The following is a 245,303-nucleotide window of genomic DNA, read 5'->3' on the forward strand; positions in this document are numbered from 1 at the left end:
AGTTTGCTAGAGATCTGAGCAATTATTTCAGGGAATGAACTTTGATTGAAACTTTATACATAAATATTAGTTTTTTACTACTCGTTAAGCAACATGTTGTTTTCGTTGTTTTAAAATAAATGCCTTTAAGGCTTCAAGTGGTTTTGGCATACTTAGTAGAAGTGAATCAGTCAAAATCACTATCCAGTGACAAGCTCATACATGGGAAAATGGTTCAGTTCTCATAGTTTAAAGAAAATCATGATTTATTAACAATACATAATTAACGGGTAGTTAATGAGTTATAGAGCTGTGATCAGTATCAGCAACATGATAAATGACAATTCTGGACATACAGAGAATATTAATGCACCCCCACAAACAACAAAGTGCCTGTAATCCTCCCGAGTTCTAATCATACCCCCTACCCAAGGCAATGAAAGTTGTAAACACACCCTCTTTTGCTTCTTTTATACTTCTGCTTGAGCTGATTCCTTCTTTGCCTTAAAATTCTTCCTAATATTCTGGCTACTGTTAAAGTCTTCATCTTTGACATGGTGGATATTGAGAAGGCATTGCCTCAGACAGTTTTGGGTGAATTCTTCACACAGTGTCAGTACTTGCATTCCCCTTTTAACAGCTGTTACCTAAGCCGTTTTGCTAAGGATATACAGCCTCTTCCTGTCCTGAAAAATGTAGAGCATTCTACCATGCAAGGTTACTTCCCCCTCCTCTAGTCCCTAAGACTTTGGCTAAAATTGGAATTTATTATTTGTAACATGTGCTTGTATCACAGTAAGTGTCTGTAGCTTTTCATCTGTTTGTCTAGATAAGTGATTTTCATCTTCTAGGTGTTGTGTGAGCACTGAAAAGTTTCTGTTTTTAAATGCCAATAACCAGAGATGTTGGACTTCATTGTAGTATTCTGTCACTTCTTAAGTGTTACAAGGAGGTGGTAATGTCAGACCTTGTCAGTGAATGTTGAAACTTAAGTTCAACCTTCCTGTGCTGACAGCCTGAATTTCATAATAATAATTTCATATGTTATTAAATTTGCAAGACTACTCTGTACAAAGTCTTTTTCAGAAGCCATATGAGCAGCTTAAACACAGGTCAGTCAGCCTTCAGGTTATTTACCTACAGCCGTTAAAACCCAGGAGACCTGTACGTGCTTGATGGCTTTTTGGTTGTGAAAGACCTGATCCCCAAAGGTTCAGTGTGCTTGTACTGTTTGTGCACTGAATCGCTTGGGATCAGGTATCTGTGAGCATTTTGCTCTTGCAGAAAGCTGTTCTTTAAAATAAAGAACAAGTTGCTAATGTTACTAGGAGAGAAAATAGCTTGTAAGAGGTCAAAAATAAGAGTTTAGTAAATTTAGGAGGACTGTTAATGCATTGAGGATTAGATTCACTCAGCATATTGCATTTTGTATAGCGACTTTGAGTGATGTTTTGTATAAGTGGGATGTCTGCCTGGGAAAAGTAGCTTGTTTGTTGGGAGGCAGCAGGGAAATGAATGGGAGAGCACCGGACTTGCATCTCCTATAACTCCTTCCATACAAAGTTGTTTAAACATCAGCAGAAACCTTTTGTGTTAGAGGCCATGTAAGTGAAACATGTAGAAAGTAATAAGAAACAGAAGTATAGCAGCTTCTCACCCTCTGGAGGTCATGCCTGAAGTGTCTTCTTCCTGTGTGTTTTTCTGAATAGATCTTTCATTGCTGAGATTCATCAGTGCTGAGCTGACAAGAGGTTATTTCCTTGAACACAATGAAGCAAAATACACAGAGCGGAGAGAGAGAGTGTACACTTGCATGCGGATACCAAAAGAACTGGAAAAGGTGACGTATGCTTTAACATTTGATTCAATTTAGAGATGAAATCTGTTGAAATAAATTATTTAAAGAACTATTTATTTTTAAAACATTTTTGCTACAAAAACAAGATGTAAACCTCTATAATGATTATTTTTCAACGTTACTAACTTAAACATTTTTGTTTCAGGGTTTTTTTGCCTGTTTACCTGTTGCTACTGGCAGCTCATGTTATTAGCAGAGACAAACAAGTGCAGATGATGACAAATTAATTCAAATATAAAGATGTCACTGATACTTAAAGGAATAGTCAAAAGAAACATTTTTACAGCAAAATGTGATTTTACATCAAAAAAAATTGTTCCAAAGATTTTTTTCCAGCGTAAAATTCTCTGAGGGTGGGAAAGTTCCAGTCCTATAAAAATATGGTGACAGATGAGTTTTTCTAAGGTTTTCATAGTCTTTTATTTTGCTTCTTGCCACTGTTTACCAAATCTTCCCTCTCTGTCCCAGTGTTATGGCCCTTCATGAGGGATTCTTGTTACCTCCTTTATGTCAGCTTCGATCTCATTTTGGCCCTGCAGTGAGCCAATTTTATTCTGGCTTAACCATGTTGATTTGGGAGGTGGCAGCAGCAGCAGTATGCTCAAGGATGATGAGTAAGGCAACATTGGTAATAAGGTTTGGCTAGCCTGCAGTGTAATGACAACATTAAAATTAATACTGCTAAAATTCCCAAAATCTCTAGGGATGAAGTTACGTAGGGCTAAATCAATTTAACTTACACTGAAGGAAGAAGCCTGCTTCACTCTTCCTCCCACTATAGTCTCCTGCTTTATGCATACTGCCTGTTTTGCATGAGCTGTGCTGCTTGTTGGACCATTCCAGGACTTAAATCAGCTCCTAATTCGGCAGTGAGTGTTTTCACTTTTACTCTGAGTGGTAGGATAGTGAGCTGGCTTGTTCAGCCAATATTCTTGAGAATGCAGAGTCTACACAAGGACAGAAGGGGAGCTTTATAACTATAGATGAAAGAGCAGTGGAGGAGGGAGGAAGGGTGGGTAGGATTCCCTTGGTCAGTAGCACTCATCTTCCCCCTTCAGTATCATTAAATTCATCCTTCAGCCATGATGAGGCCTGGCTTTACCAAATTAAATTGCCAGTCAGTTACTGCAGAAAATCACAGAATGAATGAGATTGGGATGGATCCATGGAGATGCCGTAGTCCATGCCCTTGCTTAAAGCTCTGTCAGCTACAACAGGTTGTTCAGGATGGGAGGCTTTGAACGTGTCCAGGGATGGTGTCTTCACATCCTCAGTATTTACCCATTCCAGTTTATGATAGATTATTCTACTTATGGTAGAGACTCAGTTGAATGATACAGCATTTTTACATCATCTCCATTTTAATTATGTAGATTATTGTGTGCTGTCTCCTAGGCACAGAAATTATTCTGAGGGATCATCACCACAGCTTTTCAATAAAACTTTCAGTGTGTAAGAACATGTAATATCCACCAGTCTTTTTATAAATAAGACTAATGCTGTAAATGGTGCAATTGATGGGTTATACATGGTAAATCGAACTTCAGTTTGTACTTTGAATATGAAATATTATGACACTGAATAATAAAGAGATTTAAAAAGCGATGGTTATCTTTTTACTGTGGGATTATGAAATAATTTTTTAGTTCTTTGCATTGGCTTAGTCCATGTTAGTATATATACTAACGATATCAAATTGAGCACCTAGAAATCTACTAAATACTGTACAGATCATCACCTGTTGCAGAAACCACTTGGCTACGTGATACAAAAATCTGCTTACTTGAAATAAAGCATGTGAGACACTAGTAAAGGAAGGGAAGAATTTTCTTAATGGCTTGTTTTGTTCACTGCCTAATAGGATCAATTGCAGAATAAGAATGAAAACTATAATCAGGTAGAGTGAGAATAAATTGGAGTAAATTTATCAAAGCCTAATCTCGGGAGGTATTACTAAATAGGCACTTATTTAACATCCATAATTTTAGAGAGGGATGTAATGTTCAAAGGGTAGTATTTTTGTTGTTGTTGTTCTGAGTACTCCTTTTTTATTTAGAGAAACTAGATAATTTACAATGTAAGCGCTACTTCCACTCAAGCATTTTATGCTTTTTCAGTGGAAACTTTTTGTTGTAGTAGGTTACTTACACTAAATGAGAAGGTGCTCTCTATTCCTGCCATCTTAAGGTAACACTTTCCAGTTGATCTCAAAATTAAACTTTGTGCTCCTTTGTTAAATTATAGTTATGATGATGGAAAAGCACTGTAGGCTTTTCTGTTAGTTCCTCAATATCTGGAATGGAGCAGCAAAAACAATGTTTACAGAAAGGAGTAGAAGGTTCAGCGCTGATTATATTTCATTGTGTGCATGTGGTAAAAACATTGGGAAAATGAGTACACTAAACAATAATTGCAAATACTAGTGCAAGCTTATAGAATGTGAAAAAACTTCATTACACTCAGACAGAGAGGTCCGTCTAAAAGAAAAAGTAGTGTTGTTTTCGAGATTGTAAAGATGTCCTCAAAGAACACATGCAAAATGACAGGCTTTCTGTTTTGTTTGGGTTAAGGAGTTTAAAAATAGTAAGTGTTCAGTTCCAGTCATCTTCAGTGCTTGAATATTTGACAGCTAGTTCAAAAGTTATTTTAAAAGAAATAGGTAGCTTAATGGCATATTAATGCGGTGCAGAAATTTATCCACAGTTCATGTAACCACTGCTCCTAATAATTTTGAATAGCAACTCAAAATGCTTAAATTATAGGAAATTGTACTAGAGATGAATGAGCGAATATCATGAGAGAGACCTTAACATCATGATGGTATTGAAGTATTCTACCACTGCAGAATTGGTTGAAATAATATTATAAGGGAAAGTAAAAACTCAGGGATGATGGCAGTGCTGTTGTGCCTGAATCAGTCATCTTATGTGGCTTGTGGATTGATGTTCTGGAGTGCAGTCTGTAGGATTGCTTTCAAACTTACAAGGATGCATGAGGTGTAAGAGTGTTCAAGGGACATGGAACTGGCCATTGCACAAGCTAACAAAGAAGGTACTTTGAAAGGCAAAGGGATCGTTAGAGATAAAAGTAATTTACTTGTACTTTGGTTTACACCCCCACCCCAGTATCTTCCTTTCCCATCAGCAGTACATACAACTTTCATATGTAAATGCATATCCGTCATGGATATCTAGGTCTGCTTAGATGTTGCTAGTCTTAGTTGTGTAGGCAGTTAAGATGGCTTCTATGGGATTATCCTTGGAGAAAAAAATACTAGCTCATGGTCTGACAGAAGCATAAGAGCATATGTCTAGACTTGCATTCAGGTAGAACCACAGAATCATTTAAAGAGCAGATAAAGAAGAAATGTCATGTGGCGAGAGTCTGCTATATAGGAGCTTTTGAACTGTAGAGTTTACGTCTAGTTAAATTATCATAAAGTTGCTTAGCTTGTAGCCATAATGAATGGCTTTAATGTTTCTGTAAATTAAGGATAAAACATTCAAACTGAGGGCAACTGGAAGTTTACCTCTTCATATTTTATATTCTTTGTATGAAAAAGGTGGTTATTCTCTGAAGGAGATTTACCACAGCTGTAATGAGTTGTGCAATAGAAAATTTACAAGGTAATAGAAAAATTTTTGGGGGGAGGAAATAAGATTGAAAAAGGAGGTAGGCAGAAAATGGCTTTGCACATTTACACACAGCTCTGTGGATTTTTCCCCCTAAGGTTAAAACATGAACTTTTGTAACTGTAGACAAAAATCACTACTGGAAAATGAGCTACAGTTGCGTTCAAGTGCAGTTTATATATTAAATAAAGACTAAGTTCAGCGAGCTGTGAAAGTCTACAGAAGCCTTCCCTGCTTGGACCTTGTGGTGCAGAATTTGTGCTGAATAGTCTTCAAATGCATAGCATGTTAATTTTTCTACAGTTCAGCTATTGAACAAGTGAGAATATTTTGCTTATTTGGTTAATTAGTCTTATGTAAATGTATTTTTCATAACAATTCTTTCTTAACTTTTTGTAAATTTTACAAACTACTAACATACTTCTGTTTTATTTTTGTAATTTAGTTGATGTTTTTTGGAATCTTTTTGTGCCTGGATGCTTTTCTGTATGTGTTCACCCTGCTTCCTTTGAGAGTTTTTCTGGCAATGTTCCGGTTCATCACTTGGCCTTGCTATGGCTTACGGTAAGTCGATTCAAGAGAAAGGTGTTGATACCCTTAAATAATGTTTTACCGTTTATGTGTGTGCTTCATTTTATGGCCTTTCAGTGCTGTTTGAACTACTAATGACTTCTTCCACTGTAAAATAGAAGTCTCTATCTAAACTAGCCAAAGTAAAGGTGTGTGTGGGACCTTTAAGCTTTACCAGCAGTCACTAACTGTCATCGTTGCTTCCTTCAGACACAACAGTTTGATAACAGCACCACTTAGGCATATTCAGGTTAGTAAAGGACAGAGATGTAACCTTACCTTATAGTTGTGTTCTTTTATCTAACATCTACTTGAACATTGTTTTAAAATTTTGGATTTGGCTTATGTCTTTTGATAGGCTCTTTGATATTGAAACAGAAGTTGTTTGTTTTTTAACAATAAAAGTTTTCCTTATTTTCATGGAAAACTTTGCTGAAAAGATCCCTGAATAAAGTGTGTTCTTTTCTTTCCTCTGAAGAATCTTAGGGAGTAAAACATGGAGAGGAAAACCAACCAGAATATTAAGAAATTTTACATCTTGCTTTTCAGCCTTGCTTTTCTGGTCACATCAATACTAAGAAGTTGCTAATACATAAAATTTTTAGTTTACCTTTCTGGCACAGACATCAAAAATTGGATAGAATTAATTTCTTTCATAAAATTTGCTACTTCACAGTAAAGATGATTGCATAAGCCTTAAGTGTAGCCTAAAATAAAAGGAGCATTTGTATTCATGTTTTGGGGGTTTTTTTCTGTATTTTCTAAAACTTGAAGTTGATTTATGGTTACTGATTTTTTTTTAAGTTGTTTTTTTTAATCAAGTTGCTTGTATTTGCATTATCAGTATTGTCTTGTGTATGTGAAGGTCTTTTAGATGCATAGTTTAGAAATGTACTGATTACAGCAAGTGCTAGGCTAGTTGCAAAAAAGTAATATTTTAAAATACAAGCTAAAGTTGAAATGTTTGTATTTGGTGATGTTTAACATAGGCGCTAGATGGCAGCCTAATGTTTTATTGTGCTGTTATTTTTGAACTGAACCTCAGACTTTTATTAGGTCGAGAGAGTTTTCTTAGCTGTATAAAAATGACAGCTATTTGGTTTTAGACTAATGTCAAGGCAAATTATGTGCCTATTTGTAGACATCTATATATATGCTGTTACTAAATTCAGGTAAATGTAATGGATTTCAAAGTATCATTTCAGTGTTACTGCTGTTCTGTTTAAGAGTGTTCTTCCTGGTTTATAAACTCAGCTTTGCTTTTGGCAAAGAAATTTTCTGCGCTTCTGAAGTTACAATTAAAGATTTCAAAGACCAGTTGCTGGTTTTGGTTATTGTTCAATATATTGTTATATGTTGTTATATGCTGAAGAAAGTGACATTTGAAACACCATATGCACTCACGTGTATGTGATATGTGTATATATACATACATGCACCTGCAATGCTAATATTTAGTCTGCTTGCTTGAGAGTGTTTTGTGTGTAGGGCACAATAGAAGCTGGTTTCATCTATTGAACATGATTGTGTTAACTTTAAACTGTTACCAAATAAGATGCAGTGAAGCTGAGATTATCTTGAGTGAAGAAGGCTTTGTTTTTGTAACAACTCCTAAAGCAATTTCTTTCGTCACAGTTTCCTCCAATGTGTTTGGAATTTAGTTTGCTAGAGTCTCTTCTTGTTCAGTATCTGAGGCTTTGTCTAATTCATTCATGTTTTATGTCTATAGTATGTAATGGAACTTCTTCAGATCTAAATGATTCTTATTTCCAAATATTTGGAGCCTGAATAGGGGTTTTCTTGTTGTTTTTTGTAGTTATGCTGATTTTATTTTTTACAGCAAAAGATATTTGTGATTTTCTTCCAGCTCAGGAAATACATTTTTATGTGTTTGTAACAAAATAGAGTTGAATAGGTAAAGCACATTTGTAATTACAAAAGGTACTTAAAAAGCAGGTGGCTGTTTATCTTTTAGCTTGCTCTTCCTTGCAGATATCAAATAAGTGTTGACTAGTTGTTATTTGAACCTGCCACATCATATTCCATTCTGTGTAGTAAATAAAAGTGCTCCTCCCTTCATCTTGACTTTTTTCTTGACATCTCAGTGAAGTAATTGAGCAGTGAGTGTTCTGTTTCCCTTCCAGGTTACTCTTTAGTTTATTTATTTCCTCATAATTCTGTCTTCTCTTTTCAGTGTAGAGAAAGATTATATTACCCATTATTTCTTTAAAACAGTAAAACCACATTCTATATAAATGGGCTAATTACTATCTATGGTATATTATGTGAAGTGCTTAAATATAGGGGAAGTGGTTTAAAGCCTCTTCCACATGTTGTAATATTTCATTTTACAGAGTTCTAGAAGGAAACAAAGAGTAATGTATCTTAAAGAAAATAGTTTCCTTTTTCTGCCTAGACAGTGTAAACACTTCAGTTTGACTTCTAAATCATCCTTCCTCATCACTTGATCTTTCATTTTGAGCAAATATAGTTCTGTGTTTTTGTCAGAGCTATATTGGTGCTCACAAAGCAATTTTTTTTAAAACTTCAAGAACTTCAGTCAGAAGAATCCAAGGTTCTATCACTGAGTGAACTAAACTGCTGGTTTAATTACTGTGATCAAACTGACAAAAGGTGAATCAACACGTGGTAGTTTTGGCAGGTGCAACTTCATTACTTCTGTGCTCTGTAAGTGGCAGGTTGCTTTTAAAAAATAATTAACAAACTTCACAAAATTAGATTGCATCCTCTGAAATTGCAAAAAGTCAGCTCTACTGTATTTTCTTTTGAGTCAAGAAAAGAACTTTCCTAAATTATTGTCTCTGGATCTTGTAGGCTACTCTCACTTTATTAAAATATTCTTTGACAGCATAAAAGGTTTGTTGTTCCAGCAAAGTATGTGCCAAGGTAGACAGAGAAGTAGACCTGGTAGAGTCAGTTCTGCTTGGAATTACAGTCCTTGGTGACAGGTTCCTAAAACTGCCTCTATTTGTGGTTGAAAAGTACAATTTCATTTTACAATTCAGGCAATTTTTTTATCAATACCTCAGACCCAGAGATTCTGAGTAGATTAATATTGCTGCATGTTTTGAAACTCTTTCATAGAGCTAACTTATTATTTTTCTTGAAAATATGTTGCATACCAATAAAAGGTGATGTGGGAATGTGGAAAAGCTCTTTTGTATTATTTGTAAAACACCATGACATGAAAGCTAAAATTCTATGTTAGTGAAACTCTGATGGGACTCCCAGTTTAATTATGTTTAAAGGCATTTTACATCATCTCCACAAGCAAGAAAGGATTTGTTATGGAAAGTGAATTTTTTTTTTTCTCCAAATTCTAGTTTTCTCAAGAAAATACAGTAGAAGATTATGAATTTTCTTATACATAAAGATTGATTGACAAAACCTTTACCAGAGGACCCCCCCCCCCACACACCCCCCACACCTCATCTCGGGGGGTTCCCCACCCCACACTGCTGGGAGTGGTCCAGGACCCTTTGGGCTCTTCCCAAGAGATGAGGGCAGCACAAGGATGGTGGAAGCCAAACAAGATCCTGCTTTGTGTGTGCACATGCCCCAGCACCTCCAGTGCCTCACACTGGTGCTGAATCCCACCGGGAACTAGAACATGGTGCTGATGACACCAAGTTCGTGGGTTCAATCCCTGTGCAGGCCATTTACTTAAGAGTTGGACTTCACAATCCTTGTGGGTCCCTTCCAACTCTGAATATTCTGTGAATCTGTGAATTCTTTCATGTGGAAGTAGATACAGGTTATAAATACATGTTCTGCATTTTTATTTTACTCTGTTCTCTGAAATAAGTAAATTTAGGTCCTGTCAGCAATAACATCAATAACTTCAGCTGTATTCTATGTACCTCTTAAAATTCCCATTGACTTCCTGTGAATTCAGGTTCATGTTTTTCAGTAGGAAATAAATAGAACATCATTAATTCAAGAAAGAAACTGTAGGAAGAAAGCGTATCAGGAAGAATAAAACAAACAAGTACACTGGCATTCTTATGGACATTATTTATTTGTTCATAATATCAGGCTAGCAAATAAATTTGAACCTCTGTTGCACACTTATTCCCAAGCCTAATTTTTTTTTTTTTTGCTAAGGAATTTAGCTATGAAATCCATAAACTTCCTATTGTCATCTGAAGTTCATTGAGGAAGTTGTGCATCTGCCCACCAAAATGTTAGCTTTCTACCAACCAAAAAAAGGAAGATGCATTCATTATTTTCTGTAGTATACTCTCAGATCAAGTACTCCTTTCTCCTTTCCATAACAGTGCATAGTGTAGCAACATTACAACCTTCTCTTTCTTTCTTTCTTGTAAATCAGACCGAAGGGAAGAGCACTTTCACTTCCTTTATAGGATGGAATGTGGTGTCACAGGGATTCCTCCTTGGTGAGTAAGTCCTGATTTTCTTTTTCCTTCTGTGCTGTCAGCCAAATTCACACATCTACATGTAATCAGTAAAAAGACTGGTTACAAATGAATAGTATAGCTAAATTAACAAACATACCTCAAAGGAGAAACGAAGAGTTTTAATAATGAACACAGGAAACTGATTCAGTGCTATTTGTGGTAGGTATATTTTCTTATGTAACTTAACATCATTGTGGAAATAGGATCTAATTTGTGATCTTAGATTTAAAGCATTTTTCACATAGACTGCCTGAGGACCAATTTGGCCCAGTTTAAAAAAGGGTATCTTGGAAAAACTACAGCCCCTGCTGTACTTCAGTTTATAGTGCCTTAAGCTTTTTGACATGTCTTCTAAGTACTGCTCCAGTCAGGTTCATAGCTATATTTCTGTGTGTACTTAAAGCAGGTTTTTTGTAATGCTTAAGCTAAATCTCAGGGAGTTCTGAAAGTTCATCTTAGTATTAGACTTACAGGTGTTTCCCTGCATAATAAAATATAGCACTTTAGCATATGTTTGTTTACTGACTTGAGTTATATTTGATTCTGTTATTTAAAAAATAAAAGCTTAATGAAAGCTTATTCTAGTTGTCACTTATTTGAAACCTCGTTTTGTTTTTATTTTTTTTTTTGAGACAGCTCTCATCGGGGCCTAACAGCAAGGTTGGTTTCATTTCATTCTTAGCATGGTCTCGTGCTATATTGTGTGCATGTAGAGGCTTTTTATTGTGTGAGAAATGCAATGCCACCTAATCTTGGCAAGCTCAGCTCTCAGTTTCTTAGAATTCTTCATTTGGGACATATTTTTCTTATAATCACAATTTTAAAACAGTGAAGTCCTGCATATTATAAGGTGCACCTCTTTTTAAAAATCTCAAACTGGAAATTGGATTTGATCAAAATAGCTTTTTTCCTGAAGCCAAACTTGAGCATAATTGTAGGAAAATATTTCCAATAGATCACATTGTCCATTTAAAAAAATTTAAGTGTGTAGTTATGTGGGCAAGTGTATCCTTCAGGCAGCCTTGCTTGGATTTTATTTTCCCTGACATCTTTACTTATGCTAACAGGAAAACATCCCCTTATGTGTTAATGTAATAATTTTTGTTAGTCCTTTATGTAAGATTAGAGATTTGCGACACCACAGTTCATTAAGGAAGGATACATTGAAGAATTGACAGTTTGATAAAGACTACATGCGTAACAAAACCCTGTTGTTCAGTTTCTGTGCAAGTGTCTGTGATGTAAAATGGAGAAAGAAAAGATACCTAAGCAAAACTTTAACTAGACCATCATATCAATAACTGAAATATATTGTAAACCTCAATGGCTGCCTAACTGTTTGAAAGTGTTACAATTGAATAATGTAGTTAGGAAGGGTTTGCTGTAAAATACATGCTTAAACTTGTAACATGCCGGAAGACTTTTTCAGTGCATTATTAGCTGAACAATAAACCTATATAAAAAGGGTTTTTAAGTGTCTACATTAACAGAAACATTACTCTTACAAAAGCTTTAAATTTTATATGTATGTATGTTATTAAGATGAAAATATCAGTCTAAAACATTTTTGCAGTGATAGTGTATTCATATCTTTAATGTATATATGACATCGGTATTGGAAATTTTATATGTGTTAACTTCAAAGGAGTAATTGTTTAGAGTAATCTGAATTATTTGGATGAGGCTAAATAGTCTAAACTAAAGGAACCAATTAAAATGCAGAAATTGTATAGATAAACAAGAAAAAAATCTTGAATGCCTGTTGATTTTTAAAAAACTAGCAAAACAATCAAAACCCAAACAACTCTAAAAGGTGACTGGAAAACCGTATGTAATCAGACTAGTGAAGAACTGAGGAGCACCAGGAGGCCTGGAAGACAAAAATAAAGAAATCGTATGACAGTCTGTGCAGTTAAGTTTAAAATAATATATTCAGAGCGCATATGGGTTGGATGCCAAAGTAACTAAGTACAAGTGTACTTGTCTGCAGATTACACAATGTAATGAAAGCACTGTTCATTTTGTAGTGACAGTTGCTGAAAAACATGCCAGAAACAGCTGTAGTGAGACTTTTTTTAGACTTTTTTATACAGCAAGAACAAATTTCTTTTTGTCCAGGTTGCATTTCATGTTCCAAATAGTTTAATGACTTTAAATTCAATAAGCAAGGCTTATTAAAATACCTAACACACAGTCTTGGTTTTTTTTTGGAAATTACTTGCTTAAGCATTAGCTACTTGTGATTTTGATCGTATTAAAGAGAAATGTAGGTAAACTGTGATTTATTTTTAATAGCGCTCTGCTTGATGCTGAGTAACTTCAGTTGTACAGCTGAAGAGTTTGGTGGTGTAGATACCAATACTCTGAAAGCCTTGAGCTGGTTTGCTTCTTCAATCAGCTAAAGGGAAAATACTATGAAATCCATCATGCTGTTGAGTAGCAAACATTAAGGATCAGTAGAATGACCATCTGTGTAGTCATGGCCTGTATGGGTGATTAAAACTAATGCTTTTCAACCAGTAGATGGAGACAGAATTCTTATTACAGTACAAAATGTGGATCATGGCATTTTGAGTATGATGTTAAATAGAAATACCTTGAAAATTACAGACGGGTAACTCGTTCCTTAAACTTTCACTTACTTAAGGAGTTTGCTTATGGTGAGCACTGGTTTTCCACACTAGATTTTTCTTCTTTTTTTGGATCGTAATGTAACACGATTTCGTAACATGGGATTTTTTTGCAAGTGTTACAAGTAATCTTGGGAAAAAAAAATTGTTGTTGTTGTTTTTCCTAAAATTCATCAAAGTTGTTTGCTTTTAGCTTTCCGAAGGGAGAAGGCATACACAGATCCAGTGGTTTTCTAAACAGAGGAAAGACTTGTATTTATACTTTCTAAGTTTGTCTCATGATGGACAAACCATAAATTGGAAAGTTTGAAGCATGAGTATTAAACCTAGATTCTTATTGTGTTGTAAAAAGTTGTTTTTTTCTGTAACAGACTGATATGCCCAGTTCCTAGTTCTTGGTTATTTCAGTCAGTGCATTGTAGAAATTATGCCATAGTTTGACTTTCAGCTGTTTTAAATACTGTGGGATAAGCATTGAGCTTGGCATGCTTCCTTTCTTAACAATTGACTGGGCTGAAGCAGAAGCATGGTGTGGAGTAGGAAGGTATAGTAGTATGGCTTGCACATCACTTTATGTTAAAATTAATAATAAGCTTGTATATCCCCTTAAGTATGCATTTCTGTGTTTATATTATTTTGAGAAGTAAGGCTTTGTTTCAGTGGAGATTTTCTGTCAATTTGTAGATGTAATGATAAGTACACCCAAAGGATGAGGAGGTTGAACATCTTGTTAAGTACATGCTGTAGAATGTTGAAGTCTCTGTGTGGTTTTTTTCTGTATTGTCAAAATTTGCTGGTTAACATTACAGTGCGAGAAAGTCTCTGTAGAGGAATGCTTGGATTTTCACTGAATTCATGCAGATTGAAGGATCATCTCATGTTTAAACATTTTGGTGTATTCAGTGTTAGTAAAGCAAGATAAGATTGTACATAGTGGATAGTAGAAAGAATGGATAAGCCTTACTCTTTAGTTTAAAAGTACTTTGCTGTTTGAAGAAGTTTCAAAATTTGATTCCTTGATAGTCTAGGCTGTACAGCTGATGTGGGAACTTGAGACTTAGCATAATGAAACCACTTTTAAAATTCTGTAAAGAGCATCTTAAAGAGTATGACTTAAAGCAATAAATCTTTGAAGTAGTAATGGAATAATCATAGAATCATTGAATGGTTTGAGTTTGAAGGGACCGTAAGGATTACCAGTTCCCTGACATGGGGAGGGATACCTTCCACTAAGCCAGGTTGCTCAAATAATGGCAGAAAATAATAAGGTGAAAAGATATAAATCATGTATTGTAATAAGGTTCATTTAAAGGACAGTCCGGATGCCCTGAATCCTTTTATTTAGTGGTTTCAGGTGTGAAAATTGTAATGTAAATTATATTCAGCCAAATTTTGAAACCATGTAACATTATTTCTGGAATCTAGTAGGATATTAGAGGAACTACATCTTGGACAAAGGCTCTCATGATACTATCTTCTAAGAGCAGAGTTCATTAAAGCCAGGCAAGTGTTAATATTTCACTCAGTTGTGCAGCATCACTGTATGCCTGGGATAGCTTTGAAGGAAAAGACTAACTGCTATCTGCAGAGCGATTCTACTGCTCACTGTTTTGTTACCTTGCTACCAGAATGATTAAAGTTGTGTAGTTGTAGTGCTCTTTAATTATTGTTCTCATTTTGTCACTCATGAGGAAAAAAGACCCATATGTAATTTTCATGTGAAATCTTTCTCTCTGTGTCATACTTCATACACAGCTGTAAAAATGGGAGTTGTTTGGAAGTGAGTTAAGCTGTTTCAGCTTCTCATACCTCTGTTCAATGGTTTCTAAAGTTGTACAATACCACACTCTGAGTTATCACATCGGCTCAGTAATGTTACTTCTTAAAACTTGGGTCCCTACTTTCAAGTGAGGTATTGAAATTACCAGCACTAAGCTATGTTTTCCTTGTTTGCTTCTTGACCTTTTTGTAGTTGTCATAGCTTGGACAATATGAGCTTTTTTATTTGTTTCTTTGAGATTCTGTAGTACTCATGATGTGCATGACTACAGCAGTATGAGTTTGTATGGGATATTAATCACGAGGTCTGATTAGTTAGTGCTTAAGATGTCCTGACAGTACTTTTTAGTGTTGGCATTGAGTAGTTACTGGAGACAATAAGTAAAAACATGCATTGAGAAAAATGAATGCAGAATGCTAGGATGCTATGACAGGCATGAAATCACATCAGCCTGTGTGTGTTTATATGTATTAAACATCTTAATGCAAGGGATAGGAATGATTTCTGACAAATACAGCTTGAACCAGTGTGAGCCTGATCATACACTAAAACTGCAATGGTCAGCTCTCACTGAACCCTGACTACATCCTTTCATTACTGCAGGCTTTGCAGTCAGTTCTGTGTATTTGCCAAGAGGTGACAAAGCATTAGACTTAATCCATTTATTTGATTTCCTTGTCTTTGTAGGAAATAATTGTCCCTTTTCCATTTTATATTCAGAACCACACCTCAAAATCCTTTTGTAAATGTTATTAACCAGAGCGGAAGATGATTCTGCTACAATAAAAATGCTTCTATGGATTTATGCAGTAGACATGGTTAATCTCTCTCAATTGGAAACATGTTAGTGGTACGCTGTAGATTACTTGTTTAGTCAATATGAAGGGGTCTTTCCTAAGTGTACAATGAAAGAAAACTGGAATAGATTTTAAATGCCGGGATCATCTTACTCTTCTTACGTTCTGGAAAGTAGTTTTCTGTAGTTAATCTTTGCAGTAATCCCTTTTACTGAGTAGGGGGTTGAGATGCTGGCAGCTCTGCTGTCATCAAACTGGGGAATTGAAACCGTGGGGATATTTTTGTGACTAAGATGATGTGGTTTAATCTCAGGCAGCAACTAAGTACCATGCAGCCACTCACTCCCTCCATCTCCCACCCATGGGGAACAGAATTGGAAAGTTAAGGTAAACCTCATGGGCTGAAATAAGAACAATTTAATAATTGAAACAAAATATGCTAATAATAATAGTAATGATAAGCAGAAGGAGAGAGTCTAACAGAACCCAAGAGAAACAAGTGACAGAGTTGCTCATCAGCCACTGCCTGGTACCCAGCCAGTCCCTAAATAGTGATAGACCCTGTTCTGGGTAACTCCCCCAGTTATATACTGTGTGTGATGCTCTGTGGTGTGGAATATCCCTCTGGCCAGTTTGGGACATCCTGTCCTGGGTACACTCTGTGCCAGCTTTTTGTGAAGCTCCTCACTAGCAGAGCATGAGACACTGAAAAACCCTTGACTCAGGGTAAACATTTCTTAGCAACAACCAAACCATTCAGTCTGTTATACACACTCTCATACTAAATCCAAAAAAACCCAGCTACTAAAAAGACAAGGCACTCTGTCCCAGCCCAAACCAGAACTCTTGTTCTGCAGTTGTCACAGCATTACTGCTGTTTTCTGCTTCTCATGTGGATAAGGAGTTATGTAGAACTTCGAATAGAACATTAATATATTGTATTTTTAATTAAAATGTCAGAAAAAATATTGTTTATTGCAGTTTTTTTTTCCTAGACGTACAGACAGACTACTGAGAAGCTAAATCCAAGTCACCTTGAGAAGTAGGGCAAGAGGACTTCAAGTTGTGCCAGGGGAGGTTTAGATGGGATATTAGGAAAAATTTCTTCGCTAAAATGATTGTAAAGCAGTGGAACAGGCTGCTGCTCAGGGAGTGGTGGAATCACCATCTCTGGAGTTATTTAAAAGATGCATAGACTGTGGTTTAGTAGTGGACTTGGCTGTGATAGGTTAACAGGTGGACTCGATTATCTGAAAGGTCTTTTCCAACCTAAATGATTCTAAAATTCTCTAAAAACATTATTTGAATGGGATCTGTTCTGTAAAAGTTTAATTCCTGTAAAGCACAGCAATCAAGAGCAGTTGATCTGACTCTTTAAGGCAGCTTTTGAATTGAATCACAGTGATAATCAAGTTTGTTCTGTACGCAGCACATTCTGAAAATCTTTTAATCTTTCCAGTGTATAGGATGCTGTGTGCAAGTTTGTATGCAACTTCACACAGTGTTAGTCTCCTGAGATAGTTTTCAGAGTTGACACCACCTTTAGAAGAACAGTTGTGCTCCTGATTGTATGTAGCCTCTTCTCAGAGTTTGTATTCCCCTGTGATGGTTGCTGTCTGCATTTATGTTGGCTTCTCCTGAGTTGGTTCTACTTGAGTGTAGTCATATGGATGAAAATCAGCACAAGCAGAAGAGTGATAGAGTTAACAGCTCAGAACATCTGCAACTTGTGACTGTACTGGTGGTTGAGCATCTTTGATGTTACTTGTAAGCCAGAAAACCTTTGACGTGATATTTTCAGTCTGTATTGATTTGTGGACATCAAAGCATTTTCCTGTGAGAATCTTTCTTGACTGCTTCAGAAGCTTCATAAACAGATTCTACTCACTAGTGCATATCAGTAAGAGACCATTCTGTCGTTAAAATTGGTACCTTACCAAACTTTTAAAAGACAAACTTTTGAAGCAGGTGTCTGTTTTGTTCATCAGGTTTTGTCTGCCAGGTACTCAGTACTTCTCTAATCGTAAAGTAGTTGTTGGCTGGAAGAATGAAGATGCTAATTTTCTGAGTAATGAATTCTGATTCTCTTTTTCACGTGCTAAGGCCTGGCATTACTATTGTGGAATAATAGCACGTCCTTTACCACCGTATCCCTGTCTGTATGTCAGAGTTTGAGTGTTGGCTGGGAGACTTGTACAGGAATGACTGAATATATTCCAAAATGGAAGCACACTGGAGAAAAAAGAATATGCTGTTACTCAGCATATGAGCAGTAATCATAATCATGGGCTTGTTTAAGTCCTGTGAACATTTCAATATATACTATTATAGTTTAATAAGTATAATCATTTAAGTCAGATGTAGTTAAATAAGGCAGTAAACTTTCAAAGTGTGATTTTGCAGGTTGGGGAGGGTGCATTTTTTTCTGTGTCATGCAAAGAGTCATAGGCTTCTTAAGCAGTGGGCAAAAGGTGCATGTTCAGTTTAATTTTTTTTATTGGTGTTTGCAGTTAAAACTCAGTTTGTGGGCTGAAGAAAGGAAGCAAATTCACTGAGGCATTTTTTCGAGGACTTAGGCTGAAATAAGATGTGGTGTGGATATTGTTTGTTACTGGATGACTTCTGAAAGCAAAAAAATATCTCTTAGGGGAGAGGAAACCACTGTAAGCAGTTCTGGTATGCTGGACTAGGTTGAATTCTTTTATTCAGAATGTAATTAATTTTAATGCAGTTAATGAAGTAAAAAGTATATAATAAAAGTAGCAGTTGCTCTCTGTAGAAAGCGGAATACTGTAAATCGGGGAGTTCTGGAAACTTTCTTGCTCATACTCCCAGCAAGAGCACGACCTATTTGCCTGGAATGTCACTGTGTGGTTCCAGGAGTGATATAATGCATGAATGCCGTTTTCAGGGCGTTTTTCTTTCAAATGGAAAACAACAAAGAAACCCAAAGTACAGCACTCCAGCTGTGGCTTAAATAGAATGAGTGAGGTAGCAGGGATTTTTGACTTCTCTGCAGGTCTGTAGAATGACTCCAGAGGTCATAAGTAACTGTTTGGATTTTTTTTTTTACAAGATAACTCTTAATTTTTTCTAAATGTGTTATCAGTTCATGGGAATATTGCCTAACCACTGGATGCCCTACTGATTTAAGAATACAGAAATTGAAAATTAGTATCTTAAGTTCTGCTAATTGCTTCCAACTTCTTTGAAACATTAATTTCTGTAAAAGCATTTCAATGTATTTAAAGAATAGTATATGTAATAGAAATTATTCCTCCTTCTTTTTGTGTTTGATTCTCAACCTTTTGATGTAATTCAAAGGCTTTTTAACTGCTTTGCATCCTATTAATACTAAACTAAATAAATAGACAAGTGAATACTGCCTTGCAATTTTATTGTGCTTATGGCTACTGTTGTGGGAATTGAGATAAAGCTGTTTTCTTCCTGTAGTTTTACTTTATAGGAAGAAATTGTGTAATGATTCCTTTAGTCTCCTGGGTTACTCATGGGTCTATAGATAGAAATATTCTGCATTTGGTTCACAATCGGCCTCAAGCTCTGATGTCAAATTGTTTGCGTTTACTGCTGCAGAGCTTAGAGCTAAATGAAGATACAGAATTTACTACCTGTTCCTCAGCATCTGGTTCATTATACTGAAATTGAAGATGACGGCTTCATTTCTTTTTGATCATAGTGAATACAATTTCTGTACCTGAGGAAGTCAAAATCATAGAATTGGCTGGAAGAGGGAAGGTCAATTAGAAACCAAAGGGCACGCATGCAGAAGGTTATTAATAAGTGGGAGCTCTCAACAAATACAGTGTTTTAATTACAGGGATGTGGTGAGTAAGAGACTGTGATCCTGTTCATGAGTGTGATCTATAAATGTGTATCATGGTCATGGTGTTGGAGTGAAGGGCAGGGGAAGGGGCATAATAAATGACATTAAAATATATCCATGATGAACAGCTTCTGTGAATTCATATCGACTTAGTAACATCTGTATTTTGTGGGTATATGACATTTAGTGGAGCTTTTTGCCCTTTGTATTTCAGTGACAGACGTTTGCTACAACCTGCTCAGGTATGTGACATTCTCAAAGGAGTTATACTGGTCATCTGCTACTTCATGATGCACTATGTTGACTACTCTATGATGTATCATCTGATAAGGGGACAGTCTGTCATAAAGCTCTACATCATCTATAACATGCTTGAGGTAAGAATGTTGGCATCAGAATATGAAGCATGCTTTTTTCAGACTATCTAAAATATTTTGTATTACAGTAGTTGTACTTAGCATGTGGCACAGGTGGTATTCTCACAAATCTGCACACACCTATGATAATAAGCCTAGATGCCATGAAACAGTCAGGTTTGTGAACAATAAGTTTTTAGATACTGCTTCATAATGCCTGATTTATGGAGCTTAGTAATTTCATAGCAAGAAACTTGAGAAATGGAAACAGAAGAAGTGTCTTATGAAATGTCAGGGAGTGAATGAGATTTTGAACTTGCCAAGAAAAGTAGAAACTGTTGATTTGAAATAATTATAAGATCCCAAGAGAGAGCAAAGGAGGAGGATAATAGAAAACATGGAATTTGGGTTTTAATTCATCATTATGGAAATACAGCTTTCATTGTATGCAAGGACACCTATTACTGCTTAACCTCAGTCCTGGCTAGCAGACGAAAACCTGAGTATGTAAGCAATAGGGTGAATGAATGTAGTGACACAAGAGAAGGAAATTCTGTTTTGGGAGATACGAGAAATTCTGGCAAAAAACCCCCAGTTTCTGTTTTGCTGTTAATGTAAAGTATAAGATTTTTATTGTACTTCTATGATCAATGGTTCACAAAGTAAATGTTTACATAGCTGCAATCTTACCTCCATCCTGTAAATATAGGACATAGTAGGAATACAACCTCTTAAAAGGACTCAATCAGAGCTTTGTACACAAAAGTTACTCTGCTAGGATTCCGGGATTTCTGAATGACATATTAATCTTTGTTTGAACATCTGTTGTACGTTTGTTTGAAGACTGCTGAAACAGGGTTACACTCTGCAAAATATGAATATTTTGTCAGAAGGCATTTGTTCTTTCCTCATAAAATGTGAAAATATTGCATAAGGAACACACTTTGTTATACTAAGTGAAATAAATATCTTACAAGCCACCTCAGTTGTTTATTCAGAGGTTTTTTGTTGTCTTTGATTTTACATTTGCTGGAAAACATGTACAAATATAAATTGGCACTGAGTTACTATCTGGATTTTAGTTGTGTGGGGAAATATCCATATATAGTTTCATAATTGATGAGAGATTATCACTTACTAAATAAATCCATGTGCTCAAGATAGTAATTTCTCTCTATTTCAAGACTACTTCAAATCATGCTTGTACTTTCTCAGCTTTATGTGCTTACTACATAATTTGAAGCAATACTGCAGTGTTTCCTATGAATTGGAAGCCATGTGCCATTCTGGAATGAGGAATTGAATTACTTTGCTGTGTTTGGCAGAACAAAAATCGTGTGTTTTGACTAAAGAAAGTGCTGCATGAGTTTGTTCCTTTTAGGAAAGGGGGAAGTCTGTTACTACTCATGGTTATTAGAAAAATGATATTAGTCTTTGAATTTGGAAACAGTATTTAACTTCCATGGTGTCTCATGAAACCCAACATGCCAAGCAGAGTGCATGTTTTTAAGGGGCTTTTTTTACCATGACGGGTTGCAGCAATATTATCAGAAAACGTTCGTGGGATCCCACTGAAAGACTTGGTTGATAGTCAGCTTTCAACAGTTTGACTATTGGCTTGCTTAGACTACTCTGGTGATTTTTATTAAAAGTCTTTGCTAGTGATGCAAGCAGTGCTTTTTAAGGAACTGTTAATATGCTTTTTTTTAAGCAATGCACTTTACATTTTTTCACAAGTTTTCAAAATAAGGAAGATCTTTTTAGTTTAATTAAATCACTGAGCAGCAGAGATGTTTACAATGTCCTAATGTTTTCGGCTGTCGGCAAGTCCAGGGAGTAGTGTCCTGGAGAGATATGAGGAATGCAAAATCTTCAAATTATGTGCTGAATGCTCCCAACTGACAGGCTAAGGGGAGCATTCAGCACATTTGGCTTAAATGACACTTTTCTTTTTTAGATTCAGACCCACCGGCTCCTGCTCCTTGTGAAGCCCCAGTGTGCGTTATGCTGGTGACAGCACTCACCATGGAATTCTGCTGGAGCCTGGAGCCGGCATGTAGGGTTTAGGTAAGTCATATTTGGAAAAGCAAGCAACAATATTGTGTGGTGGGTTTTAATATTTTCTATCCTTTCAGCAAAGAACCAAGGACTGCTTAAATAGAAAGGAAAGCAAAGCTACTATTTTATCTATTAAAACCCTCACAATATTGTGAACAAAAACTTACCAAACTCTTAAGCATTCTGTAGCTGATGTTACTACACCAGCTATAATTACTCAATGGGTCATCACAATGAGCAGGAAGCAAATAATGCAGACAATCTCAATTTACAAAATCTAAAAGCCGAAAACAGTGCCACTGTAAATATCTCTCAAACTGATGGGGTTGGGATTCAGATTTATGATAATTCATCAGCTCATGGTTTTGTTCATTTTATTTCATAGGTGATTCCTAGAGTGCAGCACATTGTATATTTACTTGAGGCATCCTGTAAAATTTCGTTTTAATTCAATTTTAATATTTTAGGAAACTTCATTCAGTAGTAGTGTCTTGAATAAATATGACTTCTCTCACTTCAGTATCTTTACCTTGAGAACACTTAATTTAAAAAGTCAGGAAATGATTCTAAGTCTAGGTTTATTTGTGTTGTCCCAGGAACTTACTTTCTATTTAGTAGGATCAATATTTGCAGGTACATTGTGCACCTGGTTCTGCATTGCTGCTACGTTGACTTAACATTTCCAAAATTGTTGTTTTACAGAAAGACACTAAGAGAAAATACTACTTGCCTTTCTTAAGTAGAGATAATCAGTTTTTCATCTATAACTGTTTCCATTTGGTTGAATTAGTGAGCAGTGAGAGATAGCTCTTTTTTTAAGCCAGACGTATACCAAGTTTAATTTTTGAAGTTCTGGTTTTGTTGGCCTGTGCAGCTTGGTTTTAAAATGACTGAAATGCAGTGTATAGGCAGAAAAAACGTTCTTCCATGTAATGATTTTTAGTTTTATATGTTTGCTGCTGATGAAATGTTGGGAACTGGTGGAGCTCCCTGTGACCTTTCTTGCTGTGGTATTAAATTACAAGTTCAAAATGCTGTCCATATGTTTTCTATATTTAGAATTACTGCCAGAGGGTCTTTTTTCTATTTGTGCCTATATTCTTTGGATTACGCTTCAGGTGTCTGTTTTTTCAGCGTATTTTCCCTTTTTGGCAGACTTTCAAGTCCCTCTTAATCGCTTGTTTTTGTGTTACAGTACTTTTAGTTTTGAGTTCTGCTTTATGCGGACATTTACATTAAGTATATAGTTCAGTATATAGAAAGCAGTCGAGCCAAGTCTAATTCAGTCTTTTTTGTACCTGTAAGCAAATGTTACCTGTCATCTGGAATTCACTTTTCATTGTTGGGGGTTTTTTCCTATTAAGCCCAGAGGGATGGGTAAAAACATTTAAGGTAGTTTAACACAAGATACATACTGCTTTATCAAAGGCTGAGGTTTGAACTGTACTTGAATGTCTTTCAAGAAAGCATCTAAGATAACAATATTATGATTATTTATTACAAATACTGTTGCAAAGGGAATAGTAAGATTGAAAGGGAAAGTAAACTGATGAATATACAAAAGGAACAGGGTTGCTGTGAAATCCAGAGTGAAAATGGAATAAGTAAGAAATCAAAAGTGATAGATATGTGAAACTTTTTTTAGATTGAGCTGTACTTCTAGATTGAATTGTTCTTGAACTGCGCATACTCAAGTGTTGGAGAGAAAGGTAGGCAGTAAAAGGCAGTAAAGTTGTTCTTGTTTAGGTGGCTGATCGTCTGATTTCTTCATTTGGACAAGATATTTTGGATGCTCTTTATTGGACAGCTACAGAACCTAAGGAAAGAAAAAGAGCTCACATAGGTGTGATTCCTCACTTCTTCATGGCAGTGCTATATGTCTGTATCCTTTTTCTTTGATAAATCACAAAATTTTCCTAAGCTAAATTACTGAGTAATTGCTCTGCATTATTTTACTTTAATACATTTGAAAAATTGATAGTATTCCTAAATCAGTGTTCCTTTACTTGAAAAGTAAGACTGCCAGTACCACCTGCTTTAAAAAAAAATCCCTTCAGAATGGTGAATGGTGTACCTATAGTAAAATGACAAACCATAATTGGGTAGTTCATGGAAAATTTTTTGTTTCTGATTTGTATTTGAGTATTTTGGGCCACAGGGCCCTGAAGATAGTGGGATTTTGTTATTTAGTGGAATGTTAAATGCATCTAGCTTGAACATATTTTCTTGAAGGGATAAACTCATACATATGCGGGATGCAAATGTTCTTAGTATGAAGTAACCTTACAATGAATTGATGAATCTAAAGAGATACCATAGTCCAATAGTTTTGGTGATGAATTTGGAATTCTTACAATTTTTCCCTATTTTCTCTGAAATCTTTAGGCTAATTCTGTATCTTTACCTCAGATTTTTTTCTTCAGGTTGTATTGATGTTTCTCATGACTTATGTCATTGGGTTCTTTTAGAACAAGAAAAATTAGCATCATTATTACATGCTACAAAACACTGTGGGTATATTACATACATGTAAGCATTGTCTTGCTGTAAGTCTGGTTTACAGGGATATGGAAACTTTCCTGTTAAACTTTGAAAGCAAAATAGGAAATTTGAGGTTCAGTGCTCTTCAGTACTGTTGTGCAGAAAAATTATTTCAAATATGCTTCCTTAACCCTGCTGTGCAGTCCTGCATGCTATTCTTATAATGGTTCAAGCAACAACCCTTAATGTGGCCTTCAACTCCCACAATAAATCACTGCTTACCATCATGATGTCCAATAATGTAAGTGTGTAGCTTTATTATATAGCTACCCTAATTTGTTTCAGAATCCCTTGTCTTTGTGTATCAAATGTCTTAAATATTAATATTTTAACATATTTTTGATAACATTATTTGTTTATATCAGTTTTTTATCAGTAAAAACTAATTAACTGTTTCTAAAAATTGCAGTTTGTCGAAATAAAAGGAAGTGTTTTCAAGAAGTTTGAGAAGAACAATCTTTTTCAAATGTCAAATAGTGGTATGTATAGCAGTGCTGATCAGGAGAAAATGTAAAGAAAAGCTGTTTATTTAATTCATTAATGTATTTAATGTATTCAATGTGTTTAATATTATTCTTACTATAATTACTTTACCTTGATGAATTTGAGTGTTCTGACTTGCATTCCTCATCACCCCTTTTACTCTTTGGTTCAGTGGGATGAAACGGAGATCCACTTCAAGGAACACTGTTGCTCCTTTTATGGCAAGTTTTTATTTGAGGTGCTAAAACAGCCTAGTGGCTTTGTGCTGAAGTACCCATGCTTCCAAGTGATCAAGTCTTCTGTTTTCAAAAAGTTAACTTCATAGTGTGCTATATTGACAGTGATCTCAGAATGCATGTTGTTGCGTGGCTGTGAGGGTGGATCTTGAAATACCTCTCACCTAACCCTAAACAAACAAGCAAAAAAAAAATCCCAATCAAATAAAACCCCAACCAAACAAAAACCAATGTAACAAAGTAGCTGGCATGTGATGGAAATACCAGAGATTAGTCTAATTTTTTAATATGCTCTCAAGGTAATAGTAGAGGGTACTTAGGAAACATGCTTCTGGCACTGGGAACTCGTACTCAGTGTGTCTCATGAGGAAAAGCTGTTCAGGTACCCTTTGATGGAGATTCTTTGTCATACTGGTATCAGCCATTTGAAATATTTATTGAATTTGTGATTTCAAAGCCAGTAGGAGCGATTGCACTTTAATGTTGTGCTAGAGCTTCTTTGCTTGTAGTAGTTTTGTAGAATCTTAGAATGGCCTGAGCTGGAAGCGACCTCAAAGATCATCTCGTTCCAACCCCCCCCTGCCATGGGCAGGGACGCCTTCTGCTAGACCAGGTTGCTCAGGCTCCCATCCACCCTGGCCTTGAGCATTCCAGGGATGGGGCATCCACAGCTTCTCTGGGCAGCCTGTTCCAGTGCCTCACCACCCTCACATTGAAGAATTTCTTCAATATATCTGATTTGAATTTCCCCACTTTCATTTATACATATGAGCAAAGAAAATAGAATATTTTTTTTTCATTCCAGCTTACAGATTTTAAACCAGATAACTCAAATGTGCAATAGGTTAAAAAAAAATAGCTACTTACTTAAAAACAGGTGATTCATATTTTTGTATCATGAGTTAAATTTTCAACAGGCTTACATCAGGTGTTGAGTTCTGAATATTGATGTGACTTTTGTCTTAATTCATCTGCAAACTGCAATATTACATTACAAATGTTTTGTAGTTCTTTGGATGAAAGGCTATTTACATAAAACCTTAAATATATCACAGAAATTATAGAACAGAAATTTTAAGCTACCTCATAGATGCTGTTAAACCCCACCAAAAAGATCTTCCTGGCTGTGTTGATAATCTGTTTATTCTGTGATAATAGTATTATTTTTGGTTCCAAGATTTAATTACTTACATTTTTTAAATCAGAGGTATTTAACTTTACAGTGAGAATGCTAAAAGTGAAATTTACTTAAGTATTGACAGAAAACCTAGATAAGGTTTCTTATTAATGCAGGAAATAGTTACAGCTATGGATCTAGCTCTCCTACCTAAAGGTGAGGCCTCTTTTGTGTTGAAATAAAGAAGGGACTGATATTAGAAATTGTTAGTAATTTTCCTCCATAAAAAGAAAAGGATATCAATATTTTATTGCTGGACATTAGTATTGAAGGCCCATAATAGCAGTATCAGGTCGCCCTTTATCAGTTGATAGAAGTATTGCCATTCATTAGACAGTGTGGGGATGGAAGCAGTGAGTACATACATAGAAGAGTGCACAAAACAAGCTAATTTATTCCTTTCAAGCAGATAACTTTTCCTGAAACACTTTTCAGTATGGTTATAAATAGCAGTGTTTTTCTTCACAGAGATAAATAACAGGCAGGTTTTTAGTAGAAATTTTCACCTCTTTTGAACTTGAACAGGTTTACTGCATCACAGCTTCAGTAAGGATAGAACAATATTGTTTCAATTCATGTATTCTGATCACTTTGGTATCCTTTAAATGTTTCATTTGATGCAGCTGAAATGATGGTGCATCTTGTGTTGGCATGCTATACCAATACTTTATCCTACCCTGGAACTGAGGCTATGGTCCTGTCAGCTGAGCTTCCAGTTACCCTTTGGAGTGTCTTGTGTGTCCTAGAACACAGTGTGGTTAAACTGCATGCCTGGACTGAACTAAACTTCTGAAAGGAAACACTAAATCTAAGCACTCCCATATATTTCCCACCTTTCTCTGCTTCTTCTAGTAGTTTTCTGAGGTCTGCAGTTGGCTGTAGGGCAGTGATGGCAGCAGTAGCTGATTAAGCTTGGACACAGTGAATGGATTCTGTGCCCCACGTTTTCTGGGACTCAGCTCAAAATATTACTGTTGTCAAATGTGTTTCCAATTCAATGTAAAGGTACTGATTAATACACAGTAGCTAAATATAGTTATTCTTGAGGGGAACAATATGAATCTCACAGGGGCATCTGAGGAATTTCCCATGAGCAGGTGAAACTCCCTTCTCATTTAACAAGTTAATCAAAAGAAAAATATGATGTAGGAGAAAAGATAAGCAATGACCACAAGAGTAGATACTGTGTTCAAGGGAAGTTACTACAACTAGAATTCAAAAGCAAGTTGTGTGTGAAAACAGAAATGAACTGTCCAGTACTTTCTAAGACACGTCCTGTATCACACGTTGGAATACCTTGCTGAGCCCTGCCTGGCTCAAGCTTTTATGTAGGAAGACATCAGGATAGGAAGAGCCACCGAACTACCAGTTTAGATCTGGAAATTGTGAAATCATTTTCACTTGGCATCGTGCTCAGCCCCAGTCGGTGGATAGCAAGCTGATGTGTGGCTGTACTATTTTTCCCAGTGTTTACATTTCTGGACTTAGTGTCGATGGAGTCAGTGATCTTTCTCACCTTGGTATGACTGTTTAAAATTCTGCTTCAACAGCCAATTCAGTAAACCTTCAAGACTAAAATAACTGTGAATCATCTACATAAAAATTAATTGAATAGGACATGACATATACATTGGTTAATTGCTACCTAATAAAACTAAACGTGTTATCTTTTAGGGGCAGGTCAGCAAAGACCTTGGGGCTTGTATAGCTGCTTGAGACTGCAGCTACAGAGTCTGTGATTTCAGCCTTGCTGCTCCCGCAGCTTTGATTTTTCAGCTGCAGCAAAACTACTTTTGCATTGTCACCCTGACTTTTACAAGGAAATTTATGTACACCCAGGCAATCTAAACACTGTGGCCATTTGAAAACACTTCTCTACAGAAGGCAAGAAAACCTTTTATTTGTTGTTTCAGGAAGAAATATTTCCCTAAATTTAAATAGTATATTCTCTTTTTGAAATAGTTATCTGTAAACTAATTTTTTAGGGTCAGGATTAGAGAACAAGGGGACCAAATTATGAAGAGAAGCTCTTCCATCACTGCTGAAAGCCCAGCATGCTGCCTTCCTTTATGCTTTTAAATGTCTTATTTTAATTTCAAGCTGTGGTCTAAATTAAGTTTTTTCACGAAATTCAATTTTACCTCATACAGAGAAGTACGTTAGATGTAGTGCATTAGGTTATTTCCTTCAGTTGGATGTTAGGCGTGACTCTTCCTTGTTTTTTAGATCTCTTGTCTCAAAAATTTAACATACTTATTCTGAACTTTGACAAACTTCAGTTTTCTTCATTATAGATACGTACTTTTTTGCTTCTCTGTTCTTTCTTCTTGGTTCCAAATTTATCAGTCTCTTTGATCACAATATTGAATAGACTTTATTTTTACCTTTGGTCTTTGAAATTCAAACTGCTTTCTCATGTGACTTTAGGTTTTTTTAATACCATTATTCTAATCATTTTAAGGATGAGGGATTTAGGGGCAGGACGGTGTTTAAAATTGGTGCATCCTTGGTAATTCCTTGTTCAGTCTTTGATCCTTTCTTGTGCTCTGGTCAGTTGTTAAGAGGTAGTTGGCACTACAGCTGTTTAGGAGTTGGTGAGATGTAAACTAAAAGATCTTGTTGCACTTCTTACATGCTATGATTTATAATTAGCTTTTGATCTAAATGTATAAACAGTGGGATTAACATGATAAATTTTTTTTTTTTCTTTCCTGATTCAGGATTTCTACATAATGTGTCAGGGAATCTGGAAGGAAATAGGTAGCACTAAAAGACTATTTACCCCACCTCTGGATCTCTTCCCTGTGATCTCACTGCCTCTTTAGTTACCACTGCAAAAGTACCCAAGATCTTCAGGGTTCAGTAGTTGGTAGTTTGAGATATTGGCTAATTAATTACATTAGTCCATACTAGATGCAGTGCTGTGCCAGGAATCTTTATTTCCAGTAACATTTGTTTCATGTCTTTTACATGCTTTCTAAAAGCAATGATACCCTCTGACACACTGGAAATTAATTGCTGGGTATGTGTTGCTATTTTTCAGGAGGATTTATGGAAGGGCAGAATGTGTTATTAATATGGGGATAGAATTCTATTAAAATTGGAATGGCAGAGTTCATGCAAGTGGAGCAAAAGTATTTAAAATCTGATTTGGCTATGTGCAATCCTTTTTTGGGCTTTATTTTATACAACTTAGAGGAAAAAAGGTATATCTTGGGTTTTTTCCCTTTATTGCATTTATGGCAATATGTGCATCACATGTCTTTGAAATAAATGTTTACCACTTCTATTCATATGGCAACCCTTATAGGCACACGTGACTTACCTTAATGGAAAAGGGTGTATTGTGGGTTTTTTTTGGCTTGTGACCACTAAGATCTGATGTACTAGGTCTTGGAATGTCTGATTCTTCCTTTCCCCTTCTCAAAATACTGAAATACATACTTAAAGGCAGTTGAAAAGATTTAATCACATCTAGTTACTTGCACCACTAGAGGATGCATAGAAGCACAAGCAAATACAGTGTCATCTTTCAGAATAATTGAACTGTGTATGGGCAGTATGTACTACGATGTGTGGCAGGCTTCAGGGCCAGCCCTGGTTCGAGTGCAGCTTCAGCATGGCATGAGAATGCAGTGTTTCAGTCATAGGATGGCCTGGGTTGGAAGGGACCTGAAAATTCATCTACAGTTCCAACACTTCTGCCGTGGCCAGAAGTGACCTTTCGCTAGACCAGGTTGCTCAGAGCTCTATCCAGCCCGGCCTTGAACACTTCCAGGGATGGGGCATCCACAGCTTTTCTGGGCAACCTCTGCCAGGGCCTCACCACCCTCACAGTAAAGAATTTTTTCCTAATATCTAATCTAAACCTACTCTCTTTCAGTTTGAAGCTTGTCCTGTCCTGTTCAAAGCTTGTCCCCCTTATCCTGTTACTACATGTCCTTGTAAAAAGCCCCTCTCCATCTTTTCTGTAGGCTCCCTTCGGGTACTGGAAGTCGACAATTAGGTCATCCCAATTCTCTCAGCCTTTTCTTACAGGAAAGGTGTTCCATCCTTCTGATCATCTTGGTGGCCTCCTCTGGGCTCACCCCAGCAGGACCATGTCCTTCCTGTGCTGGGAGCCCAGAGCTGGATGCAGCACTGCAGGTGGGGTCCCAGCGGAGTGGAGCAGAGCGGCAGAACGCGCTCCCTCGCCCTGGTGCCCGCAGTGCGCTGGATGCAGCCCAGGACACCTTTGGCCTTCTGGGCTGTGAGCGCACGTTGCCGGCTCTTGCCCAGCCTCTCATCGCCCTGAATCCCCAAGTCCTTCTCAACAGGGCTGCTTTTGATCTGTTCATCCCCAGCCGGTGTGGATACCTGGGGTTGCCCCAACACAGGTGAAGCACCTTGTACTTGGTCTTATTACACCTCTTGAGCTTCCCATGGGTCTGCTTCTTGAGCTTGTCCAGGTGCTTCTGGATGACATGTCACCCTTCTGGTGTGGCAGCCTCAGCACTCAGTCATCTGCTAATTTGCTGAGGGTGCACTCAATTCCTTCATCTATGTCATTAATGACAATATCAAATAACACTGGTCCCAGTATGGACCCCTGAGGGGTAGCACCTGTCACTGATGTCTATCCAGACTTCATGCACAATATGTCATCAGCACTATGCATGGTATGTGCTGACAAGAGACTGGTCAAGGGAATAAATATATCTGAATTTGTGCTATACGTCAGGTTTTTAACACTTAAGATCATAAACACTGAGAAAGTAAGCTTCTTAATCACATGCTTGTGGAGGTAGCTGAAGACCATTTAAAATGTCATTGGTCTGTCATTTTGGCTCTCATTTAAACCTGTCTTATAATGGCAAGGGTTATTGAAGCTTTATTGTATCCTAACAGAAAAACAGTGATGTGCTTATCATCTGTATTTGGTGGAATACACATAAAACTGAGTTGAAATGGCTTATATCAGTGTTATTAAGGATTGTCACAATGGAGAAAGAAAAGAGATCACTTTCTTTCCACTTTACTCTTCGTTATGCTGAAGCAGATTAGAATGATTTCCTCCTGCTAGTACCTGTGCTCTCTGCAACTGAACACTAACACTGGTGGTTTGTCAAAACTGTTCTGCCAAATTCCCAAATACAGTGATATACTTTGCCTTTGTTGTTCTTAAGAGCATGAGCAACTGTGAATCCAGGGATGTAGCTTTGCTTGTTCTGTATCTCACCACATCATCTAAGAAGTGGCATGGTACAGGAAACTCCCCTCACCGGTTTAAAAAAAACAAATGTACATATACAACATCAGATAAGTTCATAATAAATGATGAAACATTATAGGTACATATTTTGTATTCTGAAATTTTAATTCGTATTTAGGACTGATTACCAGTGGTTGTTTTGGATATCCTGAAGCCTTTTTTGTCCTTGTCCATGAGGGTGAGAAATGAAATGAATTTTTGCATTGTTTGAGTTTCCTGTTGAAGCTCCTGTAAAGTACCCTGTCTCCCTTGCTTGCATCTCTGACAGTTGATGGGAGGGATGAGGATGAAGAGCAGCAGCCACAGTTATTCCTCTCACTCCTAACAGCCTTGAACAGCTGTGGCAGCAGAGATAACAGATTAGAAGGGAGGCCACTGAGAACAGGGAAAATAAGCAGAGAGGAAAAACAGGTTTCAGCCTGTCACCCAGTCTCAGAAATTAGTGGAAGAAAAAATTGCTATTATTACAGCATTGTAAGAGGAAATTTAAAGCCCAAAATGTGCCTTCCCAATTTAATCCTGTCGACTGGTGAGCTAACATACACCAAGCAGGTAATAAATGTTTGGAGGATTAGCTTGAGACATGCTTTAATGTTAGGCCTGAATTAAGGTCCTTACTTCCCACTTGAAAATATCTATCTGTACAGGCCTCCCTGGGGCCTGAAGAACTGAAGATGAGATCTGTGTTTCTTCTGCATTGCTGACCAATGATGTATCATAGCAGTGTGGAAGTATGTGATGTGGGAAATAGAAGATAAAACCATTTTGAGATTCTAGGCAAAAGTCTGAAAACTCAGTGATTATTTCCAAGTCTCTAATGGGCATGATAAAGAATATAAATCATTGAGTGCTTTACTGCATTTTCATTCATTTCTGACAGCATCAAGTGATATCTTGTATTTTCAGACAATACTGTGTTCTGGTCATTTGAGCAGTATTTTGTGAATTCAGAAGCATAGAAGGATGTACTTCACTTGTTGGAGTGTTATTAGCAGGAAATCAAGAAATTATGGTTAGGTTTTACTTATGTCCTTTTTTCTGCTTTAAATTTATTGTACTAAAAGATTTCCTTTTTCTCCCCCCCCCAATATATATGCCATTCGTTCTGTTTTGAAAGCTTGTGCTTCCTCTGTGCCATCCCCAGCTCATACTGACAGATGAATTTATGTAGCCCAAGATGTGCCTTTTTATATTGTGCATGAAATCTCATTCTTCTTGAATCCTGTTTTTCTTTCCTTCTCCTGGAGGATTTCTTCTTTTCTTTTTGCTCCATTTTTTCAGACTTGCCAGCATTTCCAAACTGCTGTTCTAAAATGACAGATATTGTACTGTAGTAACTGCAGTCACAAGCCTTGTTGGCCTGTAGTCAGTCAGAGATGATGGAAACTATTGACACAAAGTCAAATATTATTTTAGCCAGCTTAATCCTTGTGTGTACTTCTGAACATTTCTATTTCTTGTTTCCCAAAACCAGTAGGTAGAATCCCACACAATATTGGAGCTGTTTAAGAAAATGAACCCTTTGGATTTGGAGGGCCCACAAAGAAATTATTTTTGTGGTTACTGACGGGTGTAACAAGCAAAAACGGTGTCTACACAGATTTTCTTAATAGCCCTATCTTCTAAAAAGACTTCTTTGGACTTCCTAAATTGTGATGACATTATCTTTTAGGCTTTACCCTGTTTTTCAATAATACAGTTTCAGGAAGGTTTTTTTTAATAAGCTAAAAAATGTGATGCTTCCTGAAGTAAGCTGTATGTATCATTCCTGGAGACAGGACACCAAAGTAGAAAAAAAGACTGCCTTGTCTGGGAGGCAAGTCATAGGACTTTGTCCCTGATCAGCCTGCTTTTGTGTTACAGTGCTTACAGTTTTGATAACTGTGCTGACACATCCTGCTGTTCCCTTTTAAAGAGGCAGTGTGAATGACTGGTAGGAACCTTCTAGCTAAGGTGTAACAGTTGTCTTCAAACATTTTTTCTTCCTTCTGCTGAACCCAGTATACAGCAATTTGGATATCCATGATCTGTAGAAAATGAAATTTACCTTGTTAATAGCTTGAAAGGACAGATAGGTATATACTCACCATTTTAGTAACAGGAGGGGCTGGTTCTTTGTGACTCACAGAAGGAATGCACAGACTTTATCAAGAAGGATGATTATTTTATTAATGTATTAGAAGAGGTGATAGTAAGTCACAACTTAAGTCCCTTCTGCTGCTGGGAAACCCAAGCTGAGGCAGCATCGGTCAGACCCAGGTCACAACCTACTGCAGAAATCCAGTCCATGGTGGGTTCTCAGCATTTCCCCCACCCCTTAAATCCAGTTAAATAGTTTGTGGAAAATGTTACCTAATCCAAGAATTGTGTATGCAAATAAATGTTTCTTTGGAGCTGACAGGTTTTGGTTTTTTTAATCCAGATATAAAGGAGAGGTTCACCAATTACGTGCTGCTACTAATTGTATGTCTGAGAAATATGGAACAGTTCTCATGGAATCCAGGTCAGTAAACTAAAAGAAAGTTCCTGTGCTATTAAGAGCTGTATCTCTTGCTTCTTCCCTCAATCTGAAAGATAAGGGTAATCAAGACATTTAATTAAAAAATCTTAATTTTGTCAAATACCTTAGATTCTCATTTTTCTATTTCTGGTATTCTTTTAAGAATGACTGTGTCCTTTCTGCTAGAAATACATATTGTTATGCTATAAACATGTATAGTTATATTTCAAGCAGTGTCTGGAATTTCAATCAGTGTTCTTCCCAGCCCTTTCCTTTCCTTGAAGTACACTGTGAATGAAGGATCCCCTAGAAAATATTATTTTGGGAGGCTAGCGAGATTGAAATGTGATAAAGATTATGTTAAAAATACAATTCTTAATCTAATATTGATTATACGTAAGATTTTAATGACATGTTTAATAAATACTGTGTAAAATACCAATTTTATTAAAACATTGTTTTAATAATTTTGACTCCTGATCTGTGTGATGTATTTTGCCTGAATCTTACCACTCTGCCTAAATTTTACCTTAAGCATCTAAAACTGCAGATGCTTTGTCTATGTCTTACACATCCTGAACACATAGTATGCAGTACTTGCAACAGTTGTCTTCCTACCAGAGGTAAAGGTTTACAAAGTGAAGAGTTAAGAACCTGATCCCAACTGTGGTCTGATTGTACAGAACTGATAAATTTTTAGGACAGCAATGGAAAAACTAACACACTCATATGCTCAATGATGATGTAAACTTACAGATTCTTCAGACTCATGAGGATTTTTCACTGTTGAGCAGAAGTGTTACAATTTTTTTTGTATACTGGCATTAAATTAAATGGCCTACCTTTTTTCTTCACAACCTTCAGATCATCTTTGGGTGTTATTTCCGGATGTTTGCATGGTGGTTGCTTCAGAAATTGCAGTGGATATTGTGAAACACGCCTTTATAACAAAATTCAATGACATCACGGCAGATGTAGGTATCCTGTTTGGAATGCTGGGTGCTATTTTAAATTGTATTTAATTTTGCTAATATTTTTTAAATACTAAAATTTATTCCAGTGCAGAAAACGTGAAAATTGTTATTTTCATATATACGATATCACTTGGGAAAGCTTGCTAATTTCCTGATACAGTGTACTTCTGAGGATCTTTTTAATGTGGAACTAACACCTGCTTCTAAATTAGTAGTTCCAGATCCATAAATTATTGCAAGTGTTGTATAACAGCTTATGGAATAGCTAAAATTCACATTGCTGGCAGATAATTTTGTGAAGTGATCATTTGTTAAATTGACAGAAGGTTACTTGTTTTGCAGTCAAGACAGAGCTTGTACCCTTTCCTAACAAAATGGATTGTAGGTTAAAGTTCAGGCTTTTGGAAAAACATCTTGTTAGGCTGCTTTAACTCTATTCTTGCATGTGTATTAAAAGTGGAATCTGAAATCAGAGATAAGTTTTTTCCCACTGTCCCTGGAGCACTAATATGAAGTAGGTTATGTTAGTTTCCACTCCTGAAATTTCTTGGGTCGCATATATTACCCAGTCCTTCTTTTTTAAAGCAGTAGATGAGGTTGCTTCTTGTGTGTTGCAGCATGATACATTGGCCATTTGTGTTCCACACTGTGAATTCAAACACACTTGATAGATTCATGAAGATACGAGTTAGTGTTTTTCACTATTAAAACCACTTTTCAGGAAATGAGATCAGAACTTGTGAAGTGCTGTCCTTTTCAGCATCTCTAAAGTAACTACATTGTGTGGTGTAGAAACAAGTGTAATAGATGCACTTAATAAGCTCCCTTATGCCAGAGGCATTTATGCATGCCCTACTTTTGCATAGAGAGTGTGGAAAAGAGCAGTAATGAAGTCATGGTAGCCAAAAATGTAGCATGCTTCAGAGTGCTGAAACAGCTGGAGGATGGAGGTAGTGACTGACAATTTTGCAAGGTTTATTTAATAAACTTTATGGGGTTTGTGTATGAAGAAGTTCTAAAGAATTATGGCTGCTATGTCAGAGTTTTCCCAGAATTTTTAACACCTGCAGAGCAGGTTGTCCTGTCACTTATCCTTAAAATAGATGCTTTTCTTTCTTAATATGCTGAACCGTTTTAAAGAGAAGGAAAAACTTGATATTCATGTTCAAATGCAATTTGCTTTTTTCATAGGATCACTTGCTTAGTATATAAGAAAGCTCCCTCATTTGTTTAGTTTGATCCCAGGGCTAGCTTTCATGTAGCTTAAAACCAGTTATGAACTGGGGGGGAAAAAACTAAATGTGATTAATGTGATTTCTGTTATTTTGTGTTTCTGATGATCCTGAAATTCAGTAACTTAATAATTCACATTCAATTCCTAAAACAGCATAGTGTTGTTCGTTTGTTGTACATATATGCAAATTACTTTATTGCAGAAATAGAGGCTCATCTCTTGAAAGGTGCAGTTAGACCTCAGAAAAACTGTCTTTGACTCTTTCAGAAAATGCATAAGTTTATAATATTTTATGGAAATATTTTATGAATAAAATAAAACGTTGCTTTTTTAAAGTGTAATAACAAATTAATCACACATCTGATGTGCTGGATTTTTTCCAGGTCTACAGTGAATACAGAGCCAGTCTTGCATTTGACCTTGTTAGCAGTCGACAGAAAAATGTAAGCCTGAAAATGAAATGCACTTTCCTGTATTAACTAACACAATTGTTATGGGGGGAATATTGGAACAAACGCTTAAAGAAATACATACAGTGGTTTTACACTCCTGCAGTGCTGAAACTCTACTCTGCTTTTTTTAGTAAGAGAGAACAGGAGTATGTCTTTGTGATTTATATTATTTTTGATCCAGTTCTTCAGGTCAGTTTGAGCTTTATTTAATATACTGCTGAGAAGTCTCTTCCAAATACCCTTACAGTAAGGGAATAGTTGTAACATTTTTGAGATACATGGGAAGTTAGTAAGCTTAACAAGGTAATTGTAGATTACTGTTCTTTCCATGGTATTTTAACTGTGTTGGCTTAAAACATAGTATTCATTAGGAATTTATATTTCTTTACAAACAGAGTGCACAGATGTATAGATGATGTTTGCACTATGCATGTTACTGTCATGGCATAGGTATTTATAGAACACACAGACCACTTGTGGTTTTAATTAGTACCATTTTTTGGAAAGCTGTTTACAGCACACCTTTCATGGATGAGGACTCATTAGGGTTCGCTTGTTAGCATTCCACTCATCAGTACTTCAGATGTGTGCTTGAACTATTAAATGAACTTTATTACAATGATTTCTGTAGTTTTCTTGGGTGTGTTTCTTTGGCTGTTGTGAAGAATGCAGTAGTTAAACCTCATAAAGAAGCTAGACACCTTCACTTACAAATAATTAATAATAATTTCTTAATAATAAAAACCCCAGTTTATTAGTTTTGAAAACTCCATTACTTTTCCTAAGGATCCTCTGTGGGAAATAAAGGAGCATCATTTAGGCACTAACTTTGGTGTGATCTTCAATTCGGCAGACAAACTGTCATGCAAAATAGTTGTGTTTTGAGTTTGAGTTCGAATGTAAAAAAACATTTTCAAAATAATTTTAACAAAGTTACCTTAAGGCTAATTATAGATGTTTGTAGAATGATTTAAAATTGCTAGTGTGATGGGTAATTGTTCTTTCATCCCTGTAACAGTTTTTTCTGTAGAGTATTTGAGGATCAGTCAAATTAATACAAGAAGGTCTCGAAGCTGGTAATAACGTACAGACGAAATATCATAGTGCCTTTGGATTCAGTGTCCTAATTGCTCTTGATTTAGAGATTTGTATTATACTCCAGTTGCTCTTGATTTAGAGCACTGAAGCTAATCTTACTGGTCATGGTAGTATTACATTTTTGTCTGAGAGTGCAGCTATCTCCATTTGAATTCCAAAATGTGAATAGGTACACTTCATACCAGTACAGTGTTTGTTAACAGGGCTTTATTCTTATCTGGAGGGTGTGCCAAGCTGAAATAAGCTCATTTCTTTGCATAAGTAGTTCATTCTTCTTCCTCTTCTTCTTCTAGGCATATACAGATTATAGTGATTCAGTTTCCAGAAGAATGGGTTTCATTCCTCTTCCACTGGCTGTTTTAGTAAGTTGTATCTTTCCTATCAGTTTTCTGTCAGTAAGATCTCACTTTGAGAATGTGTCCCTCTGAGATAGCTGGCTGGATGTTTTGAGGATGAAGTTATCATCTGAAGTAACTGAAATGATGCTGAAAGGTTGAGCTAGCACTCAGTATAACCTGTATCACATACTACTTGTGACTTCACAAATGCATTACTGTTTCTCAGCCTTCCGTAAAAAATTGAATATATATTAATTTTGTAGAATTTGTAACAACTTGAATTGTACCAGTGGAATTAAACTACATCTGTGTTTACTAAGCATATTCCTTTTGGCAGTTATCCTATTCATTCATTTGGAATAGTCAAAGCAGCTGGTTGCCAGAAGGTTAGCAGTAGTGTAGCAGTTTATTTAGCTTTTTCATACGAGTCCTTGTGGCTGTCTCTGTAATGGCACGCTTAATGACTCAATATTCTTTTATATGGGGCACGAGCTCCTGAGCTGTTGTTGAGTACATCACTCTGAAATAGTTGACTTTGTTACACATACATGCTGCTATAAAATGAATTAATTAATTAATGGAACTGTGTCCAGATGCTGTCCTGAATTAACTATTGCAGAATGTTTTCTCTAAATAGCTGCTCTGACTTTCCCCATACACATGTGCAGACAAGCAGTAGTTATCATAATGCTGGGAATCTGTACTTGCTTTGTCAGCAAATATGCTAATTCACAATTTTCCTGGAAGAAAAATTCTTTACATCAGTGTGAATTAACTTAAATGTAATGTTCTCCCATAAAGATGGGGAAAAATACTATTCACAGGATTTGCGTAAACTAGTGAAGTAAAACTGAAATTTCAGGTTCCATTTGTTAGTGAAACTTGGGAGTCATATGCCTTGTCCACAAAAAAATTTTGTGATCATAAGATTAACGTAGTGTATAACACTGATTCTGTTTTGTGTTGTATCTCTTGACATTTTCCTCAAAATTTGTTAACTCTCCTTCTAGCCCTTGAGTTTTGGAAGTTTTTTCCACTTCTTATTTTACTTAAAAGTCAGTGTTAAGGAAACATTGTCAGACTCTGGTTTTGGCAAAGTTGCAACTAAGTGCTAGTATATTTGTTCAAATCAAAATCTGGAATAGTTAGTACTACCAAGGGGAATATTAGACTAAATTTCTGTTAATGTAAATGTTTCTACTTTTTCTTGGATTTACCAAATAAGAAATGTCTTGTTACAATGTTCTATTAATAATTGTGTGCTAAGTTTTAACTTTTATTCTTAAAACAGCTCATCAGAGTCGTAACAAGCTCAATAAAAGTACAAGGAGTCTTAGCTTATGTTTGCGTTGTGCTGTTCTACTGTGGGTAAGTAAATCCGTGCAACTGAAAAGTATTCACCATTATTTGATTACATATGTGAAAGAAGTTTCTGTTGATACTTCCAGATATAAACACAGTTTATATTCAGAAGAACATAAATGTAAAACCCTTATGCTCATAATCTGAAATTGAGAGTGTAGATTTGTCCCTAAATACTGTGACTACATTGGGGGATTATAGCCCTCAATAAGTAACTTCAGTAATGGAAATAACTCATTGCAAAAAGACAGAATCTGAGAGACAAGCACCATACTTCTGTGTAAAAAGGGAAATTGAATTCTAAGGAATTAAGTCTTCTGTAAAAAGACCAAAAGATTCAATAAGCCAACAAAAATAAGCAGCTGAAGTGCTCTGAGCAGCTCATGAATTTTTCTCTCAGGTAGTTAAATGCAAAGTTTACTTTGCTTTAGGAAAGTGCTGTTAAAAAAAAAGTAAATGCAAGGCTCACCTTTCCTGGAAAGGGTGTGGTCAGTAAGTGATCTTAGTTAAGAAATACAATGTTCTATGGCAATTTGTTTTCCATAATCAGTGATGTGCAAGTATCCCTTCAGTATCCCTTCACTGCCAAGTCAGTTCATGCTTGTGTTACCTTTAACTTCTCACCAGTTGATAGGTACTTCTGAGACATGCATAACTGTACTTTACATCCAATTTAGTTTGCCTGTCTTGGGGCACTTCCTGGGTACTATCTGGGGATGGCCACTTTCTGTGAGAGCTGTATACTGCACTGTCATTGTTTGTTGTCTTTCAGTACTGATTCATTTTGGAATCATCCCAAAATGGATCATAAACAATTAAGTATTTCAAGTTGCTGACAGAAAAAGAACCTGCCTGCAGTATTGTGGGAGTATCTCTTCCAGTGCCCTACCACTGTGTTTTAAGTGAAGGCAGCAAGGCTTGGGAAGCGTAGGACTTCTAAGTCAGGGGCAGTGGTTCAGCAAGAAGAGAGGAGACTACTGTTCTACAATAGCTTATGAAAAGAACAGGATTACTACACATTCTTTATTAATAGGTAGACTCTTATCTCTAATCTGACCCTAATCTGCAAAAAATAGAGCTTGATCAGATGTGTTTTTGTCTACATCAGTGTAGGGACACATCTGTTTAGTGTCAGATAACTAAGGCTTTGAGATACTGCATATAGGCCAAATACTAAAATGTTAGCCACATTCCTCTGCACCATACTTTGATTTCTTCCCCAGCATACTACATGCTGTGCCCATGTTCTTCCTAAAGCCAGCTTTGTATAATTCAAAGCACTATCCCCTGATCATCACATTCAAGCTGTGGTATACCAAGGTCATACTTTAATCCTGCTCAATGGTTTTTCCTTTTTCCCAATATATGTAGTATTTTCCTACCTCTACCATTCCACTGCTGCACCCCAGCCCTGGATTTTTCACTGTCTCTGTGGCTTGGAGAATGGAAGGCAGAAAAAAGTAATGTGATTAACATGAAGTATTAAATGCTGCTCTTTAAAGGCATAGGTCACAAAAGTAAATACATTTTGGTCTATTTTGTCCTTATTGAAAAGTGAGAGCAGATTTTTCTTCTGTGTCTGTCACATTTCTGCTGTGATCTCAGACTTGGAGCTAGTTCACCTCTTGCATCTTTCAAGTAATTTGTGTTCTGAACATAAATTTCAAGTTTTTTATCAGATGTGAGAATATCTATAGAATACATACGTAATAGCATAGATATGTGAGAAATGACATGATAAAATCTGAAACCGTTAACTGGGCAAAGAATTGAGTCTATACTACAGGTGAACTAATTTTGTATTGATAATTAACAACTGTAGTTAAGCTTTAATTGTAGTTAGAGTCTTGCCAAAAACGGGTAGGCTGGCAGAAAAGAATAAAGGAGAATTGCTAGAAATACTTGCATAATTTTCCATGAGAAGCTGGAACTGATACAGTGACGTGGTGATTTATGGCCTTTTCAACTTCTGATCTCATTAAATCAGAGTCAAACTATTCTGTAGAAACCTACTCTCTCAGAACGAAAACATGTTACATAAGAAGCATAAGAAAAACACCTCTAAAACATTAAAAATGAAGAAGAGCTGCTCAACTCTCTGAAATAAAATCTGTCCTAATAATCTAATAAAATTGTAGAGAAGCACAGCTTTCAACCTGTATAAAATGATATCTTCTTTGTTTGCTTGTATTCTAAAATGTCACTTTCTTCTGAGTACTGAAAGCGCTCTGCGTATTCTTCCATTTCTCTGTTGAAATGGAATAAATAAAATTATTTTTTTCCCTTAAAAATGCAGTGTAGTTTGTTTTTCTGTGTGACAAGTTCTGATTACATTTACACAGTGAGAGATAGGGGAGCTGCTGCTGGAGTGTGCTTGGATCACTTCGTGATTAAGGAGTTAGACTTACTCCGTGGATCTGTGAATGTTCACTTCAAGTTGTCTTTTGAGTCTCTTAGTGATGTACACGATAAACAGACTTTCCAGAGAGTGGAGAATGAATTCAGGGTCTGCATTTGGTTCAGTCTTGTTACATAGCTTTATTTGCATAGAGAATATTTCATTCATCCTGCAGAGAACAGATCACTCTTTCCATGTCATTCTGCAATGAGCCTTCGCTCCCTGGAGTGGACAAAGGTCTGTGAGTCATGTGGTGCCAGTAATGGAAATTAGATTTTGCAAAACTCATTTGAATGGTAAAAAAGCACTTGATGGTAGTTGAGGCCTTCCTTTTCTTCAGATGAGGAGGCAGGTGTAAAAGGGATTTAGTGATTTGCTGAAGTTTGTGCTGCGATTTAGTCATAGTAGAAAAAGAATCTGCCATCAACTGAACTGTGCTATGAAGGTAATACAGTGCTGCCTCTTTGGATTTGTTGAGTTTTAGGGACTCTCTTCTGTGATGTGAAAAAGGACTTCTTATGGTTAGCCTGTAGTTTGTAAAAGCTAGATATTGGACTTGACATTGCTGGATTAATGGTTGGACTCAATGATCCTGGAACTCTTTTCCAACCTTAATGATTCCGTGGTTCTATATTTGCTGTCCTGTGGTTCCAAGTCTACTAGAGATCCTTGGCTGGGCGCGCTTAATTTGGATGCATTTATTTTGAACTTGCACTGTGGAGGGCCCTTTTTAATTCTTCATTTAAATATTTGATGTCTTAAATGGCTGCTTAACTGTCCTTGTAGTCCTTTAGCTAAATAATAAAACTTGATGTTTTTCTCTAGATGCTTTCTGGAGGAAAAAGAAAATTAAGCATTGAATCTGAAACAATTTGTTAGGAAACGGAAACTACCTTTTGATCTTGATATTGAAAGGATTTAATTTGTTAGCCAATCTTTCTAAGACAGCACTAACCATATGCAGTTATTTTCATATTAACAATTGCAGTATGAATAATATGCAATTATTTTAATACGCTAATGCAAATATGTAAACAATTTTTTTTTCCAGGTTAATATCTCTCAAAGTCCTTAACAGCATTGTATTGCTGGGGAAATCATGTCAGTATGTAAAGGAAGCAAAAATGGAGGAGAAATTATTCAATCCTGTCCTGACTGCCACCCCAGGGAAGCCAGCTGGCAAACAGCAAAGCACATTTAAATCTACCCAAGGTAAGGCTAACTGCCTTGGTTTGTTTTCAGTGAAGTTTTTTCAGACTAAACTTAATATTAAACCAGGTGCATGACAATGTTTGCTGCACAAACCCTGTTGCTGGACCTTAATTGTGCCATATCACAGCTGTGAACACAAGTCTGTAAATGTAATAGAATTGATTGCTTTTAGTTCAAGCATCTTCTTTTGGTAGTAAATACTCATATCTCTGACAAGATCCCACTCTGATATGTAGAGGTGATAGAAACACTGGAACAGAAGCATGGTTTTGTTTTAAATTCATAATCATAGAATGATTTGGTTTGGGTTGGAAGGAACCTTTAAAGACCATCTAGTCCAAGCCCCTCTGCCATGTCACTGCACAAATAAGTGAATATTTACACATCATCTGTGACAGTGCTTAAGTTTAGTAGGGAAGCAGTTTGTATTTCTCATGGAAATCAATGTAAAACATGGTAGGTTTATGCATAGGTATAATTAAATGTAGTTGTCATGAACATATTAATGAAAAGCTTTATGAAATCCAGATAGGAATTTCAGTGGGTCTTTACCCCATTTCAAGTCTACGTAGCACAATTTTCGCATACAGGTCCTCAGCATTAGCAGTTCATTTATCATGGGAATATGGCATTATTGTATTTGTGTGACACATTATAGAAGGAAACAGAAACCTTCATTGTTCCCGTCAACTGAATTGGATTGTATCTTCCTGTGGGAAAAGCTCAGTGAGAGCCTTAGAGAACTTAACAGTGAGGCTTTTATTGTGTTCACTCCATGGCTTGCCAGCAACTTGAACAGCTTGAAATGCAAGGTGCTTGTTAGTCGTCAGAGTGTCTCGCCAGCAAGGGGAGAGTTAAGAATCTGTCCGTGTTTGTCATAAACCTCTACATCTCACATGTGTCAAATCACATCAGGCAGAAACTTGGTGCAGACTTTCACTTTTAAATTCATTCAACTGTGTTACTTTCATGATGAAAGAATGTGGTATGAATGTCTTTTGCATTTCATTAGAGAACTGTCGTGATGATACGTTTTAATTAAACATTCTATTACTACACTTGGATATGAGACTTAATGAGTTGTACTTACTTATATTGAGCCTTAAACTTACAGTGTGTAAATCCTGAAGACTCTTTTGAGCTAAAGTAGCAGGGATGCTTATTTTCTCAAATGGAAAGATTTTGAGCAAAAAGTAGCAACCAAAAAGCTTTTGTGGATTTTATTCAGAGTATTGCTAGCTTCCATTGGTGATGGAAAAAGCTCAATTTTACAGTTTTTTGGGGTTTTGTATTTTTTTTAACAGCTCTTTATTTACTAGAAATCTTGATTATGTGAAAGAATGATTTTACCTTCCTCAGCTTTTGTATTATTACTACTGGGCTCCCCAATATTAGTTAATCTCTGTGCCCCATTTATCAAGTTTTTTTCAATAGAGGCTCTCAACCCTTATTAGGATGAGGGTAAGGGAATTAATTAGTCTGTTCTCCTTTGTGCCAGCTTATAGTTTGTCGGTTAATTTTCTAAAGAGTTTCCACCTTTGTCCACAAAAACAGTTAAAATTTTGAAGAATAAAATTCTAAATGTGCTCTTGAGGGATGAAAGCTCTAATTACCAGTAATCATTTACAGGCTGACCAGCTACATCTGGAAGCTGCTGGGTTAGAAAATACTTACATTTGTAACCAAGTTCTAGAATTAAAGTTACTTGTCTCCTTTCTCAATGCAAGTTCAGTACCTTTAACTTGCATAGATGGTAGAGGGTAACCCACGTACCTTCAAGTAGTAGATAGCATACTGTGGACAGATGCTCTGCAGAAACAAGTGTTTGTAGTAATTTGGATAGTGCTACATTTCTGACAGATAACATTTCCTTGGGCTGTCTGCAGTATTCTCCACATCAGTCAAGATTTTTTCAGATTCCTTTAGAAACAATAACTCAATCATTACTGAGGAGGAAATAATTTTTTTTCTTATTTACTATCTCCTTGTCATTTGCTTGTGCATTTTAATTCTTTAAATGTTTTAACAAAATACGGAAAAAACACATGGATATTACTTACCAATATCCTAGGTTAATGAAGCCAGTGTTCAGTTCCACTGAAGTAAGAGACAGGAATAAAAATAGACATCTTTAATAGCACTGCTTTAGGGCCCAGGGCTATTAAAGTGCGTAGCAGTGCATGAGTCATTTATTAGCTATCCCTGGAGAAGGCAGGTTTATTGTACTTATGTAGAGGATTAGGCACATCTAGTTCCTGCCACGGAGATTCCTTTTGTTCATTTCTGTAGAAAACATTTGTGTGATTCACACAAAGACTGTCAAAAATCTTTTTGCTTAAGCCAACAAAAATGAGCATGTATGTCCTAACTTCTGCTGCTTATGCTCCTGCTGATTAGTTAAGCTTCTGGAGAATTTGTTTTTTCTGTCTGTTTTTTTTCTATATGTTTTCTAAATCAGAAAAGGAGCTCTCTTACAGTAAAGCTAAGAAGAGGTAGTGGCTTCCAGAAAGCATTTTTCTGTTGCTTCTGCTGATTTCATGCAGCATACTTTCTCAGGATAGCTTTGGATGAATCTGGATGTTGCACATTGTATCAATATGTCTGTGTTAAACTCATTATTACCTTTGTAATTGTCTTCTGTTCCAACAGGAATTTCCACAGATGAAAACGGTTCTACATCAGTTACCAGTCAACCGGTGCATCAGAAGGAGAATATGCCATCTTTACTTGTAACAAGCAATTCTGATCAATTTCTGACAACTCCTGATGGAGAAGAAAAAGATATAAGCCAAGACAGTTCAGAATTAAAACACAGGTCTGCAAAGAAAGACTTGTTGGAGATAGACAGGTTTACTATTTGTGGAAACAGAATTGACTAAGAATTTATTTTTTTTTAAATCAATATGCTAAGGATACTGAGCTGTTGGGACAGCAGATGCTACCAGAATGGACAGTTGCCAAAAGGCACATAAATATTTATTTAAAAACTTAAATTATTAATGGCAAAAAAATATTAATTTCTTTCTACAAGTAACTTGGCTTGGTATCTGGTCAGGTCAAGTAAGTGGTCTTTAACTTGCCTCTTGGAAAATGTGGTGGATCGTGAGTCTCTAGCCTGGTGGCAGAGCTGCAGTATCAATTTTCTGGAAAACAGACTGGAAAAAAGCATAACCCTGTTCTGCATTATGAAACCATGCTTCCAGAACACTATTTCTCATGAAGGTTCCTCCAGTGTAAGGATATTCCTGGAAATGTGTGGCGACTTGACCGGAAGCTTGCCTATCCAGTTACTGTGTTTTATTAAACATCTGCAAGCAGAATTCAAAACTTGTGCTTATATCAACAAACGCATAAAGCATTGGTACATAAAACAGTAAGTCAAGATAGTTATTCCTGTCAACAAAAATCTTTTCAAGATGTATCTTGAAAATCTTGTAATCAGAATAAAATTTTGCCTTTAAGTGAAAGACTTACTGCATAGTATTTTATCTGAATACTAAATGCCAGGGAAAGATCACAATAATGAAGGTTCTGCTTAACTGGGCAAATATGAAGCATATTCATTTCATGTGTTGTGTGTCCTGCAAGGCAAATTATTTAGAAAATTATTTTTAAAAGCTGAGGATTTTTTGTTGCTGTAGGAAAAAATATTAAAGGGGCACTTCTAATGTTAAGGGACAGCAGTGTTATTGCAGCAAACAAGGGTTGTGTTGGAACTGTATGTATGGCATTAACACAGCAGAAAAGAACATTGCACTGCATTTTGCATTTAACTCTTAGAAGAATTACATCTGTGTATTAACTTGCCTGAGAACATGCCTATAAAAGCTCATACTGACAATCAAATCATAATTATCCATTTAATGTAATTGATTGGTCGTAGTCAAGTAGATGGACTAGATCTATAAAGAGCATTTAAGCATTACAATGCATCTTAATTTCTGGTGTGAGATGCAGAGTTGGGAGGGTCGACAGAAGAAGTTTTGGAATCCTCAGACCAAGAATGGATTAAATTTGAGCTCAAAACATATGCTGGAGAGTTGTATCAAAAGAGATCCCTTAGGTAATTATAAACTCTTCATATGTTAAAACACAGAATTAACTTCCAAAATGCCTTTCAGACATTCAAGTAAGCACCAGTTTTACTTTCCAAGGGAAGGTATCATAAAAGTACTTCAGTGCTGAACAAATGAAGACAATTTGCTCTTTGCTAATTTCATAATTCGTCAGAATGGGAAAGCCAAAGTTTATTTGCTGTATGAACGTGTGAAAGTTTAATGTATCTGCTAATCCCTGAAACTTGCAGGACTGCAGTAACACAGCAGATGGAGGCAGTTGGACAGTTACTTATCTGAGCAGACTGGATAATGAGAGAACTCTACTGTACAGTTTAGGGTGCTCTGCTCTGCTGGGAACTCCTTGATGCAGTCATTCAGCCTCTCCTCTCCCATAAGAGTAGTGGGTGTAATGGCTGAAATCTGTGGTTATGTTCAGGGATGGATGAAAGTAAAAAGAAAAGGACTTGTGCTGTGAAAAAATTTGAAAATCTTTAATTTTTGGTGTATTTTATACTAATTGGAGATGTTCACACGTTGAGATTAAGATTACCTGTCAATTTGGTGTATCTTATAATTATTTAGCGGTTGCTAAAGAAAGCTTGAAATTGCTTTCATTTTTTTTCTGTTGAATGACATTCTGTATCAATTTTATAAGTGCATCTTGTGTGAAACTCAATAAAATTCAATTTTGTAATATTTGTTTAAAAAAGGAAAAGTACAGCGTCGACATTTCTTTTTTAGTATTCAGAGCTGGTGATCTTGCAAAGTATTTAATGTATTAAATTCCGATTTCCATAGAGTAGGATCTTTGCAAATGTGGGACACAAATGAGCATAAGAACTGGGTTATCCATGGCTTCAGATCTATTTCTGTAGCAGTTGGTTATTGCCACTTGTAGGAAGACGGAAGATTGATGGAAACCTATTATTAATTTGGTTTTTAAGGGCACACACCATGTGAATGAAAAACTACTGTGTCTTAGGGGAGTTGTAATTTATGTAGTCAGTTACTACAACTGGACTTGGACCTACACAGCAAAGCCAGCTGTGAATGCAGGCTCAGCACAGGCAAAGCCCTCGCTGAGCACACAGTGGTGGCAGTGGAAGGGTAATGGCTCACGGCACTGGGGCAGGAGTCCCGGCCTGAATCCTCCTGGGGCTTTGTTTTGACACTTGAACTGTGGTGCCTGGGTCTAAAGCAGTACAGCTGGGCTTTGGGGTGTGGCTGGTACATCCCTGCCTGCTGTGGAGGTGCGACTGCATTGCCCTCGGGTCACCGTAACGCCAAGGAGTGAGTACTCGAGGCACTGCTGTGGAGGGCATTGCAAACACAGCACTTCCCCTTAAACTCCCAAAGGCTGGTGGGGCCCAGCTGGGCATCACACTTCATTCTTTCCTCTTGCTGCAAGCTCTCTGATTGTCATCTTTTTGTTCATGATTTATAGGGATTCCTTGGATATCTAGCAGTGTACCTTTAATGAAAGGTCAGAGCTGCTTCTCTGACCCTGGGTGGTCCTCTCAGAACTCTATAGGTGGCTGAGGGGCAACAAACCCCCAAACAAATACAACCAGCAACACCAAATTTGTCATCCATAGATACAGCTGTTCATTCAGGTTTTTTCAAATACCTTCTGTCTTAACAGTGATATATATAAGAGCATCAGAGGTTAAATAGTGAATAAATTAAGTTCTTCAATTGATAAATCCCACCAAAAATAAAATCTAGGCAAGCAGTGATTTTCCAGCTGAAGTCACACTTGCCAAATTAATTCCAAAAGCACACATTGAGTACAGTGTATATTCATAATTAGTATTATCCATTATGGGAGCATTAAGAAACAACTGGTTTTGACAGGACTATTTAATTAATCTTTTGAAGCCTTTCAGATGTTCATCAGCCAAGCAGAATTTCCCCTCAAGCATAGTCGTTCTACAATCACAAGCACACTGTTAATTTACTCTCCCCTTAATTTAGAGTGAGTTTGAAACTTCAACTTTGTCTTGATTTTTTGTGGTGCAGAATTTTCTGTAGTCTAATAATTCATTTTGAAGTCTGTTTCTGTGACCCAGCATAGTTGATGAGGTCACTGTTGTTAAAGCCAGTATTTGCCCAGTTGTGGCTGCTGTGCCACAGCTGTTAGGCTGCAGTTGTGAATCTTCTTGGTGGTGGTGAGCAAGGATGGATGCAACTTAATTATAGCACAAATGTAATCAAACTCTGTGAAGCTCCTGAAACACTGCAACACTTTGTCTTACAAACTGGGCTCCTCCATTGTCAGTAAACCAGGAGTTGTTCCAACTCAGTCCTGGGGAGTCATAGCTTCAGAGTGCTCTTCACAAATGCTAAACAAAATTTGCTTTTAAAACTTCTTCAGAGCAAGTGTTCTGTCTTAGAAATTAGGACTGCCTGAATTTTGCTCCAGGGAAGCAAATAGCTTTGTGTAAGTACTGAGCTGCTGGCAGAGGGAGCTGCGGTGGGACCACCTTTATCTCAAGGAAGTTTTTCCTGTATATAATGGTGTAAGATGTTTAGACTCTGAAGGCTGTCAGAGAACACTTGATGTATCATTTCTGTATGTCTTTTTCATAGTAACTTTCATCAATCATACCTACCAAGCCTAAGTCTAGTTAGGCTTCTTTTAGGACTTCAGTATACCCAGATTTAGAAAAACACTGCCAACAGAGTTGTAAGAAAGATCATAAATACGTAACACCAAAGAACACTCATTAGTAAGCTCACAGTTCTAATAACAGAAAAATCAAAAATTGCAATAGGGTTTAAAAATATTTCTCAATTTTGACCAAAACACTCATCGTATTTGTGATGAAATAAACTCAGATTTTAAAATGTGCCCTTGTAATTCTGCTGCCCACCTGTGCCTCACAGCTGCAGCTTCAGGCTGTGTAGGCTGTCATGGCTTCCATTCATCACCACTGCCTAGGAGAGTGATGCTATCAAGCAGAGCTGAGGTTCATTCTCAGTTGGAGGCAGTTCTGTCTGACCGATGAACTGCAAGGAGGTGTTGAGCATCGGGGGGAGAGGGAGAAAGAGGAGTCAGGTTTTTGTGAGTACAAAGATGTGGGTTGCAGCAGCACTACCTGGGATTCTAGGGTTTTTTAGGCTGACTCGTGCAGTTCTATTTAAGCTTTGCTAGATAAATCCTGTATTGCATAGGCAAACACGTTGCATGCATTATATGTTATGTTGTGTTTACTGCTTTCACATTTTTATATTAGAAATTACTGATCTTAGATCGGTAGTATGACAGCTATGTTGCAAGGCAGTATATTTTTAATACAGTAATTTTTGGTGTTCAAGGAAGTCTCAGGTTTTATGTTGGTTGTTCTTCCCATCCATGCTCAGTTTGTTGGACAACAGCAGTAATAACTTTGTTGACTGTTTTCAATATCAATATGTGCCTGTGATGCTAATAGAGTTGGAAGGGACCTTAAATACCATCTAATTCCAACCCCGCTGCCATGGCCAGGGACACCTTTCACTGGACGAGGTTGCTTAGAGCCAGATCCAACCTGGCCTTGAACACTTCCAGGGATAGGGCATCTACAACTTCTCTGGTCAATTTCTTACAGTCTCACCACACTCACAGTAAAGAATTTCTTCCTAATGTCTAATTAAACCTGCTCTCAGTTTGAAGTCATTCCCCCTTGTGCTGTCACTACATGCCCTTGTAAAAAGTTTCTCCATCTTGTAGGCTCCTCGTCAGCTGTCCCTGAAAATACATTAAGTATCAAGGTAGCTCTGATGCCTTGAGAGACCACCTAAAAACAGAGACTAGACAAGAATAAGGGAATGAGGTAGGTATTTATTTGAAGGGCCTTCAAAGGTACCCCCTGAGGAGCCAGAGGCTGCTGCCAAAATGGACCCCAAGATGGACCCCAGGTCACAAGTTCTTCACACTTTTGTAGGTTTGGTTCATTTGCATATCAGGGTTAATTCTCCAATTAAAGCTTCAGTTAATGATGTAGTTTCCCAAAGCTCACCCCCCTCTTAAGATGTTGGTTTACAAATTTTGGGCCTAGGACAGTCTGAATGTCCTTGGAGAGCAGGCCTGGAGAAGTTTTGTTATGTCTACCCAGCATGAGAGAGCAGAAGTTAACAGGCTACAAGAAACTTCAGAGTTACCCACTGGGCAGTACAGGATTTGAAAAATATGGAAGTTAAAACCTAAGGCATCAGCTCAGGAATCACTTTTTTGATGCTGACAGTTTAAAATGAGTGGAATTGTGGATTCTTAGGAAGTGATGCAATTGATGCACTGAGAAGTGTGGCAATGAAACTTAAGATCCAGCATATTCTTAGGATTGGTACACTAAATCAACACAGGAAGGTGTGTGAGTTGATGCTACCAAGTACATCCTGGTGACAGCACTGGACCAAAGTTTTCCTGCAGGTTTGATTTGAACTTGACTTGTTAAAGGCAGCAATATAGCCACCAGCCACCTTTCTATAGCCAAGGCAGCAGGAGCGGTGATAAGTGAGTTTCTTCTGGTAACAATTCTTGAAGTATTGCGTTTATCTAACCTGGAAGCTGTGGGACATTGTTTTCGGGTTGATGCTTTGTGCCCTTTGGACTCTCTCAAGGTGTAGCTGCAATGAAAGTGAACCTTGTGTTGAAACTTAGCCCTAGCCACTGATGGGAGGCAATCTCCCTAACGCAATAGGAGAGGACCCACCTGGTGGGCTGATCTAAAAATCTGAGTTGTCTTTAGTCACTTAAAATTTCTTTGACACTGGAGTAGAGCGAGTTCTGCTCCATCTGAGTTAATGCTTTATGGTGCCTGTTCAGCTATTCACTGGCTGACCATGAGCTATTTGGCCTCCATAGGGGAAGGAATAAATTCTCCAGCCAGTTTTTGTGCTATACCCTTGTTTCTCAAAAGCAAGGACCAAAGCCCCAGTGTTTATTTAATAAGTGATTCTTTGCATAGATGTTCTGCTAATGGCATCAGAGTAACTCTGTGGAATTGATTTACCTGATTTATACATTTATGTACAAAATGGCAAATTGCATAAGGCAAGTTTCAGCTTTTGGTCTGAATACATGTACCATTTGCTTTATTGTTTTTATTTAATTGACTTGACAAGTCTAGTTTCTAAAGTATTAAAATTCCCATAGTCCTAGTTTTCAGTAATGTGGATTTTTGTCCCAAGGAGCCTGGGGGTAGTAGGTGTGCTAAGCTCTTGATACAGCAACTAAACTGCAAATCCTGGGAAACAAAAATACAAGCTCCATAGTATCATACAACCACAGTAAGGAGCAAAAAAAAATCTCTGGTTTAGCTCTGATGTGAGCTGTCCATGAGAGCACGAAGAGCACAGTGAGTAAGAGACCAATACACTTCATACTCAGTTTGCAGGTCTTTCTGTAGTCTAATAATTCATTTCGAAGTCTGTCTATTTACCTATAAATTCTCCTTAGAGTTGAAACACCAAAGAAATGAGATAGATCTTAAATCTGGTATCCTTGCTGTCATTTTGGATATGTCAGATTTTCATTGGTTATTCTAGTGTTCATCCAGGCCATAATCTGCAGCTTTGGGGTGTTTTTAAGATAAAAGACTGAATAAATCTTGTCTGTAGAGGAAAATACTCTCAGTGGAATTCCACTTGGGAAGGGCTCTTGGGCTATTAAAAAGTGTTGGTTGTCTTATTTTAATAGTAATTACCTTTTCTTCTTCCAAAGACAATTTCTGGCTTTGGGTTTGTCTCATACCCAGAGCAGCTGTTGGCAGCCTGTGGTGAATAGTGACACGGGCATCAAATTATCAGCATTTTGATTTCACTACTGGGTAATATGAGGATGAGGACAACTGGCAACCCTCAAATACAATCCTATAAATTCTACAAGCATGATCTACATAGCATGATCACCCTAAGTAAGGAGAAGCTGTGGTCTAAAAGCCTCATGAAACCTGTTAATTCTGTTTAGCATATTATGGAGCATTTGAAAGTCTTTCCTAGTGTCTTGAAGAGAAATTGTTCAGAATAATGTTTTCCACAGAAAAAATAACCAGGGAATTTTTTTCTGCCCACTGTGGGTAATGCTCAGCAGACTGGGGCTTCTAAAGCATGTGTCATTTATATGGTTGCTAATGATCTACAAAGAATGTATCTGCAATGTTACTTACTAAAAAAAAAAAGAAAAAAGGAAGGAAGGAGGGGGCTGATAAATAACAGTGGGGGGAAAACAGAGTTTTTGAAATTAATCTCTGAAAATGTAGAACTTCATCCATGAAGTGCAACATAGGAGGAACATGCATTTGGGTGCACATTTCCAGAGGTACATTTTTGTATGTTCATGAACAGTAAATATGTGCACTGCAAATGCTGTTATTACCTTCCTACTGTCTGTTTTAAGTCTTCCTTACTGAAATTTAACCCTCCCTATTTTTTGTCCATCCTTGGCATGGAGAATAGATTGCGCCTCTCCCTCTCTTTTCTTCTTGCATCCTTGGCAGCTGAGGCTGCTTTGTGTTTCCCTTCAGGCTCTTGCTAAACCCCCACAATGAGTTCAGCTTCTGTTTGTGTGGAGAGCGTGTCCCATGCTCATTCTGAGCACAGAACTCCAGCTGATACCTTCCATCCCAGCTGAGCTGAACCTGAGGATTACATCAGCCAGTTTTTAGCTGCCATATCCTGGTATGGAATTTACCTCTTAAAAACAGGATGCCACTTCTGACCCAGGAGAGTTTGAATGTGCTGCAGGAACTATATGCTTCCAATGGAACTGCCTGATTACTCCCAAGCCTGCACTTGTGCTGTAGTATACTGCTGCTAAAATAGAAAATCCTGTATTAGAGCTGCTTCGGTTCAATTTTTTGCCATCTGTTTCTGTGCTTAGTCAAGTTCGTTTTAAACTCCTGTTGTGTAGTGTATCCACAGCCTGCACTTCACCTTTCTCTGGCACCTGACCAATATTACTGATTGAAAACACTGAGTGGCAATGGAGCATGAAGAGACCCCTGCCGAATCTTACTGCTGTGTGATGATTAAATAGTGATTCCCCAAGCAGGATTTCCCAAGAAGCTTTGTCAACTGCTCCAAGCAATTTTAATCTCTACTGTTTCCTTAGTTTGAGAATATCACATAGAAGAGTATCAAAGGCCTCATATAAGTGAACATATGTGATTATCTGCTGCTTCTCCCCTTACAGTGTACTGCACTGTTGAAGGGAAATGCACTGGTTTGAAATGATCTTACAAATTTATGCTGGCTTTCATTCATCATCACATTACTCTTCAAATGCTGAAAGGAACAAAACCCAAATCTGATTATGTGCCCAGAAAAACTGTGGAAGACTGCAGTTGGTTTGCTCTGTCATTTCCTTTTTCCCTTTTCCAAAGATTGCTCTTTTAAATCACAAGAAATCTGCTAACAACTTTGTTAACCACTTTTCAGAGTTTTCTGGTTTGGTGCCAAGGAGAAGACCTAAGATAAGTGAAAAATCTCACAAACCTCTGTACTTATGTGCCAAGATCCTCATGAGATCCCATGAAATTGCTGGTGGTATATTTGGTAGGGAGAATGGTGGGATTGTGCTGCTGTGTTTTGTCTTAGTGTGGTGTTTCCACAAAGAAGGGTGATATGAATAAAGTAAGAAACTCTCATGATGAGCAAAGTCCTATCGATGTGCTTTCGATTACCTCTGGGGTAAAAGGAGAAAAGTGCTAAGCTGTCACCAGAAGTGATGTTTCGAAAGGCCCTCAAGCAGAAATAGAGAAGATATGAGATAAATCTCTGAAGCATTTTATGATGTCCTAAATGTCCAGTGATGAGAAACAAGAGAGAGAAGTCTTTTCAAAGTCAGCCACCATGACCCTCCAACACAGGGTAAAGGCTGTGGCTCTCCCTCTGTCCCTGTGCTTTGCTGTCCCAGGGAGATGGAGTGGTGTGCAGCTCAGGCAGTATCCACAAGCATCTGAAATGTTCTGTGCAGGCGTATTCCTACCTGTCCTTCCCTTGAATTTACAGTCACTACCTGATTTTTTCTGGTCCTTCGGCTTTAGTTGAGATTTAACTGTTACTGCTTACAAATGGACTCCTGTTATTCTTTTTCTCCCACATCTGACTTAAAGCCTCCCCATCCTGGAAATCTGACAGGCAAAGAAGCTTCTCTTGTCAAGAAGATTCCCATCTTCCTCAACAGCTCATGCAATATCATCCCATGGCTGAGGCTGACAAAGCCATCTTGGAAACATCACCTGTGTGCTTCCCTCCAGGAAGCTTTTGGCTTCACCTGATCCTGGAGCAGAAGGTTTAGGATTCGCAAGTCTAGAGCAGCATCACTACTATTTTCTCTCCTGCTCTTTGTAAGTACCGTAGTTGATCAGCCAGGGTCCCTTCCTGTGTGACTCTTGGCTATCTTAGTGCTCCTTGGGTGCAGAGAACACATCTCCTGGGCAGGAGCCCTTCTATCTCACCCGTCTGAAAGTTTCACCAGTCCCTGCTGCTTTTTCATTGCAGTGATGACTGTAATTTGGATTTTTGGTGAGACACTTTTTTTTCTACAACACAGAGTGAATCCTTACTTGCTGGCAGGATACTGGAGCAGCATAATAAACCATCTTTATTCTGGTGCTACCTACTAAAAGCAGAAGAAGAGGAAGCCTGTGATACATTCATTTCCTGTCTCCTTACCCTAGCAGGTAGAGTGAGCAACAAATCACTTCCTTCCTAACTATATTTTTAGTGGAAGACTGTTATCATATGTCTTCTTGATCACCTCTTTTCCTAGACTAAAGTAGCTTAAGGTTCTTTCCTCTAGGCTCTCCATATTTTGTCAGATTGATCCCAAGACTGGAGGCCATCCTCCTGTCAATGCTTCACAAAAACCTTCTGTTGGAACGAAACCAACGGAGTGATTCTTCCTTTCCATGTTATGCTCCTAATGAAGTACCTTATAGTCAATAAAGCAAATCTATCATTAGGTTGTCTCTGTCAGCATAAAGTTTGGATGTTTCTCATGTAGCAGCATGGCCAAATTGCATCAAGTCTGGGCTAGACTTTAAAAAGATTTAGATGTTAATTTATTTTATTTAAGCACATGAGTACTTTTATGAAACTGATCTCTTGCATACTCTGTTGAGATTGGCACTTCTCATTATTAAGGTGTAATAGCCATAAATATGGATCAATGGTTTGGCTTTAGGACCCTGACACCTTGATTACAGATAATCAAATACCACTTTCTTTCAAGACCTGAAGGAGGCAATTAAGATGCAGTATCAGCTCCACTTACGATGTCACTATCTTGACATGAAATCCTCGATGTAGTGTTGTGAAGAGGAGATGAAAGCTGCAAGATTTGCCTGATTTCCTTTACACTTCAATAATCTTTACATTTACACTTCCAGCAAAGTGTCAAAGATTTGGATGTTGTATTTTTGGATAAGAATTGAAAAAAAAATACTTCAGGCATGAAGTTAAGTCCTTGAGCCTGTATTCTTAGTGCAATACCAGCACACCACAAAGAATCAGAGACATACTTCACCCTGACAGGTTTTCGGTGCAATGAATGTGTTTTTATACAATGCTAATTTAGTGTAAAGACCCAAATCTTCTCTATAACATCTAATGAAAAAAACCTAAAGTCAAATACTTGTTAAAATAGAAACAACAACCAACAAACAAATTCCACAAAAACAAACAAACAAGGCAATGAAAACAAACAAGCAAACAAAACCCCACAAACAGCAAAAGCCCAAAACGAACCCAAAACCCCACAAAACCCACCCCACACTATTGCTATCAAGGAAATGGTAGCAATTTCCAGGGCATTGCAATTTACAAAAATCTTCAAAATTATGTGGGGCAGCTCCTCAGTTGTAGCTGACTTTCCCTAATTAAAACAAATTCAATTAGTAATTTTTGGGTTGTAAGTTAAAAGCACAACTATAGCTTGCCCTTCAATGCAGTAACAGTTAAATAAACCTTTAATCTGAAGCAATTAATTAGGAAATATACTATAGATCCTTCTGGGCCACTCCCCTAGCAAACAACTGGCGCTACTTAAAAAGCCTGTGTCTGCTTGAAAGTGATACACTTATGAAAATGTATACTCCAAATTCTGTAACAGCTTTCATCTAAACCACAGTCCTTTCTGCTGTTTGAAACATGCAGTAAATCCCTGTGCAAATGTAATATCATGCTTTCACATTTCAGCCAATAATATCAAAAACAACAAATCTCAATTAAGCCTCACAGCAGCACGTTCTCTCACAGTGGGACATAGAAGACTATTTCTGCTTAAGAAATCCATGAAATGAAGAACAGGGAATCTAGTTCACTGACCCAAAATCTGAGAGTAAGGAACAAGGCCAGAAGGACCTATAGCACTGGTCCATCCTAAAGAACAGCACTTGCCCGAAGCAAAGAAACTCTTTGATTGACTTTTGATTTACTCATTGTGTTGGGCTTCATCAAGGAAATGTGCAAGGCAATTTCCAGAGCAGGTTTCAGGATTATCTATTCTCCGCAGATAAAATGCAGGGCAGGTTCACCCCTGTCTGAAGCACCATGACTGATACACACCATGAGATTCAAAAAACAAAAAGCTTCTAATGCCACTTTCTTTTGACCTCCAGGACATCTTTTTTATTAGTGGTAGTTACTTGGAGGCTTTTTCTGTAGCCCTAAGAACTGGAGAGTTTTTCTCTAAAATAAATACATAAATTGCAGATTGTTGTACAATCAGATGGCCCCAGGAGTCACAGCCTTAGGAAATACAGCAAGCACAAGTGTTGTGAGAGTGGCAGGACTGCAGTGCAAAAATGAGGCTTGCCACCTTAGCATTAACTAAGCATTTTCTCCCAGGGTGAAATGCTCTTTTAGAGCAGAGAACCCATAGAAGAAATTGTGCATCATATTATCATACAATTATATGGGCTTATTAAGAGCAATCATGGTAAGAACTGAACAACCCCTAATTCCCATGTCTGTAATGAGCATGTTACCGAGTTGCCTCGGCTGTGCACAGCTTCTTTTCAAGGCAGCAATTAGAGCAGACCCGATTGTCAGCAGGGTTAGCTGACATACCGTGTGGAGGGCTGGGAGCCCTTGGCACAAGGGTCCTCTGCACTCCCTTGGAGAACAGAGGCCTGAGGCCAAAAAGACTTTCCCCAAAGATAAGCAACCTTCCTCTTGGTCATGGTGACAAAGTGAACCACCCCCAGCATGTGTTGTTTCTATATGGTAATAGCCTGTACCCAGTTGGCTAGTTGGTTTCTACCCCACTCCCTGCCTTTCCCATAAAAAGCCCCTGTTTCTGCCCCTAACCCAGGGAGCCTTTGTCCCTGGTCTTTCCTTCACAGGGGCTGCTGGACAATAAAAGCCACCTCTGTGGAACAGCCAGACGAGGTTCCTGTCTCTGTCCCCGAGCTCGCCTTGGGTGATTTCACAAAGAGCTGAATCAGGAGAGCTGGTATCACTTGTAGCAGAGAAGTTGCTACACTTGCTGAATTCCCCTGCTACCCAGAGAGGCCTGCCACCACCCTTGGAAGAGTTGCTCCTGGCAGGATGCTCTCTCTAGGAAGGTCACGGCACACCGGTGCTGACCAGCATCGGACCCCCTGCAAATATACAGCTTGCAGAACAATTTACTTTGGCTGAACTGTTGTCACAAGTCGTTGAGTTTACACTCACATACAGTCCTTTAGAGCGAATAATAATCTGATAACACAGAGAACACTTTTTCTCTTTCCTTCTTTAATCCATATCTGAGAATTCAGAAATCTAAGTTTAAAGAATATGTCTTCCTCTGTCCTGACCTTATGATTTATCTGTGTCTTTGAACAGTACAATTAGAAGTGAGAAGGCAGGTCTCTCCAGACCTGATGTACCATTGGACCAAATTAGTGTGGCAATATTAAAATGATTGTAGCACTTTGGTGAGGTAAAGTATGCATTAATCATATTTACCATTTAAGTTCTGACTGGCAGCCATGCTCTACTACAGCTCCTCTGTTTGTCTGAAAGGTGCTGTTGGCTGTAGTAGAAAGCAAACAGTAGAATTCAGGTTGGGTAACTACTGAAAAAGCATATTTTTCTCTATTTTCATTTCATTTGAGCAACATTCTCCACAACACATCAATGTGTCTGTCTGTGCCCAGCCCCAACCTAGAAATGGTTCTTTAAAATGAATGAAATTCAGCACAGGTCACATGCTGGGGGATGTGCTCTGAAGGCACTTCCCTCTCTAGCAGGAGCATTTGTTATCTGGTGACTACAACTGTACTGAGTGGAGGCCAGCCCCTATGCTACAGTTTCAGGGGAGCTGCTGTTGGGAACGACCACAGCTGTGTGAACACCTGAGGGCAGTAACTGATGATCTGAAAACTTGACCATTTCCTTCTAGTAGTATTCATCTGCAGAAGTTGAATGGGAGCATGAAAATATAATAGCACAGGAATTCTCTTGAGCTGAAGAAGGCAGTTTTTGTCTGTTCAGGCATTTTGATAGACCAATTCTCTTCAACAAACACTTTGAGTAAGCTGTAGTTCAAATTTATTTGTTTTCAAGAAAATTAAAAAATGCAAATCAAACACTTCTGTCTCAAAATCCAAATATAATACACCTCTAGCTTATAGTGATGCCTTTTTCTGGTCTTAAAATCAAGAGTCAAACACAGTTAGAAGGTGAAAAGGGATTTTACCTTGGTATTTATTTTAAGGATCCCTAGGTGCACATGTCCAGGTCAAATGCACCGAAATGCACACCGCCTCTCCCCCAAAAGATCTGGTATCACATTATAGGTCTTACTAATTAGCAGATCTATCAAAAATTCCCCAATGAGAGGGTCGAATGAGCCCCCCTCCCCAAGGAACCTTCCCCTGGATGGTTCTATCTTAGTTTACAAAATGTGTTCTGGAGAGGACCTTGGGGTCTGGGGCACACTGATCCCTAGATATGAAGCTTCTAAAATGTTTAGTCTCTCAGCTTGACAAACAAGACAAGAATGTAGGCAAAAAGCACCGAGAATACAGAAGTTGTAAAAAGGTATAACAGGGGTATTAAAGAAAAGGCAAAAAATGTTCATGGCATCAATAGAACTGATCAAAGATGTACTAACACCGTTTGAAACAAATGCTCTTTTTCACACAGTCCTTAATACAAACACTAACTATTCCCTTAATTTCAGACAGCTTTATTGGAAGTTTTTTAAAAGAGTCTGAAAAAAATACAACGCTCATCTTCATTTTCTTGTTCATGGTAACGCAAGGACAATCTCTAAAGCAGATCGTAGTGCAGATTTAATTTGTAACTCAAGGAATTTCTTAACATCTTCATAGGTTTCACTTTGAATTGCTGCACAACTGAACCAAGACACTGAAAGATAAGAAAGGTCTTTCAGACTGTTTTAACTGCAGGAAGAAAGTGAACATGGATGCATCTTTAACAGGATGCTGCTTGTTGGCAAAGACTCTGGCATTGTTTAGCAGAGCCTGAAAAAGACCAAACAGGATTTCTAACATCTCATCAGCCTTACAGCCAGTACCCAGAGTCCTGTCTTTACAGGCTTTCTTTTAGGGTCCTGCTACGTGTGCATTTGCAACTGTACCCACGGCAGTCCTCCTGGCCCCCTCCTTCTTCTTTCTTCCCTTGTGCTCATACCTGCACCTACTTAAGCAATGCCCAAGTGAGCTTTGTGGCTTAGCCTTGTACTTACCAAGATGCATAGCCTTCCTCTTGAAATCAGTGGAAACACGATGTCGTGAGTGAGGAACGGCGCTCCCTAAGTTAGTGACCTCCCCCTCCACTGAGAGTCTCCCAAGCCAGATGGTGTTCCCCTTCCCCCCCTCATCTGGTGGGAGAGAGAAGGCAGAGATTACAGAGCGAGATAAGAACAATTTACTGGAAAGGACAATGAGATAAGAAAACGAAAATAACAGCAACAATATTAATAATAAAAGGTATAAGACAAAGAAACTATTTACACAGAAAAAACAAAACAAAGTATCAGCCAGCTCTTCCCCACCACACCATTGTTCCCTGCCCTGGAAAAGTGAGCGAGTCCCTCACTCCTGTACCTTTCAGTGATGTGAGATGGTACCGAATTGGCTACTGTAAAAAATTAACCCTGCCCTGGCTGAAACTGGCACACACATCCACTTTACTACAGCAGTCCTCTTCCTTTGCTGGGCACGGTTTCAATGCGGTAAACCCTGGAAACTGCTGGAAAGAAATGAGTTTGAATTAGACTGCCAACGCTTGCTGTGGGGCTTCACACACATTCTCCTCCCTAAACTGTGACCCTCTTTTTAACATCCAGCCCCTCCTCTCAGTTTGTTAATTTCCTGCTACAAGGCCCCTCTAACACCTGAATAACTTCATTTAACCTAATGGTATCTTATTTAACCTGGTGGCTTCCACTGTGGGTTAACAGGAGAACCCACGTGGAAGAGGGAGGTCATCAGAGACAAGGACAGTGCCCTAGCACACCAAACAGCAGCTGCTTTTCCAAAGAAGACCCTGTTTCACTGGCAGTAGTGAAGAGATGGAGATAAATGCAACTGTGAATTAGTGTACACACTGGGTTGTCAACAATTTCTGATTTCCAGTCAGGACCACTTTTTCCAGAACATCTGGCATTGATACTAATCAGCTCTCCATCTTTGATCTTCCAAATTTTTTACTGCTTATTTATCTCTTGTGCAATTAATGCAAGTTGTTTGTGCCCTTTTATGGCCACCATATGTTGGAAACCTGAGCTCTGAAGGGAGACTCAGTCAGTGCTGCACAAGCTGTTGCAGTGTTTGAGTGGAGCTGCTGGAGTTCTGCCAGAGGAAGTTCCTCTGGACCCATCCTGCTGGACTTGCCTCTGTCTGTTTCCCAGACTCAATAATATTCCTCATAGCTCTAATGATCAGGGAAGATACTTGCACAACACACAAGCAAGAGTAGTTCATATAATCCCCATGGATTGTCAACAATTGAGAAACTGAGCTAGAATTTGATATCTGTAAAGGACTCCAGTGAGAAATTTTCCAGGTTTATGTGCTGCTCTGCCCAGTAGTTGTCTGATGTCCAACTCAGAAATAAAAACCACCATTGTCACCAGAAATTCTTTTGATGAATATCTGAAAAATACTTCTAGTAGGATCACTATTTCCTCTGAGGTCTCTACTAAAAAAAAAAAACCAAACCAAACCAACCAAATAAAATAAGGCAAGTTACTCAGAAAACAAATTAAACTTCTTGTATGTTATTTTGACAAGAATCCCAGTCAATTCCCGGTGTTTATGTAAGTATTCTGTCCTGAAAAAATTGAGTCTTTGCATCTGGGATATATAATTTTCTGGCAGGTAACTTGTCTGTTTTCAAGCTGCAGTTCCTGTACAGGTGATTTCAGTGTAACTCTGCACAGCCACAAGTGTCTGAATTAGAGTCTTGGATTCCTTCATGTAACAGGGACTGTAGTCCTGCACAAGTGAAGGCAGCACTAGCTCTGGCTGTCTCTTAGATGCTTGACAAAGGTACAGGTGGAGCACTGGGCTTGCAGTTTTTGGATATCAGTCAACCCTTCTTCCTGTGGATCTTCTTTATGATGCATGCTGGCAAATAAAGGATAGCCCCTGATTCATTCTTGCTTAGAGGTGTCCACACTTTTGCTTTAGCTATTAGCATCAGTAGGCTTGGAGTTCTTGTCCCATTGTATGAAAAAAAACATTATCTAGAACATAATGGTGTAAATAGAAATAGTTTATTTGATTTTGAGAGCATGGAGATCTCCCAGATCAATGAATGCCATACTGGAGGCAATATTCCCCCCATAGGGGTAATAGAGGGATGCTGAGTGAGGAGGGCAAGGTATGATATGGACTATGACATCGAGTGGAAATATCACATGAGTGCAAATAAAACTCAAATTTCCCCAGTCAACCAAACTGCACGTAGTGAGAAAGTGGCCATAGAGCATGAAACACCAAATTGCTAAAAACTTGTTTTTCATGGCATAACTGGGTGCATCCAGGAAATACTGAGAGAAGGCCCCAGGTTGAACAAAAATATCTTTGTTTCTTTTAAACTGGAAATTAAAACAATTGTTTGGTCGGTGGGGGGGAGGGAGGGGCGGTTTATGACTTCAGAGTGCTTGTTACTCCAAAACAGATGAGGGAGGGTCTTCTGCCTTTAACCTGGCTGCCTCGATGGTGAACACCATGAACACTGAAAAACATGACTGTTGCAGCATGAACCAGTTGTCTGCTTGAGGATGGACTTTTCCTTTTTTTAATCTTCTTCCAAACGGGTATTGGGAGAGGTTTCAGCACTGTCATTTCCTTGGGGAAGAAACAGTGTTTCCTGCTCAGGAAGAAATCTTGAGAAATTGCATGAGTGACACTTATTATCTCTTTTTTTTTTTTTTTTTTTCTTTTAAGCATTGTTATTTCTGTGTCTTTAAGCAGCTTTGCACTGTGGATCACATCTATTTTGAAACCTAGAGACTAAGTTTTGTATGAATACCAGTTAGGAAATCTGAATCCTTATCAGAAAGACTCAAATCCCATTAGTATTTCATTTTGCATAAAATATTCAGAATTAATTACTTATATTTGTAGGGCAAAGGAGGCGTAAATTAGTAAACAGGAAAAAAAAAAATGTAGAAAAGCATGGCCTGAAGTGTGTATCTGAGACTTGGGAAGTTATGCATAATGAATAGGCGAGTGTGCTGTTGAATTTGGATGGTTCTGTAGGTGGGTGATGGAAATTGCACAGCACTGATGTGTAAATAATGCACAATCACTTAGTAACTCTGACTGCTACTTATGAAACAGAGAACGTGCCAGGAAGAGCCTGACAATAATGCTCAAAGTAAGTTTCTACATGAACATGTACAGCTTCCAGCAGCCATTACAAAGGCAGTATGAAAATTTGGGAATGGTTTTTTGATGATTCCTTCACCTCTCTGGTCCTCACTCATCACAAGGGGTTTTTTGCAAAAAAAAAAAAAAAAGGATGAGAGCTTCCATTGCAGGATGTTCAAATACTGAACTTTTCAGTTGCTGGAGGGAAAATTCACATAAAATGTGAGTCCTCTTTACGTGCAACTGAAAACAAGTACATACACAGTCTAATTTATTTATAAAATCTCAGAAATGGGCATGTGCTGCTGTAGATGAATCTAAAAGAACAGCCGGCTCAAGCTGCATGTTGTGGATTGAAATACTAATTAATGTTTTTCTAAAGGCTATATCTCATACTGAAATTCACCCCAGGACTAGGGAAAAAAGATATTCACAGCAAGAGGTTGAGCATTGCCAGTGTTTATATGCTACTGAAACTTCACTCAAAAGCAGCACAAATTTACCCCAAGCTCTTCCTCTGCTTCCACACCCCTAAATGGCTCTTTGCAATAGACTACAGTGTTCGTATTTGGGGCAAAACAATTGTAAATACAGAAGCCAGTAGGCAACTAGTGTTTTCTATATCCTGATATTTTATCTATTGCCTCTCTGCTCTGGTAATTGACATAGTGTTGGCAGTGGAGGGACCCCCAGGTAATTCTGCCTAGCAGGAGCATGAAAAACTGTGTTGTCTCCAAGAGGGGCCACATACTGGGGAGTTCTTCTTCAGACCCTCTTGCTTTGGTAAGCAAAATTAACCAGATCTTGTGAAATCTGGATAAAATAAATCCTCTACATATTTTTCCAATTACAGAGGACATGAAAATTCCTTTACTTTCTCTTTGATTTCCACGGATTAACTGGGGGGGGACTTAGTTGAAGGCCTAGGTCTTTCTCCAGCTGAGAGCAGTGTTTTGGTCTGTATTTCAGCCCCTGGCCTCTGAGGCACCAGGACTCCTGCCGTCCTGGCAAGTTGCTCCAAAATAAAATAATGCTGTGGCTTTGGTAGCCTCCCATTTAGCTTTTTATTGCCTCACTGGTGAAGTGTCCCTTCCTTGCCATTTGTGGAGGGAGCTTTGACAGCCTCTCTCTCACAGTGTGTTAATAAGACCAAAGGAAGATCTTTCCACAGTACAGAACCCAGAGTTTTGTCCCTGTCTGACATTCTGTCTAAAGAAATTGATGAAGGAATTAAATCTTTCAGGAAGCATCTGAAATATATGTGATATTTGTGTTTGAAGGTGATGTATGTTCATCTCTGAATAGGGAAAACTAGTTCCCATCCAGTGCATTCAGAATGGATAAACAAGTTGTCATGCATAATTTTAATGGTGAAAATAACTTTCTATGGGTGACAGAATGAAGATAAATGCATTTAATATGAAATCCTGGTTTATATATATGGACGTATAGGCTACATTTCTCATACATGATACTGTAATTTCTAAAGCATTTTTAAGGTTTTTATAGCTCCAAAAAAGAATTCACCAGACCATGTGGAAACTCTCCCCTTCCTTTAAGTGAAGCCTTAAGGCTTAGTACATGGGCAAAAGAGGCAGCTGCTGAAGGCAGGAACCTGACAGGGACAGCTAAAACCCCACAAGAGGCAGCCACTGCCACCTTTGCCTTCAAGAAGAGGAATTGGTAAGGGTTTCGGCTGTGTGGGGCAAGGCTGCTCTGGTGGGGGGCAGAGGCAGCTCTGCCCCATTCTTCAGTGGGAGCTGTATCAGGAAATGTTTACTGCAAGGAAACAGAAGTTCAGCTCTTTCTGGTCTGTCAAGAAGACTTGGTCCAGTCTTGTGCTATCCTGACTCGTGTGAAGTTGAACCTCTGTGGAGGATGTGAGTCTGTGTTTCTAACATGACACTCAGCTCTCAGCTGAGCTCCTCTGGTGTGGTGGGGGAAGCAAATAAAAGCACAAAAAAGGGGCTAAAATATATTTGGAATCTGCTGCCTGATTTCAGTGGCCATGATAGCTGCACGGTGCCATGCTGGAGGCAGCCTTTTTCTCAATCAAAACACAACAAAAGGGACCAACTCTCAATATTAGCACTGTAATTTCATTTCTTACGGGTATTCTACTATCTGAAGCAAAAGCCCAGCTCTGCCAGGGGGCTCTTGCATGGTTTTGACTAATATAAACAAGAATTCAGATGTGATTCTTTGCAAGCTGATCCCATAGTGTATTTACCTAAGCCATTCTCTTCTGGGGGTAGCTTGATGACACACTTCAAGCACAAGAATCACTAAACTAGATTTAGTCATGCATACTTGAGTCACAGTCTTGTGTTACTTAATTTAGTACAGTCCATTAAATATTTTTACCTCTGTACTAGGGTCAGGGTAGGAGAACTAATCAAGAGAGATTCATGGAGGCTTTATGTGTCATACGAAGTACTCAAGCTAATCTTCCACACTCAAACTTACTCCTCAGCACATGTGACTGAGAGAAAAATACACAGAGGTCACGCATTTAATGTATGTACACATGTATTTACATGTGAGTTTGCTGAGACAAGTGTGCATGTGTGCAAGGGAAATATTAAACATTAAAACCATCTTCATTTCAAAGCAAAGCCTTTCAAGGTGAGAACAAAGATGTTCAAGGTGACAGCCAGAGCAGAGGCACAGAATCCCCAGCCTGGTCTGACCTGAAGATGTTTTGTTGATACACCATAGAAGTATTGCAGTGGCACAAAATACTGCTTAGTTCAGCATGGCTACCTTGGAGCAGGATATGCTTGTTGGGGTTTCAAAGCACATGGTTTTTTAATATATTAAACGATAGTTACACTGGTGGAAACATCCTTGCTACACAGAGGCTTGAAGTAAAAAGACACATTTGGCACAATCATTTTGGAAATCTTAATCTATTTATCCTCTTTAGTATTCATCTTGTTAAACATGTACAGCACTAGATAAATTGGTGCTACTTAAATATTTATCAAATGTCTCCCTGCATGTTTAAATAGCAAGCAGGCAGCCAGTTATAAACATCAAGGTTTTTTTATCATTCCTCCAGGATCATCTACATTTCTTCTTTGCCCCTCGAAGGCTCAGCATCACAGTCAGCCCAGCGCCACAGAGCAGGGAGAAGCCGGGCAGGGTCTGACAGGCTGTGCTGAAGAGGGAGCAGAGCCCGGAACCCCTCGGGGCTGAGCCCCAGGTCCCTGGCACAGCAGTGCATCCCCTGCGTGAGGCTGCAGGGCTGCTGCTGTGCTCAGCCTCCTCGCACGGTTACCCGGTGCTCTGTGGGGCACCACGCAAGCATTTCAGCACATTTTTATTCGGAACAAGTTTTGTTTACCCCCATGATTCCAAATCTCATGGTGGCTTCAAGCTGTTGTATTATCACAACCTTTTTCTGCAAATAAGGTTTAAAAGCCTGGTTTGCATCATTCTCAGGAAGCTTAGAAGCAGAACGAAAAGAAGACAACTATTTTAATATGAATTACAAAATCATAGCAACAACCGTGAACACAATCTTGTCCCACCCCCCTTTTTTACTGGTGACTGCTACATGTTAGCAGTGCTGAAATTTGTGCCAGGTGCACACAAGGAATTGCAATTAGAATTTGCTTCCAGCCAGGTTTCACACAGCACCAGTGCCAGCCAAGCACAAACATGCATTCCACTGCCAGGCACTAGAAGGGGAAATCGAAGCAAAGAGTCCTGAGCAGACCAGGGCACGGTACAGACCTGGCTTCTGACACCAACACTGGATGTCCTACAGGTTCACTGGGCCCAGCACCGTTTGTTTCAACCGCATGAGTGATTCCAGGGCCAGAGGACAACCACTGACATCCTGCGCTGCAATAGCGTCTTCCCCTGAGGAGGCACGCACTTCACAAGCATCTTTGATTCGCTTTTACAGACAAGGAAATCAGTGAAAAGAGAGGTTATAAGAACTGTCTGACATATGTATTAAAAGTTGGGGACAAACGAACCAACAAAATCAAACCTCTCTTACTCCTAGTTTTGTGCTATTCCCAAAAAACAATGTTTAACCCTGCTCCATGTGCAACCAAGAATACTGATGGTGTGTGATTCTTTTCATTGTACTCAACAGGACGTTTAGAATCAATGGTTCAGTGACAATATTTGAAGTTGTTTCAAGTAGAGTTTTTGGGGGCCCAATTCTGTGCCTTCCAAAACTTTCCTCAATCCTACAGATAAAGAAGTGGAGGTTGTCCTTATAAAATATGCAACTGATGCCAATTTCAGAGACAACAGCAAGCATTTTAGAGAGAGAATTATTCAAAATAGTCTTTAGAAACTGGGAAAGTTCTAAATCAAATATATGAAATCAAATAAAGCAAAGTGAAAAGGAGGGAAAAAAAAATCAAACGCGCACCCAAAAAAACCCCAACCCTGAAAATACAGGCCTTACCAGCAGTATTGCATAGGAGATTCTGGATATTGCAGGGACCAATACACACACTGAGTAAGTGCCTACCAAGAGGCAGATTCATCCGTGCATGAAGAAGAGGCTCTTTATGATGTGGGATGTTGTTAGGTTGCTTTCGTCAGGAAAGGAGCTCTCAACTGGAGGAGCATGTTTACACAGGGAAACTATATGTTTTAAAGGACACATGCAAATTGGAGAGAGGTCACAAGACAGAAATGACAACATGACTCTTAGGATAGCTTTGAAGAACTGGGCTTTGATCCAGAAGCCAGGAGACCAGGCAAAAGACATGATAACATGTTTCAGTGCATGTTCCAGTATTTCAAATACTGTTACAAAAACGACAATCAATTATTCCCCATGTCCACTGAGGGAAGAATGAACAGAAATTAACCTAATTTTCAGCAAAGAATATTTAGGTTAAATATTACAAAAATTTTCTTATTATGAGCATAATTAAGTGTTGGACCAGACTGCCTGAGGGACACAGTCTGAGGCACTGACTTCAAGGGAGGTGCTGGAATGCAGTTTGGACAAGTGTCTTAGGATGTTCTGGGAAGACTTTGCAGCTGGGAGAGGGAACTGGGGCCTTCCCACTCTGTTTCTCTACACCTGTGGTATTTCTCCTGTTGTGAGATCCACTGTTCCAATGAAATGTAATATTCTTGACACTACTATCTGTCTTAATAGCCATCTGGTCTTCATAGCAGCTTCTGGAGTGAAAGAGAGAGGCTACAAGTTTGCTCCAGCTGATTAAATAATTCAATTGATAAGACTGAATAAAAGTGCTCTAGAGAAATTATTTTGGTCACAAATAAGTTCAAAATTACTTCATACTATGATCAAAGCACTGCTAAATCTGTGCTAAATCTCTTCCTGCCCACCAAGAAGAGCTGACATTCTGCAGATTTGAAATACAGCAACTGAGGCAGCTTGGATACAAAGGTTAACCTAGACAGATTAATATGAGCTTGTATAAAGCTCTTAATGCTATTGCAAATGCTAATAGTGACTGACATTATAGGGTTTCCTGGGACTGATTAAGAAAGACAGAACTATTTGCAATAAAAGTCAGTTTATCTAACAAGAAGAGCAAGAATTCCTTAACTATCCAGCAATTTAACCAGTTGTGATCTCATTTAACAGAAAAATCGTTTCTAAACATGGCATTTATCTGTGTGATTTCCCAAGACACTGTACTGTACCATACAGTGCTCTTCAAAAAAGGGCTGCAGAAGCACTGCTGAAATATATGTTAGCAGAAAGCTGTGAAAAAAGACAAGTTTTATTTTAACCATTTTGCCAGCCAGTAAAGTGAACTGCAGCAAGTGCAGTGTTTTCCTCAAGGTGAGAAAGAGGGGGACAGACAGACTCATAGTGAGGGGCTTTAGATTCTCAATGTCCGTCCCCATGTCTGTTGTTCCAAGCCCTGGGATGGACAGCTCCTGGTTAAGCAGTAAATGATCCTCAGCAGTCTTCAGCACACAGGTGCTCTATGGAAATGCTTTTGAAGCTTTTCAGCCATGCACATTTCTCCTTTTTATTTTGGCCAAACACATAATTTTCCCTTTTCTGTTTTTTTTTTTCTTTTTAGTGAAGTAACAAATGCGAGACTATTGTGAATCTGGCAAAGGCATAACAGGAATTCTGAGAACCTCAGGGAGCTGAGCCATTTCACTGAGAGATATCTTAGCTCACAAATAGAACAGCAGCCCCTGATAGTATTGCAAATCCTTGCTTCAGCAGCAAAAATATCTTGGGGTTTTTTTCCCCTCTTAAAGAAAGGGAGAAAATAATATACTTTAAATCTTTAAGTGCCTCTGCCAAGAATTTTAGATGAGATGATCCTTGAGGTTCCTTCCAACCTGATATTCTATGATTCTGTGATTTAAGCTTCCAATTATAGAATACTATCTCCCCTCCTCCATCACAGAAGAACCTCAATGTTAAAAAAAACATTAAGCATCTCAGTAAAAAGCAAAAGACAAGATACTTACAGAAAAGAAATATCAAAATGACTATAATATAAACAAAATTAGACTGGAAATTCAACTGGAAGAATTTTTCAAGTTTATGTGGTATTCTGTGTCATTAAGTATAAACTAATAACATTTGATATATACCAGAATTAAAATTTGGCCGACAGCTAAACACACATATATCTCCTCTTGTTGAGTTTAGTGTAAACTGTATTCATTCCCATCCCAGGGAATGCTTCCTAGTATTTCTGGGAATTTTTGTAGATTCATATAAGCAGGAAATATTTTTGATGTGATCTGTCTGCTCTTTCTTTGGCAACTCTTGGGCAGAATTACTATGCACAAGTTTTTATAACATTTTGCTGGGTTTTGCTCTGTGTATTGAGATATTCTGCAAACTACTTAAATCCAATTACAAAACCACTGCACTGTGCATGTTTCATAATATGAAACAGCTGCTGAGGAAAGCTCAAAACACATCTCATGTGCACTTTTTCATTACATGCTTTTACTGTACCAACTCTCAGCTCATACAGAATGTATAAACTAATACATTTTACTGCAGTGAATTGTGGATTACTTTTTATAGGATGATTGCTTCTACAACTACAGCACAAATTGGGAATTTATTTATTTCCTTTCTACAAATAGCAGAGGGTAACAACTACAAATCTGCAAAAGCAAATATTCAAGCCTGTACAGAGGCAAATGCTCGGGTGAGCAAGGTGCAACAGAAACAGAGAAAGCTTAACCAAAACATGGTGAAAATTACTATCACTTGGCCTATGCCCCTAATTCCCTTTTAAGGCCTTTCTGTGACTGCCTCATCAAATGGGCAGAATGAAATGCAGCGGAATTTAATGAAGTATCCATTTAGTGAGAGAAATGGCAACAGGAGTTTGCAATCCAAGCTCTAAGCTATTAGACCTCAGACCTTCAAATATCTGTAACTCAATGTCCAGGGAATTAAAGAGCAGAAAGACTGCCACAATATGAGTGAGGCTCAGATTTATAGATAAAGCATTAGAATAATAAATAATGGCTTCCAGATTTGTCAAAAGGCCTTTTCTACCTTAGCAGCTGTGGAGGATTTGCAGGCTTCATATGTTCAAGATAATACTGCTGATTTCTAGTTGGAATTGGCTCCAAAATCCCTATCTTTTATCTGTCATGTCCACTTTGGACCACTGCCTGTCCCAAGTACAGACCCTCTTTTTTAAAACTTCTTTTATTATTTAACATGTTTTTTTCTAATACATAATTCAGAAAAAAAGAGAAAAACATAGAAGTCCTACCTGGCAAGATTCAAGAATGGTGCTACACTATCATAATATCTTCAGTTTGTCAAAGGAAAAGACTAAATAATCTCATAAAGGTCAAATGGCACCAAACAGTGTTGGGCCAAGATGTAGAGGTTAGACTTGAAGACTTCATATCACCACTGAGTTGTACCACACCTTATTCTTTGGTATTGCCTGGTACTGTGGAGCCACTACACTGGTCATCACTATTGTGAGGCTGTTTGAAAGAGTGAAAAATAAACTGGAAAATTAAACTAGACTACCGAGGTCAAGGCTAAAATTTTAGTCTTTAATAATGAGAGAAGATGTTCAGACATTTCAGAGTACACCAAAGTCTACTCTAATCTGAAACCCAGGTACATCTTCCCAGGAGTCTGCCATACCTGCTAGCTTAGTATTGAAACTAGTATGAGTCTTCAGGGATTTGTGTATGTTGTGAATATGAATCACATGCAAGGGAATCAGAACAGTCCTCTCAGTCTTAAAAGAAAAAAAACCTATAAATCAAGGAGCTTATTAAACAACACCTGACCACAGAATGCAGTGCAGACCGAAGAGTGCAGGATTTGACGCAGTCCCTTTTATGAAAGCAGGTGATGAGCAAACCTAATGAAAGTTAGTCTTTGTTTTGCTCAGATTATGTGTGCACTGTCTGTTTTCTGTGTATATGCAGGCCTCTAATCCCAGGCCAAAGGGTGCAGACTGCAGGATGTACTCAGGTGAACAAACTTCACCCCCAGACTTCACTATTCCTCGAACTGTACCAGTCTGGAGACTCATGTGGACTCATACTTATGGAACCAGAGACTGGGCACTTGAGTAAAGAGCAAACAAGCATAACAACATGGATGCGCCCCTGCTGTACTCATCAGCTCAACTGTGAACTCAAGCAGAGAAGGATGGAAGCTGTAGCCTGCAGCAGGGCAGAACCAAGAGGCACTCTGTGGCTCTTGGAGCATGAGGCTGATTCTTGCTCTGCTGCCTGCACAAATGCAGCTGTGTTACCTCTTAACTCAGGCTCATTTTAAGATTACAGATTAACTTTAAAGCGACAAACCTCAGGTGTCCTCCAACATATGTGTTCATATATTCAATACTTACGATATGAAAATCATTTGATATTCTAACATGCAGAAAGATGAAGGAACAGGGTTAAAGCTTTTCTTTTTTATATCTTACATGCTTCAACAGTAGAAATACTTCACAATTTCTTGGTCTCTTATAGCTTATCAACAGGAAGGTAAAATACAGGAAATAATAAATTAATGAGAACATCAGGGGAAGAAAGACCCAAGCTTCACAAAATTCTGAAAATACCTTCCTTGAAAAAAAAAATTAATTACATTATAGGGAAAAAATGTTAATTTGCTTGGATCATGTTATCATCAGGCCTGTAGTCTTTTGCTCAGCCATAATGAACGGTTTTATATCAAACTGGAGAAGACCAAGAAGGGAGCTGGAGCTGTGAGGCAGCAAATGGGAGAAGCTGCACTTCTATGTTGTGTGGTAACAGCTTGTGGGTAGCAGGCTGCTATCCCAACTGTTCAGTGGAAATTGGAAGCTTGGCATGGGGAAGGACAGAAATGTTGGGGGGATTTTTAAGTGTGGAGGTGAACCTGAGGAGAGGGAGGGAAAAGTTCATCACCTAAACCATAAAACCTCAACAATGATAAAAATTGCTCTCTACTCACACTGTAAGAACCTTAGGGATCAGGTACTCAGCACGTGTCTGTGAAGGGCTTATAAAACCCAGGCCTGTGCTACCCTGCTAATAAATTTACAGCTAAGGTATATTCTGTATTAGATAAACTGTTACACCTCATATAGTTCATTTGAGGAGACTTGCACTAGGTGTAAAGTTAATAATAGAAACTAGAGCAAAGGGGTCCTGTCAGGTTAATCCTGCAATGTATGTTGTTTATGAGCTCAATACAAGATGCTGTAGGTGGTGGTGTCATTCTCCCTGAAAACATAATGAACGGATGCCTCCCTTTCTAGTGTTTTGTTGTGTTACAGATTATTTTATACTGATATTAAAAATAACCTTCTACCAATCTTCTTTACTAACGTCAGACAGAATTTACTACAGAGCAAGCAGACAAAAGAAGGTCACTGCAGCAGTTAAGCTCCTGAGGTAGGATTATGTTTTGTGGAAAGCATGGGATAGTCACCCTGTGCTGAGGGGGCTTCTGCTTGTCAGAGGGTCACAGAGATGAAAACTGATCTCTTTTTTTCCTGACAAGTGACTATCCAGATCAATGACTTTGCTTCTGTGATAGCTTTCATGTGTGTATTTGGTTTGGCTGATTAAATATTTCTGTAGTGTTCTTTTCTTACTGACATACAGATACTTTTATTGGATTCAAAGTTTGTGGAAACCATGTATTACAGCACCTCTCACCTCTTCCCAAGCAGTCCATCTCAGGTCCTGGCTTTCAGAAGAAATTTACAAATGCATTCATTAAAAAATAAGCAAAATAAGCAAGCCACAAGAGTGGAGAAGAATCTATCAGTTCTCATCTCTGGCTGTCCATGACAGTAGCCTGAGCACTGTCTAGGCTTGTGCTGTCCCACATACAGCTGCTGGCCACTAGCACCATCTGCTCTGATGAGTTCATTAGCCAGGACTCAACTTTGTGACTGTGCCTGTGCCTGTGGGACCCAGCCCATCTGAAGCGTGTATGTCCCCCACAAGATACCAGTATATCAGAAGAAACAGCTGTACTGGTAGCCAGTGCTTAACTGGTCACAAGCAAGGGATTACCCGTATTGAGAACAGATGTCTCCCACGGCAGTACCCTCCTTTCTGAAGGGGAAGGCACCAAACCATGTGTTCAAGTTTGGTAAACAGGAGCATCCTGATTTAAAGTCTCTTTTTCTATCAGGTGCAATTACACATGTACAGGAGATTTTCAGGACTTCATCTGAAAGTGTTTATTTAAAGCCATAAGTTGCATTCTAACAAACTGAAATGCCCTTGGTGATACGGCCATGTCAGCTATCAGACAACTCAGTACATACAGTTCCCACAGAAAGAACCTTGGAGATGCTGACCAGGACCTTTCGTCCCCTGAGCAGTGTGAGGTGCTGAAGCTGGAACCAAAATCTGGAGTGATAGCTGGCCATTGCTCCCCAACCTATTACCAAACTCAGAAGCAAGCCAGGCACTTGAAAAGAATGTGGAAATGTGGGGAACAGCATGGAATGAAGTTGCAGAAAATCTTGACTTGCTGGAGCCAAAGACATTTTGATTTTCTTTTGGGTTACTAATTTTGTTCTAGTGTCGAAAAGACATGTACCTTTCCCATTTTTGTTTCAAGCATTCCTGACTTTGTAGTTTATCACGATGCCAAAAGTCAAAGCTTGCAAGTAGAAATAAAACACAGAAATGATGGAAAAACAGAGTGAGTCTGGGGGGGGGGGGTGGGAGCAGAGCTCATAGAAGAAGCTACAAGCTCCAAGTACATGCATCATGTAATCCCTGTCATTTTGTATCTTTGCTTAGCTGTGAAATCTGTTATAGCAACTACTACTGGTTTGTTTCCTCAGATGAAAAACAGCGACTATAATTTTTAAGTTCCCTGACGAGTTGACATGCAGATCTATCACAGTCACAAGAAAGGGGCACAACAGAGTGTAATGGCAAGACAGGTGTAGCTGACGAAACATCAACTCTCTGAAGGCGTCCTAAAGTGATATAAATCTTCCATTTAAATGAAGGCAATCCTTACTGAAATCATATCCTAAACAGACATGAATCAAAGGTCTACAATGAAAAGTCACATTGTTTTCTAAGCTTGAGAATTAATGTGAGTAACATTGTCCATTTCATTATTTTATTTTTCCTTGGGAGTAGGAAATTAAGCAAATACATGTCAAGAGTATAGCACACAGCAGTCATACTGTTTCCCACCATTTTTATGGATTCCAATAATTCTTTCAAATTTTACATGTTTTGTGTCTAATACAGCAACATGTTCTTCCTGCTTGCTCTAACCCCAGTTCTCTACTCTCACAGAGCCTGCAGAGCCTGGGTGAGCCTGTCTCCAGCCTCAAGGAGTTCACAGCTTGGAGTTCAGGTTGTGAACTCACACAGCCTGTAATCCTTTAAGCCTCGCATCCCACAGAAGAATTAAGGATGAGGAAGGCTGCAGCTGTGGATGCCAGAGAGGGGAGAAACAGTGACGATGGGGAGCTGAGCAGGAGGGCATGGGCTATGCAGGTAGCTGGTGAGTGCTGCTGGGCAGTATTCACTAATTGGGAGGGCTGGCAGAATTCAAAGGGCTAAGCCAGCCCAGAAGGGAAGGGTGGTATTGAGTGGCAGGAGGGAGGGCAGAGCTAGGCAGGGTGCACCGTGGCAGAGGAGAAGGAAGGACTCAGGGGTTGTAACCCACAGAAAGCAGAGCAAAGTGGGCAGGCATCGGGCTAATGGGTAGAGATGGTAAGAGGGATAGATACATAGACTGGTTCAATTTTGGGATGCTGGCAGAATGCTGGATGCTGGCGCTCTGACATGTTCTTGGCTAAGAGTATGTAAATCACTTTCCTCCATAGGCCTAGTGCATGGAAGGCATGCTGCTCCTCTCCCACACTTCCGTGCACCCTTCTCTCCCTAAACAAACATCCAGAAGAAGACTAAACACAATGTAAGAGGTTTAAGAGGTTTTATACCCTGTGCTTTTTCTTTTTGGGAGGTGGAAAGTTTGGAGTTATGATTTAAAACCTCTTCAGGCGATACTACACCTAGCTTGTCTCCAACTAACAAAAAAGGCTATTTATCTAATAGACCTTTAATCACAAGCTCTACTTAAAAATCAATAACATGATACAACCATTATAGTTAAGCTCTAAATCTCATGTATCTTCCTGTTATCTGAGGATTTTCCTCTGAGATAACAGAGACAATTGATAAGCAGCCAGATTTTCAAATTCTCACCACAGAGTATGGGCCACATTTTTTCATTCAGCTGTTCCTGTTTTGGATGTTTATAGCAGGTTTTTGGAGGCCTTATCATCTACTGTCCTGTGATTTGAAAGACTGCTTCCTCATTTATGTGAGAAATTACGGGTTCAGCTGCCTTGGGAACCTGACCACAGCTCTGAGTGCTGCAATCATTTAAAAGTTTTGGCCATAAAGAACAGCTAGAAGACATCCTGATTAAATTTAGCCCGATCGCCCTAATAAGGCACAAAGGACCACAGAGAGAAGATGATGTATTCCCTCAAGGACAAGTTTTCTTGATGCTCTCTGAGCTTGCTAAGACTCCACACTGTTTTTGCACATTGTGCCTCTCTAATGTGACTGTTCCACATGCAGGCAAACCACAGACCAGCACATCCTTCGCCATGCCCACAGGAGTGGGCAGCTAAGTAAGCCCAGGCACAGCTGTGATTTGGACGCAGGGACACAAGGAGAGAGGGAAAGGGCAGCAAACTGGTGCAGTATTTCCCACTTTACAGTTGTCTGCCTCTACCTGATGTGCAGATAGCAGAGAATAAACATCAAGGAAAGGTCACCAGCTGCTTGGAGTGGTTTCAGGTCAGACACATGCTTGGGGTTGCTAGCAATGTATCTGGAGGCAGCTGAAGAGGTCATGCTTCCATTTACCATCTCACAGTGACAAGCTCTTAACTAGGTGCTACTCAGACAACACATTTTCAGTACCTAATACAATATAAATTGTCTTAATTCAGTCACTTCCAGACACCTTAGGCACCTTTATTTCAGGCTAGATCCAACAGTAGAGAGAAGCTCAGATATGACTGGAAAGCTTTCTTATACTGATAGCAACATCCATGAAAATAGACAGGAGATCTGTCATCCATGGATAATACTAATCATAAAATACGTATTAGCTTAGTCTGCTGAAGAAATACCTCCATTAGCAGTATTGGTCTTAACTCAGGTTCAATTTTTCTCTGAAAGCTAGTGTCTTTTCCTGTAACTCTAGTTTCATGTCCTTGTTTATGCAAATTACAGGCATTTCTCATCCAGAAGTACTGTGGTAGCCTACCATAAATGGTAGAAAACCTATAACTTGTATAAATTAGTAACTCAAGAGAATAATCTAAACGTCTTTGGCTCCAGCAAGTCAAGATTTTCGGCAGCTTTGTTCCACGCTCTTCTCCTCTGCATTCCCACATTTTCTTCAAGTCCCTACAGACTATTCCACCCTTGCAGATATCTATCACTGTAGCCATATGCCTTCTCTCTGCATTTTAAAGTCAGTCAGTTAGTCACTGAGGTCAGAAGGACTTGGCCTTTCTGGTTTAACCCTGAATGGAAGCAAGGGAATCAAATCACCATATTGTCTCATTAACAATTAACTCATTAGTGTTGCACACTCATGACCCATTATTTGGAAGGACTATTCTCATGTATTTAGAACAAGTTTCATCCGAACCTTAAGACAGGAACTGTAATTCTCTTTTTCAGACTATCTGACTAATTTAAGACATTGGTCCATCTGTCAAGGTGTTCTGTTTTCCCCAAGGCTACTGTGTTGTCCCTCTCTGACATATGGCTTAGGGTGCCTATGACAACTACAACAAGAACTTGGACAAGAGCCTTTCTCTGAGCTCTGTACCACTCCATTTTGGGTTGTGCCTTTACATATCCTCCTGCTGAACAAGCCAAGATTAGGTCTGGTCAGGATAACTGTTCTATGTGCAGCCAGAGTGGCAGCTTGTTCTTTGATGTACATTGCTGGCAAATGCCCTGAGCTGAAATACGGGTAGACTTCAGCAACACCAAATACCACCTTGTGGGAAAACTGTTCGATGTTTGGCCAGGCTTAAATTAGCAGTGCAGAGTGCTGCCATAGCTCTAGTCTTGATATGTTTCTGCCTGCAAAAAGGAGACTAACTGCTTTCTCCATCAGTTTTTTTACAGATTTCCAAGGAACCAGCATAACCTTGGATATTCAGCAAAAATTCTTGCTTTATCTTGCAGTGCATTTGTGATGCTGAATAACAGAGGGTGTAGTAACAGAGGCAAGAATCATGTTTGTATTTTAATATTGCAATAGAGGAACTACATTAATACACCAAAGTTGCAAATAAAAATCAAAAGCACAAAAAATCTGCACAACGCAGAAGGAAAGCACAGCAGCCTTTGAAAGTGTATGTTACTGTACTGCAACCTGTAAGAAAAACACTTCTCATTTTACTAATAAATCCCTGGCCTTCGGGAACAGGGAACACTTAGGAATATAGATAACAGCCCTAAAGAACATGCCAAACCCATCAGGAAATAAGGACACCCCTCGAGAGGAGTAAAACAGGATTTTTTTTTTTCAAAAGCTAATGGGGTAAGTAAGTCATCCTGATGGGAAAAGCAAACCCGCCTGACCTTGAACCAACCCCCAGAGGAAGTGACCAAGGGAAGATGGCACGGCCACGTCTGGGACGGCGAGGAGGGATGTGCCTCGGCGGAGCCCAGCCACGGGTCCCGGCGTGGCGGAGGCCCCTCCCGGCCGGAAAAGGGCAGGAGCCAGCCCGGGATGCAACAGGTCGGCGATCGCCGCGCACTCGCAGGGGTGCGGGTTCAGCCCGAGCCGCTCGGCCGTGTTGGACCAGCCACGGCACAGAGCATCTCCCTATCTCCAGCTTCTCTCGCCCAGCACATCCCGCCGGGGTTAAACCCCCTCACGCTCCTCCTCTTCCTCCCCCCTCCATCCCGGCCTGTCGGGGTGGTCCTGCAGCCCCGGCCCGGGGCAGAGCCCGCCCTCCGTAATCCATGCGCGGGCGGCACCGCCACCACAGCAGCCGCGGCGCTCTGAGGCGGAGCGGGCGGTGCTGTGCTGGCCTCCGGCTCGCTGTCCCTGCTCGACCGGTCAGTGCTGCGGGCGGGGGGGTACGTGAGGAGGGGTCCCGGGGCAGCTTCGCCGGGGCCGTGGGGGGCAGCAGGCGGGGATAAGGCTCCTCCGCCTTCTCCTGCTGCGGGCGGGAGAAGGTCCTGGGCGGGAGAGCGCGGCCCCTTCCCTCGCGGGAGGAGAGGGTCGGCGGAGCTCCGTGGGAAGCTGGGTGAGGGGGGCGGGTGGCCGTCGAGGGAGGCGGGTGCCCGGGGGAATGGGGCTGCCCGCGGAAGAGATCCCGGTGTGCTCAGTAGGCGCTGGGGAGAGCGACCTGTGGGAGCGGCGGGATGGAGGCGCCCTGAGAGCGCGGGGTGAGGCGGGGGCAGAGGGGCGGCCGGAGGGCAGATCAGTGCTGAGGAAAGCCGGGGAGCGGGATGGCGGGAGGGACGGGTTTGGCCGCGGAAAGGGGGCTGCGGCACGGGGGGAGGATGCGGCTGGTCCGCGGGGAGCCAGGGCGGGCCCGCCCGCCGAGCAGAGCGGGGCGGCGGGCACGGGGTGCGCGTTTTCTCCCCGGGGGCCGTGTGTGGCAGCGGCGGCTGGGGAGAGGTCGGGGACGGACAGCTGTGAGCCACCGGCAGATGAACAGAGAGCAGCGGTGGGAGCTGCGCGGGGAGAGCCCCGGAGATCTCCGGGGAGAGGGGAAGCCGCTCCACGGGGAGGAGGAGGAGGAGGGCGGGCGCTGAGGGCACCTGCCCGGGGCGAGGATGGGGGAGGCGGGCGGTGGGGCCTGAGCAGTCTCGGGTAGGCGGTCGGGGACGGGGCTGGGGCTGTGCTGTCCTCGAAATCGGCTCGTCAGGGGCGGTGGGGGTAGGGAGGCGAACCCCAGCCCGGGCTCTGCGGTGGATGTGAGCGGGGAGAGGGCCCGTGCGCTCCTGCCGGCTCCCCGCTCGGCACGGCAGCGCTGCGGCGGATGCCGCCCGCCTCGGAGGAGTTCCCTGAGGCGGTGCTGCCGGTGGCTGCTCGCTGTGCACCTGGGCAGACCGCGCCAGCCCACAGGGGCTGGCCAAAGGTTTTGCTCAGCCGAGGGGAGCTGTGGAGTGAGCTGCGGACCTCATCCGAGAGCTGGGGAGAAGGGGCAGTTGTGGTAGTAAACATGGGCTGTGTCTTCCGCACACACATGCAGAGGAGCCGCTGAAGAAACTACCACATCGGTCGGTATTCCCGCAGAGGCAGAGCTGCGGTACCCGCGCTCCTCTGCAGTTTGCAGATAAGGACTAGGCAGCGTATTAGAGGAAGAGGTCTCTACAGTTCAAGTAATTGGAAAGAAGGTGAAGGAAAGGCTCGGTCTCAGCTGCTAGTGGGAAACGTGCGTCGTGTTGCAGTACCTAGGTGTTGGGACATGTACAGACTGCTCATCGGTATACATTTGCCAAAAGCTGCCTGTTTATGGGCTGGACTTACTGTGTCTTAAAATGTTCTATGTGATGCTGAAAAGTAATTTAACAAGGAATGCTCTATGAATACTGGGGTAAATGCACCACTTAAAATCAAGTTAAATAAATTATTTTGTTTGGTTAGTGAAAATGTACTTTAAATATTTAGGCAGTCAGCTGAAAATCAGACCTGCTTATGCTTGGGGGAAGGTATCTCACCTGGAATTTTTACAGGTGTGTTTCTGCTTGCAAATGGCTGTGACTTGTAAAACAGAAGGATTTTTTGATGTTGCTTTTTAAGTTTATTAATTTTGAAATTAGTAAGAAGCTGCTCAAAGCAAACTGGATTCTGAATATCCAGTTTTTCTGACCTGAGCACATACTCGTTTTGAATATATAGCAGGCAAGTCAGATGGGTACCAGGGCTGCCTTATGTGGAAGATGCTATTTGTTTAGTTTTTCTCAGTGCTGCCAAGCTCTGTTCTGCAGTCCCTAGTGCTTATTAGGTTTATTTGCTTCTTAATCCTCCTGTGGCAACAGGTTGTAATTGTTGGTACGCTTAGGGCAGATTTTGTAACAGAAAACTGTACCTTTTTAACCTACCGGTATCTAACTTGGCTTGCTGTATGGGGTCTCTGGAATGGGAAGGTGGTGGTCTGAGTTTGGTTTTTTATGCATACTTAGGAGTTTCAGTCTGCCTGTAAATGTGTTCTTGTGGCTGTTCTAATTTCTCTTCTGGTGATTGCTGGCACTGGTGCAAGGGGATTATGGACTTGGATTTTCAAATGTGTAATTGGAAAAATGTAACAAATGTACTCAGAACCTTTGTGTGGGCTTCCTATGGACAACTGCGTCTACCACCATCCCAGCCCATCCTGGTTCACTGCCAGCAGGCTCCCCCATTGAGCTGTAGCAGTCTAGCCTCTGGTTGATTGAATTTCAGTTCACGGGGTTAATCATCGTTGCATTGCTGCACTGCAGTGTTGTATTTGCATGGGTTGCAGTGTTTAAACAGAAGGAGGCCAGTCCCATTGGAACAAAGACCTGGACATCATGCTGCCTCTGAGTTCTGTTATTCAGAGCTGATGTATCATGGAAGCTGCTGAACTAAAGCATCTATCTCTCGTTTCCTCTTCCCTTGTTAAACTGAAAGCAGAGGTTGGTTTTGGAAAGTATTTTTAATAACAGGATAAGATATATCTGAGATGATAATGCTGCTGCAGATTTGGGTGATGGTGTTCTCCACAGGTAGTGTTTAAAACCCCAGGAGTTATGCTTAGTGACTTGTATGTATAGAATATTAGTGTCAACCACAGAATAAAATGCAAAGCTTGAGTCTTAAAAATGGACATTTGCAAACCACACACATAGAATAATGAAAATCTTTAATTCATTTTAACTTGTTAAGTACTTCACAGGGTGTGTAGTAATGAAATTGGTAGCTTATTTGATAATTGCTGTAAGCATTTCAAAGTTTCACACAGCTTCTTTTCATTCACTGTTTACTTGAACTTGGGGAGAGTTGTACTGGCAGTTCCTGTAACTCATTGACTGCAGTGATGCCACACTGTGTCTGAGGAAATGAGATGGCCACATGCTGCAATGAAGATTAGCATAAACTGCTATTCAGTTCTCTTTATTTGTGTCACTCCTGTGTATGTCATTCTTGCAGTTCTCAGAATTACAGATTTCATGGATAGATTTTTCCTCTTTAATGCTGTTTGTCTAGCATATTTAACTACAAATATGCTCCCAGCTAAGTTTCTTTTAGGTATTAAGAAAAGGCGAACTGCTTGGAGCTTTTTACATCTGAGTTATTTTTAGGTAGGTTGAATACATATTAGAGGCTAAGAGGCATGTTAAGTTACAAGTTTAATAGTGTTTCTGCAAGTTCCTGATTATTATTATTAATGTAACCCTGAAAATATTAGTGTTTTATGTAGTATAGAGAAGAACTGGTGTCAGTCTGGAGGAATTGTCCATGTTTACTATATTTGCCAGCAAAGAGAGAGGAAGAACATGTGGTCATAATTCTGCAGATCCTTTGATTTGCAGGAAACTCACCTGAATTTTATAAAAGCTTGACTGAAAACTATGTCGAGTTGGAGACTTACATTTCTCCACTTAGCAAAATATTGGGTTTTTTTGCAGCACACGGAGTGTCCTTGCAATTTCAGTAGTGTCCTTGTCTTAAAACTGCCCACTTTGTCTTGGTTAATACATGACTACTTATTTATGGCAGGTGTAGTGATTGTTTTCCTATATTGGGAGAACATTTTAACAGTGTTTTATTTGCCTGTTTGTGCAATAAGATAAGACTTTAAATTGTCTTAAATTTTACCAAAAAAAAGTTGTGTGTACTTTTGTACTAGTTTGAAAACAAACCAGTGGGAGGCACCAAGTCAGAATAACAATTTAATGGGGAAATTAAAGAAAAGGAAAAAAAATAAATAAGAGAACACTGGTTCAGACTGACAGAGTCAAGATACATCCTGACTCCCTGTTTTAGCAGTCTGGTAGAATGGTGGCTGCAGTCCTCTGAAGCGGTGATACTGTAGAAAAGGGTCTGCTCTTCCTCAGGAGTTCCAGTGGTGGCTGTGTAGCTCCTGTCCTCTGGAAATCCAGTGAGAAGGTTGTCTCTGGTGTTCAGCATCTCAGATTATATCCACGATGGGATGCTTGGTTCCTCCCTCTGGGTGGAGCATCTCACAATGGGGTAATGAGTCATGAGGCCAAGTGTTGATTAGGCTCATTAACAGAAGATAGTCCGGAGGGAGTTATCTCTGAGTCATGTGGCAGGACAATGATGGGCCATTAACAGAAAGATAGTCTGGGGGGAGGAGGCAAGGGAACACTGCCCCACCTGGTTTCAACAGCTCCTGAGGATGGTAATAGAATACACTGCAACCCAGGACAACTTTATACTAGACTAGAGAGAGGGCAGAAATAGATAACAGAGCACACTACAGAGAGCTTTGCCTTAAGACACCAGTTAGAGAAGTCATCTTCTTCTCAATTTCATCTTTCACAACCACACCTAACATTTCCCTGAAATGGATGCTTTTGTATCAGTTTCCTTAACTTTTGGAATCAAGGCTCAGTTAGCATGTGTGAGCTTTTTCTCCTGACTCACTGAAATGTTGCAACTGTACTTCAGAAATCTCTAGAAAACTAAACCTGACTTAGAAAATTGTTCAAATCCCTTTTTAAGGAGAACAAATTGAACTGTTGCCTTTGAGCCCCTAAAATCAAGAGCCAAACAAGGTTAAGGTGATAAAAAGTGGTTACTGTTTAATCAACATCCCTCCAGGTGCACAGCACACCAACATGCATGCTGAAAATGTGTCAAAAATGCACACGTGATAGAGGGCTTTTACACTTTTGTAAGTTCAGCAAATTAGCATAGTTGACAAGAATCCCCAATTAGAAGAACAGTTAATGAAGTCATTTCCCCTCTTGGTTTGATCCCCTCTGAAGCCCCCCCTTCCTTGCTACTAGCTCTACCTTTTTTTTGTCTAAAACATGAGAAAATGTCTTGGGAAGGTGGCTCGGTCTTGCTTCCCAGAAGAAGCAAGATTAGAACAGGCCTTCGGGAATTTGTCTAATAGGAAAAGTACTGGATTTAGCTAGGAAACTATGTAACTATACAATAAAAGTCCACAGAGTTATGAATATATATGAAGAATATATATAAAAGCAAAAAGTATTTTGGCATCAGAGCAGTAGTGTATCAAACTTGCACAATTTTCACTGTTGTGTCATAAAGGCAAAATAATTTTTTTTTCACCTAGTTGTGGTCTTGTCATATTTTATGCTGTAGAGTTTCTGGAGATTTGATAATAAAATGCAGCCTAAGCAGTTTTCACTCTCTGACCATTTCTGTGTCCAGCCTCAGAGCAAGATGTGCATATGATAAAATTTCACTTAAAAGTATGTTTTAGGCTGAAGAAAACTAGTCTTAGTAAAAAATTAAAGGAGGAAAATTAATATTTTGGATCTGAACTTTGTTTTTCTTTCATTAATCTTTAACAGAACATTCTTTTCCAGATAGGGAAATAATCACGGTATTATGTGTTCTAAATTACTGTGTGCTTGTGTTAAGCATATTTCAGAGTGGTTGCTAACATCACCTTTTTGAATAAGGGTTGGATAATTGTGCTAATCACAGCATTATTACTGTTCCTTCTTCTTGGTTTTCACAAGCCATGAGGAGGAAAGACAGGTTCGAGTGTTCCCTCTTAACTCATTTGAACAGTGGAGAAACAAAACTGTCTCTAGGTCTTTGATCTGATCTGGTATTCCTTTATTCCATATTTTTGTTGATCTATCTTTTGAGTGCAGCACAGACTACTAAACAAGCTTACAATGTGATTTTGACTTCTTGCAAAGTACTGGTTTTCAGAAAGGTAGCTAGTGTTTTACCAGAGACTGTAAAGCATGGGAGAGATTTAAGTCTCACTATAGGTTTTAAGTCTTCTGTCTTCAGCATCTCTTTGACCTGGAAGTACCTTGGAAGTCAAGGTATTGGTGTAGCATTGGACTGACTGAAGCCATGAGGTGTTTGTGTTATTTTGCTGTCGTTCCTTGCCAGTGAATGGTCTGAACACCAAGGTGGAGACGGAAAGCATTTCTCTTGAGTAGTGCTGCTGAAAAGGGCAGCAGAGGCCCAGCTGTGCTTGGGAAAGGCAGTTGGTGCTTGGTGCTCCCCAGCTGGAAGTGGTGTCTTGTCATGAGCAGTGAGTTCCCGCACGGCCCAGTCAGTGGCTCTCTGGGGGATCACCAAAGGCATCCCAAAGAGAAGCTGGCCCGGTGGCTGGGAAAGTCAGTGTGGTGCTCACTGGCACGCTCATCAAGTGTGTGCAGCTTCCAAAATCAGAGAAGGGCAGCAGCTTTTCTGTTGCCTTCTATTTGGTTGGTTTCGGTCTGTTTCCTCAGAGGCTGCTATTGCACGCTGAAGTGGAGGAGTCTTACCTGGGTTCTTGTAGATCAAGATGTGGTCGCTTGATTTGTTGGAAGCCCAGGGGTGTGTCTGTTGACATTTCTTAAGTAGTGGTAGATCAGGCTCCTGTGATTTTGTAGATTCAGAATGTTCTTAAACATGTATAACCATCCAAAGTTATCTTAATGACAGTCAGCTTTAGCAAGCTGTAAATAAAAATTGTTGACTTCTTCAATTCCTAAGGAGAGCCTTGAGATAGCTTGAATTAATAGAAGGTAATTGCTGACACCCATTGTCATCTGTCAAGAGGGTGATGTTTTGTTGGTTTGGGTTTTTTGGGGTTTTTTTGTTTTGTTTTGGTAACTTCAATGATAAATTATTTTTTCCTCAATCTTGGAAGACAGTTAAGAGTATCTACGATTGCAGGTTTTGCTAAAAGGTGTAGATTAAAGAATACAGAGTATGACTTGTAATAATTGTCATCGACTATAGAACCATCAGGTGGTAATTAAAAGCATTGTGTAATTGTTGTGACATGACATATTGTACTTAGTCAGAAGTGCAGTTCATACACTGCTTCTTTAGTTTTGTTTCCCTTGGAGCTGTACCGAAGTTCTGCTTTGTTTTTGAAAACTCACTGACCTGGAACTGTGCATAATTGTTTTTTCCACCTCTTTCAAGTACAGTGTATGTAGTATAACATATTCTTCGCAAACCTCAGCAGTTTTTTCTTTCCTGTCCTATCTGGCTCACTTTTGCAACTGTTGATATGTTCAATTTCCAGAGAAGATTGCAGGTTGTCTTGCACTTTGCTATTTGCTTGCACACACCTTAATGAGCTGTTTCTTTTTTTTTGCCAGAGATGGTGCGCTGAGTCATTTCCACAAGAGGCTGCTGTACCACTCGGAAGTAAAAATACATTTAAGAATTGAAGGTGTGAGAGTGTACCAGCATTCTCCTGGTTAGAAAGCTACCCCCCAAGTGAATGTTTGGAAGATTTCTAGACTTGGTCGGACAAATATCTCTACCTCCAGTTTTATGAATACTGCTCGCTATGGCAGTGGAACTCTGTTTGCTGCTGCTGCTGTTTTGTGGAAGTACTATTTCAGAGGTACAGCCTATATACAAACCACCTCCTGGAACTTTGGATTTTGGATTTGTACCAGCCAAGACGTATGATACGGGTGCATACCATGAACCTGGGGCAATAGGAATTTTGTTTAAAATAGTACATGCATTCCTGTACTTAGTGCAGCCAAATTCTTTTCCTCAAGGTAAGCAGATAAACTACTTTTGTTTAAAATACAGATTTGCTATTGATGTGTTCACCCTATTGTAGATACCAAGGCCATAATTAGGAAGTAAATTATATGAAGGACTTTGTAAGTAGCATGTGTTACGGCTAGGAAATGTGTACAGTTCTGTGTAAAATAATATTTTTCTGCTAAGCATAATGGGGAGGAGGTTGTTAATGAAAATGAAATGTTGGTGAAATTTCACGGAACTTTGCTTACATATCTCAAAGCTGTCACTGATGCATTTGAGGCTTGTCTTCTTAACTGAAACAGCATGAGATAGAAGTAGGGGATAAGCTGCTTTGAATTTAACGTTAAATCCATAAGGGACAGCTCTCTGAGTTTTGCATATTGTGATAAACAGGTGGTTACAATATTATAAGATTTAGCACAGGAAATTTGAAATAAATTTCATTTGTTTCCACATATGTGCATCCATGGTCAAGTTTTATGTAAGGGCAGTTCCATTACCGAGCCTTGTGTAGCTTCTTGTTCCTCTAAAAGCTGTCAGGTTAAGACTTGAAACTGCACTTGTTTTAATGAGACTTTTTTTTTTCCATTCATTTCCTACTAAGCTGTTCCTTCTAAAGGAAAACTTAAGATGTTGGAGAAGTATGTGCAACCTTATTGAGGTTTCATTGATTAAAAGGTGCTTTTGGAAATAGTGTTTTTGTGGATGTGGTAGTTTTATCAACTTAACTTTTCAACATGCTTTTTGTTTCATTTAGCTCTTAAAAGTGCTAATGTGTTGGTATAATACTGGCATTTAAGTTATATCAAGGTGAACCTTTAATTAAATCTAAGAAGGACTTTGGTTTTTCACTGATTCCTTTTGGAATATAACAACATATAAAACCTGTATAAAAGGTGTTTATATTATTTTGTAATACAGCTTTCAATTTATTCGCTTAAACTTTTAGGAATACAAAGCCTTAAATTCTTTAGTCTGGTTGGTCACATGCATGTATATCTGTGAACTGCTGTTTGCTTGGATTTTTGACATTTCTTTGTGCATCTCTGACATAACTGTAGAAGAATGAGCTCAACTGAACTTGAATGAATGAATTCTATTTAGACAAGTGCTCAGAGTCCCAGGGGTTAACCAGCAGAATATCCTGGCCTGTTTTCCTGCAGGATCTGTCTTCTGAGGAAGTCTTACACAAGGTGTAATGAGGGCAGCTGCATGAAGGTGACAGTAATCTCACCTTTGGGAAGCACTGTTTCCGGATACCTCTGCTTCTTTTGCCTCTTTGCTTCTGTTAAACATGTGGGTGAACTATTTGCATCTCTGTGAGACCTGATGGTGAGGATTGCCATCTGCATGCAGCTCCTAAAAGCAGGCCTCCACTCTGCCTGAAGCCCTGCTTGAATATTTTGTTCTCTTACAATTGTGGAAACTTGATTTCACTGAGACGGTTACTGTGTTTGTATATTACCAAGAATTTGGTCTGTAATCTTGTATGTCAGAATTAATGTCCTGTGTCCTAAGCATGTGAATAATTAGTGAGTATAGACTTTATGATCAAGGTTATTGTCCTGTGGGACTGCTCTTAATAAGTTCTACGTCAAGTAGGTATTGTGAACTCCAGCATTAAAGAAGACATCCAAAAGTAAATTAGCTTGTAAATGTTCTTAGCTTGTAAGCTTTGAACATCTCATACTTCTTCTTACTTCCTTGAAGATACTTTTTGCCAAATCGGTTCTTTTCAGAGCTTTGGCTTTGTTATTTGCATTAAGTGAAGTCGTGTTCCCATGGCCCCTCATACTTCACTGCGAAATACAGATTTGATGGATCATGTCGGTTTGAGTCATACTGTTTAATTGGCTAATCCCCATAATCTCTTTTGCCATATGCTGTTCTATTTTCACATTCAGCGTATTAATGGTGTATTTACATATTTAAAATGGTTGTTTTGTTTGGTTTGGTTTTTTAAATTCCGGCTTGAAATAGAGTTAATTCTGATTCAGAGATGAAAATAAGCGTAATGACAAATGGGCACAGAAAGCAAGCCTTTTGATGTTTCTATTTCAAACTTCATCATTCTAATGGCACTGGTGCTCCAGAAGAGTTAGCTCCAGGTTGATGCCCCAGTGTATTGCATATAACCACAACATAGAAAAGTATCATTTGTGTGCAAGCCTTGGCAGCAATCACTTAGACCTTTGATCTTAGTAGTCCTGTATTTTTTCTAATACTTGGAAGTACTCAATGTTCAGTTTTCTAATCTATTAGTACTCTTAGCTGGGAGGAAAAGAAGTCATAGGATTGTCTAATTGCATATAGATATTCCTGCCTTTGCAAGTCATCTTGCAATAGTGCTCTGATGGTGCTGAATATGTTACAAGATAACATTCATACTCCTTCAGTCTAAAGTATGCCTTTTAGGAAGAAAGCCAGTGTGAGCTTTATACTGCTACAATAAAACAAAATAGGAAGTACATGAGAGTCTTTGGGAAACGTTATTCTTAATTTCATGCTGCTAAGTCTCAACAGTTGAAAGGGATCACTTCATTTAATGAAAAAAATCAGTCAAGAAACATTTTGTAAGATGGTTTGCTTTTAGTTACATCTAGATAAGTAATTATTTATTCCCTTCTAAATTTGTTCATGCCATCAAGTTTGTGCAAGTACAACTTTAAGTTTAGATTTAATATGTAAGTTATTAATTGGATTAAATACAGTTCTTACGTAAAGTACTGTAACAGAACCAGGGCAAGGAACTGTAACACCTTAAGTTTTTTAAAATTGCTGAATCTTTTAAGACCAGCACTGTGCTCCTTGGATATGGCAAGAACCTAGCTCAGAAGAAATGAATTAGGATATCTGATTGCAGTGCTTCAGTGAGTCTAAATAGATTCTGCTTTCAATGCCACCAGTCAAATATGTACTGCTGGAAATGGGAGTGAGTTTACTTAAGTGTAAACTTATTCAGGGAAGCAGCCTCCACTTCGAGTTAATGATAACACTGGAGAGGAAAAGACTGGTCACTGGTCTGCTGCCTGAGGCTCAGCAGGTCACTTCAATCTCAGTGTGCCTTTGTTCCTCCATGGTAATGATTGCGCTGCTACTCCTTTTGTTGAGGACTGTTTAAGACAGAGGCATCGTTTTCTTTCTTGTTAATAATACCACTTAAAATAAAGAGATGATAATAGGAAAATTATAGTTGCTTCTATTACTTATCTAAGAAAGAGGACATCTAACAAAATAAATAATCAGTTTTTCTTATGTAGAAATTGTCATAAGCTGCAGCATTGATTTATTTATAAAGTTGTCACTTCATGGTTGTGAGGTGGTGCTTGTCATCCTTTGTGTTGGAAACCTTCAGATGTGAACTTGGTATGGACAGGACATGGTCAGTATGATGCTGTGGCTGCTATGAATTATCATAGTTTTGTCTTTGTTCCCATGGAAACAGTTGTTAGTTGCAGTAAGAGGATGTTAATCTGAGATTCCAGTTGCCAGCAGGATGTGCCCAACAAGTCTTCGGCTTCACAGCTAGTGTCTTGTAACAGAAATATGAGGAGTTCACAAAGGAAAGAAGCTGGGAATAATAAAGCTCCTGCTCCTATTTTTAGGTGAAATGAGACAAAAACTTACAAGCCTGTTTACCTTACCCTACGGTACCTGAACATACTGCAGGACAACTTAACTAGTAAAGTTACAACTGCTTTTCTCCAGCTTCTGACTTACATTGTAGGTAAGCGTTTCTGCTGAAGTGGGAGTACAACTTTTACATAAAAATCAACTGTTGAATGCAGGTACTTTCTGGGCAAAAGATAGTATGAAGAGTTAAATGTACTGTTTGCTATGGGGAACACAAATGAGCTGATTTTTAGATCTGGACTACATCTTTCAAATCTTTCTGACTGTGGAATCTTGCTTGCTGAACAGTTTAATCAGACTGAAGGTCAGAACTTGAATATTTTAATATCACATCCTGTGTCTGACCCGTTTTGGTCTTTCTTTCTCCTCATCTAGTCAGCCTTTAAAGCAGCTGCAGATTGTGAAGTTCAGCAAGTTAGTCTTGTGTTATCTCAGTAATAAAGCACGTGAGTGTATTCAGCAATTAAATTATTCCCAGATATTTCAAAGAAGAAACTTGTAACTTGATCTGAAAATAAACTGTATCTGTAGTTAGTATAGCTGTAATAGAAAATGCACAGCAAAACCCTGTTGTTTTGGGTAGGTTTGATGAGCTCCTAGGATACTGACTTTTGAAATTTACTGGCTGTGTTGAGTGTGAGGTTCTAAAGCAAGTAATCAAAACACTTTATCACCCCCTCACTTAAACTCAGTAAGGCAGAATTACTTTTTGTGTGTGTGTGTGAAGCTAGATTCTCTGCCTATTAGTCTTCCACAGCTCCCCTACAAAAACAAATGCATGTGTCTGGATCTTGGAAATAAGCTCAGTTATATATAGTTAGTAGTGCCCTTTTATTTTTAAACTTAAGATTTTCCCAGGAAGGTTAGGCATGTCTGCATGAGGTTAAAGGACGGTGCTGCGGCTCTGACTCTGCAGGTGCTGCAGTCCAGCACCATAAAATTTTGCACAGGTACCTGTAGCCATTATGATGTTTCATAAAAACATAAATTCGGATATCCTTTTTTCCAGTTGTGTGAAGTTTCAGTTTTTGTTTGGATGTGTTATACTGCTTTTTTGAGCTAGTGTTTGATAGCTACCCCCCATGCATGTGGGTTAGTTTTCTTGAAGCTTACATCCTGGAGCTGGGTTGGGAGCCCAGGTAGAACTGTGCAGGAACTGAGAAGAGGGAAAGAGCAGTATCAACCCATTAGTAAGTTAGCTGTTAGATTGGCTAATTTCTGTTGTCAAGTGACAGTCAGTGCCTTCACCACATCCCTCTGGTGTTTTTCCACAGCTGTGAGTAGAGCTGTAGTGTGAATTTAGAATAGTGGCTGAAGTGTGTATATCAAAAATGCAGGTGTGACAGGTACACTGCAAAATGCAGTGACAGGTGTTATACACAGTGGTGGTGGGGAACTGGGATAGCAGTGCTCCTTTGCTTGGTAATATGGTGTATACACTGAAAGAAATTTCTTGTGTGTAATGTTGGAAATACAGGGGAAGATGGAGCAGCAGGAAGATATGAGATAATTTAGCCTCTTCTTTTCTCTGCCCACTCATATATATTTAAGGAAATAGTGTTTAAAAAAATCACTGCTCATTTCATGTTGGGAACTTAAGAGCTGCTCTGCTTGATGACATGCCCATGTAAATGAGGAACAGCCTGAGAACATTTCTGAAGCAGATTTAAGTCTGGCTTTTTAATTTTCTTAGGCACCAGAAAAGTAATTCTTTTTCCCCTGATTTATTCAAAATGGCAGGCTAACAGATTGCTTGTCAAAAGGACTTTCTGCTGGCAGGGAGGAGATAGGTTTTAGGGAGGGGAGGCTTACATAGATTATCTACTAGAGGCTATCACAGAAAACTACAGTTGCAAATGTTAAGGCTTCTCTGATGTCTTCCTGCCCACTTCTTTTGGATTACATCAACAAAGAATCTCTTTTGCAGACAGGTATTATGTGGAAAATACAGAAGTAATTTTTAAATCAGTGTTGCTTAGCTGATCATCTGCAATTCTTGGTCTTTATGCTCATCTGGAATCCTTTCTCTAGAGTATCCTCAGTGCTTGCCCTGATCTGGTATAATACTGCCTGCCAGCTGTGCCTAGGTGAAAAAACATACTTTGACAGCAATTGGAAAACATCAGTTCAACTTTACAATTTTAACACTGTTAGGACAGAAGGGAGAAACTGACAAAAACAAACCTCAGGTAGAATTTGAGGGCATTGGATTACTTTCCATGGAAAGGGCACTTCAAAGTGGCATTAGCACAGATGGCTGTGGTAATTCCTGCAGGGTACTTCAGACAGCCATGCCTCTTGGAGTTTCATAATAATCATAAATTAAATAGGCTTACATTTGTGCGGTATTAAGACAGCTCATATCTGCCAACTCTAAACTGCCTTCTCCCCCTTCCAAATGAGATGACTACATGATGTCTGTGGGAACATCTCTGGCAAGTGAGTTGAGCATATTTGGTATGGAGTACTGAGGAACTCAGGAAACCTGCTGATAGTTACAGCATGGACAGTCCTTAAAACTGTCCTGACCATGTTCTGTTTGCCTGGGGATGTTAGAGGGAGACAAAAGGTATAACCAGAGAGCTGATGAGTGGCATTCCCTGCTTCAGGGCACAGGGGATAAGTTCTGGATGCAACTAAATCCAGAGGTGCTGGCTACGAGGAAGGGAAGGGTGTGAGTACCGTATGGTATTGTGAGTGAACATGGCCTTGTTTGTTTGTCATTCTAAGTAAAGAGTCTTCATTGGTGGGGTTTGCATATTTTTAAAGAAAAAAAGCAAAGTTACCGTGTTCTAGAAATGCATATATTTAGATAATTACCATTACTGTACTTTTAGTACCACTAAAAGCATGATAGCTTGTTTGAGACTTGCAGAGCATATCTGCACCATCTTCTATAGTGAGAGGTGGTGTGGAAGGTATCTTTTCAGCTTTATACCGGCTAGCGCTTGTATTTCAATGCCTTAGAAAGCCTCGAGCAGCCTTGAGAGGTAGCAAGGGCGATCTAGCACTTTAGTAGCTCTAAAATCGGTACCTGAATCAGCTGCAGAGCAAATACCATCAGCAGAAGCAAAGAGGGAGAAATATAGCTCCCTGCTCGCTCAATTCCCTGCAGTTAGAAGCTTTCAAATGAGACAGACGACCAGAGATGTTTACAGGAAAGTAGCTGAGCTGAGAGAGGGCGTTTGCCTCCCCTCGACCATCTTTATTAGGAGAAGGGGAAAGGGGAGGACTGCGGGCGGACCCGGGGTGAGCGGCCAATCAGACACTGCTGAAGAGTCTGAGTTACATTTGACTTTGCCCACGCTTGGAACAAAGGAGCTCAGAGCACATGTCTTTGGGAGGGGGGAGGGGAAGATCAGAACAGGCAGCAACAAGGTGGGACAGAACAGCTTTTGGATCAGCCATATTGTCTGGTAATGTGCACCTTGGGTGAACCTCTTCGAAAATTACCAGCAACTGCAAACATCTTATGGGTTTTCAGGCAACTCTGCTGAGGCACCATCCTTTTCTCAGCTTAGCAGTGGTTACTACTTTGCTGTCCATCCTGCCTCTTCAGTTAATTTTTACAGGCTATCCACATAGTGCTGAACCTCATTCTCATTTCTAACTTGTAGCTCTGGAACTGATGGGGAGAGAGACGGGGGGAGATGTCACTGAACTTACTGGAATTATGTTTTCACAACCTTCTAAGGGACTTCTCAGGTCTTTCATCATCTTGGCTGTTATGGAGCATTTTGAGTTAATTATGTGAAATACTGTACAGAGACTGCCTGCTGTTGGAAAAGCAGTCATTTGAGCCTCTCTTTTCTTTGTTACAGACCATCATAATAAGATAGCACAGCCTAGCCCTCTTATGTTTGTCTGATAATTTGCTTAGGTGGTTGTTCACAGAAAAACAAACTCCTAAGTCTTGTTCAGTGATGGCTTTTTCTTGAATGATGTCAGCTGAAGTAAGGACAGCTTGATAGATCTTTGCAACAGATCTTTCCACAGTCCTTGTAGTCAATGCTTCATTACATTGAAAATGATGACAGTCAGTATTTTTTCCTCTCCTTTTTCTCACTATTGTTTTTGCCTCTCAAGATGGTCTGTGTAACTTTCAGATCTTAACCGAAGTGGTGTCTTTTCCAAGTGAATACGCAATATTCAAAAATTGCTGGAACAAAATAAATGTGTAAGTATTAATTTCAGTGGGTTTTGTAATCCTTTTAACAATATTAAATTTTTCCATACATGTATTAAAGCTTTTGAGTATACTTCTTCCTTTTTCCAAACTGAGTTACCTACATGTTAGAAGAGAAACCAGGTGCCACAAATGTCAGCCAGTGTACTGCACCCACCAGACTGCGTTAAGTGGCCTCCCAAACTTGGACTTTGGCTAAGAAGTTCCTGACAATATCCCTGGCAATGGGATCGTTCCGGTGGGTGCAGTATAGCACTGCAGCAAGCTCACTCCTTTCACCCGCGCAGCTGTAAGGCACGGATTCACACACACACATTCAAGCCGGATAGCTCACGCGTTATCAGAAGCAAAGAGTCAGGAGGGCTCTCCCGTATGGTATTTCACGGATGATGGTTTATTGCATCCTGCTGCCAAGGGAGACCAGAGGCGAAAGAGACCGACCCGTTCAGGGTCCAGGGTTTTTGTACTGGAGCGGGCGAGCATCAGGAACCAATGATCTGAGGGCACAGGGGCGGTACAAAGGCGGGACTAGGGAGAGGGAGCCAATGGGGAAGCTCTGGAGGCGTGGAGGGTAACAAGCCATTCAAGCAGACCAAGTATATACATTTTAGTGTAAGCCTGCTGGTTATAAAAAAAAGCCCCACAAACCTACTTTGATACCATTTTTCAATAATCACATAGATTTCTTACCTAAAAACACTTGTGTGATTCAATTATGAGTTGTATTGCATCATAACGTAGTTAGGATCTTTCTTTTGACTGAAAATATACCAAATTATTTTATTTTGGTGAACTTTAAAATGTGATTACAGTTGTGAATGTGAATATTGTTACTACTATTAAGTATTGCTTTTGCTGTTTAACTCAGCTGAAAGATGCCTGGCTGTACCTGTACTGAATAAATCCAAGCATCAGGCCTAATTAGCTGTCTTCAGAGTAGCAACCATTACTTTTGCTTTAATTTTTGAGTGAGCCAGTGGTCCCTGTAGTACTTTGAACCAATGTGTATGCCCCAGTTATCAAACATACATGGAAAGTTGTGGCCCTTGCAAAAATGGGGAAGCAGAGGAAGGGAATTCTGAGGAGTCTCAGGGAAGCTGCCAGAATGACAGTCACTGAGGTAATCTGGTCAGCAGGGCTCCAGCATGTCATTCCCAATTAGTTATCTGTGTTCATATTTCCAATAATCCAAGTTATGCAAGAGAGGATTTTCTGTGCTTTCCTCAGTTTACAGCAACTCCTGAGGAGATAAAGGAAGAGGAAAAATGGTGCTCATACGGTCTATTTACTGCTTTGATCAAAGTTACAAGTCCAGTATGTCTACACAACCCAATCTATCAAGAAGCTGCTCAGCCTGTGCAGTGTGCTAAACCAGACAAACGTACAGCGCAGCAAGTTAAATCTTTGCTTGTAATCTGTTGTAAATCCTTACCAGATGGTGGCCTAGGGAGAACTTGAGGTAGCTACTGCCAACAAAGCAAGTGGCAAAAAATAGCTGTCGTGGCAGAAACAGTGTGCTACAGAAGTTCTGTTGCCTTCAGAAAAAGACAGAATGCAGTTTTCTGTGTGGAATACCTCTTCAAAGCTTTCGACTTCATTTTGTGTCTGCATGATGCATGCAAATTCATTGCAGCCTCCTAAGGAAGGATTTTTCTAAAGGCTTCTCTGTCTTTTTTCTTCTTCCAAAACTTCAGCAAGAACAGAACTTTCTTTGTACTAAGGAACAACTAGAAAGCCCCTGCAAAGCTTATTTTCAAAGAAGTTTTTCTTTCCATGCATCCTGTAACGGTCGATATTGTGGCTATTTCTTTTTTTCTTCAAACATTTTCCTTGGCCAGGCTCTTTAATGTTGTCAGTGCATGTCAATGGAAAGCAGAATGTGCCTAAACAGAAAATGTGGCTGCACTAAAGAGTAACCTCAAGGTAATAACCTCAAGTTTGGGGCAGCTCTAAGGTGTGAAGATTTCCTGTGGAAGACTTCAATTACCTGTTTGGTCTTCCTGACTAATAGCTTCCATTTTTGGAAAGTGGGGAACATTTTTGTGTTCAGAACGAAGTTCATTGACTGTTAGTCTTATCTGATCCACTGCTGTATAATTTATTTCTTCAGTGGCCCAATGTTATTTCCTGTGAGGAAGGGTGGGACTCTCCTTAATTTCACATTCTAGTTACCTTGGAAGCTGTTGCTGCTGTGCAATTCGTTGTCTTCAGCAGTTCCACCATGCTCAGTCCTACCTGTGCTCTAGCTAAAGCTCTCCCTGTTAGGCCACTCTTGCAGTTTCAACCCTGCTTATGGCTGTTCATCTCTTCATTATCTGCTTCATATTGCATCTCTGCTGCCTGCTCTCTCTCACGTTGTCCCGCACTGCATGCAGTATAATCTAAGGTGCATTTCTAGGTGGTCTGGTAGCTTGTCCTTTCAATTATAAATAAAGCAGCATATGCTTTACCAGTCTGCCGAGACCTTAAAAATGTATTTACTGTGTTTTTGCTTGTGTCATATTGTGTGTTGTTGGATTTTGTGACAGCCAGAGTGTTGTAGGATAACAACATGTAATTAAAGAATGCAGTCAAAGAATGGGAATGGACAGTGATCCTGCTGATGAGAGGACACTGTATACAGAAGGCAGAAGAGGGTGACAAGACAGATTGCCAAAGCAGATGAGAAGGTAAAATACTTAAGCAGTTTAGTATGTATTTGTTGGGTTTTGACCTCCATTCAATCAAGTTATTCTGGGTATTGTGGAATAATACTTTCTATGGCTTTGTTTTGCAGGTCAGTGGTGAGGTACAGCAGCAAAGTTCCTTTCTTACTTGCCTTTTTTTCTTGTCCAGAAGGCATGGTGATTTTTTGCTCATTATTTCTTTAATGCACGTGAATAGACAGGTGGTTGAACAGAGAATTTCCTTTCACCACATCTGTAATAGAAATAGGTGATCTCGTGTGTGGGCTACAGAAGCAAGGGAAGATCAGTGTGTTGTTCAGGAGCTGTGCTCAAAGGCAAGAGGGTCAGAATGGCCTCTTGCAAGGAACGGGAGGGTGGAAGCGGAATCAACCTGATGTTCCCAGTAACTCAATGGGGAAAAAAAAAAAAGTTAATTGTATAGAGAGAGACCTTGCCTAAAAAGAGGGGGGAGAAATTATCTAAGGAGGCTGGGTGTTTCTTAGTTAAGGACAAGGGCTGTGTCCCAGGGCTGTCTGAGGAAAATATTGTGAAGAGGGGAGTGAAGCTTTGCAATCTGAAGTTGGAAAGGAATAGTCTAGACTATATGAGTGAATGCCTGGATTAGATTCCTTTTCTGTGGACCAAAGTGATCTCTTATTGTGTGGGAATTGGGAAGATCTCCTTGTCTATGAGACTTCCCACTTGTCCTACAGAGTGAGTTTTCTTCCTGCTCTGCACAGACAGGACAGCGCGCATGGGATGAGCAGTGTGTCAGGGCCCTCCCTCTCTGCAGTCACCAACTGTGCATGATGGATTCTTCAGCCATCAGCATTCCTGAGCTCTCACCTTGCTCTGCAGTGGAACCAGAGAGAAGCGATGCTGTGGGATTTAGAACAGCAAGAGTGAGCAGAGCCGTAATGGAGGTAGGGACAGTAAAGGGGACCAAAGGTATCCTTGGGTTACCTTATGAAGGAGACCTCTTCAGTGGGAGCCAAATCTGACCCTGGTAGAGGCTATTGGCTTGAGGCTTTGGGGAAGCAACCAAAGCTCCACTCAAGTCAAAGCAAGTGTTCTAAAATGTCAATAAACTGAACTTGCCATAAAACTTGCTTTAAGATACTTGGAAGGTTTTTGTCTCTGTTGAGTCTGAAAGGCTTTCCTGGTTTTCTTGGCTTTGTGGGAGATATTCATTAGTGTGACTCATAATTAGGAAAACAAACAAGTTTGAAGTAATTTTAATTCATTCATTTCAGACTAATTGACCTATATTCAGAGAAGTTCTGAACTGTTCAGTGTGGATGTAGTCCATTGACTCTATTTATTACAGATGAACAGGAATGGACCGAAATACTGTTTTATACATGAGAATGAGATAGCAATAAAGTAGTTACTAATTGATCATTGGTATTATCTATGTAATTCTCCCCTGTTGTTCAGAAAATATCTCCTTTTAGTGCAGTATGAGTGCTTCAGTCATGGTTCTTATTGACTTGTTTGAAGACCTTTCAGAATAGAAGCCTAATATATTATATTATGCATAAAAAGACATTAATTTCTGGCATAATTTGATTAATGCTGGAGTTGCACTACAGCTGAACTGGCTCAATAGAATTTTTTGAGTGAAGTGGAAGCATAGCATTCCCAAAGGTTTTACTCCAACTATTTTCCTGTCAGCTAGATTTGAAAAGCTTCCTTGGCAGAAGAATTTGTAATTAATTTATGTTGGTACTTAATAGACAGACAGCTTATTTTAAAATCTCTATTATTTTTGCTACCCCTTTCTGTAGACCAATTCTAAGAAGCACACTTAGTGATAACCTCATTTTCTTGCCAGAGTAATGAGATATTGAGTGTATATACACAGTACTCTTGCAATTCAGGAGTTAGTGATTATGTTTTCTTAACTGGAGATCCTCAGAGGTACTTAATATTTCTTCACAAATTGCATTGGTAAATTAACAGTTCATCTGGCTAGTTAGATTTACTAGGGCAGATGGCACTTCGCATGTGTGATGAGAGCAGGAAGGAGTCAGCAAAGCAGTGGTGTGATTAGCCGTGTGAATGAGCCTCACAAGGTAAATCTCTTTAACCCCAATGATAAAATGTGTTCTGTGCTAAAGCCGAGGATTACTGGTCCTGTGAAACAACGTGTACTGGTCAAGCCAAGATTTCAGAAGTAATCCAGTTAATTTGAAAATAAAGGACACCACTTTTTATGACACCTTCCTAACACCTTTATATTTGAGACAGAAATCAGCCTCAAGATGGTACTTTGCCAATAATGCAAGAGAGAGTTGTGTGGTGTTACCTGAATTCAATTGTAAATAAAAGCTTATTTGAATGCTAGAGATGAGATGTTCTAGCTAGGGAGGAAAGATGCTTCATAGAAGCAGACCAGAATCCCAGGCGGAATAAAATGTGAGCTGAGCTGTCTTTTGATTGTGCTACAGTGAGCAGTGTTGCCACATGTAGCTCCTGTTTACACAGCACCAGGCACAGGATGTTCCCCCATTTAACCCTTAAGCTCTGCAGTAGTAACTGTGATTGCCATCAACGTGCAGTAAAACCTGTAGAATCGCAACGGTTTGGGTTGGAAGTGACCTTCAAAGATCGTCTAGTCCAACCCTCCTGCAATGAGTAGGCAGGTTTTTCACCAAGGCCTGTTTTTACCTACAGATATGTGAGTAACTGCAGGCACTCTCACTTCACTTCTAACTAAATTTGTTTTTTTTAAATGGGAATATATACAACTTCCACATTTCATTTGACATTAATAAACTGGGGATACATCTAATCATGTTGGTATTGAAAGCTATTGAAATAATAAATTTGTGGTAAAGACTGGTCAATCACTGTGTGCTGCTTGGTTAGAAAAACACCCTGAAGCATCATGTTACTTCTGAAAAATCATTGCAAAGTAATTTTAGGGAATCTTTATTCAGCAGGGCAGTCTCACATTCTGGAAAATTAAGGGAAAAAATGGACTGTGTAGCAGCCATTGTGTTGTGCGTGAAACCTGTATTGTTCTTACTATTAAATTTAATCAGTCCATGTGGGAACCTTTTGTACCTATTTTCAGGCTTTCTTGTTTATTGTTAAACCTAAAGGTGTTTTACCTTGTGATAAACCACCTTTAAAGTCTAAATTTCAAAAAAAGTTATGAAGTGCTATTTTCTGCATAAGTTTGTCATAGTATATTTAGATTGACTTCTGTAATATTTTTTTTACTCACAGGCTATAAAATATGGAAACAGTATAAATAAAACTGTGAATCAGCAACACTGAGCAATTTAAGCCTATCACAAGCAATCAGAGCAAGTTTTGGGTTGTTTTGGTTTGATTGTTTTAGTATTGTCTCTTCTACTTGGAGATACTCAGAATCTGACTGGCTGTGGCCCTGGGTAGCCTGTGGGGAGTCGGTCACTGGCCTGAGCTGGAAGGTTGGACTGGATGATCTCAAGGGGAACCTTCTGATCTCAACCATTCTGTTTCTCTTGAGTAGTTACTTTTATATGCATAATTTATGCCTACAGAGGGCCATAAATATTTGTGTGTGTGTGTTTATACACGTATGTAAAACTTAATGTAACATGTTAGCGAATTTTTTTTTTTAATGTTTAACTTATTATGGGACGAGATGCTCAACTAGGAGAATGGGTAAAAGCATTAATTTTTATTTAACAGGAAAAGCTAATGCTTTTAAGATTTTTCTTGTACCAATTCCCAACAGTAGGAAATGTATCAAAGGACATTTTTGTCAATAATAAAGTCTTGCTTTCTTAAATGCTTCCTGGCAGTGTTTTCACTACTGCACTAAATAATTTACAACAGAAAGTCATTATGATTGTAGGATAACTTTAGAATAATTCACATTGGAGGGGACCTTCAGACATCATCAAGTCCAACTGTTTTCCAAAGCAAAATGAACCTCGAAGTTAGGAGCAGCCTGGAAATGAGAGGGGGTTGCTTGGGGCTCTTCTGGTTCCCTTCAGAGCAGCATCAAGGAGAGTGATGCCACAGCATCCTGGGCAGTTGGCTCCTGCATCTGATCACCTGCACACAGTCTGTGCTGCTTCATGCATTGAGGATCACAAAAGCTTTTCTTTATTATTCCATCGTATCACATTCTGATTGAAGCTGGTCAAAGTTTCTCATCAGTGGCTGCTACACAATGCTAAATAGCTGAATCAATATGTAAACAAGAGAGTTGTTTTCTCTCTTTTCCTATATGCTGAAAGCCATCTAGCTGTAAAAAAAAAATTACTGCATTTATTATTTCATACAGCCATATTTCTTAAATTTACTTATGTAGTATAGATGTCAACAGGAAGAAAAAAATGTCACCTCTGCTGAAGAAGAAAAAATTGTCCAACAACCAGTGTGAATTACACTGCTGGGGTTTGTGCAGTTTTGCCTCACCTGGCTTTGTATCTCCTTGTTGCTGAAACTTCCAGAGAAACACAGATGCTGCCTGGCATGGTCTCAATGCAGGGAGGACTTGGCTGGTGCCAGCGTGCGAGATGTTTTAGAGTTGCAGCAGTGGATCAGTTGTGTGTTGCTCATACAGTGGTGTGTGCCCTTTCTTTCAGCAGTCTCATGACTCCCAAGATGCAGAGCGTGAAAAAAATTGCAGGGATCATAGCTCTTTTGTGCTTCCCAGGTGCTTATTCTGCATATGTTTTGGTTTTATTTCTCTTATTGTGGGATTCAGCCTTATCTTGTACTTTATATATGGTCTTTCCAAATTGAGGTTACCTCAGCATAGAGTCCTTGCTTACTTACTACCAGCACTCTGTGAGTGTTTTGGAATGTACTCCCCAACCAAGGAATGATTTGTGGCTTGGCACTTCAGTGATGCATTAACAGATTTTTATTTTTTAATTGGCAGTCTTGCTAGCTGCAGCTCCCTTGCAGGGACTACCTGCCTTAAAGCAGCAGTTGGTGCTTTGCTGTTGTGTGTTTTCTTTCCATGGATACAGTTTTCTGTGAGGAGCTCCTCAGGATCTCTTCAATCAGTCAAGTCCATGTTCCCACTGTGGGATGTTGAGGAGGGAGAACTAACGGACACTGCTTGCTTAGGAATTTGTTTTCCTGAGCCATGTGTGGGGTGAGAGAGGAGTGAGATCACAGCCCCTGTGAGCTCCCTGAATATACTTCACAAGTGCTACGATAAATTCTGAGAGGCCTTAAATTTTTGGGAGGAGAGCAGTCAGTTTTCACACCTTCAGGTCCTTTATGGATCCCCAGGTTGGATAACTTACTGGAGGTTTTTATCAACTTCGTTCATTTGCACATGGGAGACTAAAAACAAGGCAATAGTAGGATGAACTTCAGCTCTGTGGGAGTGTGGGGGGTAGAGTTCCTTCTTGAGCTCTTTGAGGTGTAGAGTGCTCCTTCCTAATGTGCTTTCTCTTCATCAGAGGAGACCAGAAGCTCAGTCAGTTATTTCTCCCAAATGTCCAAACGCTGTTGCTTTTACACAGCCTAGCATGGAGCATGCCCTGGGCCACTGGTGCTTCTCTGAGGCAGAGGGTCTGCAGAGCTGGTGGTGCCTCGCTCCTTCAGGTGCAGGGTGTCACAGCAGTGACCAGGAGCCACAGTTGCCGGCTTAGTTCCCATAGGGTTGCCAAAGCCTTGGTTATGGTAGGCTGGTGATGTCCCAAGAAGGGGATCCATTTGTTGCAGCTGCCAGGGTTTACTGAAGGTGGCACTAGTTGTGTTAAATTCCTACTCTTTTTTTAGAGATTGCTGTATTTTTTTTTATATTGTGAGTAAGTTAGTATGAGTGTTGGATCGATGCACAGTAAATAGTAACATGTTAGGCTTTCTGATTTGTTTTGGTGGTGTTACGTACTCACTGTTGATCCAGAGATCAAAAAAGAAAATATAAAAATAAAAAGGGGAAAAAAGATTGGGATAATGTTGGCAAGATAATGTCTTCTTTGTACCCTTCAATCAAGAAGTCATCATTGGCATGCTTGTTTTGTGCATTATGTATCTGATGCTCTGTTTATGTCTATATATTTATGCGCTTATGTACTTGGCATAAATGGGAAGCAAAGCTGATAGCCAAAACATTGTCCAAGTAATTGATACATTTGTGATGAACTTTTAATAATGATTTTATGGTGCAGAGGATGACCTCAGCAAAACCTTCACTGTATTTCAGTGGCAACTGATTAATTGATAGACAACCTGGCTATATTCTTGTGAACTCATAAAACGCAGTTGAGGAGAGATGTTGTTAGTAGACAGATTTATGGGGACACTTACATACTTGCCTATGCTGTTGATTTCTGTTCTTAATTTCATCTTGTCTACCTAATGGTAGAATTCATACTGTTCTCTTTCCTCCCCCTTTTGTAAATTATGTTGTTTAAAACTGTGGAATATTCTTGCTTATTTTCAGATCTCATCAGAAAACTAGCACAGCAGCAGTTTGGAAATTCACAGGGCGATTATCAAAAGGTAAATTGTCTATGTGTATCTGCATAAAATAATGAAAACTATGACTTTGAAATTCGTGTTTTTTTCTAAACCAGGAATTAGTATTTTAGAACTATATGAACAGGATACAAACAGGAAATTTTTGAATAACAAGTATGACATTTTCATGAAAAATGTGGGACCAATTACAAAGAAAATTCCACAAACCACTGTTAAGAAACTATTCATAGTTAAGGATGACTTAAAAATTCCAGCTGTAATGTGATTGTTGCACAAAGATTGAAGACACTTTGTATTGAAAAATACTGCTTTTATTTTAAAAACTTAGGGAGAACTATTACTGCTTAGCTCTCATGTAAGCTTCAGCTATTGTTCTCAAAAAGGTGAATTTATATTATAAATATGCTATTTATATATTAGTAAGTAGATGGAATGGAATGTGCATCTGAGTTTTGGGCTGTTCTGGAGCACAGTGTTCCACTTTCAAATCAGGAGCTGAGTTTCTGCAGTAGGAATTTAACTGTGCCCAGGCAATGGACAAGTTGCTTCAAATGAGCGACTTGCTTTTGGTCCCTGCAGTAGGGTGTACCTGTCAGGAGGATGAGTGTGGTACTTGCACACAGACACTGAGCTATTGCTGTCAATCAGAATAGCCTTACTGGTGCTTCCATGTCTTCCCAGCAACAAGCCTGTTTCTCCAGTAGCTTGATAAGTTCTGCATGACATCCTGGTGTGGGGGTTATGTGTGTGTTGTTATGCTGCATCAAGTGACTCTTGCTGATCCCACCTGCTTGATGGGGCTCTAGAGAGTGGTGCATCACAGATTGTTCCTGCATACCCAGGGAAGAATGTAAGATAGGGCTTGGATGGGAGAGTCTCAGAACAAAAGTGTTAGACTCTAGGGGGTATCCCTGACCACAAGCAGAGTATTTAGTAACTAGTACATGAGTCATGAGAAATCTGAGACTAGTCCTGTGTAGGGGATGTGATTATAGGGTAGCAGTTAAAATATTAGGAGTTCTTAAGAAGCAGGACAGATACAGGCCAGTATCAGTCCAAATTCTGACCTGAATACGGTACAAAACTCTGAAACAAATTTGGAAAATGAAAATATATCAGGACAAGTAGAGGGTACTTCAGAAGACAGAAACATCAGCCAGAGTCAACTGTGAAACAGCCAGCATGACTATAGATGTGCCCCTGGAAGAATTTCCAATGGAGATAGGGAAGTGTGAATACCGCTGAAGGGTGTGGATAAGTAGTTAGAAATGTTTGCCTGTGGTTTTGATCACTCAAATTCAGGGAGAATGAATTCAGACTAGGATGAGTTCAGGAAGTGTCCATTAGGGTGATCTGGGAAACCTGCGAGTCTTCAGAGGAAAATGGAAGAGTTTGTTTAGCTTGGGAAAAGAGTTGATAAGGGGTGTGATTAGTCTTTTAAAATATATACGGAGAGGAAGCACCAGGAAGAAGGTTCTGCTTCTTGGGCAAAAGATAGTTCTGGCACAGAAGCAAGGGGGCTGGAAATGGACATGTGCGAAGAAGACTTGCTCACACCAAGCACTGAGAACGGCCCTTCAGTAGCAGGAGCAGGAAATCTGCTACTCCTATTTATCCTGTTAAATTTCTACTGTCATTCCTCTGTATCACTTTTTAAACCTATTTGTAGAATGTGTTAGTGACCCAGGAGGCCCTTCCCACTTCTGTGCTGTGTGTCCTAGTGTTCCCAGTTGGACTCTAACCATGAACATCTCCCTGTGCCCTGCCAGGGGCAGCAGTCTGCCAGAACAGTCCAGCAGCTGAGCCGTGCCTGCTCAGGGGAGCCAGCTTGCTGCTGCTGCCATTGCTTTGCTTCTGCTGGGTGGCTGCGTGCTTGAAACATCATGATTCAAAATCATATTTGGTACCAGATTCTTAAGGGAGGGGAAGCATTATCTTTCCATTAATACAGAAGAAAATATGATTTTGAACATTTTAAGTAATATTGTACAGTAGAGGTTTCAAAAGGATGTGTGTGATGCTGATAAAAAAAATCGATAAAACTTGAAAATTTCTGATTCTCACACATCAGACTTTGGGCTGAGGGGTCTTGCCAGCTTTAGCTCATCTGCTTCTCTTCCAGTTAGGAGAAAGGGGAAAGCACTATCAGCTGTGAACTTGGCATGCAGACATGAAGGGGAAAACACAAGAAATTAATTTTCTACTGTGGAAACAAAGGGGAAATTGAGTTCTTCTGGAATTCTGTCATTGAATATTTAGTTTTCAGTGTTTTTCTGGTTTTACAGATAAGAAGATAGGTAAGAACTGTTAAATAGATTTATTCCGTCTTTCTTGAATGCCTTTTCTTTTTTTCTTTTGAATAATTTAAATGGAACCTCTACGTGGTTAATTAAACGTTGAGGGTGAATATTTTGTGTAATGTGTTAAGATCCCAAAAGTGCTACTGGACCTACTAAAATAAAATAAGCACTGAGAAGAAAAAGTTAGTCAAGAATATCACATCAGTTATGACAGGGGGAATTCATGAAGAAATCACCAAACCACAAAGTAATGCAATCTCTGGCCTTCTGTGAGGTATACTGGGAATTATATGAAATAGATGCTCAGTGTGGAGGTAACTGGTCTGTCATTGTTTTAAGATGGAAGGATTTGTTGGACAAATCCTGGATTCCTTTCACTCACCAAGGATACCAGAAAATAGCTGCTATGTGTTTTATTGTAAATATTTTTCCATAATTATTTAATGGTGCTTCTGTGCATTATTTTACTTTCGTGGCTTGTTTGTTATTGTTTCTGTGTTGTTAATTGTTATGGTCTAGTCATGGTTAATTATTCATTATTCATGGGATTTGTTTTCTGTGCATGCTGCCTGTGTGTTATACACATTCTCCATTTGTTTTGACTTCCGCAGCCAGAAAATGTTGTCCTGACTCTTCAGGTAACGTCTTATGGTAGATGTACAGCTTTGAAAAGAAACTAACCATGTCTGCACTGCTTCTGTTAAAACATCCATAACCATTTTTAATGTTACTTTAAATACTGTTTTTCCATCTAACCTATCTTAAAATAATGTATGCTGTCATATAATTTTTGAAGTGTTCAGCTAGCTAGAAAAAACCCCAGTAACTCTTCCACAAAATCCAGCCAAATTCTTCTTTCAAGCATGTAGTTCATATTCTTCAGAAGGAAGCACAGGTTTTAACCAGCAGTTAAAAATAATAATTAAAAGAATAGTTTTCATCCTAGAATTGGTAATTAGGGCAGAAATTTGCAGCTCTGCTAATGGTGATAGTTGCTGTATTTGGCTCAGTTGGTAATTAGGGATTGTGAAGAAGGGCATCAGCAAAGCTGGAACTAGAGCATGATTGATATCTTGTGAGAAATTGTAACTTATTTTGCAGGACAGTTACACAGCCTCAATTTCATCCTTTTGGTGCCAAGCTGCCCTTGTGCTGGTGGATCTGTAAAACAGAAGACTCAAAGTACTAGTGTGAGAATTAGTTCTCCTAAGATTGGGAAAGGAAAAGAGAAGAGAGATTTTTCAGGGAAGAAAGACCCCTGGGACGTGCCCACACTGTGCTATCTCTGTGTGCAGACACCTCCCTGGTCCGGTTTCAGCTGGGCTTTGTTTTCAGCAGAGGGAAACAGCGTGGCCAACTCACACGTTGTCCCCTGGGAGCCACACTGCCTCATGTAGGGCTGTGCCAGGGCTGCCTGGCCCAGCTTCTTGGTCCTGGGGCTCTTGCAGTGTGAAAACAAGTCAGGGTATTGCATTGCATCCTTCCCTTTCACTCCTGCCAGCTTTTGAAAGTATCCTTTTAGTTGCTGCTGCTTTGCTGTTTGGCAGCAGAATAAATGTCTTTACCTGAGAGGTCTTAAAATCTGTCTGCTTCTTCATGTTTTCCAGTCCCTAAGCAGTTTTAAATTCAGCAGTTTGGAGAAACCTCTGCCATTGTAATTGATCATCCAGAGAAATACTTCCCTTTGGGGTTCATATGAATTTTTCTACTCTTAACTGAATAAAAAGGAGAAAAAGCTAAGCGTCCTTTTCCCCCGATGAGGTGTTGCTCTAGTTAGCCTTGCTGACATTTGTGGAGCCTTTTTGGAAACAGATGTGAGAAACAGTAAATTTGTGGTCTGAGAGTTCAGATGTGTTCATTTTTAACCTGTCTCCATTGCATTGATTCACATTTACTTCTTGTGAGCCTACTGCTCTCTTAGCACTCACTCTTGTAGTTTGCCTAGCTAATACTCTAGCCAAATAATTATTAGCTATCAGTATCTACAATGTTATGTATCATTTTGTTAGAAAAGTTGTCAATTATTGACAAAATATACCAAGTCCTTAACCTCAGTAACTTAGTAGATGGTTTAGTCTGTAGTTTGATTTTTAATTATTTGCTCTATATTGATTGCAGTTACTGTGTGATACCTGCTATTACCACTATTTTTGTCTGAATTACAGGCCATCTACTATGAAATCGGTTTTATAGTCTCCGCAGCCTTGGGATTGCTATTTATTTTGTTACTGCCTCTTGTGGGACTTTGCTTCTGTATGTGTCGTTGCTGTGACAACTGTGGTGGGGAAATGCATCAAAGACAGAAGAAAAATGCTGACTGTCAGAGGAGCTGTTTTGCAACATTTCTTTTTGTTGCTTCTTTAATAATAAGGCAAGTGTGATAAAGAGAATGATATAAACCTTGGTATAGCACTTATTTTGCAGTGTCATATGACAAATAATATTGTATTAGCCTACAGGTGCAGAAATTATTTTCTTAGACTAAGTAATATTATTGCTTATTAAAGAAAATGTAACTGTATTATAAAAATGCTGCTACTGTTGCTATCCACAGGTCATTACATACATACTTAGGCAGAATGTAGGTGTGAAACAAACAAAAAACTTATGTTTGTATTTGGCAATTGACATTTTTGCCAGTCTCAAAACAGCAGTTGCAGAATGTTACATTAGAGTTGTGAACACGAGAGACTGTGTCCTGTGTTCAGTTCCCATCCCATAGAGAACCTCAGATACCACACACTGCTTTGTTCTTGGTGGTGTTGTAGTGGTAAGAAAAGCAAGTAAGTGACTTCCTTCAGTATTTGTAGTACTCCAGATAATATTACTAGTTCAAAACAATGGGTTTTCTTCTGAGTACTGAGTTGCTTAAACCATGCATGCACTCCTTGTAAATCCTGGAGTTTGCAGACATTTTTGCACTTTTGGTGTTAAGAGCATATTCCTGTGCTGGGTGTGTAATGGGTGAGGAGGAACTACAGTCAAGACTTTTTCCTGCTTTCAAAATATGTTGTTTGCTTTCAGGCTTTCTGTTTTCCTTTAGCTGCTTCTTGCTTTCACCTGCCAACTATCCCTATTTTGTGATGATATTAAAAGAAGAAACAAGTCTTTTGATCTATACAGTGACTGTTCAGTCAGATAGGACGTATTTCGTCATTTCACTGTAATCTAAATTATTTTTTTTCTATTACTGTGTGTCATGACAAACAGTGACCTTGCTTATGCTCAAATAGAGGTCAGGCTGGTATCAGATATGGGAATATGCTCTTTTCTCCCAGACATCACTAACAAACATGGCTCTCAAGAATTTGAAGACCTGAAAACTGAATGGTGTATGGTGATAGGTGCATCCCTGCCATGATGACAGGACAAATCTTCATAGTTCAAGGGTACCTTCAAGACAGTAAGTTAGTAAATTACCTCTCAGCATGTTGAAACTGGAGGTAGGTCACAGAGCCTGCCAGCTGTCTCTCCACCACGTTGCAGGATGCTGCTTTCTGGCTATAATGGCTGAGGAATGTTGCCTGTTAGTAGAGAAATTAAGAGATTGTCCCCCTTGTTGGTCTCTTTAACTTGTGCATTTGCTGCCAGCTATCCTTGTGGGATTAAGAATACCCAGCACAGGCAAATGCTTCTTCCCAGGTCATGATTAGCAGGTCAGTGATCCCTAGTGATACGCTTTCCAGAACAAAGGAAATTGCCTCTTTAATTTCTTTTTGCTTTTTTTTTTTTCTTTTCTGTGAGACATGAAGAGTATCAGATGCTTACCCTAAGGCAGAGGTTGGCCTGAGATCAGTCTGCAGGTTGAGTGGAGATGATGTCATACAACTCCCTGGTTAAGTCTCTAATGCTGTGAGTGATGTGCGTGGCAAGATAGAACTTTACAGGGCTAAAATTATTGATCCCAGACTGACTGAGGGCTCAAATCTCCAGTATGCCACTGTACAAAGGGAGATTTTCCTGCCCTTCCTGGATCTTCTTTCACGAGGGAGGAGAAGATGCCATGCCTGGATCTATTTAAGCCCATGTCAGGTTGCTCACTGCTGTGCTGTAACACAAAAGGACAGTCTTACTGGCAGCTATTTCCCCACAAAAAATACTGGAGGAAGCCTGAGGTTTGCTTAAAACTGTTTCTACATGTCTTGTACTGTACTCAAAAAGCCTCCTTGTGGATTTACCTGCTTTCCCCCAAAGTTCCTATGCAGTTTCAGCTTAGGTGGAAGGTTTACCTGCAGTTCTTCCCAAAATCACACTTCTCAAGGACTGTGCCAGAGCTGAATACATAAGCTGTGACAATAACCAAAAGAGTTTAGTCCTGTGCGAGTAAAATATTTATGGCTACTTGCAGACAGAGCCAAAAGAACGAAAACTTGAGTGATGTCCACCAATGCAGGGTTACACTGAGATGTGCAATGAAATTACTAAGGCGGGTCCTGTCATTGTTTGGGTATAATTTCAAGTTCATGCAGCACAGGAGGCCACCTTTGGGAGTAGGTCTCCCAAACCCCTGCCAAGTGACTGGAATGTCACAGACTCCTTCACCCAGAGCTGTGCTGCTTCAGAAGATGCATTTAGCAAGGCTGGCATCCCTCAGAGTACTGTGAACCCACGCCTCTGCCAGCAGAGCTTTGCTTTACAGGCACTCCTGTGGAATGTACATGTAGACAGCTGCTGGAGGGACTGGTAAGGATTTCTAAGGGGATGGACTTCTTTAGGATTACCATCTAAGTGTATGTTCTCCATCTTTTCTCTCTCTATTGCAGTGCCAGACGTTCTGGGATTCTCTCATTGAGCCTTTTTTTTTTCCTTTTTCTTTATTTTTCTAATTTTTTTTTCAGTCCTTGATACAGAGAAATGGTTCCAAACTGTCTTTCCTTGGCTGGGAAAGACAGGTTAAATGGACAGTGGAGAGTATTAGTAGGGGAAAGACACTGATTGTAGAGCTTGCAATAGACTGTGTATCTAGGCAACAGCTCTAGAAAACTCTAGTAACATGGGGATGGTTTTTCTTGTGTGTCAGGATGCAGGTTCACACTGACATATATATGCTGTTAATGTAGATTTTGGAATATTTCAGCTAGTAGATTTTAATTACGATGAACATTTCTTCTCACTTTACCACTGATGTAGTGCTCTGGTAATTAGAATGAGGTTTTAGACTCAGCTTACTGGAGTGATGTGTAAAGGAAATGTAAGTTTGGGGTTTTTGCTTTCAATTTAAAAAAAAACTCATCCAGATCTGCTTTCTGCAGGTGGGGCTTAAGGTGAGAAGTATGCTTTCCTCACGGAGGGGTATAAGAAAGAAGTCAGAAAACCTGTGATTACATATGCAGTTGTTTATCTTAATAGGCCTTTAGGGTGTCATTTTCTGTTTGAAATACTTCTTTATAGATTGAGTCAAAAATGCAGTGGCTTTGGTAGTTCACAGCTTTTATATATAAATGTTTTCTTACAAAGTAAGGTTCTATTGCTAAATAGCAGGGGATGTAGAAATAGCCTATCAAATACATAGCTAAGCAGATTTGATATTCCAGACTTATCATGGAAACAATTATATGCTTTTCTTCAAATGTTAACTGAAAGTTTAGGGACAGAGGCTTGCTATGACATCTTACTTGCTAGTCATCTGCAAGCTTAGGCAAACATGTTTTCTCTGGGAAAGAAATGTAATTTCATTGGTTCTGTACATTATAAAGGCAAGGGAGGAACGTTTGATTTTTAAGAAAGCATATATTGCAGTACCAAATTTTCTGGTAATAGAAAATGTCCTGGCTATTGAATAGAGGAACACGTAGTCAGTTTTCTGTGCCTCCAAGAGAGCTTGTGTTATAACCTCTTTCTTGAGGTGATGGATGTTAGGGAAAGCCAACTCTGGAGGAACAGAATGGTGTTTGGCATCTTGGCAAGTGCCATCAGGCTTCACATTTGTCCTCTTGGCTTTGTAGGATTGGTAATACATGTTGTTCAGAAGCTGGAAATCAACATTATCTGAAAGAATTGGTGGAAAAGTTGAAACAGAAATCTCTATCCCATTATCTTCTTAAATTCATTATCTGGTAGCGAGGAAGGGGGTATTCTTTTAATATGCGAATCAGCTCAGGGTTTCTATTCTGTGACTTGAAATTTTTTGCGAGCTCAGCTAAAGGAAAAGCTTGGGTTCCCCCCACAACTGGTTTAGTAACATTTATATCCATCTGTGAAACCTGACAGGAATCTTGAGTGTGGAATATTGGACTCCTGAAGAATTGTTTTAACAATTTGCTTAACCTGTTAAAGAAAAGGCATGTCCTTCTTATTCTGCTGTATGACTTTCTCCTCATAGCAGCTTATTGAATGTTGGCTCAAGGCTCAGTTACATAATAAATAGGTTTTTCCTCTCATGTTGTGTATTTGTTTAGTTACATCCTGAGTATAGTCACAATTGTTCTGAGTACCTTGGCTGCTTGAAGTATCTCCACTATCTTGTTTCCTCCCACTCCTTCCATTTAGGATGCTGAAGAGAAAGATGGTTGTGCTGAGCTCTTACAAAGTACTGTTTTGTTAGCTTCCAGTTGACCTTTCTGATCTCTGAGCATAACATTGAAAGGACATAAAAACACTCTCTGTCTAAAGAAGGAGGATGTGGTTATTAGCTCTGAGCCTCAGCAATATACAAATGTTTGCTTTTCCTGATAGCTTGAGATAGTTTGTCTTCTAATTAACAAAGAAAAGCTAGAAGAGTTTTGGTAGTAATTGCCATCACAGTAGAGTGAAAAGAAATAATATATTGCCTATGTCCAAAATTAAACTGCTTGCTATGCTTGTCATAGAATTATAGAATGGTTTGAACTGAAGGTTACTCAGTTCCTTGGTATTTAGGCATTCTCAGTTCTCGTTCCTCGGGAGGTAGCTGATAATAGGGGCTGCTTGAGTGTTGGTCATAGTAGAAATAAAACTATGCCATTTGCTGTAGGTTAAGTAGGAGGATATATCTGTGTGTCCCTTTGTTCCATAGTGACTTCAAGGGAGGTTAATTAGTAGTCAGTTTTGAAGATATAGCTGTGAAATTTTGGGTAGAGAAGCAACCTCTTTATGTCAAACTCTGTCATCCTGTCATGCATATTTTTGTATATTGAGAAAAATGTTAGTAAAGGAATCCTAATAGACCCGACCTGTAGCATGTAGTCTTGCCATCTCTCCCTGTAACCTGCTTTAAAATTAGACTTTTCCTTCAGAGACTATTTTTTAGAGCAACAAATTCTTGTACTTGAGACCAGTTTTACCAGGATAGCAAGCCTTTACATTGTTTGGAAAAGCTAAAGTAGGAAAAGCAAAATAAAGATGAAGGTTTAGTTTTGAGAGGAGCATCATAAATCAGGGTGTTTGCTTCTGTCTTGCCAGGATACACAAGTAATGTTATTTTAGGTTGGCTCTCCATCATTTCATTTATGTGGCTGTATTATGGCTTCCTTTGAATGAATATTCTTTGGAGCAAGAGTTATACTTATCATCTATCTTTCTCCCCATAGACAGCTTGGTTTAGGTTTTCCTTAAGTCTTATTTAAAAATACTAGTATCTAAGTCTTCTTGACACCCCAACTTAGGAAATCTGATAGTCAGGCAGGAGTACGGTACCATTTGTGTTAGTGATTCCCTTCTCCTGTGTTTGGATGTCCAAAATGGCCTTTCAGGGTACTGCCTCTCTAGTATTGAGCTGGTGAATTGCAATACAAAGTAAGAGACTGAACAAATGTGCCAACCAGAAATTGCCTGTAAAGCACCTGACTGCGGCCTCAAGGCAGTGTCCACCCTTGAGGGATAAATCCTGCCTGTGGTGACTGGATCTCAGATTTCTACTGGTTAAATCCTCAGGGTTAGGGCTTAGCCCATCAGATGGGTTTGTAGTCAGCCTGATTTTCAGGCTATTACCACTCTGGTGGTTACTCTTGTCTTTTCTGGTACTTGTCTGCAAGGTTAGCTGTTGTGAATGTGAGATGTCTAAGAACAAAATTCATCCTTCTCTTTAAGTCTGTTTTACACCAAATCTAAACAAAAAGGTAAGGTTCATGTATGATAAGAGAGCTTTGAAGTCTCTTATGGGACCTTTAATTGTCTTTTTACTTACTGTTTGTGCAGATCTGTCGTGCCATAATGAGAACTTTATGGTAAGGGGTGATCAAATACAAAATAATCATCATTAGTGCTGACAGGAAGTCTAGCTCACTTTCCACCTTTTGTTTCAGTAGCAGGAAATGCTTATTACTTTAGCCTTAATGGGGACTACTTGTGTGCTTTTGAAAGATCCATGAAGTTACGTAAATAAATTGTGCTATTATGAATAAATCTTGCTGAAGTTATCAAATGAAAAATACTGCTTTTCACAGTTAACTTAGAAGCATTTGTCAAGGTTAATGATACTTGTAAAAGAGCCTAATGTTTCTAAGTCTCATACAATTTACCTAGGCTATACACATTTTCTGACAGTACCCATGCAAATGGATTAGTAGCTGTACATTAATAACTTCAGAAGACTTTGGGTAAACATCACTTTTCCTTTGTTTTTTTTGAATTAGTAGTACAATATTGGCCCTTCTGGCTTAGTCTGCCTCATGGTGTATGTGAGAGCCTGTACTAAGAAAAAGAGAATGTGTAAATTTCTGGAGACCTTTCTTTCTTCTGATAATGTTGAAGTTTTTCTGGCTATAATTTTTTGATTCTGTTTTATGTTAGAATGTGCACTTACATTAACAAATATCTGTTATGTATGTTTTTTGTAGTGTTGGAGTGCTCTGTGCATATGCTGCCAACCAGCATTTAACTAACCAAGTCCGAGGAGCAAAGAAACTGGTTAACAGTAATTTTAAAGATCTGAAAATTTTCCTTAACGACACTCCAGCGGTAAAGAATTTTTCTTTATGGGGAATGAGGGTGGGAGGGAAGACGTGTAAATAAGAAATATTGCAGAAAATTATTCTTTCTTTCTGTTTAATATAAATCACACCTAGAGCATTTTGTTTATTCTTTGTGTGTCGGTCTCACTAAGTAAAATAAATGGTGCAAGGTAAGATGTTTTCACACAGCAGTAAGTGCTTGGGAGTTACCCTGATGGATCAGCATTCCTTGAACAACTTCAGAGCTGTAATTTGGTACTGTGCTGCTGTGATGCTTGTAGGCCCTTTTCCTCCTGCTGAACTAGTGTAGATCACAAGCAGAAGATAAATAATTTGGAAAAATAAGGTTTTGAAAGGGGAACATAAAAAAAAATGAATTACATGAAAACTTGGATTCCTTGTTGCTCTTTCCTGTTTCCTTTTATTTTGGGCATACTTCTGTGTGCTCTGGGACAGAGCCACAATAACTTATTTGCCAGGAATATTTTTGACTGTTTTTTGTAAACCTGAGTCACACTGTATTGAACAGGAAAGATTCTTTTCTTTCAAATTTTCCTTAAGAGTCCCATAAACAGTCCTCTGCATATTTTGTTTTGTGTTTGGGGGAAAAAAAAAAAAAAAGAAATGCTAGTTAGGAAGATTTGTAGACAATGTGCAATTTCAATTCTTAGTGAATTTGTAGGGGGACAAAAAGTTCTGACAGTTCCATTACCTTGACTTTCATTAGTTTTAATTATTTGAATTTAATTTTATTAATCTGTTTTAGTTTCACATGACTGATAAATTAACAATAGATGGAATTCATGCAGTTATGTGGAATCCACAAGTGTGGTAGCATCTCAGTCACAGTAACTCTGGCTGCTTTTCTGCTAACCAGGGCTGTGTGAGAACAGGAAACATCTGGGGGATACCATAAAATGTTTTCCTATCTGGAGTTGTTCCCCAAACTTGTTTGCGCGTGGTGTTGTGCCAGATGGGTGATGGAGGTGTATGGCAAGAAGTGGAGGTCATGCCAATAATCCCTCTTGAAGCAGGGCTTTTGGTCAGTCTGGAGCTGATGCTGGGGTCAATTCAGTCACATCAGAGAACACCAGAGTCCCCTTGACAGTGTGCTGGGTGCTGACAATCAGGAACATCAGAAGAGAAAATCTGTTATGTAGAAGTAACCACCTTAATAGAGAAAAAAGCGGACAATAGCTAAAATGTTAATAAAACCACTGAATGACTAAATTTAAAAGTGTCAGGACTTGAATACTTTTGCCAGAGGTTAGTCAAAGTCTCACTAAGTAGTTTTTTAGTTTCAGCGTGGAATTAGTACCTTTTCTTTTTTAGACATGGTGCTGATACAGTCATCAGCTGTATCTCCTGAGTCATTTTGCCAGACAAAGTGCATGACTATCATATATACACACACATTTGTAAGAATTTCTTGAAAGGAGAAGAATTTCAATTTTTTGAAGAAAGTTCTAGTATCCAACTAATAGGCTATAAAGCTCTGAAATTCAAACTGATGTCCTTGACTCACTGGTATGAGGTGTGTACAGCATGTAAGAGGATTTGAAAAAGAAGTCCTGTGTTAAGAGTTCATGTTACAGGAGATTTAGAGACCCTGAGTATTGAGCTATAACATTATTAGTTATACAGAATCGCCTTTTGTCTGTGACATTGTTGGAGACAATGCTAAACCTGTAGCCCTGCAAAATTTTAGTCCTTTGGTTAACCTAGGTAGACCAAAAAAATAAATAAGCAAAAATATACCTACAGCCTTCTTAGAAAGAAACTCACTTTTTTTTCTCCTGTTTTAGAAAAAGGGGTCCACTTCATACTTTGTAATTTAATTAGATTCACTGGTGTATGATCAATAGGTTGTTTTGAGGGTGGATTTTTTGCCTTCTTTTCTTTATTTCACAGAAAGTTTGAGACTGCAAGCCAGCTACACTTTGGTACACATTTGAATCATGCTTAAAATTGGAAATCCATATGTCCAAGCATGTTAACCTTTACATCACTTTAACTCAGCTGGGGTAAAATTCATAGTGCATTATTTTAACCAAGCAGAAATCAATAAGGTTATTTAATGTCTTTTCAAAATTAGTATAGATTTCCACTTGGGATTGTTTTTTATTAGCCTTTTCTCCAAACCCAGGATTTGGTGGTAACTGAGTTGCTGGTTTATATTGTTATGGTGTCTCGGTAGAGCTCAAGGCCAAATCCACTTGGGAGTAAGGAAAACCATTTGTATTAAGACAGAGCAGCTGACTCCTTTCCACAAGAGAAGCTCTGAGAGGCTGCCCAAATACAAATCAGTCTGGTTGGTGAATTGTTTCAAAATTGCCACCACATCAATGCCGTGTCTTTCCATGAAGGAGGAACTAATGCCACGAGAAAATCAAGTAACAGAGTTGAAGACATGGAAAACCTTCTTGGCCTGACTGACTTGAAACATTCATAAGGCCGCAGTTCCTGCTACTTAATATTTTTGAGCTGAATCATTTGCCACAGAGATATTCCAATTAAGTAGATGTCCCATTTAGACACTTTTTTTAATGTGCAGTTCTACTAAGCAAATAAAATACTTAGTTGAAAACAGAAGGCCAGTGTTTGGAGAGGTTGCACAAATATTTTGATTGTTTCAAAGTGACAATTTGACACATTGAAAAGCATTACTTCTTTTTTCAATTCTTTTAATAGTTTTTTTTAATCATCTTCTTCTCAGCAAATTGACTACTTGGTGAGCCAGTACAACACTACTAAGGATAAAGCACTCTCTGACCTAAATAGTAAGTACTTTTATTTAAAGGGGGTTAGCAATGTGTATTTAAAAGCTTCAGTAAGATGATGTAATTAGCTCATAGTGCAAAGCAAAACTTTATTTATGAGAATACAGTTTTCAAATGGAAGTGCTATTCTCAGTGATAAGTGAGACTAAAATCCTTTTCACATACAGTGTCTCAGAGATGGTATAATGTGTAGTATTTCCCAAAATAAATGTATTTTATTGAATTATTATGCAATAATCCAGGCTAATATTTTATTTTCCTTTTAATTGGTCAGTAATCACTAATACTTAAAGCATTGGTTGAAATATTTTTCCTCAGTTTTTAAATTGGAGCCAAATATCAAGGAACAGAGCTACTAGCAGTTGTGATAGTTCCAGTGAGAGAGATCTCTGTGTATTTTTCTTGTTCTACCTTTGTCCTCTGTTTAGCTAGGAGTTGAGGTATAAGCTTATCTTCTTTCTAAAGCTGCTTAATGTATTTGCCATTTCAGAATGAGCAGCTGAAGAGCAGGAGATAAAACTTGTAGTAGAACTGCTGCACTTTCCCCTTCAGCACAGTTACAGTATGAGGCATCACTTTTAAAGCTCTCAGTAAACACAAACAACCAGAAAACGCATTTCTTTCTTTTTAAATCTAAGATTCACTTTCCAAAATTCCCAATAGAATGGGCTGGCCATAGTCAGTACACATTATGATTCAAGGTGCATTGTTAGCAGTTGGTAATAAATGCATACAGGTTTGCATTGATGAAATGAGGGATTGTTTCTGGGCTCAAACTGTGCAACTGTGGCATTGTGCCACTTACAATAAATTGAATTCTATGCCCAGAATCTCTGCTTCTGTGTAGGTTTAAAATGTATTTTAAAGGTAGTTTTCAATGCAGCCAACTTGGCATACCCAAAGGTTAATGTGTCTTATCTGTGTGAGGCTTTATTGCACACTGAATATGCTTGTGAAAGTAGTAGTAGCAGTAGTTAAGTAGTCTTCCTACTTAGTTCTCAGGAGGAACACTCTGGTCTAAAAAAATAGATGTAATCTTTAAGTCTGTGATAACAATAACAATAATAATAAAAAATTGATATTTGCATTTCAAGTATTAGTTTGAACCTTCTTAGCCACTCCAAATGGAAATTTCAAATTAAATGTTTATTTGTTCTCAAGGCCAATTTATGATGTTAGTTAACAGAACCTAGGGGGAACTGTTATGAGAGTAATCAACAAATAAAGATAGCTTTTATTTTCTTGAAATACCAGGATTAAGTGTGTGACACCTGGGGTGCTTTTTCTAAGGGATTTTCTAAGGATTTTTTTTCTAAGGGAATCAACAGTAGCAGAAACCTCTAGAGAACTGTAGATGAGTTCAGTTTGCCCACCCTAAAGAAATGCTGAAAAGTGTTTTCTGCTTGGTAAAAATTCTCATCCCAAGCCAGACATGATAGTGCTGACAGTAAGGGATGCTTTTGTACCATGCAATATTCCCATCTCATCAAAAGGAAAACAACTGAAAAATCAGTTTACTGCGATCTGAAAATGGAGAGGACCCGGTCATCACCTAAAGGATGCGTCACATAAAAATGTTTCAGCCAAATCTGCTCAGTGTTTCTCTGTTGCTTTGCTGAACTAAGGTTTATTTCTGTTTGTGGGCAGTGAGACTGGAGGGTTTGGAGGCAGGGGTAGCTGTGTCTGTGAGTATCTGTGCTGGATGTACTGCATGAGGGTGCAGGGGCTGGGGATGTGGGCTTAACATGCTTAAGGGATTTCAGCAGAGCTAACTGGCAGGTCTGGCTTGTGGGTGACCTTGATGTTGCTGGATACACAAGGAACAGGAGAAGGGAAAAGAACCCATTCTTTAGTTTCTCTTGCGCTATGAAAACACAGTGTATAGTGAAAGAGTATGGCACAAAATTCCTGTCCAGATGCTGGACCTCTTTAAGATAAATTGTGGAAAAATCCTATTCCCAAAAAAGTAGTAAATGTAGTGAAATATATATTGTGGAGTTTGTTGAAACTCTTGTGTGTCTTTACCTGCGTGGTCAAGTGTTGCTGAATATTTTCCACCATATTTTGATTTACTACTTTCATTTATAGGCCTGTAGCTAGCTAAAGCAGAGCTGCATCCCTGCATTACCTTCTGTCACTTTAAGTTCTGACTGTCAGGCCTTAGAAAAATTTCAATAATATATGTGTATTTATATATGTATATTTCTTCATATGTGTATATATATATGAAATTGTATGTATAAACATACATATATGTATGTATACAGTATATGTATTTGTTAAGTAAGAGTCTGACAGCATGTAGTTTGAGACAGTTTAAATTGAACCATGTATAATGTGGGGGTTTTTTTATCTCTCCATACTACAGATGTTGGACCTGTGCTTGGAACCAGAGTTCAAGAACAGCTGGGAAAAGAAGTACGTCCTGCACTCGATGCAGCTCTGACAATGGCAGGAGGTAAAGGTGTACATGTTGTTGTATAACGTTCTGTTGCCATGGTAAAACAGGCACAGCATGGAATAGCTTTATGCATGAGTCAACTTACCATTTTTCTACATGCCTTGATGTTTCTTTGAAACTGAGGATTTCAGACATCTTAAGATTCATAAATACCTTTAAAAACTAAATCAAAATTTACATGCTATTGTTGATACTTAGTTTTGGCAGTCATTGAAAAGAGATGAAATTTGAATTTCCTGCTCCAGGTTGCTGTCCCTTTCTGTTGAATAATAAGGGATGCTAGGAAAACTGTCCTTTCAGAGCTACATAATTACTGTAGCCATAACTATTTACAGATTAGTGTTCGACAGGTCAGGGATTTTCTTCTGTACACTGCCAAGATTATTACGAGGCTGCTAACCAGCATTTCTTCATTGTATCTTTGAGTTTGGCATTACTCATTCTTAGTTCTCTCTCCCTTTGAAGAAAATATTCCTTTACTATTTTTCCATTTAAGGCTTCTTTTTTCAGGAATCAGGTACAGCTTACAGAGCAAAGGGAACACACCCATGAACTTGAGTCACTTTGGTTTTGGTTTTTTTTTTCACCCATGAATTCCTTCTCATTCACTTGTCATCGTTCTCCTTTTTTTTGCTTTATTTCTCTTATTTGTCTTGAAGTCAAAGTGGAAAGGGCTATCAAAGGTAAAAACCATGATAAAACCTTGTGTGGTGTGAAGTGCACTTTATTTTAGTAACTTTGTGTATTTTTAGTAGTGTCTGTGTGGTTCTTCGTCTACTAAACACCTGTTCAGTGTTTGGGGTACTTTTCATTTCCTTTTGTTTGTTTGGTGTGATTGGGACAGAATCTAAAGCCAGATGCTCATTAATGCTTGCCTGATGCAACATGATCTCCTTACCTTTCATCCTGCAGCTATATGATTTAGGAGTTGAATTATAAGCAAAATACTGAAAATCCAATTTGATGGATATGGGCTTTTAGTTTCTAATGACCAAATGTTAAAGTTCTTTACTGAAACTGCTGAGGAAGGAGAGATGGGGAAAGGGTAGAAAAGTAGGAAGTGGATGAAATCTCAATAAAAGTAACAACCTGAGCACATTAATTCTTTGTAGGAAAGCACAAGTGATGTGTTCTTATGTGCAATAAAACACATGTAATAAAGTACATATTCTGTGCTAGAGGGTTTTTCTGGGAGGGAGGCAGTAATTTAAATCAGTATTGTTAAGAAGATCGTATCATTTATGCATATACCCTTTCTCTTCATATGTGTATCTCTAGGCTGCTTTCTAACAAAAGCATTTTTTAAAAAATTTCATATCCTTGCAGCCATCAGAGAAACGAAGGAAGCTCTGGAAAATGTGAGTGTCTCTGTAGAGGTTTTGCAGGAGGGAACAGAGAGACTTCATGCCAACTTGACAGATGTTAAAATGCACCTAAGCAACACCCTCAGTGACTCTGCATGCAATGCAGCTCAGGCTGCTTCAACTTGCAATATCATCAGGAATTCATTAAGTCAACTGAACATCAACGCCAATTTTAGTGGGGTAAGATCTTTTAATAATATTTTTCGGACTCTTAGAGTGTGATTGCCTTGAATAAGCCCATTAGTATTTCTGCAACTCAGTGGCTTGGTGTGTGCTGTCACTTCTGAGATAAGTGACCTTCCCTTTTTCTGTGTTTCTGGGTAATTCCAGTCACTGTTTTCATCTTCTGTGTAGAAAAGGATAAAATGTGTGTGTCTTGGGGTGACTAAATTTGTTCCGGTTTGGCCAAATTTAGAAATACATCCTCTGAGAGGAGGCAGGTTACAACCACACACAGGAAAACGATAATGATGCTAAATAACAAAACCTCTCGCTCTGCTGAGAGAAACCTGGGAAAATTTCAGAGTCCTTCCGTAGATGTCTCTCTCCCCCTCCTTGGAGCTGGGACGGTGTGGTGGACCCACCTCGAGGGCCAAGGCCTTGGTGGAAAATCCTCCCGATATATTCTGATGTTGAAACAGTCCAGCAGAGAAAAAAAAAAAAGGAAAAAACAAATTCCCAGGAAATCAAAAATTCAGCTCTCTGTCTCTCTCCAGAGAAACAAAAAGGAGCTGAAAAAACTGATGAAAAGCAAACGGGGTACTTTCCCCACTCTCGCTCTGCTGCCGCAGCTGAACACAGAGCCGTCGCTATCTCTGTGTCCTTGAAAACATGAAAACAAACTGCTTAGAAAGTTCCCTCGGTTTTGTCTCTCCCTGCTCTCAGGCTCGGTTTAAAGGCACAGAAAGGCACAAAATTAATTTCTGGACATGGGGCAGCGATAGGGGATATACATCACAAAGTCACTCCAAGACAGTGTGTCAAGCAGCTATGTTAAAGTGCTGCTCTGCGCAGTGAAATAACCTGCTCTCCCAAAAACGCTGAGGGTTGGCCTTTGCTTTTGTACAGCAAAGGTTTCATGAATGTTTTAGGAAGATTCTACTACAGATCACTCTAGTTTCTTTACCCTTTCTCCTAACTTTGAAATATTTACTGAATTAGCAAAACTGCTACTTCGATGTGATTTAGGCATGCTTTTTCCTTCCTAGTTGCCGGGCGTGAACTCACAGCTTGCAAAGGTCAATGATGTCCTTAAAATAGACCTTTCTAGTCTAGTTCAAAAGGTACGTTTCTTGACAGATTTTTAAACTGTTAATTAATAAACTGGGCTATGTGTATCACTTGTTTCCCCTTAGTTTCTCAGGCAGAATTCTTTTGTTGCCACCTCAGCCTGCTTCTTGGTGGATATCTCTCATTGTTTGGCCAAGATTTAGCACTTGAAAGTATGAATGTAGTGCATTGTAGCTCCAGGATACTACAGATCTAAAATGTATTGTCAGTTGTCTGCTTTAAAGAACAGTCCTTAAAAAATGAAAAGGCAGACGCGTGGATCCAGTAGTATGCTCTCTACTTTTTGGTTCAAGCTAAAGAAATAAAAAAATCCATGATCTCCTGTATTTTTATTGTATTGATTATTGTATTTTATTGATAAAATTATACTTCTGTATAGTTTTATTGTATTCCAGCTATTTGAAATATTTATTTCAAATTCTTTATGCACATATTTAACATTAAATCTGGTGTAATGGACCAAGTGTAATTGCTATTAGTATTTTTGCAAGACTTTCCAAATAACACTGTGATTTTCACCTAGAAAAAGAATGGCTTAGTTTGAGCAGTTGAAAAATCTAGGAATCTGAAAACATGTGCTAGGAATAGAAAGCACTTTCTGAAACCAAAGGCTGTGTGTCGGGGTTGAGATGCCTTCCTGCTTCTGAAGTGATCAGGCTTGCAGGGAGTAAGGCTTAAAGCATCCACTGCAATGGCTTCTCCTTTCTGTCCAAATGAGCTACTGAGCTTGGCCCCCATGGTGTGGACCCCTTCTTTCCCCTTCTCACTGAAGAAGGCATTGAAATATCTTTAGAGGCAGTTGGATTTCATTGTTTGTAATATGCATTTCATGTTTGGAAGGCACAGACTTGCAAACAGGTGTTGGGCTGGTACAGAGTAACTCCTTTCACTTTAACTCCTTTCACTTAGTGAATCTTCATATGTATGTTCTGGCTTTTAGATGAGATAGATCTGGCAGGCAACAAAATTTGAGATGATTGTGACTCATTCATATGTATTTAAATATAGATTTTTTTTTTTCCAAAGAATATTCTGGAGACAAAACTGAATCTGAAATATACTTAGAGTTCCTATTTTACTTTCACCTTTTCTAATATGCAGTAATAAAACCATATTTTTCTTAGTATTACCATATACATTTTAGTGTGTGTGTACTTTTGATCCTTGAATAAAGGGAAAAAAAACCTGCAAACAATTTGTCACTGAGAAATATGCCATATTTTTTTTACCTTTTATTCCCAGGGTTATGCAGCATTTAATGATACTCCAGACTTGGTGGTGAATCAAACCAGGAACATTTTATCGGGTGAGGACAAACTATCTTTTCACTTTATTTAATGTTTTTATTTTCTTTTATTGGTAATATTTCCTTGGCTAAATATCATTAAAAATGGAAACGTAGAACTTAATTTTCTTTTAAAATTTGGTGCTAGAGGAAAACAAAAATGTAGAAAGCAGCTGTGTCTTGGTGAGGACCCTAAATTAAATCTAAAAATAGACCATATGGTATTTTATGGAGGAGTTTTATCTGTTAGGTTTTTTACTGCTGAAGTAATGAGAAATCCTGTGATCCTCACTTTACACTGATGCTTTATTTGGTTGAAAAACTAATTTTCCTTGACCGATGCGTTTGTGACATATTTAGGAGTGTGATGTTAGAAAAGCTGAACCCCCCTGCTGCTGTATTAAAATGCAGTGGATGGTGAAGTGGAAGTCAAAATATGCCTTAAGGATAACTTAAATGGCTGTCTCAGTTGTTTTGTTACTCGGGCTTTACACTTTTTGCTCTTTGACTGTACCTGTGTGGTAGTACAGCGTATGTATACTAACCTGTTTTAATTTTTGTTCTTGCACTGTGGACCTGTTCTGCATTATATAAGCAGCTGTTCCTTGTAAGTTTTTCTGGCTTGTTTTTTTTTCTTCCTCTCCTGGGCACAGTAAAGCACAGTATAGATATCAGCATAGTGTACTGTGTGGAGTTGCCTGTAATGAGCTGGTTTTCTAGAACTGAATTAGGAAATTACACTTTGAATTAGGAAATCTAGAGCAGATTTACTCATTTTCCATATCTGAGACATCTCAGACAAAACATCTTAATTTATCTTTTTGTAAATTATTGGGGCATTGCTTATATAAAAACTGAGTTTGAGTTACAAAACTGAGTAAAATAAATAGGTTTACTAGAAAAAAATTGCCTTTATCTGTTAAACTAATTGCATTTAACTTCTAAAACAACTGTGATTTGTTACCTGGTTGGATTTGAGGGGTAATCATCAAAACAGACAAAAACTTGTCCAGTTGTTTTTTGAGAAAGAAGGAAGTGTTGCCTACTACAAAATTACAGCCTGCAGTTACGCATCCTGCTCTTTCAAGTATGTTTCCAGTTAAAAGAAGGGAAGAGTATAGAGAAACTCCATTTTACACATTGACAATATGTATAATAAGTGAATTAATCGTATCTTTGTATATCTAAATAGTGTCTATCTAAACTGTAAGTAGAGGGTAGCATGATTGGTCATAATCTGCGGGCAAAATGGCTTAATGGATTGTTACCTCAGGAGTGTTGCTAACTAACTGGAATGAGTTCATTAAGTAATCTCTTTTAATAGAATTGAAAATAACTAGTATAGATTCTCAATATAGACAGTCCAATTTCTTTCAGAGTGTTATATTCCCAAGGCATGGAATTTGAATAGATTTTGTTCTTCACCTTTATAAACTTAGTGGCTAATTGTCTTGTTCAGTGTTGCCATTTGCAATATTGCATGAAAAGCAAGATTTAAGTTGGGTAGATAAAAAGTGACACATTCATTACAATGAGAGGAAAGAGGAAGAACTCTGGCTCAACATCTACATCTTTCATCGTTAAGCTGAATGCTAAAAACAAAGTGTGCATTTTGAAATGCCATTGTGCTACTTCAAAGCTTGATGCTTTTGTTGCCTGCTTGTGTCTTTCTTACATTTGTCTTCATGGCTTGTTTGTTACATGTGGCAAATGGCTTAATAGCATTTTATAATGCATACATGGAATGTAAATTTCCTCTATGGATCTGTAACAGTGAAATATGTTTGTTCTTTTAGATATCAAAAGTGTGCTGGAATCCATTGGTTCAAATATTACTACCTTCACAAAAATGCTCCCTGTTCAGAAGATTATAGCAGATTTGATGGTGTATCTTACACAGAGTGAGGCATATGTTCAAGATTATTTTCCAGTCATGGAGCAGTACGATTTCTACAGGTATGTACAAGAAATGACGCAGGACTGAGGCGCTACCCACTGTTAATACTTCATAATATTTTACTGTTCTGAAAAGGCAAGTAAACTATTAATGATGAACACAGTGAAGAAAAGTTGCTATAAAGCAGTTGTTTGGTACTGGCATTTTGGTAAAAGCCAAAAATGCAGCTAATCAATATCTGGGTTCTGTTTCACCACAGAGCAGGAGGTAGTTTCTACTCTGTAGACCTTCGGGTCTTTTTCAGGAACGATAGATACAGGTAGATGTCAAAGATGTAACACCCAAAGGAACTGATTGTTTCATAATGCCAGGGTGACCTTTTATCTAGGTCTTGTTTTCATTGAGTTGCTGGCAAATCGTGAGGGTGTAGGACCAGAGAGGCCTTAAAGCCCATCTGTTGTTACTGCACCTTTTGTACTGCAGAGGAGGAGTAGCAGGGATTCCGCTTCACACCTTGTAAATCTTTGTGCACCTGTGCTTGCCCCTACTGGTGTAGTACTTGTCTTCGTGGTTGATTGCACCTTGAGAAAAACATACTCTTTGAGACTTTTGTGTCTCTTATAGTTGAGTAACCTCATATTTTGAAGTGTAAAGCTTTTCATTTCATACCATCTATCTTTGTCCAGTTTAGTCATTTCGGTCCTCAAGTTCATCAAATTCTCCCTACATTTTGTTTGATACTTGAGTTGACTTTATAATCAATACTTGCTTCTGTGTTTGTGTCATAATCAGTTCCACTGCTGCAGAATGTGTGTTGCTGGCTTTAATGCTGTGATAAATGAAAGTGAACAGAAGACTGAACCTTTAGAAACTTGCTTAGAATCTTACCTGTAGCCCATTTCTTATCTGACAGTTTTTGTGGTGAGCCTTAATTTGACAAATTTATTGATATTTTCTTTGAAACTTATTCTGCATTTAATCAAATAAACATGTTGTTTTATTCTGCTACAGAGAACATTATCTCATTTACATGGCATGTAAATGCCGGTTTTGTCAAACCTAACCTAACAGTACTTCAAGTACAAATGAAACCAATAAGCCTGTAGTTGTTCAAATTACTTTCTATCTATTCCTTTCTTAATTACAAGTGCATTATATGTAGTTCTTAATAAGTCTCCTTTTATAAATATGCCTGTCAGCATTCATGTTTTCCTTCTTATTGGCTGTGGTTGTTCATTACAATATTTCTTTTACAGATTTTTCTCTACAAAAGTACAGGGAAGAGAAAAGGGAACTTAAAAAATAAAAGCTGGAAGAAGTGACAACAGAAGGGAAAAAGAAATGCAGAGGGAATTGGGAGAGGATGAAAGGATAGATATGTAATGTGTGAATAGATGGATATTCTCCAGCTACCTGGACAGATTGAACTGTTATGTGATGTAATTAATAAAAATGAAAGTTCATTTCCTGTCCAAGATCTTTCTCCTGATCAAGTTCCATTAACTGTTTCATACACTGATAGCAGTCCAGCACAAACACATAAAGCCTAGGTTTTTACAACCTTAAATATAATTATTTACAATTACAAGTCTGACACGGTGTGCAAAATGTTAGTAAGCCTCACAGTAAGAGCAACTGTGTACTTCATGACCAATGGCCAGTCCACATGCATAAATTTTTCCATTGATTGTTGAATTACCGTTTGAACATCTGCTTCCTCTGAGTAATTGTGTGCTCCACTTGGAGCACTTTGACACTTCAGCACAGTCCACCTGCAGTAACTGGGGTTGGGAACACCTTGTTCCTGTGGCGTTTGTTCCCCAGTCCTTCAGTAGCAGCTGACTGCGATCCAGCAGTGACTGTGGGCTGGCCCAGAATACACGCTAGTGTAGCAAATTATTCTTCTCTCTGCTGACACAGAACCACAAGTGGGACATTTGGGAATAGAGTATTGCATGATGTCTCCTGAAGGTCTCCAGCATGTTCTTTGTGTGAAAATAACCAAGACCTTTATGTTTTATTCCTTAGGTGGCTGGGTTGTCTCATTCTGTGCTGCATGGTGGTCCTGATTCTGGTCTTTTACTATCTTGGATTGCTATGTGGCACCTGTGGTTATGATAAACATGCTTCTCCAACAACCAGAGGCTGTATCTCCAACACTGGAGGAAACTTTCTTATGGCGTAAGTTTCACTTACCGGTGAAAAAGGGAATAAAGGCACCTGTAGGAGGTTGGTTTGGTTGAGTTTTTGAAGGACACAGATATGAAAAGAATTTGGTTTGTTACATAGGTATATCTGCAGAGAAAAAATAGAAATAAATATTGATTTCACATGCTTTCACTGAGGGACTTGGGGATTTGGGGTTGTTCTTTCATTGAGGATCACGGCTGAAGGATAAAACCTTTGAATCTACCATTGTAAGGTGAGTGCTGTGGCTAATGAATTTCTGTGCAAGCCTCTTTGGAATCTGTAAAAACGGGGACAGACAATAGAATATATTAGGGGAAATCCAAAACTTTTTAGTAGACTTGAACATTTGGTCAAAATTTTAAGAAAAGCCATGCAAGGAGACAAAAGCATTTGACCTTCTGAGAGCGTTTCTGGATGTTTGGGGTTGAAAAGTGCCTTGGAGTGGTTTAATGTAGTTTCTGCTGAGTGCAGGGGAAGATAACATATGAAAGTCTAAAATTTTTTTGAGAGCACAAGGCTAGATAGTTGAGTTTAAAAAAGAAAATTGTATGGTTTTGTGGCCCTTAAATGTAATTCCTCAAACAGTTTGCATGCCCAATGCTAATGTGAGGTTTCAAATGCATTTTAGCTGAAGACTTTACAGGTCTGAAACATTTAAGATGTTTCACAGGGCAAGAACGTATTTGAAACAGAGCAATTTCAACCATCAATCAGTTTTCATATCTGTTATAGCTGCTAACTGTTGGCTTCACTATTGCCCCAAGTATGTATATATATGTGTATGTATATGTATACACACTGTGTTCTTATAAAGCAAAAACTTCTTTTTCAGTGGTGTTGGATTCAGTTTTCTTTTCTCCTGGGTGCTGATGGTTGTAGTGGTGCTCACTTTTGTCACAGGTGGAAATGTAGAAAAATTGGTCTGTGAGCCCTTTGAAGATAAAAATTTATTCAAGGTGAGATTATTCATGTTATTAAACAATTAATAGAATCCCCATGAGTCCCAGTGGTCGTGTCAGTTCTTTATGGCATGTCGTTTCTATAGGACACTTAGAGTGAGTTTGGATCTGGTTTTACTTCCTCCTTACAAACCAAATAGAGACATTCATCCTTTCTTGGTTTAATTTACTTTGCATGCCTGTCTTCTTTTGGAGACAGATTTTTCTGATTCAGTTGTTCCTTGGTAATGGAGAGGTTTAATATTTGTTTTCTGCACCAGAGAGTTTGAATTCACTGTTTTGCTTGTATTTTCCTTAGTGGGTGATAAGCTTATATGTGGTTATGTGTCAAAAGACCACATATGAATAAATACTTAAGGAAACTTGGAATTATAGTAACATTATTGAATTTTGTCTTCTAGGTTTTGGATACACCTTACTTACTAAATCAGCACTGGAAAAACTATCTTGCTGGCATCATCTTTAAAAATCCAAATGTTAACTTGACTTTTGAAAAAGTGTACAGGTATGAGAGTTATGATTAAGATGTAATTCAGTTCATATTTAACTCTTTTTTATTCCATTCAATTTACACATACTGGTTTTATGGTATCTTTTATGCTTCATATTTCAGGCACATCCAAAATTCACACATGTTCCAAAAGACATTCTGATTTTCTAGTGATTCACAAGCAAAAGCAATTTGTTCCTGTATATGAGTTATTAGAGACAGTCAGCATAGTACTGTATGACAATACAGTCAAGCTATTTGATAAAATACTTTGCATCTTTCAGAAACTGTTAATCACTTCTCTTATTGACTGAGCTTCAAAAAATATAATCAGTATTTTTTTTTCTAAAGGACTGATTTTCTTAGAATAAGAAAACATTGTTAATCATTCTGTTAATACTTGATCCTCAAGGTGTTTTTTAGGCTGATCTGTGTATTTGTATTTTTTCAGTGATTGCAAGGAAAACAAAGGAATTTATACTTCCCTTCACCTAGAGCATTTGTTTAATATCAATGAGCTTTTAAATATTAGTATGGTAAGTAAAGAAACTATGAGTGAGTGCATGATTCTGAAGGATATTGGCTCTTAAAACACCATATAGCACGTCGTGGTTTTACAGGATTTTGATTTTTATTCACAAAACATCCTGCAGGGAGGCAAGAGCTGTTCAAGCTAATCTGAAAGAAGGAATTCTACTTACAAATGAAGTATTTTTTACTAGTCTCAGTGGGCCATGGAAGATTTTCTGATGTGCTTTTTTTATGTGCTGATAATAATGGTTTTTTTTAACTTTGAAACTTGCATGGAGGGTTGAAGTCTGTTTTCCAAAGGCTGCTTATGGTGTTCAGTGACGGTCTTCTTTTTATATAAATGCCTGTATTGGTGTCTTCTCCTCTGATTCCAGTCAGATTTATGTTGATCCAGGATATACCTTGGTTCTAGAAATTCTGGTGTTGGTTGGAAGTAGTTGGGATAAAATAGTCTTTTCAGTTAAGCTGTAATGATATATGACTACACTGTCATTACAGAACTGTACTAATTTTGGGGTTGCCTTTAATACCTGTCTTCATTACAGCAACCCCCTGGGGATACATGTTCCATTCTGCCAGGCATTATACCCACCTAATAGATATAGTGCCTGCCCCAGATAATATATGATGAAAATGAACAAGGAAGATTCACTAAGAGGGAAAATTATTTTGAGTTTTCACGATGGACTAATGGAGGAGGCTGCAAAGGAAGTCAGATTTTCAGACTCCTCAGCTATAGCTCTGCAGCCTCTGTGGGTAACGTAGTTTGGGTGCAGTGCAGGAGGAGTTCAGGTAACATTAACCAATCACGTTTAGTCACCACTAAAGATATTTAGAGGAGTGTCTGTCCTGGCCACAACTGAGATACTGACTTCTCTAGATTTCCTTACTTAGGGCCAGGGGTAGAACTTTATATTCTTAAAGGATAACCTTTCCTGGAGAGATGTTAGTTAAAACAGAATGGAAGGCAAGTAATCCATTGGTATGAAAGACGCAAAGGCTGGTTAGAACATGGAGTGGCTAAGTACTGTGGATACTGCAGGGAAGGGAAGAACATTACCACCAACATTACCTAGTGGATTCTGTTGAACTTAATTACACTGACGTGAGCAAAAATCAGTGTGTGCTTCTTCATGGAAATGAGGAGGCAGCAAAAGCAGGGTGCTTTGGGCAGGGGCTATAGCAGAATCTGTGCTGGTTGCAAGCTACTTTTGTACTTTCTTTTGTTTCTCTCTCAGTATACAGAAGATGTAGCACTTAGAATTGAACACATTCAGATAAACCTCAGCAAAATCATTCTGCTGGATGAAATTGGGAAGGAGAATCTTCTGAATTTCAGCTCTTCAGGAATAGATGGGATAGACTTCTCAGCATATTTGACAGAGGTGAGACTGTAGTCAACTAGAGACATGACTGGGACAAAATATAAAGTAAAATGTTTGTTTACCAGCAGGCGAAACAGCAAAATCTGCTTTAGTGTGAAACATCATGTTTTGGAGGATCATAAAAATTGGGAAAAAAGCACTTGAGAAATTAAGGTCAATATATATAAAAAAAATAAAGAGTAGACAGAGTAGGTGGTGTAGTTAAGTGCAAACTGTCTGTAAATGCAATAACAACATACTCCTTTTCTTACTGCTCACATCTTGTTTCAGATCAATAAAAGTGTTACCAAGGTTGATCTTCTCTCATTTGCTAATGATTTAGAAGCAAGAGCAGACCAGCTGGTAAGTTCAATTCAGCAATATAATACATAAAATGTATCACTTATATACCATGTAAGTATAATAACATGGCAAGATAGACTTTATATGAGAGAGTTTTCGTACTTCAAACATTGAGATACATGGTATAATGTCATGTAAGGAAAAACACTGAAGAACAGTGTAGCAAATGAGCTGTATTTTAAATGTTGCTTTAAATTGGTTTTTGTATCCTCTTGTACATTTTCTGCTTTGAAAGTGTATTTTCCTAAATTCCACTCTTTGCTTGAGAAATGAGGGGAATGCTTCATTTCAGTATTTCCTATTACGGTCTTTACATTTTAGAGTCCCATTTGGAAGAAAAATTGGCTAGCTCATGATGAAAAAGATTATTTGAATTAATTTTTTTCAGTTAGTGAGCAGAAGATTTTGCAATTAACACCAAAATTAATACTGTGGCAGCTTGTAAGGACTTTAATGAGAACTGGAGCCCTATTGTGGAGGGAGAATGCACAGAGAAAACTGTCTCCTCTGAAGGGCTTTTTGAATGCCAGGACAGTGGTCAGAGGGTTTTGCTACAACATTGCCCCCAAATGAATCTGCAAGTGGCACAGATCTGTGTTAACAGATGGTGACTGTTCAGTTATCTGATTGTTATGTGTGTCAGGATCAGGCCATACTCACTTTTCAGAATGAAGGTCATGGTCTGGACGCTGGCCCAAGACAGATTCCTCCACTGCGATGCAACAGGAGGAGTTACGTTGCACATGTGCTACAATTGCTTGGATCGCTGGGGGACACAGCAGAGTGAGACCACATTGTTTGGAATGTATGAGATATCCATTCCTCAAGTGGAGGAGGGCACCAGGCTCCTGGTGTGTTCGCTCCACCTCTTGCATAATTTGATCATACTTGTTGCTGGGCTTTTTTGTTTGGTTAGGGTTTTTTTCCTGTCACGCCTGCACTCATGTCAAGGTTAGACAGCTTGTGGGCTTAAGTGAGAGCTGGGATTCTTCAAACATAGTTCCATAAAGGAAAGTGTATTGTGCTGGTAGGTTGCTTTCACTATTTTTTGTAGAAGAAACTTAAGGAAGCATCAGAATTGAGAATAGATCAGACAGAGTAATTTTTTCATATAAAAGACAAATAATTGTGTATATAAGTAAATGTGTTCACTGTTACAGTGTATGTTTTTGTTTCTTCCTTGTGATGCTATTTAGTGTAATATTGAAATGTCTTAAAAAAAAACCCCAATAATATATGTAATGCAAAAGTTAGATTGTTAAAGAAATGGTACTGGTTTCCAAGGATATTTTATAATTTCACTTTCTTACTAGTGATAGCTCTTAGAACCATCAATTAAAAAATAAACTAAAAACTTATAGAATTAATCAATTTTGGGTGTCTAGTTTGCATCTTTTGGCACCTTACAAAAAATTGAATGTAGCTTTTTAGACTGGAAGAAGCAAATGGAATAAAACTTGGATCAAACCAAGGGGTCAAGGTATGGAGGGGGGAGCAATACCACCAACATGTGGTGTTAGGTAAATGAATTCACCTTGTCAGTAAAGGACATGAAACTTCCCGAAACTGCACAAGTGACTCAGCTTAGTGCTTACATGAACACTTCACAGGAAGCAAATACATCTCTGAGCACTGAGGTCTGCTATTATTACATATCCAAAATGGAGTTAGCAGTGTGTATTCAGTGTGTATGCAGGGAGCCAAATGGTTTTGCCACCAAAAGGAAATGGAAAATAAACTTATATCTGAGAGTAAAACCAAGTTTTATAGGATTTGGCAATGGGCATGAGCTCCAGACAGGCATTTGGACTTGAAAATCAGAGCAGAAACTCTTATCTTCTGATTGAAAGGTGGGAGCCACAAAAATAGGAAATATCCTTCACAGGTGCCCTTCCAAGTGACTGCTGAAAAATACTTGAAATTCTGTATCCTTCAGAAAGCAGAGGGTTCCTCAGGGTGATGTCCACATTTCCAAAACTGGGAGATGCTTGTCCCAGCTGGGGTGCAGTGCTGCAGGGTTCTTGCAGTGAGGTTTGGCTTGTAGTGAGTGTGAGGGGGATGTGCTCATTCTTCTGTATTTAAAATGACTTAGTGCACCATGTGAAAATTCTCTTCAGTTAAATCTGTCCTGATAATGTTAAAGTCAGAAAAGCAAGGTAATATATCTGGTTTGGTTGCTGAGGTTTGAATTATTCATACAGTGACTTGTTTCCCCTCCTTGTGTTGAGGAATTCCATTTGCCATATCCCATTTTTAGCATGAGCTGTTCTGGAGTGGATGTGTAACTTTCATTGTTTTTGCTATGTTGGAAAGCTTTGAGGTTACTGAACAATACTGCATAATTGCATTTTTTGCAGCCAAAAGGAGCACTGGAAAATGCCTTAAAAGGACACTCAAACAACATTCGAATGATTCATAACCAGCAAGTCGTTCCACTGGAGCAAGCTATGGTAAAACATAAAAGCAATGCTGAAACATACTTGTAGAAAATACAAACCTCTAAGGTTAGAAAGCTGAACTGCTGTAAGCGCAGATTGTGTCAATGAAGAGTAATCTGGCTAAAGTATGTGTTTAATAAATAATTTTCCTATTTAAAATGCTGCCGTTTTATAATGCTGTCTAAAATACTGGCCTTTTTCTTTCTCTTTTTTTCTATAGCTGTTTGTGATTATATATGAATAGAAGAAAAAAGCAGGGGAGAACTTTACAAAACTCTAACCCTAAAACCCCCTAAATCACTAATTCTTTTTTTTTTGCTTGTTACTGGTCTTCAGTAATAAAAGCCATTATCACTTTGACACTTTATTTCTTGGAGCTAGCAGTTACCTAACAGTATTAAAATTGGAAACTCCTGAGAGTATATGAAGAGCCAAAGTCTTTTTTATTGATGCTATGAAAGATGTGAAAGAGCTGCTTCTGCCTGATTTTGACACAGACTGCATAGTATCAAGCTGTGACTCTCCTACATGTTAGGTGTTGCTTTTTTCTCTACGTAACATGAAGAATTTTCGTTTATCCTAGCATCTGATATAGTGTGTCTGCCCCACTTATAGAAAAATACTAGGTCTTCTGGTCCACTCTGATTCTGTGCTGTTCTTTCCTAATTAACTCCTAATTATTCTCATCTCTTTTTTCTTTTACAAAACTGACTGTCAAGAAATATGTTAAAGCTAGGGTAAGTGCTTTTTCCCTTCAGAAATTGCACAATATAGAATCCTCTGAACACTTGGGTCTGAGTTTAACTGTTCTGTCTTGCCTCCAACTAACTCTTCTTAGTTTGTTACATCTAACTTCAGTTAAATCAGTGCTGTTGGTGGAGTACTGATTCAATGATTAAACCCACATGCAATTTTAATGCAGCTGTTGCTACTGTTGTATATAGTGTGATACGTAGTATTAATAACAAAATAATCTATAGAAGATCAAAGCATGAATATAAGCTTGAAACAGGTGGGCTCTTACCTGTAGTAATGACTTGAAGCTTTTTTTCTCCCTCCTTTCCAATAGAGCACTTTAAATCAGAGCATTAGGTTACTGAAGAGGACATCATCTGAACTTATGGTAAGCTTTTCTTTCTGACAACAGGAACATTTTTGTGTTTTAAATCCTTCTACTGCATATGCAGAGCATATATTTTCAGTACCATTTTCTTCTATTTCTCGCTGTTCTGTTACTGCAAGAGATTGTAAGGCCTTGAGGAACTAACAAGGATTTAGATCTTTCTTCCGCGTAAAAAGAAAAATAAGAAGAATATTTGGGATGTTTTTGGGAGTATAAATTGTAAACTGAATTGTCAGGTGATAAAATAGGCTTCAGTACCATTCTATATAGTGTGTTACTCATTTTCCTCAGAATGTAGGGGTTTTTTTCTAGAATCCTCAGAATGTAGGGGTTTTTTTCTGGAATCCTTGAAAGCAAAACTTGGGGAGAACAACCACAAAACACAGTGCAAAAGTACAGCTGATAAAAGAGAGCTTTGTGATTCACATCCGTAACCACCTTTTGTTCTGTGCCCAGCTCCCACTGTGGTCTGTTTCTTTAGGTTGTACTCGCTATGTTCCTGCTTCTGCACCATCAGCCTTGCTCTGGGATCCTGGATCTGCATAGAGGCTTTTCCAGGGCTACCCATGTTTCCTCTCTAAGTAGTGCCTGCACCACAGTGAGACCAGCTGGCTTCGCTCTGCCAGAGAGTGAGCAACAGGATGGTTAATTCCCTGGAAGCAAAGCTTTCTGTTGCCACCAGCCTGCCTTGGCTCTGGTAGCAAGAATCCAGCCACACTAGTGGTATAGTCAGAGTCTTAACAGCTTTATGGGCCAACCTACCTCAAGGCTTCCCATTACAGTTTTCACCCATCCACAGCAGCACAGCAGCTAGGTATGTGTTAGAATCTGTGATTTGAAACTGGATGAGGAGGGAAGAAGCCATGAAGTAAAGTGTTGTTAAGAAAGGGATGATGTTTGACTCCAAAGTATATTTAAGAAATATCTGTACATTTTCAGGCTCTGTGTACACCATCCTTTGTGTGTGTTCTGTGAGAGAATTTATGGGGTTGTACATATATTGAAAAAACATCTCAGTCCTTCAGGATATTGATTAGGGGTGTATTCTGGCTGTGCAGAGTCCTATTTCAGTCATCAAGAGTTGTTGTGGTAGTATAAGGCCCACTGTTTTCCTCCTGTGCACTCTGTGTGTCTGTAGTGTATATATAGACATTGATTTAAGTATTTCTACATTTACGGGAAGGAAAGAGAGTGGAAGATAAAACCGAACCTCATATATAAATTTGTTTTGTAGGATCTGGGAAAACATACCAGTACGTAACCACTGATACATCTTTTTTCAGTAATGACAGAATATTGAGATGATCATGAATCCTTAGGCAAGCTCCTGTTCTGTCTGGAATTGCATTTTTTGTCAAGTTTTGACAAGACAGTGGCACTGGTTTATCAAGAGAATAGGTTCCTGGCAGTGGCTGTAAAGCCATTGCAACAGCCTGAGGGGCATTTGTTTATATTAAACACCATCTTTTCCTCTCCAGGTTAAGGTGAAAAATGTCATTAGTGCTGTTAATGCTGCCCAGAATCTCATAAATAACAACGCGTCTCAAGTTATTGTCCAGGTAAGCTCTACTTGATCAAAGTACGTTAATTTATGGTGTCATGGAGATAGAGATTAACTTGCTTTTGTTCTCTTTTATTTGTCCTAGGAGACAAAAGAGTACATGGATACCATAATTGGCTACTTTGAGCAATACATTGAGTGGGTCAAGGAGTCGGTAAGGTGCATTTACTTCATTGAGAGAAGCTATGTTTAAAAAAAATAAGAAAGCTAACCAGTAGTAGTAATAAAAAGAATAATATTACTTTTATAGTGTGTTTTATAGTTTCGGGTTTTAATATGTTTGTACTTACTGTAAGTGGGAAAATCAGTCTCCTGTAGTTCTTTTGCGTTTGCCAAATGGAAGTGATGAGTTGTGTTGGTTGGAATGCAGTGCAAATTTAACAGTATCATTTTCAGGGCTAGCCTGAAATCCCCCATTTGTGCTAATACTGCACTGAACCTGACCCCGCATAGTCCAAATTGAAGTCATTAGCATCTTGTTTTATTTTTCTCTCTTCAGCTGCAGCCTTTGAGAAAGTAAGCTGATGTGTAAAAGACTTTTAGTTGATAGCATATCCTACTGGTATTTATTTTGAATTTGGATAGGGTAAGACATAATAATTTAGTAAACTGTAATTGTAAGCAAGTTTAGAGATTCTTATTTTATTCTGTTAGGTACTTAAAACTGTAATTTTTTAATCTTTTTTTCAGATTGCCATGGAAGTAGCAGCATGCAAGCCTATTGCCAATGTGATAGATACAGCAGTAGATATTTTTTTATGCAGCTATATAGCTGATTCTGTGGTAAGAAACATTTTGTTACTCAGAATTGGGGCATCAAGGGGAAAATTCTTTCAACATACATCTGCATTTAATTATTCTGGCTAGACTATTCTGAAGAAAGATAATAAAGTATCACATACAAAGTTATGCAAGGAAAATGTTCTGATCCTGGATCAAGCCCAAAGACAAACCAGTGCTGCACTTTCTAGGTTTTTGCTAAACTTAAGGTTCTATTAGCAAGAATTCTGTAAAATTAACTGATTCTTAACCACTTTGAAATGGAAAATGGAAAAGCATAAAGATCTGTCTGCAGCTTCATCTGTAACTGTTGCTAACTTGCAGGGTTAAAGGGTGAGGTGTGGGCAGGAAGCGAGTGGAAAGTACCAATGGAAAACTTTTTCAGGTATCTTTCCCGAAATCTAGAAAACCTGAATGAGGTTTTATCACTAGACTTGCAGCAGACAGATCTTGACTAATTTCTGTGTATTGGAGACATTGAGCATGACTTGTAGCAGGATAGAAGGGCAATATTGGCTTTTTCATCTTGCCAAAAGAGCTTGGAAAGAAGCCAGTATGTATTGAAGGTAAAGTAAACAGTTTGTGCCTGGGGAGTAATAGCCTTCTAGCTATTACTTAGCTTTATGGCACTTTTAGCCAGATCCTAATCATACTACTAGTAATACATGTAAGCAGTCAAAGCCAAAACACTTTAACCTTGATAATGCTTAACCATGAAATGTTTCATCTTGATAATGCTTAACCATGAAAACCTCCTAATCTATGTTGTACTCATTGATTAGCTCATAGATTACAGAGCTTCTGTTCCCCTTTGTGGAGCCATTAACGGTCTGGTGAGAGATGGACCATGATTTTCCTGATGATAGAACTTAGCTGAGTCACTTCCAAGTCAAAATGCCTCCAGGCAATACAAATCAAATTTGAAAAATCATCATTTTAACATCAGGTGATAGCTCAGTTCAACTGTATAATAATGAAATTAGTTACACAAACAGGGCTGCAGTTAGCAAGTTATAAAGTGCCTTGAGAAAGTGCTGGAAACTCGTATTTTGACAAGAACTGCAAGAACTAATTTCTGCTGTGTTCTTTTGGTAACAATGGTTAGAATATCCAGCAAGGGCTCAGTACTTTACTGATTAGTTTTCTCCATGATCTCTTTTTCCTTGATTTTGCTTTTGCTTTTGTTTCAGAATACCTTCTGGTTTGGTTTGGGAGGCTCTTCAATGTTTCTAATTCCTGCCATAATTTTTGCTGTAAAACTCTCTAAATACTATCGCAGAATGGATACAGAGGATGTATATGATGAGTAAGTATATATTCCAAAGTAAGCTAAATGGCAAATGGATTAAAATGATTTTTCTGGTGTTTAACGTGAAGGCTCTACGATCCTTAAACCTGTGCTGCCAGATTAGAACTGCATATTCATGTGTAATGCTGCAGGTTTGGGTCAGTGCCTGCAAAGTGGTTCATGCAGGTGGCCTTTGGTAGCCTTGACTTGCCATGACTGCAGATAGTGCTGGCTCTGACTGTGGGAATCTTACGCCAGAATGAGGTTGTCAGAACTTTGTGAGCAGCATTTATATAAATAAGTTCCAAATGTGCAAGTTATTAGCTTTGCAAAGTAACCTGTTAAGGTGAATTGTGCCTGATTTGTAATCTCCATGAATTAATTATTTGCTTTCTTGCTGTCTTAGTTATTCCTAACCAGTCTTTCCTTTTTCAATTGCAGTTCCTCTGTCTCAGGGACTTGGCATTTTACTTTATGATAACTATTCTTACGTATTTTCCTATCAGTTTTTTTTTACTGTTTTCTTTTCTACTCCTTGTTTTGCTCATTGTTCAGTTAGCCTGTGCACTGCATTTCTCACATTTCACAGTGGTTGTTTTTCATTGCATGTTCACAAAATCAGTAGAGCGGAAACAGGCATGTACACCTGAAATTACTCACTTATTAGTGTCTAGTTAATTACTCCTGCTTTTCTGTGTTTTTTAGTTTCGAAAATATACCCATGAAAACGTAAGACATTTTTGCTAATATTTATTAAAATTATTTTATTAATGTGGGAGGGTTTATATTTTTAATGTAACTTGTTACCTCAAAAGAGGTAACACGTTCTGTTTCATCAGATGTGATAGATTATATTAGAGTCTCCAACTCAACAAGAATAGAAAAATAATTAATTGATTTTTGGAGAATATAAAAATACTATAAAATGTAAAATTATAGTTATACCATAACTCTTGAATGTTACAAAGGAAAAGTTATATTCTGTTGTACAGACACAGTTTATCTTTGCATATAATACATCATCCATGTACATGTCAGAAGCCATATTGTGCATAGTACATCTTATAGTTAACATGGTCTTTCTTGGTGTATTTATTTTATTACAGTACGGAAAATGGTAATAATGGTTATCATAAAGAGCATTTATATGGTATACACAATCCTGTTTTTACAAGGTAAACGAAGTCTGAAACTGCATGCCTTCATGTGTCCTTACTTCAGCTTCTCTTTCAATCACATGTTCAATTTTCTTCATGCTTTAAAGTGAATCTCTTAATTCTCTGTTTGGTTTTTTGCATGATTATTCACTGTAGCAAATGCTGTATGATGTATATTTTTCAAATACTCTTTACATAACAGCAGATATAGTAGTAATTTCCTGTTACAGTGGGGAAACAATTTCCTGCAACTTAGCAAAGCAATTGCTTAAATTTGATCTCAAAATTCATGAATCAGGTATTTAGTCAGCACAGTGGGTGGTCCTAAAGTGACAAACCTATTAAAATGCTCTGATAGCAGATGAAAGTGATAGGATGGGAATGCATTTGTACTCCTGAGTAGTTTTATTTTTTAAATGGTGAGAAGAGATCTCCTGTGCAAAAGGCAGGTAATCCAGGTATGCAGAAAGCATGAACATAGAAAATGGGTGTTTGTGCATGGGTAGGACTAGGATGTGCCATCACAAAGGAAGAAGCTCAAGTTATGTTTAAAAAAAGGAGGACATTGTGGTTCTTTTCTGCCTCTACAGCTTCTGTGCTGTAAAACATTAGCTAGTTGTAAGACTCAGTTTCCAAGGGGCTAATATTCTATGTCACACAACCTCATTATTTGGGTTTGCAAAATTTGAAAGTTGCTTAAGGAAGGATTAAATTTGTGATTGAAATTTGTAGCTCACTGTGCCTTGCAACTTCATGACTGAATGTATAGGTTGAGTATGTGTAGAGAAGATACCACTATGCTTTAAATAACAGGTAAATACAGAGAGCTCAAAGTTTGGGTCTTGCCAGAGTTCATGGTTACATCTGATGATGATGATTATGATAATGATGATGGTTATTATGATTTAGAACTGTATTTTACAATAATTATTTACTGACCCAATCTTCATTCCATATCTCCTTCTGAAGGAAGTCTTTATGTAACAATGTTTTTAGTGATATTTATGATCACAGTTGTTGCGGTCTGTTCTGCAACTTAAGGGTGCTTACTCCCCACATTAACTGACAAGGAGTTTAAGTCCAAAGTGCTCTCCACTGGCATATCTAAGGACTGTCAGTTTTAAGGACATTCAGTATTTTACAAAAGAGAAAACTAATAATTTTCCAGGCCTTAGAAGTCCTTTTCTGATCTTTGAATCTTTAATATGACTGTTAATATTCTTGAGGTTCATAGCATGTTTTCTTGTGATATTTCAATCATTGATAAATAGTTTAATTCAGCATTGCTGAGCAACCTAAAAATTACTAGCATAAAATAATCTTTTACACAAAGATTCACTTGTTCAGTCCTGATTTATTTTTCCTAAATTTGAAGTTACTCAAAATGGGCTTCCATGATAAATTTAAAGATTCAGTGTGAAGCAATGCTGTCTTCTGATGTGCTAACTGAGGTAATTTGAAAAACTGATAATTGTGGCACACATGCTTTGAATTTCTCAGTATGGCATTCCCATATGAATAAAATCTTAATTTTAATTTTCATTTCAGCATACTCTTTGCTTTTATGCTATCCTTTATTTTTCTCATTTCCTACAAATTATTTTTGGAGATACTTTGAGAGATACGACTTTGATTAGATCTCTGTACACCTATGCTTTTGCAGGTTTAAAGAATCCCACAGGGTTGGATTTGGGTTTTTTTTTATCCTTCAAAATCCACTGGATAATTTTGCTGAAAAGAAATGCAAATATTTTTATAACACTAAGATATGTAAGTACAAGTCAGAGCTGTATGAGGTATATGTGTCTCACACAGGTGTTTTTGTACACATGTCAAAGACACAAATAACCTCAAATCCAATGAGAGCAAAATACGAGGCTGGATTAAATTCATAAAAGAGGGCAGTCCAGGTATTTATTTCGATCATGAAGCAAAGATAACCTGAAAGGTTGGTGGAGAAAACGATGAATCTCTTTCCTCTTGTTTGGAAAACTCTTGATTAAATGAGTAAAAAATTGAGACTATCTTGGGCCAACTGAGCTTGTCTCACCTAAGTTAGACACAGTATTTCTGTTCCGTTTGTGGGCAAAAGAATATGACAGATTTGTTTGGTTTTTTTTTCTTGTGTAGCTCTGTGGAACAGTGGTAACATACTGGAAATGTTAAGGGGTAAGTAATAACCTTCAGTCAATTCTAGATCTATTACTACTTTACTGTTTTAGGAAGGCTTCTCTGATTTCTGCAACATGAGTGTGCTGTAAGGTCTGAAAATAAAAAGTTATTCAGTCATATTGATGTTTGTATGAAAATTAAAATTCAGTCTTTATAAATTTTTTCCTGATTCGTTTTTGTTATTATTTCCAGGCTACATAAATGAGGCTCAAGACTCATCTGTGGGAGTACATCATTATTCTTCCAAGCGTATAGGCATTTCCATTCATCTGACAAATCCTGAGCCACTTGTTTTATGTCAGCTGTACTGTAAATCCCAGATGTACTATTGAATGTTATGCCATAAACTACTGTACAGAATATTTTGTGATCAGGGCACTGCCTCTCGAATACCACTGTTCAAGGCTTGAATTAATTTTTTTTTTGTTTTTTTACTTTTTTACACTGGGCTTTCTACCTTACATCACAGTATATAAATTAATTAGATTAACAGCCTTTGCCTAGAAATTCTCTGACAATTGTTCAAGTTCTTATCTTAAATTGTTGATTTGTGTTAAATACAGTACATACACGTTTACATAAAAATACATTTTGTATTCAGAGACTTTTGTATATACATTTTTCTTAAAACTTCTAAGTGTTTAGTTAAGATTTTAATATTGTATAATACTCTTCACAAATGAATTTACCAGCATGATCAGTGTTGCTGTTTGGTGCTCTTGAATGACTACATTGGGCTAAATTTGAATTGTAATGGGGTCCACGGTGTCTCTTTGTGTGTCTGAGAAGCTCAGTTGCAGTTTCGTTTTCTCCCTTCTGTTTTTTTTTTTTCCCCCCTAATTATTTAATACTTAGTGGGTTTTGCTGTATAGATCTGAAAGGGACTTTTTGGAGAAGTTTGTTTTTAAACTTTGGGTGGGAGGGTCGGGAATGTGCGGGATGCTTAATATAGTGAAAAAGCTAAGCTTTCTAGAGTTCAGTAGTATCCATAAAGAGCATGAGGGATGTCCTGTGTTGGCGATTTTTAGAATGCTTTACATCCTCTGTCTTCCTTTTCTTCTTTCACACCCACTTCTGTAATGTCCTTAATAGTATCACTGTGGCTCTTTTGGAGGCTGTGATAGTATTTTTGCTAAATAATATTAAACTGTGATTTACAATATTGGAATTCAAATCTGTTTAGCAATTGGAGTTAACATTTGTACTATTAGAGTTATTTCCTTGAATTTAGGCAGATGGTTGAATTGCTGAATTAGTTCGTAACAGAATTTATCAACAAGGCCAAAACTATGTTACCAGTGTAAAACTTTCCAGCAAGTGAAGTAGTTAATATGTTGATCTGAAATAGTATCTCTTCATCTATCAGCATTGTTAACTTTGTTTCAAACAGGGTTCATTGTCTTGAAGTAGGGATAATCCTGTAAGTCATTAATACAATTTTAAAGAAATGCTGAAAGGTGATACCAGTCTTTAATCCAGAATAACCTTAAATTTTTCATTTTTATGTCATAAATGGAAACATTTCTAATTGACAGTATGTAGCATATGTGTATATGTAATGTTCAGAACTGCAGATTTTTAAAAGTTTCTATTTTTAATTTGAGAAAATGTTCCCAGTTCATTTAAATAAAAAAGAACTTGCTTAACTACTTTATGTTTGGTTCTCCCTTGTTTTGTTGCACAGACATCTCTCAGAAGAGTTGCACTGAGTTAAAATCTTACGAGAGTGAATTTCTTTACCCTGATTAAAATTTTTTGCTATATTTGACTTTTACTTGTGGAGCAGGAAGGACTGAAAGAACTTCGACTCCGGGTGAGGGAGCTTCCAGCTTCCTCCAAGGATGTGAATTAAGCAAAGATGGTAGTATTCAAGCTAATGAGCTGTGCAGAATATCCTGTAACCTGTTTCTGTATAGCACTGACAGCAGAATTAGACATTTGCTGGTACTTCCCTCCCAGAGTTCACTGCTGGCATCCTAGCTTACCTTGTAAAAGGACAATTGTTTTCTACTGATATGAGAGACCACAAACTGTTTAATCTGAAGCACAGGCAGACAAGACTGAAATGTTAGATGGGAGTGAGACAAACACTTGGTGGTAACCTAATAGCTGTAACACATAAATGTATTTGAGTCCAAGCTTTGATATTTCTCCTTATCCTTGTAGTTTATTTGTTTTCATGATTGGACTTGAAAAACTTTGAGAACAAGAGATCTGGAACTGGTATAAATGAATTTTTAAATTGTTTTGGACTCCAGCAGTTATTACAACTAGAGAGACAGATGTCTTTAGTTTCTAAATTCTCAGTACTGTTGTGCATAACAAAGTGTAATACATTTGTCAAATATTAGGGGGTATTTGAGTGCTTGCAGTAGGGATTTGAAATCCTTGAAATTAAGTGTGAGGTGGGGAACAAGGTTATTCTGGCTGGCTGGCTGAAGGGTGAGAAGACTCCCCAGAAAACAACAGAAGAGTGAATTTTAAGTCTTAAGTAGGCTTATGCCATTGTTGTCCTAAGACTTGGCTGGAGCCACACCACTGTGCCTTGAAAGAGACAGGAGGAACTAATGGAAAGAAGCTAGACATAAGGTCTCTGCTAGAAATGTTATTAAAATAGTTGTAGAGAAGGAATGAAAACAAGGTTGTTCTCTCTGTCAAATGGTATTTAGTCATGGGAACTTGGTGGCACATTGAGTGGAAGAACAAGGTTGAGGATACGTGGAATGGCTGTTCAGGTGGCTACATCTTCACGCAGGCAGCTTTCAGGTTATCTGGGCTGCCGCAGCAACAAGGGGCTCTTGTCCTTCTTCTATTAAAGAAGCTTTTGGTGGTGGTGGTGTTCTGCTTTGCCATCTGTGTTAAAGGAATGTTTTTGCCTTGGTATTTTGTTTAGCACTACCTAGTGAGTGACTAAATACACAAAATGCTGTTCTGTTCCATTATGTAGGCCAGTCTTAAACCCAGGGTTTCTAGCACCCCACAGTTACTGAAGCACAACTAAACAATCCAATAGCCCTTTCCAGGAACTAGTCAGGTCAGGCTGGCTGTAGCATACGTGTCTTTGGAAGAAGTGCCTAGTGGGGGTCTTAATAGCCAGAAAAGTACTGTGGATTGCCACAGCAGGGATTTTTCCTCATGACCTTCCGAATGCCAAGGGAGTTATCGGGATTTTTCCTTAGCTCTGTTTTTAGTCACTGCAGCAGAAACTGCTAGGACAGGATTCTGCACTACAATATTTCTGTTCTCCTGCCTTTGTTTTATGGCAGTTTTACAGCTCACTTGTTATAAAGAGGAAAATATCTATAAAAAAAAACCAAACCAATGAAGCACAAATAATCTGTCTGACATGCTCTGTGGTCTGTTCCTTGCTGCTGAGACCTGTGTAAGTCAGTTCTGATGTCTTGCTCTGTTGGCTGAGTGACCTGTGGTGTGAAAAATGATGATAAAATTTCCAAATGTTTGGTGAATGTTTAGGCTTGTAATACCTTATTTTGTTCAAGCTTTATTTCTTTTCTTGCTTACGTATTGCTTCCATGGCTCAAAGAACATGCAGTTGATCCTTCCATGCATCCCCACTGCATGTCATGTGCGGACAAAAGAAGTGCTAAAGTTGCATCCTTACTGTGAAAATCCACAGAAATCTTTTTTTACTTTGATATGGTCTTTTTTTACTTTGATATGGTCTTACAAGCTCTAGCATGAAGATAGCTATAAAGCAGCTGGAGAATGGAAAATATCTGTTAAAAATCAAATATGACATGTTCATCCTGGATAGGAATGTGCTTCTCAGTTATACAACTGTCGTTCTGTATTTAACTGCATTTACAAGACTTGTCTTGTTACCTTCTTAGGAGTTCACACTCCCAAGGTTATTTGACACTCCCTCAGGCTATAAATTATGAGTACTTGCCTACTGAAGTGTGATTTATTATTTCTATAAAAAGGCCCAACCCTTATATTCTGTATTTTGCTGGGAAGAGGCTTCTTTGTGCACCAAGAGTTTAAATTGTGAGCAGCCATTTACTTACTGCTTGCACTTCCTTGGATTGTGTTGTTCAAGGATCTCGGTCTGCTCCTCTCAGCATGAAGAGTTTTGCTCTCCTTTTCCTGGTTGTGATCTGTGGTGTAGGAGGATTGGGACAGAAGCTGAAGCCAAAGAAAAGAAGCAATGGTGAAGAAATCAAATTTCGGACTAAAAGCAAAGATGTTTGCACAATGACCATGAGTGGTGATGATGAGGAGATGAAACTTAGAATTGAATGCAAAAGCCAAGGCATGTCCTACTGGTGTGAGTTCACTGGCAAGCCATCAGTCTGTCGTGCTTTCAGAAATAATCCAAAGATCTACTGGAATCAGATTGCCGCGGAACTCAGAAAGATCCTACATGCTTGTGAATCCATGGAAGCATTGAAGACCACCATGTGCCAAAAGGCTCCCCCAGAGGCTCTCATGAGGCAAATAGCTGCTGGTGTGGAGCTAGAAGATCTAGCAAACCAGGAAAAACCAGTCCAGAAAGCTTCCATTCCTGTGAGAGAAGCGGGGCAAAACTCTGACCCAACCCAACATGGTCAAGGGTCTGAAAATGAAACAGAAGCAATGAAACTGGCACGGGAGCATTGCTGGGAATCCCTGCATGGCGTCTGCTCCTACCTCATTGGCATCTTTAGGGGTTAAGGATTTGCTTCAGGTAAAAGTAATCTGGAAGCACAGTAGAATATACCTAAGAGTAATTCTATTGTGCTTTGATTTTGGGCGCCTCTCAGGGATGTGGACGGGGAGGTGCTAACCTCACTTGCTAAAATCTAACATTACAAAGCCTGTTTTGTGGCTTTTGAGGGGCTAGGCAGCTTAAATTTCCAGTGATCTGTACTGGTTCAGGACTCCCTTACAGCCTCCTGTGAGGTCTTCAGTATGTACTGAGATGTTTGCCTAATCTGTTGTTAATCTTACAGTATTTCAGTTCTAACTGTTGGAATTGGGCTGATTTTTTGCCTTCTGTCACTCCTTCCCTCTTGTGCTGACTTCTGGATTTACAACAGGGAAGTAAGATAAATAACAAATGCATCAGATCCAGCCAAATGTATCAGTTGGAACAAACTACATTCCAAAACTGAGAAAACAAAGCTTATCCATCAAAACTGCTAGTTAATAATTAAATATTTTAATTTAAAAAATTAGTTCATAAACCCCTTGCAGAAATGAGTAAACCCAAGTGGACTGTCTTGGTTTGTGAGTCTGTTACTGTAGAGGTGATAGGAGATCACATTCAGGCACTTGTCTGATAAGTCTCAGGTTTTCAGCCAGCATTTAAAAAAGCAAAGCCCTTTATTGCAGAAGTGATAAGTTTTATACCCCTTCCATTCCAACTCAGAAAGCCAGGAGCTGGTGAGTGAACCTGGCAAACTTGAAAGAAATTGGAATATATACAGTATGAGCTGGCAAACGTTTAGGCTGCTAAGGATAATTTATGCCTAGTACAGCAAAGTGACTGATTGTTTTCTCTTGTTTTGTTTTCATTTTTTTGTTTTTGTTTTGCAGAGCAAAGTTACTACTGCTGAAGAATGGTCCTTGCTGCATTTTAATAATTTAGAAATAAGAATTTTGGTTTAAAAATGAGTAATTTCTATAAATCTTTTTGCTGTTTCCTTTTTAAAGAAAAAATGAAACATTTTAACAGCACTGAAAAATGCTTGAAACTGGAGTGACTGTGCTTAAAGTGTTAGTATGAACTAACTGCCCCTAGGCGTGTTACACACCAAGGCATTTATGTAACCAAGGAGCTGCTTGACCTTGCATAGGTATTTGTGTGTACTGACTTGCTTCAGTTTGTTAGAGTTGAAAGCTGTTAATGATGATACAGTTAGTGCAAACAATAAAAATAAGGTTTTTGAAAAGGTACTTGGTGTGCTTTCTTGAAATTTTAGCTGTTGCTGTTTGTATAAAGTCACAGTATTTGTTGTCACTTGTTTCTTAAGAGATTGTTGGTAGAATGTGTAAGAGAAGTTACAGGTCTGAGTCATTGCTTTCCCACTGTGAACAAGTTTTCATGAATATTAATATTTTCAATGTTACGAGGTTTATATTACAATAATGAGTTTCAGCCAGCAGGAAAAAAAAAAGTAGAAATAAGAGAGTAATGTAGTAATACATTTCAGAACATAGCAAATCAAAAGTGTTCACCAGTGTTGCAGCTGCAGATTTCAGTGTTACTGGACCTGTTAGTGGCACTATTAATGTTTGGTTTCAGTAGATATTCGGAAAAGTAACTCCCTTGGCAACTTGGGCACTTGCCTAAATCTCCTCAAAACACAAAACAAGACCTAATGGCCTGTTGTCAGATTACAACACAATTGTGTTCAGATTATTATTTAACAATGATCCCTTTTGTTCCCAAGTGAGCTTTGCAGCAGGGATGTAACTGGAAAGACTTCATACTGTAGAATTTAATAGTGCTCTGTGTTTGCCTTGCAAAGTTTCTGCAAGATATTGTTCACTGAAGTACTTCTCCATCTTTACTCACAGATTTGTAATTCTCACTACACAATTCCAGATCATGACTGTCCAGTCATTAAACTTTGTGCCTTGTACCAAAAAACTTGAAATAATTTTCTTCAAACCCCTTGAAAGATATGGAAAAGAATAGTAAGATATGGAAAAGAATAGCAAGTCACGAATGCAGGATCAGTGCAGAAGATCGTATGTACAAGGCAGAAATGTAATTTGAATGCTAATAAAATGTGTAAGCTGTATTTTTCTCTGCCATGAATCCAATGTGGTTAGTTTTCATTTGTGATCTCAATTGCTATTACCAGGCTCTTGTGCTGTGAATAAAAAATGTAGTAGTACACGTACTCACCTAATACTGTCATAGAAATTAATATAATTGTCTGATTTGCAAACATGCAGAATGCATCCAAGTGATATTAGGGAACTGTTTGCAATGTTCAGGGGAGGTTGTGGGTTTTCTTGAGGTGTGCTTTTAAATATTTTAAAACTCCTGTTACAAACGATGCAAAATCCACTCTGCAGAGTGAGTGTTTTGCAGTAGTATCCACTACAGCAGTAATGACCTCAAAAATGAGATAATGCCTTGCACTGGCAGAAGTCTGGGAGAATCGGTTGCCCACCATACTGCTAGCAGGAGAAAAAAGGAGGTTTCATCAGTTCACCAGAAGAACATTTTCCCCTTTATGCCTTTATGGCCTTTTCTATGTGTATGCAGTCAGCTCAGGAGGCGGCAGAGTTGTGTGATGCTTTGTAGAATTCTTGATACAGTCTAAAATTCGTGGCAATCACTAATTCTGCTCAGCAGAGGACAAATGTCACACATGCTAGCACGCTGTTTCCCAGGGAGCTTGTATCTCATTTCAGTAGAGTAGAGCTGTGCTGCAAAGGGCTCCCTGTACTGTGCTGCCTGGAAGGACCCCCTGAAGTTTCACCGTTGAAAGCAGAAATCAAAGTCTTGCACCAATGGCCCCCCTTTAATGAAATGCTTTTTGTAACATACTCCAGATCATAGTTAAGCACCACATTTTAGAAAGAGGTGAAGATTTTGGGACCAAGGTGATGCATGCCATGGATTGCATTTCATTAGGCAATGCTATGCACCCTGAGCAAGTCAGTTAAATATAATGGTCACTTTCAAAATATTTAAAAATTGGATGTTAACTGAAATACCCCACTTCAGTGTAAGAGCACCATGACTGTTTTGGCAACATTACCATTTAATTGTGTTTAGCACCAGAAATTTACAGTAGTGACAGTTCCGTTTCCTTCTGAGTATGAAAGTGCTATTCATTAATGAAAGGATGAATTGAGAAGTGTTTGTGGTGGGTTTAGTGAAATCTTGAGGTACCTCATGAATGAATGAGACCTGCTGTTAGTTCCTTTGAGGTAAACTAGTTAGTCCTGTATATGTAAGTACCTCAGGAAGTCCATCCAAGTGGAGGTGGAATTTGTCTTTATTTTCCTGACAGAGGAACAGCAGACAAAAAAGTTTGTCTGGATTCCTGCAGGTGAGACCATTGATACCCAGGCCTGCTACTTCTGCTGATAATTCAGTGCAGTGTGAGGTGTCCGCCTGCCTCACAATCCTCATGTTTAGGTTGCCATAGAAGCATCACAAGTATTTGCTATTTTGATAAGGGAAGCCTCCAAGAAAAGCAAAATGAAGCATTTGGAGAACCTGTGAATTTGACACACATAGTTAAGATCCAAAAAAGACTAGAGTGAGTCTAATGGAGAGCTATTGAGATGGTCAGGACTGGAGCACCCTCCTGTGAGAAAAGGCCAAGGGAATGGGTTTTGTTCAGCCTGGAGAAGACTTGGGGAGGGAACCTAATAGTTGACCCTCAATCCATATGAGAAAGCCATAGAGAATACAGAGCCAGGCTCTTCACTGATGTATGTGATAGGAGAAGAGATCCTGGCCAAAAACTGATAGAGGTGAGGTTCTGACTAAGTGAAAGGGAGAACATTAAGGAGGATAAACACAGGAGTGGGTTCCTCGGAGCAGCTCTGGAATCTCCATCTGTGGAGCTTTTCAAGATCAACTGGACAAAGTTTAAAGCAACATAGTCTGAATTGACTACAGCTACACAGTAGTGCACTCTGGTGTTTTCCGAGAGAATTGTTTAGGTGTGTTCTCTGGTCATTGCGTTGTTTGCCGCATTACATTTTTCATTCTTGATTTTTCAGCAGATGTCATGGTTAATATTTCATGGATTTTAGGGATAGAGGTCTCCCACAAAAATAAAAGGACAAAGGAAAAGCTAAAATTTCCCAAAGCTACCCATTGCCATTCCTGCTTCTGTATGGTTGTCAATTTCTTTTTTCTGTTTCTCTTGCTGTTGCTTTTCCCAGTCTCTGCTTTCTTCTCGGAAGAGGAGTCAGACATAGCACAGGAGGTTTTTTTTGGAGTTCTCTGCTTTTCCCCTTACAAATGAGAATTGTTCTAATCAGACTTCACAGACCATTTTACAGTGACGAAAAGTATGTGGTACATACGCAAGAACAGGAGTAAGAACTTGAAGTAGAGGAGGTGCAGTCAGTAGATGACAAGACATTGGTGTTACCTCATGGACATGTTGTTCACTTTCCCATCATGAAAACAAATTAAACGGCTTGAACAATGGGCAGGAGGCCAGGTCTGGATTTTCTGAGTAGCTGTGCTACTGTATGTCCAGAGAAAGCATAAAATTAAGGGGGTGTCTGATTTGGAGTGGAAGTTTGTGTTCCCCTCCCTGCCGTCCTCCTCAGCAGGTTATAAAACTGTTAGCATAACCCGCTGCTCGCCACAGGCATCCATTCCATGGTGGCTCCTGCTGCCTCAGGGCTCACAATGATTGTAGTCAGGAAGGGAAACAGAGGTGTCCTTTTAGATTCTGCTGGCTGCAGACATAAAAAACTCTGCATTGCTCTGTCACTACTGCTGTGGCCTGTAAAAATTAATGTGGCAGTGGTGACATTGGTTGCCCCTTTATTTCTCTTACTGGTGCAATGTGAGGGCCCTCGAACAAATGCAGCTGTAATAAAGTGAAGAATGTGGTTAGGAACTGAAGAGGGCTAGAAGCTTCCCGATGAAGGTTATGGTGAGCAAAATTCAGGCACTGACCTCTCCATTTCCTCTGCCAACCAGCACAGTAGGAGGGCAGGAGTGCTGCCCCCATCCTCCCCTCTCACCCCGCTCCAAGGCAGTGCAGACCACATGGGTGCTCTCATCGAGGTATTGAGATGACCTCCTGTCTTCCATACTCCAGAAATTTAGCATGGGAATCCACAAATGTGTGTTTGCAGCTGGGGAAGGTTATCTGGTGCCCTCAGAATAATGTGGTCAGTGGGGGACAGTGACAGGAGTAGGACCATGGAGTAGGGTTTCCCCATCTGTGTGCAGAAAACATTACCTGAGCCTGTCATGGCTGTTTGGTGCCTCAGATGGCACAAATGAAGCTGAAGCCCAAGTGTTTGAGCAACACCTGTTTTTGCGTGGCGGGAATTCACATGGCCTCCAGGCAGGCTCCTCCAGAGCGAGCTGCCTGGCCCAGGAGCGAGCAGCTGTGCCGGCCCTGGGGGCTGCTCCTGGTGTGCTCTGGGGCCCTGCTGCAGTGCTGGGCCGTGGCTCTGGGGTGCTGAACGGTGCTGAGGACGGGGGTTTGCTGGGTGTTGGATTCTGGCTCTTCTTCAGGGACTGTCTGGGAGCAGCTCTGCTCAGGGGAGGGGTGGCTGGCAGGACCCTGCCGGAGCATGGGGGCCACAGCAGGAGAGACACCAAAGTCTTTCAAGTCACGTTGTTGAACTTGGGCCATGGGCAGGTGGGTTTGCCCCAAAGGTGAATGCCAGAGCAGGTGGAGATGAGGTTTTTCAGAACAAGGTGTCTGTCTTTCCCCAAGACCTTCCCCAAATACTGCTGTCCCCCGTGACCCATCCCATGCCACTTCCTCTCACCAGAGAGATGCTCCAAGAGCTGTTCTTAAAGCCCGTCTGTACAAACCCACACAGTGTCTGCATGAAGGCAAGCTACTCCAGGATGACAGGAGGTATTTTTCACAATAGACCAGACAAGGAGAGGTAAGAGCCATTAAACTACAGCAACACAGAATATCACCTGCAGTCGTGTGTCTCCCCTGCCTTCTTGGGCCTGAAATCTTTTGCATAGTTGGAATCAGTTCACTATCCTTTGGTTTTGCTTCATATTGATCACATGGCATCTGGACATCTTCTTGGCTCAGGGTAAGTCAGCAGCTGAAAGAAATCAGAAACACCATTTCCCTTTGCCTTAGGGAACTATAAAACTTTTTATAGAACTCTACATATTTCACCTCAGCAGCAGCAGTGTTCTTTGGCAGGAACATACTTCATCTGAAGCACAATAGAAACAATCATAGTGATTTGAAGGAACCAGCGATTTTTTTTTTCTTCCTCACTATTAGTCTCTTTTTTTTACTTTTTTCTTTTTTCTTTTTTTTTTTTTTTTTTTTTTTGGTGGATGATTGTGTCATAAGTATTTCTGACTTTGAAAAAACACAGGATCCAAAATTAAAGATTACTTTTAATCTTTGCCACGAGACAAATTATTCTGGGTATATCATGGCTCTTTTAAACATCTACATTTTAGTTTAACTCAAATAGCAAAGAGTAGTATATGACTACCTTGCAGCTACAGCATAGTTTGCTTGAGCAAAGAAAAGTCAAGGACTTGAGCAAGGAAAAGTCAACTGTCTTGGACTAGAGAGCAGTGTAGAAAACTGACTGACTTTAGCGTCTGTGAGAAGAAAGGTACATTGTAAATATCTGAGAGACAGGAAGAAATCCACCTGAAAAGGACATCCTCAGATAATTAATTTTTAATGTCTGTGTTTCTTCTGCATTATATAAAATTTATTTTAAAAATTATTCTTGCCATATAAAGACACACAGAATATTTTAATTGCTAGTGTGCTTTCTACAGCAGCTTTTGTGAGTGCATCACTTGTCAGTCCATAGACCTAGAAAGGAAAACTTTATGCAAAGGAATACTGTTCTCAGCTACAAATTTCTCAGCTGTAGATATTGTTTAAGATTGTAATGCATTTTATTTCCACATTCCCTTTTATTTAACATATAACATTCAAGATGTTTAAAGAGAAAAAGCATACAAATGTGGCTTCTTGCATCCGTGTGATGTAGACATGTATCGTCATCAGTCTTTAAAAGGTTAGGAAAAGAGATATGTAAGGGAGCCTTTGACAGCAGATGTGTCAACAGAAACTGGCATGTTGAACAGTACTATGTGTGTATTTAAGCAGAAGCAAAAATTTAACACACAGTTTTGTAATTCTGCTCGATGAGTACACTCATGGGAACTAAGCCTGTCCCTCACATGGCGCAGCTTTAGGCCTCAAACATGCAGAGAGGGCTCCCACGCGTTTGGCTCTGTCATCAGGGGCTGATGCACATGGATACAATACTGCCCTGCAAGCCATCACTTTCTCAGGTCTTGCTGCTTGCAACTGTATCTGCCTGCATATCTGTTCTTCCAAACATAAATGTGTCATGCTGCAAAGTGCAGATTAATGTATATAGTGTGCCATTAATATATATGTTGTGCCCAGTGAATACAGACCTGCCTATGTGTGCCAGCACAGTTTTATATAAATCTCCCATCTGAATGTAACAGTGTTTCTTTGGTTTAGTTACGTTTATACTTAATTAAAACCATTACTCTTCACTTCTTTCTGTTCGTTACCTTAAATACAATGATTTGGAGAAGAGAGAAAAAGCTGATAAGGAGAGGAGCAAAAAGAATATTAAACCTAGTCTGCGTTTTTATATTTTAAAAAAGCTTTGTGCAAATACTAAGCAGCTGGTCTGGAGTAGCTGTATCAACAGAGAACATACTGATGAGTTAACAGGAAAGGGCCTTTGATGATGCCAAGGTTTCATTGATTATTCCAAAACTAAAATTTACAAGTGTGTATATGGCAAGAAGACAGCAATGAATAAAGTGCCTTTTGCCATGTGTGATTATTTTATGTAATGCTTAAATTAATTATGGTTTGAAATTATTTTCTGAGATCATTTCATGGATTTCGTTGACCTTCAAAAATCTTTTTGTTCTTTCAGAAGCTGTCCAAATGTTACAATTTTTATTCTTGATCCTGTCTGGTGCACCCCATCTCACCCCCTACCATGGCAGTGGGTCAGCCTTTGACCCCTCTTCTGGTGTAGACCATAGTTATACAGAACACTTCAGTCAGCAGCTTGTCCTAGTTTGGAGCAGTTTTAGGCTTTTAGCGGTGCTGAAATGAGGCGGGTCTAAGGGTGCTTTGCTGAGCTCAGCTATACTGCCGTCAAAAGGAATTGGATAGCTCCATTTATTTGCAGATCTGAGGTCAAATCCTGACCTAGCACCACTGTGTTCACCACTAAACCATATCCCCAAGTGCCACATCCACATACCTTTTGAACACTTCCAGGGATGGTGATTCTACCACTTCTCTGGGCAGTCTGTGCCAATACCTGACCAACTTTTCAGTAAAGAAATTTTTCCTAATATCCAATCTAAACCTCTGGCAGAACTTGTGGCTATGACCTCCTGCTCTGTCACTTGTTACCTGGAAGCAGAAGCCACCCCCCACCTGGCTACAGCCTCCTTTCAGGTAGTTCTGAAGAGTGATTAAGGTCTCCCCTGAGCCTCCTTTTCTCCAGGCTAAACACCCCCTGGATCCCTCAGCTGCTCCTCATGGAACTTGTGCTCCTGACCCTTCCCCAGCTCCACTGCCCATCTCTGGAGACGCTCCACCACCTCAGTGTCTTCCTTGCAGTGAGGGGCCCAAAACTGAACACAGGATTTGAGGTGTGGCCTCACCAGTGCCCAGTACAGGGGAACAGTCACCGCCCTGGTCCTGCTGGCCACATTATTTCTGATACAGGTGTCATTTGCCTTCTTGGCCACCTGGCCACAGCTGGCTCATGTTCAGTCACTGTCAAACAGCACCTGCAGATCCTTTTCTGCTGGGCAGCTTTCCAGACACTCTGCCTGCAGCCTGTAGCACTGCCTGGGGGTGTTGTGACTGTAGTGCAGAACCTGGCACTTGGCCTTATTGAACCTCACACAGCTGGCCTCTCGCCCCCTGATCCAGCCTTTCCAGATCCCTCTGCAGAACCGAAGTCATTTGGACTGTGCCATCAATAATACACAGATAATATTCACCATCTAGTAATTAAAGCTTATGTTAAATAGTCTAGGGCTCCGTTTCTGAAGGCTGTTGGAAGGCAATGTGGGAAGTGCTTATGGGAAGGCTGTTCTTTAATGGATACAGCTTTCAGTCCTGTTCCCAACCAGCAGGTCCATTAACAAGGACTTAGGTCCTCTTTACCCACATACAGGAGAAAAATCCCTGAATTCCCTGATGGCATGAAGTAGGACATAGATGTGAGATTCCTCTATAGGCACAGAGGAACAAATAGAATTAAAAATGAGTAAAAGGTAGCTTGGTGCAATTCATGTGATGTCAGAGGCGAAAGCGGTAATTTAAACTAGAATTGGAATTGTAATGCTGCACCTTCAGCAATGACATTCTGATGCACTGCTTTTCACCCATTTTCAGAAAAGTTCGGGCTGAACAGGACTGAAACTTCTAAAAAATATCCTAAATATTTAGAATATTGCTAATTCTCTGCAATCCCATCAAGAAAAAAAGTATAAATACCTAATGTTTAGGATAATTAATTTCTTGTCTGTTGATGATCTCCACATGGAGGAGCTGTAGAGTTAGAAATGATCCAAGAAAAAACACTTCAGAGACATCATATCTTCTCTAGGTTAACAGAGCAACCCCCAAATCTATCATAAATGCTGAGGTATGTGCATCCTTTCAACTTTTGCTAACCATAACAAGTTGCACTAGAACTTGGAAAGATGGATCAGGAAATTTTTTACTTTGTTAGTGGCTTTGATTCATTACATACCTGAACCTGCTGAGATCACTAAAATGAAAATGGCAAAGAAGATTTGTCTATTTCCTTCTTCCTTTCTCTGTGCCTTCAGAGGGTTGTGTCAGATGTGAAAATGCTGAGCGCTGCCAGCCCACAGAGCAGCTGTGAAATGCAGACCTTTACAGACATCCTTCTGACTTGCTGAGCTTTCAGCAGGAGTTTTCAGAGCTCCTTCCAGATGTGAGCTCTGGAGCCTCACAGCTTATACTTACTAACTTTCAAGGATAACCCAAGGATCATGGAGGATAAACCTTACGGCTCATCCTGTCAGTGGATAGGTCACACTTTGGGGCTGATGTGCCTTGTGGAGGCATGGCTTGTGTTAGCCCAAGACCACTTTTTTGGTGTGGCTGAAATATCTTCTTCAAAAGAAGAAGTAATAATCTAACTCAGCAAAATAGTTGTCACAGCTGTGGCTGCACTTTCTTGTTGTCTTTCCTGGGATAGCTGCTGTGCTTTAGGAGTCAAGGCAGTGTCAGTGTAGCTTGGACATCAGTATTTTCAGGGACAAAAAAGTCCTGGGAGTGAACTCCGTGTTGGTTCCTTTTCATCTGGAATCCACTGAAATAAAAATTCCTGTTAGTTATTTGTAGTATTGAAGTCTGTGTGGGGGGTGACCCCAGGCACCAGTGAAGCCTCCCAGCAGCCACTCACTCCCTCTCTCCAGAGGGATGGAGGAGAGAACTGGGAGAGAAATGGAGAGGAAGGAATGTGGGTAGAGATAAATACACCTTAATAAGTGTAGGGAAAAGGGGAGAAACAACAGCAAGTGATGCAAAGACATTTACTTTACACCTCCCCCAAGCAGGCTGGTGCCCAGAAAGTCCCCAAGCTGGGGTTACTCTAGAAGGACCACCCCCAGTTTTACTGCTGTGTGCAATGTCATACAGTATGGAATATCCCTGTGGTCAGCTGGGGTCAGCTGTCCTGGCTGTGTTCCTTCCCCGTCTCTGGCACACCCCCAGCCTCCTTGTTGGAGAGGGAGCACAGTGAGAAACAGAGAAGGCCTTCGTGGTGTTTAGTGACAGCTAAAACATGGGTATGTTATTAGCACTGTTCTAGTTACAAGTTTAAACACAGCACCATATGGGCTGCTATAAAAAGCCAGACCCAGCACAGTCTCCTACACCATGAAGTCCCTGGTTTTCCATTCCTCTTTCCTGGTTTCCTTTTCCTGGAACAATTTCCTGGTTCCTGTTTCCATTTTCCCACTGTACTTAAAAAGTGTGCATGAAACGAATGTTTATTCCTTGGCAAGGGCTAGAAACACCTTGCTGTGCTTGGAACCAGTGCTAAACTTTGCAGAACTATCAGGCACTGATAAACTCACGAGGGTTTATGCAGTATAGTTTCCTAGTTGAGGTGGAACCATCCATTCTTTTGTCTCCACTTGGAATATGCACCACTCTTTTCAACAAATATACAAAAAAGACCCCTAATATTAATGAATGTAACAGAAATAAAGGAATTATTCCATGCTTATTACAATATTTTTATATTGTAAATATACAATATTTATAAATATAAAAATATTTATAAATAAATATGCTTATCATTATATGATATGATATTATATTACATTATATTACATTACATAATATTACATTTTATTACATTATATTATATTATCAGCTGTGTATATATGCACATGTATATTTATTGATACAGCTTAATTTATTTACATACTTAAGCTTTACGGAAAGGCTCATAAGAGTAGATGAAGACCAGAGCTATCACTGATATAATTACCAGACTTTTGAAAGTCCATGTATTCTGACCAGGACTGCATTAGAGAAAAATTAGAAAGGAAATCCAAGCTGCTTTGATTTCTGAAAGTAAAAGGCTCAGATCACGTGTGGTTTACAGAAATCCAGAAACAACCTCAAAAAAGTGGTCAGCAGCTAGGAAAGGGTGTCCTTCTAATATACCACATCTTGGCCTGTACAGACTCTGTCTTCAACTCCATTCATGTTGGTCCTGTGACACTTTGCAACAACAGCACAGTGTGGAAGAATTTCACCACTGCTCTAGTCAGTATTTTAAATGTTCCACTCTAAAACCCTTTGCTGATCTTGGTTCCCTTCACCTAGGCAGCATCAATTAGTATTCCTGCTGTTTCTACATGAAGTAATCCAGTACTGACCAGTGTATACATCAGAAAAAACCCTAAAACAAATACCTAAGTCATTTAAAATTCCCACTAAGACAAATAAATCTTACCTTTATGAGAAGGTAGATTATAACTAGAAGAGGGCTGAATCTCATCTCTTATCTTCATCCTCCTGAAGTAACTCTACAACTATTGCCTTAATGCAAAAATGTTTTTCTGCTCTTCAACTGCAAAAGCATATGGGGGCTTTTTCACCGCAGTGCTTTAAAGAGAGCTCAGGCACTCATGACAGCTGAAAGGGTTTGAAGCATCAGGCTCAGTGCTTATGGCAAGCAGGACAAGCCCTCGTGTTCTAGCAATACTGTCTGGTGATTTTATGTGATGTGTCCATTTCTGCCTTCTCCTAGTTATGCATGACTTGCAATTACCCTGAGCAGACTCAAGGCAGTCAGTAATTTACAATGGCATCTTTTTGTTATTTTACTCACTTTATCTCTCTGTAAGAGACCCATCCTTTGTTTGGCTGTATTTCTGAAGCTTTTCTGGTCAGACAGACAGGCTCTTGCATTTCTCTAAGCTGTGAAAGTCTTAGCAGACTAAGGAATTAGTCAATAGTTGTTTCTCCTGACTGCCAAACCAACTTGAGCATGTCCTGAATATCCTGAATCTATGCTAATAAAACTGGCAGCCAGCCTGCTCAAATAAAACCACAGGACTTTGAAATGACTGTTCTTGGAGAATCTTTAGCGGTTCTTAAGGTAGAGAAGTGATTAACTTGTATTAGAGCCAAAAGTAAATGAAAATATATAAATTCAAGTTTTGAGGCTAAGTTCTTCCTGAGATTGGAAAAATCACCTTGAAACACATTTCAGTCTAGTATCCCTTTATTTCATGGGAGTCTTTTCTGAGATTTTTTTCTTTTTATGTTAAATTCCAAGTATTACATGAAAGATAAATCCTACAGAAGAAGAAAAACCAGTTTTTTACTCTCAAATACCATCTCTTATTTGGTGATCCTGTAGCATTATCAGAAACAATCAAAATCTTAGGGCCTGCTTAGATTTGGATATGTTTACCACAAACTCTTGTGTTTCATATACTAACAATCATTTCTATCATGGCATCAGCATTCAACATCCTGTATAAAATAGGGTAATCATGTTTATCTAATGGCAAATATTTATACTTCTTTGAATTGTTTCAAAGTCAAGAAAAACCTTCTTTAAGGTTGGTCTGACACACTTTCACAATAAAATTAAGGGAGAGAAGACATCTCAAATTTCCCTTGTTTGAATTCAGAAGGCCTCCTCCTGCCAAGATGAAACATTCTCCATTTACCATCAAAATGTAAACTCCATTTAGCATCAAAATTTTGGGTCTTCTGTATAATATGTGGTTTTTTGGTCTGTATTATCTCATTAACAAGAGGGATTTCCTCATTATTTCAGAAACATTCCTAATGGTCATGCTCCATCATGGGCTTGGATCTGCTTGAGTTAATTAAAAGCACTTATCTTTTTGTGAAAACACTGCTATCCTTGCCTACAGCGTTAAAGCAACACTCTGCAGGTCTGAAAGCAAACTCTGCCTTTTCCAGCTGCATGTGACAGTGTTCAGTGAGCAGGTCAGTAACAGATTAACAACTGCTGACTGCCAGGCACGAGCTGGGAGCCAAGAGGGCTGAACTTCTGCTGAACAGAACCTTGGCAGTAATGAATTTTATCATAATGTTGCCAACATAATGCATCAAGTAAACAAACAAACACTGCAAGTAAAAACTACTGACTTCATAGATGAAGAAGGTAAACAGTAATACCAGACATGGACATAATGGATAAAATAATTAAGCTGTTAGTATTACTTAGAGATAACCACTGCATCAAGCAGCAGTGTTCAGTCAATTTGCTAATGTTTCAGGATTTTAGTTCTTAAATGCAAATGTGAACCTCTGCATGAACTGGAGTTTGCTATAAAATACCCTTACTATTTAATCTTGTAAAGTGCTCTTTTTTTATTAGCTTAAAATATAAAGCAGTCATATGGTTTCTGTTGTTCTGTGATTAACTTACAGTTAACACTTGTTTGAATTAACTAGCGTTTGTTTCTTTTTATTTGGGTTTTGTGATACTAGCTTTCATTTGGATGCTGTTTTGCCAAATTCAGTTGTCAGTTTTGGCCAGCTTGTGAAATAATCGGACAGTGTTAAGGACTCGATGAAGAGAGAATCTGGTGGCTTTTTTTCATATTTATTTAACTGATACGAATTTTACCCCAGGTCAGAAGTAACTGAAAATTGTTAACTGATGAGCTTGCTTCTACTTCTTTCAAATAATTGTGCCTCCACGTAGAATAATTAATTAGCAGATCTCAGTGCACTGAAACCATCACCACATTTTAAATTAACCAGACTCTTCCAGAGAAAGGCCAGTAGTCTATGGAATATTCTTCTGAAGTGTTGGGCACAGGCAGTGAGATGCAGAACACTGGCAATGGTGTCACTGCCTGTGTGACAAGTATTTTGTTGCTGTGTAAAAGGGCTGTTGGCTTACTGTCTTCTGTAAATCTTCGACTCACACAATCAAGAAGGAAATCAAGTTACGAGTTCCTTGCCTGAAGCTTGTTTACCTAGGGATAGGAGTGCCGTGCCAGAGCTCAGCCCACAGTCACAATAAAAAGGTTATTGCCCTGGGAGGTAGAGGTGTGACTGCCACATCTGTTATTTAACAGGCTTAGTCTTTCAGCAGGTATTCCCACCAAAATGATGCACACCCACAGCCTGTGCCTGATTATATTTTGTTAGTGAACAGCACAGGAACAGGCTACTTTGTTTTAATTACAGTAACAATTCCATATTAGTGATGTGTGTACTTATACACCAAAAATTGCTTGAATGCTGCAGGGCAGTACTCATGGACTTTAATTTGAAATGTAAGTAGCTCTTCACATCACTGATGCTGGATCCATTTTAATTCAGTTTGCCTGTGCATTTGCACAGGGAACAACATCCTGTTGTCCACACGTATGACTGACAAATAGCTGATATTCTATGGTGCCATATTTGTAGGTGGTCAAAGGAGTTCAGTCAACCATTTACTATTCATAAATCAAATTAAAAATTTACTGTTGTTATATAAAATTTAGTTTTTATTCCATTATGAAAAAACTACGAATGAACAGGAGCCTCACGATGTCACAGAGATGACACCACAAGAAACTGCAGTTTGCAAATAATGCACCAATGCAACTAGTAGTATAAAGGATAATAATTTCCTATATAAAAAATACGTATGTGTGGATAATATTTAAGCAGCAATAAGAACTGAGAAATACTATACTTCTTCCACACCAATGAATCATAGCTAGGAATAAGGATAAAACTTCTTCTCATTGCTTAAACAGCAGAAAGACACTGTCTACATTTAATTGTAACAGTTCTGATGAGAACTTAAAGATGCTAATTACCTGTCTGAAGTTTCAGTCAAAAGGCACAGGAGAATCTCTGGACTGAGATTTTTCACACAAAATTTACACTGGGATTTGGGTATCCATGCTTGTAATTCTCAATGATTACCTCTATTTGCTAGTATTGCCAATTTTTTCCTATGTCTTTCTGTTTTAATAACTAAACAGGTCTTCATAAATTCTACCTTGCCAAATTAGCTGTTCAGGTTTGCCTTTTGTTACATGGATCAAATTGTCTTTTGATGAATTGTCTGCATTGTTTGTTCTGTGGCAAAACTGTGCCTGCAGTTTACAAGCAAACAGCATTTCATCTCAGCAAAGGGCACAACTAAGGTGTATTTTAAAATGTGCATGACAGAAAGAAAAAAATGCTTTCATGGAAATCATATAATAAACAGATTTTTGCAGCAGCATTTTCTTGGCAATTAGGTGCTAATTAAGCACCTAAGAAATTGAGCTCATACTTTAATTTTGTGTACTTTCTTGTCAAGTTGATAGTTGAAGAAAGTGACTGTTCTTATCACCTGATAGGACAGCTCCCAGAAGGATTTCTGGGGTACAGGATCAATGTGTACTATATGCCCAGGTCAGTAGAAGACGTCCACAAAACATCAGTTCATATCTAATGAAAAAACAAACCAAAAAGATATTCTGAAGGCATAGCAATGAAGCTGCCTGATGTCCAGACCAACCTCCATAGAATAAGGCTGTCTTTTATGCACCTAAATAAGTAAATCTTGGTTTACTGCGATTTTGAAATCATCTAGGCATGTCAGGCAAGAACTCCAGCTGGCTCAAGACAGGTTATGTCAAAGATGATAGTGCCCGTATCAACAAACACTTGACTGCAGAATTCTCTACAGAAGCTTCTGCATGCTAAAGACAGGAAGAGCTGACATGTCCAGCTTGCCACAGCCTTGGGGAGGGAGCAGCAAAGAAGCAGAAAGCAGATCTTTACTTGTGCAGCCTTTTCTCTGCCTGTCCTCTCCCATTTTTATGAAGTAGTAGGACTAGGCTGCTATGTCCTATCAATGATGGGGCAGCTGAACTGAGATTGACATTGAAACTTATTTTGCTTGTCAAAGCCATCAAAACAGGCAATTTTGGAGGGGATGAATGGTGGAGTGCTTAAATATTTTCAATACCTTGTGGCTGGTTTCAACAATAAATGGTATTTTGTAAACACCAACAAAAAAAATCATCGCAACATCATCTGTAAGAAAATTCCCTTTCCAGATGAAGAACATCTGGCATCTCCTAGTGAATATCTCTGAGAAAGTCTGTGACAAAGCTGGGACAGGAACACACAGCTCCTTTCTGTAAGCCTTGTCTGATTTCCCATGGTTCCTTACATACTTGTAACCTTCCTCTCTTACCTATCTGGAGACATTGTTCAGCCACAGTAGGAAGAATGTCTTGATGGTTTGGTGAGGTTTTTGGCTTTGGCAGCTCCTTGACAAGGGAGCAGCTTGCTCAAAGCTCCTACAGATGAACCTATACCCTCATCTGTCAAAAAGAATCAATTTATAGTATGTTTACCCAAGCAATTGGGCATGTTAAAAGTGTACCTAAATTAGTAGCAGAACATGAGGTTAGCATAGCCCATTGGCTTTATGCTGTCTCCAGAGTAATTAGCCCTGATGAGAGGCCCATTAGCTACAGCACATAGCCCCACTAATGCAGCTGCACAGTTTTGAGGATCCCTGCTAAATACTAAATACTTCAGATGGTACTGTGCCACTATGTGGTATTAGTTTAGGATTCCCAAGCATGACAGTGCCTCCCTTACTTACCTCTTATATTGTCCTACTCCTCTGATTCCCTTCCAACCTGACACGTTATCATATATTTTCTGATCCCTGAGTCATCCCTGCCCCTAATTCATTATCCCTTGCCAGTGTGAACTACAAATCTTTCACATTTAGTGGACAGCTGCGAAGAGTTTCATACATCCTCATGCCAATCAAAAGTGCTCAAGGCAGATCTGATGGCTGAACTCGATCAAAACGCATCAAAGGTAGCTGCACATACATAGATTAGGAGATAGTCCTGATACACGGATCAAACCCTTTGGATTTCAAGTAAATGCATCCCATTCTCCGCATTTCTGTCCCGCACATATTGCAGAATTGCACTTTTTCTTCCTAGTTTTTGTTTGATTTTTTTACAGAGTTAACAGTCTCCTCATTGCATTTTGTAAACACCAACAAAAAAAATCATCGCAACATCATCTGCAAGAAAATTCCCTTTCCAGATGAAGAACATCTGGCATCTCCTCATTGCCAAACCAGTCCAGGCAATGCCTTGCCTATAGCTCTGTCCCTTTGTATTATTCCAAATACAAATGGGAAAGAGTCAAAGAGGAATACCTGCCTGTATCTTAGGCTAGTTTCTGCTTTTCTCTCTTGCATCCCTCTTTTATTCTGGTACTTCCCAAGCATATACAACTAATACCTCACATTTCTTCAGTAAAACCAAGAAGCTTCTTCAGAAGCAACCAAGCTACAAAGAGGGATGCCAATCCCCAGCTCTGAATGTGTTTTTATATTTATCTAATTCTTGTTCTTTCACTCTGGTCCCATAATGAGCGCTCATGATGTAACACACTTCTTCACATACACAAAAGCTGGCAGAGAGGGAGGAACATAGATCATTGCTGTGCAGCTGAACCTTAGACCTCTCTGTCACTAATTCTGCAGGAGCTCGAATGTGTTTCTGAGTGTCATGCTTATGACCATCTCACCATAATGAACACTGTCCTAAATGCAGCCATAGAATCAGAGAATCCTAGAATTATTTGGGTTGTAAGGGACCTTAAATACCATCTAGCTCCAACCCACTGCCATGGACAGGGAACCTTGCACTAGACCAGTTTGCTCAGAGCCCCGTTCAGCCTGACCTTGAACATTTCCAGGGATGGGAAGTCCACAGCCTCTCAGGGTAACCTATCCAGTATCTCGCCACCCTCATCATAAAAAATTTCTTCCTCATACTTAATCTAATCCTAACCTCTTTCAGTTTAAAGCCATTGCCCCTTGTCCTATCATTACATGCCTTGTACAAAGTCCCACTCTGGCTCTCTTGTAGTCCCCCTTTTGGTACTGAAAGGCTGCTGTAAAATCCCACTGGAGCCTTTTATTCTCCAGGCTGAATCTCCAGCCTCAGCCTGTATTCACAGAAGAGGTGCTCCTGCCTTCTGATCAACTTAGTGGCCCTCCTCTGGGTTGGTATTACTGGCTACTTAAATAGTTACTTATTCTGGGTTTTTAAAGTTCTTCAATACCTTTTTTGTGACACAGAGTAACAAAAGGTTCAAAAGGTAACTTTGAAATACTTTGTGGAATTGTTGTCATTATCATTATCAATTTCTGCTGAACACGATGATAGTGCAACATGTTAAGGGCGTTGCAGGATACATCCCTCAATAGCTGGTAAAAAATGTTTTAGAGAAGCTCATGATCTGATAAAGTTCTTACTGTTGTTCATGAGGAGGGAAGGACTTGGCTAAAGAAACACCTAAATTATGCAAGCACACCTTGTCACCCCCATAGCCGCACTTTTTTTTGTTCTGAGAATGAGAACTGGCACTTTTCCAAGGAGGTGTGTCAGAGGTAAGTGAACATGGCACTGAAGTATCCTATTGTGTTGTAACAGTCTTACTGGAGACCTGAAGGTGTGTCCCTGCCTTTATAAATACCGCACTGCTCTTCCAACAAGCTCCGGCTCTTTTGAAAAAGGGGAATTGCATCAGGAGCTGTGTTTGGGTGTCTCCGAGCCCTGTGCAAGGTATGTATCTTAGTTATCTTACTTTTGCACTGTTCCACTTGCAGCAGAAGGTTACTGTCAAATCTTTATTCATTTTCATGTTATTATTTTCTGTGTTTGCAACAGAAGTGTAAATACCATATGAGGTTCCCTAAAGAGGGGTTTATGGAGTGAGAATTTGTGTATAGGATAAGGCATGAAGCAAGTCAAGTAAGAACTAAGTAGGGCCTGCTCACACAAGCTGTTACCAGTGTCTTCTACATTCTAAACTTATTTAACTAAAGATATTTGCAGGTAACTGAATGTTGAAATAGATTCCTTATTAGCGTGGCTGCACATGAATTGCTGCTTTCGAACACAAGAACTTGGTTACAGAAATTACTATGATGGAAACATCTAAAAATATATCTAGGGATTTAATCATCATAATGCCAGATTTAAACCCCTCTTTGATTCTCAAAGCTGCTTTATAAAGACAAACACCTACAGAAATAAGCAGGGATCAGCAGATAATAATTTGCAGATGCAGGGATCAGCTTGATAATAATTTGCTAACTAGCTACATTTCAAAACTGAAGTTTCACATTTATCCCTGGATTTGGTGGCTTTAAACAGAGCCCAGTATACCTCAGGTTATCTTCGAAAGCAAAAGGGTAGTTCTGTTTGTTTAGCAGTCAAGGTGGAAAAGAATACATCAGTAGTTACTTTTTGATGTCTGGAACTTTTTTTCACAGCAAATTTGAAATACTGGCATAACCAGTGAATTACAATGATTTTCAGGATGCCTTCAAAACAGTTTTCCTCAACTTGAACCAAATGGTATCTTTTCTGTCTGGCATATTTTCAAAGAATAACCAGAGGTTGGAGTCAAAAATGCTTATGAGTCATTTTGCAAAATGGGAGATTGTGGGAACAACTGCTTTATTGTTGTAACTTAAGATATCCATCTGAAATTGACAAATCCCAGGTTCAAATTCCTTCTCTGACTACAGAAGAGATTTTAATTAAGGTACCTCAGTCACTGGGCAGCAGCGTGTCCTGGGAGTGATTTTTCTGTTCCCCATTGCACAGATAACTAAGTAACTGGAAGTTACTCCACACCTACTTACAAGGATAATTCATAATGGTATTTAAACCGGGTATTATTTACACAAAGGACAGATCATTTTGCTGATAACATTACTTTAATAGGTATCAAAGAGCAGTGCGATGCCATATCTGAAAATCTTCAACTGTCAAATGTAATCCAGCATTAAGTGAAAATGTTTTTATCTTTTTGTTTGTTTGTTTGTTTCGAAGGCAGATAACAAGCAGAACAGAGACCATGAGGATCAAAAGCTTTGGACTCCTTTGTGTGTTGATGCTGGTCTCCCAGCTGCTACTAGCCAACTGTGAAAGACAGAAGGAAAGAAAAAAGGGAAGACAAGGCATAGAACATGGTAGAAAAAACCAGAAAGAATCTAACCAAGGAAATGAAAAAGGGCAGAAGTCAAAAGGAGGAAAATCATCTCCTAAAGGCAAGTTTGAAACCAAAGAAAATGCTGAGTGCACCTGGTCAGTGACGGACACAAATGCTGTTACTGTGCACGTACAGTGCAAGCACGGTGACAGTGAGTTCTGGTGTGAATTCTCTGGTGAACCTTCTAGCTGTGCACAGTATGCAGCAAACCAGAAGTCCTACTGGAAACAAGTCTCCCGATCCCTAAAGAAGCAGAAGCAGATCTGTCAAGACCCCAAAAGTGTACTAAAATCTAAATTATGTAGGAAAGGCCCACAAAGTGCTCACCTCAGGTTGACTCACTCAAGCTTACTAACAGCAGTGGGTCCTGCCAAAGAGAACAAAATGCATCACACAAAAGAAGTTGCTCAGACTCCAGCAGATGCCTCTGTGACTGAAAATAAGCTAGAACACAGTCCTCAAGACTGTGTTGAAGATGTAGATTACATTGACCAGAAAAAGGTGGCTGAGGAATACTGTCCAGAAAGCTTGCTTTCCTTCTGCAACTTTTTTATTACAATGGTCCAAGACAAACGATGCTGAGGAGGTGTTTCCAAAGCTCTGAATCATGAAGGTCTGGTCTCATCTGAGTTACTGCAAACCATTCCAGATTTTATTCTTATGTTATTATTAGTGTATATAAGCAAGAAGGAATATATTTTTCTGATTTTGTATATACACAACAGACTACACTTAACATAGCTGAAGATGTTATAGATGTTATGTGCCCACAGATTGCTACCCAATGGATGTGTTACCAGTGGATGTTACATACTCTGTGCAGAAGTGTATCAGTAATCTCCTTGGCCCTCTTTGAGGTGTGCTAGCCAAAGTGATGAATTCAGTGCCATGCACTTATGCACTTCTTGGTTATGTACAATGCCTTTGACCTAAAAGTTATTAAGAAAAATAAACTTCAAAATACATTCAAAACTGCAAAATAATAAAAAAAATAAACTTCAAAATACATTAAAAGTGCTCCTACTCTATCTCTCTGTTTTTACTAGATTTCTCTGAAAGTGCTACACCTTTGTCAAAGAACGATCTTTCACAGTATCTAGGTGAAGTGCTGTTTATAAAGTAGCTTTAAAGATACTTCTGCAGATTTGCAGATTCAGGTTTTGATAGCGAGCTACATTGTGGTTAGATTTTCATCATCATAGTAATGAAGGGCAATAAGATTTTCTGATTTGTCAATAAGTGTGCAAATCTTCAGTTTTTTAATCTCACCAAAGGATGTCAGAACACTTTAAAAATATAAACTCCCTCTTTTCTCCTACAGTCTGAAGCACATTGTACTAATTTTCTGGTAGGTAAACAGAGATGCAAGGACAGAATGAGTTATACAAGTTGGTACATGAGCCCAAGCCTGGATCCCTTATTCAACAGCTAAAGAACTCATATTCAACACTGCCTGCATGGTATTTTGAAATTTTATATTCTTTTATCTTCCTGTATGGACGACACTAATATTTTTCTGTTCATTAAACTACATCTGTATTAAAAAATCCAAACAAACAAAAACCCACAACAAAAAACCCCAGCCAAAACTCCAAGAACAGAGATTTTAGAAAATGTAGAGTTAAATAATAACAATTGATCTTAGCTAATTTTTGAAACTTCAGCTGGAGGAAATGTAAAATACAACTTACACTTTTCTTGTGGATCTGAACACAGAAGTATGGTCTTCTGCTAGTGGTCCACTTGAAGAAACTTGAAACTTCATGAAAAACAATTTCCCTGATCATTTCTAGCAAATTAAACTAGCATTTCTGTCTCTTGAGAAAATACAGCCTGTTTCCTTCTGTAAATATGTCATTGCTAGAATATTTTTAAGAGGGGTAGTTATGAGTTGAATGTGGGATGCTGCTATTAGTCAGGCAAACTGTGTTTGAGAAGGATTCAAATGTATTTTACCAAGTACAAATGGCAAATAAAGAAGCAGGTTCTTCGTACTGAAGTTCCAGTCTCTGCATGCCCTCTGGAAACACTGGCTGTTACCAGGCCATGCAGGATAAATTTGGTTGGACTGGTGCCCACAGCAAAGTAAAATTCCAGTAAAAAGGGCCATCAACACTAATAGCTGTGAGGCTGGAAGACACAGCCATTGTGGTGCCAAGTAGGGTGGGAAAACAGCTACCATCTCTTTATTATTAAGGTAGATTTATAAATACAGAAAGGGCAGCTAAGTTGCAGCTGCTAGACACTTTGTGTGTTGTTCTACACCCCTTTCCATTAGGAGATAATTGAGATGAGAAAGTCAAAAATGCAGAGGAAGTATTAGGAGCTTTATTTGGTCCAAGCAATCATACACTGCAGTAGTTAGTTATTAATGTCTACTCTGGTATACAGACATATTTCTATTAGTTCCAGATTATAACCAGAGCACTGGGCTGGCCTGACTTAAGAAGTTTACTTGCTTCAGATATTTTGGAAAGTGTCCAATCCTATCTACCCTTAGCTGCTGTTACTCTTGGGAGCACTCTGGTGAGGACTTTGTTGCCTGAAGCACGATCACTCTGCTCTGAGTTGCCAGAAGGCACTGCTCTCCCGTGGCTGCCAGCCAGGCAGGCACATCGGGCCACTGACATATCCCAGAGCAAATTCCAGCCCGGGATTCCAGAGATGTGAGTTACATCTCAGAGTGCAGGACTGCAGCACCTGGACCCATGTGCTGGAGTTGCATGTTCCTCTCCACAGATGCACTGTATTTCTTCTGCCTCATCTTCTTGTTTCCATTCAGGGCTGGCTTTTATCTTCACGTGTGGCTCTTTGCTGGAGGAAGACATGCTCATTCTCAGCAGTTCACAGGTGCATTTCTCCTGCAATGCAAGCAGTTGTGCAAGGACTGTGGAGCATCAGGAGAAAAAGGGGGTCTCTGTGCAGCCTTTTTCCTCAGAAGGTGGCTTAATGTGAGAGTGAAGATGTCAAAACTGTCTCAGCCAAAGTAAGGAATTTTTTACTTCCATGGGTGTATAGTTTTGATTGTTCTTCAGAAGGGTGCATTTCAGAATAGCAGGGTCTGAGGCAAATATATCTAAAGTCTAACTTCATTACAGCCTTTTCTATAATTGCACTGATCACAACTCTATGGCTAAGAGGATCTAAGGTCTCATTGCACCTACCAAGCCTTGTGTTTCAGCCAACATCCACAATCACTTGACAGCAATCACGTATGAGTCTTTCTTTGGGGCATTTACAGAGTCACTGGAGTCGGTATAACTGGTGATTCTGGAGTCAAGCTACTTAACATCAATAAAACATTTCCTGGTGTTGTTCATCTGAGGACCTCTGCTCATCATGAAAAAGTTCACAGCTGAGCTCTATTCTCTGACTCTTTGTCCCAGTGGACCAGTTGTCATTGTGTCAGAACTTCATGTTCGAAGAAGTTGATGGTAGTGACTTTTCTAACACTGTTTCTAGCAGGGCAGGCAGGACCGCAGTGAAGGAAAGCAATGAACGGGTTTAAATTTTGATTGTGTGGTTCAAGTCCTCTGTCCTGCCATATTGAAAAGATAACAACCTCAGCCGTCTTAGTGTTAATGTGAGTTATGAAAAAATCAGTCCTATTTTACACACGGGGAAACAAGGTACGGGAAGGCTGGATGACCTTGACAATCATGGGAAGAAAATCAGTGGCTGGATCAGCAACCAGGCAGAGGTCTAGAGTTCCAGTGGTTCCCTTCTCCCACGCCTCATGATTAGACCATTCTGCACAAGAACTGCATGGATTTGCTCTTGAAGATATCCAGCTAACTTCTAGATACTTTAAAATTATTAGGAGTATCTGTGTGAAAAATTAGCTTACTTATTAGCAATATAGTTTGTTTTCCAGACAACCCTGGGTATTATAATTTGAATGTTTGCTTGGGAAGAAAGATAGGATTTTGAAGATAGTAAATTCATTTTAGCTTCAGACATGAAACTTCAGGGAATTTCTCTTCTCCTGCAATATGGAATACTTATACATTTCGTAAATGCTTTAGATGATGCATGATCTTTTTAGATAGATCCAACCCCCGCGTACTCCCACAAATTCTTAAACTCTCCTCAAACTTAGGAGAGTCAAAAATTAGTTTATTTTAAAAAGAGAACAGGCAAATTTGAAATTAGAGAGTTTTTCAACAGTTGTCTCCTAACATATGATGGTTTTATCTGGACAAAGTTACATGTTTCTTTGTATTCACTAGGAAATAGGAAGATAATGTTAATGCCTAGGAAATAGCTTTGGCAGTACAGCACTACCTAAGAACCTGTAGAATGTCAGCTCCTTCAAAGTTTTATTCATTACTATTTACTGCAGTATATTTTATGCCCACTTTCATACACAATTTCATTTGAATGAGTTTCCGCTCCTTTTGTAACCTCCTTCATTCATTTACCACTTTGGCAACGGGACAGATTACATATCTAATCTCATGTATTGCTGGACTGCTTGAAGGAGAATAGAACTGAGTAACTCAACCTTCCTGCTTCCAGTAGTTCCCCACCCTCCTCTTCCCCTGAGGGGGCCAATAGGTATCTACCACCTGATATCACCTCACCTGGATTTGACCAACCATAGTATAGACTGTGTTCAGACAAGACATATTTTGCACAGCCGTGCTCACTCTGTGTGGACAGAGCTGAACCTAGATAATGAATTCCACTCCCTTTTTCACTTTTCCCTTATTTTTTTCTGATGCTGCCCCGAGCAATGCAGCTCAACACTTGTTGGTTGCTGCTGCACCTCACTCATACCTTTGCCAGGTTTGCATTCCAATTCAATATATTACATAGTTTGTTCCTCCAGGTTATTCCAAGAGTGATACCACACCAGGAATTGTTCAAAAGGAAAAATCCAGCTTCAAGGATGGGAAATTCAGCAAGTTCCAGCCTGCAGGGATTCCTTGCAATCTTGTCACTTGGATGGTGCTCCTGATGAGAGCATGCATGTCCTCTGCCTGTTATCACCATAAATGCTGCAAATCCTAGGGCATTTCTGTGTTCTAGCATCCTGAAACTTCTTTCTGCTCCCTCCGTGACCAAGCAGGGGAACTCTGAACCTTGGCTGCAGTCATGACCTCCCTTCAAAGAGCCAGAGAGGAGAAGGCAGAGTGCAAGCCTCCTAGTAAGGTGAGGATTATCAGACACTGAACACCTGGAGGGCTTGGAGGGATATCTCTGTGTCTCTCCCGCTCCTTCCATTGCTATTACTACAGTGAGACAATACATGGTGACAGATAAAGAGAGGGAACTGGCCATATCATAAAGCTTTTTATGTGTTTGCAGAGCTTTGTAGTGATGCCATGAAGATTTTTTGCCTTTTCTTTTATACCCCTGTTATACCTTTTTACAACTTCTGTATTCTCAGCGCTTTTTGCCTACATTCTTGGACTTGTTTGTCAAGCTTGGAGTCTAAACATTCTAGAAGCTTCGTAGCTAGGGATCAGTGTGCCCCAGACCCCAAGGCCCTCTCCAGAACACATTTTGTAAACTAAGATAGAACCATCCAGGGGAAGGTTCCTTGGGCAGGGGGGCTCACTTGAGCCTCTCATTGGGGAATTTTTGATAGATATGCTAATTAGTAAAACCTATAATGTTATACCCGATCTTTCGGGGTGGGCTTTTTTTTTGGTGGGGCGGATTTCGGTGCATTTGACCTGGACGTGTGCACCTAAGGATCCTTAAAATAAATACCAAGGTAAAACCCCTTTTCCCATTCTAACCATGTATGACTCTTGATTTTAAGACCAGGAAAAGGCATCAGCAGCAGGAAAGGATGCATTAGGGCCCAGCTTATCTCTTTAACACAGATTGATACGTTAGGGATTTCTTCAGAAAGATGCTGCTATCCATGTAAATTATGTATTTTATTTAGCTACAAGAACCTCTTCCAAACTTGCTTCCAAACCTCACTGGAAATATCTGGTTTTTAAAGAAGTGATAGTGAGTAGGTGGAAGAACAGTGAAAAGTTCCCATCAAGCCAATGTTACTTGTCTGCCTTGGCCACAGATCATACCAGGCCCCACATGGAAATGATAAACTTAATTAACCTGAAGCTCCCAGTGGAACATGCAAGTCTCACACTGATCTCCAGGCAACAACCACACACATCAAAGGGACTTTGTTATATAATGAGAGCCTGTGACATGTTCAAAGCCGTCCACCAGTGTGCGCATTTAAGTACTCTGTGGTTTTTTGTGTATGCCAAGGAAGAGAGTTGTTCCAGCCAGCCAGAACGTTTGATGCTAAAATTAATCTTAAAATGCAGGAATTACAATATTATCTGTAACAGGAATGCATTCTATACATCCATAATATGTGCACTAATTATACGTAATAAGTGTGCTCAGATAATAGAATATTATTTAAATAATACGAGTTACCTTTACATCTTTTGCCTGAAGGTGCTGTGGTTTCTAGAGTCACTCTAGAGGTGGTGTGGTTCCCTGAAAAATCTTGCACTGCTTTTGGGCTACTCCACAGCAGCTGAATCCCCATAGATGTCGGTGCCATGGCAGCTCAGTTCCCAGTGCTTTTACAAAGCCTGCAGTCCTCAGTGTCCGACAGGGAGGCCTCCAGGTGAGCATTAAACTCAGAGACGCTCTATTCCTCACTCACATGGGCAGATGACACAGAAGCAAGATAAAGAGGCAAGTTTGGAGACAGAGAACAGTTGGAACACCAGGGATGCTGGGTTATGTGCAATTCCAAAGGAAATACTGTCTCAAAAAAACCCATCACATGAAGTACTATGGGCTGCACTTGCTGCTGCAGATGGGGTGTTGGGGTGCACAACCCCTCATCTGGGTTAGTGAACAGGTTGGTTGCTGTACAGGGTCTCTAGAGCTCCCAGGCCACTATCACTACAAGTGAGGACATCAGCTGATGATGTCCTGGCCAATGTCCAGAGAGGTAATTACATTGTGCTGCACAAGCTCTTCTCAGAATTTCAATCAGATGCAGCTGTCTTCACTGTCTTAAACTGCTTTGTGCTCTGACTGTTAATACTCTGGTGTGGGTGATCTCACATAGGCAAGGGACTGGGAAAATATTTATTGAAGTCCCCCAAGTCTGAAGGAGGACCAGTTATGAAGGCAATTTCCGAGTGATATTTAGAGAGAAGATGTTAAAAAAAATAGGTTAAAAGTTGTATTTTAAAAACAAAAGCAGAAAAGTTGTTTTCAGAGAGGCAGATTTCATATTAACAATTAGAAACATAATCTTGGTATCCAGTGGTTTTATCTTGAACGTCCTTGTGCTGGCTGTTTCTTTTATACTACAATCCACAGAAGCCTATGTAAATGGGAGTGTCTTTGCCCTCCCAGAGTGAGTAAGGCTTAAAAACATAAATTAAGTCCACGCCAGCAGTTCAAAAGCTAAATTCCAAACACAAAGAGCCCCCTATTTATTATTACCTTAAGAATTGCTTTCTAACCTAATTTTATAAGGGTGATCCACAACAGTTGAGTGCTTTAAACTGTGAGGGAACAGATACCAGGCAGTCAAATGCGAGCAGTATTAGTAGAAATTACATTTGTAAAGTTGACTTTTTCAAACTAAAAGGAGCGAAAATGTACCTGCAACAGAAATGTTAAGAAACGATCGATCACATGAGATTCTGTAGGAGTGATGCTTAGTCGTGAATAAAAGTATAATTCACAGAAAATTGAGACTGGTAATGTAGGAACTTGTGATCATACCTGCATGGCTCATCTGAATTTGCCCCGCACTTGCTCCTGTAGACAGCTCTGGCAAGAGTACAGCTGACATTTCCATTAGCTTATTGGCTTCAGCCTTTAGAAGCATAGAAAGATATTTAGAGATCAAAGCTCTCTTACTTTCCTCATAGCACCACTCTACATATCATCCTTCCTATCTCTTGAATGCTGAATTTGACTTCTCTTTGCATTCGTATTCCTTGAGTGGCCTTGTGTTTTCCTGCTGAGCTCCACCCATTTACAAGAGTACTGTTTTCAACGACATATATCTATTCAATGCTAGTGAAGCTGCCCTGGACTTGCCTAAGTACAGTTCAAAAGTAACTTTGGCTATCATTAGGATTAATTTTATCCTTTGAAACAGCTACTGTAATTTACTATTGATGAGTAAGTCAGAGGTGGCCAAATAATTAGGTGCTTGCTAACAGAATTAATTGAAGGACTGAAAACAGGATCAAAGGAGAAAGTAGCAGAGGCACAATCAATGCCTATCTCTCAACAGCTCTCTTTCCACACTCTCATATCTCATGTATTTTAGGCTATGTCTTTTAGGTTTCTTCATGAATACAAGACACAGCTGCTGCAGGATTTCAGCACACACTCCAGTCAGCATGACCCCACTGGTACCTAGAGATAATGTACCTGACCTGATGGATAGGGAACAGTTGTCTGCTTAAAAAGATCCAAACATATTCATTCTGGCTGGCGTTGTGACTGGGTCATCCAGTTATCATGGAGTGTTATTCCTCCTCTTAGGCTGATGGATCCTGATTTTTGCTGATGATGGGACATTCTTAAGGGTGTTAATGATGAGTTCAACTGATCATTGGTAGTGAGCAGTAGTCTAACCCAGCAGCTGCTGTCACAGTATCCCTCCTAATTTATATACAGAAGGAAACAAACTTCACTGTTTGCAGCAACACTTAAAATGTTTGCATTCTTTAGGCATGTTCTCACTAGTTTAAATGTTCTTGTTACTGCAACCAACTATGATGACTTACTTCTCATCATAGTCACCTCCGCTTTCATCCACCAATTGCAGGCGTGCAAGAGATGACAGGATATCTGATGTTTGTAAGAAACATCTTTGAGACTAGACAACTTCATGGTCCTATTTGCTCTCCTTTATTCGGGGTGATGGTGTTTCCAAATGCCTCTGGTCCTCAGAAGTCAATCAATGTGCTCTAAAACTTGGCCTCTGAAATCTTAATGCCATAAGAAAAGATATTTGCATGGAATCTGGGAGTTTCTGGGTTCGATCCATCAGTTGACGAGATGAAGGGAACTGAATTATGCTTCAGAGCTCTGATGGAGGATGTTTAGTGCTCTTTCTACTGTGTTCCATTTAGTCATATGGTACTAAATCACCAAACAGACGTACTGCTGGTGCACAGGAAACAACAAATAACAGGCACAATCTGGGCAGCGCATCGCAGTGCAGACCATTCAGGAGCCTCAGGGACTCCAGACAGGAGTTATAAAAGAAATTTCTTTTGAAAATCATTGTAGGAAAATAATTACCAATGCTCTTTTCTTCCCAGTGGATTTATTGCAGATTGGATATGCATCTGTCTGGCAACAAGTAGGACATAGGAGAAATGCTTTCTTTGCCCTTTCCAGAATCCAGCTTGCTTCACTGAGATTTAAGGAGATGTCTCACTAGGAGGCTAATAGGCAGTGAAGTCTGTCTGATGAAGATATCATTACTGGTGAGCTGCTAGGTAAATTTCAATTTGGAAAAAGAGTTCAAAAATACCTTTTCTCAACCACGGGGAAATTCATGTGCCTCTTTTGTGGTCAGCATCTCAGAATTCATGACCAAAGGATGCAACAAATGAAACAAGCCAGCAATCCCAGCCACCACTGTGTGCAGATTTTTGAAACACACAGGCAAAACCTACAATTTTTGGCACAATTTGAAAAGTTTCATGTCTTCTACATCCACATTTAAATCACTGAAATCTGTATCTTGCAAGAAATAACTTCCTTGGCTTCACTGTTACTTTAGATTTCTAGACTACACTGATAGCTCTGCAGTATTCATCCTGCCTTGGAGGCAAAGCACCACATCCCAAGAAGATCCCAGAGATGGAGGTTAATCTCTTTCATACATTTTACAGCTGAACTTTGCTTGTGCTTCCACTGCAGGGAAGACATGAATTCAAGTTAAATGCTGTTGGAATACACCACAGTTATCACAAAGCTGTACCTATAAAATATTAGTTTTCACCCAAATTTTTGGAAAAATCAACGAGCAGTAATAACATAACAATAGAATCAAGTAATGGCACCTGGTGCTAGACGTTTTGTTCAATGGCCCTCATATGAAGAGGTGGATCAAACATGGAATTAAATATTCAAACAGTCACGCCTAAGACTTCAGTTCAGTCAAAAGCCTGCAGTTATTCACTACTCTTTCATTCTATATCATCTGTTAATGAAGAAAGATGAAGTGCCTCAGGACGCGAGGGACGTGTTTGACTGCATGTAACCAAATATTTGCTGTGCTTGGTTACAAGCAGCAGTACAGAGTATCCTAATGGAACAAGGTGTTGGTGTTTTGGATCAGCAGCAGCAAGACCTGGGACAGGAATAAGGTGGGAAATAATGAGCAGCAGCAGAGCAACAGCCATGGTCATGCCGAGCAGCATTGCCGAAGGCAACGGGCAGGTTGCACAGGCTCAGCTCACCAGCAACCCTGCACAGGCACTCTCATCCTATCTGAGGATGTTCAATATCTTGATGCTAGTAACAGCAGAAACCTGTTACAATAAAAACTATGGAGATAGGGGGAAAGAGAAATGTGTTGGACCATGATTTTCCTTTGAGGAAATAAACTGTAAGACCAATGTGCATGGCCTTGCCTGAACTTCACCTATTTTTCATACAAGAAATGTAGTTCTGGATTTCTCTGAGGACTTCAGCATTCACCCAGGATTCTGGGCACCTCGTAGTTTAAACATAGCTGAGAGAAAACCACACATGCATAGTATATTAACATATTTTGGACAGGCTTGTGTCATTTCACATGCTGCCTGCAGCCACAGTAAAGGATGTTACCTTTCTTAGAGGAAACAGAGAGAGCAGAGAAAAACTTGCAGCAGCTCTAGGAGTGTGTGACACCAATGCTAATCTTATCTGTGCTTCTTGCAGTTTAGACAGGTGCCTTTGATGTGTGCCATTGTCCAAGGTCCTATAGGTCACAGATTAGGTTTCTGTTACTGCTGTGTTATATTAATTGAAAGACTTACCCAAAATAACCCTATGGCTTGCAAGGAGCATACTTTTCACAGAAGCTGCTGATTGCAGAAAATTTAAAAAATTAAAACTGAAGCAGTCAGGTAAAAATCTAATATTAATCAGCTTTTTTTTTTTGCTCAGTACTACAGCCAGGAAAACAGCCTTTACCTGAGGCTATCTTGTGAATTTTGCAGGCAGGAACATCCCATGAAAAAATGTTTCTGTAGGGAACAGTTTGTTCTGTTTTAGTTGGTAACAAGTGCTGTGATTTTGTTGAGACCTGTATTAAGATACTATAGACATGACAGGGAAATATAGAATTACAAAATTAAAAGTTCTTTATTATGCTAGTCCATCATCATAATTAGTAATGCGTGTCGATTGCCAATAAATATGTATTATTTCATTCAAGCAATGAATTTTTATTTAAATTTGCTGCGTTTGCTGAGCATCAAAAAAATGTGGGTGTTTGGAGGGCTTTGCTGACTGTTAAGTGTGAAAGTGGTCAGAGAAGCTGGCTAATCCCCCTCTCCTCTGGCTGCACTTCAGCTGCAGGGTGCATGGTGAAACCTCTCAGTGATTACATCATTTTTACCAAGCACTGACTTTTCTATGGCAATCAAAAATCCTGGCAATCACACAGGGAATAAAAATTCATCACTGCCAATGATGCACCATATTTCTTCACTCCTCCTACAGCTCTTATTTCTGGGAAATGCTGGCTCTCTAGTGACAGGGCTCCTATCCAGCTGCTGGGGGCTCTTTTCCCTGCAGTTGTTGTTTCCTCTTCCTCAGGTATGAGCTGCTTGAGCAGGCCCAGGGAATGGCTGATGCTCTCCTTCTCTGTAGTCTTCCAGTGTCAGCACTGCTCTTTGCCATGGTATTCATCAGGAATTCTGGCATGCCATGGATTGGGCCACTGTAGGACAGTCAGGACATTAAAGGTTCTGCTCTATCCATGTGTGTGGGGCTGGGCTGTTTCCTGGTTGGACTCGGAACTGGGGACAAAGCAGCACAAAAGGCTGGGTTCTGTCTCAGTAATGATTAACTGGAATATCCCTGTCAGTACTACCTGGAGCTTTAACTGAATTCAGGTAATAACAACATTCTTATCTCTGATAGGGATGTTTTGCAACAGACTCTGCCTGGAGTTCATTGACCCCCAGGTGCCTGTCAGCTCACAGGACAGCCCAGGCATTAGTATTCAGTACAACCCACCCGCTGCTGAAAATAATACATGGAGTGATAGATGAATAATTTCCTATTCATTTCTAATTTACTACATCAAGTTTTATCATGTCAAGTCATGACCACAGTAACCTTTCCTGAGCTAATTGAAGATTATGTCAGTGAAAAGAGTGAAAGGCAATTTGAGAGAGGCAGACTGGTATGTTTCTAGTGTGGGACTGTATAATTTTTGGCATTGCAATTAAAAAGCAATTACTTTTAAACTGGCACGATTTGTCATGCTGTACTTCCTGAGATCAAAATCAGTCATCTCCCAATAAATTATCTCTGCTCCTTTGAGACAATATTGTGAGATGTGAACACAAACAGTCCAAACCAAAAGGACATCAAATATTAAGTGATTTTGCTCCTTTTCTTTGAAATGTAGGTCATCTCTTTTTGGCTTCAGTGTTCAGTTATATCTCACAGTCCATGTGCTGTGCCTTCCATTTAGCTTAGTTATGGACATCTCTGTTTTACTGGAGGACTGAATAAAATGGCATAAACAGGAAAAATTTGTAGAATTATGGCCAAATTGAACGCTTGTGGAACAGAACACACTTGTGGCACTTGAGCAGAGTTGGGAAGTTAAAGGTGACTGCAGAGCATCATCAGGTCTACAGCTATATTTCCATGATTTTCTGTGCTTCAACTTAGTATTCAGATCAGGAAATAACTCAGACATTGGTAAAGAGTCTTTAATTTCCCAGGATTACTGTTTTTCTCCGGGTAAATAGAGATAGAGAAATGTTGATGCTGGTGAGATCTTTTAGGCCTTAAGGAAGGCTGATAAGTAAAGCTTGATACATATAATTTGTACTTGAATGTATATTACTGTGTAGAATTCTTTTCCTCAAGGAGGTTGGAGTGACAAAAGGTCTGGATTAGAAAAAAAAATCAACTTGTTATAGTTGTGTTAAACTAGAATGTTTGGGCTAATAATTAAAGGGAAAGGTTATTTGGTTATCGATTAATCATGGTCCAATGATAAGAAAGTATTCTGGTGTAAATTTGAAAAAAAACTTGACTACTATAATTTGTTAATTGATGCCAAGGTGTTACATTATGAAAAATAATGTGTGAAATAGATCAAATGAAAGACATACTGGAAAGAGAGGTTCCTTGAAACATCCCTTCAGCCAAGTATTTTGACTTCAATGCCCACCCACTTCTGCTGGTTATTACAACAACTGGGTTGGTTTTATATAGCAGAGAATCGGCCTCTCAACTTTGCCCCAGCAAACTTGGGAATACTTCTGCAATCGTTTTATTGCAACTCATTAGTGATAAACACAGGAAAAGTAAGGACTGAATTTCAGTCTAGCTGGGTCAGTCAACAGGCCACAGGGAATACAAGATGAATCTTTGCACTAAAAGGATAATAAAGAATTGGAGAGGGTGAAGTAAAAAGATACAGATTCTAGCAAATGTATCATCCTGAAATGTTTACAAAGGTTGATCTCTCTAGTTCACCAGGAAAAGAGAATGAATAGTGCCTGGATTAAGAACTCCTATCAGGAGCTGCCCTTCCGCACAGAAGAAATTGTCTTTAGCACAGGATACAAGAGGAAGTTGTTAACACCTAAGTATAATCATAGAATGAATCATAGAATGGCCTGAATTGGAAGGGACCTTAATGACCATCTAATTCCAACTCCCATGCCGTGGGCAGGGACACCTTTCACTAGGCCAGATTGCTCAGAGCTCTATCCATCCAGGCCAATATAGGCAAACTGTAAATTAATGTCCCATAATGGTGGTAGGTAATTACTGGAACAGCCTGTAATGAAAAGTGAGTGCTTCACTGCCTCATGTTATCAGAGAGCACAAGACCAACGCTGCTCTGCAAAGGTTGGGTTAGTCTCAAGCACAATTTGAGGACACAATAGAGGCATAAGAACAGTTTAGACACTATGATAACCCATATGATCTTAAAATTGTAAAATACCACCTTATCTTGCCACTCATTCAGGCAGGAAATATCAAATCTGAAGATTGTTTGCCCAGTGTCCCACAGCAAGTCCCTAGTAGCCATAGAAATTCATCCCTGTCTACACAGTACATTCAATACAGCTAGAGCTCAAACAAAAAATGTAGTTGATTAATGAAAAAAGGATTTTAAAATCCCAGGACCTGCTTAAACGTATCAAGCCATGTATAATTATTTTTCTTCTTCACATGAAGCAGCCCCACATATCACCTATCAACAGCGTCTGATAATACTCATGAAAGTTAGGAACATCTGATAAAAATTTTTGGAAACTCTAACTGTCTTCCTATTTCCTGTTTCTAGTAGCATTTTTAGCATAAGGAATGAGTTATCTGTATTTGTTTACTTCTTTTATCCTTTCTTCTTAGTCTTACTTTTTCCCTACTGTAAACCAAGCACATAACCACAAACTGATGTTGTTGAAAATCTGACCTAGGGAAGCAAAGCTGGCTCCTTCTGGTCACCTAACACTGGATGTAGCCTCTTATAGCACAAAGTTATGGCTCTGTGTAAGGCCTCATCATCAAGAAGTTCATCATCCATCCCTACGTGGCTCCAAATGACTGTTTGGTGAGTTACACACCCCCTCTGTGTCTGACCCACAGAGACCAGAATTTTGCTGATGTTTTCAGACGAGAGGCCTTTTGTTCATTCCCTGAAGGTTCAGAACTCAGCTGCAGAGGTCCCAGGTCTAATTGCAATGGAGAGCTGTTGATTTGATTAGTATTCCAAGAAGAGTACAAATGGAAAAATGTTTTTCCCCAGTTTTCCCAGTCCTCTACAAAACATTACTGTCACACTCTTGCATTGACTAATTTCTAAATTCATTGAGAAAACCCCACCTCCTCATATTTAAGCTACCCTTTAAGCTATTTAAGGTGTAAATATAATTTACACCTGTTGCATTTTCACTCCATTAGGCAATAGGAAAGAAATTGTAAGATTTTTCCCATGGCAGTTCCATCAGGCAATTTTGGCTGTGCTTCTGTAACTAAATTGGAAAAAAAAGGCCAAAAAATCTAAGCAAGTAGGGCATGTGCAGAAAAAGAAAAATCTAAATCAAGCAAATGTGATCTCAGTCTTGGATATTCAGCAGTCAACAGAAAACAAGATATGAAATAGAGTCAGCAGATTGATAACAATTTATTTTTCTCTAGCAGAAAGCAGCTTTTCTAATTGACTGCATTTGATATGCTCAGAAGACTACATTATCACACAGTCAGTTCCTAAAATGGTCAGCAAATTTTAGAACCGTGGCTTTAGAAACTCAGAAAATGGATTGTGAAATTATGAAATTTAAATATTTTCCAAAAACCTTTTATCTGCTGCATGTGAGAGGATGCTTAGATGTCCTTTCCTGCTTTACAATATTTCTCACAGGGAAATATATTTGAGATTAATTTTATGCAACTTTAACCACCTGGAAGCTAATTTTATAAATTTGAGTTGATAATCTGGGCAACTTTCATAGGGAGTGGAGAGAGATAAGGATCTTGTGTTGGAGGGCACATCATCCCTACTGTGCTGCCCTCACTGCTGCAGAGCAGGATAAGTGCTTTCAGGAGGTGTCTGGTTTGTTCTTTCGCTTATAGAGAAAGTCTGTACTTTCAGGTGACTAACCTTAAATGATAGCAATCCTATATAAAGTATTTAGCATGGATTTTAACTCTCTCTGCTCTGCTCTCCCTCCATGCACACCCAAATCCCAGCAACAAAGTGAATCAGGGCCAAAGTAGCTGTGTTGCTGTGAAATATGCTGGTGTGCAGCTCATGCTGCTCTGTGTGTTTCTTGGGTCTTCTGAATTGGACAATCACTGCCACACAAGAGAGGAGGACCAGCAAGCAGGCAGCTGCCCTCTCCTGCTCCATAGTGCAGTGCTGAAAATAAACATGCTCTTCAAATTAAAAAACTGGGTTTTTTTCTGTTAGATATAAGACCTTTTTACAAGCAAGGAAAAAAAATATTATCCCAGACCGTTTGCCTTTCTTGGTTCATCAGGAATTTAATGAAACATTTCTGTTGGCAAAGCAGAGGGATAACCACTCAGCCATACTATTTGTTTTTAATCTTTTCACCAGCCTTCATATTTTACATGCAAAGAATTTTCTTTGGATTAGCCGTTACACCTCTCAAACTCTTTAAAAGGAAGGATCAGCCTCTTAGTCCACTTAATTGTCATTTTAAGCCTGTAAATGATACTGCTGTTAAGAGAAAGCTTCTGAAATTCAGCCTGTTCACAGGGTTTCCTACCTGAATGCTTGCTGATCTCCTTTTTCTGTTCTTTCTACTGAGCTCTTTTACACAAGACAATGTCTGAGGGTCACTGTTTTGAATATCAGAGAGTCTTCCCAGGGACCTGCAAGAGGGGTAGCCCAAAAAAAGCAAGGGGAAATTTCTGCCTCATACTGATAAACACTGCAGTGCTGCCACTGCATCAGATTCCATCCAAAACCACTTCCCTGTTGCCAGAGTCCAGGGGGACTCAGAGCCATCGCACAATATGCTGCCAATACACATATAAACAAAATCAAAACCCCTCTCCAAGACTTTTCCCCATATTTCAATGCTCGTGGTCAGGCTGAACAGGGCTTTGAGCAACCTGGTCCAGTGGAAGGTGATCCTGCCCATAGCAGGGGGGTTGGTACTATGTTTAAGCCCCCTCCCAACCCAAACCATTCTATAATTATATGTAATCAAACATAACACCAAGTGCTGGCTGTCAGGGAAAACAAACCTTTCTATATTTCATTTGTTTCCTAAGAAGTTTAATGATTGCAGGCTCTGGTCAGGTTAAGTGCCTCGAAGACTGGGGGAGCAGCAATGCTCTCATGATAGGGTCATAGAAGTACCTCTTCCAGCTCTGTGTGGTTCTGGGAGTGATAACATCGATATCACCCTGTCACACAGTAACTCAGATTCCTCTCGTGTTTCTGGATAGCACTCTTTAGCAGTGTTTGATGTGGGCCTGAGGCACAAGCCAGCCTATTTACCTTGAATGAATTGTGAGAGTTTGCTTTGTCAGACTAAAAGCATATTTTCAAAACCAAGCATTTTCCAAACCATATTAAGAAACATTTATTCCACATAGTGGGAAAAATGGGTAATTATTTTTCCTTTTATTTATTTTCTGTGAATTTGGAACATTTTGTATTGGTTTGAGAGGTTTTTTTGGTTGATAAATCTTCAGCAGAGCAATAGGATTTGCAAGTATACTTGTCTGGTAGGGCATGTCTGCACAGCATTTCAGATGTGTGATCACGCATAATAAAAATGTTTGTTGGAAATGAGCTTGTTCATGTTCTGCCACGTATGTGAGCCAAGCAGCCCAGACTTGCCAGCCACCTGCATTACAAAGCCATCATTTACTCCACACAGTTGCCCATATTAATTGCACACCTCAGCCTCCAAAAGCACAGTTTGCTTCTTAGTATCTTAGTACACAACCACTGATAAGAACAATCATCTTTCTTAACTACTATGGCCAAGAACAATACATATATGTATGTCTATGTTCAAGATAAAGACTCAGGATGCTTCACTTCCAGCCACCTACAAAAACGGTGACTTCTCTGTATCAGATGGAGAACACAGCCTGGGGAGGATGGGCTCTGTTTCTCTGCTGTCCTGGGTGGTTGCATATAGTGTTTCATACTTTGAGCAGATTTCTGAGTTGTTTTTAGGAAGTGGCCGATTTTGGCCTTCTAGGCATCTTTCTTTCTTAACTTTCTGAGGTTACATACAATGTGAAACTGAATTAACAACATTTGTCATCAGCAATTTTATTATAGGTCTTGATTTTACAGTCAATATTTTATATTGCAACAGAAGAAGTACAAAAATGAGTATGAATACAAACTTTTAACTGATAGTCAGAAAAAACCTATTTCAAAGTATTGGTATGTGTCTATGTTGATGCATCTAAGTGGTTACATAACAGCTTGCAAATAAAAATACATTTCACTTACTGTAAACATTGCGGGTGAGGTCTTGGGTTGGTCCAGCCAGGCTCAGTGCAGGCCTTCTATTGCTATTACAGAGACGAGCTTTATCTAGAGATGCTCAAAGTTACACCAGCTTGTGTAGTTCCATAAGGATGTGCTTGGCAACTGCTGGTTACATTTTCACCTCAGCACCCAGGAGTGTATCTATAGCAAAGGCTGCTCTGCTCACTTAGTGTCAATGGCACTGCACAGAGGCACTACAGCCATGGCCACAAGCTGGCCTCAGATACTTGCTTTGCTATAAGCACTGCACTTGAGACTGGTAAAATAGAAATCAAAGGAAATCAGTGAAACCTGCTGTTTCAGTGCACTATGGCGTGTTGGTGCTTGTGAATTATACACCTCAAGGCACCACCTTTCACTGCAGAAACTGAGGTCAAGAGAGACTCCTTACTGTGGCAACCATTTGATGTTTGTTTCTATTCCAGTGGATTCCACAGTATTAAAGCTGTGGCCTGAGGGACCTTTTATGAAAGTTGGGAGGCTAGTGTCTACTTCTATATTAAGAATAAAATGTAATCTGACCAGCAGTGGTATATTCAGTAGGATTTTAATGGAGCTATCTGAGTCAGTCTCACAATTTTCTCTCCCGGCTGCACACTCAGCAGTTCTTACAGGTGCAGGCAACCCTCTCAGGAGTTTCTGTTCTTTTCTTGGCTCAGCTCAGCTGTCTTCCCACCAGCTGTTTACTGTGATACCCATTAAAAGGCAAGAACCACTCTGCCTATTCCATTGCTTGCTTTACCTGCTCAGAAGTGTCACAGTACCTGGGAAAGCCATGATTTATACTATGTGCCAGTGGGCAATGTTCCCCTCTGGGGAAGGTTGCACTGGGATGCAGGGAAAGCGTCGCATGTCCTGGTCATTTCCTACCTAACCTTTCAGCAGGAAGGAAGATGAGTGCTGATCTGGGCAAGTTCTGCTTCTCCTAGAAAGTCTCTTTCTTCTCTGTGCATGCCCCAGGGAGTCCCTGCTCTGTACCAGTGGGGAGCTGTATAGGAGGGAGCAAACCAGGGCAAAGCACTTGCCCTCAGTCACTGCCCACAGGCCCAGCCCATCTGAAAGAGTGTGTTTGTGTGTGCGTATGTACAGTATCACACCTCAGGTATTGTCTCCCACTACTTGGCTGTTAGTACCACAGCAAGGATTTCTGGTTATGGACTCAGTACACACCATGCTACTGTTATCACTCTTAGCTATGTAGCCACATCTTTCCCAGCTTTACACACAAGGAATGAAATTTTTCAGTAGTGCGGGGGACTCTGTTTCATGGAATTGCTGTGCCGTTGGTGCAAAGCCTGCAGTCTGTGTGGTCAGGGTTATGCACACACTGAAGGAGCTGAACAGGCCTGAAATAAGAAATGAAACCAAACAAATATTTAATAACCACTTTGCAAGTACAACAGAGTAACTTCACAGTTACTGAATGCAATGTGAAAGTCAAAGTGCGTGTTACACCTGTGCTTATCAAGCAGATGGCTTTTCTTAGGGTAATTCTTTTTGATCTTGCTGCAGAAAGGTAATTTAGGTGTTTTTAGGGACAAGGGCAAGTCAGTAGAAAACAAAGTAGGATCTGACCTCACAGCATGTCAGCTATGCTGCAATATAAAAAATAATTGCAAAAAAGAAGCAACATGTCTTACACAGACTGTGGAATTCCTGCCATGCTGGAAGTTCACAATCTGGCTTACTCACTGGTAACCCCTAATGCTACAACAGAAAGCTGTTGCTATGAATGTCACATATGATGAGGTTTTTTTCTAATGCATCCAGTGAATCCAGTTTTAAAGAAACTTCTGGAAGATACTATTGACATGGACAAGAGCAAGAGAAAATGATCAGCTTCAGTTGCTAAATGGCATGAAAAGCCAGATGCCCAGCTGGTACAGACCCACACGTTTTTGTTTGCAATGAGTGTAGGGGTGTGAAGCCAACTTACACAGTCTGAAGTTTGGCTTTACCTGTAAATTTCTTGTTTTATTATTCTGCCCATAATAAAATTAATTGTCCATGTTGTTCAATCCAGTTGTTTATATCTGTGTTAGCTGAGCTTTGACAAAAAGCCATACTGGTTACTTTACCTTCAGAAGTGAGTTGTGAGATACAGCAATGGGTGTGCCAGGTACCTTCCTGTGCTAAGACACAAGGGGTCTAAGCTATGATATATTTCCCCTTTCTGCCTTGCCCCGTGGGCCATTTCATCATAGGCTGAAATAATCTGAACCTACTTAAAAGTCCTGGGAGTATTGGTAAAAGGTTCCATTTACCCAAAGAGAAAGTAAGCACATGATTTGGCAGATTTATGCACTACACCAGGGCTAATTTTTTCACGAAGTGCAGAGCACCCATTAATCAGGTTCAGCAATACCCAGACAGGAACGTTTTGCTCTGCCTTCAGATTTAAAGACCTATCATTTGTCTCCTTTGCAGACCAATTTTTCCTTACTTAAACTATTGTCACAAACTCAGAAGTTCATAGAAATGTATGTTTACTTTGTAAATGTTCTTATCCCAGTATGAGTCCTTGACACTGAAAAGCTGTTCCTGACAGATAAGATATGAGCAATATTGAATGTTTGCTGCTTTTCTAATGTCTCTAAAGAATAATTTTGCTCTGTGTGAAGGTCTCTGAACCCACACAGAGAGATAAAGGGTCTCTGGCTTTTGTATTTCCTCAGCAGGAAGATGGAGATTTCAGACAAGTCAGGACTTGGGCTGCTGTTTCCCAGACTCCTGTTTTTAGCTGCTGACAATAGTAAATTATAGTAATTAGTAATGCTTATCGTGTCTCATGCCTCACTCTCTGACAAAGCAGCAGGACAGAGAGCACACTCAAACCATGGTGAAGGAAGTAAGGACCACCCTTGGAACCCTGTGTTATCTGTATGCAGCAGGGAGGAAAGCTGCCTGTTTGGTTCAGATTATTTTAGGTAAAAGCCCAGTCAGAAGAAAATCTGGCAGCTGGATTTCTCCCTCCCTGAAAACAACTGAACATGCTCAATGGGAAGCATAGGGCAGAGAGCAAGCCCCAGACCCAGTCAACACCAGGGCTGCAGCCTGGCTGGAAGTCCCTGAGAAAGACCCAGCCACACTGGAGGGATGTCACGGCAGGAAGGAGGAAGTCTTCTCTAGCTTGCTGTTAACCTGCAATATTAGTTTTATGTTAGCAAAGTTGTCACCATTATGAGTGGATAATTACCTGTAGTTGTCTTCACAAATGATCTTAAAGTTTCGCTCTTCTAAGATGCTTATTAACTTCTGAATGGAATGACCTGAGCAGGATTCACTGTAGAGAGAAGACTTCAGTTACTTGTGTTCCTTGTGTGTACAAAATGCTCACCTAAATTCCACATGCTTTATTATAGGTAAGATTCTTTAAAAGCTTGTTTGCTAATGTGCTATAAAGTCCATTGGGTTTGTGGAAATTTGCTACCATTGGGCCTTTGCTGGTAGAAACTATGGGATGTTCAGCTGTGCATCTTGCATGAGAGCTTCATGCAGGAGGACATCTGTGGGAAATGACCCAGTCCCATTCCCAGTTAGGGTGCTCTAGAACTGCTCCTTTGCTGCTGGTGGCTTCCATCCACAGCAGCACAATATAAGGCTCATTGAAATCTGTGAAAGGGCAAAAGGATCAAGTCCTCTGTGTGATAAGAAAAGGCCAATCATGAAAGCCAGCAGCCAAGTCTCAGATAGGAAGTAAGATAGGAGGACACTGATAGAAAGCATGGGAGGAAGCAGCTACCTCCTGTCTGACTCAGTTTATGGCTGCTGCTGCTGCCCTATTTTGACAAGGGGCTGTTTCAACCACTATTGCTTTGGTAGGAGCCCTAACTTGTGTATTTCTTTCCCATCCAGGTAAAGGTTTAATGAAACATGTAGCACTCTCATACCTACAAAATCTTTATCTCTATGCTTAATTTAATTTAATAGCCCAAGGGCCCCAAAGCTGTAGTCAGAGGTTTGACAAGTGTCATAGGCACAGACAGAGACACAGCAAAATACTTGCTACCTCAGGGTAAAAATCATCTCCTCATCCAGAGCATAGGACACATTTCTACCGCTGGGGGCAAATCCAGTTCCTAACATATGACATTAGTGGAAAGCAAAGCAAGCTCTTTTTTGTTCACTAGACTTGACAAGCTATCAGTGATTCAACATGGAATACAAACCAGAAGATATAAGGAATACATACTATTGGGGCTACCCTTCCTCTCTCTCCTTGGAAGCAAGAAGAAAATAAAAAGGGAATTGCTATGAACTTGTCACAGGAGAAGGATGTGTCCAGCAAGCGGGCTGGCAGGGCACTGTCTTTATGAAGCTGTTGAGGGGGAGCATGATGGCTTTTCTGATGTTGGGAAATCATGGGACAAAGGATCCAGTGCAAAGTCTGGGGAAACGGATGTAAAGATTAGTCGATGTCCTTTTCTTCACCAAACCTTTATGCAAAGGACGACAAGAGTAAGTCTGGTATGCTGACCCCAGCATAGATGCACACCTGTGAACCATGGAAGGTATGTCAGCTCATGTGGAACGGGGACATTTCTGGGTGTCTGGGCTAAAGGGAGGGGCTGCAACACTGGAGCTGGAATTGTGTCAGAGAGTGAGGCTGTCTGACCAAGGTCCACACTCCTTCCTAAGCAGCGCTGCATCATCACAGCCTGCTTCCTGATCCACGGCGCCAAGGCTCCTGTTTCTGTCATGGAGATCCTTAAGAACGGGGGAAACTGTGGCAGTGCACTATGATGATGTGAGCCACAGAACTGGCTGTGAAAGGAGGGGTCAAAGGCACAGAGCCTCATGCTTAGTGCTTGAAATGTGATAGATCTGCAAATGAATCTAATTGGGATGAAAAAGATCACTCAGAAAGGCTCAGATGTGAGTTGAGGTCACTGTTCTGGTATCAGTAATTCCATGGTAAGCATTTCAAGCACAGATTTGTTGTTAAAAATCACAGACTCATTTAGGTAAGAAGGGACTGCTTGACATCACCTAGTCAAACCAATATGAGCTGGAGAAGGTTGCCCAGGTCCCAGTTACGTTTTGAGTATGTCCACAGATGGAGACTCCACAACCTGTTCTGGCAATCAAAAATGGCTGTGCTCAGGATAATTATGCTGTTCCTGTGGACAAGTATATTTCCCAGCTGTTTACCCTTGCAAACAGCCTGGTCTCTGACTTCAGTGCTGCACCCATAGCAAAGATCTGTAGGAGCTCAGTGGGGTTGAGAGGAACTTAAAGGTCATGGGACCTCTAGAAAGCAAGGGAAATGGCATTGTGTCTTAGCTATAACTAAGTTGTCTTAGCTATAACTTAGCAGTACCTACAAAAAACAGTAAACAACAGTACAAACGTTATTCTTTCCTGCAGAGTAAGCATCTAAAGGGTGAACGTAGAGCAGATTTCATGAGTTTAAGACAATGTCACTGTCAGACGTGAGCTGTGCCCCATGCCTTCCACACACTGCTCATCACTGTGCACCAGTGTGACTTACCTCTGGGGTCCACCAATGTCTTGCATAAGCCAAATGTGCACTTCAGAGACTTTATCTGGATTCAGGTTAAAGACCTCAATACTTCCAAAGATGCTGTAAGAATGGAGCACAAAACAGCAAAACACTCTTAGTTATCTCAGAAAGATGTAGAGAGTACACTCCCCAAATACCAGTGTTTATTAGTGCTGCTATTACACTCAGTGGAGAGAACATCATCTTGCCAATGGATTTTCATAGATTATTTAATTGCCTTATGGTCAAATGTTTTCTCCCCATTCCTGTTTCACTTTCAGGAGGACTTCTGAAACTGTTTGCAGACAGAAACAAGCTGAACTTTTGCCATCTTTAATGCCTCTTCTCCTGTTTGGTTTCCTGGCTATTGATTTGGTTTGGTGCCAGGGAAATGACCATGGCTCTTTCCTCAGAGAGCATATTCTTCCTCTTTTGATATTAATCAAGACTGCACTTCCAGCCAGGCAGCCCAAGGATGCACAGTCTAGTGGGGTAAAACCAAAGAAATTGTAATAATCAAGTTACTTTGTGCAGTGAGAGGGCACTGGATACCCCATCTACATACCCTCAGAAGGATTTCAGTTACAGTGTCTGTATAGAAGGAGTTAAAAGAATCAGGTTTACATCAGCCAGTGGTGAATTTACCAAAAAGCCTTCTGCACTGGGACTCACAGGCAGACACACCACATGCGGCCCCACAGAAACACGAATGATTGTGTGCTGAGTGAATACCTGCTGCTTCTGAAAGCTCCAGCTTCTATTGATCCATTCAGCATCACCTGAACCACACCACATGCTGATTCTGCAAACTGAACAAAACAAATGGACATTATACTCTGACCCTACATGCAGTGCCAAGTCAGACTTGGGGCTGATAGAATTCACTGGTGTCCTCAAAACTGTCTAATACAAGCAGAGGATCTGGGCAATATTTTTGCAGAACATTTCAGTGCAAAAAAAAGCCTCCAAAGTCTATGGCAAAACTGTGATAAAGCCTCATTAGGCAGCTATGAATTGACTGTCTAAGGTTGCATGGGATTGGTACAGCAACTTGGCTGGTTTCAGTCTCTATAGGGCTTTCCAGAGCCCCAGCAGTGACAACTGTCTGTAGTAATTCACAATAATCCTATGACTTCTTTAGCTCCGGAAGTAAGGTCAAGCCAGAACAGAGGTACCACTAGTTTAAGGACACACAGACAATGACATACTTGTTTCCTTGTGACTCATGCTCTTTGTTCTTTTGTGGCTTGGGATTTTTCTCTCTTCGTATTTTACTAAAACTCATCACTGAGTTTTGTTTGATTTGATTTTTGATATACTGGATCATGTAATCACTGCTTTTTTATTCTTTACAACTCATGTCCAAATATTTAAAGTCTACTAAGGTCTATAAAGTACTTACTCTAGATATATAATCCATTGATAAGACAAAGAATTTTTAAAAAACTTTATGCAGGTGACTGTACTTATCAAATCTTTCATCTCCTCTTAAATAGTGTGGCTCAAACTCAGATCTTGAGAGCTGCAAAGTTTCAAGAAGGAAGGAAGCCTGCACCTGAGCAAAAGCTCAGTCTGTATGGTGGTTTTATCTCTCCCAGACTCTGGAACTGACCCATTTTCACTTCCAGTTTACCCACAAAACAATTTCTTTTTTTTATGGTGAGTAGACTTTTTCTTACATACATGGAGCATACAGGAATGCTTGTTTTCCACCTGAGCAGTCACCTACTGATAGTCACACCAAGGGTGAAACCTTGAGAGACATGTAAAATTAAAGTTATACAGGACATCAGGTTTTTCTCTGGCCCTTTGTTCCCATAAAGTGCTGACTCAACAAAGCCAGGCTAATTGTTTAGCTGGGACCAGCAGGATCTCATTCTTGTGATGGGAGCTGGCATGTGTCTATGGGTGGGGACATCACAGGAACCCTGCCAGATACTGATGTGGGAGGATGTGCTCTTCAGGCTTATACCAGGAAGTGCAAGGGGATTCTCGGCCTCTTGGAAAACTTCTGTGCCAATTTGGGTACTGCTTTCCACATTAGCATGCTAAAATATATTTTACTGTATCAATTTAAGTCCTGTGATTTAATTAAGGTGATTGCTATAATTGTGAATATTACTTGCAGAGCTCCAGCTCTCTGCCAAGGGTTGTTCTAGACACTGACACTCAGGCTCTGTCCACAAAAAGAATGCCCAAACTACAAGGACATTAAATACTGTACATTAAATATGGGACCTTGGATTCCAACACAATGATTTTTGACATCGGGAGCTAAAGCTTTTGTCAACTTCTACTATTCCATGTTTTAAGTCCAATCTGCAATATCATTTTTTGGCAATGTCAGGAACTTAGCGCACTTCTATGCTTTTGGATTCAGGGAGATTTATTCTAGATCTCACCATCTTGGATGCCATTTTCCAGAACACAGAGCCAGGGTTGCTCTCACATTCACTTCGTTTCGGACAAGATTCATAGTTGATTCCTGAGAAAAAATACATTTATAGAATAGCTAAGGTTAGACTGAATATTTTTGCAAGGCTTATGTGGCTTTGTGAGCAAAAAGATTTGCCCTCTACCAAGAAGACTACATGAGGAGAGGGCTCTAAGAGGAAAACGAATTTGCATCTCTTCAAAGGTCTTCCCATTTGCTCACAGTCTTTTCAGGGAGGGAGTTGCAGACCCCATACCAAAAATAATTCTCAGAAAACTGAGAAGGGAAAACACACAGTCCCAAATGTGAGAAACAGGTTGGCTCTTGACAAGTGCTGTCTGATTGCATGGAAAAATTAAGCTTTGCCCAACATTTTCAGCAATTCCAGCCCAGTTTAAAGCCTTAAGCACCAACCCAGGAGTCATGTGGGCAGTGATACCCCCAAGGCACCTGCACACTGCCCCAGCACTTTGACTGGCCTGTGGCCAGGTCCTGTTTGAATGACACTCCTGTTTTGCAGTTTGTCCCACAGGAGTCACAGGGTGGAAGCAAGCAAACTAAGTAAAGAGGTCTAGATGTCACCATAGTTCAAGCAACATCTTGGTGTTAAAATAACATCCAAAGATGTGGTTTTTAATCTAATCTGAGAAATAGGTATTATTTTCAGACTTCCAAAATATTGGACAGTTAAGGTTTTAAACTAAATCACTAGAAAAGAATGTGAAAAGGATTGTGTTTAGGTGTTGATTACCTGGGGCAGAGGGGTCTCCACACCATGAAATTCTATCAGCCATATAACCCAACAAGGTGTCCTCCAAGGTAAGGAAATTTTGGTTGGATTTTGTGTAACGATGAACAAGGTCATTTGTCTTGCTCCAAAACAGTGACTGTGAAATAAGGTACAATGTCTGGTGAGTGATAACTATGCTAGAGCTGGTCAGAAGTTTTTTCAGGAGAAAACCAGAAGGTTCATGATAACGAAGGAGTTTTAGTTTATATTAAAATGCAGCAAGTTCACCCTGGTGGGTCAGTTCTTATTTGAACACTCTCATTTGCAAAGTATTTTGGGTGGGGTTTTTTTGTGGAACGGGACATGTTTCGCTTTTAAAGGATTTTGAAAGAAAGGTTTGACTAGTTCTCATAGGATATATACCAAATTTGTTGTTTGCTTTTGAGCTGCATATGGAAGACCAGCTTTCTGGAAGCAGTGTCCCTCTAATGACATGACGGCTTGCTCCTTACAGAGAGCCATATGCTCAGGGAACAGGGACATTTGTGTCACTTCACTGGGATGATCTTGGTACTGGCTTGAGGCAAGCCTTACACAGGGATGATTCCCAGCAATAGGGCATGGACAGGGTTACGGGGGTCCAAAGGTGTAACCGCAGGACTGTGGCAATAAGTGCAAAAGCAAAATATCATCCTCACCGACCTACAGACCCTCACAGTTGTTATGGATGAGATCCCACCGCTCAGAACACTGCCCAGACCTGCCATGCCACCACAGCCCACCATGCATTGTTACCTTGTTACAGGGAATAGGATGACTCGCTAGCTCCATCAAAGGCTGATAATCTTCTGCTGTGATATTACAGGGATTCTTGTAAATGAATGCATCTTTCAATGATTCCCATATTTTTAGGCAATCCTTATCTCTGCCGAAAGATTAAAACATAGTTAATAAATATTTATGAGTATTTGTGTCTGTGAAAGGTTCTCCCTCTGTTCTAGTCAAACACTCTGGACCAGATGTTAGAAGAATTCCAACTATGCTCAGGCACCAAATATATGATCCATTACAAAAGCAGAGTATCTTCAGCAGAGTAAATATATACTGAGGAATAAACAGTTCCAAATCATCTTTCTCTCTCTCTCCTGCACTTCAAATTACTGTTTATTGCAATATCCAAATGTCATCTATGTTCTTATCCCTTAAAATGATCCATGCTGATTTCACATAACCAAAAGATCAAATTTCTTGATTATTCATACCAAATCATGAGAAGCAAATAGCTTCTCAGACTATAGGTTGTACATTTTAAAAGTATGGCCAAAGGATGCTATCCCCTCAGATACAGCAAGCCAAAAATATGCCCATGTGTCTCCCTGCAGAGAGTTTGACCCTACAGAAAAAAATCTGTAAAATAAAACTAAATTTAATATAAATTTTATCTAAAACAAAAGCAGTGATTTAGCTGTTTGGGACCAAACCAAAAGCAGAGTTTTAGCTGAGATTATTTTTGTTCATGCACTAATTTGCAGCTATTGGCTTTGCTAGAGGCATGGTGGATTTGCTCACGTAAAACCAGGATCCAGATCAGGTACCACTGTACATTGCTGTCTGAAACTGAGCCTGGGAGCAGGGACAGGGCACGTCAGCCTGGAGGGTCTCCAGCTAAATGGCCAACTGAGGCAGCTCTGGTGCATCCCAAATTTCCTTTCATGTCATGCCAGTCTGTTACAGAGCCAGCCCCAGTTGCATTAGGGACCACACCTCTCTTTTATATGAACCAAATTTACTTCTTGGTAAATAAAGATGAGTAACAATGATGATTTTTAACAGGACTATTATCTTTCATTCAAGAGCCTAAATGCACTTTCAGTTACATCACTGTAGAATTAAGAAGCCAAACTGTGGATGCTGCAGGGAGCACGGTCATTGTATTGCTGTTGCACTCTTGTGTCAGCAAGAATTCATGTTTTACTTAGCAGGATTTAACTTGGGTGTATTAAATTTTGTCCTGGAGGAACCTTTCTCTGGCTGCAAAGTGTAAATAACCCACAGAGACCATGCAAACCCACATGCAAACTTTGGTACTTTATTTAGGGGTTGGGAAGTTGTAAATACCTCTCTCTGCCACCAAGGATTACAACATGGAGACACTGAATCATCCAAAAGAGAGGGCTCCTGCTGACTGAGGGGTGACATTATAGAAATGCAGCTGTCCCCTTTGCTCTGCACTGTCAATGGTATCATAAAGATAATTTGTAGGGCTTGGCTAGAAGCACAGGCACATCTCATAGACATTTATATGGCTCACACTTTCTAATTTGTCAAATGATTTGTCCTCCAGGCAGTAATTTTTTTCTTTTTTTTTAAGCTACTCCTGAAATCTGCTTTATATAAGAGCGTTAACAGCCACAGGTGACAGCTGGGTACCTGGTGATCTATCCTTTCATGTGGCAAAATTTTTATGCTGGGTCTCAGAATACAAAATATTTTTTAAGAAACCATAAAAAAACCCATGCTTTTTTTTATTTCCAAAGCAGAGAAGTAGGAGATAGACACAATATAAAGCATTTCTGCTGCTAGGCTCAACTCACAGCCATGAGACCCACAAAGAAAACCATCCAGGAGATTCATGATCATGCCAAGACAGTTTGCTGAGTCACTAATCCAAAGCATCAATGTTCTGTCCTTTCAAGACACCAAACTCAGCACTGGATGATGTCTGTCAGTGTCACCAATACCTGAGAGAAGAGTCTTTATGCACAGTCCTGGCAGAGCTAAGCCAGACTGTATCTTTAATATCACAGAAGTTTGTAGGTCATAACCTGCAAACGGAGGAGTCTCTTCTACAGCTGCTAATCAGTGTGGTACTGTTAGCTGTAGCACACAGAAGAATGGTAAGTCACAAAGATGGGCTTTTATGGAAACTAGGCAATTTCAGCATTGTTTTAGAAATAAAAGCACAGATCATCAATGTAAAAAAAAATACAAAAGCTAAACAAACTTTTATTTTTGCTGTTTTCAACTATCAACATGTATTTTTTTACAAATGAATAACAATAAGTAATTGATTTGCCACTGGAAAGCTATTTCTCTGATATGAAGCACAAATTTTATCTCACATCCTCAAGAGACTACCGGGCACATAGAACTGTGATTTTGGTTTACATATGATAAGCACTGAGAAGATTTGAGGACCTGCAAATCCCAGCTCCAAGAAGACATGCCATTCTTTCCAGTCTCACTGTTGAGGTAGACTCTGTTAATAAGGTTTCACCTGATCCTTTTTCCAGCACAGAAAGAAAATATTTGTCTGGTATGCCGCATTTAACTCCCACTGAGTAGAGGTGAGGGCAGAGACCTGGTGTAGCTCTAGGCCTTCTGAACCAATATAAGAAGTTTTCTGGCATGTGGTATGCTAAAAATTCCAGCAAGAACAATTTCAGGTTGAACATATGCCTTGCCAAAAAAATGCCGGAGAAACAAACTTTTTTCTTAAGGCTGCTCCCAAGTCATAGAATGTGTTGACTTAGTTTTCTTTCTGGATATACAAAAGAAAGAAAACCATCTCTGCAAAAGAGATCCTCACTCTACCAGTTAATAAAATGCATCCAATTCAGATAATTCTGCTGTGGGCCTTGGGTGCTCTCTTTCTCTGGTTTTTGTTTGTGTATTTTGGGTTGTATATGAAATAATTCTGCATCCTATCTGCAAATATCATAATGTCATCTCTTTCGGCATAATGGATTTCTTCCTTTGAGGCTAACTTTGTTTATGCTGAAATATTTAAGGCCTTTTTTTCTACTATAGACTCTGAAATATTAAATCCAAATTCATTGATATGTAACATAAATATACTCTAAATTTGTGTTTAATTTTTTCAAGTTTTATTTTTATGAATAGAGTCTGGGCAATGCTGGTAATAGTGAAATAATAACTAACTGAAAGAACGCTGTGAAATCTATAAACTTGAAAACTGCAACCTTTTTCTGGAAAACAAGGATTGAAGAACTTGCCGTAAGACATTTTTGAGCCAGAGACTCTACCCTGAACTCAGTATAGCATACAATAAGGGCTGGGATACAAATAAACTTTTCCATATTAAATCCAAATGTTATACATACTGCAAAGCATATCCTCCATTTGTCCCTACATTGGGATAGAATTTGCGTTTTCCAATAAATTTGAGTATTTCTATCCATTTGCCTTGTATATGAATATCACATTAATCTTATCAAGTGAAAGCTGGGGCCAAGAATATTTCCATTAGCATCTATCCCAGCAGCCAAATTTTAATGTGCATATTAGAAAAATGGACAGCTTCTGCATCATTATTTCTTGCATATCTATACACTGGTCAGGCTAACCTTGAAAGAGTAGCCTTACACTGGACGAATGGGATGGCATTGAGCTATCTGGTAAATCACTGGGTTTTTTTCTTTGCTTTACGATTTTATTTTCTTTTCTTCAACTGGACATGATGGAGCAAATTTATCCCAAATTGAAACTGATTTAATTGGTTTAATATCAAGGATAAGTTTCATCCTGCTGATTTCAGTTACACCATGAACAATGTCTTACTCTCAGTTCAGCACTGGGTTGACACTGAATGCTGAAAATATCTTAAGAAGGGCAGCGTTCCCTCGGGCTGTGTTGCCTCTAGTTTTCTACTCAAGAATTTGATAGAGATGCTTCAAGTATGGGACCTATTTCAAATTTACAAGTAAAGAATTACTTCCAGACTTTGTTCTGAAGAACTCAACCAACTCTGCCCATGTTTTCAAATCACCCTTCCAGGCAGAGACACTTCACTGGTGAGACCTGTTCTCCCCTGCAATCAATATCAGCTTTTCCGAGGTCCAGAATTTTATTTCTAAAGCATTGCAATGGCTTCAGGACAGCCTGAAATTTTAATTGTGGCTCTGTGGTGACGCTCTGAAGTTAGAGCTGGAAACAGTTCCCTGAGCCCATGTACCTAACCCGTGCAGTGATCAAACCTCTGAAACTTGTGTAAGAAAGTCCTTTTCACTTGCTACCACGGCAAGCCAAAACTGTGATGAACCTAAGCACTCAGAAATCTGACCCTTTAAAAAGTCAGCAAGATATTTGTGGTTATAACATAGCTCCTCAAAGACATAAAGCCAGTTGTCACTCTTCTGGGGATCTACGGCATGGGCTTCACCTGTAAAAGCCCAGATATCTCAGAAGGAGAATGCACATCAAAGGAACGAAATGGCACAGCAACATTTCTGCATCTATCAGACCCCTCTTTGCCTGTGTCAATTTATCTGCTGCATTTTGGTAAGCTGTGGTGGCTGTAGACAGCAGTGAAATCTGTACATCCATATCCAATCTGTTTTTCATGCGAGCTTATATGTAGCTATGTCTTTATGTCAGAGATTATGCAAGGAACAGTAACATTTATGCCTGTGTTGAGAAGAAGCCCTCTGTAACTCAGAACCCTTTTGCTACCTTTTCTGCCCTAAACATTTCTGGGGTTTTATTTCTTCAGCTTTCCCGTCCCTACTTCCAGCCTTGCCGTGTCTCACTGCTGCTTTGGAGCAGATTGATTGGAGCTGCTGGCAAGGACAGCCCAGGCAGCTGTGGTTGGCCGTCTCCGGAGTGAAGCTGAGCTGGAGCTAAAAGCAAGGAGAACACTGCCATCAGGCGGGAGAAGGAGCTCCCCAGGAGCAGCAGCTGAGGTCAGCCCCAAAGGCGCGGGTTCCTCATGCCGGGTGACAGCGCGACACATCTCCAGGGCACGGAGTTAGAAAATGGGGCCGTGGGTACGAGGGATCGGCTTCCTTCTTGTTAGTGCAGCACCTAAACCCTCCCATCAGGTGTCTTTGTCCTAAAAATCAGACAGATGTGAATTAAGAGAGGTCAGCCAAAACACTGTCGTTGCTGAGGGTTTGAGGACACTACTGTCTGCTGGTTTTAGCCTTAGGATAATAGAAGGGGGGAAAATCAGCAAGGAAAAAGATGAAGGAAAAAATTAGGCCTGTCAATCTCTGTGTCTTCAATAAGCACAAGCCTCTCGTTCCCCATTTAGCTTAATTACTGCAAAGTGTCTGCCACCATAACGCTTAAGGTAACAGACTTTTGTCAACATGAAAATGACATGCTTGATTTTTTTGGCAGCTTGATTTGGTAAGTATTGCTTTCTGCTAGTTAGATAGTTCAAAAATCAGTAAACAAAGCATTGGAGGAACTGACTGGGGATAGAGAGGGCGACCCAGAACCCTGCCTCAGAGAAGGGTGACTTCTGGAAAGGCTGCCTGTAGGCAGAGCAATTAAATTCTGCATGGCAAAGAGGGGGAGCCTGGAGGTCTGGAAAAAGTACTGAGATTGCTGCTGGGTGCACCTCAGGGCTTTGTATGATCCTGTACAGGGAATGACCTGGAGCAAGTAACAGCTCCTCATCACACCAGTCCTTCACCTTTGGCAGCAATAAGAAGATTTTTAAGGGCAGGAGTATTTGTGGCTTTGGTTTATAGCTCCCAGAGTATTTTATGTGAGTCGGGAATTGGTGCTGCAGGACAACACTGAGCCTTATCACCCTTCCGGGAAGGGTCGAGCCAAGAGGTGGCGGCTGTAACCAGTGAAGAGTTCATCTACATAAGGAGATTGTTTCACTGCCTGGGTTTCAGCCTCCCTGGGTGAAAAACAAGCTGCGAAAGCAGATGGTGCTTTCAGAGATGCTCTGTAAGTCGAACAGAGCCTCCAGAAGGGCAGAAGTCTCACCTGGACTGCATTTTGACAGAGGGTAATAGTTGCTCTATAGTTTAAGTTTCCAAGTGAGGGCCATGTCATCAACAGATACAGAGGACATAAATTTAAGCTGGCATCTCGCCCCTTGATCAGAAAGGGTATTTTTAGAAGAGTTTTAATGTTAATATTAAACTTGTAAAAACACTTCTATAACAGTGATCTAAATTAAAGTATGTTGATCTAAATTAAAGTATGTTACAGCAGGGAAATATTCAATAGCTTAATGAAGCTTTACTTTTTCCCCCCATAACGTGAATTTTCACTATATTGTTTTGTTTTGTTTTGTCTTGTCTTGTTTTGCTTGTTTGTTTGTTTTTAATAGAACTAAAGCTACTGGGATGTGGCATAAATGCAGTAATTTGGGAGAAATCCCTTCTTTAAGGGTGGTCTGTGTGAGCAGGACACAGACAAGGGAACAAATCAGAGATTTAGTTCAACTGTGAGTGAGCTCCTTGCTAATTCCTTATTTTGTTGTCATCTCCTGGGATGACAGAATGCATCTTCAGCATATGTTTTCAATCCTTGGACACTTGAGACAGACTTTCATTTGACCCTAGAGGGAAAAAGGATCTATTCCTCCTATCCCTATGGATAAGCAGAGTTATATTTCCTCACGGTGCTCTGAGGTGTTAAATAGCTCTTGAGTTTTAGCCGTACCTTGGCAATGACAGCTGAATGATACCACCTCTGAGTATGGGTTTTTTTCACTGACATCTCTACAGACGTTACAGGAGAGCTGAAGCAGGGAATAGTGGGAGAGAACAGTTTTCCCCTTTTCAGCAACAAGCTCATAAAAACATTTAATAATTTCAATCCTAGGGTGGTGCTATAATTTAGACAGCCACAAGACATTGCCCTGTACAGTCAATCCTATAAAATCAATAAACAAGAGAGAAGGCAAAGAACTGACTGAGAATGACTAAATAGCTGCAAAGAGTTACAGTGGAAAATTAAGTAGAGAAGTATTTCATCAGCAAATACTTCTGATTAACGCGTAGAAGGCCAGCACAGACAGAATAATATTCTCTCTAGTATCGGGGATGAAAACCAAAGGAGATTATGACTGCAAGGATATTTTAATAGAGTGATGCAATATGGGTAGACTAACCCAAATGTGAAAAAATATTTGAAATTCTGTGGAATCTTGCACCATTAAATACCTAAACACTGCACAATGAATATAAAAAGTTTGAGTATATGAGAAATGGAGAGTAATTTAATGACAATTTTTATATTATAATAACTCAATGTAGAAAACTGACAGGTGAGTTGACATATGACTGTCAAAGTGAGAAATAAATTCAGATCTCAACAACATTTCTGTACTTTAACGGTCCATTGATGTTGGCCATGGACAAAAGGCAATGTATCTTGTGACATCTCCCCCTTAAATCTGCTGGACTCTCAGACCTTGGTTTGTCTGTGGAGTTACAATATGGGAGGGTAGATTTCCCACACAGACCTGAGCCTGAGCTCTGCACATAACTGGATGGCTTTTCATAGCCTAGTAGTGGCATTTATACTCCAGAAGGGCAGAAATAAATATGCTGGTGATTAGTTATCTCAAGAACAAATACATGATAGCTACCCACTGCCCTATGAACTTGTCTCTTGCTGAAAGAAAATTAATTCTTTCTAATGAACTTCCTTTAGAAAGAGATGACAATAAAACCCAAATAGACTTCTATCTTACAGCCCTGAGTATTTATGGAAATTAGCTTTAAACTAAATGAGGACTCTCTTGAAGGACAAACTCCATAGCCAGTAGCCCTGCCTCTATATTCTCATGTACTAATCTCTGTCTATTTGTGCCTACGAAACATTATATTCCAGTTCCCCATAAAAGCTCAGTACAGCATATTTCAAGAGAAGTGTACTTTTAAGTAAGACTCAAACAATTGTTAATATCAGTAATGATGTCTTTGCTACCAAGAAATTACAAGAACAGTTGAAGTCACTTGTATACAATTTCAGGAAGAACAATGGTATAAGAAAACCTTGCTATAAACATTGAAGGACAGAAGAAATGAAAAACAGAGCTATGCATGTTTCATATAACAAAGGCTAACACAGAAAAGGTATTAAAGTCAGCACACAAGCACATGAAATAGGGAGGGGAACATTAACAGCATGTTAGGATTTGGGTATTTTAATAAGCAGTGTGTTATTATGATGATACAGTGCCCATCTTAACACTGAGAGACAAACATGTAGGAACAAGATATCAACACCATTTCCATTAGAGATGAGCCAAAACATTTTTTCACTGCTGTTTGTCCTAGTTTCCCAGTGGACCTCTTACAAGTCTAAAAGCATTTCCTAAGAGATGAAAGATAAGGAAGGCACCTCTGGTGATCATCTAGTCCAGTCTCTGGCTCAGAGAAGGTTGCTCAGGACTAGCATCAGTCTGGTTTTGAATTTTCTCCAAGGATGGAGCCTCCACAAAATCTCCAGTCAATGTGTTCCATTCTGTGATCACCCTCATAGTAAAAAACCCCTGTTTTTTCCCTTATGTTTAAATAGAATTTTCTGTACTTTAGTTAGTGCCCATTGCCTCTTGTCCTGCAACTGAATACCATCGAGAAAACCTTGACTCTCTCTTCTTTACTCCCCTCACCTGGTATTTATCACCTTGAGCCTTCCCTTCACCAGGCTGGACAATCTCAGCTCTCTCAACCCGTCTCTGTATCTCAGACACTTCAATCATCCTCATGGTCCTTCACCAGAGGTGTTCCAGGTATGTCCCTGACTCCCTTGTAGTGACAAGACCAGAACTGGACCCAGCACTCCAGACACATCTCACTAGGGCTGAGCAGAGGGGAAAGATCCCCTCTGTCCCCCTGCTGCCAATGCTCCTTCTCACGCAGCCCAAGGCACCACTGGCCTTTGCCACAAGGGCACACTGAATGGGTCATGTTCAGCTTGTCACCAGGCCCCCGTGTCCTTTCCACAGACAGTGCATATAAAGCCTTTTCTTTGCTCTGGGACCAAAAAAGATGGCACAGCAATGGTAACAGATTTTTTTAGAAAGTGTATTCTTAAAAACAAAGAAACACTAAATCCTTTGCAGTTTGATGGATATCAAATTAGGAAGCTTTAGAAATCAGCAGAGCACTCTAAGAGGGTCTAATGCCCTACAGTTGGGTAGTAATTTTTACTCTTCAGAAGACTGGTTCAGTAATGGTTTCTCTTATGTAAGGCATATTTTCTTAATGAAAAAACAAATCTCAGGTAAGTTTCAATATAATATCATGTCTACAAAAAATAAAGCTAAGATTTTTGTGACAATGAATCATATCATGGGTATTTAGTACCATGCTTGATGGGAAAGTATTAATAATCAGTGAACAAACACAAGAAAACTAGATTAAAAATGCCGAATAAAGCATAAAGGCAAAATGCAAAAGTAAGCATACAACAAGCCCCAGATGTCTTTCGGGAAGAAATTATGCTGTGAATGCAATAGTATCTCATACAAAATCATGGTCCATATGTTCTTTTTGACAAAATGTATCTCCATCTCTACAGGCTGCAAAGGAATAGAAAGCCAAATTGTGTTCATGATTGTGCAGTCAGAAGACAGCTCTCCTGGACATGGACCAACTCTTACTTAATTTAATGGAATTATAGGCTCTTAAAATTTGTTACAACAGAATTTGCTGTTAACGATAAAAACAACATTGGTTGATCTAATTATATTTAAGGGGAAAATATATTCTGTGTCCACACAAGATTGCATTAAAACTGTATTGAAATTTTACCCTTTCAGCTTCATCATCAGGTTTTTGCACTGCTTATTCAGGCACAGTAGCGTTGTTGGGCCTGGCAGTTACATGTGTTATTGAAACTGCTCCCTGTCTGTGTCCTTGGTACTCTCTTCCTGTCAGAAGACAAAAATTAAGCTGGTTTGACTTCAAACAATTTTGAAATAGTATGTCCTTGCAAGGTTCTCTGGATGCAACCCTGTGCAATGTGCTCTAGGATGATCCTGCTTGAGCATGGAGGTTGGACCAGCTGACCCTCTCTGGTCCCTTCCAATCTGACCCATTCTCTGATTCTGTGTTTCTGTGAATTCACAACTGAGAAGTAACAGCAGATATGAGGGGGGAGCAGTCATTAGCAGGGAATGAAAATTCTCTCGAGCTGCAAATGTAAAATCAGTTATTTCTAGATCCAAAAAACTTATCATTTATGCTTTGGGCATTAGTGACTATGACCTTTTAGATAATGTGTCTTCTCCACTCCTTCCCCAGGTCACAAAGTGCTGATGGTTCCTGATCTCAGCCTGCCAATTCAAACGTGGTGAAGAGAAAACCTAAACCAGTTAACTTCGGCTACAGGTGTTGCCACTTTTCCTCCCCCAACAGGCACTGAGGTGCCAAACCATCATAAGCAGCATCCTCCGAGTGATGGGTGAGTTATTGTCTCACCACAACTGGTCTCTGTCAGCACGGATCTGCTGAGTGCCCTGACTTGTGCAGGTGAGCCTGCAGTGTTGAGCGCCCGCTGTGCTCCCCACTCTGCAACAGGGATAAATTCTTGGAAACTTTGCGTTGCATGAGACTGGAGGTGAGATTTGCAAGCGGCTTGTTAGCCACAAGAGGGAGTCCGTATTACTGGGAAGGAGAGGACGAAGTGATTTGAGGTCAAATTGTTTCTTCAGCTCAAACTGCCTTTGGTTTTATTCAGCCAAAACTGCCGCCCATACTGATTGCCACGCAGGATTTTTACAAGACCAGTGAAATCAGAACTTCTAGTTTCTGTTAATGTTGAAAAAGAGGTAAGACTGCCAAGCTGTGACAAACTATTGCTTTGGAGCCAGTATTTTCCAGGGAATTCAAAAGAGAAATGTTGTTCTTTACTGTTAGCGTGTAGGTGTGTGACTCTGTGTGCAGGGAACAAACCCTCTAAAGCCTGCTGCTATACCATCCACATTTTTGTCCTTAAAAAGAGGGCTAATATTGACAATGCTTTATTGAAGTGTTTGGTATTCCCTTCCTCTTTCTCATGAACTTTGTCGTGACAACGGTTCTATGCAGGAAGACTGAGGAAATTGAATGTGTACAGATGATAACAGTCAGCCAGCCAGCAGCAGAAATAAACCTGAGGATTGTATTGCACACAGGCAGTTGAATAAAATTTTTACCAGGAGATGCTGTAATGCAGTACCAAAGAAATGTCCTTTGGTGAGCAAGTTCAGTGCAGAGTTTTGATGAATTTGAAGAGTAAGCAAATCAAATCAACAAAAAATCAGGTTGTATGAGGTGGTTACAAAACTCGACTGCAGACAGCAGCAGCCCTTCAGTGGCCTCATTGGGCTGGGGTTCAGCCCAAAGATTGTACTGGAAAAGAGAAGAGCATGACCAGAGTCAGCTGGCTGGGCATGGTGTAAGGGCTCCAGTAAGCTGAGGGAGAGTGCAAGGAGGTATCCTCAAGGATTGAAGAGTTGTGATAATGAAGGTGTACACTAGCCCGTCAGAGGCCTTCTCACATGATTTACAGCACGCAGTTGCAACAGCAGAGCTAAATGGGGGCTGTAGACTTGTGAACTCTGATAAATCCATCTGTGATAGCTAGAAACAGTATAAAATCCATAGTTATATGTCAACAATCCCCCTATTTTTCAAAACCTGCCAGCTATTCCAATTTGAAATATGGCACTGCAAAACGTTGTAAATGTCACGCTCACTAACTACCACAGTGAATAGATTTTATGTTCAGAAAATATCATCAAAGGTGGAACTTACTGACTCTGATATAAAAAAAAGGTAAAAATAAAAGGAAATACCCATTAATTTCCTAAAAGCAGATCTTTTAAAACAAATGTGTGTATCAGTGTAAGATTAAAAGGGCGAGAACAGAGTATGGACAAATTTCTGACAAAATGAAAAGATTTCTAACCAAGATAGTGAAGTTCCCATGGTGGGAAGTAGCGGCAGCAACAGTTCTGGCAGAGTATAGGGCACAGCTTGCTCAGCTCATAAGACTGCCCATATTTCTGCAGTTCCCTGCAGAAGTTCCCTGTTCCTATTCTCTTTGATTAATTGCACCACAGATCCCATACAACAGAGGATCCAAGGCCTACATTAATGATGAAAGAGAGATGGATGAAAGATCCCACTCTTTGATGTGTCCTAAAGGCACCCATGTCATTATCAGAAAGCGCCAGTGACAGAAGTGGTTGGTTACATCACAAACTGCACAGAGCTCAGTGCGGTCAGAAATGAGCAATCTTGGGTTTGATTCCCAGAAAAGCACCTAGATTTAATTCTCCATTCATGAAACCTCTGAACATTTCAGATGTACAAAACAAGCATATTTTTCTTCTTCTGTGCTCTATGCCTTGGAAACAATTGTCTCTTAAATAAAATAAAACAAAAAAGGGTCCTACTATACAGAAGTCATTGAATCTGAAAGAAAGTGAGCTCACAGCCACAAAGATAATTAAATATTGTTGGATTATGAATAGCACAAAATATTACCCCTTGTAATAACAAACTTTTTAGAAAACTTGTGATCATGGATTTGTGATACTTTTAAAGTTGTCCTTGAATTAATTGCCTAAACAAATCATCCCTAGTGATATTCTTGGTCCAGATTCAGACTGTGTTGCCAGTGAAAACATACGTGGCAGTGGCTGAAAGCATATTCACACAAAAGTGGCTTTCACATCTTCAGCACCCCAATTTGAATGAAATGTGCCCATGTAATAAAGCCTATTAGGCTTGAAGACAATATCAGATTTAAATATTGAGTGTATACTTCTTTAATAAATAAATGTATCCTATTAGAAACATGCATATGATTTTGCAAGTTTCAGGAGCATTTAAATTTTATTTGTAAAAGAATCTTTCTTCCCCTCACTAAAGCCACTCAAATATTTAATGTAAAGCATGAATAAGTCTCTGTGCCCTCAGGTCATGATTTTCCATGTGACCCTTCAAATACTGCAAATCAGCTTTTTCATACAGCACAGGATATCCAAAGCCAAAAGAAACCCAAATGCAAGCAAACTATAATCAGCTTTGTTCTCATCAGCTCAATGTCATGAAAACAAGTGGTGGCAATTGCCTTTTTTACAACAAAGACCAGGATGGTTCTGTCACCTGGCCAAGGTGTGGGGCAGCCCCACAGCACCCAGGCCAGGGCGCTGGAAAAGTCTGCCAGAGGCTCACTGCAGACACAAAGCAGCATGGCTGGTGCCACAGAAGGGATGGATGGTTCCCTGCTGAGAGACCCTGGCTACTCTGGCTCCTGTCCTGAGGGTCTGGGTGCCCCAGTATCCCGTTATTTCATATTTTCCCTTTCTCTGCAAAGAAAGGGATCAGAAAATCAGTTCTCAGCTCTAATACACTATTGCAGACCTAGGCCCATGGAATCTCTTCTGCAGGAGAGGAGGGATGGGCTGCCTGGGGTGTTGCACTACCCACTGTGATGTGCTGAGCAAGGACCACCTCTGGGCTAAGGTGTTGCCTGGGACTGCTGAGCTGGTATTGTGATCCACCTCTATTTCTCCATGCAAGCTGTCTGTGCTCATCGGGAAGTCTTACCCACATGCTAAAAACATCAGTTTTGAATAACCCCAAGGTACTTCTCAATGTTTTTCTAACATTTTTGTCTGTCCTATAAATCTGTGTTGAACCTTCTCCTTTCCCTCCCTCCTGTGTAGTTTTGGTTACAGGACTGCAGTGTCACATTACACGATTTTGGCAGATCAGCTGTACAGCAAATTGCTTCACCTCCATGTACTCAAACCTGTTAGAATTCAAGCTTTTGTTTCAGCAGGCATTGGGGAAGTTGCGAAAAACATTATTATGTTTTGACATAGGATTACTGTTAGTTTTATTGCCTCTCCAGGTAGTTTCCTTAAAAAGCCACCGCTGGGGCACCGAGTTTCTGCCTGTACATTTTTCTACGAAGCAGGAGTCTTAAGCTCCTGATTTCTCCCTGCCACTGCAAACCCAGTGGTCACGGCCAGGTGGAGGAGAGAGACAGTTCTGTTCACCTCACACCTGAGGCGTGACCCAGACCTCTACTCACCCCAGCTCTGGGTACTGCGCCCTGATGTAGTTGTAGCATCTTCCCAGGATGACTTCTTGCAAGTTCTTGGTGGTCCCCCTGTCCTTCCACTTCAGCATTTTGACCTCGTGCCTTCCATGGGTCAGGAGAGAGGCCAGCACCACGGCGAGGACGAGCGCGGCCAGCAGGACCACGATCCCCACCAGGAGGACGGTGCGCTGCCGCGTCCGGGCAGAGCCCTGCTGCAAGGGCATCGCGCTGAGGGGCGGCGGCAGCTGCTCCGCCGAGGGACAGCGGCTTCTGTCACCCCGCGCCGCCCCCGCCCCGGCGGATGCCCGGGAGGCCGGGCTGACCCCCGCCCGCCCCGGGTCACCGGCCGCCCGCGGAGCGCGGGGCTGTCCGCGGAGCGCTGGGCTCTCCGGGGGTCCCTGAGCTCTCCGGGCACCCCGGGGCTGTCCGGGCACCCCTGGGCTGACCGCGGCCGCCGGGGGTCCGGCGGGGCAGGGTCCGGACCGCGGGGCCGCTTCCCCCCGCCCCCGCCCCGCGGGCTCCGTCCGTTCCGCCGGGTCTAGAGCCAGACCGGGGCGGGAAAGTGAGAGCCTGGATGCTGTTCGCCCTCTGTGCCTTACTTTGCCATGACCTCCCCGAGTTAAGCTTCGGGAGGTTACCGGCGGGAACGCACACAAGTGACCCCGGGAAATAACTCGTAAATTTCCCGGAGTCCTTGTTCAAATAATTGCAGCGACAAATAAATGCTCTGTCTAACGTGTGAGTAAAAGATTCATTCAAACCACCCCAGTCTGTTTGCTCGAAATTAATTTGTTTGCAAAAGACAGGCGTTGACTCTGACTTTATCTAAGGCAGAATCAACTTCGCAGTACTCATAAAAGCATACTTTATCAACACGCGGTGGGTTATTTTACTTCTCTTCCTTGCCCACAGGCTTGGATTAGCTGTCACATGAATTTCTAAGACAAGTATGTAAATTATGGATGTTTGAGGCTGTGTGAAATCATCTAAGGAAGCATTAAGTGTTCACTGCAAGAGGGAAGTTAGTTCCTTACTGTACTTTCCCAAGTGGGCAATTCTACTTCCTTAGTCAAAAAGTCAACACCGAATAAGGCTCAAATCTCAAAATCTTAACAAAAGAAGCTATGCAATGCCAGAATGTTAACTAAAAATTATTCATAGGTTTTTAATAATTGCTTCCCAAGCACCTGTCTTTAACAGATTGACTGTGAGAAAGGACATTTGAGACACATCTCAGCCAGGCCAAAGTGGTTTTGAAAGACCTGAGAAATGCAGTGCTCTGACCAAAGCCTGTACTGGCAGGTGGTATGCTAAGCATTTTCCCAGAAATCATGTGAACTTCACAGAACTGAAACCTCAGTCTTAAAGGGACACATCAGGCTGCCAGACCCGAAGTGGTCAGGCAGTTCTAATAGTATTATCTCTTCATAAGAGAGACAACAGTGTTCTCTCTATGACACTGCTTGTGGCTCCTGTGGTCCCCATTGCTGATAGTGCACAAAGTGCAGGAAGATCTGTAGGAGGCAGTTCTGTAAGAATTAGCTCATAAAGGAAGTTCTTCCCCGTATTCCCTTCACCAAGCACATGGGTTTTGCCTTGACAGGCTCTGATGATTGTTCTTTATTTTCACCATCCTGTAAATGTGAACGTATGGTATTGACAGCTGAACTGTGTGGTATTTTATTATATACAAGAGGAGTTCTTGATTTTAATGTTTTTGGTTTGGTTTTTTTTTTTTTTTTTCTGCATGCATTTTCTACTTGTGATTTTAGCTTCATTAACTAAGAAAATACCATGTTGGGAAAACCAGCTAGTTATCCTAAGCAGTTTATGCAGTTACACTGCAATCTCTGCTTGCTCTGGATATTGAAGATACATAGCTTCAGTACATCTGACTCACTTTTAGAGTGGAACAATGGAATAGTTAATTTAAAGGTTTAAAACTTAACACCCGCTATTTTTCAGTAGCCTGATTTGTGTAAACTTTTTCTTCTCTTCAGATATGACATTGATTCACCGAGAATGAATAAGCAAATAAGGTGAGTGCAGACTCAAGGCTCTAGAAGGTGTCCTTGCTGCTGATTTTGTAAGACCTCGAACTACATAAGGAGTGTCAAAGACGAGTAAATGTCAAGCTTCCTTTCAGTAAGCCTTGGCAGCCTAATCAGGGTGAATAAATAGGACAAGCAGAGTTGAGCAGGCAGCACTAAAAAACAGTAAAAGCTCGTACTCCCAGTGTTTCAGAAGGTGGTAGATTCTTTCCCACCATGAATGTGAGCATGAAATCACTCCTTGCAAACTTTCTGGCCCTCGAGTATTTCCACAAGAGGCATGATTAAGATAATAACAGTGCCTCAGCAAAGAAGAGATGAGACATTATTCCCTTAATGGGATGGTAGGAAAGAACAGAAGATAAAGTGAAATGAGGAAGGCTGAAGGGAGGTGAAAAGCAGTGCAAGGGCCTTGCATTCCCTTAGGTCTGTGGAGTGAGCTGGATTTAACTTTTTTCCTAAGCAGTTTTCCTAGTGCCAATGACCTTAAGCTAAATGACTTTATTCCACAGGAATTCAGTACTGTAAACAGGACCCTGCTGAAATCCAAACTTAGGATTTCCCCCACGATTGCAGTTAAGGGCTCATGGATCTCTATTCCTCTTGAACTGTTTTACTGGGGCTTATTTTTGCATTCTATAAGGAAAATCACAGTTTTTGAAAGCACTGTATCTCATAAACAGATAGCCAACTTCTGGAGTCCTTTGAGCTGTGTGAATTTCCAAGACACCAAATCTAAACAAATCTTTTCAAGGTGTGTGTATTACCTTTTTGAAAGCCTTTACACTAAACCTTCAGGTGGGGTGATTAGAAAGCGGGTGTAAAAGATCAGAAATATTTCAGGAACCTAATTGCCAGCCTCTGCCTTGACACCATGTATTGCAGCAGGGAGCTTGATAAAAATGGTCCTGTATTCAGTACAATTTATCCATCAGCATAGGAGTATCATATGGGAAAAGCAGCAAGCTCCCACTTCTATCTGTAAGTTCTGTGGATGATAGTTTTGAGGCAACTAGGGATAAAAGATCATCCTCCAGCTATTCCCAAGGCCTGATCACTCAAAATTTTGATTATCCTTTTCTTTTTTTACTGTCAAATGTAGATAGTTCTGGCACTCAAAGCATGGCTGAGAAGAGAAAGAATCCTTCATGGTAGAAATTGCTGATAAAAGGTGGTGTGCAGCAGGTGTGACTGAATCTTTCCAAAACAACCACAATATTCACAGTGCCACTAAACACTCCCACTACTGTGGACACCTGTAACTTCTGGATGTCACTTCTCAGCAGAGCTTACAAATGAGAGAACTTAATCTGAAAAGAATAAAAGCTGCTATAATAATTAAGGAACATAGATATTTCCTGGATTTTGTTGGAATAGCAGTGACTGTAACGTTCTCACTGCTTCCCAAATTCACAGGGCAAATGCTGTCTTAACATTTAGAGAAGGTTTGAGATGGACACTGAAAACAAAGTGATAAATGGGCTGGGACAAGGAAACCAGCTAGCACAAAGTGACAGCTGTGAATATGTGCCATCTACTCACACACACCAACTCCTGCAAAAAAAGCTGTTGTAACTCGGTGTCTGGGCATCCAGTTCAGCTCTTCTTTCTTTCACCTCCTCTGCAGGCACTGCAAAAATGTAAATTTTCCTGGTGAGCTGTCCTCTGGGCTCAGTGCATGAACTGCAGCATACAGGAGTTATTTAACCTGTAAGTTGCTCTCTTATTTTCCTGGTGGCAGCCCCCACTGCAACTAATCTAGAACTATAGGCAGACAAAGAGACTGGCAGACAATGGTGCCTTAACTCTGAACCTCAACTGGTGGCCATCTAAAGCACATGAAAAATAGCCCATTTGTGCTGTCTTCAAAGCCATATCTGCTGCTGGGAACATGGGACATGTTACACTCCTGCTTACCAGATGAGCTGCCTGGAGATGGACTGAGCATCAGCCTTCCCAACCCAAAATCTTTTTTGCTCACTTGGTTGATGTCACCCAGTTTTCTTCTTCCTCATAGTTGTATTGTCTTGATCACTTTATGTTACTTCACACAGATTTCTACTCTAATTACACTTGCTTGTCCTGTAAATTCTTAGATTACTTCTGATGACAAAATGCTTTATTATATGTTCAGGTTTAAGTATCAGTTATCAGGGAGGGTTAATCTCTTCAGAACAGGATAGTGTGGCTTCCATTCACAGAAACAACAACAAAAAAAAGAAGACTTCTGCAGCCCAGTCTGTAAGATTCTGATTGAAATTGGCTAATTAGTTCACAAGAATTTGGGAGGAAAAAGGCTGACAGAGGAACAGACAAGCAAACCAAGTGATTGCATAGGCCTCCTTTCTTTTGCAAACAAGGCTCAGGGGAAATTATCTTCCCACTTGCAAGGCTGCAAACAGCAGTAACCCTGTGCTGTGCGAAACAACTGACACCACTTGGTGCAGATGCATCATAAAATCTATCTGATGGATGAGGTAATTAGCTGTCAGACCTTTGCTAATCTGATACTACAATGTTCCATAATGGTTTATAATCCTTTTTTAGTCTCTTCAGCATTTTCTCAATTCTCTGAAAGGATATTGCCTCCTTTTCTCTCTGTGCCTTGCTGCATAAAGAAGCTGTTTGAAAGTTCATAGCCTTTCTGTGTTTCCTGTGTGGTTTGTATACAAAGTTCAGGGCTCTGCTAGCACACAGCCGCCCTGCATTAAATTGTGTAGAAAGTAGAGATAGACTTTGCTTCCTCCAAGCAGCTAAAGCTGAGGGTTTGCTGCATTTATCTTATAACTTTGGACTAATACATTGAATTCCTGTCTCCTTGTGATTTAATTTGTACTGGACCTATGTCTAAGTAGTTCACTGAACCAATCAGTAATGTAGATGTAAAATTTACCATTGAGTTTAAAGACACATAGCTATATTTTCACTGTTATTAGACACTTGCAGCTTTTCAAATATCTAAGATTTCAGTCCTGAATGCTTCTTCTGAGTATCCTGAAAAACTGGAGAGAAATTAGTTGTGCACCAGTCCTCAAAACTAGAAATGCTTTCTGTGTGTGTGCGGGCAGGCACATTGTCTCACTGCTACTGAATTTTTGTGAGGGGGTGCTCCTGAACTACTTTGTTGAGACAATTGGTAATACCTGAATTGCTATCTGCCTCTGAGTGGACACTTCTGGACTTGCTAATGCATTTGTGTTTAAGCACCCAGGACTTTTCAGTGCAAACAGAAATGCTATTAGACCTTAGGCATCCTTATATTTAAGAATTGCTGGATAGAAAGTGGTGTGAAACTACTTTCCCAAGTCCAGATACCTATATTACTCACAAATGTGACTCCGAGTGCTCTCAATATGGCCACTTTATTCTTAGTTTTACTGCAAGTAAGGTCATCATGATGAGTATTACCCTTCTCTAGGAAGGAGGAGCGGTATGGGGCAGATCATTGTCATTACCTGCTGCTGTACATGCTGCCACTTGGGCAGGAGAACACCAGCTCTCCTCATTGTTATTGCTGCATCTAGTTGTGGATGCACACACATTGCTCCGTGCTGAGGGTACCTTTTGGGGTTAACCCTCCTGGGTTTGGAACTGGGAAGTCATCCAGGCTGCTTCATGCACAAGTCCTCCAAGGAGTGCTGCAGGCAAGAGCAGACCCAGCTGACCCGTTAATGTTTGCACTCAATGATCTTAGAAGCCTTTCCAGCCTAAGTGATTCTGTGGTTCTATGACCACGGAGCAACAGGCTCAAGCTGCTGGACCTAGGGGACAGGAATTCATCCCAGAAATTGGTGAGTCATTATTTGTAGTTTGCCCACTACAGGCTGCTGGGGCTTTCCATCTCTTTCATCTGTATTACTTGTAAGCAGCCTGTTTTTCCATGTGGAAGTTGATTTGTTTTGTTTCATGTACTGCAGAGGGGTTTGGGTGGGGAAACGAGAGTGCTGGATCAGCCCATGCTGCCGAGCACAACGCCTGTGTCCTCTCAATAATGCACTCTGCTCTCTCGACTGGAACCAACTATTTTTTCCTATGTGTTCTCAACACAAGGAGAGTGTGGGAGGACCAAATGTCACCACTGTGCCTTGTAGCTTTTGTTGGTGACCTTTTTGCTACCCTACATGCATGCCTGGCTATACTGGTTGCTTCTCAAGACTTGAGCAGGAAGTTGAGGGTATAAGGAAAGAAAAAAATAACAATACAGATAAAATCTAACAAATATTATAGTGCTTCTGCTTTCCATGTAAATAATGTGGAAAAGTAGACACATAAAGAGCTTGATGCTGGACTGCACCTCAAGGCTGATACACTGATTTGGAATTGTAGAATCAGAAAGAGCCAGCACAACAGCACATGACAAAGCCACCTCTAAAATGAGAACTCTTGATTCAAGACAAAACCCTCCTGTATTTGCACAGGCTCACACCAACATCCTTCCCCCATCCCCTTTCCCTCCTGTTTCCCAAATACAGTACTTGTGTACTGTTGAAGGGCAGGGTGGGACATGACATAAGGCCACTAGCACAAAGCTGTTTAATTCTGGATGATCTGGTCCATCTGTCAATCACCTCTCAGATCTGCAAATGGGAAGAAGCTTAGACAGTGCCCTGTGGACCTGCTTGGGTTGCTCATGAAGATCCCCCCTCCATGCTCACAGCTTCTTTTGCCATCTTCTGCAGCTCTCTGCCTCAGCCCCACTTCTGCAGTTTGTATATGCAAAACCAACCTCTCAGGGCAGATCAGTCCACTGCTCTACTGCTGGGCACCAGCAGTGAGTGGGTTGTGTTTCAGTGACCTGGTACAGCAGAGGAGTGGTGCCCCCCTGTGTTTTATTGGGGATGAATTGATCTAGTAGTGTTTTCTCAAAACTCATGGAATCAGTGACCCATTTCAATCAGCAGGGTGGGAAATTTTATGATCAGAACAGAGTATTGGTCAAAAATTACTGCTTAGAGAATGTTGAAAAATGGCTTTATGAAGGACAACATATACAGAACTGTAAATGCACAGTTTGGTGTGACAGAAATATTTGTCACTGAATGACTGTGGTTTCTCCAGAGACCTGGTGGGTGTGAGCCAGGATGTGATGTTCAGGAGCCACCGAACATCAAAGGAGGCCAAGAGAGCAAGTTGATTCAAGGACAATCTCAAAGCATTAGAGTAGCCAAAGGGCAGGAAGTTAAAGCTGGCAGGAGTCCAGCTTCGCCAAATATGGAATTCCTGACCAAGCTCAAATGCTGGAAGAAAGAATAAGGGGAGAGCAAGCAGAAGCAGGAATGGACTCTCTGGGAGGAATGTAGAAGCATTTCCCAGACAAATTATGTTGCAAACCTTATCTGCACATCCACAAGGGAGCTTGGAGAGGCAATGGCAGGGTGGGGAAAGCAAGTGATTTTCTTCCTGGGATATGTTGTGGGATACAGGAGAAAAGCAGATCATGATTACAGAAGACTTAGAATAAGACATTTAGGAGGGGAAGCAAAGGTGGGACAAGAGAGGGATTTAGGTAGACTGTGAGGAACAAGAGTGGTAAAACAGACAGGTAAGGGACTAAAAAGGGCAACTGCATATGAATAATTGGCTGGTCAGTTTACCTGGCTGTGCTCTGTGCCTGATTGGGGCAGTCTGTCCTCACTTCTCCAGCTCCTTCCCAGGTCTTCCCTGGGTGATGGTTTTCCAGTCTGTGTGTGCACAGGTGTGTGCAGGGGTGGAGTACAGCAGTGGGTCCATGTCCCTGGTGCTGGTGGCTGCAGTGAATGTGAATGTGGGAGTGATTGTGTGAGCTGGTGAGCAGGTGACATGACTTGGGAGCAAGGGGGTGAATGTGTCTCTAAGGGTCCATTCTGGATGTAGCAACACCTGGATGTCTCTAAAATCAGGAACTATGGGACCAGAGGAGTCCTAGCTGGCCCTGTGTGTGTGACAGAGATGCAGGGAAGGAATTAAGAAAGCCAAACCTAAATCGAAGTTAAAATTGGTGAGGTGTAGAAGGGCACTGGGAATGGCTTCCACAGACACATGAAAAGCCAAACAAACACCTAGAAAAAGAGGGGGACACTGCTGAACAGGGTAGGTGACTCAGTCTCAAAAACACTGATAAAGCAGAGGTGACTCAAAAACCTAACATGCTCTTCAGTGGCAAGGTCTGGTCTCATGTCTCATAGGGTCTTTGTGCCTACAACACTCACATAGGAGTTTTGGGCAGAAAATGACTACCCACAGTAAAGACTGAGTTATGGACCATTTAATCACGCTTGTTGAATACAAGTCCCTGTGTGCAGGTGAGACACATCTGAGAGTCTAAGGACAGGCTGGCTCACTGCAAAGCTATTCTTGTCTCTGAGAGGTGACTCAACCTAGGATTCTCTGAAGCTATCATTTTGTGGTAATGATTTACAGAATGTTTTCTAAAGACTAACTAGTGGAACTAAAGAACTTTATCAGACAGGTCCCCAAAGATACTGCGATTTAGGGAATTGAAGACAGAGGGAAAACTAGCTAATGTTTCCTTGAAGACAATAGCTGAAGTCAATTACATATCAGAGGAACCTCCAGGTAGCTTAAGGTTGACTGTGAATGCAACATGCTGTGGAATATTATTTGTGCTGCCTAAATTAGAATTTTACGTGTTCTTGATAAAACATGTTAGCCATCAGGTTTTAAAATAAATGCATCCAGTATGACTGCTAAAATTCTATGGGTGGCTGAGGATGTTATAAAAATAAAGCTGTCTTTCCAGTTTTGCATTAGCATTATGAAATAAAAAAGAGGACAATGTCTTTGTGACAGGCCCTTCCAGAAAGAAGACATTTAGTCATTGCCATTCTTGGAAAACTCAAAATATCACTGAATGATGTAGGGATATCTGCAGATTATCTGGCCCCAGCAATTGCTCAAATCATGGCTAAGTGTAAGGTTAGATTTGGTTACTCAGGGTGTTCTTCAGTACAGTTTTGAAAACCTCTGTGGATGAGGAGTTGAGAGTCTTTTTGGGAAGTCACAAAATCTCATGGTAATTTTTTTTAATGTTTAATCAGAATTTCCCTTACTTCACTTTTTCACCATTGTCCTTTGTTTTTTCACTGTGCATCCCCGAAAAAGAGTATAGCTTTATCTTCTTGACAATGCCCTCTAGATAGTAGAAGAAATTATCCTTTCTGGATAACTTCCTGATATTCTTTTGGGAGATTTGTTGCTCTAGCATACAGAAGTGTCTCATGGAGAGCTGTGTTGTTCAGACTTTTACAACAAGGTTCTGATGCCCATCCACATGATTCTGTAAAGATTTTTAAGAAATGCTTCCTGTTAGATTAATATTTTTGGAAGAAATTGATGATATTAAGGGAAGCTGGGGCAAAGACTTATAGCAAGGCTGTGTCAGGATAAATTAGTTTTTTCTCCCCAAAAATTATTTCCATTTGGGATTTGGTAAAGCAGACGTTGTGGACTCTGAGTCCCTGAGTCCTAGAATACAATCTCTGTCTCACCTTATTTGTGTCCTTCCAAATGTCCTTACTTTCACATGGGAGATCACAACTGGAAGAAAGGAAGCAAAGTATCTTTTCCTCTCTTCAAACACTGTGTTTTAACATTGATGAGATATCTTTTATCAGTAAGTGCTAAATTTTCCTGATCAGTAAATTAACTTACAAAATCTTTCTGATTGCCTGGATAGGTAAGGTATGTTTGTCTTTGTATGGATTGTTATTTCTGTTTGCCTGTTTACCTGTGAAGTTCTTCTTTAATTAATGGTTCAGGGATGTTTTGAACAGCTTTTTAAAATTTTATATATATATATATGTTAATTTCTCTAAAAACCTTCCTGATCAGGAAACTCCTACAAGACATCCCATAGAAAACTACATCTTTTCTATGACATTGTTTCACACCAGGCTATGGAGACACCATAAGAGATAAGAACTTTTCAAGGCCAATAACAGAGCTTAAGATTCCTGAATTAATTCCCTGCTTTTTCCATTGGTGGTGTGCTCTGCTGAAATGGCACTAGAATGACAGATTTTAAATTGTTTCTTTCTAGGATGTGATTTATGAACAGTCATATTATTTCAGCAGAATCAAGTTACTGGTGAGATGCACTGACAAGAACATAGACATACCCTAAGCAGTCTCAGAAGTGGTGACATCTGTCCAGCTCAGATGTTTCAAATTGTACTGCAGTTTTGACTGCCTTACAAATAAGTAACAATATGACTAGATGTGCATTTAAAGCTCCTGTCCAGGGAATGGTTGTTTGGGAACAGCTATTCCTTGATCATTCTCTGTGCAGACATGCACAACCTAGTTCCTCTCCCTTGTCTGTCTGAGCAGCACTGGCTTCTCCGCGTGTTGGCTGTGGGAGCTCGCGTGTCGCCAGCTGGAGCCCTGACAGCACTGTCTGTTCTCTGGGAGACAGGGTGACAGACTCCAATTACTGATTTTTTACTTTGTTTATTGTAAACAAAGATCCCAAAGGGTCTAAAACATTCTCTCTCTTTGGACCAAGTGTCTTCCTCCCATTTCTGTGCTTGTTTCCCCTGCTGGCTGTCTTCAGTGTCATCCCATCTGCTCCTTCCCCTTCTCTTGGAGAGCCTGCAGCTTCTACAGGTGCATCCTTTGCTGTTCCTGAAGAATTTCCTGCTGCCCCCAGTGCTACTTCTTGTATTTTGCAGTTCTCAATTTCTTTTCTCTTTAGCCAAAGTGGTGGGTTTGTAACAAAACAAAGTTATAGCTGGGGTTTGCAAATTGATTTTGTCAAGGAACAAGGCAACATGCCAAGAGATCTCCTACATACAAACACACTGCTCTGGTGCAGAGGGAGGTGGAGTAGCTCCAGAACAGTTTGGGGAAACAGGTTGCTTCATTTTTTTGTATCACGTTCACTGCTTTTTGTTATGCCTTTCTATTTAGACATGTCAGAAAATTATGTCCAAGGCAAACTAGAAAAACACATTCAAAAGTGTATTGTTTAAAGCACTGCTCTGCAGAGTGGGAGACCCACGTTTAATGACTTATGCATTCTACCTGAATCAGGATATGAAGAAAGTATTTTTTAAAGACATAATTAATTTATAAAAAAATTAAACAGCTGTGATAGTCGAGTTTGCAAGTAAGTGAGAGCTGTACCAAAGCTACATCCTATCAATGAGGGATTTTTTCATGATTTATGATAAGGCTGCTGTACTTTTCCTGTGCAAAGTATTTTTCAAGGTTTAATTTAGTGCAGAGGAAAAGCACATGCAGTAATCTCACCAACTTTCATGAAACTGAGTGCTTGTTTTCTAGCCAGTACTAATTGTTATGCTGCTCACACATTCTGAAGAGAAATACCCATAAGGCTCCCATCCCACTGAGGCAGCCAAGGAAACAAAGTTGATAGTGGGCTCTGTGACTCCAGGAGTGAGTAAACAGCACAATTACTCCTAAACGAACTATACAGGGTAGGCATGCCGCTTGGAAAGGCTTCATGGGATGTGTCAAAGGTCAAAAAACCAAGAAACTCGACAAAGATCCTTTCTAGTTGACAACTATGTAAGATATGCTTTTGTATACATGTGTATAAATATTTGTCTGGGATTTGATGCTGCATTTTACAAGGCTATTGGTTATGCTTCCTGTCCTTAATTACTTTTCAAGTGATATATGTCAAGTGATACATGTCATATAACCCCATGCTGATGTGCAGTGGTGACAGAAAGTTCTGGGTGAAAGCCCAGAGCATACATTCTAAGTTGAGGAAATACCAGCTCTTGGTTTTGTGGTACCTTTCATCAAAGCAAACAGATAAGTAAAAATGAAACTTAACACAGGCCAGTATGTCCTACAGTTGGACTTCGGTATCAGAAAATTGAAATTTCCATGCAATACTTATTTCTACTTATTTGCTTCTTTGCTTGCTTCTCTTCAAAATGGCATGAAGTGACCTAGGAGTTTTTCCCCATCTGTACTCTGATACAGTGTAGCAGATAGAACAGTCCTCATTTCTTTAGCACTCCTGACTTTACCTGCTGCAAATGGGAAAAAAAATATCTTCCTGCAGTTTGGTAATCCAGCATTTGTCACAGTCTTGATTTATAATTCTGGTTTCTGTCTACAGTACTTAGATCCTTTGTTAATTATTTATCAAAGCACTCATGCCTGATGCCAAATCATATCAAGTCTAATCACTGAGAGATGCCCAGACAAACGCAGTTACTGGGTTAAAAATATTTCTTTGTTAAGTATTGTAACTAAGAGCATAAGACACTCCGGACATACTGGAGGAGTTCTGGAGGATTGTCTCTGTCTGCAGTCAGGGAATTTACCACACTTACTGCTTCCACAGCCCACAGCTATTCCCAGTCAAATGGTCACAGGTGAGAGACCACTTACTTCACTGCACTGCCTCCTGCTGAAAGGAAATGTATGCTATAATTTCCGCCTTTGTTTTCCTCTTACAGAATTTCCAACAACATCATTTCCTGCTCACACATTCTGCTAAAAATACAGAGTAACTCATCTGAGCTGAGATCAGGTTCACCTTAGCTGTGGCTGCAGAGAAAGGGAGAAAGTAGGAGGAAGGGGGCGGCCAGGCAGCACAGGCACTCTGGCACGGTGTGAGGGGACATACGTGCCACACTCCCAGGCTCCAATTTCCTGCACCAGTCTCCCTGCCAGCCTGCACTGGAACTGTGCTGCTGCTGTAATGGAATGAGGATCTCTGAGCTTGTCTTCATAATTTTCAGGGAACTAGGAAATCAGATGCCTGCAGATTATAAACAAAATCTGATAAGATTATATTCTTTGCCTCTTACATAAAATGGCAAGTAAATTTAAACTGGGCAGAAGCTGGAATTAGGAAAAACCTGAAAATCAAAAAAAAACCTGTGAAGTGTTTGAGCCACCCTGACATTTGGCTAAATTAAAATACTGTGCCTCCCCATACTGAGCTATTTTAAACCAAACTTCTTGGCTCTGCTAAAAGCACTCTTCTTCCACTTCACATTATTGTTGAAGCAAAATACATCAGAATTATTTCTAGGTAATTCAGTTGAGAAGAACACTATCAAAAGAACTAGATTTCATGGAACAAAAAGTATTATTCAAATTCTTCAAGTTTCAGGTCACATTTCACTACATTTAAGATTGTCGATTGAAACCATAGTTATGTCAGCTGAATATCACGTCAAGACCAATATGACAAAAATAAACACCAGCAGTATAAAAAGGCCAGAGAGGTGATCAAGTTGTCCTTGCTTTATTCTCGTAACTTTTTACTCCAGAGCACTCAAGAGTTTGCATTTAAAAATAGGCAGAGCAGGTGTGAGCAGATGTATATGTGTGCATGCACATACATGCTGGAAAAAGGAACTACTCTGAATTAGTTCAGCTTTTGTCAGATACAATGACTGAAACACATGTAGCAAAAAAAAAAAAAACCAAAACCAAAACCAAAACCAAACAAAAAAACCCCACCAACCAGATTAGTAAGAGGGGAGATTATATTTACTTTTATATAGGAATGAAGAAAGTGAGATAACAGAGTTTTTAAGTGGTTCACAAAATGGGCACAGCAGGAAATACTGCCTTTGTCTCGGTAACTTCCACAGGTCTGTCTTCAAAAATGCAGAACACCTTGTAATGCTCCTGTACATGATGTTTTCATTTGCCATAAATAGTTGGGTATTAGTAGATCTACACAGTGTTTTGGCATCCAACAGGACTCAAAATTAAGTGATATACATATTGTTTTCATCTGAAACATTTTCTCCCTTAAAATCACACACAGAGACAGCCGTTTTTATAGTACTGCTAGTACAAATAGGAATGGTTGAAACATTTTGAATATATATTTGTGAACTTTCCCAGGCTTGCATGAGTTTAAGGAGAAGGGCAGATGCCTTTTGGACACTATGATTTCTCCCCATTTGGCACAGCTCTCACATAAGACATTGCTAATCAGAGCATTTCCTGAGTGTTCAAGACATAGCACAGGCTCACCTGGCTGATTGTCAACACTTAGGTGTAACATATGTCTGTAAATATATTCACATCCTTATAGATGTAGAAATAAAAAGAAGACATGTTCATGTCTCTCCCTCCCTCTGGGAGCAACAAATGACCTTATTGTTTCTTGCTTTGCTGACACCTCTGCCCTTAGCTTCCGAGATGCCAGTCACACTGTTCTTTTGCACAGATTAAAACCGTTACGTTAAACTCAGAACAAATGATTCACACTCAGCTTGAAATTTGCTGCCTCTGAAGATCTCAGGAAACATATGCATCTAGAAATTTGCCTTGTTGCTTTTTTTTACTAGCTATATTAGTTGGTTAGCTAAAAATCTTTACAGATCTTCGCAAGATTTTTAAGCAAGTTTAGTCACTTTATTGAACAGGTATTAGAAAAGAAATTGCTGTCTTTGCTACTGAGTTGAAGTAATGGGAAAAGAGGAAAGAACATTAGAAATAAGAAAACATTGCAGGAGGTTCTGAGTGTGCTGTTCTTGACAAAAGGTTACGCAGTAAGCAACCTCGATTGTTTGAATTGTAGCTATCCTACTTAGTTTGTTTTTATTTTTTTTCAAAACAGAATTATATAGCACTTTCTACAGTGTGTTTGGTACCATGTGTAACTGCCAGCACTGACTGTGCTGCTGGAGTCAGTTACACGCAGAGGCTGGAAAGCTTTCATAAGCTGGAAAGCAAAAGTTGGCCAGCTGGGATGCTTGGCTTGTGGATGGAAGTTGCCTAAGAGGCACATGGCTGGTTAATGGTACTGAGCTGCTCTCTGGATCTCACACACACTGTCACATACAGGGCAGTAGGTAGGACACACCAGCCCTGATGACGGCTTCGACACCTGGGAGTCTCACACACACTACCTCTTCAGCCTGTGGCCCAAAATGTGTCATGATGTGATCTGCTCTGGGCAAATAGAAGATTGATCAAAATTGCTTGCTTTTAGCTATCTCAGATGTGACTGTGTTACAGATACCTTTCTTACTACTCTGGCAGCTGCTGTAAATAATAAAACACGAAACAATAAAACAATAAAAAATGAAGAGAATGTTGAAGGAACCAATCAAAGGACTAAAGTTACAGCACAGATAGGGAACAATTTTGAGGCATAATACAGCCCGGATTTTCAAAGGTCTGTAACTTCTGATTTCAGTACTTTTGTAGTTTCAGTATTTTTTGTGTCTGAAACAGACAAAAAAATCCTTCAAGCTGGAGCCTAAACTCACCTGTGACCTAGGCAAACCCAAAGAGGCGTGTAATATAAAGAGATTTGCATTAAAACCCAATTAAAGATTATTACAGGCAGGGAAGCAAGACAAATAAGCAACAGCAACATATTTTAACTATTTTATCTTTCAAACATACAACATGATACAGTTGTATCAAGGATTGAAAGGATGTAAATCTATTATGGACCCCTAAATCAGATTCTCTGAGATAAAAGGAACATCCTCTCCCAGTTTCCTGGCAACCAGTCAATACAAACACAAATAATGCAGAAGCTAACACAGAATGTCCAAAAATTATCTACATGAAGTTATTCTCTAGTAGAACAACTATTTATTTCTGAAGATTTATGTGTCAGCTTGGTAGCTGGATGTCTTGGTGATTTAGAGGAGCATCTAGCTGCAACACTGGAATTCACATAAGTAATTTAAGAAACCTCAGGATGGCATCTGCTCTCTTCTCAGTGTATTCTGAACCCTGCTATCTGAGTTCACTGCAAGCAGGCCAATGTCTGACTTGGCAGGTTCTTATCTGAATTTGATATACCATAAATCACATCGTGGGGAAAAACCTGTGGAACTTTCTAGATCCGGTATTTCTGACTATTTGCTATCCAGTGGCCAGGAAACAGCCAGCTGAGGAACAGCTGTGTGGATGATGAAGCAGTTGATATTATGTGGTAAAATACTGTATGGAAGTATGCAGCCAGAATCTTGCTGTACTCTAGCTTTTAAGTTTGGCCCAAGTACTGTACCATTTATGAAAATGAGTTTACTTTTCCACTGTCTTACCTATTGCCTCCTGTATCAAGTAAGCAATCTAAGATCTCTCCCACCTGAATGTATGATTTGCCTTCCCAAAACATGATAATCAGTTATCTAGTTTCAAAGGTCAAATGCTAGGATGGATTTACAAACAAGTAATCTCTGTGGGTGATGTATGACAGGCATAGTGTCACTTTTCTTTCTGAAATATGTGAACAGGGGGTATTATTCTCAGTTTAATTCTGGAGAATAAAGATAAGAGGAAATAGCAATGAACTTCTACAAAGAGAAAAGAAAATGAAGGGTGAGGTTTTCTAGCAGCAGTGGGATAATTTTTGATACTAAAAGAACCCAGTATCTAGTAAGCAAGGTTTTAATATGCAGGTTTGCCAGTCCCAAAAGCAGGGTGAAACTGCAGTTAGAAATTAGCTGAAGCCAAATTTATAGCCAGCTAAGGCAAACAGAGGATATGGATTCAGTTGATTAACTTAGTACACTAAAGCAAATCTGAACAAAAAGCCTACAAAAGAAACAATCATGAGCTTGTTCCAGCTGCATCCTCTGTCTGAAGATATAGGTCCTCTTTGTGCTGCTGGTGCAGATCTGAAGAAGAGAAAACAAACAGGATGTTCACAGCCCAGAGCTGAGTTAGGATTCTTTTAAATATCAGGGGTTTGTTGCCAAGGGTGAAGTTTGCGGTCCAAGTGCTAAGCTAGAAGTTTCTTTATATGAGCCTGCCAACAGATTCCCTTTGGCTGTCCTGATTCTATAAACAGAATATCTTTGCAAAACCCTGAGAACTCTTCTTTCTACCTTCACACAAGAGCCTTCTTGTCTCTCCACATCCATTTGCCATCTCTAGCCTTATGCTTGTGATTTTAAAATGCTCTTTGAGACAGCAGTGGTCCTGGAGGACTGTATTTTCACAGCACTTGGTACAGCAGTATGCAGATCCACTTCTAAGTCTCCCTGACATTGCAATAATGCAAGTAATACATACCACCACTAACAGGTTGCATTTGGCTTCCTTCCTGCTTACATTTGTAAGCCATCTATGCCATCTAGTGGGTATTTTTCACTCACAAGTTTTTTCTAACATCAGGGTGTCACCTTAACAAGCCAAAGTCCAAATTTGACTTAGCAGGAACATAGTTCAAGTCTGGCGAGGAGTTAAGGGGCACTACCACTATGCAAGAAGCTCCAAGTACATTAGAGCACCTTCTAGGCCATCCTTCTGCTACCTTGACCCAGCTCTCTCAATGTAACAGGAGTTGGGGTGACATAAAAAGTCACTTGTCCAACTCTGATATTTTTGGGCTCAGGACATAACTCTCTGGAGGCTGAGAGGGCAGATATCAGCCTTGTAATAGCAAATAGCCCTCATGAAATGGGATGCATCAGAGCCTGCATGCCTGTTTCACTGTTTATTATGGAAGTATGAACACTGAGAACACCTACCCTGCACGGGAAACTTTTCCTAACAGATACACCCTCCAAACAGTGATACCCCTACTGACCAAACTGCCCCCATGTCAGTTAATGGACCATCACAGAGCAAGGATCCATCCACACAGAAAACGTACTTAAAAAGATACATCATCAAATAATTTACATGCATCTGCTTAAGGCTCTTTCTGAACAGGAAGCTAGTTTCAATGGAGGTGGTGTTATTTACTGCAGAGAATCAAGTGATTTTGGGAAGAATGTAAGTATTCATTGGCTTGTAGTATTTAAGTTACTTAAATTTCAGAGAGAGGCAATGATAGTTTTGCATTCAGACTGGGAAGCTCTATTGTGATTTGGGATAGATATGAAATGAATCAAACTTATTGCAGTGCCATGCATATAGGATAGAATACAATGCTCATGAAGGAAACAAGCAAGGAAACTTTTCCTAAGGAGGATGAGAACAGCTGAGTTGCTCAGCAGCTACCCCAGGAGAGTGTGAGACTGGTGTTTCAAATACACCAGGGACTATGTTACTTTAAGCACCAACATGGATGGAAAGGCTGCTCCCCTGCTTGCACACTGCAAACGCCAAGTAGCAATACTGCAGAACTGCATGCTAATCACTTAGCTGAAAGTAAAGACACGTTAATGGTTTCCAAAAAGCCTTCTCATCCAGGTTTCCTCAGCTGAGTAACATACCCACATCACAAAACTTTGAGGAAAAATATTTAAAACCTGGGAGAGGAGAAAAATCTTCTGTTAAGAGCTCACAATATTGTATTTTGCAAAGTCCTGTGAAGTGCTTTTTCTTCCAGTTTGTTAATATTGTCACTATGTTCACAGCTATTATTTTGAAGGGGATAACTGTATTTTCCTTTGACATGTAAACAAAAGCCTTAGAATTCAGTGGCACAACAAGAAAACCCTATTTTAATCCATTGTGCAAGTGGCATTTTGTAACCAATCAAAGCCTTAACAGGAAGTCTGTGCTATGATCTGCCGCCTAGAAATCTGGAGCTATCAGTGGTATCTATAAACCCACCATTTTCATAACATTTATATGCTGGTGCTAGGATGTAATTTGCCTGTGAGAATAAATGTTGCATGGCAAGGTGAGTAAAAGTTTTCAGTGACCAGCAAGAATAGGGAACTCACTTTCTCTGTATGTGTGCACCAAAAACTGTACACATGTTCCTGAAGGTGATACCCACCTCCTTTTCTGTGCTGCATGAAGCACTACAGCCCCTCCCCAGAGGGAGGCAAGCTGGTGTAGCACCTCTCTGCTGTCATTACCAGGGACAGCAAATCAAGACTTTCATAGCAGAAGTTATCATTGCAATATCACATAGGTATTAACAAACAAAAATTTGTGTGTGCTTGAATAGGGAAGAAAGGACAGTAAGAAATACAGCATGCATTATCCATAAAAATAATATAAATAGGAATCAGTGTTTATATATCTATATATGCTACAAAATTCCAAACAGTGAGGAAGTTCTCATTCAAATGTTCAAGTATCTTATGTGTACCTATATATGCAACACCATATAGATTAAGAAACAAAGTCAGAATTGAAACCAGTAATCTTTACTGTGAATTCACTGAAATACATAATAAATTAATTTAATGCTCCTTATATAATAAAGATAAATGTGGATAAGTAGGGAGTTTGGGAGTAATGCCTGCTAATTAAGAAGTTGTGTCTTGGACGTCATCTGCATTCTTTGTAGATAACTCACTGGCCCAAGCTAAATACATTAAAATATAGAGATTAAGTTTTGCACAAAATGGAAGATTAAAAGGAAACTTCCTCAAAATTTAGAATTGAAAATTCCAGTAGCTGGAGAAATGTCCTTTAGATCTGTTGACATTTGATCTATAGTTTGATTATTCAAGAAATGATATTAATGAAAGCAACCTCAAATTTGTAATAGATTTTATATCAGAACAGTGATATGTACAAACTTCACATCATCAATGATATACAGTGTTACTGTGTGATCAATGAGAACCCATTAACACCTAATTTTGAACAGCAGGTGCTCGCAGACAGCTGTGCAATTTGTGACTAGAAACTGCTAACTCAATCCACAGTAAGTAACAAATTCAAGAACACTGTGTATTGCATATGCATAATATATAACAGGTGGCAGAGGTGGGATCTGTTGAACTGTTGCCTTCTGCATAATTTATTCAGTTGTTATGACACTGAGGACAGGTTGAACTCCTCTTACTTACGATGCAAGGGCACACTTAGAATTATCAGGATTATCCAGGCAGAGTAAGAACATTACAGACCTGTGAAAATACCATTTTATTTAGCACCTTTCAGGCGGACAACTGACAAAAAAAAGCCAACCAAAACCATGAAAAAATGAAACAAATTCACAGTATTATCATGTTTAAACCTTCACTTCATTAAATTTATCTTACAATCTATGGGAATGACTAGAGCTGTGAAACCCATTGTGAATAACTGGTAATTCTGCAGACATTCAATAGTGTTTTTAACTGTTGTTTAGATTTTGAATCCAAATATATGAGGCCATCTTCCGTCTGACATTGTGTAAGTACAATGTTCCACTCAATCATACAGTAAGATGTAGTGTTTTGCTCAATTCATAACCAAAAAATGCCAAGTCTGAAAAATGTGACATCATCCCTCCAACATATCAGTCCTTCCTGAAGACACAACACTAATGGCACTTCAGTATTGAACAGTAAGAATCAAGATAGATAAGGTTCTTCTGCAAACACAACATATTAATAAAAGGTTTTCACTTACTTGTTATTGTCAGTGCAAATGACATCATAACCAAGAGTTTTCAGCCTGGTTTCTAATATCTTTACACTATGAATTCCACAGGAATCTCTGTGAGGAAGGATTTCAATATTAGTGCAAGTCTTCTGTTATATAATTTCACTGAATTTGATGGAATCAGCAAAGTAAATCCCCATTACATTGGCTCTTCTGTATTCCATAACACCTCCAGAAGAAGAGTGTACATTGCTATTTATGCTTCATTTGCTTACATTACAGTTGTTTCACAACTTATCCTTAGTTTACAGAATCTGGAAGATCAGCTTCAGCCAGTGTAGCATTTTCAGATTCTATTAACCAATAATCCCACATTTAATATTTAATAGACAGAAAAAGATCAATTTTGTAAGTGTTTTGTTTGTAATATTCTTTGGCAACTATTTAGGTAGTGGTAAAGTTGATGTTACCTGTCCTTACAGAGTAAGTTTGTTATAAAAAATGAGAATTATACTTGTTTTTAGAAGCTTGTTCTCTCTCTGGAATGTTGAATAACAGAAAAAAAAAACCCAAAGAGAGAGAAAAAACCCAGAAACAGTCCTAAACACAGCTCCTGTTTCTAGCACTGATTTTTTAATTTGTAGTCCAAATAGCAAAGAAAGTTTAGCATATTGCAGAACCCACTGAGACCTCTAAACTTGTACCAACATAAAGTATTAAGGCCAGTGCTACTTATCTGCTGGGCAGTAAATACCCATGGCTAAAGAAGCATAAGGAGACAAACAAAATAATTGTAGAAAAAAATTAATAAAAATACACAAATATTCCCATGCATCCATTAACTGAAAGATAAATTAACATTCAGTGCTTGTCTTAACTTCTTTTTGTAATAAGACCAACTTTTGCAAAGATGAGCTGTATGGCTTTTTTTCCTCCCAGAGGGTATGATTCTTTGATTTAGAGAGACAGGCTGAGAAATGCGAATCTGAACTATGCTATGTAGACTCCACAGCATTGTGGCAAAATACACAACAGACTATTCTGTTTGGACTGATCAGTTTTGTTACATTTGTTTATTACTTATTTTTTGTTTGCTTTAATTAAATTACCAGCAAATTCAAGACACTTTTAAAGCCTACAATTTATTACTGGATTAATTATTGAGAGAAAAGGACCCCCTGTTGGTATTTGTCTGCTTCTACAAATTTTTAAGCAGTTAAGATGGGTGAAAATGAAAAGAATGCATATGGCAAGGTGAAAGAAATATCACTCATCAGCACTTAATCTGAAATTCAGATTGACTCTTAGTAAAACTGTTCATGCTCTCTCTTCATTCAAGGTCTGACATCCACACACACATCTAACCAAGAGCTGGCTCCAGATCTAATATTAGAATTTATTTCTATGGCAGGTTGTGTCTTCTTTGTTCATGAAAGCACCTAAAACACTTTAATTTAAGTAGTATGCAAATATAATCAAACAGAAAGATACGGTGAAATTTTAAAGACAGGTCCAAAAGGGAGAAACTAATTTTTTTTTGAAGATGTAACTTACATATCTGGTCCTTCAATATCATCCACAACCCAAATGACAACTTGTGAGATTCTGTCTTTCTGGAGATTAGGTATTTCATAATCTGCAAAAAAACTGATTCAAGAAAAAAAAATTAGAACTATAAAGAACATGAAAATTAAATTTAATGAATTCACCTAAAAGTGAACCAGAATGAACTTTTAAAAATGCAAAAACAAAACAAAGAGCATATGATACTTCTTCATAATATCTAATCTAAGAAGATATGAAATCCAAAGGCTGATTTTAATGTCTGTAGATTGATTTTTTTGGTGAGATGCTGGCATTTCAAAGCCAGAGATTTCTAACCCTTTCAGCAAGATGAAATGTAATGATTTCCAACCTTTTAGGTTTTTTTCCTCAGAAAGCTTATAAGGGCGGTGTCCTCACTGAATGCCTAGCCCAAGTCTGGGCCTAGGTCTCTCCTCTAATTTGCTATTTGCCTATCAAGTGTCTTCTTAAATGTCTATATCAGCACTACAGCATCTCTTAGCCCTTTTAAATCTTCTGAGATCTCCACAGAGAAGAAGGGACTGTCAGTTGTCACTTCCTGGATGAGACCAGCAGTGACAATGTGGGTTTGTCCTCTCAGTGCCTTCAGGCAAACTACCAGGGCTCTGACATGGAAGCACAGGACATGTATTGCTTGCCAGTGTCTGTTGGTTCATGAAGTCAGCAAGTTATTTTAAATTTCTGGAGAAGTGGAACAGGAGGATGCAGATACCAAGAGTTGCTCTCTCTGGTCAAATCTGGTACAGTGGTGGCTGACCAGAGACCAGTAGCAGCAACAGCAGGTTTACCATCTGTCCAAGGTGTCCAAGCCTGTCCAACACACAGTGAAAACATGACAAAAAATAAAGATTCCAACTCATTTACTCATTCATGCATATGTCATTGCCAGAAAAAAAGAAGCTTGCTCCCAAATTTGGAGAAATCTTTAACTAGAGGAGTCAGAAACCGTGGAGGAACAATGTACAGCTGACTTCAGTAAAACCCATTTTTGAACTGGCGACTATTATTAAAGAAATCTGCCAACTAAATTCATACTGTGTGAATGAGAAAAGTTATTTTTCCATGAAATGAGAAATAAATCTTAACCGAAATAATATCATGTGACTTAATGATGATTTAAGTGTACAAACTTTAAAACTGGATAAACTTTGAAAGTGGCTTTGAAGTACTTGAAAACAGACCAGAGAGATGGTTAGGAAGACAGGCAGATCTCTCAGATTACCTTCTGCTATTAATTATTCAACTTCCAGCCTCTTTCTAAAAGGAGCTCTTTAAACAAATTCAGTCATAAATGGACCAGAAGACACACAGCAAAGAAAACAGACAGAGTAACTGACTTTGTTTTCTCCTTGGCAGGCTGTGTTTCAGTGCTGATTTCACTGGTTAAAATACCACCAGACTGGCAACCCAGGGAACTGGTGGAATTAATTTGTGTGTAAGATGTTTCTGAAAACAGGAATCTGTAAATTAACAGAAATAAGGAATCCATTTCTGAAATAAGGAATCCATACTAGATTCTGGGTATTGGCCTGCTGACAGGTATTACCATCTGCAGAAGATTTGATCCCAGCTGACCACCTGATCAACCCAAGGAGACTGTATGTCTTTGCGATTAGCTGAAAGCTGTGTACAGAGATGGACGTTTTGGGGGACAGAGTAAGAACTTAGTAGGTGTTTTGGAAAAGACAGTTCTTGTTTCTCTCCTATCCAGGGATAAAATGGCCTTTTCAATGGTCATTTTTAGTCCTCAGTGAACACACAGGAGGAGGATCTCTTCTATGGGTTTTTAAAAGATGTAACTTTTTGATCTGCCTTGGACAGGACAGTTGCTGAGGTAATGAAAGATGTATTTTTTACCACAGGTAGGCAGTCACTACAGACACATAGGAAAAGTTCTAAAGGGTGTACTTTTACAATAAATTTTGAATGTAAGCTTAGATGAATTTCTGCATGGTGTACACTCATGAATCAGGAAAAATACACCTGTACTTAATCTAAAAGGAACTAAGGAGAAGAGGAAGCTCATCTTTGCTATTGTTCTCCTCAACAAGCTTTTTTTATTGCTTCCTGAAACCATAATAGGTTTGAAACTACTTCCAGTCTTGGTCATGGAGAAATACTTTCCCTTTAGAATTTACCAAGTTTGCTCCTAGGCCTGACAAAAGGTACACTCCTTGTAACAATATCCTCTACTTGGACATGTCCCTGAAGAGAAATTTTGTTAACACTCAGCTTTTTGAAGACATACACATTTTGCCACAGTATATTGACTGACTTGAAGGCAGCTTTCAAAGAGCATTCACCCTGCTTGCCACAGCAGTTTGTAAAATGCAGGAGTTGAAAGGATTGTTTCCATCCACTACACATTAATTCCTTCAGCTAGGGACAATTAACAGTTGTCCCCACAACTCGGCAGACTTTGATGCAACAGTTTCTTTCAGCTACACTTCCCATGCTTTGTGCAGCAGAAGACCCAAACAACCGGCTGATTTTCTTTTTTCTAGTCATCAGACTCTGTACAGATAAATCAGTCAGTTTTCTTACCCGGGCTGTGGATAAGCTCCTCCGTCTGCAGAACCATTCAACAAGACATGTATCACCCCAGAGCTGTGTTGTGCATACTGCAATAGATAACAGTGCTTTTCAGATCTCACAATTTGTCATATGACTTGGTATTTTATTGCAAACAACACTGACCAAGGAAAGAATTTTGCCACGAAGAATATAAGAACTGCAAAAATAATACTAGACTAGCACCCTAGCAGGTCATTGCAGTAAAAAGGACAGGAACTAAACAGACCATGGTTAAAGTCAATGGTTCTACTCAAGCTACATTCTCATGTCTATAAGTAGTTTCTTCAGCACAAGAAGAAAGCATTTTGGCATTCTCTGTTGAGTTTGATCTGTGAGTAAAGCGTTTCCAGCAAGGGTGTCAAATGTCACTTAGGACCTGTAATCAGTAGACACAATGTGCTTACTGTGCTTAGTATATGCTTTATATTAACAAAGCTAACAGAATTTTAACACATTATCTAGCTAAGGTTAAAGTTATGTTCTTCTTACTACAACATTGTCGCCAGTCTAAAACAGTGTATTTGTACCAGAGGAAATAATCCAGCAGAGTTACAGGTTTAAACCTGTTTTGAACTGCCAATGTTTTCCTGAACCACCCCAGACACACTCGCAGATGTATGAACTCAGCAGTAATACACTATTTACAGTGATTGAGGCCATCCTCCAGAAAGATTCCACCGCATTGTTTTCACATTCCATCGTGGTAGGGCAGGATTCATAGTCCAGTCCTGTAGGAAGGCATGTGATTTGTGGTATCAAAGAGATGATAACGACTATAAAAAGTGACTTTAGAAAGCAACTAAATATATTTGTGCATTTTTCACTGAACCCACAAGATCGTTTGACATAGCATGGAAAGCTGACTGCTGTATTTTTTTCAATAACTTTCCATCCTTCATAGTTTACACAGTGACATTCTGTGGGTTCAGTAATTTGGCTGAAGTGGTTCTAACTCTGTTCCTGCGATGCCGAGAGCTCCAGGTTTGGGTAACTGAGAAAGAGGTTTATCTCCACTGCAGCACCATTTAGATTTCATTGTGTGCTCCCCTGACTGCAGTGTTAAATATTCACACAACACAAGCGAGAACAAGACAGTGAAGCTATCCCTGATTTTTCATGGGGTAAGAGGAAATTTAGTTTCTCCAGAGCACAGCAGTCAGTCTCCATTGTGGTTTTACAGCCAAATGTTTAACATAGCACTCATTGTCTTACCAGGGCTGTCTGCCTGCCCACACCAGTTTAGAAAATCTCCAAAGAAGCCAAACAGAGTATCACCCAGAGACATGTAGCGACGTCCTCTGTCAGCAAAGCGATTGACTAGTAGCTGATTATTTTCCCAGAAGAGAGACTAGGAAAAAAAACATAGAGAAGAAATGTACCAACATCTGGGTGTGGACACAATGAGATTATGGGGTACTGAAAACAGTTTAAAACATGTTTTGGTCTTTCTTTCAAAATCAAGCTAATAATCAGAAATGTTAGCTATCTTTTTAAAGGAACAAAGTTGTTTATTTTAGAGAGGCATAAATTCTGATCACAAGTGACTTGAGGGACAGTACTAGTTTGATGAGAAGGGATATAGACCTGTTTTAAATATGGTTAGGCCTAGCTTTGTCTGTCTCAGCAGACAGATTTAGGGGAAGGAGAAAAAAGGAAGATATTTATAAGCCAGATATACGTTACCAGAAATCTCTCACGTTGCTCTGTTGGCTTATGGTGTGAAGAAAATCATATGTCTAGATGTTATTTCTGTGTTTGTGGAACTCCTCATGAATTAAGCTGACAGTAGTATTTGTTGGTTTAGCTTGTATCATTTAGAAATGAGGATTAATTGTGCTAGAGGAAAAACTGCTTTAAAGCACAACACGCCTTTTGCACTGACACACTTCTTTGTAACTGCCAGCACATCAAACCCTTACTGCCTTCTGGCATAGAACAATGTCCTCTCTCATTTCTGCTTTTGCTTGTTCAGTATGTCGATGTTTAACATGTAATTGTCATGAGATTTAGCTGTGAGGAATAAAAGCAAAAGATGATAGCAGGCACAGCATTTGCAGCCAGAGCATCTAACTTAAGGAACAGTAGGAAGTTCAGGGACTATGGCACAGCTCCAAGCACAGAAGGAAAAATGGGGAATCTCTGTAATATGAAAAGAGAGACATTGCTGAGAAGTTACTGCACAAAATAAATGGAGCCAAACACATTGAAACACGCTATCAATCCTGAGTCTAGTTTATAAACTACAGACGGGTCAAAAAGAATGACTCACAAGTCAGCCACAGAATGACTCGTCAGTTTTGCACTGTGTCATGTAAAATCTGTTGTACATCACAGGGCAGTTAACATAAAAAATTATTACCTTGTTAGGTGGAATTGTGTGCAATGACAGGTTGATAAATAATTCATAATCCTTAGGCAGAATGCTGCAAGGATCCTTGTTAATAAATGCATTTTTAAATGCTTCCCATATCTGTGAACAATTCTTCTCACTGTAATCATTGAAACAAACAAATAGCAAAATGGTTTTTTCAAAGCTGAACAACAAAATTATTTGCTCTTAACTCCTTCAAATACCCAAATTAAAATCCATATAAGATTAAGGCAGAAAACTGAAGTCAGGGTGGTAAAAAACTTGTAGCTCAGGAAGAGCATAGAGATCTTGTCTTCTGAGTCATAACTGCAGCAGATAAGGAAGAAGTAGCAAAGAAAATATTAACATTTACAGTGTGGAATTAGGAAAACATTATGATTCAACAAAAATCTTAGTAGGTATGGTATACACAGTGAGTTTGCTATCCAGCACTGTAGAAATACTGAAGAAAAAGCTTTCTTTGAAATTTTCTAGATTCAAAAAGCCATTTCAAATAAACTATAGCTAAATATCCAACAGTGCTGGAAGGCAATATTACTCTTAAAATGTCAGATTCAAGTGTAGGATGAGTTGTGGATACAAAAATGCTGCTAGCAAGGATTCTCTTGCTATTTTCTAAGCCCGTGAGAGACTTTTCTCTCTCACAGAAGAGGTAGCAGAGTTATGTAAACAACCAAACACCTGCAGCCTTGAAAAGTCTTGTTTATGGTACAGTAGAAAAATATTTTGACAATGGATGTTTTAGGATTTTAGCCAATCACCCCCAAGGGGTGGCTGGTCCTTTGTCCAATTAGACTATGAAGAAAAAAGTCTATAAAGGAGTTTGTAAAATAATTAAATAAATCAATCTTGCTGCACAATTCCTGCCTGCTGGATCTTCTCCTCCCTACGGCTGTGGGACATGGTAATATACCCTAGGGCATTATTTTTTTTTAATAATGAGTTGCTAAAAAGTTTCAGTGGTAGAATAATGATTGTGACAGAGATGCTTTCTTAACATGAATAGCTGTCATTGCAAAGCTCTAGCTTGAGCAATAGTAGTCCTGATAAGTAAACCAAACTTTGCCATTACAGTGTTTTGCTCATTTAGCATCATCCATAGACAGCACGGTTTCTGCTGGTACAGGTGCTTTAGGGAGCTGCTTTGTGACACTGTATGTCACAGACTCTTTAAAGGATCTCTTGCGATGAGCTATGCAGGAAACAGACCACAGACTTTCTTACAGTAAACTCTGGTCATGCTTCCGTATCTACTGTAAGCAGATGTGGATCTTGACCTGAAAATTTTCAGTGATGCAATATGATCCTTGATCAGTCCTTCCAAGGTTTGGATAGATATACTTAATAAAAGGATTTGCACGCAATTTCTGATTTCAAGCAGTTATACTTTAGCTTCTGACAATTGTGTATACTTAGGGCTCATTTTGCTAAAGAGCTTTCTACTTGAAGCACTTATGTTAGTATTTGTAAGTTATGATCAACTGAACTTTTAACATCTTTCTTGACAGTTGAAGCCACCAGTAATTTTCTGGTTAATTTGCATATTGCCTTTTTTTCCATGACTTCTCATCCAGGATTGAACAGCTTGTAAATCAAAAGGATTATTCTGCTCTGATAATCAAAACTTCTTAGCTGGCAAAAACACTTTTTGAAACTACAGGGTGGGGAAGGACTGCAGTTCAGGACAACTCCTTCTAATCTCAGTAGACACTTGTAAGTCAGATTAATGTCATACTAGTTAGTTAAAAAAATTGTTTTCGAAACTTCCATGATATCCTACAAATAAACAAATACGGAGGAAAAGCACTACAGGAACATTTGTGTTATTTAGGGTACTCCTGTTAGGAAATGTCAAATATAATCTTCATTCAAATTCCTCACTTCTACACGACCATAGCATTTTGTAAAATGCCTCTTTTAACTGCCATTTTGCATATTCTGTTTCAACACATGGGAAAGTTTTTCTTATGTTCCTATAAACACCTTTATGTTTTAACTATGTTGCAGTGTAAGGACAAGTTTTGCTAGCTTCCTTTATGTTAGCAAAGTATTTTTAGAAAATTTGCACATAAATTCAGGAGCAAAACCTATCCAGGTGGTCATGTCTCTATAAAAGCTAGCCAGGGGGCAACTAAGAAATACCCAATGAACAGAAAGGACTATAAATAATCAGAATATCTGTTTTGCACCTGTGCAATATGAAATTTCCATTTTGTTTGGATTACATTATTTGTTTATAGATCTAAGGGAAAGAGAAATATGCCCACATTATATGAAATCAATTGTGTAGCTCTTCTTTTAATAATGCCATTTCTGGTCTAAATTCAGGAAAGTGGTCCTAATGTCCTGCCTGGCTTCATGCTATCCTGAGCAAGAATATTCTGATGAACGTGTTAAAACGTCTCAATTTTAAAATCATATTGTGAAAATGTCACCAGAATTCATTAGATCACAAAACTATCATAAACACAAGCCATATGTAAATGCTTTCCAGAATATTGCGTTTACATGTCTAAAAGTCCAAATCAGTTAAGAATAGAGTTAAAATTTCTACAGTAACTGTCCTTTATGTTGCTCATTTTAGCATATTCTGTATTATTATTCATGTCCTGTTTCAGATATAAATGAAGTGACATCTGTTAAGTCCTACAGGAGCTCTACCTATCTAGAGACTACTGCAAGACCAGATTACCTACACAACTGTTAACTAAGTTCACGTATTTTATATTACATATTATATTGTAGAAATGTAGAAATCTACACTTAAAAGTTTACTTTCACCTTCCATTGTGACATGTTTATAAATCTGTCAAGATTTAACTGTTCCACTGAAATTCAAGCACTGTGTTTGTTATCTGCATTAGGACGATCTTTTTCCTTCATAAGAAGATTGAAAGAGAACACTTCTGAAAAGTTAAGAGTGTTATTGTGCAGAAATATATTGTTTTGCCTTTGTTAAAAGCAAAAAAAAATTGTTTTAAGCCCTTTATCTTCCTCTTCTGCAACAGGAACTGAAAATGGGAGGTTGGGGAAATGAGGTGATATTTGCAACATAAGCTAATCCTGTTTAAGACAGCAACTCAATGCTACAGGAAACCAGGCAGGGTGCCTCTGCAAATACCTCTTCACACTATTAGGACAACTTTTTAATGGCAGAATAAAGGGCTGAACTCCACGACATTGTCCTTCTTGCTTTCTTCCTTTTTACTGAAGCCCTTACAACACAAGGAAGACAGAAAAGTGCTCACTTCAGTGAAGTGTGTCATTTACCCCCAATTCTGTGTAATTAGCACAGCCAATGAAAGCTCACAGGTAATCCTACTTGAGCAGTTGTTTACTACTTGATTTTTCAGGTGGATGAGCTAAACAGTCTCCTTCAGTACCACAGGACAGCTATAAAGTGAGGTGTTCCCCTTCGTACATGCCCTCACATACAGGCAGGAAAAGCAAAGCTGGTCTTCCCAGGAATGCTGTCAGATTTAGCACTTCTCCTTACAAAAGGTAAGGGGGGGGAGGGGCAAGAAATGTGAAATAAAAACCTGAAGGATTAAAAATCTTGCCTTAGTTACACTGCTTTACTTAAAATATTACATCCACCAAAGTAATTTTGTTATTTCCAGACAGCTAAAAGAATGTTGGCTTCAACAGGATCACTTTCATGGCTAGAAGCATAACATCAGGCTTCTGATTAATAACCATTTTGTACAGAACATAAAAAACTAATCCAGACACAAACAAAACTTACCCAACAGCAGGGTTCACAATTCTAATATAATCATAGCATCTTCCAATGACAATATTTTCCAGGTTTTTAGTAGTACCTTCACCTTTCCATTTCCTTCCCTGCACTCCTGAGAAGCTGTTCATAAACAGAACAGAGACAAATAAAAGAGGGAAAAAAAGGCTCATCATCATGAATTCTTGACAATCCAAATTCTTAAAAGAAAGAAAAAAAAAAAGTAGAGTTCAATGATACAATTTAAATGGAAACCTGCAGTTTAATATTTTCAGTACTAGCTACAGCTCAGTACACAAAAGACACAGGCGGAAAAATAAACCTTGCTGGGAACTATAACCCAGCTATTTCCTGGAATGATTGCAGCACAGGGATACATCACTTCCTCATGTCTAAACTATTCCCCACTTCAGAAAAACAAGAGACTTTTAAGGCCACCTGGTGATAACTGAGGAGAACTGCAGTATATTTCTTGAAGGAAAAAAAAATCCTTATCACTTGAATACTTCGGATGCCTTTGGTTCGCTTAATACTCATTGCTGTGCTACACTTTCCTAAGCCATAAACAAATGCTAGCGAGCAAAAAAAAAAAAAAAAAAAAAATCTAAAATATGCAGGTACAGCAGTGATAGCGTAAATATCCAAGGCGTCAAGTTATCTTGTATCACACATGGGGTAACATTAGCCAGCTCTTTTTCCATCTCTCCCCTGGATCGTGACAGTGACATTTTGGTGTGATGATATGTGCATCATATCTCTGTGAAAAAAACTGCCTTGCAGTCATGAATCAATCTTAACAAGAAACATAAGGATTAAGACTTGCATCCTGTGCAACAAACAAATGTCTTCAACTTCTGCTGTCATTCTCCTCCAGGTTCTCTTCCCTAAGTACTCTGTTAGAACATCAAATGGCAACAATCAATCTAATCTTCAGAATAAATACTCTCTGGTATGCACTGCTGCAAATACAACCACATTATTTTTTTCCCTTCAAAAAATAAAAAATAATGTTTCAACCTCCAAGTATTTTGTTTATGGACTCTCACCTCTGAGGAGCATGCTGGTTCTTTTCTTTCTTTCTATTAAGTATCTGTGCCTCAGTGAATATAAAACTCTTTATTTTTTGTGTATTTATTTATCTCATGTCACGTTTCCATTGATACACTGGTGCTCAGTGGGTGGATTTTACTGAGGGAAAAATCTTGCTAGTCATTGAGTAAATTGCTGATGATGGATTTCTGCTGTAAATGTGACAGAAAAATAACCAAATGATTTGCTACGTGCAGCAGAGTCTTCATGAAAGCCAGATTTACTCAGAAATGGATATGCAATTTTGTGCCTGATACGGTAGAGACAAAGGAAATTACGTACTTTACTCCTTTTGCTTCTCTAATGCTTTTTCTTCTTATTTCTCTACCTAGCCTCTCTATGTCCATGCTGATAGGGCACCAGCACATTAATCAAATGGTTTCAAGCCACTACCTTGGATTCAGGATTAGAGAGTGCAATAGTCCATGGAAGAACATTCTCTTTTATTTTCAACTTTGCTGCAACCAAATTTTGCTCAGTAATTTCAGCGTCTAACAGAAATGAGAGGCATCACTGTTGTGGTCTTCTATACAGAAATGTGCAGAAATTGTCACTGATTTTTGCATCAAAGCTAAAACTTTTGCTTAAAATACACAGTATAAGAAGTCATAAAGACAGATACTGAGTATATCTCCAAGTACACACTAGGTTAAGACACAGTATCTTGGGGAAGAAGATGTGGGTTTCCAAGAAGATAGACAATCTGTCATAACATCCCAGAGGAATTGGATACAAGAGTTGCTGGGATCTCCATTTGCAACCCTTGTCGAGCTTCCTCTCCTCACTGGCAACTTCTAGAAACACAACATCAGGCCAGAAGGGCCTCTGATCTGACTCAGCACAGCCATTTTTAATTCATGTTCCTAGTTTTTTCTAAATACTTCCCATGATGGCTAAACTAACAACCCCCAGGGTTCCACTAGTTTGACAGCCTTGAGAGTAAAACCTTAGCTCTGGCCTGAACTTGTCTACTTTTAGCTTCCAGTTACTGAATCTCATGATATTTTTTTCTGTTCCATTAATGAAGAATTTTCTCCCAATATAAATTCATGAAAAAATTACCAATTCTACCCTCAAACTAGTCCATGAAAATTCAGTATTTTAATCCCATTATCAGGTAATTTCTCTTGTAGTATTGTAATTCACTGCCACGAACTGGCTGCCCATCTTGCCTCCCAAGGTCTGTCAATTCATGGTGGATACAGATCACTGTTCCTTGCTCTCTGTCCCTCTCTCTCCTAAAAGATGCTATCGCCCATGAAGGAGAGTCAGAAAATTGGCAGCATATCTGCTCTGGAGATACTGTAGTTCACAAACTGAATATTAACATAACCAACCATGAATTTCAGCATATGTTTACATTCTGAAGCCCCAGAAGATGAGGAACCAACATGTTCTCTATTTCTATCAGACGGGAGTGGTGAGTTCCAGCAGCAGGAAGGTGTAACAGGTGGGAACGTTAATCCTCTGTTACTACGCAAGCACGAATTTCTGGCAGAATAACCTCAATTCTGTATGACTATGTGCTTTAGGCCTGGAAACAGGACCTTGAAACAGCTCGTGTTCACAAGCTCCTCTGTAAGCAATGAACTTCAAACATTGTTTCTCAAGGGTTTGTAGTGCAAAAGTCTGCCTACAGCAGTAACACAAGGTCTTGCCTGCTCCCTTGTGTGCCAGGGCACACTCTCTGTGAAAGGCTGAAGCCCAAACCCAGAGCTCTGCTTATTAGCCAAGCAGTAAATACAACCATGTGCTGGCTAGCCAGCTGCATAACACCTGTGCTTCACCTGCTTCACCTTCCTTTCTTCCCTCATGTGTAACTGCTTTTTTTTTCCCACCCCGAAGTTGTAAGAATTTAACCTTTCAAGGTTTGTACATATTTGCAAATACAGCTAAGTTGGTCAGTGTGTTCAAAAGTCCTTTGAGGTGGAAATGATTCATGGAAAAGGAAACACCAAATACTGGAATTGCTTAAGCCTCATTTCCTTAGATAAAGAGATAAAATGATTACTGTGCACAGTGTCAGCTAGATAACACTTGTAACATGATCTCTTCTGCTCAGTTCACTATTCACTACTTTTACCAGCATTTTATTCCCAAGCGTTAGTATGTTGAGAACTAAAAACTCACGTGACTTTGCTCAGAATTTCAACATGTTTACAATTAATTGCTTGCACCTATGAACTAGCTAGCTGTAATACATTTAATATCTGCAACATAGATTTTGTACAGTAATAGTTTTCAGTCAGAAAGGCCTGTTGCATCTATTGGGTGTTTGACAATGCATTTTGGTGACATTTACTGAACATCATGATGCTGGTCAACAGTTTTACTATACTACATGTTGGCTGACAGTTACACCTTTTGTCAAATTGATGTGCATCCTCAATTCTTCCCAGTGTTCCTGTTTACTTTGAAGTGTTCCACAAGCAGATCGGTATGACAGGCAGGTGTTTCTGGTCCATTTGCCTTGGATATTAAACAAACATAACTTTACTTGTTCGGCACAAATGCTGCAAAAGGTTGGGTGCAGATTCCCTGCTGCAGCCCAGTTTAGGACCCATCATTCATCTTCCCTCCCAAACACCAATTCATCGGCCCACATCTGCATTATTCCTGATGTTGTCACTTCCTCAGCATATTTCAAGTGTTTTCTTTACTTCATGTAAATGCACATTTTCAGTGCAGTCTCTGTAACCATTGTGTTTTATAGCATAGTATGCTTTTTTCAGCACCTAGCTTCCCATGGTTTCCTTGCTGGGTAAGCAGGAGATCTCTGTCTCTCTTGCTGCAAAATACAAATAAAATTGTCCTTTAGAAATGTGGTCTCAATATCAGCAAAATGGTACTGTAAATTTTATACCGCCGTATACACAAAAAAGCTTTCTTTCCTAGGGCCTTTCTTGAGAAGGTCACACCGCAAATCCTGTGCCCAGTTCTGGACCCCTCAATTCAGGAAGGACATTGAGCTGCTGGAGCATGTCCAGAGAAAGACAAAACAGAGCTCAAGCCCTGTGAGGAGTAGCTGAGGGAGCTTGGAGGAGACTCAAGGAGGACCTTACTGCTCTCTACAAACACCCGAGAGGAGGCTGTAGCCACGTGAGGGACAGTCTTTTCTCCCAGGCAAACAACAATAGGACAAAAGGACACAGTCTTTAACTGCTCCAGGGAAGGTGTAGGTTGCACATTAGGAAGAAGCTCCCCACAGGAAGGGTGGTTAGACATTGGAATGGGTTGCCCAGGGAGGTGGTGGAGTCACGACTCCTGGAGTGTTTAAGGAAAGACTGGGAGTGGCACTCGGTGCCATGGTCTAGCAGACAATGTGCTCAGTCACAGGTTAAACTCCATGACCTCAAAGGTCTTTTCCAATCTAACTGATTCTGTAAATTGCTTTCTACATCCACAAGCTACTACCTTAGCGTTGCCAAAGCATCGGATTTCGAGTCGTGCAATACGGCAGCTCACTTGAACGAACCTAAGGCTGTAACTCGGAGGGGAAACTCGTCGCACACCCCGGAACTCCACAGCAGGAGCCGCCCGAGCCAAGGCGGGCGCGGGGCCGCCGCTGCCCGCGGGAAGGGGCGGGGCCAGCCGCGCATGCGCGGGGCTGCGGGCGCGGTCACGCGGGGCGGGCGCACGCGCGGTGTGGATGCTCGCGCCGCCGTTCGCGCCGCCGTTCGCGGCGCGGCTCCATGGGGAGAACATGGCTCCCTTCCCCGAGGAGGTGGACGTGTTCTCCGCCCCGCACTGGCGCATGAAGCAGCTCGTGGGGCTCTACTGCGACAAGGTAGCGGGCCGGGGCGGCCCTCGCGCCGCTGCTCCCGGGCGGGCGGGAGGGTTTGGGGAGTGCGCAGCTGTCAGCGCCCCGGCCCCGCCGGTAACTTCTGCGCTGCGCTGCCGCGGGGCTCCG

At 39.5% G+C, this 245,303-nt stretch overlaps 7 protein-coding genes and 2 long non-coding RNA genes across 33 annotated transcripts in view; 5 read left to right on the plus strand and 4 right to left on the minus strand.

Moving 5' to 3' along the window:
- The window catches only part of TAPT1 (transmembrane anterior posterior transformation 1), a 50,915-nt gene extending 2,943 nt beyond the window's left edge, over nt 1-47,972 (plus strand). The window contains exons 2-15 of one of the 4 annotated variants that reach the window (XM_042052990.1): nt 1,689-1,819; nt 5,915-6,033; nt 11,115-11,138; nt 19,744-19,906; nt 23,690-23,825; nt 24,628-24,725; nt 24,894-24,963; nt 34,054-34,134; nt 34,996-35,105; nt 36,723-36,782; nt 38,183-38,251; nt 39,519-39,595; nt 43,039-43,199; nt 45,849-47,972. In XM_042052990.1, coding sequence (XP_041908924.1) covers nt 1,793-1,819; nt 5,915-6,033; nt 11,115-11,138; nt 19,744-19,906; nt 23,690-23,825; nt 24,628-24,725; nt 24,894-24,963; nt 34,054-34,134; nt 34,996-35,105; nt 36,723-36,782; nt 38,183-38,251; nt 39,519-39,595; nt 43,039-43,199; nt 45,849-46,078 — 1,425 coding nt within the window. In that variant the 5' untranslated portion in view covers nt 1,689-1,792 and the 3' untranslated portion in view covers nt 46,079-47,972. Of the gene's footprint in view, nt 1-1,688; nt 1,820-5,914; nt 6,034-10,390; nt 10,458-11,114; nt 11,139-19,743; nt 19,907-23,689; nt 23,826-24,627; nt 24,726-24,893; nt 24,964-34,053; nt 34,135-34,995; nt 35,106-36,722; nt 36,783-38,182; nt 38,252-39,518; nt 39,596-43,038; nt 43,200-45,848 lie in introns of those variants that run through there. The other 3 variants (XM_042052989.1, XM_042052988.1, XM_042052987.1) reach the window with 3 other exon arrangements.
- A 31,377-nt stretch (nt 47,973-79,349) lies between these two features.
- PROM1 (prominin 1) lies at nt 79,350-144,487 on the plus strand. 20 transcript variants are annotated; one of them, XM_042052937.1, is made up of 30 exons: nt 79,350-79,638; nt 86,833-87,246; nt 104,133-104,191; nt 107,082-107,108; nt 108,636-108,841; nt 115,227-115,347; nt 118,057-118,120; nt 120,489-120,578; nt 121,241-121,264; nt 121,908-122,125; nt 123,154-123,228; nt 124,478-124,541; nt 125,116-125,127; nt 126,317-126,476; nt 128,446-128,598; nt 129,440-129,563; nt 129,968-130,071; nt 130,508-130,592; nt 131,826-131,972; nt 132,243-132,314; nt 134,672-134,764; nt 135,463-135,489; nt 135,822-135,875; nt 137,354-137,434; nt 137,522-137,590; nt 138,127-138,219; nt 139,407-139,522; nt 140,611-140,679; nt 142,792-142,830; nt 143,026-144,487. In XM_042052937.1, exons 2-29 carry the CDS (start codon nt 87,027-87,029, stop codon nt 142,808-142,810), a joined length of 2,646 nt encoding a protein of 881 aa, XP_041908871.1. In that variant the 5' UTR covers nt 79,350-79,638; nt 86,833-87,026; the 3' UTR covers nt 142,811-142,830; nt 143,026-144,487. The 20 variants fall into 20 exon arrangements, 18 of the variants coding, with proteins under 18 accessions (XP_041908871.1, XP_041908881.1, XP_041908875.1 ...); XR_006020463.1 differs by lacking the exon at nt 143,026-144,487 and adding an exon at nt 139,946-140,233 and having other exon boundaries at nt 79,351-79,638; nt 142,792-142,831; XM_042052941.1 differs by having other exon boundaries at nt 79,351-79,638; nt 125,119-125,127.
- A 149-nt stretch (nt 144,488-144,636) lies between these two features.
- FGFBP2 (fibroblast growth factor binding protein 2) lies at nt 144,637-149,599 on the plus strand. The gene has a single exon (XM_042052956.1). It carries the CDS (start codon nt 146,917-146,919, stop codon nt 147,505-147,507), a length of 591 nt encoding a protein of 196 aa, XP_041908890.1. The 5' UTR covers nt 144,637-146,916; the 3' UTR covers nt 147,508-149,599.
- Nucleotides 149,600-149,962: 363 nt separating this feature from the next.
- On the minus strand, nt 149,963-160,508 carry LOC121676449. The gene is made up of 2 exons (XR_006020464.1): nt 159,529-160,508; nt 149,963-153,573 (listed from the first exon to the last, which is right to left on the minus strand). It is a non-coding gene; the product is annotated as an uncharacterized LOC121676449 (long non-coding RNA).
- A 5,144-nt stretch (nt 160,509-165,652) lies between these two features.
- On the minus strand, nt 165,653-182,672 carry LOC121676656. The gene is made up of 2 exons (XR_006020521.1): nt 181,947-182,672; nt 165,653-165,693 (listed from the first exon to the last, which is right to left on the minus strand). It is a non-coding gene; the product is annotated as an uncharacterized LOC121676656 (long non-coding RNA).
- Nucleotides 166,560-169,463, plus strand: FGFBP1 (fibroblast growth factor binding protein 1). 2 transcript variants are annotated; one of them, XM_042053451.1, is made up of 2 exons: nt 166,560-166,666; nt 167,945-169,463. In XM_042053451.1, exon 2 carries the CDS (start codon nt 167,970-167,972, stop codon nt 168,684-168,686), a length of 717 nt encoding a protein of 238 aa, XP_041909385.1. In that variant the 5' UTR covers nt 166,560-166,666; nt 167,945-167,969; the 3' UTR covers nt 168,687-169,463. The 2 variants fall into 2 exon arrangements, with proteins under 2 accessions (XP_041909385.1, XP_041909383.1); XM_042053449.1 differs by having other exon boundaries at nt 166,573-166,666; nt 167,949-169,463.
- Nucleotides 182,673-186,059: 3,387 nt separating the features above from the next.
- CD38 (CD38 molecule) lies at nt 186,060-210,089 on the minus strand. Its single transcript, XM_042053448.1, has 8 exons — nt 209,788-210,089; nt 195,772-195,901; nt 194,998-195,133; nt 194,215-194,297; nt 192,545-192,621; nt 191,801-191,893; nt 189,506-189,592; nt 186,060-187,655 (listed from the first exon to the last, which is right to left on the minus strand). The coding sequence occupies exons 1-8, from the start codon at nt 210,018-210,020 to the stop codon at nt 187,574-187,576; spliced, it is 921 nt and encodes a 306-aa protein (XP_041909382.1). The 5' UTR covers nt 210,021-210,089; the 3' UTR covers nt 186,060-187,573.
- A 12,975-nt stretch (nt 210,090-223,064) lies between these two features.
- On the minus strand, nt 223,065-240,671 carry LOC121676478 (ADP-ribosyl cyclase/cyclic ADP-ribose hydrolase 2-like). The gene is made up of 9 exons (XM_042053015.1): nt 240,314-240,671; nt 236,557-236,686; nt 235,410-235,545; nt 234,843-234,925; nt 234,168-234,244; nt 231,594-231,686; nt 230,067-230,153; nt 229,520-229,579; nt 223,065-226,435 (listed from the first exon to the last, which is right to left on the minus strand). The coding sequence occupies exons 1-9, from the start codon at nt 240,481-240,483 to the stop codon at nt 226,321-226,323; spliced, it is 951 nt and encodes a 316-aa protein (XP_041908949.1). The 5' UTR covers nt 240,484-240,671; the 3' UTR covers nt 223,065-226,320.
- A 4,344-nt stretch (nt 240,672-245,015) lies between these two features.
- FBXL5 (F-box and leucine rich repeat protein 5) overlaps nt 245,016-245,303 on the plus strand; it is a 35,121-nt gene continuing 34,833 nt past the window's right edge. For both annotated transcript variants that reach the window (XM_042053166.1, XM_042053167.1), the window contains exon 1: nt 245,016-245,180. In XM_042053166.1, the coding sequence (XP_041909100.1) occupies nt 245,043-245,180 (138 nt within the window). In that variant the 5' untranslated portion in view covers nt 245,016-245,042. The remainder of the gene's footprint in view (nt 245,181-245,303) is intronic.

Source organism: Corvus kubaryi, unplaced genomic scaffold, assembly GCF_017639235.1.
Source record: "Corvus kubaryi isolate FWS band 111438036 unplaced genomic scaffold, C.kubaryi_AGA036_p1.0 split1-131, whole genome shotgun sequence".
In the NCBI taxonomy this organism is placed as follows: domain Eukaryota; kingdom Metazoa; phylum Chordata; class Aves; order Passeriformes; family Corvidae; genus Corvus; species Corvus kubaryi.

Coding starts and splice junctions, on each gene's coding strand:
- LOC121676478 (XM_042053015.1), bottom strand. CDS start 240,483: ATGATGATGAGCCTTTTTTTCCCTCTTTTATTTGTCTCTGTTCTGTTT. Junction 234,245..234,842: donor GGAGGATGGCCTCAATCACT/GTAAATAGTGTA, acceptor TATCTATTGCAG/TATGCACAACACAGCTCTGG. Junction 226,436..229,519: donor TCTAAGTGTGCCCTTGCATC/GTAAGTAAGAGG, acceptor TCTCTTCTTCAG/ATCTGCACCAGCAGCACAAA.
- CD38 (XM_042053448.1), bottom strand. CDS start 210,020: ATGCCCTTGCAGCAGGGCTCTGCCCGGACGCGGCAGCGCACCGTCCTC. Junction 192,622..194,214: donor GGAAAATGGCATCCAAGATG/GTGAGATCTAGA, acceptor TGTTTTGTTCAG/TTTGCAGAATCAGCATGTGG. Junction 191,894..192,544: donor GGAGCTTTCAGAAGCAGCAG/GTATTCACTCAG, acceptor CCATTCTTACAG/CATCTTTGGAAGTATTGAGG.
- PROM1 (XM_042052937.1), top strand. CDS start 87,027: ATGGCAGTGGAACTCTGTTTGCTGCTGCTGCTGTTTTGTGGAAGTACT. Junction 108,842..115,226: donor GTTGCTTCTTTAATAATAAG/GCAAGTGTGATA, acceptor TGTTTTTTGTAG/TGTTGGAGTGCTCTGTGCAT. Junction 118,121..120,488: donor AGCACTCTCTGACCTAAATA/GTAAGTACTTTT, acceptor TCCATACTACAG/ATGTTGGACCTGTGCTTGGA.
- FGFBP2 (XM_042052956.1), top strand. CDS start 146,917: ATGAAGAGTTTTGCTCTCCTTTTCCTGGTTGTGATCTGTGGTGTAGGA.
- FGFBP1 (XM_042053451.1), top strand. CDS start 167,970: ATGAGGATCAAAAGCTTTGGACTCCTTTGTGTGTTGATGCTGGTCTCC.